At 40.5% G+C, this 288,358-nt stretch overlaps 5 protein-coding genes and 1 pseudogene across 8 annotated transcripts; 3 read left to right on the top strand and 3 right to left on the bottom strand.

Annotated features, from left to right (window-relative positions):
• Positions 1-51,290: 51,290 nt before the first annotated feature.
• Pten (phosphatase and tensin homolog) lies at positions 51,291-121,857 on the bottom strand. The gene is made up of 9 exons (XM_034488286.2): positions 121,627-121,857; positions 104,132-104,216; positions 84,040-84,084; positions 78,947-78,990; positions 76,829-77,067; positions 63,803-63,944; positions 58,769-58,935; positions 56,284-56,508; positions 51,291-54,748 (listed from the first exon to the last, which is right to left on the bottom strand). The coding sequence occupies exons 1-9, from the start codon at positions 121,703-121,705 to the stop codon at positions 54,563-54,565; spliced, it is 1,212 nt and encodes a 403-aa protein (XP_034344177.1). The 5' UTR covers positions 121,706-121,857; the 3' UTR covers positions 51,291-54,562.
• A 206-nt stretch (positions 121,858-122,063) lies between these two features.
• On the bottom strand, positions 122,064-122,597 carry Mldhr (mitochondrial lactate dehydrogenase regulator). The gene is given in 2 exon segments (XM_076919160.1): positions 122,064-122,557; positions 122,559-122,597. Coding segments are annotated over 2 exon segments (96 nt in total). The 3' UTR covers positions 122,064-122,500.
• A 159-nt stretch (positions 122,598-122,756) lies between these two features.
• Positions 122,757-125,714, top strand: Klln (killin, p53 regulated DNA replication inhibitor). Its single transcript, XM_076931678.1, is given in 4 exon segments — positions 122,757-122,829; positions 123,467-123,722; positions 123,766-123,874; positions 123,876-125,714. Coding segments are annotated over 4 exon segments (576 nt in total). The 3' UTR covers positions 124,014-125,714.
• A 16,168-nt stretch (positions 125,715-141,882) lies between these two features.
• Positions 141,883-207,912, top strand: Atad1 (ATPase family AAA domain containing 1). 3 transcript variants are annotated; one of them, XM_076919158.1, is made up of 10 exons: positions 141,883-142,027; positions 169,351-169,525; positions 174,056-174,154; positions 177,711-177,831; positions 179,100-179,300; positions 184,460-184,566; positions 191,846-191,935; positions 195,403-195,453; positions 203,449-203,582; positions 206,031-207,912. In XM_076919158.1, exons 2-10 carry the CDS (start codon positions 169,364-169,366, stop codon positions 206,149-206,151), a joined length of 1,086 nt encoding a protein of 361 aa, XP_076775273.1. In that variant the 5' UTR covers positions 141,883-142,027; positions 169,351-169,363; the 3' UTR covers positions 206,152-207,912. The 3 variants fall into 3 exon arrangements, with proteins under 3 accessions (XP_076775273.1, XP_034354611.1, XP_076775274.1); XM_034498720.2 differs by lacking the exon at positions 141,883-142,027 and adding an exon at positions 164,970-165,121; XM_076919159.1 differs by lacking the exon at positions 141,883-142,027 and adding an exon at positions 165,135-165,153.
• A 4,627-nt stretch (positions 207,913-212,539) lies between these two features.
• Positions 212,540-284,024, bottom strand: Papss2 (3'-phosphoadenosine 5'-phosphosulfate synthase 2). Of its 2 annotated transcripts, XM_076919157.1 has the most exons (13): positions 283,851-284,023; positions 244,118-244,232; positions 239,994-240,229; positions 238,933-239,071; positions 238,300-238,418; positions 238,030-238,143; positions 235,545-235,656; positions 230,561-230,575; positions 224,699-224,904; positions 219,039-219,174; positions 216,414-216,682; positions 215,207-215,436; positions 212,540-214,217 (listed from the first exon to the last, which is right to left on the bottom strand). In XM_076919157.1, exons 1-13 carry the CDS (start codon positions 283,875-283,877, stop codon positions 214,076-214,078), a joined length of 1,860 nt encoding a protein of 619 aa, XP_076775272.1. In that variant the 5' UTR covers positions 283,878-284,023; the 3' UTR covers positions 212,540-214,075. The 2 variants fall into 2 exon arrangements, with proteins under 2 accessions (XP_076775272.1, XP_034354603.1); XM_034498712.2 differs by lacking the exon at positions 230,561-230,575 and having other exon boundaries at positions 283,851-284,024.
• LOC143435615 (NADH dehydrogenase [ubiquinone] 1 subunit C1, mitochondrial pseudogene) lies at positions 219,174-220,343 on the top strand (annotated as a pseudogene).
• Positions 284,025-288,358: the final 4,334 nt, after the last annotated feature.

Here is a 288,358-nt window from a genome sequence, read left to right as displayed (position 1 = left end):
CAGCTAAGTTGATCTAAAATATAACAAGACAATTCTCCGTGTCTTCCAAAACATTTCTCAAGAGCTCCTGTCTCTTTCACATCATGAATGCAGGGAAACAGACCCTCCCCTTCTGCTCCCAGCTCAGGCATCCTCAATCCAAGAAGAGGGAGGCTCCAGGAAGGGTCAGGGACTTCAAGCCTCTCCTCCCGCATATTAAAGTTGGGAGTAACATGAACAGATCTCCTTCCAGAGTGGAAAGCTGAGGTTTCAAAGCTTATGATAGAGCCAGGCAGTGGTGGCACACGCCTTTAATCCCAGCACTTGGGAGGCAGGGGCAGGTGGATTTCTGAATTCGAGGCCAGCCTGGTCTACAGAGTGAGTTCCAGGACAGCCAGGCTTACACAGAGAAACCCTGTCTCAGAGAAAAAAAATAATAAATCTTATGGTAGAGTCTGGCAGGTTAAAGTGTTATGACATGACTTTATGCTTTATGAAATCTAATGCAGCCCAATGTGGCCATAGCAGAAACAACTTGGCAGGCCTGATCAAGGTGTCCCCCTGAGAAATCAAGCCATACGACAGGCCTAGTATAAAGACTTATTTCAGGGGAAGGAGACCTGGAAAACGGGTAGAGGCAGAGAATTGGAGGATGGGAGCAGGGAAGGGCATAAAAAGAGAAAAGAGAGAGAGGGGGGAAAAGGGAGAGGCCAGCTGGGAACATGTGGAAACAGAGAGAGAAAGAAGATGGAGATGGGGGTGGGATGTGGGGTAGCAAAGCAGTTCCTGCAACCTGGCTAGCACCTGACAGTAGGTGCTGATCCACTGCTAGGTCAATGTTGCTAGGTTCCTGGAATGAGCCAGGTGTAATTGTCTGCAAGCTAACAATCACCAATTCAATTAGGACTTTAAAAGCCCCCTGGAAAGACTCTTTAGAAGATACTCCAGTCAAAAGCACATCCCTGTATTTGGAGGATTTTATTCTGCAAAAGAGGTCTCACTTGCTTTACAGAGATAGGTTCTAGTCCAATATTGTTTATCCAGGCCATCTCCCTGCCCTGTCAGGTGTTCATTTTGACAGATGAAAGCATGCACTGAAATGCACCCATTCTAACAAACCCTTGAAGTCGACCCTAAAATAACTAAGCAGGCTAGCAAGCTAAAGAAAAGGGCCGGTTAAGAAAAGTCAAGTTTACACACCCAGTGAAAAACAAGAGAGTGTATTATTTATTCTTTGTCATGCCTGGTCTGTAGCACTTACATTTCTTGTTGCTATGACCAGATGTCTGAGATGAGGTTTTTAAGGAAGGAAAGGCTTATTTTGGATGCGTGTTAGCATAGTCCAGCACAGCAGCAGAGGCAGAGGCGGGCAGTTACATCACTTCAGCAGTCAGGAAGCAGAAAGCAATGGATGCCACTGCTTAGTTCATTTTGTCCTTTAATTCACCACTTAATGGTGCTGCCCACAGTTGGGGTAGTTCACCACTTATGGTATTGCCCATCTCACTTAACCTAATCTAGGAACTAGTATGTCCAGAGGCTTATCTCCAAGGTGGTGTTAGATCCTGGCAAAGTGCGGACATTAACTATCAAGCAGTTCTAATGAAGGATTCCAGTTCTTTGATGTTGTCTATAGGAAGATAAAAAACATTCATAGTCTACTGGTGGAAGCTCTCAGTGATTTTTGGGAAGCCTGGGAAGCCTTCCAGTCCTTACCATGGACTTTAAAATAAGCCAGACGGGTCTTTAACCATGAAATTCCTTCTAAAGACATAAGCCTAGCAAAGTGCCCCCCTTGCGCCTCCCACACACAAAGAAACAAAACAGAAAGAAATAATATGCATTGGTTGAATATAATGACTTTACTTCCTTGCTTACTTACAGTGGCTTTTTGATCTCTCTGTGTTTCAGTACTCTCTTGTCTACAAAATGGAGACAAAAACAGCAACACAGAGTTATGAGGACGATAAAAGAGAAGTTTTGCCATTTGTTTCTCATAGAAAGTCCTCAAGAAAGGCAATAAAAACACTGGCCTGACCTGGTCAGTGCTAAGCAGAGGATTAAACTCATGTACATTGCGAACAACCAAAGATCCCAGTCTTACATATTCCAGTGAAAATTTGTCAACGCTAGTTGTTCAACAACGAGAACATTCAAATAAATGATACCTGCGTACGATAAAATAGAAACGCAGAAGAAGAAGCAGCCAATAATGAACAGGCTGTAAAGTTGCACATGCAAAATGATCCATACTTTAGCACAACATGGTAGTGCATACTAAATGCAGTCTTTGCCCCAGCTTGCTCTTTGGAACACGTATCCCCCACCAGCTGCTGGGAATATCGCGGCTAATAGCTCACAGCTGCATCCCTCACTGGGAATTGTTCTTGGCCCTAGGAAGTAGACTCATCCAAAATCAGCCGCCTCTAGGAACGCCAAAGACTCCCTGATTCAAAGATACTAGTTTCACCCCCCCCCCACTTTGGTTCAGAGCCATTGGAAAAGGTCTTTCCAGCTCTAGACACCCCCTTCCCTAGGGTTGGGAATGTGACTGCAAATGCATTTGGGGTCAGACTCTGTCTTGCACAGTGGAGACCTCCTTTATTGCCTTACAGGACCATCTCCCTAGAGAACCCTCCCATTCATATTCAGCAGGCAGCTCTCAGAGTCTATTTCCAGGCCACCCTAAGACCCAAGATATTTTTATCAAAATATAACAAAGAAGAGAGTCACAGAGGGTTTTACAGGAGAGAATCTACTCCATGGGCTATTGTAATGCAGATGCATGGCCTTATTAATTTGTCCAAACCCATAAAGCTGTGCACAAGTAAATCCCACATGTAAGCTATGAACCTGTGTTGGTAATGGTGTGTCAAAATAGCTCTCTCTAGTGCATCACTCTAGTTGTTAATTGTGGGGAAGGCTGCACATGTGCTGGGGAGAGGGATTATGGGACATCTGGGTACCTCCTCCTAGATTTCATTGTTTACTCTTTAAAAAAAAAAAGGAAGGAAGGAAGAAGAAAGAAAGAAAGAAAATCTATTTAAAAATACTGACTACAAAAAATGTTTCTGAATAATGCAATTCATGGCCTTTTTAAGTTCTCTATTAAAAAGTTTATGTTATTTTAAAAATAGAATCATGTGGCATTATTTCAAAAGAGACAAGGTCTTCCCTGAGCTATTCTCTGAAAGTTTATTTTAATACATGCATCTTACTTTCCTTCTTAATATCAGAATGAGTTTTCTTTAAGTGTATGTAAATATATGCTTTCACGTGAAAGTGTCCTTATGTAACAAAGTGTCACATACAATTAATATTTTGAATGAAATTCTTAAAAGTGAATAAGACATCTAAATAACATAAATGATATCACTGAGAGGCAATGAATTTAGACTAGATCCACATGCATCTGCTTTGGAAAATGAGAATATCAACTTGGCCCTCTAACATAGTTGCTTTATACATCCCCAAGCCTCTGCTGTAGTTAAACTCAATTCTGTACTCTCAGAGGATGGGCCTCTCACTCTCAATAGCACACTGATTGCTTTACTATTGTCCATCCACTAACACCACTGTCCACTCACATTTCACTCTAAATACCACTGAAAGCCTCAGAAAAATCTAATCTTTCCTCAAAAAAAAAAAAAAGTGAACTTTTCTTCTTCCACTGGACCAGCTGTGATGGTTCACATCTGTAATTCTGGCATTCAGGAGGCTGAGGCAGAAAGATCACAGTCTGGGGCCACCATGCTCTATGTAGCATGCTTCAAGGCTACCACCCTGGCTTTCATAGCTAGACCTTGAGGAAGATGAGGAAGAGAAGGAAAAAGAAGAGGATGAGGAAGAGGAGGTGGAAGAGGAGGATGAGGAAGAGGAGGAGAAGACGGAAGAACAGGAGGAGTAGGAGGAGCAGGAAGAGGAGGAGCAGGAGGAGCAGGAGGAGGAGGAGGAGGAGCAGGAAGAGGAGGAGGAGCAGGAGAAGGAGGAGGAGGAGGAGAAGGAGAAGAGATCTTTCTTGACAATATGAGAAAAATGAGCCAAAGATTCTGAAAACAGTTTCCAACATCTTGAGGAGCAGGACACTGTTGGATAAGTGGTCAGCCACACAGAGTCATGACTTAAAGAAGACAATGCTTCAACTATATATCAGCCTTGAGTACTTCTTTAAAATAAGGCCTACCACACAACTTAAAGCAACTTTTGTGTTCAGTGGAGACTTCGAGTACTAATTAATACATGAATTTTTCAATCCACACCTTCAAAATTTCAGAAGTAAGCCTTGGAGTAGAACATTGTAGGTATGGTGAATCCTTCCCATGGATAAATGCCAGGCTATTGTGATGAGACCGGAAGAAGCCGAGAGGACCCACAGAGGCTGGAGGTGAAAGCTCATGGAGCACTTCTGGCCCACGCAGCATATGCTGCCCTCAGATGGCATTAGCCACCCATAAAAAGGAAATGTGCAGTGGGGCTAGAGAGTTTCTGTACTACAGATTTTACTTTTATGAAGATCAGTGTTCTTCCATCTATAACAATTAGATTTCTTCTTCAAGCATTTATAGTTTAATATGATTCTAGTGTATTCAACAGAAGACGTGCAAGAGAAGAGACTGAACCAAGTCTAGGGAAATACAGTGGTTTTTACATGGCAGTCTTTCTAGGAATCCCAATTTTATTTTTCTTCTTAATCTCGAATTGGGTTTTCTTTAAAAACATGTAAGTTATTTAATTTAAATAGTGTCACTAGTAAGCAGTGAGCCTAGGTTTAATATACATTTACACTTCTGAGTATAAGAAGAGTCTCAGTCTGGCCATCTTGATTCAGTTGTGTATCCCCAATAAATAATCAGAAACAGGGAACTTTTCATGGACACAGATTTCAGTCACAACAGTGTAGTTTATGTGTAACAGTGAAAATAAGCCAAACAAGAGCAACACACGGGAAATGGTTACTTAAACTCCACAGTGTCCTCAAATTATGTTTCTGAAGACTGCAAATCATCGTGGAAGGTTACTAAGCCATCGTGTTGTATGAACAAAGCAGAACATACATAAGCCTGAGTCTGATGTAGTGTTAACTGCCTAAAAAAAGTATACACAAGCTAACCATTGAGATTTAGTTCCCATCGCTGTGCTAAAACACTGACCAAAACCAACGTGGGGAGAAAAGTGTTTATTTGGCTTACACGTCCCAATCATAGTCCATCACTGAAGGAAACCGAGGCAGGAACTCAGCAGGACAGAAGCTGAGGTCATGGAGAAACATCACTTACTGGCTTGCTCACCGCGGCTTGCTCAGCCTGCTTTCTTAAACCACCCAGGACCACCTGCCCAGAGGTGGCAACATCCCCAGTGGGCTGGTTCCTCTCATGTCAATCATTAATCAAGAACACACCCCCATAGACTTGCTTACAGGCCAACCAGATGGAGACATTTTCCCAGCTGAGGTTGCCTTTTCCCAGATGCCCAAGCTTGTGTCTAGTTGACAAAAACGAACCAGTATGTCAACTAAGTAGCAAAAACCAACAAAAATAATACATCATCAACAAGCTGGAATCTTAGAGCTGACAACTGATGTGACTTTAACCCCTTCCCTCTAACTTGTCTGGAGGTGACTAGTTACAATGAAATAAAGATTGTAAACTTTTTACAATAATCCAACTTTTGGGGGAGTTTGTAGACTGAACTCACAGCGATCTGCCTGTCTCTGCCTCGTGAGTGCTGGTATTAAAAGGCATACACCACCTTGGCCCAGCAATTATCCCGCTTTCAAAGGTGATTAGGGATAGTAAGTGGAGGCTTGTCTATGAACGACCAGGAAGTAAGAACATCTGTTCTTCCACTGAGTTTTAAAGATCAAGGTCACGGAGGAGAAGAAAAACTGGGAGCCGGAAGTTAGAGATGAGAAAACATCGGCCAGCCTTAGCAGCCTCAGAGAGCTCCTGTGTCTGGGTGGGGGTGGGGCTGGGGTGGGGGTGAAGAACTGAGCTGCTGAGCTGACTGAAATTTAATTTTCATTACACAAAGGAATGAGAACTCAGTCAGCTATTTTGTTGATACGAAGACGCCACTGGTTGTAAAATGCATCATTAATTTGTGTCCCACTAAGAAAGAAGTTATGTCTCAAATGAATTTATGAAACAGTCCATTCTCAACCCTTAAAATTTTTTATTTTATTTTTGCTGAAAATCTCTGTAGACTTTTTGGGACATAGATTTTTATTACGTGTCACTTCGATGTGTGGTGTGTATATAAAAGGGGAAAGAAACTAAATTGATTGAGAAATTTACGATATAAATTCATGTAGATTGTATTCTAAATTTGCTTTTCTCCACACTTATTATGATGAGACAAAGACTATAAACTCAATACGATAATCCAACTTTTTCTCCCCTGGTGGGAGATAAGATGTTCCTCTCCCATCCTTATTATTGGGTCCAGGTTTCCCTTCACAGTGTTTCCATCCATCCTAAAACGGCTAACATGAATGCAGTTTTGATTGGGACTTTACCTCAGTAACAAAGTGCTCTGCAGTCTTCTACACTCACACTAATCTCTGTCTCTAAGCACACGGCAAGGAGACCACGGCTTAGAAGCGACTCCTGGAAACAGCCACTAAAATATATTTGCTTTCCCGATGTTGTATGTACAACCCCCTTCTCTTCCTGATCTTTTCGCCTGTTGCTAATGAAGTACAAACTTTTTTTAAATGCATTTTTATTTATGCGTGTGTCTCACATGTGTGCAGGTGCCCAAGGGACCAGAAAGAGGACATCAGTTCCTCTTGAACTAGAGTTCACACATACATAGGCAATACCAAATATGTGAGTATTTCTAGTAGGACAAGTAATAACTGCAGAATTTCCTCAATAAGCTCCTGCATCCAGAAATATTGACACTTAAATTGGACTTAATTCAATGTGGCAATTTGAGGTGAAAAAAAAAAATGGCTTTTCCTACACACCTGAACTCACAGAATGAAATTATGCCTATTACACTGGCTGGTATCTCCAAACCACAACGGGGAGCAGACTGTGCTGTTTAAGGGCATCCAGCCAAGAGTTTCGCAAGCAGTCTGCCACAGAATACGATCTAGTGTGGTCTCCCCGTGTGGTGTCCGCAGGAGTTGGTTAAGCAGGAACAGCGCCCTCCGAGCTGATGACGTGAATAGGCTTCACACAGGAAGTGTCACAGAGTCCATTTTACTGTCCCTTTAGAGAAGACATTTCGACTTGGCCCTCAGTCTTCTACAAAAAGCAATCATAACCTTCTCGTCAGGATGTAGCTAAGCACGGGATGAAACAAAACAAAACAAAAACATAGGGGGAGGGGCTATAGACCTGCGGTTAACAGCCCAGCCTTAGAGTCCAACTGATGGGAGCTGGAGTCCCAGATTTGCATTTGCATATTTTACGAGAAGTCACTTGATCTCGGCTCAACAGAAACTAAATGGGTAAAAACCATTTCTTCTTCTAGTTGTAGGAGGAAGTACTTCCTAGATTCCTAGCATTTACATGGAACCATGGAGTTGATTTCTAGCTATGGACTTCTAGCATTTAGATGGAGCCATAAAATTGATTTCTGGTTGATGGGGGAGAGGTAAAGGCTTGGACTTTAAGCTTTTCAGTGATTCCCCATATCCTCTCTCTTTTCTTTTGCCAGATGACACAAGATTCAGGTGACCTACAGTAGTATTCTGAGACCCTAGACTATGGTGACAGGTCCTTGACTGAATCCTTGAATAATCTTTCCCTGGAAACAACCTTGACCATGTCCATTAGCAACAATGAAAGCCTTGGGTGTTACAGCAGGTATCCCAGTGTTTGCTACATTTTGTATACCTCGCACCACCTTGTGTAGGACAAAGGCTGCGTTGGTTATTTAAGGGAGTTGCCATGATGCATTCTGTATAGAAAACACTAAAAATCAGTGGCTATCTTATTCTTATTGTTGATAAGGTATCCAGAAACAGAGTTCACATAAGCAGGCAGTTTCTTGCAGCATATATTCGAGGGACGGTTCTCAACCTTCCTAATGCTGTGACCCTCTAATACAATTCCTCCTGTTGTGGTGACCCACAATCATAGAATTATTTCATTACTACTTCATAGCTGTACATTTGCTCCTGTTATGAATCATAATTCAAATATCTGATATGCAGGATAGCTGATACGTGACCCCAAGGGGGCCACAACTCACTGGTTGAAAACAATTTATTTGAGAGAAGTTCTATAAATAGCAACTGATTCATACTATTTGTAATGTAACGTTTGAGCAATCGCATTTTCTGATGCTGAGAAAAGTCTGCATGCAGTTATAAAGACCCTGATAGAAAGGAATGACTGATTCTGAGCGGGTGGAACGGGTTAAATGCTAGCAGTAGCACTGGAGGGAAGCTAGTATGAGCTGGGAGACACTGGAGCAGCGCTCTCACTTGAGGCCACTTTGAGGCCATGTTTTCCAAAGTCCCTTGGGGAACAGAAATTGCCACTCACCATCAGAATTCTGTCCTGTGGGTGCACACTGGTTAAATCCATGAAAGCATTCCCTTATCAACCTGATTGAATCACCATGAAGTCCTCAGTCCCTCAGAAGCTCTCCAGGGACTCACCCCATCTGTCCTTCGGAATTGATTCAGACAGAAAACTGGTCCCCTTGGCCAAACATTGGTTTAAGAAGCTTAGTCTCTAGTTGAGCTTGCAACTAACTTTTGAGATTTTCCTAAGTCAATCTTGTCATCTGTTCATTCATCCGTCCTAGAGAAAGCAGCACCTATTCTGTGGAAATGGATATATAAACACAACCCCTGCCCAGACAGACAGACACAGGTCAGCAAATACATCATTATATTAGAGAAAACAGCGATCTTTGAACTCGGGTGGGGAGAGGGGGAGGTTGGGGGGGAGGGGACAAATTGTGTTCTGATGGAGAACAAAAGGATTAGTTTTAGAGAGCCCACCTAGGGAAGCCTGCCAGAGGAGATAGTGTTTACAAAGTTGCAGAATCAGGAGAGAAGAAGGGGGAAAAGAAAGCTCCCCAAAACGATAAAGAGCTACTGTAATTGGATTCCAAGAGTGAGCAAAAGACTCAGGGGGCAGACTGAAAAGGTGCAGGGTCACAAGCGGAGTTGAGGTCTAAGCCAAAACACAGCTGGGCTCAGTTCTAAGTACAGTGAAAAGCACCAGGGGGCTTAAGCAGCCTCTGAGCTGCGGTCTGATTTACGAAGTTTAAGGTTCTAAAGGCTCTACTCAAATGGAGAAGTTACTAGGGGTGTTGGGGTAGGTGATGCAATAAGACTCACTTGGTGACTATTTTAATTCTCCAGCACAAAGATGGGGGAGGGCAAGCTCCGTGAGCAAGACGCTGTGGCAATGAAGGTAAGGGACTTGGGAGAGATTTGGGGGCAAACCCTTAACAGAACTCCTACTTCCAGCCAAAAATAGTTGTTATATCTAGGTTGGGTAGTGGGTTACACCTCTGATTGAACAATACCAAACTTATAAAGCCTATGATTAACATTTTTTAAAAAAAATGTATAAATGCAAAAAGGAAAAGGGGGCATGGGATAGGGGTTTTCTAAGGGGGGGAATGGGGAAAGGGGATGGCATCTGAAGTGTAAATAAAATATGTAAAAAAAAAAAAAACCTGCCCATCTGAGTGAGCATTTAAATGATCAGGGAAAAGGCAGGGAGTAAAACAGCTTAGGAAACAGGCAACGAAAAATTCCATTTTAGATGTGTGTGCTCCTTTGAGGCAGTACGTAAGGCTGGCATCCCACCTGCTCTCCCCAGGCCGAGCACCCACTCCCCTCTTGCATGTCTCTCTGATTGTCAGCGTCCACGCACCCAAATATCTCCAGCAGTAGAAACTGTCTTCCTCTGTGACTCGTTCTACTCTCTGACCTTTACTTCTTAAAAATCTTCCAATCTATTCCCACGTCACTTCCAAGCTAACTGTTGTTGATTTAAGCTGCTGCCCAACAGCATTGAACTCAGAATGAGAACCACGGGTTCACTCGCTCCTGGATTTTCACTCTGACTCTGCCATTCACTAGTTTTGTGACAAATTGAACAAGCCCTTTAACATCTTTGGAGCCTCAATTTCTTTTTCTTAAAAGTCGGAGTCAGCCCACGGTGACAAGTACAATTAGTTACGCACTTGGTATCAATTCTGCTTTTATTGTTCTTTCTTTTTTGTTGTTAAATATTTATTTACCTTCATATGCATTGGCGTTTTGCCTGTGTGAGGGGGCCAGCTCCCCTGGACCTGGAGTTACAGACAGTTGAGCTGTCATGTAGATGCTAGAAACTGAACCCAGCTCCCCTGGGAAAGCAGACACAACTCTGAACCACTGAGCCAGCTCATCTCCCCAGCCCCTTACAGAACTTTAGATCTTTCCAGAATAAAAATGGGCCCAGGTAGCATGCTTAATCTCTAAGCTTCCTTCCCTAAACTAGAGATTGCCCAGTGACACTGTACTGGTGGATATCAAAAAGAGGGGAATATGTGAAGTTTCTGAGAACCCTCTGCTTCTCTTAGGCATATGCCTTTAATGTCCTCTTCCCTTCCCTCTCCCTCCTCTCCCTCCTCCTCTCCCTCTTCCTCTCCCTCCTCTCTGCCCTCCTCTCTGCCTCCTTCTCTCCTCTCTCCTTCTCTTTCTTCTCATCTTTCTCTTCTTTTCTTCCTCCCCCTCCTTTTCTTTCCATTTTGAAATGCAAAATATTGTTCTGCCGGCTGACATTGAATTTGGCAATCCTCCAATCTCAGCTTCAAGGCCAGGATTATAAGTATGTCTCACCAATCCCAGCTCCTCCTCCCTCTCCACCTCGCCTTTCAGAAGTAATCTTTGAAAGGGCAACAACTACACCTCAGGCTGAAGATCACAAGGCAAAAACACAGATCATGAGTCCTGGATGGGCCCAGCCAGGAACAACAAACTCTGGGATTTCTGGGAAATAAAACAAATAATCCCTTCATTCGGCCAGTATTGTTTGACGTTTCTTTTGTTAGCTAACAAATAAGTACCTTCTTCAAGCGTTGACTTGATACCTGTCAAACAATGTTTCTAGGTGCTGAAGAGTTTCAGGTAATTATCCTGTTCTTGGTTCTTTATTATAGAAGCTGCACTGGTGTATGTATGTATACACACACACACACACACACACATATATATATATATATATATATATATATATATATATATATATATATACACATACACACATATGTATACACACACACATACACACACATACCTTACCCCTCAGTGTGTATGTGTGTGTATACATATGTGTGTATGTGTATATATATATATATATATATGACCTTAAGATAAGGGTTTCCAGGCCTTGGCAATTCATATCTGTCGTTAACAGCTGTGCAGTAAAGACATGGAGAAGGTAGCCAGCCACCTTTTCCTCTTCTGGAGATGACATAGGCCAAATCTGAATGCCAGTGTCAGCTTCATGTCGTTTCCATCTCCTGCTCTCATCTTCAGCAATAGCACCAAATTCTAGTTGTTTTTCTTTGGTTTTAATAAATTTTATCACACATATTTAAGGTATGTAACACAATGCTGTAGTAAATGTATAAAAACTGAAACAGCTACTATAGTGAAGCAAATTAACATATCCATCATCTCAAATCGCTGTCCTTTTTTCGAGCAGGTTCTGTGGCAAGGACAGCTAGAATCTAATTGTTTAACAACACTCATGGCTCCAGAACACTTTTATTGCCTGTGGGACTCATACTGTATGTTGGGTCTGTACACTTGTTCCTCTTACAAACCTGCTCTTTTGTGTCCCCCCACCCCTACCCCTTTCCCCCAACTCTCCGCTCATGGACACCATTTTCTTCTCCATCTCAATGTATTTGAACTTAGTGATTCCACACATAAGATTGCACATTGTTTTTCTTTCAGTGTCTGGCTAATTTCACTGATCAAAATATCCTCCAGTCCTAGCTATATTGTGCAAACAGTAAAATCTCATTTGTTTTAAAGCTTAAGTGTGTGTATGGAGGGATGTGTGTGCGGGTATGTGTGTGTATTTGCTTGTGCAGGTGTATGTATGTACACATGTGGGTGCATGCGTGTGCATGTGCATATGAGTGTGTGTGCATGCTATAGTTTCTTTATCTATCTATCCCACTAATGAACACTCAGGCTTTCCCCATACCTTGACTACTGCAGACAGTGATACAAGGACAGAAAACAGGCACACCTCTTTCTGAAATAGAAATTCCTTCTCTTGGGTATACAACCAGCAGAAAGACGGCCAGATCTCTCTCTCTCTCTCTCTTTTTTTTTTTAATATTTGCCTTAGAGGCCTTTCAGGTAAGGCCTGATTTTTTTTTTTTTTTTTTTTTTTTTTTTTTTATGACTTCAAAAAAAACCTAGATGGTGTTTGGGGATGATTTTGAAATTGCTGTTTTCTACAACTGTTGAGATCAGACTATAGCCTGCTATTAGTTACTCCATATTGTGTAAAACAGTGGTTTTCTAGGCTGTGCCTTGACCTGAGACTCCATTTTACAAGCAGCTTTTGACTCCGTTCTGAGGGTAAAGGATGACAATGCTTCTTGGTGAACCCACAAACAATGCCATTTGCCTGGCACCGCTTGCGTAGCACAGGCTGAAAAATGACTTATTCTTGGGAGCAGGCAGAACAGGACTAACTCTGCACATTGATTGAGGTGAGTGGAGACTGCAGGGCCACATGAACATATCAAAATCATACCAGAGAAACCAGGCCCACTAACATATTGGATACACCAGATCAAGCAAAAAGTATAACTCCCTCGCCTGGATTCCATAAAAATCTATATTTAACACTGCAAGGGACAACATAGTATCTAATACCTGGTGTGTACATGTGTGTGTGCCTGAAGGGTAGACAGGCAGAGAATTTCCAGTACCTGGAGTTTCAGCTCAGTTTGATCCCTGTTGCATGACATATATAAAAATGCACCATCCCATGCTACTGCCAGATACTCTCTGACTCTCAGGGGTCTCATCGCCGCCTCCATGGCTACTCCCATGCAGTGACCACCCATCTCATGGTTCTCTTGCTGCGGATTCTACCCGCCCTTCTGGACCTTCATCTCTGTAGGTGGCTCCATCTCACCTCTCAACACAAACTGTCTCAATAGCAACAGCTTCTTCCCCGGGGCTGGTGTATGCTCACTACCTCATTCCTACCTGGCATTTCTATCAGCCCATCTTCTAAAACCTCTTGAACCCCTGCATCCTCTTCAACCTGCTTTCCTTCTGTAAACCGCCTTTTGCGCACATATTCCTCTGTGCTGTGTAACCGGAGAGCTATAAAGTTAATAATTCAGATTGGAATAGAAGAACCCGAATTTGAGTCCGTCGGATTAGCAATGCAGGGGAGATGGAAATCGCTGGGATTGTCATCATTCAATAAATACTGACACTGCATGTGGAAAGGTACAAGTGTGTTCATCTGTGTCTCTGACATGGCACGCTCATACCACATGTGCTAACCTTTCTCAGAGGGGCCGGCATCAGATGGTTTTCGTCACGTTCACACCCTTTAAAGAGCTGCTTTTTTTTTCCTTTAGCTGCCCACCACTACCCTAACTCCCCCCCCCCCCCCAATCAGAAAAACACAAGATCTGGAGGCCCTGCGAAAGGGAAAAGTCAAATAGCACTTATGTTCTAGAAACATCAAAAACATTGCAACCAGCAAATCCCCACCTATGGAAATAAAACCCGCCAGTGTCTAAATTTGAGCATGGGAGCCAGCCCATGGATGTGAGAAGCGACAGACACTTTGCCATCCAGTCAATTCTTTGACAAACGCTCCTTGATGAATCCTAATTTGCACAGGGATTTGAAACTTTCCATGCTCCTATGTTTCATCAGCTGCTTTGAGTTACTTTTAAAGGAGCACATTTTTTAATGAGAACTTTCTGACGGAGAATGCAGTGCAGATGGAATTCTTTGAACAATTATTTCTTTTGTTGGTGTCTCTTCCCGCCCCTCCCCCCCCACAGGACCCACTTGCAATTAAATAAAACAGTAATTAAAACAAAATTCACTCAAAACTCATTGTTCCGGCAATCACCTCCAGGATCCTTCATTCTTTCTTTCCTCTATGGAGAGAATGCCTTATCAGATAGCCAATCTAAGCCTTTGATTTTTTTTAATGTGGAGACATAAATTGAAAATATTCTGCAAACTTATGATTATAGAGTCCTCATAATACAGTGAAAATCTGAAGATATAAGGCCATAGGATAGCTAAATTCTCTTTAATTTTTTTTTTAAACCATTTGTACAAATTTCAAACACATTGAAGAATTTAGTGACAGAGTTTATCAGGCATGGGCTAACACGCCTCTCCTAGAGCAGACATGAATAATTCAGTCACATTTAGCAATAACGAAAGTATCTTTCCATGTCTTCCTAAACTGAAAAAGACTGTGCTTGAATCTGATCATAACTCCCCAGCTGACTCTTTGAGGTGTCTCAGAATTCTTCAAGGATGACCATCCTCCCTTATCCCTTCTTCCTCTTCCCTCTCCACTCCCTTTTGAACTCCATGTCCCTCAAAGGCACCATCAGCTTCCAACAGTACAAGCAAGCTGTTTCCAGAGCAAGCCCGTGGGAGCTTGCAGCAAAGTTCTCATTTCCTCCCCTTCTCTCCCTTTATTTAAACTACAATATTTTCTTTTCTTATGAGCTCGAACCAGGCCTCCTGATGTCTACCCCCTGCTAACCATCCAACCTGATGTCCCATAGGGCCCTTAGTGAACCAATACCCAGCTCCCCTGACTCTCTTTGACCTATCGGAGGTATTTCAGAGGTTAATCCCTACTTCCCTTCCTGGTTCCCTGTTATGAATCGTAATGTAAACATCTGACATGTAGGATATCTGATATTCCACCCCTGTGAAAGAGTCGTTTGACCCCCCAAAGAGGCCACAGGTTGAGAACCAGTGCATGAAAGCTACTCAGTGAACTGGGTTCTGAAGAATGCTTCCAGGCCCAGATGAATCTAGCGAGAAAACCTTTGTAAGTGACTTAAGTGACTTCTGGCACGTCCGAGTTTGACTATAGTGTACACATGTCTGTGAAGTCAGAGGTCAATATCCTCACTTTCTTCTCTACCTTAAGTTGTTGAGACAGAGTCTCTCACTGAGCATAGAAGTCATCAATTTGGGTAGACTGGCCAGTCAGGAGTTTTGGGGATCCACCTGTTTCTGGCTCTCCATTACTAGGATTGGAGAGCTGCACAACCGTGCCCAACGTTTTACTTGAGTTCTGAGGATTCAACTCAGGTCCTCATGCTTCCACCACAAACACTTTACCAACGGAGCCGCCTTGTGGTCTCGTTCCCTAAGACGTTCTCTCCTTTTCTGTTTTGTTCTTTCATTTTCTGAGAAATTGAACAGAGGTTAAGAGTGATTCCATCACCATAACTAACTTGAGAGTCAGGTGGACACATGGGAGGCAGCCCACCCAGCATAACTGCTTGTTTCTTATAAGCATCCGATTAGACAGAAGGGAGCCATGTCTATTGTCAGGAGAGCATAGAGACCTAGACATTCCCTTCCGGCACCAGGAACTTCCTGTGGCAGTTCCATCAAGCCCTTCTGGAGGAGAAAGCTAAAGTAGAAAGAACTGCTTGATGAGAAAGACAGAGCTTTAAAGTTTCCCTTGCCCTTCTAAGGGTGGGTTTCCTGTGCCACCAGTATTTTATGTCAGCTCTATCCCTTTTGAGACAGAATCTCACTGTGGAGCCTTGGCTGGCTTGAAAACTCGCTACGTAGACTAGACAGGTCTCAGTGTTGCTGAAATCTTCCAGCATGCTGAGGGTGTAGGCATATATTATTACACCTAACCAATCGGGTCTTCTGGTATGAGGTGTGGGAGACAAAATGGGGTACATGACTATAACCCTGAGAACTCACTATGAACAGGTTCTCCTCGTAGAAGGAACCTGTGATTGTGATTGTGATTGTCATCAACCCAGATGATGAAGGTGATGCAGACTCTTGAATGTGAGCCACCACACCAACCTCCCCCAACCCCAGCCACCACCACTCCCTCCTTGTCCCCGAGGTCACAGCAAGCTTTTCTCCAGTGAGCAAAGCACCAAGTAACAAGAGTATTCTGAAATTTTTCCTAATTTGAAAGCCTTGCCTATATAGTTTATTTTGGAGGCTTATTTTTTACTTGGAGGTCTTAAATACAAGGTTGAACACAAAGAAAGGTCTTTCTAATCACAAACTCATGGCAAGGTAGTTTAGCTTTGGTGAAGTGGGAGGAGAAATTAGTTACCCACCCCCCAACACACACATGCATAATCCATTAGCCTTATGTTTAGTTAGAAAATTCCACGATGAACTTTGTGGAAATAGTTGTGAGTACAGGAGTTAATTGGACACATTCATCAAACAGTGTCCATAAGAAAAGCATTTGCCCATAGCTGTTGGACATCCTGGGACCTAGTTCTAAGAATTTAGCATTAAGGACAAATGTGTATATGGAATAGTTCAGAATCAAATCCCTTTTAAAAGAACAAATAATCAAAATGGGTAGATGGTACAAGCACCACATTTAGAGAAAATTGTCCCAACTCTGCCACTGGTTCCTTCTTGGTGAGCTGAAGTGATGAGAAGTCCTGGTAACTAGTCTGCCATGTAGCAGGGTGGTGCTGCTGGTGTAACGAGCAGTGCTATTGGTGTAACGGGCAGTGTGTGGTTGGTGTAAAGGGCAGCACTGTTGGTGAAATTGGCAACATTGGTGTCATGTTTGCTACTTGTTGGTTTCATCGTTTCCAGTGGTTACACAGCATGTCCTTGGCACCTAGACCAGGATATGGAATCTTGGCAAACTTCCATTCTTGAGGAAGAATTATATTTTGGAGAGTAATAAAGATGGATTTTCCTTTCCTTTCTTTTTCATTCCTTTCCTTTTTAGATCCACAGTTTTTCTTTTTCTTTCTTTTTTTTTTTTAAGATTTATTTATCTTATGTATGAATACACTGTTGCTGTCTTCTGACACACCAGAAGAGGGCATTGGATCCCATTACAGATGGTTGTGAGCCACCATGTGGTTGCTGGGAATTGAACTCAGGACCAGTCAATGCTCTTAACCACTGAGCCATCTCTCCAGCCCAGATCCACAGTTTTTCATACAGCCCAGTCGGTCCTTAAACCCTCCATCCTTTTGCTTCAGTCTTTGGAGTGCTGCGATCACAGCAATGCATCACCATGCCCAACTATGAAGACATTTTGCTCTTTCTAGGCTGGCCCTGAAAAGAGAAATCTAGAGGATGACAGAGATGTTGTTCTATTTTATGGCTTCAGAGCATTCAAGTCCGTGGTCACTTGGTTATTTTATTTCTGAGCCTGTTTTAGGACAGAACTTCATAGCAGGGAGCATGTGGTGGGACGAAGCCAGTCACTTCATCATGCAGAAAAATCAAAGGAGAGAGGTCAAGGGAAGAGAAGGATAGACACCCTAAGGTGTCCTTCAAGTAGGTCCTAACTCATAAGCAAGCATCAGCATCCAAGAGCCAATCCGATAATAAACTCATTAGTGAACTAACCCACTGATGAGGTCAGACCCTTTGTTAGACAAACATATCCTAATAGCAGATCAGCTAAGGCTCAGTACTTTAGGGACATGGTGTTTGGGAGAATTTCATATCCAATCCATAATGTAGAAGTAAAAAAGAACAAAAACATAACCCAAACATGATAAGGACGTCTATATAGACATCAATGCCATATGTGTATACATGGTGAAAGAATGATCTGCATTAGCATCATAAGGGTACCCTCCAGTACTATAAGCATTTAAGAGTCTGAACTCTCTAGCTAGTGAAATAGTGAAAAAAATATAGCTTCAAGAAAGGAAAACATTTTACTGTTTTCATGTGACATCACTGTCTACTTAAAAACTCAAAACCGTTAACGAAAAGAACTACTGTTAATTAAAAAGAAAGAAAGAAAGAAAGAAAGAAAGAAAGAAAGAAAGAAAGAGAGAGAGAGAGAAAGAAAGAAGAAACTCATAAGGCAGACTGAAAGATGACCAGGGGGAAATTTCCCGGAACACAACAGCAAACACACTGGAGTTGGCTCAAGATGCCAAACTGAACACAGATGATTTACCAGTCATCACACCCCTGCTTTTGTTTATATAATAAAAATAAATGCTTTGGGCCATGGAAAGAGGAGAAAGCCTCATCTGTAATTAGAAACCATGAATAATAGTTTGGAAAAAAGAAACAAATGTGAAAGAAAGACAGTGTGAAGGCCAGAAAAGAACAGAACAGGAGAACCCTAACCGAGACTGAATGACTATGAGATCAGGATAGGTCCACACATCTAGGTTTGATTAATAAGAAATTTCACTGACCAGCAGATAGATACAAATAGAGAACTTGAAAATTGAATGTGGAAGACTTTTAGAAAAATGATAGGTTATGAGCAAGTAGAATTTAGTTTATGCATTCTATGTAGAACACACTTTGTGAACCTAGAATCATGGATCAAAGTAAAATTGATACAAATTTTAATAGTGCTTATGTAACTATTGTTAAATTCCAATACACATTCAAATTTTAAAATGGAGGAAGTGAAACCTTAGGAAAAGGTAGCAAAAATCTTTAGACACTGCCACATTAATTAAACAGAAAGATTATCTGCATGCTCTTCAAAAGAAAAATGTGAGACACTCTATTGTCTTGATAAATATTAAATATTTTACTAGCAGTACTAATAATAAGATTGAAAAAATTTGAGACAAGGTCTCACTTATGTGGCACTGGCTGGTCTGGAACAATCTACAAAGAGATCTACCTGCCTCCACCTACGGTGTGCTAGGATCAAATCATGTGACAACCCCCACTTCACCCCCTGATAAATATGATGGAGAACACCTTTACTTTCAGCACAAGGGAGGCAGAGGCCTAAGTATTTCTTGAATTCATCTTATGATCTAATATTATAGATAGGATTGCACTTAACACCATATAGATTGCTTTTTCATTCATTGGATTAATTTTATGAAATACAGTTCCAGACATGAGATAAGTGTGCAAGGGATAAAAAAAAATATAGGAATGTGTTTATAGTTGTTGATGTCTGTGGTTGTACTGCTTTCTAAATAACTGTCCTCAGACTATGCCAGTTGGCCAATGATTGTCATAGTATCCTCTCCAGATTTAAAATGTCACCTCCAGAATATTCCATCATATCCCTTCTGGTTTCTATTGAGTTTTATAGATTTTCCCCCATAATATTCATATTTTCATATTGCCTCTTGTGTGACTCATCTAAGGACAATTCCTTGGTAATAAACTAGCTACAAAAAAAATACCCTTTTAAGAAGTTCTTTCTAAGGTCATGTTGATGTCTGTTGTCCATGTTACCACCAAAAGTCATGAGAATGTCCATGGTCTGTGCTGCCATCCGAAGCCATGTTGATTTCCATGGCCTGGGTTGCCGCCAGGGACCATATTGATATCTTTGCCCCATGTTGCCCCCCAAGGCTACGTGGGTGTCCTGGGTCATGCTGCAGCCAAGGATCATGATGTTGTCTATGGCCCGTGCTACAGCAGAGGGCTGTGTTAATGTCCGTGGTCTGTACTGTCACGGGAGACCATGTTAAGGTCCGTGGCACACATTGATACCAGAGGCCATGTGGACGTCTGTGGTTTGTGTTATCACCAGAAACCATGTGGAAGTTCTTGATCCATGCTCCCTCTGACTGTAAAGGACAAGGAAAATACTTTTGCAGTGGTATAAATGACTGCAGATTCTCAGTTGAGAAAGAGAGACATAGAAGGCTTCTGTAATGACCCCTACCCCAACCCAAACCCTAAAGAAGTAACAGCCTAGAGAGGAAGCTATCAAAGAGAACTCTTAAAAAGTGTGTTAAGGATACTGACGTGTAGCTTTCTGTTGTTGGTAGCTTCTGGTGGGGGTGAGAAGGAGGAAGAACTCAGTTTTCTTCAAGGAGCTGGCCACTGGGCATTTAACCATGCTCTGGCAAGAATATAAACAACACAAATTAGATTTTTTTCCTTCTTTTTTTGAAAGGGGGGTCACAATGATGGGGGACAGACCTGGGAGGACTTGTAAGTGAGTGTCATCAGGGTACATTGCATAAAATCCCCAAATAATCAATAAAGATAGTATCTTAAAGAAAGAAAAAGAAGAAATCCTTCCTAGCCAGGCAGTGGTGGCACACACCTTTAATCTCAGCAACTTCGAGGCAGAGAAAAGGGGATCTTTGAGTTCAAGTTCAGCCTGGTCTACATAGTGAGTTTTAGGATAGCCAGGGCTACACAGAGAAACTCTGTCTCAAACAAACAAACAAACAACAACACATGCACACAAAATAAGTCCTTTCTAGACTGTGGATGTGAAATGACATTCCGTATGTTTGAGAACATGGAACTAAGATCTTAGACATGAGGGGTTTTCCTTCATTTAATCCAGGGAGAACTAACAATAGGACTGCCCTTCTAAGCCTGTCCAGGACTGCTTCTAGTCCAAGTAACATCTGAGCAAATTGGGGGGAAAATGGCTTTTTCATAGAGTGTCAGGCCTAAGCCCTAGACCTGAGGCTCAATAGTCAGAAATCTCAGTTCCTGTATTAGTTACTTCTTCCTTGCTGAGACAGAACACCTAATGAAAGACACTCTAAGGAGCAGGTGTTTAGTTGGCTTGGAATCCAAGGGATACAGGTCATCATAGTGAGGAGGGCATGGCAGCTGGTGGCTCCGATCACAGCAGTGGAAGTTTGAAGTTCAGTGAATCAGAAAAATGTATTCAGGCAGGAAGTAAGGTGGGTTGTAACCCTCAAGGCCTGTCCCCTAACGCTCCACTTCCCTCGAGTAGGCCTCACTCAACCTGTGGGTCGCAACCATCCGGAACACGTGTTTACAATGGTTTTAGGACCCTCCCAACCATACATTTATTCTCATTGCAACTTCATAACAGTAATTTTGCTACTAAGTGGTGTCTCAGTTCCTAAGACCAGTAGAAATACATGCTCTCCAATGGTTGTGATCCACACGCTGAGTACAAACAAAGGATGCACAAGGTCCTGAAGCAGTGCCACTACTTGACGACCAAGTGTTCATATTTCACATCAAACGGTCACAGTCTTCATTTTGTCCCCTGGTCAATGAGCAATCTGACTTTACTTTGTCATCCTGAGTCAATGAATATGCAGAACTCCTGGTTTTCTAAAACAAAACAAACAAACAACAACAAAAAAAGTCTTTCCTCTATATGAAAGATTCTATTTGAGGAGAACACAACTTCTGGGTCTTTTCTCAGGCTTGAAGGACACTTCAGGCTTAAGGAGATTAGTTCCTATGAAGGTTACCAGGAGTCTGAGGTCAGGTCTTCTGAAAGTAAGCATTGTTTGTGGTACTGCTTCTGGTTCGTGAGAACAGAGGGCACATTGCGAAGGCACTGTTCAGTAGTCTGAGGAGGCGCTCCGAGGTTCTCCATCCTGTCTGTTTTAGCACGTTCAAAGAATGCTCCAGGCTGAGGCGACAGCTCAGTAAGTAAGTACTTGCTGAACATGCTTGAGAACCTGAGCTGGGATTCCCTAGAACCAAGTAAAATATCAGGCTGTGCACAGTGAGCTTCTATTTCCAACACGGGGGAGACAGGGACAGAAGGATATCTGGGGCTTACTGGTCGGCTAGCCTAGCCAAAATAGAGTTCTAGGTTTAGTGAAAAACTCTGTCTCAAAAAAATAAGGTGGTGAGTGACAGAAGACACACCCAGTGTTGAAGTGTGGCCTCCACACACCACACCGGCACGTAGTAGACACATCCATAAACATGTGCGCGCACACACATGAGCACACACATATACATACACCATACATACACAGAGAGACTGAAAGAGCTCTCTGCCTCTATGTCTCCTTATCCTTGTCCACTGGCCTCTTACTAGTCCCCCTTATTCTTCCAGATGTAGACAGGCACTCATTTGCACATCAACATAACATGCTCACATCTCTCCTAGATTAAGGGAAACATCCTATTTGTTCTCTCTTTGCCTCTTGACAGCTGGATTTCTAAACAGTGTCTATGCTATGATTAGGACATCTGTGCTCACTTAACCCAAACAGTTCATATTTGAAACCAAACAGCCATTGCACGGTCTTAAAGGGTCAAACCTTCAAGAAGGATTAAGTCATGGGTGCTCTATCTTTACAAATATGTTTAATAAACCGTATAAATCAGGACAAAAGGAGTAGCTTTCCTCTCTCTAAAAATTGAGGACATAAAAGGCACCATCTATGAAGAATGGGTCCTCAGACATGGATTTATGAGCTTGGATTTATACACGGAGAAAGCACTAGAGGGGCAGAAAGGAATACACAGTGTACAGTTTGAGGAGAAACATAACACTGGGAAGCTTCATGTTACCGCCAATGTCAGTGTTGAGAGCGGGGCTGCAACTGCTAAGGACATCTGTGTCATTAGGAAAAGCCTTCTTTGCACTGGAACGATGGGAAGGATGGCCTTAGGGCCAGGCCCTACCCAGGTAAACTTCCTACTTGTGAAGGGCAGCTTCTAGAGTTTTATCTCTAAAAATTGGTTGAAGAAACTAGCTGCTGCTAGAGGCTGGGGAAATTGTCCCAGGGTCAAGAGAGTTAAAAGCTGTTCTTCCAGGGGACTTCAGGGTGAGTAGGGATGTTAATTCCCAGCATCTACATGACAGCTCTTCTGGCCCCAGTGGGCACCAGGCACACCTGTGGCACACAGACAAACATACAGACGAAACACCCATTCACATATCAAAAATAAAATAAAATAAGCATTTTTTTTAAAGCTGTTGCTAATATGATTCAAGTCTGCCAGGATCCACCCTAAACTGGCAGTTGAACTTGGCAGTGTCACCTACATAATGCTGACTTTAGAAATATGGGCAGATACATGAGTGAACGAGTCATGGATTCTTCCACAGTTGGAGAGAACCACAGTGTATGGCAAGAAAGTTCCTATGTAAAGGCCCTGAGAGGCCATGACATAAAGCGGTGAAAGTGAAGCCTGGATTTCAGTGGAGATCTGAACATGTTAGAGATGCCAAAGCCATGGGATATCTGCCAAGGAGGGCTGCATACAGGGCGTGGAACCAGCCCAAGAGCAAGATATGCTTTGTAGGCAGCAAAGCTGAAGAGGAGGAGCCGTCCACACTGCTTGGTACCAGAATCGGAGCTAAGAGCTTTGGTGTTTCACTTGCTAAATTCCAATTTTACTTTGGTTATCATTCCCTTATTTTGCCTCCATCTCTCCCTCTTGGAATAATAACGCATATTTTGTGCCTTTTGTATGTTGGAAATACGTAATTTGTTGGGGTTTGTTTGTTTGTTTGTTTGTTTTTTTACAAATGGTTACAATGAAGGGACTGTCTTCAATCCCTGGGCACGGTGGTACATGCCTTTAATCTCATCATTCAGGAGGTAGAGGCAGGCCAGCCTGGCCTACATAGAGAGCTTCAGGACAGCAAGGACTAAATAGTGAGATCCTGACAAAGAAGGAGAAGGAGAAGTTGGAGGAGAAAGAAAAGGGGGAGGAGGATGAAGAGGAGAAGGAGGAGGAGATCAATTGCCTTGAGTCTCAAAGAGACTTTAGACCTTTAAACCAGTGTTGACAATGAGAAACTATGGAGAATTTTAAAGTTGGACTAGATGCAGTTTGCATTATGATATCACAATGGGTCATGGAGTAAAATGTAGTGGTTTGATTAAAAATGTCTCCCATAGGCTCAAGAAGTTGAACAGTTGGTCACTGCTTGGTGGTGCTCTTTGGAAAGACTGAGGAATCTTGGGGAGGTGGGTCTTTGCTGAAGGAAATACACTACTAAGCAGGGTTTGAGGGCTTTAGTTTTGCCCCACTTATTGATCACTTTCTGCTCCATCCCTGCATTTTAAAGATATGAGCTCAGCCTCCTGCTTTTGCTGTTATACCCTCCCACCATGAAGACCTCTGATCCCTCTTCAACCATAAGCCCTAAGAAACTATCTCATCGATGTCTTACCCTGGTCACAGTGTTTTATCACAGCAACAGAAATGTAACAAATACATGATCTCCATTGACCTCAACCAAAAGATAACTCAGTATTGCTAGTGTATGGTGGTAGCTTGATCGTGAAAGCAAACTGAGCGGAGTCTGGATCCCAGAACATGCATATCAAGTGGGCATAGTAATTCCAGCTTCGGAAGGCAGACACAGAAGGTACCCAGAGCGAGCTAGTTAAGGAGACTAGTCAAAGCAGAGAGCTCTGGCCTTGATTAAGAAACTCCTCCTCCATGAGTAAGGTAAAAGAAAGATCAAAGGTGATCACTGATACCAACCTTGGACCTCCACATACACAAACACACATGTGGCCCTGACATGTATACACCTATATCCATGTGACTACACACACACACACACACACACACACACACACACACACGCAGGCACACTGCATACACATGAAAAGGAGGAAATAAATAAGAACTTAAACTTTATTTTCCTACGTTCAGAAATCTGTTTGGTGATAACTTATTGGTTTGAGGCCAAATACCGATTCTAACACTAAGGCAAGTCAGAAAAAAAAAAATGGTTTATGAACCTTCCTCGGTTTGACAACTCCATGCATATTGATTTCTCAATGAGAAACACAGCAAGGAAACAAAGGTGTTAACACTGCAATCATCAGAAAGCAGACTGTAGGACAAGACAACCTAGTTTCTTCAGCAAATCAATGTGATCCTTAAATGGACGAGGCGGGGAGGGGTAGAGGCTGTGAGTGTGTGAAAAACATGATGTGCAGATGGAGGCAACCTAAAGAGAAAGAAAATTCCCTCTTCCCCTCAGGGCCATCAGTACCCCTGGCTTGCTCAAGCAGCAGCCTGGGGAACTACCCTTCCTCCCTCACCGTGATTTGTCATTTAGATTCCCAGACCAAATCCGGCCCATTCTACTTCCTTGGGATTAATAGTTTCCTTTCCACTGGGTGCTTTGCCAGGGCAGGCAAGGTTTTCCCTTCTTCCTTCTCTATCTACCTTTTCATCAGGCTGTCCATCTGCATTTTCGTGCTTCAGAAGAGATGGGCAAACAATCGAAGTAACACTTGTCAAGTCTAGCTAGTGTTAACATCTGGGGACTGGTCAGAAGCATGAGGCTTGTCCTAATTAATTCCCAAACACTTCCCTGCCTCATCCTTACACTATATCCATCCATTGGTGCTTGACTGACCCCACAGAGCTGAGCATAAGCTTCTACAAACTCAACCCCTCAGGTCTCTAATACCCTATGCAAAGTGATTTTCTGCCTTGTTTCCCACCCACCCTTTCCCTTACATAAACCTGCTCTACTTGAAATAGGTCAAATGCCTTCTTCCTGGTGTTCTCCAGAGCACAAGATAGCATACAAATGCTGCTTTACAGAGTGTACTGTAGACAACAGCTCGGTCTCAGTCCGTACTCTATTGATTCTGCACCCATCTCCCAGCCGCCAGCTCTGTCACTACCCCTCCTCTACCCAGAGTGCATATAACTTCCTTTCCCAGGATCCCCTTCCCCTAGCCCTGAGTAAATCTGGCCAGTGAAAGATGTAAAGGTTCCAGATCTTGAAAAGCTAGAATCATTCTCCCCTCTCCCCCAGCTTCCTGAGGTGTTCCTGACGTCACAGAGATGGCTTATCTGTTGCTTGGCTCTTGCTCCCTGCAGGACCCACTCCACAGTCAGGTGCCAGGGTGGTTCTTCTCCTCATTACATAATCCTGAGACCCTTTACCTATGGCCCCTGTCCTAGGGCAGCAGCAATTTCTTCTCTTACTAATCTTCAAGTTGTTTGCCTCCCCATATTTAAACTGCAGTTTGACCACATGGCCATTTAGCAAATTAATAGTGGATTCCACACTAGGGACTATGATCTTTCCAACTACCAGGTTTTGGCTAGGTTTACAGTACCAGTTACAGGTTGCTCACTGTCATGGATTGGAGCAGAGAGCAATTTGTTACTCCATCTCATTCATGCCGCTATTGCTCGAATGGGCGTGTCCTGTCAAGATAAGCATCAGTGTTCAGACTTTGTTCAAGGCTGGGTAAGATGGCTAATGACTTTGGTATTTAATGAGAATGGCCCCATAGGCTCATATATTTGAAAGCTTGGTTCCCAGTGAGTGGAACCGTCCGGGATGGATTAGGAGATGTGGCCTTGTAGGAGGAGGAGTGTCATATGCATGGTGTGCCCCAGATTTAAAGGTGTGACTTCCCTTCTCAAGATCTGGATTAAAGGCATGTGTCTTCCCACCTCAAGACTTGGGTCACAGGTGTGCCCTCCATTTCTGGATTGTAGTTCATTCCAGTTACAGTCAAGTTGACAACCAAGAGTAGTCATCACAATTAGCTCTCTAAATCACCCTCTGATGGCTCCAGGAAACATGATAGAAGAGGGTAGGGAGAGAAGATGGGGAATATGTAGCAAAAAGATATCTCCTTGACATGACATTTTCATTATACTCGTGAACTCTCTACAGGTATGGATACCCACTCAAGACCTCCACAATACTGGGAGTGTCAACATTTCATCTTAGAAGGTGGAAGGGCTCAAAAGGCCCCACCTCTCCCCAAGGGAGAGACAGGTGATGGTGACTGGAGAAAGGGGTGTCACTTTCTTTAGTGATATGATAGAAAAAGGAAAGGATGGAGTAGAAACGGTTAGAGTTCATTGCATACATGTCTGAAAATATCAAATAATAAAAGCCTTTATGAGTGCTTGTCTTAGTCAGCGTTTTATTGCTGTGACGAGCCACCATGATCATGACAACTCTCATAAAGGAAAGCATTTAGTTGGGGCTGGCTTAGAGTTCACAGGTTTATTCCATTATCATCACGGTGGGAAGTAGCTGAGAGTTCTACATCCTGATCCTCAGTCCACAGGAAGAAGGAGACACTGGGTGTGGCCTCAGCTTCGGAAGCTTCAAAGCCCACCTCCAGTGACACACTTCCTCCAACAAAGCCACATCTACCCCAGCAAGGTCACACCTACTCCAATAAGACCTCACCTCCCTAACGCTGCTCCGTAAGCATCCAAACATATGAGCCTATGAGAGCCAATCTTAGTCAGACCACCACAGTGCTTAATAAATATTTGTATACAAGACCAAATAGACTCCATTAAGCTCAGTCGTAAGTAAACAAACACACCTATGATCGCTACATTTTAAAGAGTTGTGTGACTGAAAGATTCTAATCAGACATACCAAAAGAGACATCCAAACAAAACTGAGACCCTGTGTCCAGGCTGAAGATTGGTCTAAGCTAACCCTGACCCCTGGCCCTCTTTACTAAGGCCAACCAATAGCCCATTAAAAAGTTTCAGCCACAAAACAGGCATTCTTTCCTTGTGATTCATATTACCCAGAAGCCTTCAGCTTCCCAGAATTTGTGTTAAGCAGTACTTTCAAAGATGATAATGTTTGCCAACAATCCCTGGGGCACCGCTTTACATTTCCCTGAAACAAAGGGGATTATTCTGTCTGTATTTCCCTTTTCATCTGCCCTCTGCATACATTAGCTCCCCCTCTTTTGACATTAAATAGCAGCATGTTTGCAACACTGTGAGAACTATTCCATTATCTTTAAAACCTAAAATTTTTCCTATAAGAATTTTTTTTAGATGTATTTGTATTATTTTATGTGCAAGAGTGTTTTGTCTGCATGCTTGAGAACCCGAGGAGGTGCTGAGCCTCTGGATGGAAGCTGTGAATTAAACCTGAGTCTTTCGAAAGTGCCCTTAACCACTGAGCAAACTCTCCGGCCCAAACCCACAGTTACAATAAGATTTTTGACATCTTCACAAACATCATCTTGCCCAGTCTGTGAGAACTACTTTACCACTTGTTTTGAAACATACAAGCCTGGAGCGCCCAGGTATATGAATACATAGGAATTTGATTTTGACCAACTCCCAACAATTACGTACTCAATTGTATCAGCTCTCATCCTCATCACACACAATAACCTTTGAACTCTGTGGAAAGGAAAAGTGATACTGTGGTTCTTATTGATCTAATCAGATCCCTGCTACTCTCCACTGATTACTTACTTCTTCTCTGGCTTTATTTTTTTAATTGTTTGAATAACTTATCTGTTACTCCCATAGATGGGTAGGTTTGTCAAGATTCTAAGTTTCCTACAAAATCAGTCCAAATGCCAACATCTCCTCCCTGTCTGTGATACAATCTTTCTGTCCTTGGTGTGGTCCCTTCTCTGATATTCTGCATGGCATTGTAGTTATTACTGCGTGTGATTTAACTTTGTTACCATACTTTGAATTCCTTTTAAAAATTGCACGTCCTCTTTTTGTGTCATCCTTAATGGACTTATCACTAAAGAGTCTATACTAAGTAAATGGGTGCTTTAAAAGCTTTAGTCAGGGCTGGAGAGATGGCTCAGGGGCTAAGAGCACTGACTGTTCTTCCAGAGGACCCGGGGCTCAATTCTCAGCACCCACACGGCATCTGTCTGTAACTCCAGTTCCAGGGGATCTGATGCCTTCACACAGACATACATGTAGGTAGAACACGTGTTCATAAAATAAAAATAAAATTTTAAAAAATCATTAGTAAATAATTAAGACAATTAGGGCAAAGCCTTTATTGTATTTGTGGTGCATCTGATATATAGCACAACCACCCTTATTCTCTGGCTCAGGAATACATATTCTTTGCCTAGAAAAGTCTTACTTATCACAGGAATATAAGTCTTATGAGAATAGATAGACTGTGTCTTCATTATTTTCTTCCATGTCCTCTATGCTTGCTAGTCCTCAGTTCTCATTCTCTCTCTGTCTCTCTGTCTCTCTGTTTCTGTCTCTGTCTCTCTCTCTCTCTGTTAATCCTTCAAGATCCCAGTCAATGTCTTCCAAATGACCCTCCTAACATTCTTAGGAATCTGTGTTTAGTGCTGCACATGTGTACGTACTTTCTTTTTAAAGAACATAAAATTCCCATTTTATAGATAAACTCGAGGTCAGAGACCTTCAGATGATCAAGTTACAAGCATTTTGAACAGACTTTGCCCTCTGACTGCCAGTACTGTAGCCATCTACTTAAAACACCACAGTGCTTCATCATTTCGAGAGGCTCAAAACTCTCTTCAGTTTCTAGAAGCAGAAGCTGGTGGCATACCCCAGAGGCCAGCGCTGATTCATCTGTCTTCTTCTGCAGACTCTTCCACGCTCCATCCTTCACCCTGTCCAGTGTTCTGCTTGAAAGAGGCTTCTGCCGATGGGAAAAGGTTTCTCTCTGGCCCTGGGCAGCCATGTTTTAATTTCCATATATGAACTAAGAATGTAGGTTTGTATCCTTTAATTTTGGTAGTTTTGTAATTTCTCCCAAAATACATACTTGTTCCAAGCCAGGTGAAGTGATATATACATGTTTAATCTTAGCACTCAGGAGGAAGAGGCAGGTGAATCTCTGTGAGTTTGAGGCTAGCCTGGACTACATAGTGAGTTCTAGCCAGAGCTTCACAGTAAGACGGTGTCTTGAAAAAACAAAATTCCAAAAAACATACATGTTGATACTTTCTATCTCTCTTTTGCATTAGCCACCTCCTTTGTTTCCTTCCTTCCTTCTTCCTTTCTTTCTTTCTCTCTTTCTTCCTCTCTATTTATTTATCTACTTATTCATTTACTGTGCATCAGTGTTTTGCCTACATGTATTTCTGTGTGAGAGTGTTGAATCATCTGGAACTGGAGTTACAGACAGTTGTGAGCTGCCATGTTGGTGCTGGGTATTGAACCTGGGTCCTCTGGGAGAGCAGCCAGTGCTCTTAACCACTGCCCATCTCCCCAGCCTACCACCTCCCCTCTAACAACCATTCAGTTAGCCTAGATTAGTTAGCTTACTCTGCCTTTTTCAAATGTTACAAGCAACATACCTTTATTGTATATCCAAAAACATATTAATAAGAGGAAGAATATTGTTAAATAGAAATACCAACATAGGAGGAATACTATTAACTATTAACACTGAACTTTCAATTTTTATCTAATAAATATATTTGTATCGATTGTTTGAATATTTTTAATAAAATTATATTTATATGTGAGTTCCTTTAAAAAATGTAGTGATCTTGAAAAAGAATAGGTATTTACAAAGAATTAAGTCTATTGTGTATTCAAATAAAACCTGTTCATTCTATTCTTCTGTCTAGACAAGAGTCCTTCCTTAGCCTCGGGGGCTATATTCCTAGGCTTCCAATTGATTTACCAAACCCCATGTACATATACACTGAGAGATTAAGAGAAATAACTAATAATAAAATATAACTGTTACCGAACAGTTACAATGTAACAATATACACTTGTAGCACTGTGAACATCTACTGGTGTGCTCTGGGGCTTTACTGATGAATTAAGAGTGGCCCACATGCAAGTGTTGCTGTGCTTCAACTGCTGAGCTGATAAAGTTATAAATGACCAATGAGCAGAGAGTATACAGATACATTAGTCAAGGGCACTGCACATTGCAGGCAAGACGGAATGAGATGGCACGAGACGTCATCACAGCCTCAGAATGGCGTGGAATTTAAAACTCTGCAATTGTTTATTTCTGAAAATTTCCAATTAGTATGTCCAGACTATACTTAATCATTTAAAACTTAAGTGCATGGCAAAATTCTGGGACAGTGGAACAGTGAGAGGAAAAAATACAGGTAAGGCAGACTACTACAATGCTGTGTGTCCCATCTCTGATTAATCAAGGACTCAAAAACTACTCACATCAGTTCTGAACCTCTGTCACAGACGAACAGTTTTACCTGCTCCTTCTATGCTGAACGCTTCCTCTGAATTGCCTCCGTCTATTTAGAACTCACCCAAGTTAAATAGTAGTAAGATTTAGATTGTTGGTGATGGTGGTTTGTTTTGGGTTTTTTTGTTCGTACCAGTATGTTGCTGATAGTCATGGTTGTAGGAGACATCTGTAAACCATGAACATCTGAAGAGGGAAGAAGTGTAATACCCGAGAGAACCATGGCAAGTGAAACATAGGAGAGATGGCAGTAAGAAAGTCCATTTACTCCAACACGCCCTAGAAAATGCCCACATTTATCTGCATCACAGAGTAGGGAGTAAGACCAAACACCACGGAGTGTTGGGATTTGGCTCTCCACCCCCCCTCACGCCCCCGCCGTGTTACAAATGGAAGAGCAAGCATCTCCAAACATTTCCACTAATATAGAAAACAAAGATAAAGAGATTTAAACAAACTGCAAAAAGAAAAAAAAAATTGAAGGGGAGAAGAAAACAAAAGCAGAAGTATTAAAAATTTAAACCTGTATATATTCTGCTCAAGATTATGAGAAGACATTGTGTTGACAATCCACATCAGGAAGCCACATAAAAAGAAAACCCTAAGGTGTGAGAGCAGCTCAATGGTGGCCTGCTCGCTTAGCATATGCAGGGCCCTGGGTTCGGTCCTTGGCACAAGGAAAACGGAAATCGGAAAGCAAGAATAAGATCCCGGAAATGAAAATATAACAAAAGCCCTTTAAAGATCAACAAAAGGATGTGGTCTAACCTGTGGTCCAAAACAGTTATGAATGTCACCCAACATGAAATCATGAGCTCACTTAAACACTATGCGAGTTGTTTGAATTCATTTCCATGGTTCTGCAGCACGAATAGCATGTTACAATGTCAAAAGGTCGGGGACAAGGCTGGTAGAAAATGAAAGGGAGGAAGAGCTGCAGAGGAAACAGCAGAGAACATGGTGAGAGAGTAGTTTTCCTACGCCCACGTACGTGTGCCCACACAGACACGCTACGCAAGACACATGCTCGTGAAAATTTAAAGCATCCAAAATAAAACGATCCAAAATGGTCCTAGAGAGAGAGTGTGGGAAAGAAAGTGTGTTTAAAGGCAAGAGAACATTCAAATGCTACTGACTTTGCAAGAGTCCTCTGAGAGCCAGGCAGCAGCGCAAAGTTGGAAAGGGTTTGCTGGGTCTGCATCTTACTTCTACTCCCTTGTGATAATGCGACCCTGCACAGTTAATTCCTCATGGAGGTCGGGCGGGGGGGCGGGGCGGTCACTGGTTACAGCTTCTGCTTCAGATTGTGGTTAGGATCGAACAGGTCTGGCACCTGGCTTTTGCTAAGTACTTTATAACCGAAGTCAAAGAAGACAAATAGAGCAAGACTTTGCAATTCTAAGGACAAATGAGGTGCTGATTCAAAGTCAGCTCCTAAGTGAATTCTAACAAGTACGTCCAGGAAAACAAAAGAGCAAGCGTACAAACAAAAAGGTCAGCTGTAAAACTTTGATTGATTGATTGATTGATTTTTAACTTTTTCCGTAGCTTTTCCCAGGAAGCTCCAGCATCATGCACAGTACCAAGAACAGGATGGAGGCAGAAAAGAAAATGCTAGCAGGAAGGGTGGCATTCAACTGGAAACCCCCGCACTCGGGAGGCTGAAGTGGGATTGGGAGTTTGAGGCCACCTTAAGCTACGTAATGGGGACAGCTTATCTCAGAAGAGAAAGGGGAAGAGATGAAGGAAGGGAGGCATGAGTAATGACTCATAGCAATCAGTACGGCCAGATCACAAGGGATCTAACACGGGCAAAAAAACGGTACCCACAGGTAAGCGGGTCTAGAGAGCACCCTGGGGAAATTGGGCTATCTCCGGACACAAAGGGGAATGGATACGCAAGAGCTTGCTGGATTGGACCTTCATCCGCCAAGAAAAGAGGAAAATTAGAAAAGGGCTTAAGGTATAAGAAAACGAGGAAATAAAGCTGGGCCAGAAAGATGGTTCACGGGATACAAGCACAGGCTGCCCTTTAAAAAATTCAGATTCAACTCCCAGCAGTTACGCGACAGCTCATGAAGATCAGGAATTCTAGTTCCAGGGGATCCCATGTCCTCTTCTGGACTCCAGGGCCAGCAGGCACGCATGTGGTGCACAGACATACATGTAGGTAAACATCTATATACATAAAGTAAAACAATATCATCATACTTCCAGATGCGGACAAGTTACCTGTCAAAAAGCAATGTACAGATTCAATGTAATCCTCATCACAATTCTAACGCAATTCTTCACAGAAATTAAAAAATATAATCTTAAACTTCATATGGAAACATGAACAACCCAACATAGCTGAAACGCACTGCTGGAGGTATTGTCCCAGATACTGAGTTTATGCTACAAAGCTCTGGTAATTAAAAACAGCACGTCACTAGCATTAAAAGCAAATTCATTGATCAAAAGAATAGGACTGAGGACACACATATAAGTCTACACTCCTATGGCCAGCTGATTTTTGACACAGAGGTCAATAATACACATTAGCCAAAAATGCAGCATCTTCAACAAACGGTGCTGGTTAACACATAGAAGAATGAAACCAGATTCTTATTTCTCATTGTGCACAAAACAAATACATCAAGACCTTAGCATAAGACCTGATGCCGTAAATCTGATAAAGGGGAAAGTATGTCTGAACTTGTTAACACAGACAGCACTTTCTGAGCAGGACCAGCAATTAATAAATAGAACTTCATAAAGCTTCTGTTAGGCAAAGGACTATAAATTTAGAAAAGACACTGCCTATAGAATGGAAAAAACATTAGCCCATCTGACAGAGTGCAAGTACCTAGAGTATACAAAGAAAACTAAGCATTAAAGAAACAACCCCCTTTTTTTTTTTTTTAAACTTCATGGAAATTAAAAATAAAATGGGCCATGGAAATAAACAGGTCTCGAAAGATGAAATACAAATGGCTGAGAAACATTTTTAAAATGTTCAACCTCCTTAGTTGTCAGGAAAATTCAAATTAAAAACTTCTTTGGGATTTCATCTTACCTCAATCATCAGGATGGCTAAGATAAAGAACTGAAAAACAAAACAACACACACACACACACACACACACACACACACGCTGGTGTGGGTGGGTATAGGGGAAAGGAATACTTATTCACTGCTAATGGGGATGTTAATTGATATAGCCCCTATGGAAATCAGTGTGAAGGTTGCTCAAAACGCTAGAAATGAATCTACCATATGATCCAAATATACCACTCTTGGATACCTATAGATACCCAAGGGACTCCATATCCTACTATAGAAATGCCTGCTCATCCATGCTCATTACTGCTCAATTCATAATAGCTATAAAGTGGAAACAGCCTTGATGCCCATCCATCACCTGATGGACGATGAAAACGTGGATATTTACACTATAAAATATTATTCAGTAAGAAAGATAAAATTTGAGGTAAACAGATGGAGACAATTATTCTGAGTGAGGTATCCTGGACCCACAAAGGCAAACCATATGTTTTCTCTCATTTGTGGATGTAAGGGTTGAGTGTTCAGATACACACTTCATTGGGAATACTCACAGAGGCCATGGGATTATCAAGGGGCCATGGGGAATAGAATGCAATGGTATAAAAGGGTTAAAAGAAATAACAGTGGCTGGAGAGATGGCTCAGCGGTTGAGAGCACTGACTGCTCTTCCAGAGGTCCTGAGTTCAATTCCCAGCAACCACTTCGTGGCTCGCAATAATCTATAATGCATTCTTCTGGTGTGTCTGAAGACAGCCTCAGTGTACTCATATAAATAAAAATAATTAAATCTTTTTTTAAAAAAATAGAAATAACAGAGAAGGAAGGGTAAATAGGGAGGGGGAAGGAAGGGCAGAATAGAGGAGGAAACACAGGAAGAAGGACTGACACTCAAGAGATCACATGGGAACCTAATTGAAGAAGTTTTCCACCCTAGCTTTGGACTTCCACGGTGTCTTAAACTACCTGGTCCCTGCGGGGTTCCACAATCTTATTGCCTCAGTCTGGTCCTGTTGCACCAAAACTGTCAGAAATTCCATGAATTTTGCGGAATGTCATTGGCCCCATTCCTCAGTTTCAAAACAAGTAAGTTTGGGTTATTTTGTTTTTATGTCTCTTGGTCATTTTAATTCTGAGAAAAGCCTCAGAAGCTCATATGCACACTAGCTAGTATCCTTCCAGGAAATCAGTGGCAACTGACTTAGTTCTCCAAACTGGACTTCACTCATGTCCCAGTAGTCTTATAAAATTGTGACTATAAAGTATATTAAAAAAATAAACACTTTCAAATTAAAAACAGCTTATGTTCTGGTGAATGCTAGTTAGCATCCCCTGGTCCTGTTTTGACTCATCCATGTACTGTTAATAAGAATGTTTCAAATTCTAATGGCAACAAAATGTGGTATACTTACAGAAGTTAAACTTTCTTGAGTCATGAAAAGGAATGAAGTACAATGTATGAAATTGTAAAACATTGTGCTAAGTGAAAGAAGGCAGACACAAAAAGCCATATGTTGCATGATCCTACTTATATGAAATGTTCAAAATATTAATCTATAGAGAGATGAAGTAACTACTGGTCTCCAGGGTGGTGAAGGCAAGTAAAGGTGACAACTCGTGCACACAGAGAATGTAAGTGTTTTGAATTTAGAAAGGAGTGGTGATTGTACTATACATTAACACACATTAAATATATGAAATACATAACTATATATTACAACTCAATAAAAAATCTAGTGACATCTTCTTGGGACTTAAGACCTGCTGACAAATTTCAAGTCAAGTTACGTAGAAACTATACATTGATAGTTATACAGAAGATGTCACTTCCGGCCAGGCGGTGGTGGCGCATGCCTTTAATCCCAGCACTTGGGAGGCAGAGGCAGGCAGATTTCTGAGTTTGAGGCCAGCCTGGTCTACAAAGTGAATTCCAGAACAGCCAGGACTACACAGAGAAACACTGTCTCGAAAAACCAAAAAAAAAAAAAAAAAAAAAAAAAAAAAAAAGAAGATGTCACTTCCTAAAGTTACCTAGTTTTTTGCTCCAGTAATGAAACTAATACAAAATGGTCAAAGAAAATGGAGTTCTGACAATGTATATAATATTATCATTTGTCAAAAAAAATATTGCATGAGCATAGAATACCTTTAGGCAAGACACAAAAATTGATAACAGCAGTTGTCTCAAATGTATAACAAGATGATGGGCTTCTTGGCTATGTGTTCTGAATTTAAATGATGAACAAAGTACTTCGATATTAATTTGAACTTTTATTAATATTGTATAACTACAGCATAATTCAGACTTACAATAAATGCTCTCTCCAACTATAATTGTGGATATGCCTATTTTTATGGTCAGTTCTATTAGTTTTTGCTTCATATAATTGATACTCTGCAATTAGATGCATGCACATTATAAGTAGCTATGGCTTCTAATAATCCTTTATCCTTAAGATACTTGTTCCAAGCCAGGTGAAGTGATATATACGTGTTTAATCTTAGCAATCAGGAGGAAGAGTCAGGTGAATCTCTGTGAGTTTGAGGCTAGCCTGGACTACATAGTGAGTTCTAGCCAGAGCTACACAGTAAGACCGTGTCTTGAAAAAACAAAATTCAAAAAAACATACATGTTGATACTTCCTATCTCTCTTTTGCATTATCCACCTCCTTCCTTCCTTCCTTTCTTTCCTTTTTTTCTTTCTTTTCTTTCTTCCTTTCTTTCTTTCTATTTATTTATTCATTTATTTACACAGAGACATCAGAAAAGAGTGCCAGCACTCAGAAGGCTGAAGCAGGAGACTTGTGTGAAGCCAGCCTGGGCTACATAGTGAAAGTTTCTCTTACAGAAACAACACAAACACAAAAGTAATGTGTGTGTGTGCACACATAACATCCCCAAAGACGAAGAGTTTTGTGTTTGTGTCTGGATATTTGTTGGCTTGGTTTTGTTGTTTTTTTATTTGAGGTTTTGGTTGGTTGGTTGGTTGGTTTTGGGGTTTTTTGTTTTGTTTTTGTTTGTTTGAGACAGGGTCCCTCTACATTGCTCTGTCACTATGTAGCCCAGGCTGCTCTTGAACTCATGGAGATCTACCTGCCTCTGCTTCTCAAGTGCTGGGATTAAAGGTGTATGTCACCATACCTGGCCCTTAGTTTTGTTTTTAATAATGGAGAAGTCATATATGATGGTCTGTCTTTTAAGATGGAGTTTATTCTATCAGCTTTCCTATTATGTTTTGCCGGTCTACCTTGCAATCTTCCAAGCCTCTAGAAGATTTAAGGGGTGGGGGTAGATATGTCTATATCTGTATCTATGTATAACTACATCTATATCTAATCTATATTTATCCCATGGGGCTTATTTATCTGAAGAATCCTAATACAATTATGTTTCAAGGAGGCTGAAAATTTCTCTTCTTTACCTGTATTCTTTATTTTTAATCTTTATTTTTGTTTATGAATATGTTGATGCTACATGTGTGAGCACCTACAGAGGCCAGGAGAGGTTGTCAGATGAGCTACCTGACATCTATTAGAAACCAAATTCAGGTACTGGAAGCTCAGCAAAATACTTTTAACCTCTGAGCCATTTCTTTTGTGTTCTGCTATTTCTGGTATTCTTTATTCATTTGTAGAGAAATGAACAAGACCATGGTCTAGTGTAACAAAGCATCGGAGAGCCCACGCACTGGTTGCTATACGCTAAGCTAGAAAGGATTTTTGGGATACTGCCACTGCTGTCCATATGCATAGTGTTGGGTCACTGGCCAATGTCTCATAGGTTTAACAGGGGAGAAGATATAAAATTTGTCTTCAGGAATGAGAAAATTATCTTACTAGAAATATCTATTTCTGATATTTTGAATTAATGTCTAGAAAGATTAGAAAGTACAGCTGTGTGTTTTACCTTGCAATGTTCAGCTGCAAGGATGTAGCCACCGGGAATGTACGTGCATGGCTAAATGTTGCGAACAGAAAAAAAAAAATGAGCAATTGAGTTGTGCGAAAGCAGAGTTTTTAAAAAAACTCTAAGAAAGCATGGTTTTAGTTTTTAAAAAAGAAGTTACAGTCATGTCTAAATACAATGCAACAGAAAAGCTCTTTTTTTTCTGTTAATAAAAAGATTAAAACTAGAAATATTGGTAGGCTCCCTCCCGCCTCCCAGGAAATGATCCAAAAGAGAATTGAGTGTTGTAAACAAGAAAAGAACAAGGTTCTCCATGAAACGTGATCTGATTTGGAAAGAGAGGTTAAGAGATGGAGCAGAAGACAAGCAGTAACATAGTTCCTGCTCTGAACCATGCAGACATACAACATATATGTCCTCCTCATATAACATCATAATAGTGTTCTCACAAGGAAGACTTCTCGTGTCTTAAGACGCATGGGTGTATTTGGGTTTCTCTGCTCTCGAAGAAAATGCTTAGATTTCTGTTCTTGTCTCTTAGATATGTTCTTTGTCTACCAGCGTTTTGTACATGGCAGGGATTGCAGTAGGGGTTTTTAACCAAATCCCTATACAGAGCTGACTATACCCCGTATGTTACATAAAAACTATTTTCAATTGTCTTATATAAGTGTCGCCATAATGTCCATCTGTCATGTAGCATGCTGTGCACGTGATCACACAGGAAAAATACAATTTGAGGTGACTTTAAGATAGCCTGTGTGGCCAGCTGGCACTCACTGAGTTATTCTCCAGAGTTTTAAAAAAACTGCCTGCTAACAAACATATTAAACTTTTTTTTTAAAAAAAAATTTATGTTAAATATACTTGTGTTGACTATCCAGAATCCATCTGTCTAGAGAGAAAAGGCATTTTTTCATTTCTGCGTACCTGAATTCTTTCCTACTGCTCTTAACTCAGCAAACTCCATTGTTCATGATTCTGAGAGTCCATTTTCAAATTCCTCAGCACTAAGAAAGCATTTGCCTGGACCTTTTAGATAAATAGGTTTGTATTTGTTTCCCCCAGTCAAATTTCTAATACCATTCATCTTCAAAGCATGGCCGCATACTCCTGAGCAACACTGAGACCCTGCTCAGAAAACAACTGACATCTGTTGCCAGTAATAGAATTCAAGCTTTTCATAGTATTTCAGAATCTTGGATCTGCCATTATGAACTTCAGAGTGTCTCAATATGTAAAGGCTTTTCTAGTAAGCTCAGTAGTGATATTAACAGGTGTGAGAGATATGTATAGATACATATACATATGTATATGCATACATGCATGCATGTGTAATGTATAAAAACGTGTAGTCTTTGGGGAGATGTACAAAACTTAGTGTGATAGTTAACCTTGCTGGTCAACTGACTGGGATCTGGAATCAACAAAAGACAAGCTCTGGGAAGGTCTCTGGGGGCATTTCCAGAAAGAATTAACTGAAGGGAAAAGAGCCTCCTTGAGCGGGCAGCACCTTCAAGATACAGAGATCAGAGGTTAAGACAGTGCTGCCTATCTGTGTGACCCTAGCTGCATGGCACCTACACACATGGTGCCAACCCGCATGGACCCTACCTGCATGGGGCCTACCTGAATGGTTCCTACCTGAATGGTTCCTTGCTCTTGCTGCTGCTACTGCTGCTTCTGTTGGACTCCAGCCTCTTGAGCACTCCACATGGATTGAAGACCAGCAACTTTCCAGTAACCTTCTAGGCTATCAGCACCAGATTGGGACTGCTGGAGGTATCCAACTTTATAGACTAAGCTGGGCTCTCAGCCTCTCTATTGGGAACCCATCCCAAAGTCTCTCAACCACTCTACTGAATCCCCTTTCATAATATATCTATATATCCTGCGGCACTTATTCCTCTAGAGAATAGTGCCAAAATATGTATTGCTCACCGAACCACTTTCTCCCAAATAATTAATTGATGAAGTAACAAAATTGAACATGAGTACAGATCTATTTATAGAACGAGATAAGGGAATAGTACAAAAAGTTCATCATGGTTTTCTGATTCCACATTGCAACTACCTTTTAGGAAACTTCAGCTGGACATGGCATTGTATGCCAGTTATCCAAGCTCTTGAAAACCAAGACAGGAAGAAGGATTGTGGCTTTTAGGTCAGCCTAGGCAACATGGTGAGTCCTAGACCAGCCTGAAGCCTGGATATATATTTTATGTACACACACACACACACACGCACACACGCACACACATTTTAGTTTCAAATATGTTTAGTATCAGTAACAAAGCCTATTCATAGCTTTTAAACATTACAGCAGTGCAGAGGGGTGCTGAGAACTAGGTCTCAGAGCTGACGACACAATTCTACCCATTCTAGTTTTGAAGCCTTGTTTGAAGAAGACAAGCCTACTTTGTTTAGGAATTAACATATACACAACTAATGAAGGCTTAGCCATCAAATAAATGGCCCTCTTGTGTTATTTGGCATTCATCACTGTGACAAAACACTTGAGATAATAATTGGCTTAAAAGGAGTTAAGCTACATTTTAGTTTACATGCATCATGGTAAGAACACATGATGGAGGAGGAATGTTCACGATGGCCAAGAAATAAGGGACAGACGGGAAAGGGGCTCTTCCAGGGTGCACCCCAAATGCTGTAATGTTCTCCCATTAGACTTCACATCAGAAAGGTTCCGGCACATCCCAACAGCACCACAGAATGCAGACCGTGACTTCAGCGCATGGGTATTTTGTGTATATTCAAAATTGAAACTATAATTCTTGGGCTTAGATCCTGGCTCTGTCAGGCAGCAGGTCTGCTACACTCAACAGATTATTGAACCTTTCTACTCCCCTGATCCACACCTATAATATAGATAGAAATAGAATGTACTTCCTATTTTATAGGAATTAAATGCAACCAGGGAACATTTAAAGCAAAAATTAGCACAGGCATTAAAGAATTCCACCTTGTAAAACATCCATTTTGCGGGGCTAGAAAGATGGCTTAGCGGGTTAAGAGTAGCGGCTGCTCTTCCAGATAACCAGGGCTCTATTCCCAGCACTCACACGGCAGCTCACAATTGTCTGGTGTCTGTGGATACCAAGCACCGTGTGATACACATACACGCAGGCAAAATACCCATATACATTTAAAAAGTTAAAACACAAAATACATTTGAAAGTTATATGGCTCTAATATACCGATGAGAGCTACTCAAGGCCTTGAAACTCTCTACTCCTTAATTAGGAAGCCATTTCTCAAAACACAAATATTGCTCAGCTTTTCCCAAATCTGCTGTAATGTTTTTTTTCGGTCAACCAGCACAACAATGCCCTTTTTTCTCCTATAATATTTTCTATTGAAAGGCATATATTATATCTACATAAGAAGTTGGTTTCTGTATGACATCTATATTTTTTAAAAAGTCATATTTGGAAAGGTCTGACTACCAAGGCTGCATCAAAGAGTTACCAATAGCCAGCAAGCAAAACTATCATTAGGTACCAATTCTGGAGATGAATTTTGACCGTGATCTACGTGGCGACTTACTAGGTTTCCAAATTTCTTCCACTGGAGGTATATAACTTAATGGATCCAACCAGGAAGCTGTGGATGGGGCATTTGAACATGCTTTAAGATTATATAGCATCTTTACAGGAAATTTTTACCCTCACCATGGCAGGGCTTATGGATGATGCTAATTCCTTACTCAAGGCAACTGACAAGCAGCAGGAGTTTCTTCATGTGTGTCTGTGGCAACCACATGAAAGTACTAAGATTAGGATTTTATTAAGTGCTCTGTAGCTAATTACAGTCAGATACATTTTGCTTTTCAAAGCTACAGCCCCCTTTAAGATTATCAAGCAATCCCAGATGTGCAACTTGGTCTTCATGTGGTTCCCAAACAACTGGAATGGGGGAGGGGGGCGCGCTATCCCAAAAGCTGTTGCTTGTGCATGGGATATCTTCTTCTAGCTGGGCTGCCTTGTCTGTCCTCAGTGGGAGAGTAAGAGCCTAGCCTCTTAGAGACTTCAAGTACCAGGGTTGGGGTGATACCCAGGGGCGCCCCTCCCACTCAGAGGAGGGGGATGTGGGATATATTATGGGAGGGGTTAACTGGGAGGGGGCAGTGAGCAGGATGTAAAGTGAATAAGTAAAAAAAATTTTTAAAGATTAAAAAAGAGAGATCCTCAAGCCGTTCTTAAAATGGCCATTTATCAAGTCATCTCCGTTTGCTGGCTGGGCTCTTCATTCCCATGCCTGACTTGTCCATTCAGCATGCTCTCTTATTTCACATACCGTAATTTTTAGTAATAACATGAGTTTCTTTGTTGAGACCATCTTTCCATTTAGTTGTATATTTCATATTACAATATGATTGTTTCACAATCATCACGGTAGCTGTTTTGTCTGTCATCTGATTCGGTCTAAAGCATTTCCATCAGGAAATCCTGCAGTTGGCATCACTCGATTGTCTTTCTCCTTGTTGATCTCATTTTCCTGGTTCTTCCTAGTTAGGAAACATTGGATGGTGTGCTGAGTACACCAAAGGTCGTGTTATAATTTTCAGAAAAGCATGGGACGGATAGATGGATGGACAGATGGACAGATGGACGGATGGATAGATGGAATCAACTGGTAAATTCAGATTGTAAATTCTGTCTCACCTTTGAGAGGTAGGTCCATCAACTGCATGTCTGACATTTTGAGTGTATTCCCTGGGCTCTGTCTCTATGTATAACCCCCTTGGGAATAAGCCTCAGGTACATGGAAGTCCCAAGATAGGAAATAAAGATTTTCTCTCTAGTTAGTTTAGATTTTCCCCCCAGTGACCCACCTCTAGCCCCACCATGCTCTCTGGCTCTCGTATTTGGTTTTTCCCTGCCCCTCTAGCCAGAGAACAGGATTCCCATTTTAGCTATCACAACACCTCTGCTGTACCAAGCTTTCTGTGGGGCCTGACTCCAGTGAAAAGCCAAGATAAAGGACAAAAGACCTGCACCTATCTAACCCTATGGTTACCTTTCATGTTTAGTGTAGAGATTTTCTTTAATGGCTGATTGAAAGGCTTTTGTTAGGGGTAAGGAAACACATGGTAAGACACACAGAGAAAGAACCTCTAGAAGGCAGAGGGGACTGAAGTCCAGTTTCTTTTCTCATGGAGGGCTGAGAGTTTTAAGGGCCTTTGAAGAATCTTCCTCCACAAATTTAGGATTGGTCAGATTGAACAAAAACAAAAAGAGGCTAAAATGCTCATAACTTTGTGGTAAACCTGTCCTGATGTAGCCTCGACCTTTAACCTGTCAGAACAGCCGACCAGCAAGGGGGGCTACTGTCAGAGAGAAAGCCCACCAGGCCCTTCGGCCTTTGTCTCAGGTTAGGAATGTGGGAAAGAAGCCTGGAGTTTGCCATCTTTCTTATCTGCTTTTGGCCCCTTTCCCTATGAGGGCAGTGCCAATGGGAAAATTAACTGGACTTGTCTGGAGAAGTTCTCAGACATTCGCTCCTTAGGCAGGACTCTGATGGAACAAACAGCCAGCTGCAGTTACACTTAGCTCCACCAAACTAAACTTAAGTCAGTCTAGATGTAGAGATGGTTTTCTCTGATCTTATCTTTCTACAGGGTGTTGGTTCACAGTCAAGTCAGCTGCACAATTACATTTCATTTTACTAAGTAAGACTTAACGTTACTCATTAAGAAATTTTCTTTATGGACTTGGTCTCTTAATCCCCCATGAGGCTGTGATAGAAAAAACCCAAAGGCCAACTTCTAAATTTAAACTAATGAAAGGCTTCACAAACTCAAGCCAGACTAATGGTCTCCTCCACATCACATCTTGCCATGGACAGCGGTGGCAAAGAAAACATCAATCGTTTCCTATTGACAAAGCCTACCAAGGTTCTTTGGATGCTTGTGATCTTTCTCAAAAAAGGGCAAAACTACCCACAAATTACATATATATATATATATGTGTGTGTGTGTGTATACATATATATATGAAACATATAGATGTATATACATATATATATGAAACATATATATATACATATATATATATAAACAGGATCTCTCTACATGACAATCGCAGAAATTACTATGTAGACCAGGCTGGCCTTGAACTCAGAGACCTTCCTGCTTCTGTCTCCCAGGGGCTGGGATTGAAGACTGCCACACTCAGCTTCTAACCATTTTCTGAACTAGTCTTTCAATAGGAATTAAAATAGTACTGACAGTTTTAGTTGTGTGCTACAGACTCTCTGTCACTCACGGAGATAGCTTCAATGATGCATAGTCACCAGTGGCTGTCAGGATCATCAGTTAAGTTTATCAAAGGCCCTTAGTGACTCTCTTCCGAGTCACTCTGATGGCTGCCCCTCTGTTACTCCCTTTCAGCTTGGAATAAGTAAGAAAAATGTCCCTGCCAACACACCTAACAGTAGTTAGGATGGCCTGAGAGGGGAGTGTGGGACCAGGAGAGCTAGACAAACCCTTGTTTTTAGTTGCTATCTGTATGGAATTATTCAGTGGTTTTATTATGCTTTGATCAGACCATGAACTCCTCTATTTCTCCAAAATTCAACTTCCACCATTTATCCTGCAATCTGCTCTGCCTTCCTTTCATAGTGTCCTAAGTGGTTATCTTTGCTCCCACCTCAAACCATTGGACTTGCTGCTCCCTCGGCATAGTCTACAAGCTTCTCTGGCTTCTAGAGTAATTCTAACTGGAGGCAGATAACAGACTTGCTGAGTGGCTGGTTAACTGAGGACCATTCATTTTAGACAATCTGGGTATTCCAGTTCAAACAAAAATAAAGGACATTTATTTAATGGACTTCTTCACACCACATTAGAAAGTCAAAGTTCAAACTCTGTCTCCTGATGTATGTATGCCATTATATGCCCATACCTTACCAATGCACTCTGTCAAGAATGTTATGGCTTAAATGATTAGATGCCTTTTTAACGGTTTGTTTTTATGTGGATGAATATTTTGTCTGCACTGACTGTATGTGCAGCACTGAGTATGCAATCTCATGGAGGCCATAAAAGGGCCTTGGATTTCCTAGAACTTGACCATAATGCTGTGAGGTGCCATTTGGGTGTTAGGACCCGAATCGGAGTCTTCTGCAACAGTAGCCAGTGTGCTCTGAACCACTGAGACACCTCCCCAGTGCCTACGTGTTTCTTTGATGACCATTTGTGCAAGATCTAACAGTTTTTAATTTCTTACAAATGTAGACTATTGAGTGACTCCATGATACAAGTTACTTCAGAGCTTCACTTTTCGTCTGTTTTATATTCGATTCTAAGAGACAGTGTCATACTATGGCACAAAGCAGACTGTTCTGGGTTCAAGTCCAAATCCTTACTATCTGGCTGTGAACTTGGGTACTTTACATTTTTAAGGTTTCAGGAATTAGATCACTTCGCCTTAAAGGAAGGTGAAGTATGCTTTTCACACACAGCAGACTCAAACCCACCAGGCTCCAACTCCCCTGCAGCTCTGGCTGCCCTTTGCTGTAGTCTGTGTCCTCACTTCTTTCTTGCTTCACATACTCTTCTTACTTCAGCTTCAGTCGTTTGATATTCATTCATATTCTCTTTCTCTCTCTCTCTCTCTCTCTCTCTCTCTCTCTCTCTCTCTCTCTCTCTCTCTCTCTCTCTCTCTCTCTCTCTCTCTGCTGCTGCTGCTGTTTTACCTTCCAGGTAAAGAACCTGACTTACCACAGAAATCCTATAAATTCTAAATGAGTCTTCAGGTTTTGAGGTTAACTTTTTGGAGATTCAATCAAGTTGCCTGAGACTTTCAAGTGCCTCTTGGCAAAGATTTTATACCTGAGAAAATCATTTTCATTCTGATGTTGTTTTAATCTTACTAGATTTTTGAAGCAAAGTCTTTTAAGTCTTCCCTATGGACAGCCGACATAGGGAACTTTTACCTCATACCTACATTTTTACCAAAGAGTAAAATATTTTATATATTTATCACTTATCACCAGGAATGCTGCAACACACCTGTAATTCCAGCATTCATACCTGGGAGACTGAGGCCAAAGGATCATGTATTTCAGGCCAGCCAGGACTATACTGTGAGTATAATGCCTGCCTAAGTCCACTGTCTCAAAACAACCCAAAAACTCCCAAAAACAAAACAAAAAACCCCAAGAACATTTACAATCTTAAACTACAACCTTTTTTTCCATCAGCCAATTATTTCTATCATAAAGAAGTCTGATTGCCCTGTGACTTTCAGTAGCTGTACCTACTGAAGTACTTGTTAAAGAATGGCTTGTATGGGCAGATGAGAAGGTTCAGGAGGTGAAGGCTCTTGCCAAGCCTGACAACCTAAGTGTGATTCCTGGGACCTACATAGTGGAAGGAAAAAACAGACTCCTGACAAGCTGTCCTCTAACCTACAGAGTACCATGGCAAACATTTGCATATGTAAAAACACACAAACATAATAAATTAACAACAACAAAAAGCTTGTGGCTCCACTGTTAAAGGTAGCCACATAAAAAGGTTTCTTACCAATAATATTGTCAGGAAAGCATTAAGTAAAATTATATTTTTAGTTGTTTTCCTATTTTGTGAGATTATAATGTAATTTAATTACATAATTTTTCCCTTTGCAGTCCTCCCTCCAAACCCTTCCATATACCTCTCCTTGCTCAGATTAATGGTCTTTAACTACTGTTACATGTATATATGTATATACATACATACACTCCCAAATAAACCTGCTCAATCTGTACAACAATGTTACTTGTGTTTTCAGGGTGGACCACTTGGTACTGGATACATAGTATGCTTTTCCTAGGAGAAGACTTTCTCTCTCTCAGCACTTCCCAGTCCCCTGTAGTTCTTTGACATACACATTATTGAATTGTAAACACACTACTCTTTGAAATTCAATAGTACAAGTTCAGGAATTGTATATGAATTTTAAGTTTAGTCAGGACCAAAAGGGTTTTATGATAATTTTCTAAATTTACATAATTTTTCTCATACTTGGATAACTAAGTCACTGAGCAGTTTTATATTCTTTCTGAACAAGGATGTCTATCAAATTATTTTAAAATCAAGAATTTAAAAAGTCAACATTTTCTTTCAAGATTTTCCTCCCTGGGGACTAGGGAGATGGCGCACTGGCAAAGTGCTTGCTCTGCAAGTATGAAGACTGGAGTTAGAATCCCCATACTACATACTGGGCAGTGTATCCACTTGTAATTGCTGAGGAACCACCAAGCACCAGGTTTAGGAAAAGACCCTGCCTCTCAATGCCACAAAGGAAGGCAAACAGCATTAAACTCTGCCTCCAACCACATGCACATACATGTGTCATACATGCTCCCACACATGTGAACATGTATACACAGAAGTAAATAAAAGACTTCACACCCAAGCCTATGGCCCTGATCTGAGGGAAAGGACTCTGCCACTACCAAAATGTTAATGACGTAATGAATATGAGTTTCAAATGCCCATAGAATCAGATTATTAAAACAGTTTTGGCTCCAGTGTTTGAGATGAAGCAGGAGAGGTGGTGATTTTATCTTTATGTGGAAAAACTGCTTCTGATATTTACATAACAGTATTTTTCCAGATGTTTGGTTATGAGTTAAGAATATATATATAGCACCAGGCCATAAATCATACCCATATCCTGACTCAAAATTTATAACCCATTTTCTGTGGACAAATCATAAAGGCATGACTCTTCAACATTACAAAAATGTTTAAGGTCAAAATAGAACTTTTAACTTCTGAAAAGATGACTTGGTGTTTTTGAAACACACACAGAACACTAAAAAATTGACTCTGAAAATAAAGAGGAATCAATTGTTTGAGTTTTACCAAACCAATTTAGACAATAGAATGGTCGTGGCTACTTAAAATGAGATTACTATGAATTCTCCTTAGATATACTAAAAATTTTCAAACTCAAAGTCTGAGTAAACTTTTGTGGAGGTTTCTGGGTGCCAATTGCACCAGTTTACTGAAATCCCACACACCTGCTGAAGCCACTCCCAAATACTCTATCCAACACTGCAGTCACTCCGCTTTAGCTGACATGTGTATCTTTCTCCTATTTTTCTTGCTAGAATGCAAACTTTGCAGACAGGAAACTGCTGTTCACCTAAGTGCACGCCGAGCATCCACAATACCCGACATACCGCAATAACTACTCATCAAAAACATCTGGACATCTTGCATCCTGTTAATTGGACAAACTAGTCTAATAAGTTAGGTTTTGTTATTAATTCCCTTTGCTGCTCAAGAAAGTGAAGTTTTTCAAAGCATATTGGTTAGAATACTATCCCAAAATATTAATGTTTCCTGCTTGTGTTGAGGTGTTAGCTCAAGAACTGGGCTGGCAGAGCCATGACATACACAATATGACACACTTCGGGACACTGCAATAGGGAAAGAAAAAGACAGGAGGGTACAGGGATTTCTCACTGCGGGTTACTTGGAATTTCCTCTGCACTTTCATGCCTATTTGACTAGAATGCACTAGTAAACAGAATCTAAACTCTGAGGATGGACATGCAAGGGCGCCCATCTCCCTTTGGAGATCTGTACAATGTACCATGATGACTTATACTTCCCAGCACACCCCACAGCTTTTACACAGTTTACTCCAATGGTGTGTAAACTTTTCACCAATAAGAATGGGATGTGCCTCTTTCACTACTTAATAGATTCCAAATACCTATATAGCAGGGATTGATACTCGCTGGATAAATAAAAAGGTAAGAAACAAATCATCAAAAATAATGAACCTTTTTAATTGTTTAAAGAAAAAATATTCTCCACAGGAAGGTAATTTCTAGTCTTATGTCCATTGGTAGCCAAACGGAACTTCATAAAAACACTTCCACAACACCAACTTTGGTTTAATGTACAACTTTGATATATCTCATTAATGCACACATCAAGAGGCTAACAAATTCATTAATATTCAAGATCATCCAAAATTAACATTTTATTACAATAAACTGCAAAATCCCAGTGGGAAAATTTTATGTGAACCAAATTTCATCTCTATTCTAGCACTTTCAAAACTAATTCTCCCATACACACCCCACAAATAGACACACATACACACACTTACACACACAATGTGCACACTTGCAAACTCAATAGAAAATGAGGACCATTTAATGGAGACAGAAAATAGATACTAAAATGCTATTTTTAAGTAGGAGTATCATTTAGAAAACTGCACAGAACAGGCAGAAAATCTCAAAAGTGTACATGACAGCCAGTAAGTAAACACATCTAAACATTAAGAATTGGACTGTAAGCTGAACCACTACAAGTCTTGCTCCATTCTGCATAATCTAACCATTGTGACAGATGAGATTCCACATAAGACATAAATTATTTTTAATCTTAAAAAACAAAAAGTATGAATCCTTGTTAAACATTTCATTTAAAAATATGCAGCTTTATTTTTAAATTTGAAATTCAGTATGCTCAAATACGGCAGTTAATGTCTCCCACATACGTAAAAGTTTCTTAAGGTAACACACTTTTTTTTTTCTAGAAATCATAAAATGTTTTCAGCTAAATGTTTCATGAAAATTCTCAAATGACTGTCAGAGTCTGTTTTGTTGTCAGCCCACCCGAATACTAAACATTCAGAGCTACAAGGTAACAATTTGTGAGATCTTTAAGACTCTTATGTGGTACAAGTCACAGAAGCACATATACAAAGACAGCTGAGTGAGAAATCAGTAGTAGTTCTTGTTTTTACTTAGGGGGCAAGGTAGGTACGCATTTGCTGAGCAACAGTTTGCAAAATGCAAGAGGAATCAAAGGGCGACCGAGTTCACTACTCAGTGCTCCACGCACCATGCTTCAAAGAAAAATACCCACATTGAGCTTGCTCTGCTAAACCAACATAACTTGTATTTCCTGATTCACCCACCATCCTCACACCAACAATGAACATTCAAATAGGCCCAGAGAACTGGCAAGGTCTCTCTATAATGCACATATCCCATACCTGATACACTAAAAAGTAATCCGGTCAGTGTTCATTTCCTAAAAACTAAGCTAAAAGGCTATGGAGACAGACACAGTACAGATTTTAAAGAGAAAATGCACATGAGTAAACAGAAAAATAATTGCTTAGTCACTAAAATATACTAAGTCTCCAAGGACATGAGAATTGTGATGTTACAGTCAGACAGTGTCCACAGAACAACTAAATTAAGAGCCAGAGGACTGATATTGATGCCACTATCCTGTCATTGTCACACTGTATCCTGATACCTGTTGTTGAAAGATGGAAAAGCAGCTATAGCACAGCCATAAATATGTATTCTAACAGTAAAAGGAACTATACTAGTAGGCTTCCTGTGGCAATATAAGTTCACAGGAACAACAGCCTTTTGACTCCTAAAGCGTTCCTTTACTCTGTGTCCAGATTTTAGGGACTGCTCTCTGCACCAGATTGGACTGTTTCTACTCAATGAGCTTTCTCTCGGCCCTAGCAACAACGTTAAATAAAAATCCACACACAAGCCACTTGAGACTATGCTTTAGATGTACCACAAATTATCTAACAAAGTATAAAGGAACTCCAAGTTTCATGTTAGAAGTAAATCGACTGGGCTTACAGGTCTGATTCTCTGGGGGCCCTTCGAAGCCTGCATGTTAAACACTGGTGAGTTTTAAATTCTCAATGGAAATGGTGATGGCGTTCACTGAACCAAGTCAGCTTAAATTACAGTACAATGGGGACATGATCTAAAAGCAAAATGCCAGGGAATTCCTTTTTTCAAATATCATCAAAATATCATATAAATCAAAATACCTTTATGTTCAAGTTTTCACCCATCAAATTCAGAATTCTAAAGAAAATGTGGGACTACATACAATCTTCATATTTCTTTACACAATTGCATTGCTACTCAGTTTATATTTTTAAATGGGTCACACAGAAACTATCAACTTTATGTAACATTAAAGTTCTACATTGACATTAATGGTCTGCTTACTTCTAAAACATCACAAGTTATTTTACTGTTTTATTGAAAGAACATGCCTTACTCCTTAGCCTTTAAGAATTGTAGAAAGGAGATGAAACTTTCCATGTGCTGATGGCCAACTGCAGAGTTAAAAAAAAAAAAAACAGAAAGCCACAGAACAGACCTGAGACACCAAGCCCATTCTTGGGTGAGGGCTATCTTCAGACATCTGGCTTTATAAAAGAGAAATAAATAAGCACTGTTTTCCAAGAACCTTGAACTTTTTTACTGTGCCTGGAATAACTTATTAAGTGGTGACTAAGGCTTAAAGTGCTCTTCTTAACCATGAGTAGACAGGTATGTGTCTACCAAAATGACAGAAAGATGCTTTGCTCGGAAGGAAAGCAACGAGGGGGAAATAATGGAAAAACATACAGAAACTCTGTGATTGTATTCGGCTGCCCACTGCTGAACATTTTAATGGATTTAAGCAATTTGAATTATAAATACTCTCATTTAATAAAACACCCACACAATGACAAGAATGAGACTTTAATCAGTTTTAAGTGGAGTTTATAACACTAAGAGATAAAGGGTTGTTAACAAACACAGTAACAAATGGACATCTGATTGGTATGAGGCATTATCCTGTACACGTCATATTTGTGTATCCTCAGTGCATAGCATTTACACACAGAGCCACTGCTGCACAGCACAAGAGTATCTGAAGAGGCTGAATCAGGGTAAGGCTGTTTTACAGACTGGAATTTTTTAGTATATATATTCTATATGAAAACAGATCGAACTTTTGAACTGGCAGGTAGAAGGCAGCTCTGCCCCCGTTTAGTGCACAGATCCGCCCCTTCCATCGCATGCATAACACACTAACAGTATTTAAAGGTAAACGAGGCACTTTGTGGCAACCACAGCCATCGTTATGAACATATTGCACAAATTTTCTAAAACTAAACATGTAACTTGTAACTTGTAACCTACTTTTATTTTTAAAGCTGAAACATTTGATGCTGCCGGTAAACTCCACTGAAGTTTATAACCTGTGCCACAGCAAAGAATGGTGACGCTATTTAATTCAACTACCCTTTTACAATTATGGCAAAAATGTCCAAGAGGAATTACAGAGGACTTGGGATGTACGGGGCCCAACTGTAAGCCTTCTTAAAGGTGATGCCTTCAAGTCATTTCAGACACATAAGCTGCTGCACATCCAAAAGGTCTAGAAAAGCATTCCAGAAACACGGGAGAGATTACCTACAGAATGCATTTCAGGCTAATCATGAATACTGTCATAAATAAAGTTTTAATTAGGACTCAAAACCCTTTCAGTCATAGCAATTCTTGTCAAATTCTATGGGGATGGTAACTGAAATAAAGTAAGGAGAGTATGTATAATATATATATTTATATATATAATATATATATAATGCCATTTTTCCATTTCCAATGACTACACCATAAAATGTAAGCAAGGCTTCTCAAAAACACTGAAACATTCAAAATCAAAACCCTCATTCAGACCTTCACATTCCAAAGGAAAAATATTAACAGTGCAACAGCCCATTGTAATGTCATTATTCATGACCTGGCCCTCTGTGTTACATATTGGAACAATACAAGTTATAGTTTAGCATGCTGTGCCCAAAACTAACAAAGAACAGTGTTTATCGCTATCTCCAAAACATCAACAGCTGCTTTGCATTTTAGTCAGTCACTTTCAGCTTTGAGGAAAGACAAAGGGGTATACAGATTTCAATGGTGAGATCTTAGGAAAAGTTGTCTCTAACTTTATCACTGTATCAACAGTCAGTCAATATTCATGTATCAATGTTTAAATATAAATGTGTAAATCCTAAGAGCTTTGTTACACTTTTAAAAACTTTACTGGTTGAGTGAAACTGATGAGGTATGGAAAATACATCAACATTATTTTCTAAGGATACTTTAGATGACGTTCTGTCTAATCTACTTACCATCAAACTATAAATGGTTCTCTAGTGGGTCCTATGCAATCTGTACTTGTAAATTAACTAGGTCAGACCACAGCTAGTGAACAATTTCAGCACCAATAAGTTATTGAAAATGGGACTTCACACCATTAAGAAATATAATGGCTGGATATTCAAATGTCAAGGTCAAGATATAATTTGAAAGACACCAAATTCCCAGGGGGAAAATCCTTTTTAATAGTATCTTCACATCACCATCACAATAGCAGTTGTACTCTTGCTTTAAATTGTATGCAGTCTGGGCATAGCAAACATATAATGATATTTAAGAAGTAAAATTGAAGCCCTAATCCCAACTCTACCACTATAACGAAGTGACTCAACACTGCACATTTAAGAAGGTCTATTCTTCCAATAGCAAGTTGATAAAGCATCTGGAGGATAATTTCTACTAAAAAACTTAAATGCCTTATTATTCGTGCAGTGCTGAAAATTTACTGCAACTCTAATTTCTTTTTTAACACAAACAATGACTTTTTTTTAATATACACATTATATGTATTCAGTATTCAAGTAAAATTCCCTAACAGTTAATGACATTTAAAAAATGTGCAAAACTGCAAAACTCATTGTAATAGAATGTGTAAGGTCAAAAGGGCAGGACATCTGACAGCCACTGGACTGAGGACGCGCATCATCAATCTCTAGGAAAAAAAAAAACCTGCTTACTGTTGAATCTCAAGTTGAAATTTCCTGTGAAGAATTACAAAATATTTAATGAAAAAAAGAAACTGGCAGCCAGCACATGAAGCATCCACAGTAGGTATATGATTGAAAATTAATAAAAATAAGTGTAAGTTGTTGACTGATGTAGGGACTAATAGCATCTGACTCTTAGCACTGGCCTTGATTACATAGGAGATGGAGCAGTCATTATAACTGAGAAAGTATACTGAATAAATCATTGTCAAATTTTCTGTTTCCAGCCCATTCTTTGTTGAAAGCCTCCACATTTGTATGGTTACGTCATTGTTGCTGTGTCTCATTATCTATGACCACCTTATTTTTATATCCCTTCATTTGTGGATTCTTAAGATGCTGTAGACGGTTCATTCCTGTACCCCAATACAAATGTACTCACTCTAGCTGCCTTTTCTAGCACCAATATGCTCTTTAAAATGCACAAACAAACAGCAGGACAGCGGCCAATCTCTCAGATGTCCAGATTAGTAAGTGGAGCATGCTAAAGAAAGGTGCATCTAAGGAGCTGGAGATGGAATATGGTCCAGAGCCCAGCTAGAAACATTCCTTTCTGAGCATTCCCTCCATTCCCCCAACCCAAGTACATGCATTAGAATGTAGCAAAACCCTGCAGAAACTTCTCTTAGCCAACTGCAAACTTATCTGTTGCCACAAGTGCAAAGGGGTAGGACGTGAACCGGGGAACCAGAGCTCTTCAGCCACTTCAGCTGGTGACAGAAAATAAAGAAAAAACTCCTACGTATGCACATCGGCCTGTCTCCACTTTTTATAAAACTGGAATAAAACGGGAAAGTGCCATCTTTTATTTATCCTAATTGAATTTTAAATGTCCTTTTGACACAAAAAGGTATATACATGACACAGCTACACAACCTTTTTAACTGGACAACAAGTGTCAAAACCCTGTGGATGTATAGGGTGAAACAGGATTGGTCAGGAGAAGAGAATTGTTCCTATAACTGCAATCTGACACAATGTCCTATTGCCATTTAAAAAAAAAAAAAAAAAAAAAAAAAAAAGGTCCATTTCAGTTTATTCAAGTTTTTTTTCATGGTATTTTATCCCTCTTGATAAGAAAAAAATCAGACTTTTGTAATTTGTGAATGCTGATCTTCATCAAAAGGTTCATTCTCTGGATCAGAGTCAGTGGTGTCAGAATATCTATAATGATCAGGTTCATTGTCACTAACATCTGGAGTCACAGAAGTTGAACTGCTAGCCTCTGGATTTGATGGCTCCTCTACTGTTTTTGTAAAGTATAATTTCACCTAGAGAAAGAAAGTTTAAGATGAAAATCAACAATTAGAATGAGTTTTACATTAGCAAAGACATTCTGTTTTTGCAGATTTACTTGAAAATACTATAACAAAATGAATTCTGAAGGGCACTGCTTTTCAGATGACCTTAAGATTGCCTACTGTGCACTCAAAAGACACACTGATGAGTTGAGAGCTATTTTTAAAATACATCAGCCATAAGCACTGTATAATTCTATAAAAGTGCAAACTGAAGGCAAGGAACTCACTAAATCACAAAATTCAATTTACAAGCGCTTATGTTTCAAAAACATTTCTTACAATCTCTGAGACAACTCTATGTTTACATTAGTGATACTATACAATACTGATTAATACAATAAGATCAACTAGCTCTAAAATCTTCATCGAACGCAAGTATGGTGGTAGTTAACAGACCACTCAGTGGTCCAAAGATGGATCAGTGGCCTTTATATGCATGGCTGCAGTTCTTAAGTATTTCCACTTTCAAAGAAAAGAAACAAAACCCAGAAGTCCAGGCAACATGCTAAAAGACAATCTCTGGTGAACAGCTGATGGACAAGATTTAAATCAGATCTCTACTTTTTCCCCCCATTATTCAAATCATTATTAAGTTTGTCTTATAACCAACATTTGCTTTAAGAATCCCCCTTCAAAGTATGTTAGTAATTTTACCTCGGCTCCCTCCACTTCTTGAGCCCACCCAACCACCACCTCTTATGTGCGCTGACCATCAGGATCACACTTCCTCCCACTGCCACTTCAACCCCATCGCCTCTCCCTAGAACCTGAGCCAGTCTCAATTAGGAAGCAAACTGGATGGTTAAAGACCATCTTCTCTGAGATTACATCTTCTCTGTGCTCAGCACTCCACACCGTCACATCAAGACTGGGCTCCTGTGACTCAATGGAAATGACTTCAGCCACTGAAATATACCAAGCTCATTCATGCCTCAGAATTCTTTTATCTACTCTTCCTCCATTTCCCAGATAGCTGTTCTGTAGGCCGTGTACAGTTTACATGTGTAAATGTGCTCATTTCACACAGACAGCCCTCTTCACACACACCATCCACCTGACCAGACCACCTTTGTCAGCTGCATGCTTCCTAGTACTTACTTTGATATATTTGTTCAGGGACAATGAAAATAGCTTTTATCTACAAGAGTTCTTTTATACTTTATTTTTTATTGATTGTTTTGTCTCTATTTAATAAGTATTAGCAGTATTATTATCTTATAATAATAATATAATCTGGTTAAATTTGTTACATGTGAATGAAACAAATACAAAAGAATGAAAAAGGAATTTTAAAAGGTAAAAGGAAAGTCTCAAAATGAGGAGGGGAGAAGAAATAATGAGAGCAAGTGGAGTAACAAACAGAAAGGAAAGGCTACGCGATCCGATCGCTCGGCAAGGTTACACATTGAACAATAAAATTAACAATTAAACAGCGTCTAGTTCTTCAGCTTCACGATCGGAATAAAACACACCCTCCCTCCCACCCCAAAATGGTTTTAACTGACCTTAAAATTTGGAGAGAAGTATCGGTTGGCCTTGTCTTTGTTTGCTTTGTCAAGATCATTTTTTGTTAGGGTGAGTACAAGATACTCCTTGTCATTATCTGCACGTTCTATACTGCAAATGCTATCGATTTCCTGATCACAAAGACTTCCATTTTCCACTTTTTCTGAGGTTTCCTCTGGTCCTGGTATGAAGAACGTATTTACCCAAAAGTGAAACATTTTGTCCTAAAAAGAAAAAAAAAAAGAAATGAAAGATGTACTTCACTTATTTAAAAATGTACCACAAATAGTCAACATATAAACCAGATATGATCTGATATTCTAAAGTGAAGGCAAACATCTTGTGGAATATTCTTATTCACTAAGTCATCTTTTCTAAAATTTTAAATAAAAAATATAATCAAGTAAAATCTGGTATCTTTCTTAAAATCCTAAGAAAACTACTACTTATTAGAATAAGAATATTGCATTTTAAAAATGTCCTGAGTTTATGTGTATGTAGATATAATCAAGGGTCAGGTGTTGCTACTTCAACAAAAGCCCTAAAAACTTTAGAATAAGTTCCCTATGACAACTACATTTTTGCCTGGATATATGTATGTGCACCATGTATATGCCCGGTGTCCATGGAGGCCAAAAGAGCGATTCAGAACCCCCAAGGACTGTTGTTACAGACAACGTCTGGGTGCTGAGAATCAATCCTGGGTCCTCCAGAAGAACACCCAGTGCTCCTAACTGCTGAGCCATGTTTCCAGCCTTTTTAAAACCTTATTAATCTCAATTATTTTAACAAGTTGTTCAGTTGGCAATTATATTTTACTTAGAAGAAACAAGGTAATATTACTTAAACTTGCAAAATGTAGTTCACTGATATGCACTGATTTTCTAAAACTGTTTTTATTTAAATCAGAACAGGCATGTATTAGTAAAGAAAAGCTATGATAAATGGAAATTTATGGAAAGTAATCTAAGATATACAAATATATTATAAACATCCAACCTTCAGAGACCAGGAGTAAGAAACAGCATATCTCTAAAACCACAAGGAGATGGTGAGGTAATTATCTATTTTTACAAACAACATAAAGCCAAGAGAGGTGGCTCATGCCTATGTTCACAGCACTTGGACAGTTAAGGCAAAAAGACTGCTTTATCTGAGGCCAACCTGGGCTACTTAGTGAGTTCCAGATCAGCTTGAGCTATAAAGAATATGTCTCCAAACAAACACTAACAAAGAAAAACAAGGAAAGAAAACACACACACACACACACACACACACACACACACACACACACACACACACGCGCGCGCACGTACACTTTTACATGAACCAGAATCTTACAAGAAGTAGGAGATATTGGGTAATGACGGCACAGGCCTTTAATCCCAGCCCTTAGGATGCAGAGGCAAGTGGTCTCTGAGTTTGAGACTAGCCTTGTCTACAAAGCAAGTTCAAGAGAGCTAGAGCTGCAGAGAGACCATGTCTCAAACAAACACACAAAGGAAGTAGAAGGGAAAAAAACCAAAAGCCTTCTAAATACTTAATTTTTGAAATATTTTCTCACATTTATTGTAGTCTCAGAAAATAAACAAAAAACCAGTAACTCAAAGATATTTATATTTAGCTTTTTTCTTCATGAGAGGTAGAATTTTAGTCCATGATAAAAACATTAATTTGGTTAATTTTGTGATTTTTCTTCTTTAACTATGTAGATCTTAGAAAAAGAAAATTATCTCTCCCTGATAAATTGACCTGACATTGAAAAGTTTTATATTAAGTGAGATCTCCTTTTATTGCTTTTATAAAAACCCTGAAGACTGAGAAAATGAAATTCCCTTCCTGGCCATCCATGTACTATCCTGTGTGCTTCACAGGAATTGATTCTGCACAAATCTGGTGTCTTCCTCTGTTACAAGCTAAAACTTCTACACCTTAAGACTCATTTTAATGTTCACATTCAACTAAGGATACTCCACCAAGGAGAAAGGTTCACGCAAGCACAGTTCAGCTGAGCTCTCGCCTTCTTCCCCTGTTATGTTAAGCCTCAGCCACCCTGAACGTCTATGTTTAACTGTATCAGGGCCCCTACCTTTTAATTACTTCTTCGTGGCCATTTCTTTCAACTAAATAAGTAATGCTGACTAAAAACCCAGTAAATCTCAGGAAACAAAATAGAAAATAGTCTAGTCTCAAGAAACATAAACCCAAATGGTTAAAACATGGCTTCTGCTGCATAAGATCACAGAACAAACCAAAAAAAGCCAACAAAAGAGGGGTTGGAGTGGGCGGCTCCGCTTACATGTCTCATCAATGCCACCGAAGTAAAGTGTCTGCCAAGCTAACAAAACAGTAATCAGCTCAGTAGATGGCAGAGAAATAGTCTCTCCTTACAAAATCATTTCCTAACCAAAGGCTTTAAGCAAAAGGTCTGTGGTTACTCATTAAAGAATGGCTATTTCTACACAATAGAACTGAAGTGCAAACCTTTTTGAGCATCTTGTTCTGTTTGTGGAAGAACTCTACTTTGATGTCACCACACACAGGCAATGGCTGAGGGAACTCAAAGTACATGAACTTGTCCTCCCGTCTCGTGGGTCCTGAATTGGAGGAATATATCTTCACCTTTAGCTGGCAGACCACAAACTGAGGATCTGCATGATTAAATACATATAGAATCATTTCACAAGAAAAGTCTTCAATACTCAAATTATCAGAAACTATTTTAATGATAAAATAAACAGAAATATACAAAATGATAATTCTTCATATTGCCTGCTTATCTAAAACAATTAGAAATAAAATATGTAAAACCATAACTAATCCAAGTAAGAACTTCTTCAATTTGAACCCTTAAGTAAAGTTCTATTACAGATATGAAAATGATTTGCTACTTCATAAACAGTAAGTTTTAAGACTAGACTCTAGCAACATATTTATATCAAAGCTTTACATTAACATTATGCAAAAGACTCATCATAAACTACTTTAAACATAAAATAACTTAAACAATTTCCTGGGACTTTTGTAGACTGGATAAAGGCAACTTACGAGACTTTTTTAATAACCTCTTAAGCCTAAGCCTTTATAATACACAACTATAAAACACTGATTATCTATCTTTTGACCTCCAGTCCACAGGTTTTGTTTGGTTGGTTGGTTTGTTGGTCTGGTTTTGGCTTTTCAAGACAATTTCTTTGTTTAGCCCTGGCTGTCCTGGAACTAGGTAGGCCAGGTTGGTCTCCAACTCAGAGACCCCCTGGCTCTGCCTCCCAAGCGCTGGCACTTTTAAAAGCACGTGCCACCACCTGACACCAGTCTTATATTTTTTTAACCTATTATTTTTATTAATTCTTTGAGAATTTCAGATAAACATTCACTGTATCTTGATCCAACTCACTTCCTACTTCTCCCTCTAACTCTTCCTGGATGCACACCCTAGTTGCCTCCCCAATTTCATGTCCTCTGTGGTTTCTTTTTTGAGAAACTCAGAGTCCAATGTGTGCTGCCCATATATACACATGGGTATAAGAGCCCATAATCACAAAGTCACAATCATGAGAAACAGAGAACAAAATATCCTAGATGTCTACAGAAAATGCAGTAAGCTCCAAGGGAAAACTACAACAGAGATTTTTCTTCTCTAAACACCGCTTTCATCAACAATTATTTGGTTCTAATCTGGGTCTATTTTAAAATCATTGCTTAAGTACAATTTCACAAACATCATTATGATTTTGACTGGCAAGTCAACCAAAAGATGGTTAAAGATGTGGAAATGAAAAGATGTTTTATTTCTAAAATGTACTCAAATTCACTTATACTAGAGAAAAATGGGAGACCCGTCTGCTAAAACTAGAGAGTGTGTGTATTATTTCTTTGAAGATGAAAAGCAGTTTGTAACCAATGTGACCCATGACTGGGAACAATGTGCAAAGCAAGCCAATCTAAGTAAAATGTCTGATAATAAAAACATAATGGTTTATGTATTTAGTATATAAAGGCAATACTGCAACATCTCATGGAAAATAGGGTCCTCAATAAAAACATATGGGGTTAATGGGGTTATTCTGACATGGATTAATAAGACATTTATCATGAAACCCATTCCCAAAAGGAGAAACATTCCATCAGCAATCTGTCAATACATTTTCCTTAGCTCAGAATTTGGTACTACTGATTTTAGGATTAAAGAAGGAAACTGACTGTATAATTTGGATTTCAACTAAACAACATCTCTAAGGTTTGAACAATTGTCATAAACAACTGACATGTGACTAAAAATCCATAGTACTTAGGACATCCTCTAAAAACAAGCTAAAATAATTAGCCTGGCCATGCTGCTTGTTGGCTGAATGTGAACTGTGGGACTTGGGCTTAGGAGAGCAGTTGATACTTTATACAGGGCCATACTAATAGCAGCCTAGAGGACAGTGGTACTGAGAGTGATGCAGATTATGACAGGTTGGGGCACAGGCTTGGTAGTGGAGTACTTGCCTTGTGCACAAGACCCTGGGCTCCACCCTCTGTGTGTGTGTGTGTGTGTGTGTGTGTGTGTGTGTGTGTGTGTGTGTGGGGGGTTGGAGGGGCTGTTGAACGATTTTAACTTGTGGCATTTTGAATGAAAGTGGTCACCATAAGGCTCATATATTTGAATACTTGGGTCATTAGGGAGTAGCACTATTTGGGAGGGATTAGGAGGTGTGGCCTTGCTGCAATAGGTGTGACTGTTTGTTTGTTTGTTTGTTTAAGAGGAATTAAGTCTCTAGAGGTGGGCTTTGGGCTTCAGAAGGTCAAGCCAGGACCAATGTCTCTGTTCTTCTTGCTGCCAGCAGATCTGAATGTAAAACTCTCAGCATCATATTTCCCTGTGTGCCACCATGCTTCCTGACAGGTTGATAATGGACTAATCCTCTGAAAGTGTAAGCACATCCCAATTAAATGCTTTCTTTTATAAGAGTTGCCTGGTCATGGCATCTTTCCCTGACAATGTCCTCAGCTGAAGTGTTACAATAATGAATCAACAGCAGCTTTTCCTAAGGCCACTGAGAAAAACGACCTCCTGTATACCATGAGTTTCCCATTGGGATGGAAGTCCTAACATCAAAATTCTAATATTACTATAGTCTTCTTAACTTCCGAGATGCACACACATCTGAAACAGCCTCTGCTATGTTAACTATGTTCTGAAGAAATGACAGGATCTGGACTTGACAATAAAGAATGAGAGTGCATCCCGACAGAGAAGCAAACTGATCATTTTTATTATACAGCAATTTCTCTTCACTTAGAAAAAGATAATAATCAAGAAGACAAATGCTGCCAGCTCCTGGTCCTCTGCACAAGACACTATACCTTTTATCACTAGTTCTGTATGTTTCACTCATGCCTTCTCCTCCTCCTCAACCTAACTTGCCTGTCCTCTTCCACAGTCTTCACCCTTTCCTACCACAACAACATACTAAAGGTTAAATGACTATCTTGTTTCTGATACTATTATGCTTACCCCAAACAGATATGACCTCTCACCTAGACTTGTGCCTACACTCACATTCACCAAGTATCGTACGTAACTACTGGGTATCTTGAGCTGGAGACTGAAGGCAATCCTGCACTCTAGCTCCAGTCAAGCACTACACCACTGAGACAGAGCTGCAGCCCCACTGCAGATCTTCATAAGCACCTTGTTTTCATTAGATTTAAAACAACTTTAAAGCAAAGTGATAATATTTTTGTCTCCAAATCTCAAAAATTATTTCAAGTCTATTAAATCCCATTCAAGATCCTGTGACAGCCAATCACATTTTCTATTTCTTGTCCAGCTCTTCTGATTGTTGTGCTTGGGTCACCTGTAATATTTCCTTCACACTTAATACCAATCCAAACTGCATGTGTTCTCCAGCAACAGACTTTCTTCATGAAATTAAGTTTCCAAAACCTTTTTGTGAACATGGCAGTTATGGTTTATACATATGAATCCCATGAGCTATATTTTAATATGACTTCAATATATAGTATTAAATCCCAGCACATAAATAACTACAAAATTTAAAAGATTAAAGAGATTTAGTAATCAATATTTTTAAATCTAGAGATGTAAACACAATGTTGTGTGACTAAAAGCCAAACAAAACAGTTTAATCAGACAAGCAAAATAGAACTGACAAGAAGTGAGTTCCTAGTGAGATTCCAGAGCAGAGTTTTTCCTTATTACCTCTGTATATACCGCCTCAGTTTGGCTCTTATATCAGTATCTAAACTGTAGGAAGAACATGAGTACTCATCCTTTTTACTTCTCAATGAACCTAGTGAAGTTCCTAGGCCAACTGCTTTCAATAGTCTACTGTATCTTGTACTCACATTTTAAAAATTATATTAATATAATTAATTAGTATGAAAGTTCCTTAGAACTTTACAACAAGCTATATTAATAAATCAGAGGCCTTTAGCAAAGCTGCCGTACTCATGGGCAATCACATGTATCTGACAAAAATACATGACTTCAAGAAATTGATTTTCTATATAAAAATTATTTTAGAGAGAACAAGTTAATTCACCAAAGTATTTCACAGAGACGAAAAACTAAAATCACTGACAAGTTGCAAACATCTGTAAAATATAATATCAAGAGATTCTAATAAGTGATATCTATCTGGTACTAGGACATTATGTTGAAAACACAAATAAAATATCTTAAGTGTAAAACATGACTGACTACTTACTCCCAGGTGGCACTTAGATGTTCAGTGTTTTAAAAAAAAAAAAAAAAAAAAAAAAAACTGTCACAGAAAAAAAGATATTACATCAGCCTGGCCTTATAGGGCTGCATAAAATTCCTCCATATATTTTCCATACATATTCATTCTCCCTTCATTAAGTAGCTGCTTTGGGTCCAGGTATTATTGGGTTTCTTATTTCTAGAGTTCTGTACCTAAGAACTCTAGCCAAGAATAGAAGGAAAGGAGAACAAGATCAAAATGACAATATTACCTTGGTGGGAGGTAGGCCATTACAAGCAGACACCGGTGTAATAACTTCATACCTATCAAGAGTTCTTTATCTTACTGACAAGCAAACTCATCGAGGAGATGACATGGCCAAGTCACAGGCTGAGGGCTGGAGCTCAGGGCTACGCCCAGGCTTTCTCCATACATCCTGACTCACACACCCTTTTATTCTATATTTGAAGGCTACCTCTGTGGCCTGTCTTTCTGTCCCCATGACAGTGAACATTTGTCTCCCTCAGATGAAAGACCTTGCCATGGCCAGAGGCCATTCTCACACTGGCCACTCAGAGCATCTTTCAGTTATTCTGTCAGACCAGAGACTGCATCTGGTGGTTGTAACATGGAATATTTTCTCCCATAAATATAACTGACTTCAAGAATACCAAAATTCATTGGGTTAGCTTTCTTAACCCAATGAGCTGAACAACTGAACTAATTTAATTCCAACTTACATTTAGATATGGTTAAAAAAAGTTTTCCGACACATAGAAAGATGAGAATTTAGAGCACTTACTGCAAGTTCCGCCACTGAACATTGGAATAGTTTCAAACATCATCTTGTGAAACAACAGTGCCACTGGTCTGTAATCCAGGTGATTCTTTAACAGGTAGCTATAATAATATACATAGCGCCTCTGACTGGGAATCGTTACTCCCTGATTTGGGGGGGTGGGGGGTTGGGACAAAAGAAAAAGAGATGTCAAATTCAAAACAAAAATTTCATTCAAGTTATTATACAAAATTGCTATAACGGGGTTATTCCAAAGTTTCTCCTTAAGTGGCTAGCATTTAAATCTAACTCAATATTAGAATAAATAAGAGCAATAACAAAAGAAAAGAAAATATCAGATATTGTTAAAATGTAGTTATTAAAAACCTCATTTATTCAAATATTAAATAATGCTCTGATCTATGACCTCAATAAGCAAAGGCCACCATGTATTCAAACAGCAGCCAATGGCCTCTGTGCTACAGCTACATATACCCAAGGTTCCTCACAAAGATGGGTTTATTGGGGGTGTAAGTTTCACAAACCTGCATACCTACTTTCTAAGCAAAAGCATATCAGAATCAGCACACTGGAGAGAAATGTGCTGCCTCTGTGCAGAAAAAGCAATAGAAAATGAGATTCTGACCTTAGAATCCAAAAAAAAAAAAGCAGTTGAACAATATTCAATACAACCTGTTAACAGAGGCACTAAGGGGTATCCTTGTGCTACAGCCATCCCTTGGAGAAACTAGGAAAGCATAAAATGGCTTAGAAAATATTACAAACATTGAAAAGGCATAGTTCACATGACATTTAAAGGGGGAACCTAACCAGGAATGATGTCCCAAGCCTGAAATCCTACCACTAAAAGGGCTGAAGTAGAGGAGTGCTTTTCAAAACTAGCCCAGGGTTTATATAGTTCCAAGCCCACCAGAAACCAATCAACCAATGTCTACCTTTCTAACCCCCAAGTCACAAACACAGGAGGCTGAGATGGCTCAACCAGTAAGCATGAATGAACCAAAACCCACATATATGTTTTTTTCTTAGTTCTTTAAATATTTTGTGAGTGTTTTGCCTACATATATGTATGTGTGCCATATGTATACCTGGTGCCCACAAAACCCAGAAGGCATGCCATAGAACTGGAGTTCCAGATGTTTATAAGCCATTGTATGGGTACTGGGAATTAACCCGAGTCCTCTACAAAAGCAACAGTGCTCTAAGCCGCTGAGCTGTCCTGTCAGCCAACCTACACCATGCATATACCCATTTTTAAAAGGCACCATGTAACTATACATGTGCTTATAACATCCGCACTGGGGAGGCAGACACAGACAGATTCTTGGGGTTTACAGGCTAGCTAGCCTAGCCTACTTGGTGAATTCCAGACCTATGAGAGACCCTGTCTGAACAAGATGGACAACACCAGAGGATGGACATCCAAGGAATAAATGATCATTCCTACATATACAGACACACACACAGATACACACACACACCATGTAACAATTCATTCACTAATGAATTAGTATTTTTCTACTCACAATATAACTTAGTAAAAAAGAAAGCAATATAAGGCAAATAATAAGCATTAAGTCTAACAGTTTAAAACACACAGCAGTTTTGGCATGCACTACCCACTTGTAATCTTGGTCTTGGTTACAACTGAGATCATAAGTTCAAGGCCAGCCTGAGGCCCAGTCTCAACAAACAGAATTGCAGAAAATGGGTATTTTATGTTAATAAGAAAAGGGTCTTTAATTTACTGATGGAATCTAAACTTCTATTGTGCTAAAAACTCTAGACATAAACACCCTTCTCTTCTGCTGGTGAAGCAGAATGTATAAAAGCTAGAAAGTATAAAAGAAATACAATGACCAGCAAATACTGGACTCTGGCCCCTTCCTCCCTCCCGCCCCCCCGCCCCCCCTCCCTCCCTCCCCCCGTCCCCTCTCTCCCTCCACCCCTCCCTCTGTCTCTCTGCTCTACATGTGTATCAAAATGAATAAATGGCCGTTTACAACCCTACAATCCTAGAACTCAGGTGGAAGAAAGAAGCTGGTGGATCTCTGTGCACTCCAAGCCAACCAGGGCTACAAAGAGAGGCAGACCCCCATCTCAAAAACAAAAACAAACGCGGTGGTGGCACACGCCTTTAATCCCAGCACTTGGGAGGCAGAGGCAGGCAGATTTCTGAGTTCGAGGCCAGCCTAGTCTACAGAGTGAGTTCCAGGACAGCCAAGGCTATACAGAGAAACCCTGTCTCAAAAAAAACAAAACAAAAAAACAAAAATGGATAAAAACCACTTGAAATCATGATTTGCAATTTAAGATTTTGGCTAGAATGGAAATCACATACTTAATAGTCAAAATATTTGAATTCTGACAAAATATAAACTTCAATGTGCGTCTTTAAAAAAATTTGTACAGTAACATGAAGCTTAATAGAATTTGCATGAGGATAAAACAGTAAATCCAGTTACACAAAAGAAATTAAAATAAACAAAAAAATACAAACACTAAGTAACAGTTATAGAAACGATAGTTGTATAAATGTTGGAATAAGTTAAATTTTATTTCTCTATGTCTGTCTGTCTGTCTGTCTGTCTGTCTGTCTTTCTTTCTTTCTTTTTGAGACAGGATTCCTCTGTGTGCATCTCTAGCTATCCTGAAACTTGCTTTGTAGACCAGGCTGCCCTGACCTCAAAATCCCAAATTCACAGAGACCACACTCTGCCTCTGTCTCCTGAGTGCAGGCATTAAAGGCGTGCAACGCCACTACATGGAATGTTTTCATTAAAGAGTATCCTTAATATTTAAATTTAATATAAAGTTCATATTAAAGCACCTTATTAATGCAACTGCAGCAAAGTTGTGACTGACAGTTATGGAGGTCAAGTATAGCATAGCTAAGCAAGCTAGGGAAATCACCGGACAGAAAATGGGTGAGGACAGTTGTTTTTAACAACATAAATTTCTGAACCACATTAATTTATTTCTAGCCAAAAGATTAAATTAAAGAAAATTTAAGCTGTATAAAGCACATGGAGCATATGCCTGCAGTCCCAGCTCTTGTGAAGATGAAGCACTCTGGGTCAAAGTCAACCCCTGGGCCACATGAGACCCCATCGTAAAATCTTTAAACAATTATTTAAAAAAAACTCAATGCAAGTCGTTAAGAGCAGGTTGTCAAATTAGTAGCTGATAACGTTCAGATGGTGTTTGTCTCTTGCTCTCTAGTTTGGTACACATTTCACATTTGTGCACAGCAGTAAACAGTTCTCAACATTATAGGTTCTCTCAAGCGATGGGAAGGACCACAGTTATCACAAGCATGTGATAACTCATCCTTTTGAAAAGAGTTGGGTTGATATGTAAGTAAGCAACACTCAGATCAACAGCAGTTGTGTGAACAGAGCTCACAGAGCTCACAGGCAGTAGTAATGCAGAGGGAAGCCCGCACCACGCAAAAGCCTAGGCAGCAAGGCCAGAGTGTCGTACACCAGCTAGGACTGAACTGCCTGGCTAAACACAAACACGTGCTACATTATTCATCTTTGCATCAGTTACAAAAACCCAAATTAACCCTAAACACCATTCAAAAAACACCAGCTCTGTTTCTTGTAGTCAGTGTTCAATTTGCTAGTCCAACTCGGTCACCCTTTCCTCAGTTCACTCAGTTATATTTTTGTTTCATTTTCTACTGGTGAATAATCTTAATGTATCTTTCTTTAAATGGCTCAAAATCATTCAAGAAAATGGCTCTAAATTTCCATAATGACTAAAGTTGAATTAAACTTTAAACTGCAGCTCTACTCAGCTGTCATCACAAACAGGTAATAGGGCTGTACTTTGAAGGCTCGTGGGAATTTGTAGTTAGTCTAATGAGTTATTAACCTGAGTAAGTGGATACTGCCAAGCATTTCATTACTTTCTTCAGTGTGTACATATTTTACTTTGTGCCTCCTTAGACTGTATTGAAGATTTCTAACACTGTTGTTCTCTTCTTGTTTTCCTTTTCTAGCTTCTGCTTAACAAATATGCATCCTTTTGACACAGAAGTCCCTAACAGCTCACTGTCCATGTGAAGGATCTCCTGTGTTAGTCTAAAATGACGTCTCTGATCAGTTTTATGGTTTTTATTATAATGCTATTGAGATACTAAAAGCCTGTCACCTGCTTTGGAATTTTAAATTTTCCTAGTGTATTCTTCATTAATTCTTCTCTTTTGGTTTTTCAAGACAGGGTTTCTCTGTGTAGTTGTCTTGGAACTCATAGAGAGAGATCCACCTGCCTCTGCTTTCCCAAGTGCTGGGGATTAAAGGTGTGTACCACCATGCCTGGCTGGCTCTTTAAAAAACAGACTTATATGGAGGACATACATCTTTTAGATGTATAATACCACCATAAGACTACTATACTGAATTAGCGTGGCACAACACAGCATACAGTATACGTTCATCTTCTACTCATTCAGAGTCTAGATGATCTATAAGGTAAGTTCACAACTTAGACTTCTTAGAAGTCATTTGCCGGGCGGTGGTGGCGCACGCCTTTAATCCCAGCACTTGGGAGGCAGAGGCAGGCAGATTTCTGAGTTCGAGGCCAGCCTGGTCTACAGAGTGAGTTCCAGGACAGCCAGGACTACACGGAGAAACCCTGTCTCGAAAAACCAAAAAAAAAAGTCATTTTCTATTTGAGCAAACTTTCTTAGTGAACTAGAAAATATTTTTCATATTTAAACTCGGAAATAACATAAATGTTTCAACCTAATAAAAAGTATTGGCATGAAGAGGGAGATCTACATTCTGAATGACCACAATAAATCACAAGGCAGTAATTCAGTAAACAAAAGAATATGGTTACTAATATTATGAGAACAAACTGTACTTATTGTAGCTATTTCCTAATATTCAAAATACATTTCTATTATTCCCATAACATTGCAAGGTATATATTATCACATTTTTTTTTTCGTTTTTCGAGACAGAGTTTCTCTGTGTAGCCCTGGCTGTCCTGGAACTCACTCTGTAGACCAGGCTGGCCTCGAACTCAGAAATCTGCCTGCCTCTGCCTCCCAAGTGCTGGGATTAAAGGTGTGCGCCACCATTGCCCAGCATTATCACATATTTTATGTTTTAAGACAGGGTTTCATTATGTACCCCAGGCTGGCCCCAAAGTGTGTATCCTACTGCTTCAGGCTCCAACAGCCTATAACAGAGATTATAGGCCTCTGTGATACCACAGGCAACCACTGTAACTTCAACTCCCCAGGGGCGGGGGGGAGGGCTGGCCTCAAACATACTCGTATCTGATGTATCTGAATATCTGATGGTGGCTTTGACTCCTGATCCTCCTGACTCTATCTGCCAAGTGCACACTGCGGCCAGCCTTGTCTCTACTTTAATAAGAAATGAGTAGGGCTGCACATGCTTATCTTGCTCAAACCCAGCATCAGACCTACATGAATCTGACTCAGGTAACCTGAAACACGAATGCTATGTGATATGAATGAAGCCATAACTTCTCTTAATTCAATTTTTCCCTCTATGAAGAACCTCTCAAGTTTGGAATATATAATGCTTTAGTTCTATGAACTGTAACTTACAGAATCTTTGCGACAAAGGTGACACAGATCATTTCTAGCCAACACTGTTTCCTCACCTGGACTTTCCTTAGAAGCACTAATGATAGTTTTGTGGTTTGGAGGTGCTGGGCCTATTCTTCAATTCAGATACATGACTACATTTGGTTCAAAAGAGGTAGATGCGGGCTGGAGGAATGGCTCAGTGGTTAAGAGCACTGACTGCTTTTCCAGAGGCCCTGAGTTCAATTCCCAGCAACTACATGGTGGCTCACAACCATCTGTAATGGGATCCAACACCCTCTTCTGGTATGTCTGAAGACAGTGACAGTGTATTCATATACATAAAATAAATCTTACACACACACACACACACACCACACCCTTTAAACCAGGGAAATCAGAACCTATTCTAAGAACTTCTAGTTAAATGGGTGTTCTTTTCCCATTGCAGCTAAAATAGTCAAGAGTGTAATTCTAAAGCTATGCGACCACAGCTAGATATTACTTGCAAAGATCCTATCTGAAATCAACATAGGCAAGGGGAAAAAAAAAAGGAAGAGAGTAGAAAGGAGAGATTCCTGACATTTATTGAGCATTTAGATCCATCCAGACTTTAGATCATATTAGTCAATAAATGTCTCCCTCTGTGTCTTCTCTGTTTCTTCCTTCTTGGGTTTCTCGGACCTAAAACTGAAAAACTCATACATCCAAAACAGCAATTTTTCTTTTTTCTATGGTGTTAGTTTCTATTTTAGAAAGCAAAAAGAAAAGGAAAATATTAAGTAGAACTTAGTATAGCAGGGATAATACAAGGTTCAAAATTAGAAAGCCAGGTTTTGAGTATGACAAAGAAAGACTATGACATAACAGGGCACTGTGATCTTCCCAGATGGGCTTTATATCAAGTAGCCACTTAAATCTTTCAAAGCATAAAACTGCATAGCTTTCTGACTCTATGGACGGCTAACAGCAAAGAACAAGTGAGACCCAACCCCAGAAGATAATTTAGAACAGGCAGGGCTAAGTTGGTATGTGTTTGGGGGGGTCCAACCAGTTCAGTTGGGATTTACTCTCAACTGAGTTTGGATAATTTGCTACACTTTCATAAAGCAAAATATCAACTATACAAGTAAATAATTCTCAGTGAAGTAGGTAACATACTTGCTTTACTGAATAAAGATATGAGTTCTTGTTCCCTTAAGCAGTCACTTCACCATTAGGATATTTTTTTCTTTATAGGAAGTAGCAACTATTGAACTTCCCTGCATTATTCAAAGCCTCAAGTATTGTTCGGGCATTAAGAACACAATGCTACATTTTATGATCAGCTCACATATCCTATCTGCATCATGTCAAGACCTGGTTATAGTACTCTGAGAAGCTAAGCATAGTCTACAGTTTTTTCCCCCCACAAAAACAAGCCAAGTGCCTCCTCCTTTAACATAAAAGAAAGAAGATAAAGATTCTGTATCAGAACACAAATTTCTTCAGCTTCGTATGGTCCCTCCATAGTTAAAATTACAAATATAAGCAAAGTACAGACAATTCTAGTAATATTAATCCCCTACAAACTACAAAGCAGATTTAAGTATTAATTTCTAGAAGTTCTCACTTAACAATCACAAAGTATAAATCCAGAAACACCAAAGACAAGAAGTAGCACAAATGTAACCAGAGGAATTCCTAGCTAGCATGCAAGATTCCATTGTATACATTGCCACACTCTGAGTAATCAATTATATTGATTATAAGATATTTCTAGGAAGAATTTCTCAGTTGTATTGAAACAGCTTTACTATACTCAGCTAAGTTTCTTGTAAGCAAAGCGAGCTAAAAACATATCCATCATTTTACTACCACTCTGACCAGCAGGCAAAGGAGTGGTGCCTTTTTAAGGTTTGTTTTATTGTTTATTCTTTGTTACTAGCGTGTTTCGTTATGACATTTCCACATAGAGGTATCACTGCACTTCCTTCTAAGTCACCTTCCTCCCTAAATAGTTCCTCTTCTGCATTTACGTGTGGAGCAGGTTACACTCTTCCCTTTAGATCCCGCCCCTTGCGACCCCCTACCTCCACCCCCCAAAGTCTCCTTTCTAGTCTGGTGGTATGCATACCTCCAATCTAGGTTCTTCCCATGAGAGAAAACAAGTTTTCCTGATCAGATTTGTTTTACTTAAAATAATGAATTCCAGTTCTATCCTCTTCCTATAAATGCAATGATTTTATTTTTCTTTACATTTAAAAGCTTTGAGAAAATTAAATTGCAAACATTATAAGGGAATGCCCAGCATTATATTTACAAGACCAGCAATCTCTCCCTGAAGAGATTTGAAACTTAACCTAGAGATTAAACACTCCAAGGTTTTAACTTTGGGGGGGGGGGGTCATTAAACACTATGATTTTAAAGAAAAGCATAAAATTGAGAAGCCTTTCAAATCCATCAGCATTGATGAGCCTTTCAGGAAAGCCTATAAAGAGGTAATACCCTCAACAGTTTCAAAGTTCCTTTTGCAGTTAAGAATTTGTAAGCTTGTTAATATACAGAGAAATTGAATAACACAGCAAGGGACTTGTTTGTACTCTAAATGATGTCTTAAACTGACTGACACTGTCACAAATTCTGATCACAATTCACTTTTCTGGGCCTTGATGTCATCTATAATGAAGCATTCCTGGGATAGAGATATCTTAAGCTTTTATCTGTATCTGGTTTTCCAATGCTATCGTAGCTTAAAATGCAAAAGCAACCATTTAGTAAAACACAGCTTAGTCAACAGTATTGGTTCAAAAATTCTTTCTTGTTTTTAAATAATTTAAAGGTAGAAAACACATAAGGATTCTCCTTTAGGTCTGTATATAAACTTATCCAAAACACTTGTCTAGGTATATTAATTATGCATCAGCTAAGCACATCCTACTGATGTGGCTGTAAGATGCTAAACTAAATTACCTAAGGAGTCTTAGTGATAATACAATGGCTAAACATCAGCTGCACCAGCTACATCTCTAACAATGTGTACAGCCCTGCATCTTCTATTTACATTACTCTATCACTTTCACATGGAAGAAATGGCAAGAGATAGAGAGTGTCTGCTGACAACAACAGTTCTACGGAGGACACAGGTATTATAACATTTTACCAAATGACACTAGAGGCTTCACATTTCACTCACAAATACCTCCCTAGCTATCTTTTCACTCTGGCCCCACTTTGTAACATTTTCCAAGGCTTCTTGTCATTTCCACAAACACCTCTCCTCCCTTGTAGAGGGAAACAAAACTAATGTCACCAGGCTGTATATCTTTACACTGGCAGATTAACATGAGACCTCAGTTTCTTACATGGGCTTCCTACGCCTACCCTAGCCTCCTGTACCTAACCTGGATTCCTGTGCCTAACCTGGCCTCCTGCACGTAACCTGGCCTCTGTGCCTAACCTGGATTCCTACATTTACCCTGGACTGGAAACAGAATTTACAGGAAAGTTCAAATAACCCTGAGTCTTGCTCTAACCCTTGAATATAATGACACAGACGACCCCAAGCGGTTCTCATACCCCAGCATCTCATCACTCTCTACACACGCTGACAATTCTGAAGAAGTAAAGGGAGAAAGACAGGATGGGTGGCAGCAGAGCTTAGGGAAGCCTAGACCATTCTACAACCATTATTTGTCTCAAGTGAAAATCCTTGTCTAAACTAGCAAACAATAGAAACAAAGCAGAACTAAAAGGTCATGGAGTTTAACACATGCCTCGGTCAAACAAGGGCTGAGGATGGAGCTCACTGGGACAATGTGTATCACTGTTTAAGGCCCCACGCTCAGTCCTCACCATCACAAAAGGGGAATGGGAGAATGAAAGAAAAAGGAAAACAACAACAAGAAAACAACAACAAAAACAAAAAACAAAAACAGAAAAAAGTCAAGTAACTGAGGCTCCTGGCAGAAAATGGCTGGGAGGGTCACAGGACTTTGGTTAAATAATCTCATCCATTTCTTCAAAGCGAACATTGACTTCTCTCTTAAAATACAAGGCAGGCCATAGAAGTATCAGAAGTACCACTTACTAATAACTGAGTTCTTAGTACAGTCAGTACAAAGTTTCCATCAAATATATGCATGGCAATAAAAACAAAGGAATAAATTATCAGTAAATAATTTAAGGTCTTCTTAAAAAGGGGTCCTTTTTGAAATGTTTTAAAAATGATGACATTCCCTTGCCTCCATCTCTCAGGCCTCACATGGATGGATGGATGGATGGATGGAGATAGATAGATAGATAGATAGATAGATAGATAGATAGATAGATAGATAGATATGAACAAATAGATAGACTTTTTAAATCCCCTTGAAGAAAGACATACTGCGCCTGGTACTGGAAACTGGGGCTGGGAAGCCATGCACCTTGGAAGAGAACCTGCAACCACTAACTTACTAAATCAGCATACTCCATAACCATACTCTAAATTCATCTTTATACCAATAGATAAGTGTAGTGCTTACCCCTCATCAAGGAAATTTCTCTTTGTAGCACAAGGAGAACATTGCAGAAAACTTCAACAGTTCAAAAGGCAGAGTTGTAGAGCCCAGTTCCAACTGAGACATGTACAACACAGCTCCTGCACCTACGGCTCAGGGATCATTGTGGAAGAGTCAGAGAGACCGAAGAGGCAGAGTCAGGGAGTTTGCTGTCAGAGTGACTATTGAAGAATGACTACTGGGAATGTCAGAAGCTATACCCATAAAGTCTTATCCACATGACTACCAAACATGAGCTGAGCAAGGAGGACAACAAACATGCTAGAATGGAAGAAAGCTGACCAGGCCGCAACCCTAGATGAAGATCTACTGGTAACTAAGGAGTGCTAAGAGGAAAGAGCATACCTATTGGTTATCCAAATGGTAAGCCCAAAAAACCAGATCCACAGGTTGTATTACACATACATACATACATACATACATACATACATACATACAATATATTTGTGATGATTTACTGTATTCTCAAAAAATTGTGTTGAAAAAAATCTTAATGTAAAAAAGTTAAATAAAAATGGCTAAGAACATCCTCTGCCCCCAAGAACCCTCCATTCTCTGCAGCAGCTTTATCTGCAGCTCCTCTGGTTTTCCTGCACTAGTCAAGGTGGATGACCTCTCTGCCCTGGCCACTCACTGCCACAGTGGGGAGCAAAAAAAAAAAAAAAAAAATCACATTAATCCTAAGAGATTATTTTCTACGACCATGAAAGTTCCCCTGCTGATGGACACAAATCTTAAATCATAACCTATGCAAGATTTGTCACGAAAAACCTACTGCTGTGAAAGACCCAAATTTACAAGAGCCAAGACGTTCAATCAAGAGAGACTCTCAAGAGGTTCTGCCAACAGACAGGAGGGACTATGAGCTCTTCACTGCACACAGGTCCACTAATATCCAGAAGCCAGACAGTGCTGTTCTGTCAAACAGTTTAATGGTTCAACGTGAAAACCATTTGGTCCATAATCCTTTTCTGCCCCACAGCTAATGATGTTGAAGGCAAAGAGACTAATACATGACCATATCTATTTTATCTGACATACTACTTTAATTGGTCAAAAACTGTATATGTTCCATATTACTTTCATGTGAGATAAGAGTTTTCATAATTTATTTTCACCAATACTAGGGTAAAAATAACACTGGAGAGCAAGGATGATATAAGTCAAACAATGGCAAACTTTTAAAAGTTGTGTAAGAACAGCCCTCTCATAAATTTCACTATTGAACAGACCAGCCCATTTAGATACCTGCTGTTCTCAGGAAACGGGTACTGACTTTTTAAATGGGAGAAATGAGACATAATTTGTCAGAGGTTCCTTTATATTCTGTTTTTAAGACTGAGGGCAAATGAAAGCAACCAACAACAATTTATAGTTATGCACATACCACACACATGTTGAGTAACAGAACATTTACACATTTTATCAGGAGTCAGAGATGAGGAGTCTCTAGCTTAAATCTGATTTTCCAGCTTGACTTTTTTAATGCATTAAAGATGTAATTTTGTGAACTCCCACCAATAAACAGTCTTGACATCCTTATACAAACTCAAAAGAATTACAGTGGCAGGGTTTAAGAAGCAGGTGAAAGAACAGGACCCAGGACAGCTGCAGCCACAGACCTTAGTATGACAGGCATGGCCCAAAGTTGAGCCAAATAAAGTCAGGGCCCAAAAAAAGGAGGAAGAGAAAGAATGGAGTAGAAGAGGGGTAAGAAAGAAGGGGGTGGAGGCAGAAGGAAAGAGAGGAGAGGGTGGGGGAGACAAGTCCAAATTAAGTACTAGAATCCAGTTTCAAATTTCTTACTCCCCAGAGCAGCCATGTCCAACCCTTCACATTGCAAACTGATGTTGTCACTTACAATGTCTATAAAAAATATTGCAAAAACAATTCAAAGATTAAGTGAGTTTATGATCTTGTGTTGGGCCACATTCATGGCTATCCTAAGCTCTTCAATTAATCTGAAGTAATATAGGCACTGTCCTTGGAGAAAGAGAAACATGCAAAAAAAAAAAATCTTTGTATTAAATAAACACTTTTCAATTTCCACTATCTAACGAAATAGGTCCTCTGAAAAAGCAATACAAAAATTTGTTTTTGTTTTCAATTGTACTATAGATAAAACATGTCACTCATTTTCAGTCTTTAGTTTTCTGAATAACCAATGACTCTTTGGTTAGTTAACTATATTAGTGAATACCCCTATTAGAAAGTGTTTTATTTGCCATCAAATTGAATACTGTGCTTTACTAGCATTCAAGTTGTCACCGAAACCCATTTTGCTTTCATGTATGCCTCTCAAATGTCATAATTTTCATTAATATGTGCTTTTATTTAATTATCTTTATAAGGATTTCCAGTATAGTTAGTGGTTAAGTCTGCTAGTGTTATCAGAAAAAAGCAACATGAAGAGAAAAACTAAATGAGATGATTACAAACTTTGGAAGTGTTGGGCACACTTCTGTTTTCTGTAATGGTAGCACTTTAGTGGCCAGTTTCAACTCTATGGGGAGATTCTATCTCAACAAAACAAAAGGATGGCTTAAAAATAGGTATTAACTTATTAAATAGAGATATGTACGAAAAAGTTCTATTAGACAAGAAAAAATAAGAGCTAGACACCTAGACCACACAGAATAGCAGCAAGAGTCAACAGCACATAATACTGTGTGCCTCGAAACTGCTCCAGGTAGGTCACATATGTTCTCAGTACAGCTAAGGAAGAGGGCAGGAATGAGGGATACACTAAGTAGATGCAACTGTGTAACCACAATGTAACATTTCTCAAAGCATCAAGCATGCCCTGTAAGTAGATTTAGACTTTATTTGTCCATTACACCTCAATAAAGCAAGAGGGAGAAACTGGCTTCCCAATAAATTCTTGGTCCACAAAGAGGAGAAAAAAGTAAACAGCTTACCTTTTTGTCTCTGGTCCTTACTTCCCCATAAAAGTCTAGGGCCTCTTGTGCCTTTAAAAATTTGCCCCGATGCAATAAATATGCACAAATCATTACACCAGTCCGTCCCTTTCCAGCTTTACAGTGGATTGCTGCAACATGATTGTCATCTTCACTTAGCCATTGGTCAAGATCTTCACAGAAGGGTTTGATCAATTCTAGCTGTGGTGGGTTATGGTCTTCAAAAGGATACTGTGCAACTATTGCAAAAAGATAATCCAGTGTAAGAAAATTTTAAATTTTTAATTAAAAAACATAGGTTAACTTTTAAAATGTTATATATAGCCAGGCAGTGGTGGCAAATGCCTTTAATCCCAGCACTTGGGAGGCAGAGGCAGGTGGATTTCTGAGTTTGAGGACACCCTGGTCTACAGAGTGAGTTCCAGGACAGCCAGGACTACACAAAGAAACCCTGTCTCAAAGACCCCCCCCCCCCCCCAAAAAAAAGTTATATATAAACTTATTGGTGCTAAAAAGAAGACTAACTTTCAGGGAATTTTATTACTTATTAAAGCTAGATTTTAAACAAAGTCTTTTACTAATTTCTTAAATGTCTTCAGTAGACAAAGTAACAAGCACTGTGCTCCTCACTCTAGGAAGGAGGGATCTGTACATGAAGGGAACACGCCACAGCCATCAGTACAGCTGAATTCAAATGCATGTCACCTAGGCTTCTGCCAAGTAGTAACTTCTAACAGGAGCAGTAACAGATAGTACGTCATCGCCAGACATGCTCTGAAGAAAGTATAGATTATTAATAGAGTCAACTATGGAGATGACTGACTTTTCTATCTCAGGATAAAATTACCCAGTGACTTATTTTTAAAATGGTCTCACAAATATAATTGCATATACATGGCTTGAGATTAATCACTCACAGAAAAACATACAACTGAAGTAAAGTTTACCAAACTAGGTTTCAGATCTTTTCCACATGAATTAAAAATCTAAGACGTCTTTGTTCTCTATAGTCAGAGTTGAGTTTTTGAAGGCCAGGTGCTATTGTCTAGAAGCCAGACTTCAGTTCTATCACTACTGGTTTTGATTCTACCCTATTGAGATCCTTAAGTCCTGGTGTGAGCTCTAGGGATGTAACTCAGTTCACAAAGTGCTTGCTTAACAGATACTAAACCCTGGGCTCATCCCTGCTTTAAGTAAACACACAACAGAGAATGTGGTACAAATCTGTAATCCTAACACTTGGGGGGTAAAAGCAGGAGGATCAGAGGATCACAAGTTCAAAGTCACCCTCAGCTAAACAATGAGTTCAAGGTTACTCTGGGACACTGAGACCCTATCTTAAAATCTTTAAAAAAAAGAAAAAGAAAAAAAGAAAGAAAGAAAAGAAAAGAAAATTCCTGGTGATATTACTGTTTTAATTATCTAATATGTAAAAAACTATGACATATCCTGAAGCAAACCATCGTAAAATGGCACAAGAACAATCCTTTTACTCCTTTCCGTGACAGGAAAACTCTATGGTAAACAATGGCATACATACTACAATCACAAAGGGGCTGCAGGCCAGCTTTCACTTAACTGTGCTCCCAAGCTCACTTCCCCAGTGGCACACAAAACATTCCAGAGTCTGCTAGAATGTAAAGCTGAGTGAGCTTCGGCCATGGCATGCTTCCTACTGAGCAGCAGCCAGGGTCTGTCTATCCCACAAAAGAAACACTCTCCGGAAACTGTTCTCACTTAGTCCTCGGTGCTTGAAGGTTCTGAGCACAGTTTGAGAGAACCTGTGGCGTGACTGCTTTATCCTTTCCTAACTTTATGTCATTCTTTTATGTAGAAAAGTTAAAATGGTTGTTCTTTTCCTGTGATTGTTTTCAATAAGCCCCTCCTATCCTAGTTTAGTTTAGGGACCTATGCTGGTTCTCAATCTATTCTGTGATTTAGTTTTCCTGACAATTGATAGGTCCTAAAGAACAACTCGAAAATTAAATTCATTTTTTAAAACTGCCAAAGGCTATTCTTAAATTTTTTATCTCAATAATCTTGACAATTACCACCAGGCAGAAAAAGAAGTCTATTGGTCTTTAGTTACAAATATGCTATGGTTATGTTTATACATACCTCTGCAGTTAAATTTGGCGGTGTCATAATGTCTCTCAGCACATCTACAAGAAAGTTTAAATATGGCATAAAGTTACCTTTCACACTTGGAAGGAAGAGTATCAATATTACCAACATTTATCCATCCTTTCCACTATGCCAGGCATTGTGCTAAGTGTTTTTACAGTCATTATTTTGGTTAGCTTCAAGACTTCTGAAGTAGGGGCTATTATCATTCTTATCTTAAATAAAGGAGATCAAAGCTTAATAAAAGGTTAAATGCATACATGCAATTTGTGTATATATATTTGTTCACATAATTTGTGACATCAACATGCAACACTACAAATACAACTACACTGACCCTGTAATTCTTGGATGAAGACTGTACATGACTTTAGAATATATTATTTCACAAATACCTATGAATAGCTACTCTCAATATTATCTTTACCTGACAGATGATCGTAACAATTTTAAGCCATTATTTAAAACATACATGTTAAAATAGAGAAAAAGAACAAAGAAAATGTACAAGACAACCAAATGATACTAATTTACTTATTAACACAATGCTTACTAAAAATTGTAAACCAGACCTTTAGTCTTTTATATACAAATGTCATCATTTCCAATGATCTCTCAAAGTACAAATTTTAATATCAGATCACAATAAAATAGCTAAAAAACACTGATAGTAAAATACTGACACCATAAGACAAACACTTAGCTTTTCAATAACACTAATCATCGCTACTATGCAGTAACAGGCTATAAAATAAATATCAGTAAGATCAAGAGAGTATCCTACATATTAGTGGGGTCAGAAACATCCTGGAGACTCCAACTATTAACGAAATCAGACATTTAAGCGTTATTAAAATAGGCTGGAAGTGTTACCACAGCACTAGCGCTTTGTGTGACCTAGCACTTTGGAAGAATGAATGGGGAAGATTGTATCTTTAAGATTAGCTTTTGCTACTTAGTGAGTCCTAGGCCAGCCTGAGATACGAGACCCTCTCTCAAACAAACAAACAGAAAAAAATTACTGAAAAATAAGTTACTGTTTTAAAATAAAGTTCCATTACTCCTTAGGCTCATATCTCAAACCCCAAAGTTATAAATAGGTAATCTCAACTCAAGCAGAACCCGATCTGAGGCTGCTTAAGCAACATACCTGCTGAACATTAACTAACCCACCACAGTGAATACCTGAGTAACACAAAGGAGATGGATTTGGTTTGGTTTGGTTTGGTTGTTGGGTTTTTTGTTGTTGTTGTTGTTGTTTTTGAAAACTGAAATTTTCTAGGTACCAAAATAAAACTGATCCAAGACTTTCCAAAAAACAGCTGTGGGCCTGAACTGTGCATCTGGAATCTGCACAACTCCTCAACTGCACTTCAGAACCCAGTTCACAGGAAGACGAACAAATGATACATAAGCTACAGCCCAATGGATCAGAACTAAGACAAATCAACCTTTGCAGTCACACACACACATCTTTTTCTTTCAGTGTATTACCTGATACACTATTTTGCTTAAAAAAAAATGTATTAGATAATGACATATGCATCCTTCCTAAATAATCTTGTGTGTGCTTACCTAAAAATGAGATAGGAAGAAAAAAGCTGACACACAAAGAGCACATTTATGTTCTCTTTTCTCCCTCCCTCTTTGGTTTTCTCTGAGTCAGGATCTCATACAACCAAGACTGGCTTTGAACTCCCTCCTCCCTCCACCTCCAAGTGCTAGAACTCCAGGCAGGGCAGCTAGGTGGTTGTGCTCTTCTGAGAGGTGCAGTAGTGAAGAGTCCACAGTGGGGCACAGTCAAGAAACATGGATACACTCAGGAAATGAGAAGAAGCTAGGTACATACTCTTTAAGAAACTGTTGTCAGTTTCCTACAAGTCAGTTTTCTCACTATTCCACACTTTCCGGTTGCCTGGTTTGGGGTCTAAGGTCAGGGATCACAGCTGCCTAGCAGAGGTGAGATGAGGGGAGGGGGAGGGGAAAGGGAGGAGAGAGGAGGGAGAAATGGAGGGGAAGGGAGGGGAGGATCCCACCCCAGAGAAAGACTCTCAAAACACTCTCCAAAGTTTGGTTTAATGAACACTGCTTAAGATCACCATTACAAACTGGTTGTCATGTATCAGTTAAGGTGGTGATATTTCAGAAAGGAACAGTGACAACTGAAGTCTACAGGATATGCATACCTTATAACTGATATCCATGTTTTCACCCTCACAATCACAGTTTATACGCCCGCTGTATATATGAGGAATGTGCATATATGAGGAATATGTATGATGAAAAAGCTAAAATTTGAAAAGGCCCTTCAAAGCTTCCCTAATCACAACATGTAATGACCATGAGACAGGAACTCAAGCTTAGTCTCCTTGACTAAACAAAATCCAACAACTTCTATTACAGTTTCATTCAACATAACAAAAACACTCACATTTAAATGAAAAAGCAGTGACACATTTTACAGCACAAAAAGGAGCAGTATTGTCACTGAAGACAGACCTAACAATTAGCTTTGGAGAAAAAGGAAAAAAGCATGCAGCTCTTTACAGGCAAGCATAGGGGCTTCAGGGGGGACATGCTGGGGCTGCCCATCTTACAGTGCTCAAGAGAAAGAGTCAGAGGGTAAAGAAGAAAACTTGGACTTAAATTTTTCTTTATAATTAAAAAGACATTTTTTTTCCTTATCTTAAATTGGCTTATATGAAAAGAACAAGGAAAGAAGAGGTTCCGCAAAGTGGCAACAGAAGGAAGGGAGGAGTAAACCAGAAGACAAGTTCTCAGACTGCTGGGCCTGCTGTACAACTACATGGTAGGAAGCTCTCTTCTTTACTCTACAGCGTTTTACAAAGGAAATCTTAACATAAAAGGAACGCTCTTAAATGTCTGCCTAGTATATCAAATATTCACTAAAATAAAATAAACTTAAAATCTTGTATTCTCTGAACATGAAGCTATAAAAAAATGAAAAGACACTCATACAAACCTGATTAACTGTTGCCCTTTCTAAAATAATTGAGTGATTATTTTGCTATAAACAGATAAGCTAGTGATTATCAGAGAGCTTTTGCTGATAGCTCTTCATTCATAGACAACACTGCTGCCATAAAAAGTTTCACAAACTACTAATCATACATCTGTCCAGTGAAAAATACTTTAGGATCTCCAAACATCCACATTTCCCAAGGGGGGGGGGGGGAAGACATACTACATGTAATTCCTATCCTAAGACAAAAAGAAATAAAAAAATTTTTAAAAAAGGAAAAGAAACATCTACTGTTGCTTGTCTCACTTGCCTAAAATCAGATACATAGTAGGCAGGGGAGAGGAGGTACTCACTTTTTTAAAAAAAATTATTTATTTTATTTTATGTATGAGTACACTGTAGCTATCTTTAGAAGAGGGGATCGGATCCCATTACAGATGGTTGTGAGCCACCATGTGGTTGCTGGAAATTGAACTCAGGACCTCTGGAAAAGTAGTCAGTGCTCTTACTGCTGAGCCATTTCTCTAGGCCCTATGTTTAAACCTTTGAAGTAAATAAAATGAAGAACAAGCAAACAAAAAGGGGTGGGGGAGACTCTGGTGCAAACAGTGGGCAGTAGTCTGTTTTGAAGCACCTACCTGCTTTGGCCACCTCATTTAACTTCCTAGGCCTAATTCCTGGTCTGTAAGATGAGAAGGCATTGCAAAAGGACCCTTTAGGTCCTTTGTCATTCTGAAAGCCTCTGTTCCAGATGACATGGGAATAAGTTCACATGCACTAAAGGTTGTTCTCAACTAATAGATAGTTCATTAAATTGAGAATCAAATGCTTAGAAACTCAAGTCAAGTTTCTAGGCCCATCCAATGCCACCTCTAACTATACTAAAATACAACAAAGGAGATACCATAAGCCTACTAAATTCTAGGAGCAGGAAGCCACTATACACAGGAATGAAAAGAATTTCCTCCCTGTGCTTTGGATATGTTTAACAGGCATAAAATTTCGACTTAGGCAGAATGTGTCTTCTGATGTCTTTCTACTTCCCTATTGGGACCTCTCTAAATCCCCAATCCTGACAGTGTGAGTCCAAAACGACTCATTTATTGAATTCCAGCCTTCAACAGTTCTTGTCCTTTTTCAGCTACCTTCTGAATACAGCTGTTGGAAAACAGTTTTGTAGTTCTCCTATCCACCTTTTATTATTACAACCCCACCAAAGGCAGCATACACCACCACCTGCCCAGAATGACTTATCTGCCATATTACAAATACCATTATGCTATCAATCTCCTGACTTGCCATAGCCCATCCTCCCAGGTCTAATAGGTACTCCTATTGATTTTGATTAGTAGAAAAGCCGTAGAAATATTTCAAAATCTTTAAATTTATGCTTGCAAAGAAATAATCCTAAAATTAAAAGAAATAAAACATGTTATATAAATCCTGTTATATAAATCATAGGTATAGAAAATAAAAGGACATAATAGAAAAATGGTAATTTATATTTTAAAATTTAAAAAATGCTCAGTATTTGGGAAAAATAAAAATGGTCTTCAAAGACAAAAGGTGTTTAATGATTTGCTTTCCTCTCTCATTTTCACATCACTACTCCAAAAGTCAAAAGAAAACAAAGGTTTAAAAATAGACCAATAAATTCTAATGGGCAATCCCTAGGTAACTAAACAATGCTGCAAAACTTATTTAGATTATACATAGAAAATATTCAAATAGCTGTTTCAATAAACTGATCAACAAGTACAGAGGAACAAACGTCCATCCACCCTGGAGTCTGTCTCCACAGAAGCCATCGTTAACACTAACAGCAGCTCCGCCATGGATTACATTTCAAATTATCACATGATTATGGGCTCAAGGATGGGCTAGGCGCCAAGTCTTTTAAAGCAGATCAAGTAACAGGAGTCTGTGCCAAGGCTGCTGCACCTCGTCACCACTTTCGAGATCCAACATCCTCTCCATCAGACTTCTTCAACTGTTTTGAGGAATCCAGTTGTATTAAAATAAAATTTTATCTCCAACAAAAAAAAAAAATAATTTTTACTTTGTTATTTTAACACAGAGACAAATTTTTAAAAAGCATACTTACAGATTGTATATCTTGTAATGGTTTTTATGCTTTGAATCCAAAAACCTTAAAACAAAACAAAAAAACACCATTATTAAAAATGAACTAACATTTCAAATCACATTAATACTGCACAGGTCTAAAACAGATTTATTTACTCTAATCTCATATACTATTAATAACCCAAATACATAACCCCTAATTCATTAAAAATTATTACATTACACAGATTTATACAGCCGACTTTATAAGAAACTTTTTTCATATCTATGTCTTCAGTCCAATAATTACTCATGTCTTGACAAAGCAATCTTAACAGCTCCCAAGTGCACCCAGCTCACAAGGATTTCCATGAAAATCATAAGCAATCATGTGCTCTTAAAAAAAGAAAAAAAGCTTAAATTTAGTCTTCTTAATAGAAAAAAAAAAGATATTTGAAAGGTACAATAGCAATGTAATCCTGTACAAAGCTTATCAAACATTTTTCACATGTATACTTTCTCTTGTCCCTGACAAACATCGCAGAGATAGAATTTACATTTTACAGGGAAGGGAAGTAAATCTCTCAAAGAGATGAAGAGGCTTGCCCAAAGTGTAAAGCTAGTAAAGGAAAGAGTCAAACCAAGAACCACTCCTTCCAGTCAGCTGTGAAACCAAACAGTAATTACAGGTACCAAAGCACTTATTACTTGCCAGGTATTATTTTAAGTACTTTATGAATGTAAATTTATTTAATCTTCAGGCCTGTAACAGAAGACCCAGTAAGGTATAATGGTGAAGAATTAATTATGAGACAAAAGGAAAAAAGACAGTTTCACGTAGTCCAGGCTAGTCCTGAATTCACTATGTGGTGGTAGATAAACCTGAACTCGTGACCCTCTTCTCTCCATCCCTAGAGTGCTGGGATCACACAGGTCTGTGTCACCACACTGGGTTTATGCAGTGCTGACAATTAAACCTAGAGTCTCAGGAAAACATTCTGCCACGTTAACTATATCTCCAGGTTCAACATGAGTGTCTAAGATGAAGGGATAAAGAACTAATAAAAGGAGGGTGGAGCGGCTGGAGAGATGGTTTGGGGGTTAAGAGCACCAACTGCTCTCCCAGAGGTCCTGGGTTCAATTCCCAGAAACCACATGGTTGCTCACCACCATCTGTAATGGGGTCTGATGCCCTCTTCTGGTGTGTCTGAAGACATTGACAGTGTACTCATCTATGTAAAATAAATAAATCTTTTTTAAAAGGGGGGTGGGGAGCCTCAAATGGAGCCATATATCTTTATGTTATTTCTAAATGCCAAAGATATTGCCAGACCCTAAAGTCAGTTTGAAAAGAAGTAAATGGCATAAAAACAAAAAGACAAAGACACTGCCATTAACAACACTAGATTATACAAAGTTTGATTTCCAGAAAAAAATTACTTTCAGCCTAGAAAGCTATACAGGACAGACTATAAATCATGGGTGAGTATACAATAAAGGCATTGGTTATACAACAAGTCACTTGTTTTCCATACACTATCTCAGTTGTAAAAGATATTAGGAGTAGAAAATCACGAAACGTTCTGGAAACCAGGGAGCTCAACTTGTAAAAGTGAGAATCTCAAGAAGGGTAGATAGTAAAGGGGTATTTCAGGCTGCACACACAGGAAGGCAATCAGTTCAAGTTGGGAAGATCAGGAAGACCCAGGAGTTCAGAAAAACTGATGAGCACCAAATGTGCTCAATCACTATGAAATGTGCAGAACAGGGTGTGTGTGTGTGTGTGTGTGTGTGTGTGTGTGTGTGTGTGTGTGTGTGTGTGTGTGTGTGTAAATTAAAACCAAGAACATAGATCTCTTGGACATATAGTATGGTTTCCAGTTGTTTCCAGGAGACTCCTCTGTGTGCAACATGTGTCTCTGCGTCCATGTGCATCTTGTGCTTTTCATGTTTGTTTGTTTGTTTGTTTTGTCCTATTCCAGTTTGTTTGCTTTTTTCTTATTCTATTTTACTCTACTAGTTTTTAGATACCTGTTTTCTAATAACAGAGAGAGAAAGGTGTGAATTTGTATAGTAGGAGAGGTGGGGGAAACTAGGAGGAGTTGGGAAAGGAGAAACCATAATCAGAATATATTATATGAAAAAATTCTATTTTCAATTAAGAAAAGAAACACCGAGCAGTATGATATGATACATTTATATCACAGTAAGGTGCCCGAAGTGAGCAAATTACAAGAAAAATACAGCAAAACATTAGGAACTTTATACCTTTTAATTTCTAAGGTTTTTCTTTTTAAAAAAAAATGTTGAAATGGTTGCTTAGTTCTCTTTTATAAATAATTTTTTAAAGGAAACTACAACTCTGGAAATGTCAGGAAATGGGGAGAAAGTGTTCATGTAATTTCAGAGTTTACGTCAGACAAGGGAGGAAATACTGGTGTGGTGAGATACGCTACTGCTCTATAAAGCAGTTCAAATGTTTCACGTCATCAGCAGCCTAGGAACCCACAACCCAATCTAAAAGAAGACCACAGGGAGGATGTAACTGTAAGTCCATGGGTAACTGTAACACAGAGGAAAATGTTGTTTTTTAAAAGACAAAACATCATGATTCAAAAAAAAGAAAGAAAACCAAACCTACTAAGTGCCATGGTGCATGCATGTTATCACCACACACATGTAAACACAAACCCAGCCAGGTCTATAGAACTGAATCTGAAGTCAGCTGGGTTAGAGTTAGACGCTGTTTCAGAACTGCAACAGCAATCACAGTAACAAAGCCAGGGACTTGTAGGACTCTCTAGAATTCTCTTTTGCAATGAACAAATTATTCAAGAGGAAAAAAAAAAAAACAAAAAAAACACAATTTAGCTGCAGAGAGCTCACAAAGCTCAGTTTTAAAACATACGTACATTGTCATCAAAATGGCCGAAGGAGTGTTCACAGATGAATGCAGGACAGCAGCCAAGTGGTGTATAAGAAGAACAACATAAAAACAGTATCAACTACAGGTCCGAGTGGGCACCAGAACAAAAAGAAACTAGAACTCCATATGCTTGACTGGTGCATAATGCTGGAAACAGGAAAAAGACAGGGAGCCCTAAACCTTTCACTTCTCTAGTCTCTGTCCAAGAGAAAAAAACGCCTAGTCAGTAGGAGATATATTAACAATCTTTTCTACTTGTTAACTGATTATTTACGAGCTATCAATAGAAAATATATTTTTTAATTATATACAATAATAAAGCAGAGTTAACAATCAGTAATTCTGAGCAAAATATAACCCATCAATTTCTGTAGTCAATGCTTATCTGAATCTGACACAGCATAGAAGGGAAACGCATTACAAAGCTGTGTCTACAAAAGGAATCAAAGCAGTTTCCTCACAGAATTCATTAAGGGCAAAAACAATCTAAAAGAAAAATAAGTTGAAAAGAAAGTCAACACACACATAAATACCAAGTATGCACACCATGATCAACTAGATTTATAAGCAAAAGAAATTAACTGTCCAAAGCTTTGGAAGCTACAAAGTCCAAACAAACAAATACCACAGCTTTTTATATGTAAACACAGTTACAAATTTCTGAAAAGAAGATGAAGTATAAAAATTTCATAAGGAAATTTTGCCATCCTTATGCCAACTAGTTAGCGGGTATTTCTTTCCCTTGTTAGACACTCAATCCTGCAAAGTGGGCAGCAAGGTACAAGGAAACAGTAGGTTCTTCAAAGATCTCACTGGAAGACCAAGTATTCATAGACAGCAGCCAGGATGTAGTTAGGGCAGCAGGAGCACGCATTGCAGTGTCTACCATCAATGTCCTAAGGGGGACTGTAGCACCTTCAACCTCCTAGCCTCTGCACCCTGTTTCCTAAACGTCTGCTTTCCAAGACAGGAACTTGCTATGAAGCATTATTCCTTCCTTTCTGTTAAAGGCACTTTATGTCATCTGCAACTAAAAACTCCTAATTCTTTTCAAAGAGTATTTCCTACAGTGTGTTAAGTTGGGGTTAGTGAAATCTCATCTGCTACCCCTTTACAGTTGAACATTATGACTTCTTAGCTAACATGTGAGCCACAGCAAGACTAACAGAAGAAAGCCCTTTAATGGGTACAGTACATCATGGGGGGGGGGTGGTAGGAATTGGGGGATTGGACTGGACTGTCTCAGAGAACTTGATTACTTAGGAATGCGTTCCATACTTCCCCTGCTGTCCTCTCAGGAATGATATGAGTGGCCACATTTGACTCAGCTTTTCAAGTCTGACACACAGAAAGACAAGTGAGGAATAGCAAGAAAACAGCACTTTCCAAAGAGAAATGGGCACACTTGCCTACAGAGATTTATTCAGATAGTAAAGACTAAAATATTAGACAAAAGCAGAGAGGCAATGTTCCCTAAACCTGCACGATCTAAGATACCTCTCATAACAACATCTTCCTTGAAGGAATTTGGATATATATAGCTCACTCACTATGCTCTTATCCCCTCCTATCCCTGTTGAACCTCCTTTCCAACTCTGATGTATTTGTGTGCATGTCTCATTGAGTTTAACTGAGGTTGTTTGTATGAGCATGAAAGATTTCTTAGGGCCGGGCGGTGGTGGCACATGCCTTTGAGTTCGAGGCCAGCCTGGTCTACAGAGTGAGTTCCAGGACAGCCAGGGCTACACAGAGAAACCCTGTCTTGGGGGGGGGGGGGATTTCTTAGGATATAAATCTAGATAAGCCACAAGAGTGAATTTTAAATTTATTTCTAAATAAACATATATTTCAAATGCTAGAAAAAATATTATCAAAAAACCCACAACAAAACAACAACAACAACAAAAAAATAAACCCACAAAACAGAAAAAAAAATAAAGAAACAAAAGTAGTTAAAGAAGACAGAAAAGGTAGCCCTAGAAACCAATTATTACCCAACTATACCTGCAGAACCTTTTCCATGTGCCCACTCAGGTCCAGGGAGCCTAGGCAAATGCTGACAGTTTCTGTGAGTCAGCTTTGACAGTAAATGAAGGTTAATTTAAGCAATTTTAGCTCGTGTGTGTGTGTGTGTGTGTGTGTGTGTGTGTGTGTGTGTGTGTGTGTGTGTCTTGTCTGTCTGTCTGACAGGAGCAACAGGTGTTGCTCTATGACTTTGCAATTAGTTTGTTTTTGAGACAGGGTCTCTCGCTGAACATGGAGCTAGTTATTTTGGTTAAGTTAGCTAGCCAGCAAGTCCCCAGGATACAGTCTTCTCTGCCTGATTCCTGATCACAGAGGTCACAGAAACATGCTGAGCCAAATGGCTTTTGTATGGGATCAAAAAATGGGAACTCAAAACAGCAAGAACTTTACCAACCGAGACATCTCCACCGCCCTGATTTTAGCTCTTATACAAACACTTTTCATACAGTCACTGATATAACTCTATAAAGACCTGCAACCAACTTGCAAAAGCCAATGTTAATAATAAATGCTATATGCTCCAATATTAAAAATCTGTGTTCTGGTCACTAATTGCTGCTTCTGAACACACAGACAGAGTGAAAGCTGTCACCCACCAACTGAAGACATCAAGGGATTTTAAATCTACAGTCTTCTTCTGTTCTGTACTTGCCCTGCCCCCCTCCTTTTTCCTTCCTTTTGGATCTTTCAAAGAGCCCAACATTTAAAGATAATAACAACGGAGATTAACTGCACATACAAAAGAATTTAGAAAGTCATCCCCTATACCCAGAAAAAAGCCCAAGCCTAAAAGATCTTTAATTTATTATTATTTTGAGTGTTTAGGTATTTAATTGCCTGAATGTATGTCTGTGCGGCACTTGCATGTAGTGCACCCAGAGTTCAGAAGAGGCCATCAGGTCCCTTCAGACTGGAGTGACAGGCAGTTGAAAGCCCCCATGTGGGTGTGGAAGACTGAACCCAGGTCCTGTGAAGGAACAACCAGTGTTCCCAACTACTCAGCCACTGCTCCAGCGTCAAAGATCTTAGGTCTGCATAGGATCTTTGCATGGGTATAGCATAGTTCAAAGATCTTAGGTCTGCATAGGATCTTTGCATGGTATAACATAGTAGATGCCCCACACAGAAACCCACCAAGAAAGCTGGGCAAACTTTGAAAAGAGGAGAACTGATTTCTGCAACTTTGCCCCTAGAAGATTCAGACTCATTTTGAGCTACCTCCCCCCATAAACACACACACACAATTTATAAGACCAAGACAAAAACATACATGTGTACACAAGTGTGCATACTCAACACCCCAAAATAATAAGTGTGGATTACTTAAAAAGGTGAATAAGTCAAAAAGTCAACAAATTGTCTCTCAGAAAGACCAGAAAGCAAACTTACTAAACAAAGGTTTATGTGGTCTTAATGATGCTCAGAAAGCTAAAGAAAGACATGGATAAGATAAAGAAAACTGATGAACAGAAGTATCTATAAAGTGAAAGAGAAACACAGTGAAGTGTGGTGGTGCACCTGTAAGCCAGCACTCAGAAGGCTGAGGCAGGAAAGTGCAGTTTCTAAGTTATTAAAAAGGGGCAGGGAGCATTAACAAGATGGGTAGCTGAGAAGGTAAAAAAGGTAACTACCACCAAATCTGCAGATGAGTTTGATCTCCAGGAACCATGCAGTAAAAGGAAAAAATTGTAAGTTGTCCTCTGACCTCCAAAAGTGTGGCATGGCATAGCATACCACCCCCAGCACACAAAAACAAATAAATAATACAACATTTAATATTTTTTTAAAATGTAGAATTCCGGGACTAGGAGGGTGCCTTAGTCTAAGCTTAGGGCCCCAGAACCTACATAAAGACCATAGTACAATACAGCACATACTTGCAACCCCAACATTCTGGCTACTGCCAAGGCTACTGTTTTCCTCCACAACCAGATGGCAATGTCCTGTTACTGAAGATATTGCTTAATTGTGTTATCGAGCACAGAGAAATTGAGCTGGTGCCCAACTAGAAACTTTAACACTTCTAACTACATTCATGGTGCTGGAAGGTACTTTGCACACTACTGGAGAAGAAAAGTAGTCATCAATATAGTCATCCCAGCTACAAACTCTTACCCACAACAGAGACCTGCATGCACATAGGCATATATATTGGTCCAATATTGGCATGTTATGCAAATAACCAACTACTTTTGAAAAATTGGATTTAAGGCCCATTCCCGAAACTAGAACCCATGCCTGCCACTGCTAAAGCGACTAAAAACTTAAGACTAGACAAGTCATGGGTTTAGGGGAAATCTACTACTACTAGTGTTCTATTAAAGAAACAGAAATATTCCTAACATACTGCTCTCCCCATAGATGAGTGCATCACTCAGCCCCCATCAGAGAATATTCTTTTTGCAGTAGATGGTGATGAACACAAAGACCCACAACTGAACAGTGTGTTGAGGTGTGGTCTGTTGCTATGCACGGCAATGTAGAATTCTGTACCCAAAGATTTAGGTCTCCAAGTGAAGTCTCACATTTACCAGCTTTAGCTGTGCAAACCTTGCTCCTTAATTTAAAACTGTTGAGGTTTGGCCTGTAGTTATGTATTGTAGTGCTAAATATTGGCTCTGTTGCCTCTGGGACAGGGTGATCCTCACATCAAGTGATGCTAAGTAACCTTGGCCCACAAGTTATCCCTGACTGGTGAATAAAGTTGCCTATAGCTTATAGCTGGGCAGAAGAGAGATAGGTGAGGTTTGAGTTCCCAAGCTTGGGGTCTGAGGCAGATCAGGAAGAGACAGTGGGGAGAGAAGACGCCATGGGGGTTAGTGATTCATGAAAACATAGCCTTGAGGGCTAGCCAATTGGAGTTAAGAGTGGCCCAGATGAAACACGGCAAGTTATAACGCAGGTTAGTAATAAGGAAGTAGACACTGACAGCTTAGAGGGTAGATACCTGCCCAGCTCTAATGTTTATTAAGACTTACTATAAATAATTGTAAAAAGTTCCGTGTCTTTTATCTGGAAACTGAATGATCTAAGGCACTAACCCCACTTGAGATTAAACATATACACATCAACACAGCATACAAATGCAGAGACTCTGAGTGCATACACATGCACTCAGCTCTAAATGGGATGTATTTATTGAATCCCTCTCCTCAAGGTTCAGGGATCTACTTTGAGGAAGAGGAAGAAAAATAGTAAGAGCTAGAGGTAGTGAATGACTCTAAACAAACAGCATCTTCCAGACACAACAAGGATGATACACAAATAAACTCACAGACTATTTCAGTATGTACAAAATCTGCTCAGGTCAAATCAAACAAAATCCCAGCACTGAATTTGAAGAAGACACAAAGCCCTGCCTCAACAGAAAAATTATTTGCCATTAATACCTACTGAGAAATAGAAAATCGGTTTTCTCCAATAGAGTGACAAGACATATCAACTACATTCCAGTCAGCCCCATGCCCAGAATAGTTAGCCAGCATAGAACGGACTCCATGGTTGTTTGTGCCTTTCTGTTTTGTTTTGTCACTTTTTGTCTTATTAGTTTTTGATTTTCTTTTTTTCTTTTTGAGAAAGAAAGAGAAAAAGAATGACATTTGACAGAATGGGAGGTGGGAAAAGATCTGGGAGGACTTGGAAGATGGAAAAGAATATGATTGAAATATATGAAAAAAAATCTTTAAAATTTAAATAGAATACAGTAGTACACATATTTGTAATCCTAGCCAGGGCTGAAAAGTACAGTAAGTAGAATAAAAATGTACCAGAAGAAATCAAAGGTAGACTTGAGCACAAACATTATAGGAATAGCCATCCATCTTTTGATTAGGTTTACGGTCTGTTCCATAAGATAGAACCCATATTTAACATGGTCAAAATGAGGCCAAGAGCCTGTAGCTAGATGGGTCGTGGGCTGTGCCCTTCCCCCAGGCCTGAGTAGGCGTGCAAGCCATTTGGCACAATAGACCAAGCAATAGTAGGACCTGAGATGCACTGCATTACCAGCCTTGGAGCCTGCTACCTGAGCTAAGAAGAATGGACTGCCTGCTGAGCTAGCCTTGACACCTTCCGGACTGCTATCTCCTTGCCCAGCCCCTGGGCTGAACTGAGAAGAGACTCTGGGGGGTGGGGCTTCCCCTTTAAATGTGAAAGCAAATTATTAAACTTCAGACCTTGATCAGAATACTTTGTCTTGGCCCCAAGTTTCTCTCGCCCTCCATTCCCGTTAATTCCCAGGCTTCATCTCAGGAGAACCGGGTACTCGTGGCTGCAGGCAGCTACAATGGGCACCAGGGAAAACCTACCCCTATTACTCTGCTAAGTGGACACAGCAATAGAATGATACCTAATGACTATTGCTAAACCAACAGATAGTGCACGACTCAACCCTCATCAGAGACGCTTCTTGTAGATGGCAATTAGTACAAAGACCCACAACTTGTCAACCTGCAAAGACTTCAAAATGTTCAGTCCTAAATGGTATTCTATATTGCACCCTTCCCTTCAAGGCTCAGAGATCTATGTGGAAGAAGGGGTAGAAAGATTGAAGAGCCAGAGATGATTGGTGACTTCAAGGAAACAGTGTTTCCAGACCCAACAGGCCAGATGCTCATATGAACTCACAGCAACCCTAACAGTATGCACAAGACCTGTAAAAGCACAAGCCAAGCAAGAGAAGCAATGGCCAAAGTCCCGCACCAGCTGCAGAGATACTGGCATTTACTACCAGAAGAGGAAAAGTCAGTTTTCTCTACTGGTATAAACCACACTCCACACCCAGTAGTAGTTGGCCAATACTGACTGGACCTAATTGGAAAAAAGGGGGTCAGGGGAAAAAACACAACATAAAGTTGTATGGGTAGGGAGACTAAGGAAGACCTGGGAGGAGTTGGGTAGGAGGATAAATATGATGAAAATACAGAAAGCAACTTACTGAAGAAAAGTTAAGGGATCTTGAGGGTTCCAGGAAAATAATTATGTGCAGAACTATAATCAAAAATGCCTCAAATTTGATAAAAGATAGAATATAAAAAACTTCAGCCTCAATGAACCACAAGTCACAAGAACTCAAAAACTTACTAAGATCACAATCAAACCATCAAAAGACAGAGACAGGCTGGATATATCTCATTTGATAAAGAGAGTTTGCCTAACACATACAGAGCTCTGGGAATCTGTCCTGAGCGCTGCATAAACCTTTCGTGGTAATGCACTCCTGAAATCACAGCACTAGCCAAGTGGAAGCAGGAAGACCAATGTCAGTCAGTATGTCCTTCTATCTATTAGAGCACTCCAGGCCAGCCTGCACATGTGAGACCCTCTCTTTAGAAAGACCCACAGTCTCAAATGCAGAGAAGCAACTTGTCACAAACAAAGGAGCCTCGGTATCAGCAGACTTTTTCCCCCTCAGAAATCTTGAAGAACCAGAAGAATATAACATTTTAAAGTCCTCGATGATAAAAAATATCCAACAAAACTATCCTTCAAAAGTACGAAATAAACTGAAATATTCCAAGAGAAACAAAAGTTACAAAATGTTACAGATAGTCCTTTAAGTAGGAATGAGAGAACACCCACAGCACTAAAGTTTAACAAGGAGCGAAATGTATCCTCAGATGATACATTACACTACATGCACTCCTTCTATATGCCTGCCTGAAACTTTGGACAGCGACAAACTGTAAGTACATTTTCCCTATACATATTTATCAATGAAGTTTAATGAACTAGGCAAGATAAAACATTAACAACAGTAATAGTAAAACAGTTTTAACACCATAATATAATTAAAGTTCTATAAATATGGTACTTCTTTCAAAAGAGAAAAGGCAAATAGTATTTTTGAACCACTGTTAACCACACCTAAGCTGAATCCTCAGATTAAAAATAACTATAGCAACTAGAAGCTATAGTATAAAATAAAGATCTCTGAGAAAGGACAATTATAATAAAAATAAAATCTAACAGTAGTCTAACTTTAGTTTGTAATTCCATGTTTTCCAAATGATTTTAGACATGGTATTTTTAAAGATCCAATTATTAGATTATAAATATATGGCATAAAATACAACTTTATGATCTTTTTAAAAGCTAACATGAAGCAAGGGTGGAGCTGTACAAGAGTCAAGACTTGAAAGCTACTGAAGGTAAACTGGTACATCAAATTACTATTAACAAATGAACATCAAACTACTATTACTTCGGGATGTTAAATGTAATCGACGGCAACCACAGGGAAAATAGTTCCAGAATAAAAACCCCAAGAAATTAAAATACTTCATTATTAAACATCAAATGAACACAAAACACATTTATTCAGGCAAATCAGAAACAAATAGCAAAATGTAGAACATAACTCTCCCTGTATTAGTAAGTGTGAACAAGTTAAGCCCTCTAATCAAAAAACAGAGACTGAAAGGAAATATAGAAAAGACACAATCCAACAACATGCAAAACACTTTTTACAGGCATAAACAGATTAAAAGAAGGCAAGAAAAAAAACCTATGAAACAATAGAGTGAGATCAGTATAAAAAATACACTAGATACAAAGTATGTAATGAAAAAAACATTAAAAGTATAAATGCAGCAAGAAGATTCTAATAATTGTAAGCAATTAAACATCTAGTAAGACACCATCCAAATACATGAAGCAGCTTGGCACAGAGGCCTACCTCTATAATCCCAGCACTTGAGAGGCTGAGGCACAAGGATCAAGTTTTCAAGGCAGGCCCAGACAACATGAGACTCTGTCTTAACAAAAACAAAAAGTAAACCCAAATACATAATGCAAAATTTAACAAAATGAAAATAAATAATTCTAAAGTAATAATTAAACACTTTAATATACACAACAGTAGACAGATGAGAAAAAGTGGGGCTTGGGGCTAGAGAGATGGCTCAGTGGTTAAGAGCACTGACTGCTCTTCCAAAGGTCCTGAGTTCAATTCCCAGCAACCATATGGTGGCTCACAACCATCTGTAATGTAATCTGACACCCTCTTCTGGTATGTCTGAAGACAACTACAGTGTATTCATATATTCATAAAATAAATAAATCTTCAGAAAAAAAAAACAAAGAAAAAGAAAAAATGGGGCTTGAACAGCACAGTAAACCTAGTCAGCTCGCTCACACTCACTCACACACCTACTCACTCACTCAGACGACACACTGCTCAGCAACACAAGACATACCAGCTTCCAGATAAACTGCATGTTCAGACACAAATGAACTCAATTGTTTAAAAAAAAAAAACTAGATATCAAGTCAAGAATAAATACAAATAAACAAACATCAAGTAAGGTATTTTCCTTTCTACAACAAAATATTGGAAACCAGTAGAAGAAAAAGTAAAGTTTTAAAACATTTGTTAGCCGGGCGGTGGTGGCGCACGCCTTTAATCCCAGCACTTGGGAGGCAGAGGCAGGTGGATTTCTGAGTTCGAGGCCAGCCTGGTCTACAGAGTGAGTTCCAGGACAGCCAAAGGCTATACAGAGAAACCCTGTCTCGAAAAACCAAAAAAAAAAAAAAAAAAAAAAAAAAAAAAAAGGAAAACATTTGTTTATTATTCATAATTCCTGTTAACTAGAGACTAGAATTCTATGATCCTATGATGTATTTTAGAAAAATGTTAAGAGAATACAAATACTCTTTATTTTTAAGCTTTTAAAAGTTTTACTTTATGTGCTTGAGTATTTTGACTCTTGTATATATGTGGAGCACATGAGTGTCTGGTGCCCTCCAGAAGAGAGCATCAGATCCATGGAACTGGAATTACTGACAGTTCTGAGCCACCATGTGGGTTCTAGGAACCAAACTTGGATCCTCTGCAAAAGCAGCCAGTTATCTTACCCTCTAAGTCAGTAGCTCTCAACCTTCCTAATACCATGACCCTTTCATACAGTTCTCCTCATGTTGTGGTGACCCCCAACCACAGTTATTTTTGTTGCCACTGTTATGAACTGTAATGTAAATCTCTGTTTTCCAACAGTGTTACGAAACCCCTGTGAAAGGGTCATTCAACACATACTCACAAAGGGGTCACAACCCACAGGTTGAGAACCACTGCTCTGACGTTCACTTTCAATTTTACAATAATCTGCTGAGTACTAAAATCATGCTGTATGTGTACTAAAAAAGCAAAAATATATAGAATCAGTTACAGTCTGTGGTGATTTGAATATGCTTGGCACTATTAGGAGGTGTGGCCTTGTTGAAGGAAGTGTGTCACTGTAAGGTTAGGCTTTGAGACACTCCTCCTAGTAGCCTGAGGACAGTCTGCTCCTGGCTTTCTTTGGATGGAAGATGTAGAAACCTCAACTCCTTCTCCAGCACCATGCCTGCCTGGACACCAGTGCTTGCTGCTATGATAATGGACTGAAACTCTGAGCCAAGCTTCTGCAGTTCAAATCACTCCCAGCAACAAAATCTTTCATATTCCAACTAGGATAGCCCATTAAGCCCCACTGCTTTCCAAATCCAAAGTCCCAAAATCAACTTTTCTTCCAAACAAAAGCATGGTCAAGCCTATCACAGCAATACCTTAGTCCTGATACCACCTTCTGTCTTAGGTTTCCATTGCTGTGAACAGATATCATGACCAAGGCAACTCTTAAAAGGGACAACATTTAATTGGAGCTGGCTTACAGGTTCAGTCCATTATCACCAAGCAGGAAGCATGGTGGTGTCCAGGCAGGCATGGTGCTGGAGAAGGAGCTGAGAGTTCTACATCTTCAACCAAAAAAAGCCAGGAGATGACTGTCCTCAGGCATCTACGAGATGTCTCAAAGCCCAACCCCACAGTGATACACATCACTCAACAAGGCCATACCTCCTAACAGGGACACTCCCTAGGCCAATCTCAGCTCCTGACATGCTGCAAAGACCTCTATTGATCCGTGTCTTTCAGTCACATAGGGCAAGCCCCTCCACAGGTAGAAGGTGTGACTACAGGCCTCAGCCTCAAGAGATTTCCATATTAATGAGATACCTGAAAGCCAGAGGGTGTAGCCAATTAGGTATTCCTTCCCAGACCCTCCTCCTTACAAACAGTATTTAACCAAAGGCCTGCCCTGGGGATTGGGGGGGGGGGGGGGGGAACAGCCAGATTCATCCACCATCCGCCATGACAATAAACATTTTAAACCATGGACTTCCTCATGTCTTTGCCCCACCCCTACCCCCCCACCCCGCCACCACCGTGAAGAAGGCCTTTAACTAATGAGCCGCTGCAGCCAGCAGCCACCACCGCCGCCACCTATCCTCCCGCTGAGGACATCTCTGCGTTGCAGCCACGGAGGCCACAGATTCAAGCAAGTTAGCTGAGCCAGCCAAGTGAGTAGAGTAACCAAGAGTCTCCTTCGCGTGGGGCACTGTCGGGCTTTCTCTCTCTCCCCCTCGTTCCTCTCGCTCTCTGTTCTTCCAAGGACAAAGACCACCGGCCTCCGGGTCCACTCAGGAGCCCTGCTCCCATGGGACCTTCAGACTAAGATCTCTCCACACCCAGGCAGAGCCCCAAGCAGCTTCTCAGCCCAGCATCCGCCCTGTGCCGCATGGAAGGAGCCCAGTCAAATTCCCGCACTTCTGCTCCCCAGAGCTGTGGTTCCAGCAGCACTGGGTTGGCAGACACTTGGGAACAGATCCGCCCAACAAGACCCACGCCCGCCCCCAAGAGCGAGCTATCAGTCCCACAGTCAAGCACATTCCTTGGCCATGGTGTCTTCTCACAGCAGTAGAAACCTAAGACTCAGTCCTTAATGGAGAAATGGTAACTTAACAATTTGTTTAGTGCCAAAGGTCGGGCATTACACAACCCTAGTTGATCCATCACACAGGAATGCTGAGTTCAGTTTTGACAGCTTTTTCAGCTTTTAAAAATAAGCTAGAAATACAGGTTTTTGGAAACTTCCTGATTTTTAAATATAGTCTAGATTTGGGCAAGCGTTTCTAGATTCTCTCCTTAGATATACAGGGAAACATAGATATTAAAGAAAGCTGCTTTGAGTATTGCACAGTGGCAAAGTACCTAGTAATGACTTTGAGTTCAACTTCCAGAACTCCACCCCTCCCCCGACTAAAAAAACTTTTTAAAAACTGAACTTTTGCTGGGCAGATCACATGATTATACACTGAGCACTCTAAGAAGACAAAGTCAGGAGAATTTTGAGTTCAAGACTGGGCTTAGCTACATAGTCTTAAATATAGTAACAAACAAAAAGAAAAAAATCACAGATTTTTTTGGAATCTCACAGACATGGACTCAACTTTCAGTCTCTTGCTACTTCCAAGCTGTGGCAACTGAAGACTCTAATTTCTTTTAAGGCACTTATAAAAGTGAAACAGGGATTAGATTCACTCTACAAACTTAGTAAGATGGTATATGGAAACTAGTTATACGATAGTTAACAGATATAAATAGTAAATAAATAAATGTACAGACAATATTATCCACTACTTAACAGCAAAGCTAGTTTGTGCTCATAACATTATTATGTCCAACACGCTAACTCTCTCCATGAGCAGGAGCGATAGCCAGCAAAAGTGAGAGGCAGCCAGGAGCTCTGAGGAGTGATAAAAAGATTCTGGAATTGGTATCAGTGGTGACTGCATCACCTCTGGCTATACTGTGACAATACTAAATGTAAATGTCACTCAAATTACAGTTCAAAACAGAGACTGCTATGTGAATTCACTTTAATTTTTTTTTTTTTTGGGGGGGGGGGGTCGAGACAGGGTTTCTCTGTGTAGCCCTGGCTGTCCTGGAACTCACTCTGCAGACCAGGCTGGCCTCAAACTCAGAAATCCACCTGCCTCTGCCTCCCAAGTGCTGGGATTAAAGGCGTGCGCCACCACTGCCTGGCTTCACTTTAATTTTTTTAAGTGGAAAAGAGGCAGGCAAACTGAAAAAAGGACCAAGGAATGTTAGAATGGAAAAACATAAGTAATATTCTTTCCTACTCATCATTATCATTCATTAAATCCTGTTCATTATTTAATGGGCCTCTGAATAATCTGTGTTAAAGTCTTAATTCTAACTGATAATCAATAATGATGCTAGAATAATAGTTCTTTCTTATTGAAAATCAACACACAACTAAATTTGATTAACAAATGTACATATAATTAAGAATTGAACATTTGTAAAGTTTCTTCAAAAAGAAAATATATATGCTAGCAGCCAGGAAACAGCACTCTTGAACCTATAACAGGTTACACATGGGTGTACAAGACAGTAATAGTTTTTTGTTAAATCATTCTGTTGTAATTCTGAGCTCTGATTGTTTCCTTATAAAAACTACAGGCAAGCTGGGCTTGCTGGTCATGCTTGTCCACCCATAGGGGGAGGAATAAAGATCATGAGTTCAAAACCAGCCTGGACTATACATAAGTTAGCCGGGTCGGGCAACATGCCTCGACCTCAAAATACATCAAACTTAGAAAACAATTTTGTACACCTAACTCATTTTCAACATTTTTCCAAACTGAGCTCCATGAAACACTGTCTAGGAAGATGAGCGTTAGCAAATTATGAAAGGAAAACAAGAGAACACAGAGAAAACATAAAAGATGGGGAAAGAAAAGTACACCTGGTGGCACTGTACTAAACGTTTTGTATAAAGAGTAGTTTGTGTCTGTAGCACCTACATTTTCCCGAGTCATTAGGGGCAGAATAGATCACAAGATAAACTCCTTAAACACAGCATGCACCAGTCTATTCAAGACTGCTTAGATTTAAAAACAGAACTTTCATACTAGCCTGAGGGACAATGTAAAAGCACAAATCAAGCTGAGTGGTGATGGTGAATACTTTTAATTTCAGCACTCAGGAGTCAGAGGCAGGCAGATTTCTGAGTTCGAGGCCAGTCTGGTCTACAGAGTGAGTTCTAAGACAGCCAGGGCTACACAGAGAAACCTTGTCTTGAAAAAAGAAAAAAAAAAAAAAAAAAAAAAGAAGAGTAAGTATCGTATCAGAACAAAACATGGTTTTGTATCAACCCCCCCCCTTAGTTGCAAAAAATGAGAAGATGAAAAAAAAGGAAGCAGTTAAGAGGAAGAAGAAGAAAAACAACCATTGTGGAAGCCTCCTCAGTCCCTCCTGCCCTGCCTTGTCAGCTCCTTACATTAAGCAAATCACCTGTAATTAGAAAGACAAGATCTAACTCTGGCTGCCCCTCCATTTCCAATTGTTTATATGAATCCCAGATCTCAAATGGAGAAGCTAAATATTTTTCTCAAATTTTGTAGATCTCAACTATGAAATTTTACTTATCGTGACACACTATATTTTCCAAACCGTTACGCACAGAACAATTTAAGTTTACCTCACTCCAAGTAATGATATAGTATAATAAGAATAAGTTTTATGTAATATTTATTTGGGAGCAATATAAAACAAATATGAAATAAGATAAAATAAAAATATTTTAAAATATTTTTGGACACCCTACTAGACAAAGCAAAAAAAAATTAACTGCAAAAAAAATTTTATTAATAAAAAAGTAAAGATGTTATAGTTTCCAATCTGAAATCCCCCTCCTAGCCCGGTTGTGGGACCTTTTGGAAGTGAAATCTGACAGAAATCAGTCACTAGGGGCAGATATCTGAAGATTTCTCTGGTCCCTGCTTCCTTCCATAACCATGAGGAATTACTGCCAAATACTCCGTCTACCATGAACTCTGCCCCAAACTCAGGATGCCATGGACCTGGAGGGATGGAGTGTCTCGGCTCTCCCTCCTCAACCATCACACCCAGAAATCCTCTTCAAACCATGAGGCAGATGAAACCTCTCTTACATTACCTGCTTCTTCCAGGCTATCTGGTGATATGAAAATGAAAATACTTATACTGAGATGTTATCAACTTTAAAGCAAAAGGAAGCACTATTGATTGTAACTAATATCACCAACATAGTGTGAACAAATTGAAGTAATCAGTTATTTAGATATTGGACACAAATGTTCTTTGAAGAAGTCAATCCTAAAAGGCATTTTAATTAATTATTTGTAGGGGCTAATGTTATGGTGAGGCCTTTGATCCCAGCACTCAGAGGCAGAGGCAGAGGCAGAAAGACGCCTATGAGTTCAAAACAAGGCAGGTCTATATAAGGACTTCCAGGCTAGCCAAGGTTACTTATTAGTTCAGACCCTATCTCACAAAACAACAAACAAACAAACACAAAAAAAATTATTTGTAGTCACCTTAGCTTGGAGGAAAAAGCAAATCTTCCTTTCTAGTCACTATTCATCCTTTATTATAAAAGAGGGTGGGGGCCGGTAAACAGAAGTTACCCAGGCCTTAATGGTCATTTATCTTAACAAACAAAAACCAATATGGAGCAGTTCTAACTCCAGCTGATTCCCCATTGCTGCTATGCTAAAAATATTACAGTAAGAGGCTAAAAGAACAACTAATAATACAGATAGGAGATTACTTTCTTAAAAAAATCTGAGAAAACCTGAAAAATCTGAGGTTAAATTAAAAAAAAAAACTAGATACATAAAGCTAGAGAGAATTATTTTCTGTCATAGTTACTAACTATAAAATGAATGAGCAAATCTCTTAATTTGCAAGCATAAGTACAGGATTCATGAAAGCAGAAGACTCAGGACCAAACTTGCCAACACAACATATTTTTGGCTAAGTTACTGTAGTATAAGGTCTAATGACCAGGGGTAAAGGTCTAGAAAATAGAACTGTAACCAGAATGATAATCTAATTGCCCTCACTGTTAAGTATGTAATCCATACTTAACAAAAACCAACATAAAATTAGCACGGCAGCTTAGTCAAAAGAACATGACGTGACCAGTAAACTTCCCCTCCACTCAAATGTCTTGCACCCTTTTCAATACAGCTCAAGTACTAATTTGGTTTGGATAAATGGGTCCTTGGCTGAATGTGGAATGGTGTATCTTACAAGGCATAAAATGAAAGACAAACAATTCTGCACCAAAGCAGAAAATAATTATCTGCTAACCCGTATCTGGCCAAACTGCCGCTTACTATACTCTGCAACTTTCAGTTCAGAAATGTCCTCTTTTCCTTTTTCTCCGTGGCCTATTTCACTTTCTCTGCATCACCACTGACTTGAGCTACTGTTCCTGTGGGTCTGCCATGCTAAGGACCTTTCCACTGTGTTCTACTAAATTATGAGAAGGCAAATGTATTTCCTTATTGTTAAAGGCTTTTAACAGTTACCTCTGACAGGATAACCTAAAGTTTAATGAAAACTACAAAGCAGTAAGGGGTTTGGGGTTTCTTTTGGTAGACTTTTATAGATGGTGAAACTTAAACCTGAACAAAACATAAATAATACTATAATTGTCTAAACAAGCACAACTTAATACAGTAAAAATTAACCACTTGGAAAACTTGACAACTAGCTCATCTAAAGGCATAAAATCATGCAGTACTACAAAAAGCACCCTACATCTGCATGACACTCTGTAAGTTACAAAGTGCAAATATAGCAAGACTCAGTATTAATGAACTGTTAAAATACTATTTTGTAACAAAAATTTAATGTTCATTTACTCATATAAATAGATTTTTATTCTAAAATTAGAAAATATTGTAAGGCTAATTTGCCCAATAGGTAATTTCATATATTCTTAGGTCATAATATATTTTTAAAGTGGGCCTAGAGAAACTCTTTTCTGAACTAAGTAACAATTAATTACACTTGGAAATTTTGTAAAATTATGAAACTCTTCATTTAGTCTTTCGTATGTCCAACAAGTCCCTCTATACTCATTGTATCAAACACTACTGCAGATATGAGTTCTACATTAAAAAAACACATCAATCACCCATGCCTCAGTGTCAATAACTAAACAAACCTACTAAAGCAAGGCCTAACCCAAACGTAAAATCAAAACCTCAACCTCGTACCGTAACAGAAGCCAGGGGACTAACCTGGTAAGAGGCATCGTATGAAATGCAAAAAAAATCATCCTGACATAAATAAACATGATTATATATAAAGTCAGTTCTTATCCAGTTAACTGCATCCAGCTGAGAGCTCTCAGATGCTTTAGGTTAAAACTTTCAGAGTATTACCAAGACAAAACAAAGTCTACATCATAATGCAAATACTGTTCTGTGTTTTAGGAATCTTTTCTAAATAAAACACATCAATATAATTTATTAATATATGAAATAGAAAATCAAGAGTACTTACCTTACTACATCATCAATATTGTTCCTGTACACACCTTCAAGTCTTTCTGCAGGAAATCCCATAGCAATAATATTTGGATAAATATCTGAATTATTAAGTTAAGGAAAAAACTAGAATATACAATGACACAAATATGCATGCACTTGAAAACATCGGCTTTTCCCACTATAGCTATAATTATAGAAGGTTGTCAAATGTACTTGTCTGCTCCTTGAGCCCTATAACCCGGACAGTCACTCACCATCCTTAGACTTCAAGTTCCTACTCCACACAGTTAGTCAAGCGGTAGTGATAACCTGGTCCCTGACACTTGTGACATCATAATACTCGACTGAGGTTGAAGCCTAGATACTTTCTTCTCATCAATGTAATTAATACTTAGCATGTCCATCAATTTCAATTGTGTTACACACCAGTTAACAAAAAAACCCATTTCTATATTCAGGAAGAATTTATTTCCAATTAACTAAAAATCTACACTTCATGAATCGTGTCCATCTTTCTAGCTCTCAATTGTTCTGGGGCTCCATCAATTCTCTCTCATCAAATATTTACCAACAAGACTTTCACATCGACTATACCAAGTTTGCCACCTTTAAAACAACCACTAAAGATCTCTGCCTACATTTTCTGGATACATTTGCTTCCCACATATAAGTCAGTAATCGGCTTTGGCCATAGACACTACAAAGGCAGAGCACCATCTGTGATGGCCAAGTATCTTTAACATCAAGTCACAAAGCCTTTAGGTAAAAATGTTAACTTACAGGAATAATATAGATGGATAGGCTAAATATCATCATGCAAGAATAAATGAGACAAACTAAAAAGTCCGTAGGACATGACTGGGCATCTTCAGCAAGTCAAGTTATACCTTTAAGGTTCCTAATGCATTCAGTGCATGTATAGACACATATAGACTTTAATAACATTTTCTGCACCAGAAACAAGTTTTCTAACTGTAAGAATACATAAATTCATCTCAACCAAAGAAGAATTAGAAAAGTTCCAAATAAAATGATTACTACTTAAATGTTACAAACATTAACTGTCATCTATTACTCTAAATTAAGAGTCACATCTAAAACTATAGCTCTTCTTTAATTATTAAAACATGCTGGTTATATTATGTTCAGTAATTGGGAGGAGGGGAGGCAAGCAAAGAGATTTAACCAAGACAAGAGCAATACAACTTCTGAATCGTTTTAAAAACAATTCAACTTTTAATACTGGAGTTTTCCATAAAGATTGACTTACATTGCAAAAAATTCAATTTTCTGAACACCAACTTAAGAAAAATGGGAAATACAAACAAAAGACTAAGTCACCAGAATGGAGCCCCAAACAGTGGTAGTCATCTCTGAAATCCCCACCCAAAATATTATAAATTAATTTTGGTCAAAATATAAATTCAGAGGTTAGAAGAGACAGCTCGGTGACAGAGAGCTTTACCTAGCATAGGCAAAGAACCCTTGGTCCTACCTAAAAACACTAAGAAAAAAACATATGTACAACCGGTATGCACACAGACACTTAAGGATTTAAATAATCAATGATTTACTGAACAATGCATCTAAGAACTGACTTTTATTAAAAGAAAAAATATTACTATTTCCATGAAATGCGGCCATTCTACCTAGAACTAACTTCAAATTTAGCTTTGTGCTGTATTCATGAACCAAACAAGTTGGTAAATGACTGGGTTAATTTCCTGACCTCTTTTCTGCTGTTGCTAACCCTAACACTACCTCAGAGCGCTAGCCCCAGCTTAGTTACCTTCCTCAAGACAGGCACACAGACCTACCGTGGCACTAAAAGTACTGCTGTAGTTTTTTAAATGAAGATGTTTTCAGAGGGAGAGATTAGCTCTGTGGAAGTGTGTATAAAGCAGCACCAACGAGTATTATGTTGGGTAGCACTCACAGGAGCCTTATCATACACTGGTGACAGAAGAAAACACAGGGGCATTGGGAGAGATGACCCAGCAGTTAAACATACTTGCTGCTCTTGCAAAAAAAGGATCAGGTTTGGTTCTCTGCACCCATATCAAAGTGAATACCAGACACACATATGGGGAAGAGACATGTTTGCAAGCATAACACTCATATACATAAAAAATAAAATTTATATTAGAAGAGATATACTTAAGTGGCTAGAATGGTCCAAGCAGAGAACTGCAGCAGAGACAGAAATCTATCCAGGAACAAGAGCCCAGAGCAACATATAAAGACACACAGAAAGGATGCAATTTACATAAAACAGACAAAGGTTTAAGGATGCTGTGGCAAGTAGTTTAATTTACTCAGGCATATATACATAAATGGAGTCATAGTCAAGAACAAGGGAGCACTCTGCAGAGAAAACTCCTGAGCATGGCCCGTCAAGTCAGCAGACATCAGGACCTACCTGCATTTACCATTTCTGGAGCTTCTTCCCTTGCTGTCTGCCAGTCCTTTCAACCAGTGGCACTGAGCACTTACATGTTACATATTACAAAGAAAAATCCTTAAAAAAAGGAAGGGGGGAAGGAAGGGAGGAAAGGAGAGAGGAGGGGAGAGAGACAGAAAGAGGAAGAGGGGAGAGGAAGGGAAGAAAGTGGAGAAAAAAGAAAAAACTAAGGACTAAAGGGGCTTTAAAACAACAAGAGTAAACACTAGATGGTGGTGGCTCCTGCCTTTAATCATAGCACTCTGGAGACAGAGGCAGGCCGTCATCTGGGAGTTTGAGGCCATCCTGTTGGAGAGATTGAATTTCAGGACAGCCAGGTCTATACAGAGAAACCCTGTTTGGATAAGCAGGTAGGCAGGTAGGCAGGTAGGCAGGTAGGCAGGTAGGCAGAATATAGACTATGTAAGTGTTTAATAGGTACCAGACCCTATTCTAAGCATGGAATGAATATTTCCGTTTGATACAGAACACCAACTTTGCAACATAGAGATGGCAACTTGAGGTAAATCTCTCAGTGTCTGAGCTTCATATGCTAGTTTCATTCTCATGTAAAATAATAGTACTTCTTTCATTAACTTTCTTGCTAATTGATTTGAGTAAAAAACTCTGATAATATCTTTAATCTATAAAACTACAACGGGTTCTGTAGCTGTAACTAAGAGGTTATTATAATTAGAGTTCTTCACATCAAGTGTGGTGGCACAAATCTACAGGAAAAGAAGTTCCAGGCCAACCTGGTCTACACAGCAAGTTCCAGGCCAGCCAGCCAGAAGTATAAAACCTTGTATCAATTTAAACAAAACAAAAATAAACAAACAAAAACCCTGCAAAAAATTGTATTCAGGCAGCAAAACACATGCGACTGGTGCCAGCAATCTCAGCACTTAGGAAGCTAAAACCAGAGGGTTGCATGTTGAACATCAATCTGAATATGCAAACCCTGTATGCAAATATTAACTGATAACAGATTCATTGCTAGTAGTTTTTCTACTTAATAACAATACTATAAATTGGTGCATCTGACAAGGAATCTCTAAAATACAACTATAAAACATGTATGTTTTCATTCTGTTCCAGCAATATAGTTGAGGAAAATAAACCACACACAAAAAAAAAAAGTCTACAAAGATTCAGAAGTACAGAATCAAGCCATGGCATTTAACATGCTGGTAAAAAAAAGTAATTATAAACAGCTTTAAAAATACTAGGCCAGCCGGGCGTGGTGGCGCACGCCTTTAATCCCAGCACTTGGGTGGCAGAGGCAGGCGGATTTCTGAGTTCCAGGCCAGCCTGGTCTACAGAGTGAGTTCCAGGACAGACAGGGCTACACAGAGAAACCCTGTCTTGAAAAACCAAAAAAAAAAAAAAAAAATCACAAATAAAAAGTAATAGATAAAAACTCCATTTGTGAAAAGACAACCATATCAAACACTGACAATGACTATGCAATAACAATATATATCATAATAATGTAAACATATGCGTTAACTAACATAATTTCCAGTGACAAACTTTCTTCTTGTGGGAAAAAGGGCGTCTTGGCCTGAAGTGGTCTGCAAAGTGCCAGGAGGGAAGTTAAGCTCCTCTTGTTCCTCCTGTGTCCCCTAAACCCTGGTATTACAGGCACCACACCCAAGAGCCAGTAACAACTGTTGACACAGACAGAATCCACCTGGCATGGTAGGACATGACTGTAATGCCAGTTATCTGGTAGGGGTGACAGGAAGGTCCACTTATCAGTTCACAGCTAGCCTGGATCAGTGACAGACTTACATATGGAAGTCCCTGGGTATCCCTAGCACATTTTGTCCATTGAACCCTAAGGTTTAGAATCTTTTAAAAAGTGATTCCAATCTTATATACACACTGATATGAATAAACTCAGTTTAAAGACTTTATTTTTCAATTAATATAGTATTCTGAATTTCAACTAAGTTTAACTTATCAAGTCCCTTATAAAGTCAGCAACTTTGAAATCCAAAGTAAGGTTTATTGGGCATATTTACTGATGACTTACTAGTCATCCTTACTAGTTTTCCACCACGTTTTTCTTCCTAGAAGTTAGTTATGAAATAACATGCCTACCACTGCTCAAGCCACATGTGAGCCTCTAAAACTTATAATTTATAATGAGTTTATAAAGCAATTAGCTTCTTCTTCCTATGTCTCTGGAAAATATGAAAAGACTGGTTTCCTGTTTCAGAGCTCCACTGCAGTTAAACTGCATACAAGTGCACACACACGTACACACATCCATGCACAACGCTGTCTCTTTGGTTCACATACACATACATCCATGCACATGGTTTTCTTGATGTTAAAAAAACCATATAAGATTGACCACTAATGACAAAATACGAATACAACTTCTCTAAAAGCCTTCATAAGCGCAGAAGCCCAACATGTACTAGGCATAGTGCAGCTTTATGAGAACTAAGGCAAACACAAACTCCAAATTGTCTACAGAAAAACAATGGTACATACAAAAGATTATAAAAATTAAAGCTGTGATTAATCCAACATTAGCAAAAGTTGAGATGTCTCTAATGCTCTAATCTTTATATTTGATGTTAGATGTCTAAGTTACTCCTGCAATAGGCTGCTTAGAAACAAAACAAAACACTAAGTTTTAGCTACTTTATAATCATGGAAAAGACATTAAAGTCTCTAACTTACAACAGGAAAGATATTCCAATGTGCCCAAAGGATGGACCAGTAATAAGTCAAGAACAAAGCCCCTGCCATATTTAGTGCCAATTCACTCAGTAGTAGCTGCATCTTGAAAAACAAAACATTCACCTGCAATGCCTTTGCAAGTTCAACACTGAGAATGCAGAGATTCAGAGTCTACTCCACAGGTCCTAATACAAATGTGTCCCTGACCCTGGACCATTCTCCTTCACTTTAGCCAAAATTGCAAAATTTTCAGTTGCTTTTAACAATCAAAATTTGCCCTTCAAAGTAAAGTCTTTCAGACTATTAAAAACAGAAAAACTTCAAATGTGTGGGTTGAATTAGTTCACTTTAATGTAGTACATGTAATAAATCATTTCTTTACCCTATGTTACCAGCCTAGAAATCATCTGGAAATGACTTAGATTCTTTTGCAAGTGGTATAAATAAATTTGCCCCAGTGAACTGTTTTCAAATGAAGAAAAACAACATGAACCGGAAGTAATAATGTAGATTTTAAATCATGAAGACATATATACTGTCACTACTGTAATAAAGTCATGTTGATGATTTTATAATTGCCTTGTTTTAATATTATAAAAGAATTCCTATTCCCACTAAAAACATTTAAATCATTTTAATCAACTTTATATCTGTAAATTATAAAATTATTCCCTAAACTCTGAAATTATATTTTAAAATATACTAGTCAAAATTCATTTTTAGAATATAAAATTTTTCTATTAACTGTATTGACATATGGAAAACAGGAACACATCTTTGGAGGTTAAGAACATTGGCTGCTCTTCCAGAGGTCCTGAGTTCAATTCCTAGCACCCACATGGTGGTTCACAGCCATAGGATCTGATGCCCTCTTCTGTCATGCAGGCATACATGCAGACAGAGCACTCATACATATAAAATACAGAAATATATTTTTTTTTTTAAAAAGATGAGTCTTTGGTGCATATTTAAATAGACTTTACTTTTTAATTTACTAGAGGGGTACTATTTTTGTAAGGAAATAGTTACTGCCACTGTGGGAGAAAGCATCTTTGTAATTTGTAATCTTTATGTTCAAAGAGTATATTTTAAAAACATAAAAAAAGGCTAAAATTTTTTAGAAAATGAAGAAAGGCAACATTTTCAACTGATAAATAAAGTGCTGAAACATACAAGATTTGGCCAAGGTGTGGTGGCATCCTCCAGGAGGCAGAGAGAGGCAGTGGGAGTCTTGTCAAGTTTCAGGCCAACTAGGACTACACAGTGAGGCCTAAACAGAAAAGAGAGGAGGAGACAGAGAGGGGGGAGGGAGCGCTTAATACACAAAAGACAAAAATACCAGTTAAATGGAAGGAATAAAAACGAAACTAATGAGACAGGAACTCCTTTAACACCCGACACTATCCACATACGAAGCAAGCAGAATGGGAGCCCACTTTCAGTATCTGGAGAAAAGCTGCCCTGCCAGAGTGTATAGACGTGAGAAAGCTCACTTCTATACACTCTGGCTGCCAGGAAACTTGGGCCTGTAGTTAGTCTTAATCAAGGAAAGTCAAAGTCATTCTAGCCGAAGTCCAGAAACTGTACTAACAAAACCTTCTTCCTCCCAGACATTAACCTGACAAGAAGCTTACATTCAAAAACTACAGGTCCCAGTCACAAAATTGGGTTTGAAAATACAAATTCAAATACATTTTTTAAGTTATAACCACTTGGCACATCAAAAAACCCTAAATATAATAAAAACTAAAATTCATCTGATTATATTAAGCCATACTAAGGCATTTTAAAGACTTGATATACAGCATAACTAACATCAAGTTTATGCAAATATGATGCAAGAGAAAATGTTTACATGAGGAAGTTCCTTTATATACACAATTACACAGATAAAAATTAAGTTGGAGATGGAGAAAAAGGTACAGGGCTTTAAAAACTACTGGAAGGAAATGTTTAAAACTGCTTACTAAATCAGTCCCCTCACCGAGTTTCGTATTATCAATTCTTCCATAATGTGTTAGAAAACCTAGTTTTAAAAAGCCAACATTTTGTGTAATTTATTATGCCAAGTAAAAACACGACACTCTTGTGCTGAAGCATGTGGACACCCCAGTAAAGCATGTGGCCAGAGGCCGGCTGGGAGCTGCATCTTCAGCTTGCAAGCAGAACCTTAGTGGTTTAGCACAAATGATAGTATACCTTAAGTTTCATTTTTACAAAGGCCTAAAATTTAATCTTAGGTCTTAAAAACTTATAATTAGATGATTCCAAAAACAAAGGTATCAAAACCACTTACTACCACTAAACTATCTTACCTTTTTCTTACATTTGAAAAACAGATTGTGGGCCTGGATATCTGGACACTGCACAACCACAACCTATGACCTTTGCAATAATAACAAGCAAACATCTTTTTTAAGGACCTTCTCATATTTTCACACATATGCAATCATGACCACAATCTGGATATAATATAGAATAAAATGCATCACAGTTTTTAGTATACTGTTATTTCATGCAAACATCCTACAAACGAGTCCACAGAAGCTACTTAGGACTGGGTCTTCCATCCCCAGACAGCAACAAGAAAACAATAACAAAATATTTTTTACTATCACTTATTTTTATTAGAACCCAAGATAGCAACCTTACACCTAGATGAAAATTTCAAGTTTAAGTTTCACTTTATTTGGGAAAGAATATTTTTTATAATAATATTTATAATAAGCAAGTAATTTGATTTTTTGTCTTGGTTTGGTTTCTAAGACAGGGTTTCTTTTGGTCCAGACTGAGTTTCAACTTACTATGTGACCAAGAGTAACTGAACTTCTGATTTCCTTGAGGACACCTCCAGGGTGCTAAGGTCACAGGCCACAGGAGCACACCTATTAGTAACTTTGTTTATAAAATAAAAAACTATGTTTCTATTACTTTGTTTTAAATAGTTTGTGCATAATATATTAATATGATTCACTGATAAAGAATTAATGGTTAGCTGATATGTTTAAAGATTTTCTTTTAGTATCTGACTTGAGAGGCTGAAAAAAATAGGATGTATATAATGAGTTTCAGGGCAGCATGGTCTAGGAAACCAGAAACTGTCTCAAATATTTAATAGATAGTATATGGAACATATAACATTATATGTGTGCTATCTCACATAAGTAATATAAACATTAAGTATTAAATGTGCAATAGATTGCCTAGAAGTAATTTCAGGTGGAGGCATTTCAAAGCTCTAATACTTCAATATTTTTGTTTCCATTAGATTATGGTTTTTGAAAATCTGAATCATAAAAATTGTCCCTACCTGAAACTTTTAAGTCCACTACATGGAAAAAAAAAACAGTAAGAGAAAAAAAAATGGAGAAGGTAAATGTTATTTTTGATAATTTCAATTATGAAGCACTATGTAAATTATTCAAAAAGAAAAAGACACCTCTTTGAGTTCACCAAGAATTAGAAAACAATGTAAAGTTTTGAAGAAAAAAAGCAAGCAAACAGAAAGGTGATTTTTCTCTTAGTAATCTCCTTATAAAAGGAATTTTCTTTAGTAAGCAAATGAGCTTTTGACTCATAGATATAATCACTGTTAATCTATTCAACTGAATTACAGTAATGAATACTATTTGCTTTTCTTGGTGAATATAAAGCTATCATGACAAAACATGTCAGTTTCGAAACATTTATCAGTATACCTAAACATCGCCCTTAACTTCAAGAACCAAAACTCTAAATCAGTATTAAGTTTCCTAAGCAATTAAATAAGGCCTTGACATTTTATTCTGTATAAAGCAGCAAATGAAATTATAAAATTAAACAGAAAAAAAAAAAAACCCAACAACATAGCAACTAATCTATTCCTAGAACACTTATAATTATGCTTGTGATCCCTAAAAATAAACCAAAAAATTCACTGTCCTTTTCACTGCCTTGGTTTCTGTGCATCTTTGGACTAATGAAAACACATGCCCAATTCAGAAGCGTCACGGCAACTCCAATTTTTATTTTCGGTAAGTAAAACACTAATTCAACCAGGCTAACAGCCAATGTAAGGCTCAGAAAAGCAGGTGAACGTACACCCAGGAACTTCAGCCAGGACAGCCCCATTCTCTTCATCTGGAAAAATGTCATGTTTTTTCTTATTCCTTGTCAGAACTTTGCCCCTTCGCATGAGCACATTTCACTTCATCCCATCTGAAGAAACAAAGGTTGAGAGTAAAGAATGGAAGACGAAAGAAGCCGTGAAACGACAGTGACATTAAAGATACTAGCAGCAAAGTAACTCCCTGCACAATTACAAAGAAAACTGTTCAAACACAGGAAGGGGGAAAAAAAAAAAAAAAAAAAAAAAAAAAAAGCCTTCAAGACATGTCTGACCTGACCCTGGAACTCAAGGTATAGTATGAGGTTGCCCAAGCTGTCCTCAAACATAAATCCTCCTGCCTCAGCTTCAAGAAACAAAACACCTAAGTGCACACCCACCTTGCATTCCCTGTGATACTCTTCAGAACATCGATACAGACAACATTTCAGCAGAGGTTCAAACTCTCACAATCTGCTAAAAGACACAAGACCTAGTCAAATAAATCTTTTTCTTATTCAGGATGTCTTTAGGGGACAAAGTTCTTCTAAAGAAACATAAGCCCCACAATAGTCAAAAAACCTAGTTGGGCCCAGCTCTACCATCCAAAAACAGTTGACCTAGAGTCCACGATCTAAGGCAAAGGCATTATACTATACCTACATGTCAGACACTTCCTCTAGCATTCAACAGATCCCAGGTCCTGCAGATCGGAGAACACAGCAGCCTCCACCCACTAAGTTCAAGCAAGCCTTTTGCCACCTCAGGTAAAACTGTGCTCACCACAATGTTTCTAAACAAACACTTAAAGTCACAGCTTTACTTCCCATTAGAAAGATGGAAGCTCGGGCAGGAACCTAAGCTGTATCTGGGGCCTGGCTAATTCCAGGCTATGTTCTTCACATTCTAGCAGGCTGCCTTTCTAGTTCACTGGGCCTTGTCTTCAAAAATCAATGTACTTCCTACATTAGGCTATTTTGGACTTATATGTCTGTTGATATAATACAGTAGTAAATACAATTAGCCCAATGAACATAGATAGCATGGGAGCTAAGGCGATGGTTCAGTGGATAAAGCATTTACTATACAGGCGCAAAGCTCTGAGGTCAGAGCCCCAGCACACCAATGTCAAAACCATGCATGATGGTACACACCCACGTATGGTATGTACAGCCATATGTGGTGTGTACACCTGTAATCCCAGCACTGGAAGGCACAGACAGAAGACAGGCCATCTTGCCAGACTGGCAAGCTCCAGGTTCAATGAGAGACCCTGTCTCAAAAAATAAGGCAGAGAGCAACACAGGAAGACATCAATGTTGATTGCTAGCCTATAAACACACACATATACACACAGAATAGAATACATTAAGGTTTGTTTAATAGGGGATAATGTAATACAGAGACCTAAAGACAACTTTAATAATATCTTATCAAACTTCATTCTAAACGTTAAAAAAAACTTTTAATTCTATTTAATTGAGAGAAACATAAACATTCAAAAAACAAGTCTCATTAAAAGAAAAAAATTAATGAAAAAAATCTCCATTTGTTTTAAAGCAAAAATTTGCTTCTAACTTTAAACACATATAGTAATTTTATGATTCACTTTTAGAAATACATCTCATTAAAAGATAACCTGTTTCAAAACAGAATTCATACCCTTATATAAACCTTGAGTAACTACATCCTACTCAAAGTTTCAAAGGCCAAAATACAAATTAGGACCACATCACTAGGAAGGAAGGAAGGCAGGCAGGCAACAAATTATTTTACTTCAGCCTGAAAACCTACATGAATGTTACAATTTTTTAAAGAAACAAGTCAGTGGTACTGCAGGGCTCTAAAGATACAACCCCTGTGCACTTGTCATAGTGCAGGCATACAGGTAGAAGAGAAAGACAGAAACTGGTTCAGACAGTGTGGTAGGTTCAGATATCAAGATATGCAACTCAATTTTATAATGTGTTATACAAAAAACACAGCTAAATTACTCAGGGAAAGCTCAGCAAAAAAAAATTAAAATCACAAGAACACAGTCATGAATAATTACAGCAGCATCCACTCTGCATTTCAAAATAAATAAGTAGAAACACCCTGAAAATTAAGGCGCTCCATTCCCTGAGAAAGACGGCACAAGCACAGGAAGAACTAGTCCCTGTCACATGCAGGCAGGTGGGCCTTAAGCTTACTCCATTCTTCCCTCCACTAGATAAGAAAAAAGCATTCGAGCTTCTAGGATGGCTCAGCTAAAAGGCACTCCCTGCTACCCTAACAACCTGACTGCCATTCCCAGTGTCAGCGGGAGGAAGGAGAGAACCAACTCTGACCTCCATACTAATTCCCAATCACAAATAAATGAGTAATTTTTAAAAATACAGCATGGGAAGAAAAAAAAAAAATCTTTGGTTTTTTTCTTTTCATTTCAAAGTTCTAGTTGAAAATCCTGGCCCAATGTGAAAATGAGGGCAAGATTTTAACACTAACTTTAAATTCTTATACCAGTTCACTGCAGATTATATTGATTCTATATGTATGTATGTATGTATGTATGTATGTTGTAATGAATGTGAACTGGCAGAGCAGAAAGGAAAAGCTAATATACCTTTACTGATAAGAGTTTACATAACTCTGAGTTATACATTAGAAGTCCTGTTTCTTAGTGGTAAGGAATATTCTTTGTGTAAAGGAACTGTGATACTGACCAAGCATGGCCATAAGTTCCAGACAAGCCAGGACTACATGGTTGAAACTCTGCCTCATAAGAACAAATCATATCTATATCACAGATCATATATGCCTATATGTTGTATCATACAATCACATATATTATAAACATGCCATGCTATTTATATTCATCTGTATTGAATACTAAGAAAATTTAATCTTACAACAGATAGTTTATAAATTTATTATGTGAAAACTAATCAAGTTTTTATGTTCCCTTAAGAGTTGAAAACAAACTTTCTGATAAGCATGACTGTTACTTTGAGCAACTCTACGAGTGAACAGCAAAGTCAGACACTATACTCAAGAGTTCCTAAAAGAATTCCCCGATTTTAAAATAAAAGGTAACAGCTTTAGTCGATTAAAATGCCAACAGGTCTCAAACTGGGCAAATAGATAAACCCTGCTCACCCCATAAACAAAAATGCACAAAACATAATAAACATTTTTGACATGAATAATCAGAAATTGTTAGGAGCAGCAGCTATAATGTAAGGTAAGTACGGGATTATTTATGTGATTTAGTTGTTTGTTCAGACAGGGTCTCACTAGGGAGCCTTAGCTAGCTTGGAACTCAGGGTGTAGAACAATAGGTTGGCCTCAAACTCGCTATGCAGTCAGTGCAGGTTCATCTAGGATTTAGCAATAGCCTCCTGCCTCTGCCTTGATAAAGATAAACTTTTGTGGTAGGTACCATTATCCTTCCCTTATTTCAGGTAGAGTAAGACTAAGAGAAATTAAATAGCATAGAGTTATCCAGCTCTGTGACAGAGCCAAGATTATAGCACAGGGACCCTGTCTGCCTAAAACTAAGGTAAACAATTCTAACTTCAGAGTGTAGATAAGACCAGCCATATCTTAAAGTAATTTAAGACTCAATCATGGTTTAAAATGGTCTTCAAAGCAGTTTGCTCTCTAAGGAGAAAGTCCACTTTCCAAAATAGTAAGTTTGTTAACTTGATACTCACATACATACACATAGAAAACTCAAATATTTAAGTTAGAGTCACTTCGTATTTAAAGCGTTGCCTTCTGATTATAACTGCTTGACTAATTATACAAACACAACAGATTTTACAAGATTCCACACCACACACATACAGGTCATTAGTGGATACAACCGCAGTTCCCGTCTCTCCAAAGTTAACACTACCAACAAGTGTTAAGTTTAGTACTCTAAAGATGTCCACAAATGTCCTAATGCCAACTGTTTCAATAGAAGAGTGTGCCTAACTATTCTGAACAAAATTAAAACTTCCCAGGCAAAATCAGTTCATTCCTTAAACATGTTTACTCTGATATTAATGTTCCTCTAAGAAACAGGCTTTTTGTTCCAGTACAAATTATTTTAGAAGCTGAAACTGCTATAGCGCCTCTTCTGCAACCATAGCAGAGAATACAAAATGAGGTGAGACATCCAACCCAGAATCCTAATTTCATCTCTGCCAATACCTTCAGCACCAGAGAACCATCATCCCACATCAAGACACTTTTAAGCACCCAACCAAGACAGCTCTGTAATAGTAGCAAGGCCTATAAAAAAGGATCAGCAAATCCTCATATCATAAAGCTATTTCATCTATATTCAACATCACTGATATCTCAAACAGCAAGTGCATCAATTTCAAAACTACCAGATACAAAGCAACTACAAAAAACTGAGTATTTATAGAAATCACTTCTGATATAACCACACCAGGTGTCATACCTAAATCATAATCTTTGGAACAAATCCTGTAACTTTTCTTAAGAGTGGATCACAAAACCAACTCTCCAATGTTGGTTCTGAAAAATCAAGTTTATCTACAAGAAGAAAAGGGAACGAATCCCAAGACACCAGCTCTCTGCAGTCAAACTTCTGTTTTATGAGCCAGTAGTTTGTCATGGAAAAACAAAAAATGCGATCAAGTAAACTTCTTTAGCTGTATTAATAACTAACACTGTCTCGTGGAACGAAATACTTCTAAGATGGAACAGACCTACAGAAACGAAAACCTGACCTACATACTCAGGATTCTAAACTTATCCTTGCTAACTCTGAATTTACATATAGATCAATATAAAAACACTACCTACACTTGGGACTTACTAAAAACAGAGACACAAAATAAAATATTGAAAACTGAGAATTTACTAAAATGAATGCTCAAATTTTCTGTTTTTTCCTACATGTACAATTTTCTAATCAAGTCATCAAAGTGACTCTTTTTAAAGTGGCTTAAAAGCTGTTCAAATGTTGTCAAGCTATAAACAAATGAACAGCAAAAAAAGAGACATGCTGTAACATTTGAAAATAAGAATTGAATTCCTTTCCAGAAGGTACGCTATTTCATAATACTTAGGTACATATTTTATGTAATTATGACAAATTAGATATAATGTTCCACACAGAAATGAAAATACACTATCTGCCTTTCTCCTGTTACTAAAATAAAAAATTTAAAGGCCATGACTCTCTACTTTCTAAATCTACGTCTAAAATTAACCAGATTATATTCATCATATTTAACTTGAATCATTTAATCTTTATTTAATATTTTATAAGGAATCTCAGACTACATCACTCTATTGCTGTGTAAACTTCTAAAATTGACAGTAATTAAATTTCTTTTCCTTATATTGAATTATATATAACTGAAAATTATTCCTTTTGACACACTTTACTCTTCTTAAGTAAATTTTAGGGAAAATGAAATTTGCAACTTATTATACTAGTGTTTTTTAGGAAAGACAAAAATGACTATAAAAAAGGCAAGATCAAGATTGTAGAGTCTTTTAAAAAGAAAACTATAATTACTTGAAAAAATCACTTGCCTTTAACAAAACAGCTAATATTAATAATCACGATTCTTGCTACAAGGTACTAATATTCCTGCGATCAGTATTTGAAAAGTATATCTACCAAACAAATAAGCTTTACCAGAAGCCTGAACCTTCCACGTGCTTTTAAAGACATTAACTCTTGCTGTCTCACATTCAGCCTATTTTCCAGACTGTTAGGAATAATATCCAACCAACAAATTCCTACAGTAATTCAATTTTGCCTTCAGCAAATGAAAATATTCAACTTACTACTTTCATAATTGAGTTTATCTTGGCCAACTTCATTGCCAACACCGACCAACACAAATCTTCAATGACCATTTTGATCCCTGCCCCCAAACACAGAAAACCCTGATAAAGAACCAAGCAAGCCCTCTGGCTTATCAAAACTAATGGGAGCACACCTCTCAGAAGAGCAAGGTCTGCACTGACTTTTCCCCTACTAACTCTTTTCACATCTACATTTGGCTTGATCAAACCACAGCTCTAGAAATTAAGTGTTATTAGTCATTTGATGCAATATTTGATACTGCTTTCTATGCATACCATAACTAAAAGTGCAGGTTTGGATTTCTAAGCCACATAAATTGCACGTGCAGAAGCCCATGCACTACAAAATCAAATAAGGAACTGCAATCACGTCACTGCTCATACAAAAAAAAAAAAAAATTTACAAAATAATCTTGAAGTCCTTTGGGAAAAGCAAAGCAGAAGTGTACTTTGGATGCTACAGGAAGTCTGCCTACCAGGCATTCTAGATTTTTCTTTGAATGTGGGTTGTTTTTTTTTTTTAATTAAACAGATACCTGATTAATTCCTTCTAGATCAAGATTACTAACATTGATTCACATCAACAGTAAACTGCCATGAAGCAGGCGACAACTCAGAATTTTCTCCAATTATATTTCAGAAAGGGTCAAGTTCATCCTGAGCTTTTCAATTAATGCAAACTCAAAAATCAAAGATTCCTTTCAAATTGTAGTTTTAGCTTGAAAGAAAATTAGCCTGTGTGAAGCCAGTTCTTCAGTGAGTTTCATCATCATTTCAGAACAAAAACTCAATCAAAATTAGCTATGCATTTTATATGCCACTAATGCATCAAACCTCTTCCAAATGAAAATTTTTCTTCAATAAATAAATAAATAAATAAAGCAAACTCTCCATAATGATCTATCAGCAGGACATGTATAGACAAGTTGCTGGTGCCTTTCTACCTTAAGAAAACGTCTAATATTAACTAAAAAATAACTTTTACAAAGAATACCTTATCACCAATTATGAAATTACATAATTTTAACTAAATACTGTTCACTGCTACAAGTCACGTAACAAAATTTTGGGTTGTAACAAAGACCCAACCATTTAAAGGCTCAGTCATTCAGACCTGCAACTTGCGTTTTCGCACACCTTACACACTGGCCTCACCAAAGCTCTCAATTTCTGTCAATACTTCCCACTCTGCAAAAAAGGAGGGCTCTCTTTCCTACCCCTGATCGTGAACAGTACCATACCTGAAACTGCAAAGATAAATGCTTTAAACCACGAACTTTTGAAGTACAAAGGCCTAACTTTTAGACAATCAGAACTATACACCGTTAAAATTCTTGGGTTTCTGTCTTATTCAACAAGCTGACTCAGGAAATTACTGCATGCAGAGAGCTAGCATACCTACAAACTGGAGCCAGTGATCCATTCTTGCCAGCATGTCTGAATATTAGCTGGCTAAATTATTCTTGACGTTCTACACAAATCAGGGTAAACCCCACAGATAAGTCAACAGGTCAGAGCACCTGAAACAAAAATTATGAGCAGCAAATTCACGCTGCTACTTAAATTTCATGTGAGAGTTTTAACCTCTGCAGTCATTGGCCATACACAGCATCCCTGTAACTCACACAGACATTATCTGGGATCAAAAACTATTCGATCTCCGTTCTATCATGTATGGCAAGGCCAAATGAATGAAACATACCACTGAAATGCAAATTTCATATCCTATCCCACGCCTCATCAGGAAAGAAAGTCTAATTTAACAAAGTTCTATTAAAAACTCCAATAATACATATTCTGGCACTACTGATTTCAGACTACAAAACTTGTAAATGCAACTCCAAAGTTGGAATTACCTCAGTTTAAACACACAAACCTACTTCTACCCTCAAATGTGCACTGTCTATGCTGAAGATGACTACGCTTATAAAGTTATGCAAATCAGTCCACAAGTCACATTTTAGAAAAAAAAAAAAATCTTCCAATGCAACCCAGGAAACTAAAAACAATCACTGCAAGATTCTGAGGTAATAGGCCTACGTGCAGCACGGGCTTTCATTTTAATCTGATCTACACCCTAGATCTAGGGCCTAAGTCACGATCTAATCGAAATATGCACAACCCCAAAGCGTCTATATTTTTTTTTTTAGAAGGCTGGATTGACGAGATGGCTAATCCAGTGTACAGTACTCTGCATTAACGGACAATAGATTTTAAGAAGAGACCACAGAGCTCGACAAGAAACCAATCCGTGCCTTGACACTTGCAAGCAGGCAAGAGTTCCGTCTAGCCGAACACTCCCTATGTTGAATACACTGGAAGAGACACAATATACACGATCTAGAAACGCGAGCAGTATTAAACGTTATAGTCACCCCAACTACAGAAATTTTTCGCATCCGTCTACTCCCACGTTATCGGAGTGACAGAAAAGCAAAGAGGAACAAACAGCCGCAGAAATGGATACAGGTCAAGTCTAAGTCGAATCCATCCTCTTGATATCTCCTTTTGTTTCTGCTAACGATCTCTTTGATGATGGCTGTCATGTCTGGGAGCCTGTGGCTGAAGAAAAAGGAGGAGAGAGATGGCAGAAGCTGCTGGTGGCGAGGCTTCTTCTGCAGGATGGAAATGGCTCTGGACTTGGCGGTCGCTGATGCCCCTCGCTCTGCTGCCGCTTGGCCCTGGACCGCAGCCGGGTAATGGCTGCTGCGGCGGCTGCTGGATGGTTGCAGCGACTGGGCCTGCTTCTCCTCAGCAGCCAGAGGCCTGGCAGCCGAGGCAGCGGAATGGGGAGAAGACGGATAATCCTCGCAGCGGCTGCCTCCTCCAGCGGCCTCCGGAGCCCGGGCCAGGGGGGGTGCGGCGGCGGCGGACGGGAGGCTTAACACCGGCCCGGGTCCCTGGACGTGCCGCCGCCGCCGCCGCCGTGTTGGAGGCAGGAGAAGGGGAGAGAGCAACTCTCCGGCGTTCCCAGCCCTGGCAATGGTGACAGGCGACTCCGACCCCCTCCCCGGGGCCGCGGCCGCCGCCGCCGCCGCTTCTCCCCCCCGCTCCAGGAGCGGGAGGTGCAGCCGCCGAGCCTGCGCCGGCTCCCGCCCGAGCCCACGGCTTCCACCGTCTCTCTCCGAAGCTGCTCAGGGGCTGCCCGGTTAGAACAGACGACGAGGAGGCGAGGCCCGCCGCCGCTGCCGCCGCCGCCGCCCGGCCGGCTCCCCGAGGGCACTGCCCCCGCGGCTGCTCACAGGCGCTGAGAGGGGCTCTGGGCCGCGGCCGCCGCCGTCTCTCATCTCCCTCGCCTGCGCCGGGCCTGGCCTCACAGCGGCTCAACTCTCAAACTTCCATCATGGCTGCAGCTTCCGAGAGGAGAGAGCTGAGCGCAGCCGCGTCCCGACGCCCAAGCGCGTATCCTGCCGCACTGCACAAAGAGTCCCGCCACATCACCGTGCGCCGGCCAGCCCGCCCCCTCCGCCGCCCCGCCGGGAGAGCCGGGCGCCTCCGAAGCCGGAGGGGAGGCGGGAGGCGGGCGCCGAGCCGGGGGAGGGGCGGGGAGGGAGGGGCGGGGCTTCGGCGGGACAGGGGCGGGGAGCGCCGCGGAGCATGCCCAGTGTGGCGGCGGCTCGCTCCGGGAGCTGCGCCGGCTTCGGCCTCGGCGCAGAGAGACCCGGTAAAGGTAGGACAGCCTGTGGCCCGGTGACGGTGCGCTGAGCACGATCGCTGACCGCTCACAGGTGGATCGGACTAGCTGACCGCGTTGGTCAGTGCCCTAGGAGCCTCAGGGGCAGAATCACCCATTCCTGCGTCCGACCCTGGGTTTTGTTCGGAGCGGCTTGCATTCCCTGCCCTGCGCTGTGTTCAGATTGCAGTGCTTCGCTAGGTTTTGTCGGCGACAGTCAATACCTAGATAGCGCACCTCTCCCCCACGGTGTCCTCAAGGTGTCAGTCTTTGCACAAAGAACAACCCCCTATTGTGTCTCCCGCGTGGGTCACCTCATCGGGCTCCGGTTCCCTGCCCCGCCTCTCGCTTCCCAGGCAGCTGGGTTCATTTGCCCGAAAGATGAACGCTCCCAGCCAAGCATGATGATTGTGCATACGGGGCGTGTACATTCACGTCTCCCCTGAGTTTCCAGGTCCCAAAGGATACCCCTGGGTGGACAAAGTGGATCTCCGCGAATAGAGTGCACCTCACACCCCTCCACCGCCCGGTGATGAGCCCCGCAGCTCCCCGCAGCGGTGGATCCACCGCGGGTTACAGTCAAGCTCGGTCTTCCAAGAGCTAAGCCACCCCTCCCCTTCGTGGCCGCTATGAAAACCCGGTAGAATTGGATCACGGTGGACAGGTCCTGATCCTGTCGGGCCGTACACGTTCGAGGACCCGGTTACTGAGCCCGGGTGCGGAGTATGGGACAGTCGGAAGCTGCAGCCAGCGAGTGGGCGGGGCGAGCAGGCCTGGGAGGGCTCAAAGGCGAGGTGGAAGGATACATGAGCGGTGGTCGGAACTACTTTCAGGAGGAGGTCACGTGTGGTCCTAGTTGGGGAACTTTCCAAATTCCCATTCCCCTATCTGTGTGCTCCTGAGGCAGGAGCTTAATCCCCTTTGCTCTATTAGATGATCTTTCCTGCCCCCCTCTCCCGTGTGGGCTGCTGGACCCCTCTCTTCCCGGCCGGAGCGGAGAACAGCACCCACGAGCCGTCCGCAGGAGCGCTGTCGGGGCCAAGCGCCTGGGGAGCTGGTTACACAAGCAGCCACATCCAAGCACGTGCCCCCGCCACCCCTCTCTTCTGGCCGCCGCCGGTTTGTGCACGCTGACGCGGAGAGTCCCCAAGCTGTTCCTCCCTTTCGCTTGTAACCCATAGAGCTAGCCAGAAGGCCGGGACAGGAGATTCCTGCTCTGGATCTGCCCACACCGCACGTTCCCAACCGTGGGAGAAGAAGCCGGGCCCTGGGGGGCGGGGGGGGGAGCGACGCATCGCCTTCGCTTAATGAGGTGAACCCTTTCGAGATCTTTACTCGCGGGGCAAAAGGGTATCTATCTCCTGTTGCTGCTGGCTGCTTGGGCTTACCGATGTTGCAACAAACTTCAGTCACTGCCTCTGAACTGGTGAGCGCGCCCCACCTACCGTAGACTAAGCCAAGTGACTTATCTGAGCACCTAGTCAATGGCTGTCAGCCCAGAACAAACCTGTCAAGTAAAAGCTTACTGCGGGGATTGGCTGACCTGTCGCGGTTGAGAGAGCTGGTTCAGAAATGCTGATAACTAAGCGTACAGCCCCTCCTCCCCCACCAGCCAGCCAGCCACAAAGCAAGCGATCACCTTGAGCTTGGAGAAAAATGACATCAACTCCAATGTAGGTAGGGATTTCTTCCTTATTGTTCTTTGCCCAGGGGACTTAGTTCTCAGGGTGACAATTTGAGTCCTAAAGGATCTCTTACTTGAGATGTAAGCTGAAGCACTGGGTCATTTTAGAAATTTGGAGAATAGTAGTTATCGTGGATTTGCAATAATTTCGAATAAGTGTCTAGGAAAGGCCAGCTGCGGGTTTATGAAGTATTAAGAGAAAGAAAATTTCGTATGTCCACAGCATATTTGCAGGCAGCCCCTGAAGCCTAGAAACCTCAAGAGGCCTGGCTCAGAGAGCTATGGGCCATTACCTAACTTCAGGACTGCTAATTAAACCGGAGATATTTACAGTTCTATTAGAGCTCTCTGAAGCTACTCAAACCTTGCATTTAGATGCATCCTTTAAAGCTCTCTCCGCAGGAGTTAGCAGCCCAATCTAAGGAAGCTAAGGTTGATGTTTATTGCAGGCTGGTTTGGGGACAAGGTTCTGGTCAGTTGATGGAGTGACCAATGAGAGCAATCTGAAAACAATAGACGAGAGGCCTCTACTTGGTTTCTAAAGATATAAATAATTTTGGCTCACATAGCCTAATCTAAGATGGAGAACTATTTTACACAGAATCCCCAATGTCAAAGCGTTAGCTGAGGTGCGTGGTAAAACCTAGGTTGTGCTCAGTAGACTGTCTACTGCTGGGTGGGGAGAATAATGAAGTTACACCAAGAGAAGTAGATTGAAGAAGGGAAAATGGTCCACATTTGTTCCTATCCAGAGTCCCTGTTACTAGCATCGCCCTCTTTAGCCTCTTCCCTTGAGGCATCTTGTGTGACATTACTCTGAGTGTCTAAGAAGCTCCGAAATCTTCCTCTAAAGAAAAAGAAAGACATTCATCCCTAAGCTTCCTGATGCCTGGCTGGAGGAAAAAGGGTCCCTTTCTGTGTCCAGAGCATCACTCTAGAGCACAGGGATGCACATCACAGTGCTGAGGTCCTGGACCGTGACCCCAGCCCACAGTCACCACCAAGTGAAGGAAGAAAGCTGGAAACCAGCTAGCTGCTACCCTGAGCATCAGGCTCAGCTACTCTCTCCAGTGGTGAATGAACAGACACGCAGTGCTGGCAGGTGTGTGACCCCTCTGACATCAACTGACCACGCTGACAACATCAGGGCTTGTTGGGAATTCCTAAATAAACCCCCACTTCCTTTCACAGCATTAAATATGTTTCTGTGCAGCCTTTTTTTTTTTTTTTTTTTTTTTTTTGAAGTTTTTCCACATCTTTACTCCACTCAAAGGATGCAAATAGGGCAGGAGGGGAAAAGTCCACATAACAATAAAAAAATATTTAAGAGTGTGTGTGTGTGTGTGTGCGTGTGTGTGTGTGTGTGTGTGTGTGAGAGAGAGAGAGAGAGAGAGAGAGAGAGAGAGAGAGAGAGAGAGAGAAAATGTATCCACTTGACTGTACAGATATTACAATACGCTGGTTTCCAAGTGCTTCATTTCCTCACCTGTCTGGATTCAAAACACCTAAGGGAGAAACAGAAGCTTATAACAAAGGGAGAATTATGTAAAGCTCCAGGGAGACTGACAATATAGAATAATTAGGGAGTATGATAAACCAGCTTTAATTATAGTTTCTAACAGCTGATTCCAGAGCTATATTGTTACTACATGCAAAAGATGTCCGAAGGAAATTCTTTCTTGGTTTCTTTGGTAAGTGGGACACCAAAAACGGGATGTGGATAATATAAATAGTTGATGTGCTGTTGTAGGCTGTGTGCAAAAGCATCCTGTGTGTGAGCATGCCACTGCTGTAGTGCCCTTCTCCTTCCCCACATCTCTGACCCTTCAACAGGAGAGCTCAGTCTATCGCTTTAATTTTTAAGCAAGTGTCTCTATTTTTATCAAAAAGCATTTTCTAGATAATAGAATGTAATGGATTAGATAACATACTTGGCTTTGAATTTAAACTGCCCTGTTCTTCCACAGTTCTGAAGGCTTTCCTCTTATTTATTCTGTTATTTGTTCTTTTAGTTTTTATTTTTGATTTACATCTATTTGTTGTTTGTGCAAGCACATGGTGGCACATGTGCACAGGTCATGGCACATTTGTGTATATCAGAGGGCACCTTGAAAGACTCTGTCCTCTCCTTTCACCTCGTAGTTTGTGGGGATGTCCAGGTTGATGGCACACACCTTTACCCACTGAGCCATCTTACCACCCCATGATTATTTTTTTAAATACAGTTTGCTTGTGCTTTCTCCAGAAGGCACCTCTGTGAGTTGTACAAGTCCTGAATTCCAAGAGGAAAATTCAAATGACTGTCTATATAAGCTTCCCATATCCTAAACCTCTCCCAAAGCCTTTGCAAATGGAACTCTGTCACCTTTCCTGTCTCCAGAGCTATTCTGTATGAAACCATTAGTCTTTGACAAATAGAGACTGAACTGTGTATTCCCATGGGCCCTGCTGTGTCCATGTGGTACTCAGAAGTTGTCACTCAGGGAGTGACCCGAAACAATTTTATTTTTGTTCACTTTGACTGCTGGATCTTCGACTTTGGTCTTAACTCCAGTTCTAGCCCAAAGGAACATAGTTTACTGTTTTAACACTTCTAATAAATGTTTTCAGAGTAGCCCACACGTGTCTAGGTTTAGGAGTGCCACTGAAATGTAATCAAGATGGACGGTACTTCTAGATAATCTACTTTAGAGGAAAGAGTACCTTTTGGGAAAAGAAAACAGACCAAGTCTGCTTAAATTAACCTCAAGATGACATGGGCCAGTATTGCCATTCTTATAATCATCAGTCAACAAACACTTGTTACTGTTATGTGCTCCTTCCATGAAGCCTTATGCATAGAACAATGACTGGCCAGCTGGGTCCACATTCATTCTGATGAGTCAGCTCTGGGAACTTGAATCCTTAGACTGTTGCAACCTCTTCACAGCACACAGAGTCAAGTTAACAGTGCTAGTGCATGATAACTAGTGCTGGTGCATGATAACTACTTACCTATTGCTTCACAACAAATCACAGTCAAATCCAGCGTCTTGAAGCAACCATCATTGTTTTCCCACAATTCTCAGGGAAGGGTATGGCTGAGCAATTGTTTTCCCCACAGATGTGATCAAGTGACAAACCTGGTCTATTCAACTGTGAGTTTGGCTGGCTCTGGAATGTCCAAGGTAGTGTCACCTATATATCCAGAGACTCAGCTGGAGCAGCCAAAATGACTGAGGGCCTCCCTGTCTTCATGTGGTTGCTCCAAAGCTGAGCCCATAACTTGTCACAAAGAGTGTAGGTGCAGTTTGTCCTTATGCAGCCATCTGGGAATATGTTTCAAGGGCATATGATATAGTTCACCCCTGATACCATTTCTTACACAAAGACTCTTGATAACTAAAGAGACACTCTTGGGCCTCTATAGTTTCTTGAAATACTCATGTTTGTTTTGGAGCCAAGTTCTTATTTATCCCAGGCTGGCCTTGAACTCACTATAGTGACAGGACAGTGATCTTGAACTTCTGAGTCTCCTGCCTCCACATCCAGAAAGGCTAGCTGCATTTAAAGGATGGAGAAACAGGTATTGGTGGCCACATTCCACAGTGGCCAGAATTCTCTTCATAAAAACATAACTTTCCATAGTCCTTTTCTCAGTTCAAGTCTGCCGAGAATTACCGTCATCAAACAACCATCACTGTCAGTTGACAATTTGATTAGCCACTGAATATTTTCAATTTTTTTAAATTTTGTTCCTCAATCTGATCATTTCTTAATACATTGCTTAATTTTACCCTAGGGTTAATATATTTCTCCAAGTATTCATTAAAATTCAATGAAATAAAATAGATAAATATTTCATCTAAATACACAGAAAATATCTGAGCAAACAAAGAAAAGTCTGAAAAGGAAGGGTTCTGGATTCTCTAAAGTTACAGAACTTATGGAATGTCTCTCTATATATATGAAGGGAATTTATTATGATGACTTACAGTCTGTAGTTCAACTAACCCAACAATAGGCAGCTGTGGACGGGAAGTCCAAGAATCTAGTAGTTGCTCAGTCCCGTGAGCCTAGTTGTTCCAGCTGGTCTTCTGTAGAAGTAGGTTCCAACAGATGTGCTGGCAAGTAAGTGCAAGCAGGTGATAAAGAATGAATCTTCCTTCCAATGTCCTTACATCGGCCTCCAGCAGAAGGTGTGGCCCAGGTTAAGGTGTGTACCACCGCGCCTTGAGCCCGGACTTGTTTTGTCCCAGGCCGACCATGAACTCAGAGATCTCCTTGCTTTAGTCTCCTGGAATTAAAGGCATGTACTAACTGGCCTGGGCCTAAGCTTTTAATGACCACTATACCTCAAGATCTCCATATCAAGAAAGAAACTTTCTTTCAAGGTCAGAAACTTGTGTCTTCCAGCCTCAAAATCTGGATCACAGGTGTGCCCTCCAATCTGGATTGTAGTTCATTCCAGGTATACTCAAGTTGACAACCAGGAATAACTACCAATATATATATATATATATATATATATATATATATATATATATATATACACACATACATATATATCTCCATATATATGTATATATATATGTGGAGAGAAAGAGAGAGAGATTTGTATATAATAGAAGAACTGGAAAGAATAAAAGTGGAAAAAAAGAGATCAGTTTCTAGGAAAGGAATGGTGAGCCACTGGAAACTTATACCCACGTGTATGTAATACTTGAATAAATGCCTTAGTACTGTATTGTGATATTTGGGTTTGGGGGTGGGGCTAAAAAGATAACAGTCATAAATATTCATGAAAAAAGGGGGTAGGGAAACAGGATGCTACCATCTTAATATATATATATATATATATATATATATATATATATATATATATATCCTAATAGAATTAAAGCTAAAACTAAATGTTTATTATCCAAAGAATATTAAATAACCAGGGAGGAAGATTAACTCTAATTTCATTTTGAATAAATGAGATCACTAAGAAATCTAACATTTGACCTTATAGGTCTGTGCAGTGACTGCCATAAATGCTATCTGGGAAAGATGCAGGGATACTGTGTGTTACAGAGATGCTGTGTGTGCTATAGGGATGCTGTGTGCTACAGGGATGCTGTGTGTGCTATAGGGATGCTGTGTGCTACAGGGATGCTGTGTGTGCTATAGGGATGCTGTGTGCTACAGGGATGCTGTGTGTGCTATAGGGATGCTGTGTGCTACAGAGTTGCTGTGTGTTACAGAGATGCTGTGTGCTACAGAGATGCTGTGTGCTACAGAGATGCTGTGTGCTACAGGGATGCTGTGTGTTACAGAGATGCTGTATGCTACAGGGATGCTGTGTGCTACAGAGATGCTGTGTGTGCTACAGAGATGCTGTGTGTGCTATAGGGATGCTGTGTGCTACAGAGTTGCTGTGTGTTACAGAGATGCTGTGTGCTACAGAGATGCTGTGTGCTACAGAGATGCTGTGTGCTACAGAGATGCTGTGTGCTACAGAGATGCTGTATGCTACAGGGATGCTGTGTGCTACAGAGATGCTGTATGCTACAGGGATGCTGTGTGCTACAGAGATGCTGTGTGCTACAGGGATGCTGTGTGTTACAGGGATGCTGTGTGCTACAGGGATGCTGTGTGTTACAGAGATGCTGTATGCTACAGGGATGCTGTGTGCTACAGAGATGCTGTGTGCTACAGGGATGCTGTGTGTTACAGAGATGCTGTGTGCTACAGGGATGCTGTGTGCTACAGAGATGCTGTGTGCTACAGGGATGCTGTGTGCTACAGAGATGCTGTGTGCTACAGGGATGCTGTGTGTTACAGGGATACTGTGTGCTACAGGGATGCTGTGTGCTACAGAGATGCTGTGTGTGCTATAGGGATGTTGTATGCTATACAAGCTGTGTCTTATTCCAAGTTTCGTCTTTTCTCTATCAACTGCTTCAACTAGGTTTTTCACTCTTTGTATTATTTAACAATATTCTGCTCAAAACATTTCCTTTTCCTCTAGAAATAATTGTATTTCTACAGCACTATAACCTTCTTCCACCCTACATGGTGGCAGACTGCTCTGTGATACAAGGATGGAAGACAGGAAAGAAATCGCAAGGACCTCCTCACCCACCAACTGCATTGTACAAGCAAAGAAACTAGGACTAGTGGTTTAACATGCTTCTATTACACAAGATTCAGTGAAAGATCCTTAGGAGCATGGGAAGTATCCAAATACCAATTTAGTAAAACAAAACCCAAAACAACAACAAAAGAGGGGGTGGGGAGGCAAAAACCCAGCTTTTATATAAACCTGAGCAAGTTAACTCCAGAAAGTTTGACTAGAGATGGCTTTTCGTAGCATTCCAGCCCTAGAGTTGGACACAGAATACGGGGATGAGATGTGATATGTGTTATCTGCCAAGTTAAACTTGAAGTTAGTTTCAAGGATGAGGCCCGTAAAAATCAAACCTGAAAATGTGAATTGCCTCAGTTCCTATGATCATTGGAAAAGTATTTTTTTCAATGTATGAAGAAGGCGCACAACAGTGAGGATTGTAGAGAGAAGAAAAGAAAGGGTTTAGAACCGCAAAGGACTGTTTTAGGAAGAAAATGCCAGACTTCACCAAAGAACAAAGGGAACGCTGCCACCTGCTGAGAAGTCAGTGAGCTGCCGCCCTCTATGCTCCACAGCACTCTACAGTCTCAGGCAGCCCGATTCGATCTTAGCTTTCAGCGAGCCTGCTTCTGCTGGGGTTAGATGGTAGCGTCCTGTTTCCCTACTCCCTTTTTTCATGAATATTTATGACTGTTATCTTTTTAGTCCCACCCCCAAACCCAAATATCACAATACAGTACTAAGGCATTTATTCAAGTATTACATGCACGTGGGTATAAGTTTCCAGTGGCTCACCATTCCTTTCCTAGAAACTGATCTCTTTTTTTCCACTTTTATTCTTTCCAGTTCTTCTATTGTGTACAAATATCAGTACATATTGGCACCTTTAATCTCCCATTCAGCAGAGCAGTAGATCTTTGAGTTCCAGGCCAGCTAGGTCGACTTGGTGAGTTCTAGGACAGAGGCAGGACTGCATAACGAGGGCTTGTCCCAAAAACAAACAACAAAAATGAGTACACGTATGAAGAAATTTTGCAAGAAAAGGCCAGAGGAAATTGCTGTGGTTCCTTTAATCTGTCTTCTTTTTCGTCTATACCTCCACTTTCCTGTATGATGCCCACCCCTTCTCTTTCTCTCTCTCTCTCTCTCTCTCTCTCTCTCTCTCTCTCTCTCTCTCTCTCTCACACACACACACACACACACACACACACACCCCGACACCTACTCATCCCTACACTTTTCTCTTTTTCATCTTTCTTTTTCAAGATGCCATTATGCTATTGTTCGGTGACCTTTGATTTTCTTGCCATGAATAGAATATTGTTTCTTTGTTTATTTGTTTATGTTTTTTGAGACAGAGTTTCTCTATGTAGCCCTGGCTGCTCTGGAACTTGCTATGTAGACCAGGCTGGCCTCGAACTCAGAAATCCTCCTGCCTCTGCCTCCCGAGTGCTGGGATTAAAGGCGTGCGCCACCACCGCCCGGCCCAACTTGGAAATTTTATCTTTTCTAAATACAGTAAAAAGACAGTTCTCTGCTATGGATCTTTGCCACTTAGTTTTATTAACAGTAGTAATAACTTTTTTATATTAACATTAATTTATTCTTGAGGTCTTGTTGATTATAAGAACACTATTGTCTGCATTTCAAGTCCTGTGCATTTGACAATATTGAGCATTAACTGGCCAACTTAGCTATTAACTGATCGACTTTTCCTATAATTTTAATTTGGCAGATTAAAATTTCTAAATCTGTTCACTATCCTTCTGTGATAGGGTCTTGCTATGTACCCCAGCTTTGGTTTCATGGTCCTTTTTCCTTTGTGCTGGAATTATAGGTATGGGCCAGTACATCCAAGTTAGTTAGAGTTAGTTTCTCTAAAGTTAGTTTTACTAAACTTTCTCTGTCTGAATTAAACTCTCTTGTCTTACAAAAGGCATTATATTAATTTTGAAAAAAAATCACATACATTTATCTAATATATTACTTTAGAAATGTACTATTCTTTTCAACTATATCCAAAAAAACATTTTTTGCTCCAACGCCAATCTCCTTTGACAGCACCGTTGGCTTGGGTCTGTATCATAAATTCGGCCAAGAAATCTTGACCCTAGTTCCCCAAGACTGCAAAATACAGCAGACATCTATTTGCTTTGTAGTTTACAAAGGACATTAGAGCATTTGAGATTTGGAGCACAGCCTACGAGAACTATAGTGCCATCTTTCCCCTTAATGTAGAAGACACATTTAAAGAAACAAAATCAGAACTCACGAATAGAAACACTTAGAGAGGTTGTCACAAAACAATTATAGAAATAAATTAAGTGCCTCACAGAGCTCTGAAGGGCTGTCCCTCACCAGTCACCAGTTACCTAAATGAAGTAGTGACACGGTTGCTCAAAATTAAAGCTATGAGGGACAGAGAGATGGCTCAGCAGTTAAGAGTACTCGCTGCCCTTCTGGAGTGCCTGTGTTCAGTTCCCAGCACCCATGGTGGAACATCATGGTAGCTCACATCTGGAACTTCAGTCCAGGGAATCCAATGCCCTCTTCCGTCCTCCACGGGCACTGTACACATATAATACACAAGTACATATTCAAGAAAAACATATACATAAAGTAAAAATGAAGTAAGGTTACATTCAACTATACAACTTAAACATACAGATTTCCAAAGCAACTGTTCCCAGGTCTTGAGAAGCATGACAGTGTCCTCAAAAACAAGCTTCTACACAACTTGGGAGACAGCATCTCGGCAGTTCTGAGTAGGAATAGCATCAGTGAGAATTGATGCTCTTACTGCCATGGGCATCGATTCTCTATCTTTAACTGTCATGAGTACTTGCTCCTACATCTCATCTTCCTGTAAACCAGTCTAGTGGTTTCCTAGCTCCACATCCCCATCTCCTCTTTACAGTAGAGAAGAAAGTAAGAAGAAGAAAGTAAAGAAGAAAATGCATCTGAATGCTGAAACAATGTCCAGTGAGCTTCTGTATACTGGGGTTCTGCATCTGTGGATTTGCTGAAAGCATGAATCAAATACACCCAGAAAAAGTGACTTCTAGTCTGAGTATGTATGGACAGTTCCTAAACATTATTCTCTAGACCAAGTATAACAACTATTTATGCAGCATTTACATTGTATTAGATGGTACAGGTAATCTATGGATGATTTATATGGAGGTCTAAATACAGGTTATACGTCAATTCTGTGCATTATGTATAAGGGTTATGAGCATTCATGACTCTGGAATGAAGAATGTGGTCCTGGAGACAAACCCTCATGGATGCTGAGAGAGGACTGAACTCTGAAATGTAAAACCTGCAAGGAACTAATGAGATAATTGGTAATACCAAGTGATGTATGGAACGTAACTTGGAAAGTTTTAAAATAAATAAGTGACTTAGCAAAGCAAGTTCTTCTGCTCACTATCTATGTGTATATTTGCATGCTTCTACCCAGTGTTTATATAATACAAGCAAACTAAGGATAGGTGATTTGGTGCTAGCCTTGGCTCCTTATAGAAATACACAAAGTTCACGCATGACATATAATATATATTTAAAGCCCAACTGATCACCAACATTGTCAGGCAGGTATGGCAACCCTCACCTATAATGTCAGAATTCTGGAGGCAGAGACAGGAGGCAGAGACAGGCGACAAGCAACTACAAGTCTGAGGTCAACATGATCTGCAGAATGAATTCCAGATCAGCCAGGGTTATTTAGCCAAAAACCTATCTCAAAAAGCTAATATAATAATAGTAATATAACCAACATTTAAAAGTTGCCATCCAGGACAGCCAGGGCTACACAGAGAAACCCTGTCTCAAAAATTTGTTTTAGTTTGGGGGTTCTTAAGAAAGGGTCTCCCTTGGAGGATAATGGGGAATATCAAATCACTGAGTTATTCACATCATTTTGGGTACATTTAACAATTCCACATTTTCTGGCCATAGTAGCCCACACCTGTAATCCCAGCAGGGGAATCAAGAGTTCAGGTCATCCTCAGCTGCACAACAACTTCAAGGCCAACCTGGACAACAAGAGACATTGTCTCAAAAACGAAACAAAACAAAAAAAACCCAAAAACAATAAACAAAACAAAAAAGCTACTTCTAAATGTTAATGTTGGAGTTAGAGTTTGCTCAGTGGTACTAGTGAGACTGCATATGACTTGCAGAGGACCTGACTTAGGTTCTCTGAAGGCATCCTGGGTGGCTCACAGCTGCCTCTAACTCCAGCTCCAGCCGAAACAAAGCCTCTGGCCCCCACAGGCAGCTGAATTCAGATACACAGACCCACACAGAGATACATAATTCTAAAAACAAACAAACATCTTCAAATGTTAATGAATAAGTTACTTTCTTTTTTAGTGTTTTATTTTTATTTAGGGTGGGATTTTTGTTTTGTTTCCTGTGAGTGCTCTGTCTGCATGGGTGCCTGTATGCCAGAAGAGGATATCAGATCCCATTATAGCTGGTTGTCAGCCACCATAGGGTTCCTGGGAATTGAATTCTGGTCCTTTGGAAATACAGCTAGTGCTCTTAACTGCAAAGCCATCTTTCTAACCCTGTTTGTTTTGAGACAAGGGTTTCTCTGTGTAGCCTTGACAGCCCTGGAACTCACTCTGTAGACCAGGCTGGCCTTGAACTCACAGAGATCCACCTGCCTCTGCCTCCCAAATGATGATCTAAATGTGTGCACCACCACTGCCAGGCTACTTTCTAATTTAACTCTAATTTTTATTTATTTCCGACTCTAAAATGTGTTAGAAATGTGTTTTGTGGGTAGGCTACAAAAAAATTTAGATATATTCTAGCATAACTTTCATACATGTGCAAAAATTCACTGTATGAAGATGTTTACATATGTTGAAAAAGTAGAGGTGTTGGAGAGATGGTTCAGTGGTTACTAACACATACAGCTCTTTCAGAGGATGCTAGCAAGTCCAATCCCCTAAACCTACATCAGGCAGCTTATAATTGCCTATAACTCCAGCTCCAGGGTATCTGACACCTCTGACCTCGTCAAGTACCTGCACACCTGCACAAACAAACATGTAATTTAAAATAACAAAAAAAAAGGAGTTTTTAAAAATTAGAAAATAAAATGTGTTAGTATGTATAGCAGAGTATAGCTCGTTGTGGTGACTCATGCCTATAATCCGAGCACTTGGGAAGTGAAGGCAGGAGACTCAGAAGTTCAAAGTCATCCTTGGCTACTTAGTGAGTTCTAGGCTAGCCTGGGATACATGAAATTCTATCTTAGAAAAAAAAGAGAGAGAGAAAGGGAGAGAGAGAAGGAAGAAGAAGAGAAAGAAGAGGAGGAAGAGAAGGAAGAAGAGGAGAAGACAAGGAAGAAGGTGTAGCCGCCCTCGGCCACAAGTCAACTGGGTTCACCTGAAAGGGGGCTGGGAATGAAAAGGGACGGAGGGCGAGAAGAGGTGAAGCCAAGACAAAGTTCTCTGATCAAGGATCAAAGCTTTAATGTTCAGCTCTCAATTTAAAGGGGAAGGCCCAACCCAAAACCCCTCCTGGTTTCAGCTGGAGATGGGTGGGATAATCCATAATCCGTTCTAGGTCACGGCCAGAGATGTCTCAAGGCAAGCCCAGGGGCAGTTCTGCTTCTGTGTTCTGTGAGGCCAAGGTGGTTAAGTCCACCTAGATCCTATCACTTGGTCTGTTGTGGTAAACAAGGTCTCTCAGGCCTGCTCAAGGCTTGGGGGGAAGGGCACAAGAAGGGAGGAGAAGGAGGAGGAAGACAAAGAAGGGAGGAGAAGGAGGAGGAGGAGGAGGAAGAGGAGGAAGAAGAAGAAGAGGAGGAAAACTTGGGCTAGTTAGCTAGCTCAGTGGTAAGAATATGTGCTTCTCTTCCAGGGTTTCCAGCACCTACATAGTAGCTCTCAACTATCTTCAACTCTGATTCTAGGGATCAAACAACTTATTCTGGCTTCCTTGAACATTGGGCATACATATGGTGCATATACATAGCAGGCAAAATACCCATACACATAAAAATAAATAAATCTTTTTTAAAGATAGATAGATAGACAGACAGACAGACAGACAGACAGACAGATAGAGTTGGCAAGATGGTTCAAAGAGGACTTGTCACCAAGCTTGACAATCTCAGTTCAATCCCTGGAACTCACATGTTGAAAAGAAAAAAAAACAACCTCTGTAAGTTGTCCTCTGTCACATGTGGTCTGTGGCAAACAAGCACATAATAAATATATAAATAGTATGTATATGTGTTCTGATATATATATATATATATATATATATATATATATATATATATATGTGCGTGTGTGTGTGTGTGTATTTGAATGTGTGCAGTGTGTGTGTGTGTGTGTGTGTGTGTGTGTGAATGTGATGTTCTCATGTGATAGAAGATTATAAACCAGGATAAAAAAGAGTCAGTTATATCCATTTGTCACCATGGAAATATCTCAAGTTTTAGTAACTTCTGGTTAAATCTGGCTCACAGAATAAAAACAAGCTCATTCTCACATTCTTCATCCTTCTCGAAACTTGAGAAAGTGCAGGAAGACTATGGGCTCTGTGGTGTCACCTAAACCTTGGTCCTGAAGCAAAGAGTGCTAAGCGGATGTTCAACACAATCATACTGTAGTCACAGCTGTGATGTCAGCACAGCTGTCTGACACAGTTTAGTTATTATACCTGCTGGGAGATGAGGAAGGGGAACAGGGCTGAGGAATCGGCTAGGAAGCAGAGGACTTTCTTGTCATCTGTTTGGAATCTTGACTTCAAGGAGAAGAAGAAATAGGTTCTTCTTTTCTTAGATTTGCTTTCTATTGCTGTGATAAACAACATGGCCAAAGCAACTTGGGAGATTTATTTAGTTTATACATCTCAGATCACAGTCCATCACTGAGGCAAGTCAAGGCAGAAAGTGACACAGAAGACGTGGAGGAATGCTGCTTACTGACTTGCTCCGCATGGCTTGCTTTCTAACTCTATCCAGGACCAGCTGCCCCATCCCAGTGGGTTAGTCTCTCTCATATCAATCTTTCAACAAAACAGGACCCTACAGACTCACCTACAGAACAAATCCAATGGAGGCATCTTCTCAGTTGAACTCCTCTCTTCCCAAATGAGCCCGGCTTGTGTCAAGTTGACAAAAGTCTAAGCAGCACAAACAGGAAGGATAAATAGAGGAAATACCAGCGATCTACCCATCATCCAATAAGGAAGTTAGTGAACACCATCCATAGCAAGGAATTAATTGTGTGGCCATCCAAATTGCTTCAGAAGTTCACGTCCGTAAGAGTATAAAAATGCAGTGTTCATTAATAGCAAGCACATGCCTCACCCGGTGACATCAACTTTACCCTTTTCTTTCTATTTAGGTAAATGTACTCAAACATTTGAATATTTTGAAAATTAATTTTGTAAACCAGAAAAAAAAAGATGGCACACACCTTTAATCCCAGCACTTGGGAGGCAGAGGCAGGGGGATCTCTGAGATTGAGGCCAACAAGGCAAGTTCCAGGACAGCCAAGGATATACAGAGAAACTCTGTCTCAAAGAAGAACGAGGAGGAGGAAGAGGAGGAGGAGGAGGAGAGAGAATTAGTTTCTATTTGCTTGCAAAACAGGGCTGGAATAAAAGCAATAGGAATATAGCTGGTCCCATGAGGTATGCCTATACTGTAAGCTTACTGAGTGGCCTGATATACAAGTATAGTTTCCAACCAGGAGTTCAAAGCCAAAGTGGGCAGCAAAGCAAAATGCTATCACAAGAAAAAGAAGCAAAGGCCTGTGAAATGGCTCAGTGGGCTCTTCCAGCAAGTCTGAAGACCTGAGTTCAAGTTCTGGAGTCTGTATGGTAAAAGGAGAGAATCAACTCCTGCAGACCGTTGTCCTCTGATCTTTATATGTACACTGTCACACACATACACACACACACACACACACTCACTTGTGTGCATGCGCACACACGCATGCACGCAAACTGAATGTTAAGAAGGACAAGAGAGAAAATAGCTACTAACATGAATTGTGACTGCCATTTGCTGATGACATTCAGAAATGTCTGAGGTCACGAAAATGCATGCATATCTTCTAAAGATTCCTTGTCTCTACAAAGACACTGTGGGCGTGAGCATTGCATGCAAGTAATAACAAACTGATTATAGTGATTGGTTGTCTAGCATGCATGTAATAATGAATTGATTATTATAATGATTGTCTACTACTATCCGGTGAGTTACGGTAAGAGTGACTTCAACAGCTCTCATGTATTTCTTACAACTTGGCCCCTTACCGCATCGCTCTCACGCCTGCTAGACTCATCCATCTGCCCTAACAGCTGAGTCTTTATTATCATTTCTGAAATTTTCTGCCTGAAGGAATTTTCTCAGGTTTTCAGTCTCCTGTAAGTACTCTCCCAGCGGACTCATCCTGTTAGTCCACCGGACATGCCCAGACAGATGCAAGCCTCAATAGTGAATGCAGTCTTCTTGTAAGTACACTTCCACCAGGAGGAAAGGAAAGAGAGGACTTGTCATCTGAGTTAGTGTACTTGATAATCAGACTATATATGTAAAAGAATGAAGCAGCAGATGTATGCTGTAGCCATGGACATTAAAGTGGGTTGTCGTCTGTTGGTAAATATTTCCAACTTCGGGCTTCATTTGGTACTTCTCCATGACTCTATTCTCTTTTAAGCAAACTAAGGCATTTCCTTTTATTTATTCATTTTTAACTTTTCTTTTATGTGTATGAGTGTTTTGCCTGCATGAATTTATGTGGACCATGCACATGCATGGTTTGGGTAGAGGTTAGAAGATGGTATCAAATTCCCTGGAACTGGAATTACAGATAATTGTGAACCACCATGTGGGTGCTAGGAGCTGAACCTGGGTCCTCTTTAAGAAACATTTGATAGTTCGTACACACTATCATCACCCTCTTCTGTCCCTGCCTGCTTCTGCTTTGTACCAGATACTTTTGTGTTGCCTGACAGAAACAACTTAAGGGAGAAAGGTTTACTTGGGGCCACAGCTTTAGTCTATCAAGGTAGGGGAGGACACAATGGAGTTCATGGCAGTGGGACCATGTGGCAAAGACTCTTCACATTTTGCTTCCTTGTTCACCATTTTTCTTCGGGTTTCTAGTGCTATAGTAAGCACAATGTCCAAGAGCAAGTTGAGGAGGAAAGAGTTTCAGCTTACAAGTCCTAATCAACACCCATAATGATGGGAAGTCAGGGCAAGCGCCAAGGCAGGGATGTGGACTTCGAAACTGAAGCACAGATTATGGAGGCGTGCTGCTCACTGGCTTACTCCTCGTGGCCTGCCCAGCCTGCTATGGAATTTTGCACTGACACCAATTGTGAGATATTTGACAGTTACTCAATCTTTCCATGTTCTTCATCTTAAAGTGGAGTAATAATAGTACCCATGTGACAGGGTTGTGGGGAAAGACAGAGAGGAAGGGGGAATGCAGAGGAGTGATGGGGAGAAGGAGGAGGAGAGAGAAGGAGGGAGGGAGGGAAGAGATGCAACTCTGGTACATCATAGAACGTGTCATTGAATGCAGGTACTGTGTTTTTACATTGTAAGAAAGAGCCAAACTGAAGCCATTCTAAATAAAACTTCCATTTTGAATAGGGCTCAAACAAAGTTTAAGTTCGCAAGACCTCTCTGGGTTACTGACATCCTGGTTGGCAAGTTGAGACATGAATGGTATAGGCAAGTCACCCTGCCACAGTTGAATAAACCAACCAATGAGTACATGCAGGAAGTGTATAGCGAAGACATGTTCCTAAGGAAGTCCCTATTCCTAAGTCCTAATTAGTTCAAAAATATAACTGTAACTTGGCACAGATGTTTGTGGTTTTCAAGCTTAAAAGCTCTGGAACATTCTGGCTTGGAGGAGGGGGTTTGCAGTTCAGCTCCTGAGTCTTCTGCAGCCCCGATCAATCAGTAGAGTAAACCAATAAGTTATTTCTCTTGAAGAGTTGGTATGCCCCTTTTTATTCCTCAATAACCATTGGGGGTTTCTGCCCCACTATTGGTTGTATAGATTCTAAGTAAATGACACAGAAACACTACAATTTATTAATACCCTGTAGGCACTATTCGGGGCAGGTTTTGAGCTATTCTAATCCTTCCACATGTTAAAACCTACACAAATATAAGTCACTTGCCAGTCTGGTGTCTCCAGGGCTGCTTCTACTCCATCATCCTGTCCTCAGGGTATACTTCTCTCGGCCACGTGCTTCTGGTCCATCCGGTCTAATGACAGCCTCTTCCTCTCTCTTCTGTCTCTTCGTGCTCTTTCTTGAGACCGCCCTCCCCCACTTGATTCTAAGTCCAGCCTTCTTCTGCTCAATCACAAGCCAAACCTTTTATTGACCAATCATGAATTAATTGGGAGCATTCTTTACAGTACGTTGATTACACAACACACAAGACAAACCCCAACAGTAGCGGCTTGATTAAGTAAACTTTTGTTGTCTGCATTGTTCTTGTGTTTGAGTTGTGTTGGATCTAAGCAGACCCCATAACAAAGTCTATTCTTTGCTGCCACCCTAACACTCTGGTTTGATATTGATAAGCTGCTTCAATACATGCTGAGTAATAAATTACTATTAACAAGTATGTGCTGGATGATAAAAAATGAGGTCCTTTAAGATATTAGAGCAAAAATATCTTTTTGTTTGTTTGTTTGTTTTTGTTTTGTTTTGTTTTTTTTCGAGACAGGGTTTCTCTGTGTAGCCCAGGCTGTCCTGGAACTCACTCTGTAGACCAGGCTGGCCTCGAACTCAGAAATCTGCCTGCCTCTGCCTCCCAAGTGCTGGGATTAAAGGCGTGCGCCACCACCGCCCGGCTAAAAATATCTTGAAGACAGTTTTGTTTGGATTTTTGAGACAAGGTTATTCTGTGTAGCTCTGGCTATCCTGAAACTTACTCTATAGACCAGGCTGGCCTCAAACTCAGAGATCTGCCTGCCTCTGCCTTCTAAATGTTAAGATTAAAGACATGTACTACCACCAGCACCCAGCTTTAAAGACAGTTTTGTGTCTTTTATTAAAATGGTCTTATAGCATATCAGTGTCTCAGTTCAGGGCTTAAGTGAGTTTCCTTTGCCTCTGGAATTTTGTGTTGGTATTTCACGGATAGTCAGTCCAATCACATTCACATGCTGGATGCTTTTCTTAAGTCACAATCCTATTCAACATTGTGACATGAGCAAGAATACCCACAACCTCTTCTCCCACCCACTCAAAGTTCTAATTGAGAGTCGGCTTCAAATGTTACCTCCCTTATGGACTAGATATCTCTTGGTGTATGTCTCCCACAGACTAGAAGGATGTTAGTCCCCACTGAAGTGTGCAAAAAGCAAAGCGGCGTGGGCTCCCCAACAACCAGCCTCCTTCAGAAGGTACAACAATATTTAGAATCAAAACATTATCCTCACTGGCTAGTTGAATCCCTGACAATTACTAATTTTTCATTTTTACTTCAATGGAGCTGTTTATACTTCTACTAGATTTTCTTAATGAAAACATGTATAAATGTCTGTACTTGGGTGCCTCCCAATGCCTACCAGTTTTTACATATCAAACAAATGCTCAGATCAGTTGGTTTCATTGTTGTTTTCAGTTTGTTTGTTTGTTTGTTTGTTTTGAGACAGGGTCTTTTCATGTAGTTCTGAATGGCCTGGAACTCACTATGTAGACCAGGTTGAACTGGTATTCATAGAGAGCCCCCTGCCTCAGCTTCCTGGATGATGGGATTAAAGATATGTATGAGCCACCAAGCTAGACCTCAGATCAGCATAAACTCGATGACTATCTTATTTTCAAATACAAAGCTTAAATATATAAATGTAACTTATCAGCTGGATAAGATATGGTTCTAAAGTAAGGCCATCCCTATGTCTCTTTACATGATCAAGCCGTATTTCATAACCTTTTCTTCCTATGCTTAATATGGGAAGTTTTCTGGAAGGACCTTAATCACCATTTCCATCTTTTGTTTCCTAAAGGAATTATCAACAGAGGATGTGTCAGGCTTACTTGATACTCTGTTTCCTGCAGGGGGAGGGAGGTCACATGTATTCATTAATTACAGGCCAAATTTTATAGGTTTTTCTTAGCTGCTGCAATAAAAAAAATTCTCTAGAATACCAAGGTCTATTTTTATTCAAGAAAATGACTCTTTCGATCTAACATATTGATGAAGTTATTTTCTACTTCTTTAATTTCTCTATAGATGAATTTCAGGAATGAAGACACATATCTAAAATCCCAGCTTTTGGGACAGTGAGACAAAAGGATTACCCAAGTTTGAGGCCACCCTGACCTTACACACTGATACTCTGTCTCAAAAAAAAAAAAATCTGTAATATGGAAGTAGACAAATCATATGTTGACTTTCATACTTGTCCCAGTTAGCTTGCAACAGTGCAAAAGCTTAATCAAACTCTAACACGGAAAAGCGTACAGTAACTAGCATTCTTAGTCACCAACTGGGATCAGCAATAACCTTTTTGTTCCCAAGTGAGTCAGCAGTTAACCTGTATCCTCTGGGCAGTAGTGGCAAAGGTGAAGTATGACCCGGAGGGACATTACAGAGCAGGAAAGGAAGTACAACCTTCAGGAAAGGGTGGAGAAAGAAAGGCACTGCACTTGAGGATAAGGAGCTTCCTCAAATTCCACTGTGTTGATCAGCCCCAGCTCACACATGAGAACACAGTGAGGAAGAGAAAAAAAGAATGAAGCAGAGGGGATGGAAGAGGTGGTTGGGAAGAAAGATGCACGTCCACCTGATGGAGAGCAGAGTATAACACAGACATTGCCTAAGTGCCAAAGCTCAGTCTTCAAGCCACTGAGATAAGGTTCACTAGCTAGGTCGCAGTACAAGGACAGTTCCGCTCCAATTAGGAGGGTGTGTCCTGCTGTGACTGTGCTGAGGACTGAGCTCTGGGCCTTGCACATGCCACTAAATGAGTCCTCCAGTACAGTGTTATTCACCATCTCTCGAGTGGCCTGAGCGCAGTCAAGGATTTCTTGTGTTGTAAACTGGGCGTGGTGGCATAAAGTAAACTTGTCAGCCCAGAACTTGGGGAGACTAACTCGGGATCCATGGTCACCTTTGGCTACAAAGTGAATTTTAGGCCAGTCTGTGGCAAACACACATCACCAGCCCAGCACTTGGGGAGGCTAACATGGGATCCATGGTCATCCTTGGCCAGCCTGTACCAAACAATCACTAGATAATGAATTTATTTAAAACTATTATCTGCAGAAGATACATAAACTTCTTCATGTCCCTCTATGTCAATGATAAGTATTCAAGACTGCTCTCATTTGTTATATTCCCACAGGCTAAATGTGAAAGAAGTAGACTGTGGCCTCCTAACCATATTTTCTCTTTGATTCCAGCTTCTCAAAGATATAAAGGAAAAAACAATAGACCCCAATGGGACCTAGCTCACTTACCATTTATTTACAGTGAAACACTGAGCAAATCAATCAAGGAGGCTGAAGTTCAGCCAAGTGGTAACTTAATTCAAAATATATATATATATATATATATATATATATATATATATATATATATATATGGCTCAGTAGATAAAGGCACTTGCTGCCAAGCCTGACAACCCAAGTTTCATCCCCAGAATCCACAAGGTAGAGAGACCCAAGTCCCACAAACTCTTCTCTGACCACTATGTGCAAAATGTGGCATGTGGACACACACACACACACATATACATATACTCTAAATAAATTTGTAATTATATTGTATGGATGTATGTATCAAGGACTATTAGTATGAGCCATGCTGGCACATGCTAATAGTCCTAACACTGGAGAAACACAGGAAGGAGGACCAGATATTCCAAGGCCAGCCTGATCAATGTAACATGTTCCAAATCAGCCAGGATTACATAGGGAGACCTTGTCTCAACACAAAATAGGGCAAGTGAGGCAGTCAGCAGGCTCAGACACTTTCCACCAAGGCTGACCACCTGAGTTTGATTGGATACTGGACTGTGATGTTGGAGAGAGAATCTACTCCTATAAGTTGTCCTTTGACCTCTACGTATGTGCCATGGCACACACATGTCCCTCCATCATAAATAAATAAATGAAATACATAAAAAGTAGAAACAACACAGAAAATGGAGCTGGCAGTATAACTCAATGTTTGACAGTCATGGAACTCTGGGATTGATTCCCACCAGCAGGTAGGATAGAGCATGGTGGGGGTCTCAGCTTTCAGGAGATAGAGACCGGAAGGTTAAGAGTGCAATGTTATCTGTGCTACATAGCAAATTGGAGGCCAACCTAGGACACATGAACCATCCCCTTCCATTATACACACACACACATACATACACACACACACACACACACACAAAACAACAACAAAACCAAAACATTATCTGAGTCTCGAAAGCTACCAGTCTACTTTAAAAAGAATAGCTTTTTTTTTCTGTCTTGACATTTAATATAATTTGTTAATAAATTATGTTCAGGTAGAGTTATAAGAAAAAGTACTAATTAAATTGGGAACAGAGACATAATACATTGTGCCATGTGTTTCCTTATAAATATTCTGACAATTGTCTTAATAGGAAAAAAACTGTTAAAGGGTAAGTGAGTGACGTAATCGCCACATTGCAAGAAGACAGCTGAGAGATAAAGTTCACAGATAAGTTGGGGGGGTGGAATGGGGGTGGAGGGAAAGATGACAGCTGATTTGATTCCCAGTGAGGACTTGCAAATGGCCACCATCCCTCTGTGTCCTTATGAAAAAAAAATGAAGCTGAGAGGAGGGGAGAGGAGAAGGAAGTCAGATGATAGATGATAGATAGATAGATAGATAGATAGATAGATAGATAGATGGATGGATACATACATACATACATACATACATACATACATACGTGGAAGGTGAGGCAGGGAGCAGAGAACAATTGTTCCTGCTTCAAGGGACACTCATCCCACCAAAGGGGCTGCATCCTCAGCATCTCATATAATCCTAATTATTTCCCAGAGGTCTGTCTTCACATGCCTGTACACTGGGGGCTATGGCCTAAGCTTAGGAATTTTAAGGGGCTACAGACATTCAGTCCATTACAACAACTGAACCACTAGGTTCTGCCTACAGTTCTGGGAAGATGGAGTAGATACACTCCATCCTGTTTTTCCCCCCCTAGGGAAGATAAGGAGTAGAGGGTGAACTTAGGAAGAACAGATATCAAAGCACCTCCAAAAACTAGCAGTGTGGTTTTCTGGATCTTTTTCCCCCACAGACAAAATTATGTGGTCTATACATAAAATAATGTAAAATGCAGAGCCTCAGAACCCATACCAAGGTATAGATGGAGAAAGCTGAGAGCACAGGGCAGTGCTTGCCAGATGTTGGAGTAGAAGAGAAGGGATAATCAAGAAGGGGTTATATAGTGAGAGTGAGCCATATTTTGATTTACATGGTGTTTCTATGGATTTATTCTTATATTTAAAATTGATGGGGCTATACATACATAATATATATAGTCTTAGGGTTTCCATTGCTGTGGAAAGACACCATGACAAAGACAACTCTTATAAAGGAAAACAGTTCATTGGGAATGGCTTACAGGTTCAGAGGTTCAGTCCATTATCATCATGGTGAGAAGGAAACATGGCAGCATCCATGCAGGCATGGTGCTAGAGGAACTGAGAGTTCTACATCTTCATCCAAAGGAAGCCAAGAGCAGAATCATGAAGGGTCTCGAAGCCCTCCCACCTCCATGGCGACACACTTCCTCCAACAAGGCCACTCCTACTCCAACAAGGCCACACTCCTAATAGCACCACTCCTTGGGCCAAGCATATTCAAAACACTACATCCCTGGCCCCCATAGGCTTGTTCAAACGAATCTCCAATAGCCTCTCATAGACTCTCCTCATAGTACCAAGTCTTAACTTCTTTGCATGACCCCTTCAGTCCTGGGCCATCAACTGGAACTAAGGCTGTACTTTCACCAATGGCCTTTCATGGCCTCTCACAGTGCCAAGCCTCAGCTGCTCTTCAGGACCCCTTCATGCCTTCAAGACAAGTACCACCTGGGTGATTCTTACACATTACAAAGTCCACCTTGAGTATCTCTGGAACACAGCTTCTTTGTGCTCTCAGAAGACACTTCCCAGAAAATTTTATCCCAGTGATGCTGGTCTTTTTTTCATCACCACTAATTTCTTAGCTCCAGCTAACCAGCACTCAAGTTGTCCCAGTAAACCCTTCTATTCTTGACTCTAAAGCAGAGCCACAGGGCTGAAGCTGCCAAGTTGTGTTGCTTGCTGGGCCTGAAATATCCCACACCTTGTTCTATTACATTATCACCAGTTTTCTGATTTCAATGAATTTATTTTCTGCCTAAGGTTGGCTATCCTAGAACTTGCTATGTAAACCAACTTTCAGCTCAGAGATCTGCATGCCTGTCTTCTGGGTGCTGGGATTAAAGATGTGGTCTACTACGCCTGGATTTAAGCTTTTCTCTACTTGGAAATTGTTCTATATCAGGCTGGTCTTGAATTCAGAGATCTGCTGCCTCTGTTTCCTGGGACTAAAGGCCTTTACCACCATGCCTGGGCCTAAGCTTTTCAAGGCCACACTATTCCTCCAGATCTGGATCAAAAGTGTGTGTGGTGTCATCCCAAGTCAAGATTCAGATCAAAACCTCTGTCTTCTAGCCTTGAGATCTGTATCACAAGTGTGCCCTCCATTTCTGGATTGTAGTTCATTTCAGATTAAAAGTCCAAATGAAAAACAATAGCCAGGTAACAGCACCTAACGTGCTATCACTATCCCTGGTTCAACTGTAAACACATGAGCAATAAGCTTAGCCGGGTGGGGTCTTGCCCAGAGGTCACTACTCCCTTAATCTGTTTATCTCCTTGAACACAGGATTTAGCCCTGTTGTACTTCCTGGTTCCCTTTTATTACTTGAATCATGCTGTATTTTTGCTTTCTAAGCTTGCTACACTTGATTAATATACTCTTTATGAGAGTAAACTAGAGGACAAAGTCTATGCTGGGCTTTCTTGAGACTTCTTTTGTCAATGCAGTTAGTATAAATCTCTTTACGTTTGTCTCAAGGGACTCTTTGGATAGGGTAAAAATCAGCATTCTTCCACTTTAATCCCAGCACTTGGGAGGCAGAGGCAGGCGGATTTCTGAGTTCGAGGCCAGCCTGGTCTACAGAGTGAGTTCCAGGACAGCCAAGGCTAACAGAGAAACCCTGTCTCGAAAAACAAAAACAACAACAACAACAAAAAAAAAAAAATCAGCATTCTTATGTGTAAAACATCATAAAAATGATCTCCAAAGTTCAAATCACCCTCAGCACCAAAGTCTTCCATATTCCTATTAGGATGCCCATTAAGTCTTTCTTAAAGCATTCTATGGCTTTTCTAACCCAAAGTCTCCTAATCCATACTCTTCCAAACAAAAACATGGTCAGGCCTATCACAGCAATACCCCAGTCCCTGGTACTAACTTCTGTCTTAGTTAGGGTTTCCATTGCTGTAAGAGACACCATGACCAAGGCAACTCTTTTAAGGACATTTCATCAGAGCTGGCTTACAGGTTCAGAGATTCAGTCCATTATCATCACTGTAGGAAGCATGGCAGTGTCCAGACAGGCATGGTGCTGGAGGAGGTGAGAGTTCTACTTCTTTATGCAAAGAAAGTCAGGAGCAGATTAGCTTCCTGGCAGCTAGGAGGAGGGTCTCCAAGCCCAACCCCACAGTGACACATCCTCCAAGGCCACACCTCCTAATAGAGCCACTCCCTGGGCCAAGTATATTTAAACCACCATACAATAAATATGTATTGTGTGCATTGAGAGGAAGGCACCCATGCACAGGACTCATTGAGTAGCCAGAAGAATACACCAGAGAGTTGGTTCTCTCCTTCTACCAGGGATCAAAACCAGTCCTCAGACTTGGCATCAGTGCCTTTATCCACTAAGCCATCTCATCAAACATATATGGCCATTTTAATATTAGGCATGAATTTCTGAAGGAATATGTATGAACACACCAAAAACTGGAAGAAACTAATTCTTCATGGTCACATAGCTGTAATATAAAATGCAGCAGTCTAGAAGCCTGGTCCCACTGGGCAAAGAAGTTAGATATTATTTCCAGTCAACATTTTGTACTTACTCTTCTACGTCATATCCTTGGCAACTGGAGAGCCAGTGAGACGGCTCAGGGAGTAAAAGCACTTGCCATGCAAGCTGACAGCCTGAGTTTAATCCCTGGATCCTATGTAAATGTGGCAGGAGAGAAACACTCCACAGACTTGTCTTCTGATCTCCATACACACGCTGTGGCACACTCGTATAACACACACACACACGAATGCACATACACAAGTAATTCTAAAAGGATAAATTCTGATAGTGCTTTCATAAAAATCTCTCAATGTAGATCTAAAAGCTCTCATTTACTATACTTCTTTTAAAGAGACAGTGACAGTGTATGTATTGAGTTTTGACAGGAACAAGGTACAGTGAGTCAGATGCAAACTCTGGACTGAGACTCCCTGGTTTAATTCCTGCCATGGGAACTGTGATGGCTAAAATTAGTGGTTGTAGACTTGACACATCTCAGAGCACAGACCATCCATCAAAGAACTGCTTCTGTATCAGACTGCCCCACAGGCTTGTCTGTGAGGTATTGTTTTCATTGTTCACTGATGTAGGAGAGCCCAGCCTACTCTTCTCAGGTTCTCCTCTTTGGCTCTTTAAGAAGGAGAACTGAACATTAGCCTAGAAGCAAGCTGAGAAGTGTTTTTCTCCATGATTTTGCTTCATGCTCCTGGCTTGAGTTCCTGGCTTAGAGTCCCTCCATGATGGACTGTAACCTGTAAGATGAAGTAAACCCTTTCCTCCAGAGGCTGCTCTTGGTCATGGTATTTATTACAACAACAGGAAGCAAACTAGGACAGGCATTTACTATTTAGTAAGACAATTATAACCATCTTCATCTCCTTATCTGAGAATGATTGTATTACTTAGTGCCCAGAGTTATGAGAATTCATCGAATATATATATATATATATATATCACTTACTCAGGTGGTTGGCACATACGCATTGCTAGAGAAGTCCTGTCAATCACACTACTTCACAGACCCCTATCTAACCTTATAACTGATTCAATGCCAAATTATCTTCATACAACCAGGAACATTTTATTAAGTTTATCAATAACTATAATAAAGCTTAAGTTAAAAGGGTCTGCACTTACAGCCCTGTCTCAAAACTGTGACAGGTACAGGGTACAGCCGAGCTTTTGTGCTCTCTCTGGTGAAGAACAGAAACATATTCTAACTGACAACAAATCCAATAACCATGAAACCACCACATGCTTACAAAAGGAAGCTAGTCAGAGCCTAGATCATGTTGTCAAATCTATAGTGTTCATACTGGTCACCCAGTCCTTAAGTATACCCTGCATTCTAGATTCATAATCTAACTGTATCTTTATCTGTGTAGCTTCACTAGTAAGACGGAGAACAATAAATACAGTTCTACGGGGAAAGAGTTAGAATCTCTAAGAAGAACCCATACCGAAGCATCCTCTGAATATGCAGTGATTTGCTTGGCTAGGATTGTCTTCCACATCACCAAGAATGTCTAATGTCCATGGCTGCTTGCTGGATACTATGATCACAATAATTTCCTAATGCTTTGTATGTGTGCTCCAGTTCCCGTCATGCATTATCCTCAACCCTATCACAAAACCTATAACATAGGTGCTATATGCATTTCATAAATGATGGAATTGTGTGTTCCCTTTCCTTTACACACATTATCTTCAACTCTATCATAAACTTATAATATGATACTTATAATATGGATGCTATAGGCACTTTATAGATGACAGAATTCATTTTCAGAAAATGAATAAAAAAATGAATAAAAAAAAAAATAGCCTCAAAATGAAAAGTTAGCATTTGGGAAAGCTATGATTTGATCTATGTTTTCTAACTGAAGAGAACAATGTGCACAGGCACACATCTTCTTAAGGGCACTGGGGACAGAACTTGGGATCTCAAGAATGCTAGGCAAGCGCCTACCACCAAGTTACTATGTCCTCAGCCCTGAGGCACACATTCTTACTGTTGGCATTTTGTCTAGGCTCTGCCCCACAGTTACCTGGCAATAGCCAGGTGTGCTATAAAATAGGCGGACTCACTATAAAGGGGGCTGCTTGTTCCCTCCTCACGCTCTTGCTCTTGCTGTCTTCTTCTCTTGCTCCTGTTCCTTTACCCTCTTTCCCGGCTCCTCATTCCCCTCCCCCTTCTCTCTCTACATGCTCATGGCCAGCTTCTACTCCTCTACTCCTTCCTCTCTCTGCCTTTCTCTGTTTCTACTCCCTCAACTCCCCTCCCCATGTTTTAAATAAACTCTATTCTATACTATACCATCATGTGGCTGGTCCTTGGGGTTAGGGGAAGGAACTTCTCAGCATAGACCCCGCAGAGGCACCCCCTTCCCCCACACCGTACCATGCCTCCCTCAAATCTATCCCTGGCTTTTCTTTGTCTTTTTATAAAACACAACACTTACTGTAATTCTTTACTAACTTTGGATGAAAATTCAACAACATTTAATATTTCTTTCAACCCTGAGAATCTAGGATTGATAATTTTTCTCCCTAGATATACACCCAATTCTCCCCTAATCATTTCTCTAACTCTACTACAGGGGTCTTTCTCAAGGGCAAAAATGGTCTGTGACAACCTTTTGTTTCCATATTGAAACAGGGTCTCACTGTGTAGCTCTGACTGAATTTGCGATATAGACTAGGCTCGCCACACATCACAGAGATCTGTCTTGCCTCTGCTTTCTGAGTGCTGGGGTTAAAGTGTGTGTTACTCTGCCAGAATCTGCTACAGGCTCTACATGTTAGCTGTTGACATTCTTTGCTTTTGTGTTGGTAAAAGTTGGTGGTCTATTAAATTAATATATCCCCCAAATTTTAGAAGCTAGTACAAAGGATAATAGTCTGTCAGACACACAGGTGAACAATGAATGGCTGCTAATGGAAATCAAGATAGTCCATAATAATTTGTCTCAGGATCTGCAGCATTCCAACCCTCCACAATAATAAAATCATAATCAGTCTTAAAGAATCTTTAGCATAGGTGTGGCCTTTATTCTGGCAACTTCAATTCACAATATTATACAAAGAGTAGTATAGTGTGACATAATCTTTAGCAATCTAATTGGTGCATTAAATATTTGTATAGGGCAGCAATAATCTTCATCTTGAGTATTTCAGATTATTTCAGTGGAAACTGTATACATTTCTTACCTACCTAAACTTGACAGAAACAGAATTTGGAGATGTAAAATGTAGTTTCATAAGAGCTGGGCACATATCACGGTGGTAGTGCTCACCTTGAACTCACACACTCACTCACACACGTATGTCACAGCCTGCTTTCTAAGGAATAAGGAGCATATAACGTATTTCCTGGGACTTCTGTGTGGGTTGTGAGTGTGAGTTCAAGTACTGACATTCTTGGTTTATTCACCGAAGAAGGAATTATTCGTTAAACTAAAATATGGTAATTGTAAGCTTTTAGATAACATGCAACGAAACTGACTGACACTTATTTCCAAGAGTCTCAAGCATGAGGCTGGGACAAAGGTGGGCTAGAGACCAACAAAGGCTGGAGGAGACTGAGATTCTGAAGCAGCTGGTAGATGGCTAAGACTCTAGCATCCTTTCAGCTCTTTACAAAGCACCTCAGGGAAGAAAACACTCGGGGAGTCAGCATCTCGGCCTCCTTGGCCACCACCGGTCCCCTTTTCTGGTTCCTCAGAACTCCGGGACCTAAAGAAAAGGGCGTGAGCAAGCCTCTGGCTTTGGGTTGGTATTTAAACTCAACAAGGGCGGGCAGGAAGGTAGAAGGGTTTGTGAAACTCTATCAGGTGCACTATTTTGAAGTTGAATGGGGCTTTCAGCTCTGCCAATTTACTGTGGTTGGTTTCCTGCAGTTCTGTAACTCAAGTCGCAGGCTTTGCCTTTTGTCTTTCTTCTCGCGTCCCTCCGTTTTATTCCCCTGATCCAGAAACAATGACAATAGAAGTGGGGAGGGGTGCGGATTTTAAGCTTGGCTTGCCAGTGCGTGGCTGCCGGTTCCCTGTGGCGAAAAGAGAAGGCCCAGCAGGGATTTCGATGCCTGAAATTAGTCAACTCTGCCCTAGGTTTTGCCTGTGGAAGAAATGCATTCACTGTTGAATCTCTCTCTCTCTCTCTCTCTCTCTCTCTCTCTCTCTCTCTCTCTCTCTCTCTCTCTCTCTCTCTCTCTCTCTCCCCACACACACACACAGGAAAGCATCTTAAATGTTGAGCGTCTCCATCAGTGGGTGACGTGCTTGCAACGCAAACACAAGGCCCTTAGTTCACATCCTCCCCCCCAAGACCCCACGTAGTGTCGAGGGAGGCAGCACCTGCAAACCCAGTGCTAGGAGGTGGAGACAAGGAGATTCCGGAAGCTCAGCTCACTCGCCAGCTAAATTAGCCAATCAGTGAATTCTGGGCTCACCGAAATGCCTTGATTCAGAAAATAAGGTGGAGAGTTACAGAGAGCACCCCGTGGTGACCGCTAGCCTCCATTCTCGTGCAAACACCTGTGAACATGAATTAAATAGACGCATGTATCACATCCATAAACCAAATGTTTGAGTAAATGTGTTGAGTGAGCTTCAGTGAATTAACTCTTATGTGAATAACAACGCTGATGTTATCACTGAAGGTAGAAAAGATGGTTGTGGTTTACAGAAAACACGATGACAGCAAAGTATTCCGTTCTAAAACACCAACTGGTTTAGGGTCATACTCTCATCTGCTAATTTTTTTTGAATTAGCAAAACAACTTATATAACCTTCCAATAAGCAAATTTTTATCAGAGACAAACTTTAGCTGAAAAAATAATAAATCCGCTAAAGTCTAAAGACATTCTTCTTGTATTTATGTCTTTAGAACGCGGTGAGAACAAAGGCAGTATAGCCAATAAATAGCTATTGATAACCAGAGCCAGCACTGACAATGGGCTGAAAAAGAGCCACAGTTATTCTCATGGATTAATCAATTTTTTAATTAATTTTAGGGTTTGTTTGTTTGTTTGTTTGAGACAAGTCTCTATAGCCCAAACTAGCCTAGAATTCACTATTTAGCCCAAACTGGCCTCAGCCTCATGAAAATCCTCCTACCTCATCCCCCTGTGTTTCAGTTGTGAGCGCCCACACCCAGATTAATATTTTAAATTTACCTTAGGGTCATAGAGATCAAATTTTATAGGTTTTAAAATAACTACTCTCACTACTATATGGCCTACTGATCAGTAAGACTCCGGAGAGGGGAAGATAAACATTGAAGACAATGAACTAAGAGGTCACAGGAACTGTGTATGGTCTCTTCATAAATCAGGCCATACTGTTGCAGGCAGGATGCCAAAGTTGAAACATATAAGGGGTCATGTCCTCATGTAAAGTCAAAGGGATGTATAAGAATGATTCTCCTTATACACTACAGGGAATGAGGGAATATTAACATCATCGCATGACACACCAGCATGGACTTTGGTCACATCTTAAATGCCAAGTACTCAACTTTACATTTTTATTTTGCTTTGTTTTTAGTGTTTTATTGTTGTAATTGTTGTTTTATTTGGTTTAGTTTGGTTAACTTCACTGAATGATTTTTTGTTTAAGATTTATTTATTTATTTTATGTATGGGAGTACACTGTCGCTGTCTTCAAACACACCACAAGAGGGCATCGGCTCTCATTACAGATGGTTGTGAGCCATCAGGTAACCAGTTGCTGGGAATTGAACTTGGGACCTCTGAAAGAAGCTTTCGGTACTCTTAACTGCTGAGCCATCTCTCCAGCCCCCGAATGATTATGATTTTTTTAACTAATTAATTTACTTTTTATACCAACCACACTTCCCCTCCCTCCTCTCTTCCTCGTTCCCCCTCCCCTCCCCCTGAAAGGTCCGGGACTCCCCAAAAAGGGGTCCACTTAAGTCTCAGGATAACACGCACCCAAAGGACACACGAGAGACCGTCTTGCTGTAAAATACATGAGGTGGTTTATTATATCAGAGCTCTGGGCCAGCCCATATCCCCATATCTCACATAGGGGATAGAGGGACTGACCTCGTGGCTCAGGGGCATAGCGCTTATATATGGGCGGGGTAGGGAAAAATCGAACTTTCTCGCGGGTGCACAGGATTGGTTGTTTTACCTTTTTTGAACACTAGTAGGCCGTACCATGGGGCAGGGTGTAGTTCTTCCCTTGGCCAGTCAGTTTCTGGGATGTTCTTAACAGGCCTTTGTACTGTAACTCCCCCCTCCTCTGTAACTAATTAGATGGACCCAAACCTGCTGGCAGGTGCTTTTCTGCCCAAGGTCTAAGGCGAAAAATTTATACATATTTGATAAGATGGCCTTTATAATTTTTCACTCTACACCCCCACTTCTACCTTTCTCTTCAGAAAAGGGGAGGCTTCCCCATAGATATCAACCAGGCTTAGCATATCAAGTTGCAGTAAGATTGGGCACATCTAGATGGGGGCAGCCCAGAGGGAAAGGGTCCTGAAGGCAGGCGACACAGTCAGAGACTCTGCTCCTGCTTTGCATTTCATATGTATTGTATCATTTACTTCTCAGGGTAATACTGTACTGTTCCCACATTAAATGTAGGAAACTGAGGCCCGTGAGCAGAAGACTAAAGTCACCCTGATGTAAGTTCAAACCCAGGGCTATATGTCAATCTTATGTTCTTAAATTCTGTAGCTAAGAGGCCCTGACAGGGCTACTTTCTAAGAATGTTACCATGAGCAGATTCATCCTGCTGAGTGTCAGCAGTAATGCTACAACCAGTAAGGCAATCCCTGATCTTATCCCTGGACCATAGCCCTTCCTTCCCTCCTGACCCATCATAGGTTAAGTCCACAGGAATGGAACCTAAGAAACCCAATTAAATATTCCAGACTTGAAAAAAAAAAAAAAGCAATAAAAAGGTTTAAAAATCCCTTCTGCCCCCTGGGCACCTTCTCTTTTAGAGTTCCATCTGAAGAGATGCGGCTTCCACATACAGTTTCGTGAGTTGAGTACAGTACTAATGTAAGTTGAGCACATGGGATTGTAGATGTGAACAGAATACACACGAACGGAGAGAACTTCCATTTATAAAATCTCAAAGACTTCTTGTCCATTTAAATTTGTTACGAAAATGCTTCAAGGTGACCAGTTAAACCATCTAACTGAGAGAAGGTCCTGTTTGGGTGGGGATGGGCTGTAGGGTTTTCTTTGCAAGCTTAATTTTTAAAATGCAAAACACTAGTACGTGCTCTTTTCTAAAGCTTTCAGAGGCATTTTCCTAGAATCAGGTAAATGAGAGCAAGCGAGTGACCTACTTACAGCCAAAGCTGTTCCAGGTTATAAAGGATGGGAAGTCAAGTGTATCCTGGAACCCCAGCATCTGGCCTTGTTTCATGCCTCATCGATCAATCTGTTGTCACAGGAGAGAACATTTCAACTGTGGTTCCTTCGTTTTGGCTAAAGAATTCCCCCTTTGTTATTCTTATCGAATCTTTCTCACCTCCTCCCCCACTTACAAAACCCCGAGGAAGGGCATTTAAGATGTCTCAAAGGATCCCAGGGCAGTTAATCTTTTGTCTATTCCTTGAAATTGCTAATGAGGCTGTTGTTAGCTTGGTCCCCCCCTCCCCGTTTTTCCCCTCATCAGTCCTGGAGCAGTCCACAGATAGTACCATTTGAAGAGTAGAGTTTGAGTAATATGTGAAAGATGAACAAAATATTGTAGATCTAAAATAAATACTTAGGTTCTAGGAAAGTGGCTTTGGGTAGCAGGAGCTATGAAAGATAAATGGTCGGTAGCACTGCCAAGAAAAGGTTTATGCAGAAAGGTCAGTCTATTGTGGGTTAGTACTAGTCTATTCTACTAGTGTGAGGAGATTACATAATTCACTTTATGCACTTTGAAAATTATGTACTGTGTTTTAAAAACACAAAAGCAAGGAAAATAGATTTACAACAATATGCCTTCTTAACTTTGCTGCTATCTTTATTTAACTCTGTGCTTTTCATAAAGTGGAACTTTCAATTCAGCCTCTTAGTTATTCCAATCTTCTGAGAGTGGTTTTCCCTATATGTTTGACTGGATTCTATCTTATCATTCCTACAGGAGAGAAAGCATTTAATTTTGCCTCCCTTGCCTACCCCCATAGCACACCGTGGCTTCACAAACAGTTTCATATTCTTCCTCTATTTTAATTATTTGCCCATATTATTTAATTTCAAATGCCAAAACTAATTAAGATGATTATTTTCTATACTATAGTAGTTTTATGCAAACCATGGTTACCAACTAACAATTGTAGTGACATAATTACTGCTGTATGATTTCACGTATGTGTTGAACTTCCAGTCTTCCTTCCTAAGTCACTGTCAACTGAATTCCAGTGAGCAATGATGAATAGACTCAGGTTTGACCTGTTTGCTTCTGTAAAGATTTCTGGATAATTTTTCCTTCCAAAGGGATTTTATTCCAAGTTTTATTGTGAAAACTATGGAAAGGGTGTTTCAGTTTGGTAGTTTTCTCTCTCTCTCTCTCTCTCTCTCTCTCTCTCTCTCTCTCTCTCTCTCTGTTTGCCTCCCTCCCTCCCTCCCTCTCTCCCTCTCTCCCTCTTCCCTTCCCTTCTCTGTTTTGAGACTAAATTGTAGAACAGGCTGGCTTCAAAGCCTTCAGATTCACGGTGATCTCCATGTCTCAGACTCTCAAGCTGCTGGTATTATAGGCTGAGCCACCACATCCAGCTTGTTCTCGGATGTCTTTATCTTAGTTGGATTACTGACAGATTGGCCTTTTGGACTTTAGTGGTAAAGGTTTTTGCAGAAGTACAACTAAAGCTCCCACCAGGGCATACTTTCTCAAGCTATGGTTTAAAGTCATCTGAGAATCATCGTGCATGTTTGTCTGTTTAATTTCTGATGGACTGGTTTAGGCAAAATTATTTCTTATAGCATAAGGCCACCCACCCACAACCTACAGGTTTTCTCAGGACAATGTCCAGCCTCTCTGCCGGCCAGGTCCTATACCTGTTGTAGTCCACCTGTCCCTTTCTTCCCTTTCACGTACCTTCCCCAGTTCCCAGATCTAACCCAAGCCCCACAACTAGTGCCCTGTCCTAGTTAGGACACACCTTCTGACATTACCCCCAAACTCCAAGCTTGAACCAGAACACCCATCCTGAATGCCAACCCAGCGCCTGTGTCCATCTGCCTTCAACTCACCTAAACCATATCTAAACTTCCAATCCAACCCAGCAGGTAAATCCTGTGCTATGTTCCCATTAGCTGTGTTCATATCAGACACAGACCTAACATAAGAAGTACACATGACAAGATCTCATCACAAAAAAATATAAACAATATGAAAGTAACCTCCTCCTCCAAATCTACCAGTCTTATAGAAATGTTCTCCAATAAAAATCACCTAGAAGAACAGAACACACACAGTTTAAAGAAGCAGTCATAAACTCAAATAACTCAAGAAGTTTGAAGAACATTAAAAACCAATAAAGACCAACTCAATGAACTTAAAAAGTGCACTAAATAATATTAAGAATAAATGCTTAGGACTGGTGAGATGGCTCAGAAGAACACTGGCTGCTCTTTCAGAGGTCCTAAGTTGAATTCCCAGCAACCACATGGTGGCTCACAATCATCTCTAAAGGGATCTGATACCCTTTCCTGGTGTGTAAGTATGCATGCAGACAGAGCACCTCTACATTAAAAAAAGAAGAATTAATTTAAATTAAATTAAAACAACAACAGAAGAAAAAGGAGGAAGAGGAAGAAGAAGAAGTAGTAGTAGTAGTAGTTTGGTGTGGTATCTATTACTTTAATCCCAGCACTTGAGAGGCAGAAGCAGGCAGTTCTCTGAGTATGAGGTGAGGCCAGCTTGTTCTACAGAGCATGCTCCTGGACAGAGAAACCCTGTCTTAAAAAAAAGTCAAAACCAAAATAAAAATAAAAATAAAAATAAAAATAAAAATAAAAATTTTTCCTTAAAAACAAAAAACAAAAAAGAGCCAGGTGGTAGTGGTGCATGCCTTTAATCCCAGCACTTTGGAGGCAGAGGCAGGCAGATCTCTGTGATATCAAGACCAGCCTGATATATAGAGGAAGTTCAGAACTCAAGGATAAAGTAAAAATAGATCAAACAAGCAAAGAATATGGAAAAATTAAAAAACAAAATAAAATCAAAATCAAAAAAGGAACATGTAGGATACCATGAAAGGGCCAAACCTTCAAATCATAGGACTCCATAGATGAAGGAGAAGAATCCCAGTTCAATGGCACAGACAAGATCTTCATCAAGAACACAGGAGAAAATATCCACAAACCAAGGAAAGACACACCCATACAGAGAAAAGGAGCATACAAAACACCAAATAGATAAGGCCAAAAATTAAAATCCTTGTAGAATATTATAGCTAAAACACTAAGTGCACAGAAAAAAAACAAGAAGGTGTGTTGGAAGCTGCTGGGGGGTGGGTGGGGGGGTGGGGAGTACACATCACATGTAAAGGAAAACCCAAGAGTCACAACTGAGTTTTTAAAAACTTTAAAAGCCAGAAGAGACTGGCTTCTAAATTTGGCACCCCAAATTCTAAAAGACCGAAACTACCAACCTATACTATGATACCTAGCAAAACTGTCTGCCATAGTCAAAATAGTAAGAAAAGCTTTCCAGGAGCCAAACAAGCTAAAACAATTTCTATCCTGAGACCAGCCCTAAATAAAACCTAAAAAGTAGAACTTCAGACTGAAGAGAGAAGTAAGCGTATCTGAGAGGTGGTAGAAAAGAAAAGAACAAAAAAAAGAAACTATAATTATGGAAACATGAAGAAACACTTGGAATACAGACAGCAACAACAACACCACCACCACAATGACTGCAATCAGCATACACTTCTCAACAATAACTTAAAATATTAATGACATCCATTATTCAATCAAGAAACATAGGCCTGCTGAATGGGTCAAGATACCAAATCCATCTATCTTTTGTCTACAAGAAACTTAGCTTTCCCTTAAAAGATAGGCACGGCTTTAAAATGAAAGGATGTGGAAAAAGTCCTCCAATCCAATGGGACCAGAAAGCAATCAGGAATTGCTCTCCTGACGTATAATAAAACAAACATTTGGTTTTTTTTTTTTTTTTTTTTTTTTTTTTTTGGTTTTTCGAGACAGGGTTTCTCCGTGTAGCCCTGGCTATCCTGGAACTCACTCTGTAGACCAGGCTGGCCTCGAACTCAGAAATTCGCCACCACCACCACCGCCCGGCCATTATTTGTTTTATTAACAACAAATTGAAGAGAGGGTATCCTCATAAAAGGGAACCCTATTTAGTATTAGTGATATTGCAAACTGGTATGGCCACTCTGAAAATAAATATGGCTAGTAAACCTACCATTTGGCCCACCTACACCACTTCTTGGCATATGCCCAGAGGACTTGAGATTCTATCCCACAGATATTTGCTCAGCTGTGTTCATCATAATAGCTAGGAAATGGAAACAACCTAGGGGCCCTTCAACTGATGTAATGAAAAGGTGGTCCAAACACACAATGGAGGAGTACTACTCAGCTGTAAGAAAAATGAAATCTGGAGGTCAATGGGCAGAACTAGAAAAGACCCTATTAAGTAAAGTAATGCAGGTTCAGACAGATGTGCAATGTTGCTCTCTCTGTGGCTCCTAACTCCAGAGCTTCAGATGTGAGTACATAACTTGAAGTAACTACGGAAACCATTGAAATGAGAAAGAACCAGGGTGTGTTTCGTTAAGGAGGGAGGAAGGAGGTAGGTCCATACAGAAAGAGAAAGAAGGAGGAAGATAAGAGAACGATAAAGATTTTGGAAAAAGCCATTAAAAATCATACTATTTTTAACCAAAAATTACACTTAATGCACATAAGTCTATATATTGATGTAGATATATGTAGATAGATATAAAGATAGATATATAGTTTAAATAAAACTTTCCCAACTGGGCTGACAATGCTCACTAAAACCCATAGAATATCCAACAAAACTCTCAATACCAGGCATTAAGCCCCTAGACTCCCAAAACATTACATGGCGTTTTTGTTACCTTAGGTTGCCTCCTAGAGGTTGAAAGTTAAGTCCCTATTGCTGAAGACACCAAGTGCCCAAGACACTGAAGATCCAAGCTGGAACTGGACTGAAAGTCTTCTCCCTGAGGACGAGCTTTCCTGATACCAGAAGGCAGGCGTCATGCAAGCTTCCAAGGGAGAAGCCGGGCAGTGGTGGTGCCGGGCTTTAATCCCGGCACTTGGGAGACAGAGGTAGGCAGTTCTCTGTGAGTTGGAAGCCAGCCTGGTCTACAGAGTGACTTCTAGGATAGCCAGGGCTACACAGAGAAACCTTGTATCGAAAAACTTTAAAAAAATTAAAAAAATTAAAATTAAAAAGTTCCAAGGGAAAGAAGCAATAGTCCTACCAAGCTATGATGCATATGAATTACAAAAATGACCAGCAGGGCACAATAACTCTTGGTACAGAAGTGGCATCCATATCTTGGTGGCATCCAATCAAATCTAATTGGACTTAAGGCCCCTCTATTGATTTTTTGACTTCTGGGAAGGAACATGTGTGGTTTGTAGAAAGCCAGTAATTTGATATCTTTAAAAAAATTATTATTCTATCATACATTACATCCTGACTGCAGTTTCTCCTCCCTCCACCCTTCCCTCTCCTCCAGATCCATTCCTCCTCCTCCTCCTCCTCCTCCTCCTCCTCCTCCTCCTCCTCCTCCTCCTCCTCCATTTCCCTTTAAAAAAAGCAGGCCCACTAGGGATATCAACTGAACATAGGTTAACAAGTTACAAAGACTAGGCACATCCCATAATATCACGGTTGGATGAGGCAACCCAGTAGGAGAAAAAGGGTCCCAAGAGCAGATGTATGAGTCAGACGCCTTTCACCTCCATTGTTAGGAGTACCACAAGAACACCAAGCTATACAGCTATAACATACAGGCAGAAGACTTAGCTTAGACCCATCCAGGGTCCCTGTTTATCACTTCAGTCTCTCTGAGCCCCTATGAGCCCTACTTAGTTGATTCTGTGGGCCATGTTCTCATGGTATCCTCGATCTCTCTGTCTCTTATGATCCTTGCCCCACCCCTTCTGGGGATTTCCCTGAGCTCTGCTTAATCTTTGCTGTGGGTCTCTGCATCTGCTCCCATCAGTTGATGGATGAAGCCTCTCTGATGACAACTGGGTTAGTTACCAATCTATGAATATAGTAGAATATTGTTAGAAATCATCTCGGCTGTGATGTAGTTTTGGTCTTTCTTTATTTTTCTTTTCTTTCTCTTTCTTTCTTTCTTTCTTTCTTTCTTTCTTTCTTTCTTTCTTTCTTTCTTTCTTTCTTTCTTTCTTTCTTTCTTTCTTTCTTTCTTTCTTCTTTCCTTTATTTCTCTTTTTTTTTTACTAGTCGATTTTGGTTCTATCCTAGGTCTCTAGGCTATCCAGCCTCTGGTTTCTGGCCACCCAGGCAGTGTTAGGCATGGGCTCCCTCTTGTGGTGAAACGGGCTGCAAGTTGGCCACTCCCACATGTTCTGCACCACGTGTTTCAGGCAGGACAAATTGAAAGTTGCAGGTTTTGTGGCTGGGTTGGTGTCCTAGTACCACTCACTATTGGAAGCTTTGCCTGGTTACAGAAGATAGCCGGTTCAAGGCTCTGTGTCCCCCATCACCAGGAGTCCTCGCTAGGATCACCCTAGTAGATTCCAGGGAGTTTCCACTGCACGATGTTTCCACATCACTCCCAAATGCCCCCAAAGTCCAGTTATCACTCCCAGTACCCTCTCCCTCCCTCCCTACCACCCTCCCTCTCTGATCCTTTCTGTTCTCATCCTCCCCCACCTCAGTCTGTTCACAGAATCTATTTCCCCTGTCCAGAGAGATGCTTATTACCTCTGGGCCTGTGGATTATAGCATGGCTATCTTTTACTAACAGCTAATTCCTGTTTATAAGTGAGTGCATACCATGTTTGTCTTTCTGGATTTGGGTTACCTACTCAGGATGATTTTTTTCTAGTTCCATTCATTTGCCTGCAAATTCCATGGTGTCATTAAAAAAAAAAAAACAAAAAACAAAAAAACAGTCGAGTAATACTCCATTGTGTAAATGTACTACGTTTTCTTTATCCATTCTTCTGTTGAGAGACATCTGGTTTGTTTCCAGTTTCTGGCTCTGATGAACAAAGTTGCTATGGACACAGTTGAGCAATTGTCCTTGTGATAGGATGGACTGTCCTTTGGGCAGTAATTTGATCTCTTAAGGCCCAGGAGCAAGAAAGTTCCTTAGGATTTGCTAAATTAAAACATTAGGCAAACCACTAATACGCAAACCACTGGAAAGGAAATAAGCAGTGACATTCACTTTGATCATGTGTACTGTCTTATGAACTCTCCCATCTCCCCAAGCTTAGGCCAAAAGTATTATCATGTATCTTTACTTAGTAAACCCACTTTGTTTTATTCCTTTTTGTGTGTGTTGTTGTTTTGTTGTTGTTGTTGATGATGTGTATTCAAGGATCTGATTATTTTTTGAAGGGAGGTCCCAGTGACAGTGATGGTAATACTGTCAACTGACAGAACTGACAAGGTCTAGAGTCACTGAGAAAAGCCACTAGGTATACTTGGGAAGGATTCTCTTGATCAGGCTAATTTAATTGATAGACTCATCCTAAACTTGGGCAGTCCAGATATTGGCCCAAACATAAGGGAGTCCCAGGGATTTGCATTCAGCTTGCTTGCCTTTTCACGTGCTGGAGAGTTACCTAGTGTTTCTGCCATTGCTCATATTCCTGCCTCTGGCATCTTTCACTGAAATCAGAATCCAGATTCTTCCCATGGACTAAAGACTAGTTCTCCAGGAATCCTTAAAACTTGTTGGATTGGTGAGGCATATAGCCTCCAGCACTGCGCAGCGACCAGGACAGCCATTGTTGGTCCACTCAAGAGTGTGCTGTGTAAACCAATCTAAAATTAAAACAAAACAAAATGCCCTCTTTTAATATCCATTCATTCCTTTTTTTTTTTTTTTTTTTTTTTTTTTTTTTTTTTTTTTTTTTTTTTGGTTTTCAAGACAAGGTTTCTCTGTGTAGCCCTGGCTTTCCTGGAACTCACTCTGTAGACCAGGCTGGCCTCGAACTCAGAAATCTGCCTGCCTCTTCCTCTCAAGTGCTGGGATTAAAGGCGTCACCACCACCAGGCTTGTGTATTCTTCTATTGGATCCCAATACAGTCTTTTAACAAGGAATTTTCCAGGCTCTGGAAGCACTGCTAGGCTGTCTTTCCACACAGCTATTGATATCGTTACTAATATAACTGTCAGCAAGGGGAGGAAACAGTGTGTTACTTATGTGGTTCAGGGTATAAAGCAATCCTCCTTGCTTAGCCACCGCAATACTGGAAAAATAGGCATGGGACACCAATCTCAGCCTGGCTGCAGAATTCTTTAGCCTTAAAAGATAACCCTGACAACAGAGCAAACCAAACTGCCTCCTCCAGGAACATAAAGAGGTCTTAAGAAGGCTGCCTTATTCCTTTTGTTTAGAGGCAGTGTCTACTTATCTTGTTCTTTGGTAGTGTATATATTCAGAAAGGGCTGGCTTTCAGATATGGTTCCTCGGAACCTTGGTGTCACGTCCCTCACTTCGCAAGAGGAAGGGGCAAAAGAAAAAAAAAAGTCATCAATATGCAAAACCTGTCACCAGATGCCCTATTCTGCCCCAACTGCCAGACCTCCCTTGTCTGCCTGGCTGCTCAAGCGTTCGGCGGATTCTCAGGCACCACCTCCAGGTGTCATCAGTACAGAGATGGGGGAGGAGGGTGAGTTCACCCTAGAAACCGAAAGGCAGATGGTGAAGCCATGCGCGTCTGCGCAGCAGCTTGAGGTCTTGCAGCGGGTGGTGAAAGTTTATCAAACCAGGGAAGCATTTCTTTGCCTTCTGTAAAAAGCTCCTCTGTCAGGATTGTGTACAGCTCCAGAGTAGCAAGGGATTTCATGTCTCAAGCGTCTTTCCCAATTCACTTTCTGAGTCTCGCAAGATGAACTCAGAGCCCTTTGGGGTGCACTCTGTTCATCCTATGTACCTTTCTGAATGTATCGGCACAGCGGGTACTAATGTGTGGGATGGGGACGGTAATGCGCCCGGCACTGCGTCGCTTTGCCTTAGGCCGGCTCCAGCGCTCGGCAGATTGCGCATGTTCCGTGCGGGGGGCGGGGCTCCAGCCCCCGGAAGCGTTCTCTCCCGGGCCACATTTCTTTCCTGTGTGAGGCCGGGCTAAGGCTCCTGTCGTCTCTGGTCCTGCCTCTGGGTGAGTAGCGGGTTCCCGCGGGGCCGGGCCAGGTGCGTCCCCCATCCCTCCCGGTCCCCCAGGGCCTGGCGCTCACCTGGGGAGACCAGCCCGACAGTCACCTGCCCCCGCGTCGGTCACACTTGAGCGCCGCCCCGGATCCAGCGGATTAACCTCCAAGGGCGTCCGGGGCCTCGCCTTGGCGCCCGGCCGGGCGCGAGCCCTCAGGTCTCAGCGCTGGCGGGAGACTCCGGCCGTCCGCAAGGACATCTCCTGTAGGCGGCCTGGTCACTGGAGGATTGGGGGCGCTCAGGGCGACCTCAGGACTAGGCTTGTAAGAAGGCGGCTGGAAGAAGCCGGTCCGCTCGTGCCGGCCCTGCTCCTCCCTCTTTGTGCAAAGGCGGAGGTGTTTGTTCAGTGCTGGCCATGCTTTCACAGAAGATGCTGATGTTAAGAATGACTTGCCCTCTACGCGAAGCCTGGCAGGAATTCACTGTCACAGGCTGCGTTTGCATCTGTAGGGACTTGATAGGCATGGAATTGGGACTTTGGGTTAGAGACCATTTGTAGAACACTGCAGTGACTTAGGAAATACTGCAGTATAAACGTTAGCCAGTTGTTCAGTGATAGGTTATCCACACTGAAACCAGAGCTTAAAATGAAAAGATTTAAAATTATATTCGTTTAAAGGTAATTCTGAATTACACTGGTCTTGTGGTGGTTCTTAGTTTTATACAGCAATGTGTATATTTTGTTAAAATTAGTGTTTATGCAAAATTGAAATACATTCTCCACGTTTGCAGTTATATCCGTGCTTTATGAGTGATAGATGGGTATGTAGCTCATCTTTGGAGACTGTATAAAATATTTCCATTCACTGTCTACAAAGCAGAATGTTTCTGTTTCATTTCAGGATTTTGAAGTCATTTAAGGATATAGCAGTAGTTTTTTCTTTTTTTTTTTTTTTTTTTTTTTTTTTTTTTTTTGATAAGGTTTTTCTGAGTAGCCCTGGCTGCCCTGGCTGGTCTTCAATTTAGAGATCTGCTTGCCTCTGCCTCCCATGTGCCAAGATTAAAGGAGTCAGCCACATCATTGGACAGGTTTTCGAGTTCTTTATGCATTCTGGATATTAATCCTCTGTCAGACAGTTGGCAAATGACAGATTTCCTTCCATTCTGTGGGCTGCCTCTTTACTCAAATTTTAGCTGCTGCTACCACCACCAACCTCTGCCTAGACACACAGTAGTCTTGAATCTGTCTTGAGGTAGTGTTGATAATGGAATTGGAAGACATTTAAGCAAGAGATTTGTCTGTTGGTGGTTTTTTGATAGAATTAAAACATGATTACTGTCACCAGGTATGGTGACACACAGCTTTAATCCCAGGACTTGGGAGGCAGGGGCAGGCGAATCTCTGAGTTTGAGGACAGCCAAGTCTACAAAGTGAGTTTCAGGACAGCTAGGACTACATGGAGAAACTTTGTCCCCATAAACAAAACCAAAACATTATTACTGTCTTCATGACTTTAAGGAAATATGCTTTAGGAATAGCCCATAGCCCTGATTTATCACTGTAATTCAGTGACTTCCCAGTAGATGGCAATTGCAACATGCTAATTTAAACTTTTTTAGAGGCAGGGATGTTTTATGTGCTTTAGATAATCTTGATCCCTATGTAGCCCAGGTTACCCTTGAACCTTAACCTTGGACCTTCTATCTTATAGTCTGCTGAGTGCTAAGACTCACAGGCTTATGTCACTGTATCCAGCACTGACTGAAACTTTTTATTGGAATGTCATGACTTCACAGATTGTTAATAAAACCCTTATTCCATCTATTGGGTTATTATCAACTGTGTTTGTAGCTTTATTGGGGTATAGACAACAAAAGTAAAATTTTCAGGTCCTTTGAGAAGTCAATTATCATGTGTCCTATTTTTTGAAGTCCATACAAATGGATAATGCTATGGATACTTAGCCATACTGTGAATTGTTACATGAGACCATTATAATTTGATGGCTAAATCAGTTCCATTTTTTTTTTAGTAATCACACTGTATTTTTTGTGTAATTATATAGTAGCCATTATATGTCAAATATAGTAGGTTATTTTTTATAAATGTTCTTTAAGTTCTTATTGAATTACTTATCATCCTAGACCAAAGTTTCTTTATCCAAAATGAGAGCTTGCAGTTAGTTGTTTAAATAATTTGATGGGAATGGCTCCTAGTAGCTGAGAAGTATAAACGCCGACTTGTAAAGCATTTTAGCTGCTGTTGGATGGCTGAAAGAATTAAAAGGTTTAAAAGGTTTTTCTTTTTGTTTGTTTGTTTGTTTTTCAAGACAGGGTTTCTCTGTGTAGCCCTGGCTGTCCTGGAACTCACTCTGTAGACCAGGCTGGCCTGGAACAGAAATCCACCTGCCTCTGCCTCCCAAGTGCTGGGATTAAAGGCATGCGCCACCACTGTCCAGTGAGAGGTTTTTCTTTACTTCACAACTATAAACAAATGTTAGAGCTATTCCAGAGAAGCCAGTGAGAAGTATTTTAACTTAGCAGTAGTAAGAAAAATAACTATTTTAGAAGAAGAAAGAACATGGATATTAGTCAGTGTAATACCCACTAAGCACCTACCTGAGCAGTCTAGGTTCTGATTTATTTACTTCTAGGAGAGTTAATATGTATGAATATTGTTTTCTTAGCTCCCCTTCCCCCAGCACTTGTCAAGGCTTAATGACGCTGTTAGACACTGATACCTATCTTCTAAAATATGATGTCACATTACTCCCGATAAGCTTGTTTTTGTGAAAGTGTTGCCTTTGACAATGGAGCTAATTCTTCTGTAAACCTGATTGTTGTGGTTGCTCAGGGATGTGTTGTATTTAAAAGCAGTCACATCACCTCCTTTACCCTGCTCCTGAGTCGTTTAGGGTCTCATTGTAGCCCAAGCTGTCTTACAACTCACTGTATACTCCAGACAGGCCTCTGAGGCATAGCAGTCTGTCTCAGCCTCCGGGAACAGAGATTACTTGTGTGAGCCCCATGTCCAGATCCTCCTTTTGTTTTCATGTCACATGTGATCAGTCCATATTCTCCCTTGTCTCTCCTTCCCCGTAGACCAGTGGTTCTCATCTTCCCAGTGCTGCTACCTTGCACAGTTCCTCATGTTCTGGTGACCTCCCCCAACCATAAAATTATTTTGTTGCTATTTCATAACTGTAATTTTGCTAAGAGAACATACAACATTTGTCTTTCTGACCCTGCTTATTTAATTACTATAATCTCTACTTTTCATTAATTTTCCTGAAAATGATAATTTCCTTTTTATAGCTCTAAAATCCCATTGTGCATCACATTTTCTCCAAATATTTATCTGTTGATGGACATCTAGGCTAGTTCTATATCTTCGCTATTAGGAATAGTGTAGCAAAAAGCATGGTGGTATAAGTATCTCTCTGGGATGCTGAATTACAATTCCTTGTTTCATGGTATATAATTCATCTCCATAGTGATTTTTGTAGTGGCTGCAGCAGCTCTCAAACCTACTAGTATTGTATAAATATGATTCCTGCTTCCTCATATCTTTACTGGCGTTTGTTTTATTGATGTTAGCCAGTCTGACTGGAATAAGATGGAATATCAAGACAGTTTTAATTTGCATTTCTTTGCTGGCTAAAAAACGCTTTCAAATATTTATTGTTCATATGTATTTATTCCCTTGAGAACTGTATTGAATTCATTAGACTGTTTACCATTTAGTGATTGGGTGGTGTGTGTGTGTTTTAAGTTTTTAAATGCATTATAGATTATAGTTATTAATCACTTGTCAGCTGTATAGTTTGCAGTTTGATTTTCACTCTCAAATGACTTGGTATTTGTTATATATAACAGAAGGCATTTTTACTCTAGTATTAGTAAAGATTTTTCTTGTTAGCCTCTTTTTCTGCAGTTGGATTAACATTAAAATTACTGTTTTCCAGGTTCTCTAAAACATACTTAAAAGCTAAGAGTAATATAATATTCGTACTTTACTTTTTAATAAGTGTTTATTTTATGACTGAATGTATCTAACTTCAGTTTTTAAGGAATGCTTTTAATGTGTTTGTTTCCTTCAAATGAGACACTTCTTAAACAATAGGCAATGTTTTATTTTGACCAGAAGTTAGTTTCTTCTACCTAGGTCAGCCTGCTTTTTCTCCCAATTTTAACAAACATGGTTATTACCTAGTGACTTTTCTCTGTGCTTTTTTTAAGGTTAACAATCAAGATGGTACATGCTGAAGCCTTTTCTCGTCCATTGAGTCGGAACGAAGTTGTCGGTTTAATTTTCCGTTTAACAATATTTGGTGCAGTAACATACTTCACTATTAAATGGATGGTAGATGCAATTGACCCCACCAGGAAGCAGAAGGTAGAAGCTCAGAAACAGGTATGAGGATGGCAGGTGTGATGGTTGTGCTTCCTGTGCCAGCAGTTTATCTAAGCTAAGATTATAAATGTAAACTTGTGTGATGATTCATTGCTGCATCTTTTCAATATCAATCCCTAAAATATTTTTACTCTGTAAATGAACATCAGAAGAAAAATGATGATGAAAATATAGAGGTTTTTGTTGTTTTGTATTTGTCTGCATTGCATTTGTCTGATTTTGATACAAGAATCAGAAACCTATTTGTTCATACTTTTTTTGTAGACCAGGCTGGCCTTGAACTCACAGGTCTATCTGCCATGCCCAGCATTGGTTTTTAAAAGACACTGGTTATGTACCTGAATGTACAGTAACAGTGTAACTCCTCACCATCCTTCATCCCTCCTCCCCCCCATACACCTTAAATCATGGCAATCAGTTTAACTCTCAGATCAGAATGTGATATATTATCATTTTAGCTTTTTTTTTCTAGTAACAGAGTTTTTATGTGTGTGTGCGCGCGTGCGTGTGTGAGTTTAAAGACTTACTTTATTTTGTTTTTTGAGGCATGGTTTCTTTGGGTAGCCATGGCTGTCTTGGAACTCATTCTGTAGGCCAGGCTGACCTGGAACACAGATCTGCCTGCCTCTGCCTCCTAAGTGCTGGGGTTAAAGGCATGTGCTATCAGCACCTGCCCTAATTTTTTTTTTTTTAACATTAGCTGGCAACTCAGAATTATATAGTACATATATATACATTTCTCATAAGAGAGAAATGTATACTAATCATAAAAGAAAAAGATGTTAAAGGTGTCTAAATAATTCAGACTCTTTGTTAATTATTTAATATATTGCTTTTGTTGTTTCTTCTCCGTCCACTTATATTGGATCAGTGAACTTTGGCCTCAGTGGAAGCACCCGTGGATGTCTGTGTTTCTGACCCGTTTAATAGTTCATCTGTACTTTCACTCTTAATATCATGTATTGTCTGGGTCTGACGAAGAGCCTGAGAGAACAAGTGTTACCTTGTGGTAGCCCTTTTCCTGCTTTCTTCTGGGCCTTCTACTTTCTCCTCTTCTATTCAGGCAAAAATATCAATATTTTAAGACCTACTTAATTTAAAACAACAGTACTGTACATAGAAGGAAAGAAGGAAACCACAAAAGGGCAATGAAGTGGTGCAAAGGATAAAAAAACAGCATGGAACTGTTAGCGTAGGTCATGTCCCTCTCTTTGCCCGCCTTCCCCTGTACTCCCCGTCATCATTTTCTGTCCAGAAGCCATGAGGCCCACCTTCTAAAAGAGGCACGCACTGATGATGAGAAAGTGTGATTGTCATTGAGGTTTAAAAGATAAGACCGTGTGTATGTTGGGTTTTGCCCAGGCATTTTTGTTTTTCTAGTAAAGCAGCCTAGAGCTAGAAGATTACTTTCAGGTGTCAAGACCAGACAGTTGGGTAACTCGTCCGTGACACATGTTTTATGGAGGTAGTTTTTAGTGTTATATTTATTTATTAATCATGTCCTGCTCTCCTAAATGAGAAACATTAGTTCTTCAGGACTGGGCGTTTCACATTAGAGACACCTGGGTTTAAACTGCAGTAATTGGATGTTTTAGTTATATAACCTTGTCGGCTTCTCTAATAACAGTGGTGACTTCTCAGGCTCAGAGAGGATATCTGTTTCCGCAGAAGTGAATGTACAGATGCTTGTGAGCCACCATGTAGGTGCTGGAGGTCAAACCTGGACCATCTGATAGAGCAGTCACTGCTCCTAATGACTGAGCTCCTAATATCTCTTTAACTCCTCCTTTTATCTTTTCTGTTACTGTTTCAACACAACCTGAAGCTATAAATGAAACTGTTACTATAGGAAAGAAAGAGGCATGGTAAACGATTTTGTATTTTTTCTTTCTATAAACTGTCAACTTAAAAATTTATTATGTACGTGAACACCCACACACTCACACACTCACCCTTGCAGTATAGATGTAGGGTAGATGAGAGAACAGCCTGTGGTAGTCCTCTTCCTCCATCATGTGGGTCCTGGTGATGAAGCTCGGGTCTTCAGGCTTTATGCTCAGTTACCTGCTGAGCCCTCTCACTGGCTCTCAAAAAATCTCAATATGATTTTTTGTTGTTGTTGTTGTTTTGTTTTTGTTTAGGAAATTCTATATTGATAAAGGCTATTATTTAAAATTAGAGACAGTTGTGAAATACAATACTATTTTCAGGGCAACTAACTAATAAGGAAAAATTTAGGGATTTTGGTTTCAGTACTTGCATTTTAGGCCTGATGATTCTTTGAGATGTGGGCAGGGGCTTCTTGTGTGTCTTGTTAAATGGATGTTGATAGTAGCATGTCATCCTCACCTCCAAGAATGACATTCAGTCACTTTGCCAAATGTCCCCTGGGAGGTAAAATATCTCTTGATGAAATCCACTGGTTTTGAGCCTTGCCTGTACAAGGCATACGGGGGAGACTAAATTGTCTTAACTAGTGTTAAAATAGATACCTTAAATAGCTGACACGAAAGCTTTATTTACAGTGATGAAAGAGAAGGTAGAGCATGTTCAAGAGGTAAAGGAATCTGGAAAATACTGTGTCCATTGACCAAAAACCCACAGTAGGTAGGTAAATTGGTTTACTGTGTGACTGCCTAGTGTTGTTCAGGAAATAACATGTTTCTCCTTAACAAACCCTTTCTGTCTATAAACACAGGCTCTATGATAGGAATTCCTTGTAGCCATATTCCTGAGAAACAATAAAATCTTACACAATTAAAAGCAGTTTAGGAAAATAAAAGTGAAAAAACTGGAAATCTTTTTAAAACATGGTTTAGCAGAGCACCTCAGTTCTAAAATGTTCACTTAATTGAAATTTCAGTCTGTAGGTGTGGAAGCGATGTATTGTTGAAGACCAGTGATCAGAAACTCCATGTTATATGGAGAAACGAAGACAAATGTGTATGGTGACCAGAGTATAAGCTGCAGAGTTGGTGGCTTCAATTTGGCTCCTGTCCCTTCCATTGGCTAACTTTTCACCTAGAGCAAATTATTATTACTAATATTTTTACATGTAGTGTGTGCGCACGCGCCTTCTCACCACTGCCATGGTACACATGTGAAGGTCAGAGGACAGCTTAGAGGAGTCACACCATGTGAGTTCCATGTGAGCTCAGGTTGCCAGGCACTTGATTGCTGAGCTGTCTTACCAGCCCATGACAAATTACTTAATCATGCTAAACTTTGGCCTGCTCATCATGATAAGAGAAAAAAATCATACCTACTTCCTGAAATCTGAGTTCATTCGTTTACTGTGTTTTGGCTTGTTTGCAAAATCAGGATATGTCCATCAATTGATTTTTTAAAACTTGGTTGCATTGCTAGGACTTACAGATCTTAGGCTATATGCCTTACTTCAAGAATATACATGTATGTTTGTTCAAGTTATTTTTATTGTTATTAGTTACCTGGATCTTTGTTGTTAAAAGAACAGCATTTCAAAATTTGAAAGTATGTGTGTATGAACACTTCTTGTGGATACCTTGATAATTTGAAGGAACTTGGACATCTGTTTTAAATTCTTTATTAAGGAAACAAACTTTATTGTCCAGTGTTTTTGATTCTTAATTCAATGGGCTTTTATCTTTTTTTTTTTTTTTTTCCTTTGAGACAGAATTTCTCTGTGTAGCCCTGGCTGTCCTGGAACTGACTCTGTAGACTAGGCTGGCCTCAAACTCAGAAATCCACTTGCCTTTGCTTCCCAAGTGCTGAGATTAAAGGCATGTGCCACCACTGCCCAGCTCAAGGGGCTTTTATCTTGACATTTTACCTATAACTGTCATCAGTAGTCCTACTAGGAAAGAAAAGAAACTACTCCCAGGTCTTTTGTGAGCCAAGGGAGCTTACTGATCTTTTCAGCCATGTGCCCTATTCTGTCTGTCTCTGTCTCTGTCTCTGTCTCTGTCTCTGTCTCTGTCTCTGTCTCTGTCTCTGTCTCTCTCTCTCTCTCTCTCTCTCTCTCTCTCTCCTTTCCTTCCACCCTCCCACCCTTCTTTCTTCCTTCCCATCCCCTCCCTTCCCCTCCTGGCACACACACACATTTTGAGTCTGGTCTCATGTAGCCCAAGATGAACTTGAACTTGCTCAGTAGCTGAGGATGACTTTTAACCCTTCTGCTCTGCTTCTACCATGGGAATGCATGCCCAGCTCTCATCCAACCTCTGCCTCCATTGTGGGATTACATGCCTGCCTCAAACTCAGCATCTGTCTCACTGTGGGATTACATGTCCACCTTGAACTCAATCTTCTGCCTCCAAGTGCTCAGAGTCTTCCTGTGCTCCCAAGCCCGTCCAAAAAAGCTGATTAAATATTATTGGTTTTAGTAGAGTGGATTCTCAATTTTTTTTTAAAACCCAAAACTCATAAGGAGCCTAGAGTATTCCTGAGTCTTAAATCTTGCAGTTCATTGCTGTCAGACTTCTTTATCTGTTTTGAAATGTCAGTGTTTAAATATCAGAACAAAGGTTGCTTGTCTTTTCTTCTTTCTAGGCGGAAAAACTGATGAAGCAAATTGGTGTGAAAAATGTGAAGCTTTCAGAATATGAAATGAGTATTGCTGCTCACCTAGTAGACCCTCTTAATATGCATGTGCGTATCTTTAATCTTACCTTTCTTAATCTTTACCTTTTTTGGGGATGGGGACTGTCTGGTAGTCTGTCAAAAGATCTGGAAGACCATGACTGATGTCAGTTGGGAGGAGCAGGAGGGACTCAGCACGGTTGCAGGCACAGAGGTGATTTATTGCACTAAGTATATACAAGACAGCAGCAATAGAAAGAGAAATGGAACAGAGGCTGGAGAAAGCCAGGCTCACATTTCTAAGAGTGCTTTCTAGCTGCTATCACAAGACTGTGTTCAGTATTACATCACTGTGTGTGCAGTGTCACTACCAGAAAGATGACTGGAGACACAATCTAGTGTTTCCATGGAATGGAACCTATGCATACAGACTCCTTTTCCATGTGTATATCAAAACTCTGTACTTCTACAAGGAAAAGAGTTATTCTCCATAAGCCATATTGTCAATGCTGTTTAAGCACAGTGAGCTGTTCTTGTCAAGGAATGCTAAGGAATTTCCCCAAATCTAAGTTTCCAGATAGTAGTAATAGTAGGATGAGCTTGTTAAAGACATTGTCTCAGGTCTGCTGTAGTAACTGCACACTTAGGTGTGACATGGGAGCAGTACATAGCACTGTTTTTGACATGTCAGTCTTTGTAAGATTTAATCTAGATTTCATCATTTCTTGCTTTCTTTTTTTTCTTTTTAATTAATGATAGATAGCACGGGATCCTGATTGCTCGATTTTCTAAGAATTCAGAGCCTCTGCAGATGATTTCCTCTGTTTCAGATTCCTCATGTATTATCCTTCAGGATAATTTAATATTTTTATACATACTTGGTAATATAGCAACAAGTAGACAGAATAAGAATATACTTAAACCAACATTAACGCTATGTTTGTAGAATAAAATATAGCTCCATATCTAAGTTTAGAAAATAAAAATCTGTTTTTAATATATGTATATGGATATATATGTGTATATATGTATGTATGTATATATATATAACTTAGAATTAAGCCCCTACGTTATGTTTTACTTAGGAATTTACAGTGTCAGCATTTTGTGGGAAAAGAGAGGCAATTGTATTTGTTTCTGAATAAGGATGTACTAATAGACAATTTTGTTTTGATTACAACCGATATTCTGATTTTTTTCCTCATATTTGTCTACTTGTTTGGACTCCTAACCCAAGTTTAAAGAGAATGAATACATCCAAAAGTATTGCCTCTGACTTGATCATTTGCTGTGCTACTTGGAGTGAGGGCTGGGTTGACTTTTAATTTTCTTTCCTTTTTTATTTTTTTTCTTATGGTGTGGGTGTGCAGTGCTGAGGGTTGAATTTAGAGCCTCACAAATCTGAGTAAGGAGTTCTAACCACAAGCTGTATACCAGGACTTTCCCATAATTTATTTTATTTTTATGTCTTTATGTGCATTAGTGTTCTTACATGTATATCTGTGTACCACATGGTTGCCTAATTCCTTTGGAGGGCAGAAATGGTCAGATACTCTGGTGCTGGAGCTATAGATTGTGAACTGTCATGTGAATTTCTGGGAATTGATCCTAGATTTTTGAAAGATTAGCCATTGTTCTTAACTGCTGAGCCATCTCTCCAGCACACATCCCACTCCCATTTATTGTTAAAAGTCAAGTTCAGAAGATTTTTATTTTTTGGGTGAGGGGTAGGGTGGGGTTCAAGACAGGGTTTTCCTGTAGAACCTGGCTGAACTGGAACTCACTCTGTAGACCAGGCTGACTTCAAACTCAAAATTTCTACCTGTTTCTGCCTACTGTATGCTGGGATTAATGGCTTAGAAGATTTTTCTATACTATTTAAAAATATATATGTATCAGTAAATATTATTTGAGGTTTCTACCTCACCTTAGTTTAGTTCCCAAGTAAAAGACACAAAACCTTTATATATATAATAAGCCTTAAAACATTAAAGCTGGATAGATATAAACCCTTGTCTTAGTTAGGGTTTTACTGCTGTGAACAAACACCATGACCAATGCAAGTCTTATAAAGGACAGCATTTAATTAGGGCTGGCTTACAGATTCAGAGATTCAGTCCATTATCATCATGGCTGCATGGCAGTGTCCAGGCAGGCACCGTGTAGGAGGAGCTGAGAGTTCTACATGTTCATCTGAAGGCTGCTAGCAGAATACTCACTTCCAGGCAGCTAGGATGAGGGTCTTAAGGCCCACACTCACAGTGACACACCTACTCCAACATGGCCATACCTTCTAATAGTACCCCTCCCTGGGTTGAGCATATAGAAACCATCACAACCCTCTGCTAGTTTGTCTACTTCCTGTTAGTAACCCCAAGATATCACTTTCCATGTTCCACCTTGTTGGAGTAGGCTGCCCCTACTCCAACAGGCCTGCCCTCATGGTCTCTCACGATCTATCTTCCCATGGCATCTTCTTCCTTCTCCTCTCCTCAGACCCCAAGCCTGGGAACCTTGCCTGCCTCTCTTCTTCCCAGCTATAGGCTGTAGGTGTCTTTATTAACCAATAATTTTAAATTAAGGAGCAAGGTTTGCACAACAAAAGCTGGCATATGTGAGAATTCATTCGTCTTGAGGCAACTAGATGTGATACAGAATTTAGCATTACAATACATAGCAACAGACCAAATCTCAACATACATACATATATATATATCTACATCTGTATAACACATATAAGTGCATCTGTATGTACTTATAACTTACTAACATTTAGTGTGCTTATTTATTTGGACGTATGTATATTATGTGAGTTCCTGAGTATGTCTTTACATGTGTTTGTGAACATCAATGTCAAGGTATATATACATGGGTGTAGTAGAGGTCAGAGGTTCACATCAGGTGGCTTTAATTGCTCTTTCTACCTTATTGATACACATGTGGGTCTGATTAAGTCTAGCTATCCAGTTTTTCCCCAAGAGCCTTCACCTCCCAAATCCTGGGATTACAGGTGGTTGCTATGCCAGTCTGCCTTCATGTGGGCTCTAGGGATCTGAACTCGTGTTGTCATGCTTACATGGCAAGTGTTTCTTCTTGCCATCTTCTCCAGCTCAATAGTTGAATAAAAATTGCAAGTGCAATTTCATGGGTATATATCTTGTTTCTCAAAGTAATGCCTGTTTCACAATGAATATAATTACATTCCCGGTAAATTCTTCCCTAGTACGCAGTGCTAAATTATTTGTGTAAGTTTGTTCTCAGTCTTCCTTTGTTCCCAGTATTTCTTTCTCATGAGTGGAATGAGTTTACCTTATTCAATTACAGGTTTTGTGTGCAATGTGCTTCTTGTTCTTCTGTCGCTGGAATTGAGCCCAGCAATGGCCTCATGCTAGGCAAGCTCTCCTCTACTGAGCCTTGGTGCTTTGTTCACTAATAAGACATTGTTAAATTAGTTTTTTTTTCCTGTGTCATAGAGTTTATTTACTTACTCCCATGAAAATTTTTTACTTATTATCTACAGCTTTCACTTTTCTTCACATGTAATTATTAGATTATAAAATGATTTGCCATTGTGGTGTCTATATGTATAAGTTGTGAAATCCATGTTGACTTTAACTTTTTCCAGGTTACTTGGAGTGATATAGCAGGTTTAGATGATGTCATTACAGATCTGAAAGACACAGTCATCTTACCTATCAAAAAGAAGCATTTGTTTGAGAATTCCAGACTTCTGCAGCCTCCTAAAGGTTTGTTTAGTATATGTATTTGCCTAAGCATTAAGAGGTTAAAAAAAACATTGAATTTTCTTTGCCTTTAGAAACTATTTTCCATGAAATCAAATTCTTAGTAGAATGCCAAGGTTCAATGAATTGTTTCATGAAGAACTTGTTTTCCTGAGACATAAAGAAGTTTAAAATATTTACTCATTCTGAAGGGAAAATATATCTCTTATATTTTTTTCTTGCTTTGATTTTATTTTTTTATTTTTTCCAGAAAAGATATATTGTCATGGAACTAGCTCTGTAGACCAGCCTGGCCTTGAGCTCAGAGATCTGCCTGTCTCTGCCTCCTGATCACTAGTATTAAAGGCATGAGCTACCACCACCCACTTTGTTTTAAAGTTAACTTTTGTTATGTTTTGAGACAATACTAGATAGTTCCAAAAAGCTTTCAGTTTTTTTCATACCATCCTATTTATATATGTTGTTGCTTCTAAAGCATTGTTGTATGAGGAAAACTGGGCTTTAACTTAAGTATGTAAGACTAGATTAAAATTCTAAACCTGGCTATAGATAATTGATGACCAGGACCATAGTTTTAGGGTTGATTCAGAAAATGCTACTCTGTTTAGCTGAGAAATAGTAATGATTGCCAAAAGACCTTAACCTCTTAAGGTCTCTCTCTCTCTCTTTTTTTTTTTTTTTAATTTTTTATTTATCTGAGTACACTGCAGCTGTCTTCAGACACACAAGGAGAGGCATCGGATTCCATTACCGATAGTTGTGAGCCACCGTGTGGTTGCTGGGAATTGGACTCAGGACCTCTGGAAGAGCAGTCAGTGCTCTTTACCACTGAGCCATCTCTCCAGCCCTAAGATCTCTTGATATGTTAAAATATTAACCACCTTATTTTGTATTTAGGGGCAGATTGCTGTCAATAAAGATTAAAGGGGATAACATAATTTTATTCTTTGGAAATCTTAATGGTACTGACTGAAAGTTCCTTTTTAGAGAAGATGAATATCTGGGAAAAGACATATGTCCTGTTTGCTGAGACATAAATCTGAGCAATGGCAAATATGTTTGCCACAGTCTGTTTGCAAATTGCCTTTTACCTAGAGGATATTATCAAGATTCTGCAGAGCTCAGCTTGTGAAGGTGGAAGGCATTTCTACTATTAAATTAATAGAGGAATTGAATTTTGATTGTATGTGAAATTAGTTTTATGTCGATTAGCTTGTAAACTAAAATCCATATTTTCTTTAATGTAATAATAAAATTACTTTGATTTCCAGGTGTTCTTCTGTATGGTCCTCCAGGCTGTGGGAAAACATTAATTGCCAAAGCAACAGCCAAAGAAGCAGGCTGCCGATTTATTAACCTTCAGCCTTCGACACTGACTGATAAGTGGTATGGAGAATCTCAAAAACTAGCTGCTGCTGTTTTCTCCCTTGCCATAAAGCTACAGCCTTCTATCATATTTATCGATGAAATAGGTATGCTATTTCCTATGTGAGCATTTTAAAAAGCCACTTAAAAGGTGCTATGTAGAGAAACAGATTCAATTTTACTATTTATCTAGGTCTATGGAAAACCAAACGATTTTTTTTTTTAAGATTTATTTATTTATTTATTTATTTATGTATTTTATGTTTATGAGTATGCTGTCTTCATGTGTATCAGAAGATAGTATCAGATCCCATTACAGATTGTTGTGAGCCATCATGTGGCTGCTGGGAATTGAAACCTCTAAAAGACTTCTGGAAGAGCAGTCAGTGCTCTTAACTGCTGAGCCATCTCTCCAGCCTCAAGATTGGTTCTTTTTAAAGAATTTGTGTGGGTGACTGTGCCATGTGGAAGTCAGGGGATAGCTTGGTAGAGTTGGTTCTTCCAATTTACACAGGACCAGAGGATCAAACTCATGCTACCAGGCTTGTGCAGTTATAGCCTTTACCTCTGAGCCATGCTAGCCTCAAAAGATATATTCTAATGTCATGTGTAATTTCCATGATGTAAAATGGGCCATAGTTTGTTTACTTTCTTTTGATTGATGGATGTCTCTTCTTAATTCCAAGTAGTATATATGTTGTAGACTTACACATGTAAATATTTTCTTATGCACATGGTTATCTATGATAAATATCTACAAGCTGAGTGTCTTTTTGTTTTATTTTGTTTGTTTTTTGTTTTTTGAGACAGGGTTTTGCTGTGTAGCCTTGGCTGTCCTGGAACTCACTCTATAGACCAGGCTGGCCTCAAACTCAGAAATCCACCTGCCTCTGCCTCCCAAGTGCTGGGATTAAAGGTGTGCACCACCACTGCCCAGCTAAAGCTGAATGTCTTTAACCTTGGGATTACTTGGTTTTGAAAGTATTACATTAAATTGAGGGAGGGCGGGGTGAATGCCTGTAATCCCAGAACTGGGGAGAATCAAGAGATTGTCTTTTTTTTTTTTTTTTACATATAACGTGAGTTAGGAATTTTATTTTATTTTTTTCCCTATTTGGATAGTCAACTTAGAAGAAGAAAAAAAGAGTCCTACCTTAGTTTGTTTTTTGAGAGACAAGGTTTCTCTGTGTAGTCCTGAAACTCACTGGATCACCAAGCACCCATTTTACCTTTTATGCCCTGAGTTTTAGTATACTCCAAATTTTGTGTCTTATCTTGGTAAAATATATTATTGTGAGACTGCAGAGACGACCCGCTGGTTAAGAACACTTGCTAGTCCTCCAGAGGACCTAAGTCTGACTCCCAGCACCCATGTCCGGGTTCACAACTGTCTGTCACTCTAGGCACAGGCAGGCCAACATCCTCTTTTGGCCTTTGTAGGTACCCACGCATGTGGCATACACACATGAAAAGTACAAGCAAATCTTAAAATCCTTAGTTAAAACCTTTTTTTTTTTTTTTTTTTTTTTTTAAATTTCTTTGAGACAGTTTGTTTAACAGCTCTGGCTGTCCTGGAACTCATCTTGCAGGCCAGAGGGCCTCGAATTCACAAGGTATCCTCCAGCCTCTACCCCTTGAGTGTTTTGATAAAAGGCATGCACCATCACACCTGGCCTAAAAATATATTCTTATATTGTTTCATTATTATAGCTTTTTACATGCAATTTATTATTGCCAAATTGCATAGTTTTATGTAGTATGATTGGCTAAATAAAACCAGAGAGGTCCAAGGATTTAGTGTAGTGAAAAAGTGCTTTCCTAGCATATGCAAGGTTGTATATTCAGTCGCCAGCACTGAAAACAAAACAAAACAAAACAAAACAAAACAAAAAAATGGGTTAAATTTTAAAAAGATTAAAAAAGATTAAAAAAGCTGGGGTGTTGGCTTAGCTGTCGTGTGGTTGCTGCTTTCTTAGAGGACCCAGGTTTGTTTCTCAGGGCATACCCTGGATGTGATTTTAGTTCCAGGAGATCTGATGAATTCTTTCATTATCTGTAGTTGTGTGTGTGTGTGTGTGTGTGTGTGTGTGTGTGTGTCTGTCTGTCTGTCTGTCTGTCCGTCTCTGTCTCACACATACATATACACAAACTTAAGAATAGATTGTTTGAAATACATCTATAAAGAGAAAAAGGTTCATAATACGTCTTTGACTTGTGTGTATATTCTCGTCAGCTTACTCTTTCAGCTCATTTTGAGTTTTTGGTGTATATCTTGAACAAAAAGTTTATAGCTGGATGTTTTTTAAGCTTAAAAGCGTAACTCTTTAACTGGAAAGTTGCTAATTTTCATTTATTATGAAAGCTAATATAGTCACATTCATTTCTGTTACATAATTTTGTCCTTTTTGTTTACTAGTCTGGTAGATAACTTCCTTCCCTCTTAGAATTTTTCTTTCCCTTCTACACATTTGAAGCTATTTATTCTTTTTCTTCTATTGAAACAATTTACATACCTGCTTATTTTAAAAAAGCCTAAGCGTCCCAGGCATGATGCTCCCAGTAATCCCAGTACTTAAGAAGCTGAGACTCAGTTTGTGTGAATTCAAGCCTGTCCTGGGCTACAGAAGGAGACTATCTTAAAATGAAACCAAAACTCTTGGGTATGTACATATGCAGGCACATACACCCACCCCATGCTTAATTACCATCTACAGAACTAACTAACTTTCCTTCCTTCCTTCCTTCCTTCTTTTTTTTTTTTTTTTGAGACAAGGCTTCTCTGTATAGCCCTGTCCTTGGAACTCTATCTCTTTATAGACCAGGCTGGCCTTGAACTCAAACTCATGGAGGTCTTCCTGCCTCTGCCTCTGGAGTGCTAGGATTAAAGGCTTGTGCCACCACTGCCGTGCAAAAGTATTTTTTTTTTTTTTAATGCTTTGAATGTTTTGTGTAAAATCTATCACCAAAACTAAGGTCACATGGTCACATGTTGAGTTTTCCTATATTACTCTTTTTGAGTCTTGGAGTCAGATATTGGCTCTTTTGCAGGCTAGGCAAATGTTCTATTTCCAACTAGAGCCCAGCCTTTATGTATTTGACTCATGGTTGTCCTGTTGCTGAAGTGAAATTTGTCAGGAACACATTAACTTCCTTAAAAAATACCTTATCCTGAAACCAAGTGTGGCGGTACATGCCTTGTGGTCCTAGCACTTGTGAGGTTGATGTAGGAGGATCAGAAGTTCAAGGTCATCTTCAACTACATTTTAAGTTCCAGGCCAACCTGGGCTTATGTAAGAACATGTTTTGAAAACATAGACATGTCTTTCCTTTTTGTTCTCTTCCTGTCTTCTGTCCCTTTCTTCCTCTTCTAAGATGGGGTCTCTCCCAGGCATATCTGAAGCTCAGTCTAAATCCTAGGACTATAGGAGTGAGTCACTAATACCCTGATAATTCAGTGGGTTTTTTTGTTAGTGTTTGCATATCTTTTTTTTTATCTTGTTATTGTTCCAAATAATGGTTATTTAAGTGTGTCTCTTGTAAGCAACATATAATTTGTAGTCTCTTTTCATTGAACATAATTACTGAAATATCTGTATTTATGGGGCATTTATACTATTTTAAACAGTTATCTTACAAAGCACTGCTTTTTGATAGTGAAGATAACTAAGGTTAATTTAGGCAGGTAAATTTATAATGTTCACCTTAAAAAAGTAAGTGACTAGACTTTACCCAGTATAGATATCAGTTTGATTCACAGTCCTTTAATAAGAAACATTAGGCCAGGCAGCAGTGGCGCACGCCTTTAATCCCAGCACTTGGGAGGCAGAGGCAGGCGGATCTCTGAGTTGGAGGCCAGCCTGGTCTACAGAGTGAGTTCCAGGACAGCCAGGGCTACACAGAGAAACCCTGTCTCAAAAACAAAAAAAAACAAAAACAAAAACAAAAAAATAAGAAACATTACATAAAATTAGAAACATCCAGAATATGCAGGACTATCTTGTACTACTTTTTTGTAGTTTATACTTTTTTGATGTTATGGATTTGAAATGGTCTCAAAGATATGGGAGCCCTATATCTTGGCCCATCCTTGAACTCAGTGTAGAGATCCCAGGCTGACCTTCAAAGCTGCCTTGGCCTAAAGTGTTGGGCTTAAAGGTGTGTATCGCCATGCCTTGCTCTCTTGGATGTTGTTTCTCTATTTTTTTAAGCATGGATCTAACATACTGTAATATATTTTTATGCTATTTTCATTTGTAATTGGTAAACTTTGAGATGTAGATTCAGTGCAAACACTTGATAGTTATTTAGTAATGCCAGTGATTTATTACATGGCTAAACAAACCACTTGAAATAGGGACTGTACTAGAAAATACATGACTTAATTTTACTTCTTTTTTTGACTTTTTTCCCTTCTTAGAATGTAATACTTTTCAATCTTTTGGTGTTCTGAAAGAAACTTTTTCCTTCCATTCATTTATATTTCTATTCTTTTTCTTCTTCTTTGCTTATTGATATAAATTTTCTCTGCATCCTTTGCTGACCTAGAATGCAGTGTATCCCAGTCTGGCCTTGAACTGCCAGTTCTCCTGTCTTGACCTCCCTAGTGCTGGGTTACATATCCACTTGTCCAATTTTTATCTTCTTTTTTAAAAAGTATTTTATGAAATGTTTTTTATTTGACAATAGAAGATAGTTCTAAAGGGAACGCTAAATTGTCTTAAAAGAGCCAGAGTCTCTACGTTTTGTTTACTTAAGGCTTTTTATCATCATGCATGTTTATGCATGCATGCAAGCACATATTATAAAACATTTTCAGTTTTACAGTTTCTTCATTAATAGTACTTTAGGCATTTCCTCTTTTTGTTTATTACCTACAGAGTGTGAGGGGGAAAATGTGTATGATGGCATAATTAAGAACATACAGGATTCAGGTCTCTGGAAAAGTAGGGCTATACCCCTAAGCTCTCCCAAGACTCTCTACTTGTCCCCTGTCTGGCCTCTCATCTTAAAACCTTAGTATTTTGTAACTCTTCAATATGTTGATATAAATGTATTTTTGGGCTGGAAAGTTTATGAACTGATTGTGTTCTATTTGCTCAATAATTGACCAGGACTGCCTTTATTAGGATAACACCTGAAACAGCATAAATAATCCCCAACCCTCTTTGTTGTTTTATGAATTTCACAGCTTTTCAATAGTCTTTAATTATACAGTGAATGAACTATCCATCATTAGTTACTAAGGTTAAGGACCATTTTCTTTTAGACTCATTTCTACGAAATCGTTCCAGTTCTGACCATGAGGCTACAGCGATGATGAAAGCTCAGTTTATGAGTCTTTGGGATGGACTGGACACTGATCACAGCTGCCAGGTATTTGAACAAAAGCTTCTGTAATCATATATGGTTTTGTTATCAATAGGAATCTTACAGGGCTCTTTACTGTACATCTGAACAAAAGTCTTTTCTTTATTTTTATACTTAGAGCTAAGTGATAAGGAGCCACAAGAACATAATTTTTATAAACTTCACCCATTTTAATGATTACCATCAGGCTTATATAACTAGAAGAGCCCACACTCCCTGTATAGTTGCTGCTGTTTGACTCTGAACCTCAAAGTACATATAGTCAACAATGATACCGATTTGCCTCTAATTACTGCCTTATCAGTGGTCATAACAAAAAATAATGTTCTGTGTATAGAGTAGATTTTCGAAAGAGGAGAATACAAAGTTAAAATGAAGAGAAATGAGGCTTCACAAGTAGTCTTTTTAAAAAATATATTTATTATTCTTTTACTTTATTTTTTATTTTATGTACATTGGTGTTTTGACTACATATGTCTGTGTGAGGGTCTCAGATCCCCTGCAACAGGAGTTATGGACAGTTGTAAGCTGCCGTGTGAGTGCTGGTAATTGCACCTGAGTTCTCTGGAAGAACAGCCAGTGCTCTTAACCACTGCAACAAGTAGTCTCAACTCTGCTAATATTGCAGATATAGCTGAACCTGAGTCACTTCTTGTGAAGGTGTATGGGAAACTGAATACTGGGATCTGATCCCCTGGAGCTGCCTGTGTGTGCAGTTGTACATGCTGCTATGGGACCACTAATCAAGACAGAACCTGCTGTGCACGGTGGCCACACCTGCTCTCCTAGCTAGATGAGAAGCTGAGACTAAAAGTGTGAAGATTTAAGGCCAACCTGAGCAACATTATTAAGGTCCCATTTCATGAAAAAACTGGAAATTTTGTAACTGTAGCCAATCAAATCATTTATTTTGCTCCCATAATTTTCTCTCGTAAATACTGATTTCTGGCAGATTCATTACCATGATACTGAATATTTTCAGTTTGGTGTTCCTAGTTTATCTTTTTCTTTTTCATCAAATAAACTTTTTTCAAAACAAATTGTAGCATTGTGGGGAGGAGAGATGGTTTAGCAGGTAAGAATACTAGCTGTTCTTGTAGAGGACCCAGGTTCGGTTTCCAACATCCACATCACACTTACGTCCAGTTCTAGTGGATTCAGTAGGGATGCAAATCAGTGCGCATAAATGCATTCAGGCAAAGTATTCTGTACACAAAATAAATAAAATTAATCTAAGAAATAGTGTATTTTTAGACAGAAATTTAGGTAATGATCATTGGTTTCACTTTCACAAGAAATTAGGCTGAGTGTTGGGGCATCTACCTGTAATTCCAGCTCTGGGAAGGTAGGAATAGGAGGTTTTCAAAAGTTAAGGCTAGCCTGGGTTATGTGCTGAGATCCTGTCTCAAAACAAAACAGGCTGGCATAGACCCACAAGCCTGTAATTCTAATGTTTAGGAAGCTGATGTAGGGAAATCCCTACTTGTAGACCAGCCTGTGCTACATAGTGAGGCCTAACTGGAAAAGTCAAGGACTAGGGATATATTAAGTGTTTACCTAGCATGCCCTGAGTTCAGTCCCCAGCATTGCAATATAAAAATAAAACGAACAAGAAAAATATCACCTACTTTGAGGACTTTATATTATAATAAAATACTAATAAATTATCTTATTTGGCTTTGAACTTTAAATCCTTTGTTTCCTGAGCACAACAGTTACTGACACATGCCACCACATATTTTCTTTCAGCACAAACATATTCAAGGTTTATCCATGTTACTTGGTTGTGAATTATGAGGTCTTAGTGATTATGTGTGCTGTGTATATGTGGGAGAGAGTATGTATACATGGTGCAGCATGGTTGTGCGGTCAGAGGACAACTTGAAGGAGTTGGCTCTCCCCTTCTGTGTAGGCACCAGGATCCTAACCCAGGTCCTCAAGCTTGGTGATAAGTGTACTTAATTTTACTGGCTCTGCACATGTGTTTGCTACCCAAGAGCCCAGGCCTGTTTGCACTTAATGGGTTCTCAAATGCTGTAGCATTTTTCTCATGAGCTCTGGCTTTCTATAGCCATTTCTCCTAAATTTCCCTGACCTGTATGGTGTTTGATGTACTGATGTACACATCATACAAGTCTCATGATGTCATCATAGTACTGTAAATCAGAACTCAGAACGATATCATTCTCAAGAAAATGAAATCACATGTTCTTTTTTATCACCTCTTAGAATGATGAGAGGAACAGCTTTTTTACTTAGTATAATGGTTAGAGAAGAAATTATATTATAAATGTGGGTGACACTTACGGAAACAATTTCTGTTAATAATTGGTTTTAATGGATATATAAGGTTCGAGTAGGCCAGTGGTGCATGCCTGTAATCTCAACATGTAGAATGTTGAAAGAAGAGAATCAGTTTGATGCCTGCCTGATTTACTTAGTGAGTTTAGGTCAGTCATGTCTGCATAGTAAGATCAGTCTTAAAAATAAGCCAGGTATGATGACACATGTCTTTAATCCCACTCCTTGGAGGTTAATGCAGGTGGATCTTCATGTGTTTGAGGCCAAGCGTGTATGTATAGTGAGCCCCAAGTCAAAGGCTACAGAGAAACCTGTTTCCCATAAAACAAACCTGTTTCCCTTGTAAGGTTTATTAACCTTACAAGCTGCCCAAAATTAATTTCCTAAATAATAATGTTTAATGTGTTTGAGTGGTTGCACAGTTAGGCCATATAAGAGGAGATGAATTAGGATCATACCTTTTTGGAGTTCAACACTCAGTTCTTTACAGCAGACTATACAGATGCAGTGGAGGAGACTCTAGGGCCATTATGGTGAGCTGACTCCTCAGCACTAGAGAGTTCTGCTCTGGCATTTTGGTTTACATAACCACATTTTTTTGCACAAGCAACACTTGCTGTTTTCATTAATATATGTTTTGGCTTGAAGAAGGAAATGATGGTGTTGCTCTTTTTTTTGTATGTTGAAAAGGTTTTATTTATAATCTTCAATCAGTTTTAAATGTATTTTACTTTTTTGTGAAATAGTTTTTATTTCAGATATCTTTTCAAAGACTTGATAATGCTTGGACGTTAGGTAGCTTTCTGGCAAACATATCGTCATAAAAGAAACAAAAATAGTAAGTGGTGGATGAAGCCTGTCATGACAGCTAGGCACCTTAGTAACTAATGACATAGTCTTCCTTTTCAGAGAAGTGAGACATAAAGAGCAACGGTGCTTTCAATATCTCCACTAATAAAGATTTGAAGCATAACTTTAGATTTGCTTATTTTTTTAAAGACATTTTTATGTATATGAATGCTTTGTTTTACACATATGCCAGCATGACAGAAGATGGCATCAGATCCCATTACAGATAGATGCTTGTGAGCCACCTGTGGGTGCTGGGAATGGAACTCACAACCTCTGGAAGAGAAATAAGTGCTCTTTACTGCTGAACCATCTCTCCCTACTAGATTTGCTTGATTGAAATACTAAATAATGCTGGCGGTGGTGGCGCACACCTTTAATCCCAGCACTTGGGAGGCAGAGGCAGGCGGATTTCTGAGTTCGAGGCCAGCCTGGTCTACAGAGTGAGTTCCAGGACAGCCAGGGCTACACAGAGAAACCCTGTCTCAAAAAAAAAAAAAAAAAAAAAAAATTAAATAATAACATTATTTTCATACTTTAGGAGAATTTTTTAAAATTATCAACCATTCTTTAGGTTTTGTTGCTTAAATACTAAAATATTAATGCTTTTGAATTTGCGCTTTAACTTATTTATTCAACTCATAATAACTTATTTAATGCATATGTAAGTTGTCTTAAAGTCATTCTTTAAGAGGGAAGGTGGGAGAGACTGAGGGTGGGGTGGGGTGGAACTGTTGTCCGGATGTCATATATGAGTGAAGAATAAAAATTTAAAAACGCATTTCTTCATATTTTAAACAAACTACAAATAGTTGTTTTTATTGTGCATACATTTATTAGGTCATTTTAGCTAGATTAATTTCAACTCCTTGATTTTGTTTCTATCACTTCACCTTCCATACTGTAATCTTTGCTTTATTTTAGGTTTCTTTGTTTATCTGGAATTTATGTAAAAATGTAGCTAACTTAGATCACTTTTCTTCTTTTTTTTGTTTGTTTGTTTTTGTTTTTCGAGACAGGGTTTCTCTGTGTAGCCCTGGCTGTCCTGGAACTTACTCTGTAGACCAGGCTGGCCTCGAACTCAGAAATCCACCTGCCTCTGCCTCCTAAGTGCTGGGATTAAAGGCGTGCGCCACCACTGCCCGGCAGAAGAGCAGTCGGTGCAGTGCTTTAACCACTGAGCCATCTCTCAAGCCACTGCAACTCTGTCTTTTTTTTTTTTTTTAAAGATTTTTTTTTTTAAAGTTTATTTTTATTTTATGTATATGAGTTCACTGTAGCTGTCTTCAGACACACCAGAAGAGGGCATCAGATCTCATTATGGATGGTTATGAGCCACCATGTGTTTGTTGGAAATTGAACTCAGGACCTCTGGAAGAGCAGTCAGTGCTCTTAACCGCTGGGCCATCTCTCCAGCCCCTTAGATCACTTTTCTTTTGCTTTTATTTTCTTTCTTTTTAAAAAAGATTTTATTTATGTATTAGTGCTCCACCAGCTTGTATACCTGTATGCCAGGAGAGGGCATCAGATCCCATTACAGATGGTTGGGAGCCAACATGTGGTTTCTGGGAATTGAACTCAGGACCTCTGGAAGAGCAGTCAGTGCTCTTATCTGCTGAGCCATCTTTCTAGTCCCCTTGGCACACTTTTTAAGGCTTTGCTTTTGTGTCTCCTTTTTAGAACATTGCTATAGATACACACAGTGCCTTTTGTGGTTTTTGCAGTTTTCAACAAGCTTTGTTCAATATTTGTTCACATTCTTCCTAACAGTATATCAAAATATCCTTATACTTTTTTTGTTTTAAATGAGGGAGGGTCTCACTCTGTAGCCCTGATTGGTCTGATAATCACTACGCACACCATGCTGGACTTGAACTCAGAGATCTGCCTGTCTTTGTCTCCTTCATGCTGGGATTAGAGATGTACACTGACATGAACTTGTACTTTTTTTTTACCCCTTTTTCTATTATTAGTTCATTGAGTCACTTTGCCCATCTTTTACATTTGGTAAACATTTTAAATTTATCACTTTAATCAAACAAATTGTAGGAAATAAAAAAAAGTCAGGGGGTTAAGATTGTGTTTTATCCAAACAGACTTGCATAATGTTGTGGGAATTAAATATGTATTTGTACTTACATTTTCCCCCTCTAGATGGCAGACTTGGTTAATTAACAGGAATTTTGCTCTGTGATTTTGAATATCATTACATATAAAGAGTAAAAATAGAATATAAAATTTGATAGAGATTTTAACTTGCTCTAGAGTTATTTGAGAAATCTAAAACTGTCAGGAAGAAATAATACTAGTGATGCTAGATAAGTATATTCCTACATAATAACAAATTATGTTTGTATATAGCGGGTATATGCTGTCATTAAGTTAATAAGTATATTCCTACATAATAACAAATTATGTTTGTATATAGAGGTATATGCTGTCATTAAGTTACTAGGTATATTCCTACATAATAACAAATTATGTTTGTATATAGCGGGTATATGCTGTCATTAAGTTACTAAGTATATTCCTACATAGTAACAAATTATGTTTGTATATAGCGGGTATATGCTGTCATTAAGTTACTAAGTATATTCCTACATAATAACAAATTATGTTTGTATATAGCGGGTATATGCTGTCATTAAGTTACTAAGTATATTCCTACATAATAACAAATTATGTTTGTATATAGCGGGTATATGCTGTCATTAAGTTACTAAGTATATTCCTACATAATAACAAATTATGTTTGTATATAGCGGGTATATGCTGTCATTAAGTTACTAAGTATATTCCTACATAACAAATTATGTTTGTAGATAGCGGGTATATGCTGTTACTAAGTATACTCCTACATAATAATAAATTATGTTTGTATATAGCAGGTATATGCTGTCATTAAGTTACTTATATCCTTAAATTTTCACCAAGTGTGGCAGCACATGCCTTTTATCCAAGCACTGAGGAGTAGAGGCAGGCAGATTTGTGAGTTTGAGGCCAGTGATATAACAGCCAGAACTGCAAAATGATACCCTGTTTCATAAAAACAAACCAAGACCTTTCCTTGTTTTAAATATCTGTTTTTATTTTTGCTGATTTTTTAAAAATCGTTATTTTTCTTTTTAAATTAATTTAAAAAATGTGCATTGGTGTTTTTTCTGCATGTATATCTATGTCACATTCCTTGTAACTGGAGCTGCAGTTTTGAGCTGCCATGTGTGTACAGGGAATTGAACTCAGATCCTCTGGAAGAGCAGACAGTTCTCTTAACCACTGACCCATCTCTCCAACCTCTAAAGTTGTTTTCTTCATTTCTGTATAAGTTAAGTAACAGACTCAGAAGTTGGTAGGATTGATAGCATACTTTCTCTTTTAAAATTTTTCTTTCCCTCTCCTTTCAAAGCTTCCATGGTCTCTGAGGGTTGGGGTGACCACAGAGCCTCTTACATGCTAGGCAGGCAGTCCGCTGCTGAGTTGCCCTGTAGCCCTTGCCCAGAAGTTTGATGCTTGCTTTTGTTTCCAGCTTTCATTTGAAGTTGCGTCCTGTAAAGTTTAAATTTAGCATACCACCCACAGAGCTAGTGGTCCAGTGAGATAACGCTGTGAAATCCAGAGGGAAAGCACCTAAAATACATTAACTGCCACCAGAAGCCTCATGCTTACAGGGAAGTGCTTTTTTTTTATAACATTGTGAAAGCATTTAAAGGGCCTTTCACTCATACTCCCAAGATGTATTTATTTAATAACCAATCATATTTTGTAAAATACAAATCATTTTATCATTTTTATAATTCATTGGTATAGGTACTTATTGATCATATTTGTAAAATACAAATATAAAACTATACTTTTCAATATCAGTTCTTATAATTGAAGAGTAGACATTTTAGTTAGTAGAAATCCAGTAAGTTTTATTTACACACATCTTTCTAGATGTGTGGTTGTTTGATTATTTTGATTTTATGATTAAATTCAATTTTACATTTCAAATTTATATTTGAGTAATGTTGGTTACCATGAAATTTCTCTTAAACAATTGGCTTAAAAGCCACTTTTAAGTCCTAGTGATAATGACCTCAGAAAATACAGTTGGTAGAGTTAATTAATGCCTTGTTTGTCTTTATCTGTTTAGGTCATCGTGATGGGAGCTACCAATCGACCTCAAGACCTTGACTCCGCTATAATGAGAAGAATGCCTACAAGATTTCATATTAACCAGCCTGTAAGTAGTCTTAATTGTATTTTGAAGAGGGAAATAATTGCCTTCTAAACAGATTTTTATCTGTGACTTATAAAAAGGATTGTTTTCTTTTGTTTTGTATTGTATTTTTGAAAAAGAAAGGGATAAGAAATTCCTGTAGGCTGTGCTCTCTCTGCTTTTTCTTTTTTCTTATTTTTATCCTAAGATCAGTGCATTTGCTCTTTTCCCAAGAAGTCGATAATTACCTCAAAATTGCCTACATGCTTTAGTAGTTTACCTTAGGAAACTACTAAATACTACTTAGATACAGAAGAAAATCTAAATTATAGTTTTGGATTAAGATAGAATTAAATTTGGGAACTAGAGGTTAAAGGATCATTGTTTTCTGAATACCTAGCCTAGAACAACTGAGATTTATTATTACCAGTTAGTGATTCCAGAACCAATGTATTGCACTGTAGCAAATGAAGCAAAGTGCCTATCTGCCTTTTCTGCTTCCATTTGATTTTTGAGACAGTTGCACTCTGGAACCTGGGACTCTGTAATTTGAAACCCACCCCAGAGCTCAGGCTGGCCTCAAACTCACAGCAGTGCTCTCGGCCCACTTCCCAAAGAGCTGGTTCACAGGAGTGAGGAGCTCACCTGTTTTCATTGCTACCTTTTTCTAGCATTCTCTCTCTCTCTCTCTCTCTCTCTCTCTCTCTCTCTCTCTTTTTTTTTTTTTTTTTTTTGGTTTTTTGAGACAGGGTTTCTCTGTGTAGCCCTGGTTGTCCTGGAACTCACTCTGTAGACCAGGCTGGCCTCAAACTCAGAAATCCACCTGCCTCTGCCTCCCAAGTGTTGGGATTAAAGGCGTGCGCCACCACTGCTTGGCTGTATTCTTTTTTGTTAAGAAGTACCCTCGAATAAGTTGTTATTACTTCTTAACATCCTATATTTTCTATAGGAGAAAACAACTTATACAGTTGTGAATTTAGTCAGCTTTTATATTGAAAACACTAGGTTCTCATGATAGGTGACATGTCGTTCTGTATAAATAGCATATTTATAGACACTTAGGGGAGTTTAGATTTTATAAAGGAAATATTATAACTCCATTTATAATCTTAGAATTTTTAACCAAACTCCATTATAACCTCTGGCTAGAAGTCCTTCATCGCACTTATAATTCTGTCAGTTGTCAGATTCAGTTGACAGTGAAAATGGGCTCCTAAAGGTTAGGGCCGTGGGCTCTGTCCAATTACTCTGATAACCCATGTGCTAGAGCCAACACCTCTGCTTCTTCTGGGGACATGCTGATAATCATTCCGTTGGAAAAATGCCAGATAAATACCTAAGGTTTTTTCTAACAATGAGACAAGCAAGGCCTTCCAGTCACAGTGGGCAAAGATAAGAGAGAGTGGAAGCAGGTTAGTGGGTGGGTTTGCAGTTGACTTAGAGCACTGAAGAAAGCAGATGTCTATCAGTCTGGGATGGTAGACTGCTGCTGTGTTTACATGGACTATGTGTGCTTCGCATGCATTCTCTAGTTTCCAGGCAAGGTAGTAGACTAATTTAAAGGACATTTGTTTACCTTCATGGCTCTGAATACCAACACTAGTGATCTTTATCAGAAATTCAGTTGTAGGACTAGCAGGATGGCTCAAGGGGTAAAAGCACTTGCAGCCAAGTCTGATGACCTAGTTTTGGGAGCCCACATGGTGGACAGAGAAAACAGATTACAGAAAGTAATCTGACCTCCACTTGTACTTCTCCACAACATAAATTTTTTTAAAAAAGACTTGAAAAATTAAAAATTGAAATGTAATTCTAAAGACAGCTAAGGGTTTTGATATACCTGTTGTATTTTATGACCTGTTGGTCATTAAAATTGTCAATGTGATACAGTGTGCACTATCAAAATGAATTACAGTAGGTTTCATCAAACTTGTTAGATTGTTATACTGTTAACGAACAAGCTGGAATTTTGTCATTGTTTATTTTTAGTTAATGCACCTTAGGGGTAGTTTTTTGTGTGTGTTTGCTACAGTGTCAAAGAATACTAAGCTTACCTTAAAATTCCTCTCCAAACAAAATACTTATTTTTTTTTCATTGGATATTTTATTTACACTTCAGATGCCATCCCCTCCCCCCCCCCATACTTATTATCTGAAAACTAGTTGTTGGTGATTATGTAATACATCAAACAAACCTTTCTGTTAGAAACATGAGGTGTGGAAACAACAGAGCTTCGTTTCATTTACCATGTGATTTTTTTTTTTTTAATAGTGAGTTCAAAATCTTTTCTTGATGTTAGTAAGAATGAATTTATCCATGATGAATTTAAAATTCATCTGTTTTTATGTAAGATGTTCCTTATTTGATTATCATCATTATTTATGTAAGACAGTCCTTATTTCATTTATTACTACTACTACTGTTGTTTATTGTTTTAGATAGGTTTTCATGTAGCCCAGGCTGGCTTGACTTCGCAGTGTAGTTGAGGATGACTTGAAGTTCAAATGCTCCTACCTCAGTCTTCCAAATGCTGGGATTAGAGGAATCCTCCAGCATAACCAGCTTTTATGTAATTCTATAGAATGAGTTAAGTGTAGTTCTGTTCTCTAATGTAAAAGAATCATGTATCACTGGTGGGAAGTCATTAATATTTACATAAAAATTCACTAATGAATATTAATGAGCACAGAGATTTACTGTGTATTAATCATGTCCTCTCATTATTAGTGAAAATGACCCATTTATGAAATGGCCATAATGAAAAGTTACTTTAAATTGCTAACTTTTAAAATAAAATAAAAGATACAATTAAAAATTGACTTAAAGTTTTGTGATGGTGAACTTTCATAAATTCAATAAAAGAAGGAAAAAAGAGAAAACTCTATAACCGTATAAGAAATTAGTGGTGCAGTAGTACATGCCTGTAATCTGAGCACTTGTGGCATAGAGGCAGAGAAATTGCTACAAGCCTGAGTCCAGCCTGATCTACATAGTAAGTTCCAAACAGGCACACCCTATGTCAAAAAAAAAAAAAAAAAAAAAAAAAAAAAAAAAAAAAAGAAACCATGGGAAGACATTGTTATCTTAATATACTTCTTTTTTTACTCAGTAAGTACTAAGGGTGTGTTATTTTCTGGCATGAATAAGAAACAGAATTGATTGGACTAACTACAGATAGTTACTGTAGTGTCTTGTTTTTTCGAGACAGGGTTTCTTGTGTAGCCCTGGCTGTCCTGGAACTTACTTTGTGTAGACCAGGCTGGCCTCGAACTCAAAAATCCGCCTGCCTCTGCCTCCCAAGTGCTGGGATTAAAGACGTGCACCACCACTGCCTGGCCTTATTGTAGTGTCTTATGGTACCTTGTTTTAACTTCTACCAGCTGTCATTTCATATCATTAATCCAGTAATTTACAAAGGGAAAACAATAGAAAAATTACTTGATCAGTATTTTTTTTAATGAATGCTAATTAGAATATTTTCTGGTTTTAGGCTCTAAAACAAAGAGAAGCAATTTTAAAACTCATCTTGAAAAATGAGAATGTAAGTAGAAAATGGTTTATTCTCATCCTAAAATATGATGCTTTTGTTTATGAAGTCATTTTAGAAAGAAATGAAGGAATCTGAGAATAATGTAGCTTTAAACTTTACTTTAATTTTTTTTTAAAGCTCTCCACTGTTAACTCTGAAGTACCATGTATTTGGTGTAGGTTTTAAAGAGTAATGTATCTGCAGATTAAAATACTGTGATATTTTTCACATCATTTTATGCTTATGTAAGTTTTTTTTTAAAGAGGTTTTCTTTTTCGTTTCTTGTTTTTACTTTATTGCTGTACCTTTAAAACTGAAGTGAGATTTTAGAAGTGACAACACTAGCAATGGTGTGCACACTTAAGAGTCTTCGTGCCCAGGAGGCTGACCCAGGAAGATGGTGCGTCCAAGGTCAGCCTGGGCATACAAGGAGATGTAAATAGAATGGACTGCCAGATATTTGTAAGAGTTTGGTTTTCTTTCTTATAAACTATATATTTTGCCCATTTTTTAATGCAGTATTTTTCATAAAGGTGTGTAGGGCTGCTGTGTTAGATTTGTCCTTTGTTTATATGAGATGTAAACTTTTCCCTGTTTCTTAAATTTTTTTTTTTTTTTTTGGTAAGAATTATTCATTTTATGTACGGTGTAGCTGTACACACCAGAATTCAGACACACCAGAGGAGGGCATCAGATTCCATTTAAAGTTTGTTTGTTTGTTTGTTTATTTATGTATTTATGTGAGTGCACTGTGGCTGTCTTCTGACATATCAGAAGAGGGCATCGGATCCCATTATAGATAGTTGTAAGGCATTATGTAGTTTCTGGGAACTGAACTCAGGACCTCTGGAAGAGCGGGCAGTGCTCTTAACCACTGAGCCATCTCTCCAGCCTGAATAATGGTGCTCTATTCATGTTAAACTTGTTGTCTGGTCACTGTTTGAACTCCAAGGGTCCCTTTGAACCAGTATCATCCATCCCTCTCACTTTTCCCCTGACTTCCACACTTCTCGTGTTTGCCTGTTGTAAATTTTTTAGTGGTGGTTTTGAAAAGATTCTTTTTACTTTAAAATTTTAACCACATTCCTATTTCATTTAAACATTTGTAATGATTCATTGACATTACTTATTTTTTTTAAGTTTATATACAGATTTCTAATTATCTCCCACATAAATTTTTTTCTTATTTTTTGGAATTTTATTCATGTATGCAGTGAAATATGTATGCTTAGGGCCCAAGCTTTCTTCTCTTAAACACATCTTCCTACTCCTAGTTTTGTATTGCTTTAGGAAACCTAGCCCACTGAGTCCAGTTAGATCTTATGTGCCCGGCTGTCTTCCTACAGTACCCTTCAAAATATTTTTTATTTCTCAGATCTCTTTACTGTTGTAGGACCTCCCACTTGCTGACTGAGTGCTCACAGTCACTGAACAGCATCCGTAGTGGGTTTGACATCGTCTAAATCTGTTAATCTGTAGTCAGTAGCTTCTTCCTTCATTTACCCATCTCCTGTTCTCCCCGTTTCTTCTCTTTCAAATAGTTGGTTTTCCAGAATGCAAGTTTTCACTGATAATTTGAGTCCTTGGAATTTGGTAGTTTGGTCAGGAGACTTGAGTGGGATGTGGTCAAGGGTGGCAGAGAGGGCAAATTGGAAAGGACTTCTTTTTAGGTGGCCCGTGTTCTTCCATCGGGAAGGTACACCAGTCAGGGTGGCCTTTGTCTTAGGTTTTAAAATCTTTGATGTGTTTGAAATTTAGGTGGATCTTAAAACTATAATGTGGACCTAATGTGGGTCTAACTCAGCTGTCTCAATGCCAGTTACTGAGTGTCTTTTCCTTGTTGGAGTTTGTTATCATGTCTTTGTCTGGATCAGCTGATGAGTCTTTTGGGTCTTTCCGTGCTAGCACTTGCTGTTTTCACTTGGAGACAGCTGTAATGTCCTGTACTGTTAGACCAAGTTGTTCCTCCTGCCCCCATGGGGATCTTAGAATCAGTTTGTCTTATTACTAAACAACAAATTAGTATTTTTTCTTGGATCATTGTTTCTGATAGTGAATCTTTCTGGTTTTACATCTTTTTGCCTGATAACTTTCTTGTTTTCCTTAGGAGCAGTGTTTTAATTAGTTTCTTTTAAAAATTATATATAATTTGCATATTGTATATGTACCATTTATTTATGTGGGTTTGCCTGCATGTATGTAATGTAATATGTGTGTGTAATGCTGTGGAGGATGGAAGAGATAGTTTAATCCACAGAACTGGAGTTACAGACAGTTGGAGGGCCACTATGTCAGTGCTGGAAGTAAAAGAGCAATTAGTGCTTAACCACTGAGCCATCTTTCTAGTGCTCTAATTTGTTTTCTGTTAGGAGGCTATTTTCTGCTGCTGTAGTACAATATAATAGATTTATTTAGTTCACAATTTTGAATGTTAGAAAGTTCAAGTGCATGATAACAATATCCAGTCACATCCGATACATCCTTCAAAGCACAGGGGCAAGTTAGCAAAAAGAAAGCAAAAATAAAAAATAAAGAAAAATCGCAGATTTGCAAAATTGGTCCAATCATGAACCAAACACCTTCTGTCAGGCCTCTCCTCCCAGTATCACTTGAATTTGTCACTTATCAACTCTATAGCAGTTATATATACTGTATATAAAAGTTTAAAAACTTGTCAGTTTACAAGGATTAGATCTGTGATTATTAACCATTTGGGGAAGCCAAGATAAAAGCCAGATAGCCTTTTCTAAGAAATCTACATATCTGCATTTCTTTTTTTCCCTTTCTTTGTTTCTTTCTTTGCTTCTTTCTTTGTTTCTTTCTTTCTTTGTTTCTTTGTTTCTTTCTTTCTGTGTGGGGTAGTTTCAGGAAAATTCTTAAAATACTATATTCTAGGTAAGGAATTTATGACTTAGATTAAAAACTGACAAATAACTTTTTGCCTTTTAATTGAATAATTCATAACTATTTTGAGGAAAACATTTTATAGTTATAGTGCTGCTTGAATTAAACATTGTTCATTGGTAAACCTTTAACAAGAAGAGGTATCAGTACAAGAAAAATAGTTGAGGTAATCAATATAGTTAATTTAAGCTCCGGGCAGTGGTGGTGCACGCCTTTAATCCCAGCACTTGGGAGGCAGAGGCAGGCAGATTTCTGAGTTTGAGGCCAGCCTGGTCTATAGCTTGAGTTCCTGGACAGCCAGGGCTATACAGAGAAACCCTGTCTCGAAAAAACGAAAAATCAAAAACAAAAAAAAAAAAAAAAAAAAAAAAAAAATTTAAGCTTGTCATGGTGGTATACTCAACCAAGTTTTACCATTTGTAAAGCTGAGGCAAGAGAACTGAAAGTTGAAGGCCAAGGTGGGTTATAATAGTAAGAGCCTGCCTCAGCAAACCACCAAATGAACAGGAATTTATGGATATAGTACATTGCATAAGTAGAAAGCTTATAACTTTTTTTCTTTCAAAACAGGGTAACCCTGTCTGTCCTAGAACTTACTCTGTATACCAGGTTGGCTGCAAACTCAGAAATCTACCTCTACCTCCTGAGTGCTAGATTAAAGACTTGCACTGCCACCAGGCCAACATGTTTGTAGCAACAGGGTCTCACTGTTGGCTGGTCTGGAACTCACAGAGACATGCCTATCTATGCATGCATATGCCACCATGCCTGGCAACTTAATAATGTTTTAAACAACATATATGGGATAGTGTAGATATTTTACATATAAATGATAAATATAAATAAAGAAATTTAAGGTCTTTGTCACATTGAAACTTAGAATTGACTTGTGTAATTTAAATTAATTTTAGTAGTCTTTATTTTTTAAACACAGCAAGGTCTTTGGAAGTTTTTAGAATTATATTTGTCATGGTTATAGAGACATTAGCATTCTATATTGTATTTATGAAAGCATAAGGATTAGTCTGCAATCAGTTTATAATGCAAAATATGAATGTTCCCTGATTAATTGCTGACATGCATATGACTTGTTTCTCTCACTGTTTTTTATATGTCAAAGGCATAATGCTGTTTCCTTAAAATCTGAGTTTTAATTTTGTTTTTAAAAGCCTCACAGTAATAGCATACATTTAATAAAGACTGCATCATTACGCTTTCATGTTACTAAGTAGAATCAGAGTTTACTGTGTAACCTATTAGCATTTAAGCAGGACATGTTTCCACCCTCTTAGCAACAGAGCTTGCTCATTTGCTTCATAGTTAGTTTTTGCCACTTATATTCTTAAGTGATAGTTGTATGTCCAGGTACAAATGGATTTCTTTTTCTTTCTTTCTTTTTTTTTTGTTTTTTTTTTTTTTTGGTTTTTTTTGTTTTTTTTTATTTTTTTGTTTTTAGATACAGGGTTTCTCTGTGTAGCCCTGGCTGTCCTGGAACTCACTCTGTAGACCAGGCTGGCCTCGAACTCAGAAATCCGCCTGTCTCTGCCTCCCAAGTGCTGGGATTTCTTTTTCTAATGAAAGTTTTATCATTATGTCATGACTTATTTCTCCAACTACACATTTTGAATAAATATTATACTCTAATCCACCTAAATCTGACCTAATGCAACTAAAAGAGTATTTTTATATTATCTGTATTTCCTTTAATATTTGCCTAATGTGTTATTTTTTACCATTTATTTTCAACTATATATTTTTCTTTTAAGTATAACATAAATCCTGCTTCTTTCAGCATATGTGACTGTTTGAATCCTCAGCCACAATATATCATATCTAATCTTGTCTTAGTTGTTTGCAGTTGTATTAATTATAGCTTGAATTGATTTGTTCTTCATTTAGTTCTTCCCATGAAATGTGCCTTCTTTTTGCTTTCTAGGCCCACTGCAGTTTCATGTTCAGTAGTGTATTTATATTTCATATTTCTTTGTTTCTCTTTCTGTATTGATTTTGAATTCATATACTCTGGATAGTACTATAACATTTTATGATATGTATGTGTAATATCCAACCTCTGCCTTACTTCCAGCCTTAGTGTACGAGTTTCCTATGTCTTACAGAGTCTTTACCCAGGATTTTCCTTCTGCTTTCTGTACCCTAAATTAAAGATTGTTGTTAGGATAATCTATCTTTCCTTTATTATTATTATTATTATTATTATTATTATTATTATTGAGTGTTAGGATAGTCTATCTTTCCATCATCATCATCATCATCATTATTATTATTATTATTGAGTGTTAGGATAGTCTATCTTTCCTTTATTATCATCATCATCATCAACTATATTATAATGTTATTAATATAATGATAATATTATATAATATTATTATATGGTTATGTAATAATAATGTATGAGCACTCTGGCTGCATGTACACCTGCATGCCAGAAGAGGGCATCATATCTATTGCAGATGGTCGGGGCCTACCATGTAGTTGCTGGAAATTGAATTTAGGACCCGTAGAAGAGCAGCCAGCGCTCTTAACCTCTGAGCCGTCTCACCATCCTCACCAAGCTTCTCTTCATTTAACATTTCTATTTAAGGAAGATGACACTAATTTGAAGGTCATAGTTACAGAGCAGGAAGCAGAGCAGATCTCATACTGTCTCTTACTTTCAAGTCTTCACCACCTCTGAAAAATTAATTAGTATTCAGTTAAGGTCATTAATTAATTTTTGCTTGAACTTTTTAAGATAGTGTTTATGTACAAAGGTAAGGTTTGATTCTTGGATATAGAAAAAAGGAGAATCCAATTTTCAAATTCAGTCTGCTAGTGTATGCCTTCTGGTAGGGAAATTGAGACCATTAGTATTCAGAGTTATTACGAGAGGTGTTTATTGGTTACTTTTGTTGATTATTTAACACGTGTTTCAACATTATTTATTCCCTCACTGCTGCCCCCCGATCTCTCCCATAATCTGTGTATTTATCATCCTCTCTGTCTGAAGTATTTCCTCCAGTATCCTCTCTCTTTTCTTAAAAGGTAGCTCATGCAAATACTATTCCAATATGTGGCAAAATAGACTTCAAACCACATTTAGGCAGAAGAGCTAGAGAGTCACTTCATTATTGATCAAGGGAACAACCTGCCAAGAAGTTACAATTCTAAATATTCACCACACAGGCAGCCCATGGAAGTTTCTCTAAAACAAATCAAGTATTTGGACAATAACTCTCAATGTCATTTATTTATTTAATCTGATCACAATGGAATAAAATTGAAATAAACTCTTGAGATCAAACAACATTATTGAATGATGAATGTGTTGTTGAAATGAAGAAAACTTAAACCATTCCTAGATTAGTGGAAATAAAAACAGCGTTCCAAAGCCTATGGGATCCAAGAAAACAGTTCAAAGAAGGAAACTTATAATTCTATGTTTTTACATTAAAAATTAGATCTCAAATAACCTGATGATGCCTTTTAGGATATTGGAAAAATAAGAAAGAAAAAAAAATTCCCAAAGCAGTGGACCAAGTGAAATAGCTAAAATCCGGACAGAGATTAATGAAATAGAAACAAACAAACAAACAAAAAAAAAACAATACAAAGAATTAGTGAAACAAACAGTTCTTTCTTTGAGAAGACTGAAAAATCTTCAGTTAATAGAAAGAGAAGACCTGAATGTATAAAGTCAGAGATGAGAATCAGACACAACAGCAGTACTGAAGAAATTCAGAAATTATGAGGGAGTAGATTTAAAACTATACCCAGCTAGGAAATATATGGAAGTGGGTGACTTTTTTTTTTTACATGACTTATTAAATTTAAACCAAGATGGGTAAATAATTTAAACAGCTCTACAACAAGCAGTGAACGAGAAACAGCCATTCAAAAGGAGCTGGAGAGAGTTTTCAGTGACTTAGCGTGCTTCTTGCTCTTGCAGAAGACCCAACATCTACATGACGGCTCACATATGTCTTAACTCTAGTTCCAAAGGCTCTGATGCTGTCTTCTGACCTCCATGGTCATCAGGCATACACACACTAACCAGATATCCATACAGGCAAAATATTTATACGTGTAAAATTAAATAAATATAAAAAAGTTTAAATCTCCCAATTAAAAAAACCCAGGGCCAGCACAGAATTCAGCACGGAATTCTTTTAGACCTTGAAAGAACAGCTTAAGCCAGAATTTGTCAAATTATTCTTTAAGAATTTCATAATGTCTCCTTTTAAAATTTGTTTGAAAGAGGTAAGTACTTTATTTAGCCTCAGCTGCTGGCTGGCCTGGTACTTAATAGGTAGCCCAAGCTAGCCTTCATTCCCCTCCTTCTTGATCTGCCTCCTGAGTGCTGGGTGATAGAATTAACAGGCATGTGCCACTGCACCCAACTTACTTTATATTTTTTCCTTGTATAGAATTACTGTACTGAAAACCAAACCTTCCATAATTGAGTAATAAAGGTGGCATCCGTTCCATAGGGGTGAAGAACATTATTGTGGCAGTAGGTACATGCAGAGAAACTAGGGCTGGAATCTGCTGCCTCTTCAGATCCTGCTGCTATGACCTGTCTACCCTCCCCCAGCCTTCAGTCTATTAATAGAATATGAAAACTGTGCTGCTGCTTGCAGAATTAAATGAAAATTATATGCATGAGCTACTTAGCACTGGAAATGAGACCTCAGAATGTGGATAATAAACATGAATGCATTGATTTCCTTGTTTATTTTTTTCTTGTTGTACATTAGTGTGTTTTAAATTTCCCCAATCCCTGTAAGCTTAGATGGAAGGATAAAACCAAATTCTAAATTGAATTAGTATTGAAGTGGCATTGTGCCCGAAAGGAATTTACTCTATGTAAAGACACATAGAGTAGAGACACATGTACATGTTTCAGTTGTAATGACAAATAATGAAAAATAAGATGTTCTTTGTTTTGTTGTTTTCTGAAAATTACAATTTTATGGAACTAACAGCTTTCTGTTTCTCTTTACTTGGCTGTTAGGACTTTCTGAACATTAATTCTCAGATGGATATTTGGAAGTATTTTGGTTAATTTTATATATTTATTATAAACATGTTTCATGTTTATTTAAGGTGGATAGACATGTAGATCTTCTAGAAGTTGCCCAGGAAACTGATGGGTTTTCAGGAAGTGACTTAAAAGAAATGTGTCGAGATGCTGCCCTCCTCTGCGTCAGGGAGTATGTCAATTCTACATCAGAAGAAAGGTAACTCTATTTAGACTCAATTTCTGGTATTTGTCAAACTTTTTTGATAAGATGATTATTGTTGTTTTGCTTCATACCAGATTACTTACAGAAAAAGATAATTGGATTAGCAACCTGTGCCTTTTTTATTTATTGGTGTTTCTCTCTCTCTCTCTCTCTCTCTCTCTCTCTCTCTCTCTCTCTCTCTCTCTCTCAGAAAAAGATAATTGGATTAGCAACCTGTGCCTTTTTTATTTATTGGTGTTTCTCTCTCTCTCTCTCTCTCTCTCTCTCTCTCTCTCTCTCTCTCTCTCTCTCTCTGTGTGTGTATGGATATGTGTTCATCTGTGTGCATGCAGGCTGATGGTAGGTGTCTTACAGCTCCTCACCACCTTAGCTTTTGAGCTGATGGGGGTCTTACTGACCCAAAGGTCTCTGATTCGGCTAGACTGGCTGCTCAGCGAGCTCTAGGGACTCTTCTGTCACAGCCTTCACACTCCTGGGATTAACAGCACACTCCACCTCTTTTTTTTTTTTTTTTTTTTTTTTGGATGTGAAATCATACTCGGGAGCATGGTGGCCTAGCAACAGCTTTACCTCTCGAGCTTCTCCAACCCTTCTGACCATTTTCCTAAAGAAGTTTGTAAATGGAAAAATTGCTGTGGGGATGTTCTAGAATTAAGGGGCAAAATGCTGAATTTCATTTGATAAGCTGTGGAGTGAGTCACAGAAACCCAGTCTTGCCCTCTTTGTTAGGAAAAGGGGGTTCTCTAGAAATTCTGTAAGAATCTAGAAGAATTCTGTAGTTCTCGAAAAATGTATAGATTGTTTCTGTACCTTAAAATTCCTTTCTGTGTAGAAATGAGTATGGGCCGGGCGATGGTGGTGCACGCCTTTAATCCCAGCACTTGGGAGGCAGAGGCAGGCGGATTTCTGAGTTCGAGGCCAGCCTGGTCTACAGAGTGAGTTCCAGGACAGCAAAGGCTATACAGAGAAACCCTGTCTCAGAAAAAAAAAACAAAAACAAAAAAAAACAAACAAAAAAAAACAAAACAAAACAAACAAAAAAAAAGAAATGAGTATGTATCTTTCAGAAACTTCCCACATAAGAAAGGTGTGTGGGGCAGTGTGGACAGGGCTCGACTTAACAGTAATGCAGTTAGTAGCATGTAACATGACTCCCATGTCAGTCAGTTTCACTTCAAACCACTTCATTTGAAAGTATGGTATGTTTGAGAAATCAACTTTGTCATCCTTATTCAGCAAAAGTAAGTTAACCCTGAATTAATTCCTTTGAGAAAGATTCTGAAAAGGCCTTTCTCCTGAAGCTGCACTACATCATATATTTTTTCAGCTCTCTCATAAAGAATTAGTAAACCAGAATACCTTTGAGGGCATGCCAAAGGAGTTTGCCAACTCTTCTCTTGCTCTGAAGTTTTCATACTATGTGACCCTGACTTGCCAGCCTGTGGTATCCATTCATCTAATTACAGTGTAGTGCCATAGTAAGCTTCTCTTAAAACTCACTCACTTTTGCTGAAGTCCCTGCCAGACAGCACCATACTGCTGCCTCCTGCTGCATGTGAGAGATGCATCTCATGTGTGCACTGCCCATGTATAATTCCAGCTATGTCAGCAAGCTGAGACTATTTTAACATCATCAGAAATCTACCTTCCAAAGGCCCTTCTTCCAGCAGAAAAAAAATAAAAGAAGAAATAAACAAATGGCATATAAACTTAGCTTAATTACATTAATAATGAAAGGGAAAATGTTGGAAAGCCCTGAAAAATCTCAGTGGGAAAATCTGATTATTAGACTTGAATCATCCCGTTTTCCCTGAAATATTTTTCTCCAAGTGTCTTTAAACTACCAGGTAGCAGAATATACTAGGGGTTTGTTGTTGTTATTATTGTTGTTTGTTTTTTGTGAGGATTAAAGTGAAGGGGACTTCAATTAGTTGTTTTTCTAAATTAAGAGTGTTGTTTTACTTGTATCTTCTCTAAGGCTATACATGCAGATGAATATACGTATATGCCTAGGAATTCTCTATTCACAAGAGTAACTTGATTTCCTGGTTAGAATTACGCTACTGTTTGAATAGCTGCCGTTCTTTAATGAACATGTGCTGCTCTTAGATTCTTGGTGGTGTTTTACTACTGTCTGTAATGCCAGGTCCAGGGAACCTGATGCCCTCTTCTGATCAGGTGCTAAGCACATGCAGAGTGTACATATGTACATGCAGACAAACACTCTTACACATAAAGTAAAATAGTAGATAACTTCTAGAAGAATGGGTCCAATGTGTTGTCATTGTCTTTGGCTCTTGAAGGAGGAAGAAACTATTGTTAGACTCTTGTGTAATTAAAAACAAATTTTCAACACATGAATCTTTTTAATCTTGGTAAAATATTTTAGGTAGGTATACATTAAAGAGATTTGGCAATTTCATTGTTTTGTTTACATTTCAGTCATGATGAAGATGAAATCCGGCCTGTGCAGCAGCAGGACCTGCATCGGGCAATTGAAAAGATGAAGAAATCAAAGGATGCAGCATTTCAGAATGTTTTGACTCACGTTTGTTTAGATTAGGAGTAAAGATCATTTGTACAGTTCAGTGATCTCGTGGGACGCGCTGTCATCTGTACAGCAGTGAGGGAAATCCAGGCTTGTGGTTTCATACTCAGATCTCTGGTCTGTTATATAAACGGTGTTACTGCTTGTCAGAAATCATGAGGAGGAAGCTGAGTGCAGCCTGAGTGTGGGTGCTTGTTTGACCTTTTTAGCCATATGCTGTTATAGCCTTATAGAGTCTAAGCTGGTCTTAATGTAGTAAATGATTTGTCGAGTCATTAGTGAGGAATGGGATGTGGTTAGGTGCTGGTTTCTAGACATGTGAGTATGAATGTGAGTGTGTGTGTATGAGTGTATATCAAATGTATATATTCACTTTTTAAATATTCTGTAGATAGGTTTGAATTCAGAAGCTCCCCCCCACCCACCCACCCCCAATCCAAAAGCACCAGATAGTCTGTAGCAAAACTGGGATTTAAGGCGGGACCTGACAGGTACAGTGAGATTCAGCCATTCCTAGTTGTCGCTTGTTTGGGCTGTTTTTAAGTTGAAAATTTCCTCTGCAGTTGGTTGAATCAACCTCATCTGAATATGCACATGTGTCTCAATTATAATGGTTGTGGAGAATGGAGAATCAGATAACAAACACAATTTGTCAGTGATCAGCAGTGATTCCACCTCATTCTGCTATGACACCGAGTAGACTTTGAAGTTTTACACTGAATTACATTAAGAAGCATTGAAAACCTTTCAATAGAACAGGCTTGAGAAACCTCAGTATTCTTTAATATGTGTACATAACTCTCAGTGTAACAGTTCTATAACTGTATTCTTTAAATGTTGTTTGAAAGTTATATGTTCTTTAATTATGTTCAAATTTCATTTGGTCACCCAAACAAATAAATAGTCATTACTAAATGTGCTAAAAATACTCACTTTGTAACTTAAGTTTAAAAAATTTTCTCAGTATAATATAAAATGTGTACAAATAATACACATCAAAATTCTTGTATCTGTAGTCACTTGATGCTTTGTGAACCACATACAAAATTCTTCTTTTTTCAAACCTTCAGTAGCCAGAATTCTGTTTCAGGCACCTTGACATATGACAGCAAGAAGATAATGCCACAGCACAACCTTGAGGTGCCTGCCTCTGAGGCATCAGGAGGATTAAACTATGACAAAAATGCTTCCGGTTTTAGTATTTGTTTTATTTCTTTGAAAACGAGTTTTTTATATGTTTATTGAATTAATTTCTCTACTAATGTGTCTCACAAGAACCTACCAGATGGACACTTTCTTCCTCCGTTTATGTTTTGGGGTTATAGATTGTAGGAGACTACTTAGGATAGCAAAAAGCAAGCTGGCAAGATTGTGAAGATGATGGGAAATGAGTGCTAATACAAGACACCGAGAAACATGTCCTGTTTTTATAGTTTACAATAAAAGGCCCGCCCTTTTGACTCTTTTTTTCCCACTTAGTTCTTGATTGTTTTCAGTTACTTTAAATTGGGGATTTTGTTTATAAAATTTGTGTTTAGACAGTTTTTATATTGCGGTTGAGATTTCACATTTTTATAGCAGACATTTTAATATTGATTTATTCTGTTTAAATACGAGTTTTAATAATTTAATTTTAATGTAATGGCATGTTCAGAAATGAGTGATGTGTATACTTCTTTGTGTTTTTTTCATGTAATATTAAATTCAGATTATCCAATTATAGCACTGAATTTTTATGGTTCTAACTGGATGAAGAGAAATACACTAATCTCAACAGCCATGACTCCTGTAGTTATATTGAGCCATAAAGTCAGAGAAACTATTTTCATATGATTTAAGTAACTTTGAATGTTTGTAATTTCCATTCTACTTTAGATAGACATTTTACATATGTGGTTGGCTGTTAGGTTTTAAAGCATTTGCTTTGGGTTGTACATATTGAATATAGAACTAGGCTTTCTGGCTTAAGTCCAGATTTCCCACTAATGAACTGTACGCCCTGAGACTGGCTGCGTTGTTTGTATTCTGATCTGTGAGGCAACTGTGGCCCCTACTTTTAAGGAGTTGGGGCTGTGATAGCATGGAGGCAGTCAGTAGAGTACCTTGTGGTTACTGTGCAAGTGTTATGCTACTAGTAGCTAACACTAATGGTATAATAGCTAACACTAATGGTATTCTCTATACAGTAACATGTGTATCTTGTTGCCTAACTGTCTCAGTCTCTTAAGCCATTTTGTCATCTCTAACCCTACACTCTAGGGACTAAGATGAAAAGGCTGTGCAATGTTTCTTTGAAATCTCACTGTTGGATGACTTCCAGTAGGTTTGGTGTCTCCTTCTGTTTCCATGCCTTTTAAAATTGAGATTTTAACCCCAGTGTTAGAGTCAGTTTTTACTTTGAGTCAACTTTCACTACCTCTTTCCTGCTGAATCCCACTCCCTACCTGCAGCTAAATCTGGAACTCATTAAGAGCTGGGTTGAAATAATCTATATATTTTGCCATGGACCATATAATAAACCAGTATTATTGAACATCCTGTAATTTATGGGTTTGATTCAAGATGACAGTGTCTTGAGGCTCAGCTGCTTGTATAAAAGTGAGAGGCCTACATCTCATTGGTAGGCCTTATTTCTCTACTGTAATTGGATTATTTGTGGACAGGTTATGGCTTTCTTCTGGATGAAATAAATTGGGTATTATATAATCACATTTTTTAAGCTTCTCAAAGTCAGAATGTTAAAAATTCCGAAAAGGTGAGGGTATAGCTTACATGAATAAAATTCCAGCATTATCTTGGTACCTCAAATAAAGTTGTATCTTTGTGTTTGGGAAAAATTCTGTCCAAAGGGGCTGGAGAAAAAAATGTAGTAGTTAGGATCATGTACTATTTGTTCTTGTAGAAGATCTGAGTTTGGTTCCTAGCACCCATGTTGGCCTGCTCACAGTGGCGTATAATTCCATTTCTGTGGGAATCTAATGCCTCTGGCCTCTGTGAACATCTGCATTCACGTGTATACACCTACCTACTTACACACACGCACCACAATTAAAAATAATAAGTCTGTTGGAATCATATTTAAGAGGACCTGACCCATATGAAACAATTTCTTAACTGTACCGACTAAAGTAGCTAATTCATGTAAGAGTCACCACATGCAAATGAAATCAAATCAAGAAAGTCATTTCATAATGTTAATTGAAGATATGCTGGCAAACCTGGTAATTGTTAGATGGCGAGTAAGAGTAGTATTGCTAAAATTCTGATGGGGGGGTTGTTTTTGTGATAGTCATAATATTTACAATTCTAAACCTTTTTGTGTGGAGACTGGAAAGATGGCTCAGCAGTTAAGAGTGCTTACTGCTCTTCAGAGGATCCAAAGTCCATTCCCACTTCAGAGAATCCAAGGCCCACTCCTGGCCCCAGCAAGCAGCCCGTACTCACATGATGCACCCATGTAAATGAAGGTAATTCTACTTTGAGACTGTTTTTAGGTAGTTTTTGTGCTTTGAATTAAGCTGGAGTAAACGATAGTGCTATTTGTGGAACACATAAACAGCATGGGTTTGTAAACCACGACAGTTCAGGTGTTTGCTTTTGAGAGGGGAGTCTCCCAGGGTGTCCTGAAACTCCTTCATTAGTTTACCTAGTGCCACAATGCCCAGCATGATGGCTCAGTTCTAAACCAAACATCAAAAAAGAATTGATAACATATAAATTTGTAACCACAAAATAGTGCAGACCACATTGTTTTAAAGATGAATAAATTTCAGAAATGGGATATTCTGCATATTGCGTATGTCATTATGCCTGTTCTTAGGCATGTCTAGGCCATAGTCAACCTTATACAGACTACCCCACTAGGATTCTGTTGACAGCAACCAACTGTAGATAATCTAGAAAATAATTTATTTGAAGCAGGTAGAACACATGACATCAGAGGGGAGCTGAAGAACCAGCCTTCTAAACATTGAGCTCCAAGTGGGTTGTATTTTTATCAAAGATTGCTCAAAGGCCTTCTTTCATTCCTCCACTGGCCTTCATGAACTCTTCTGTTAGTCCATTGCTCTATGAACTCCTTGGATTACTAAAATAGATGGCACTGAGTATAGGGATCTATTGGAGACATTAAAACTAAGAACAAAAAGAGACTGGTAGTTCATTCTAAAAAATGGTATATGGAGAGTGTTGGACAAACAGGAACGGCAGCTAGCCAGCTGATTGTGAACTGACAACCCACTGGGCATGCAGAGAGCGAGAAGGGATTCATTTCTGTGCATAGGCTTCCAAGGTCACTTGTGTGTCATCCTGTTAAGTTCTTTCACTTGGAGTGCTATTTACTATGCCCATCTCTGCCTAGGTAAAATAACTTAATTATTAATGTTTTTATACTAGCTGGCTGATTACAAGAGAGTTGTGGAAAGTGAAACACAAGCAGGTTTTTATTTCCAGTGGGTACAAGCCCTTTCTTACGACGGGGTAAAGGGCAGATTGCTGCCTGTTCCTTCCAGTCCTAGTGGCACTATTAAAGACTGTGTGTGTCTTTAACTGAACAAGTTGGCTGGTTTGGCCAAGCCCCTACTCACCCCTACACCAGCCTTTTTCATCTTGTTTGAGCTGGGAGGAGTTTGGGTTACACCTTCAGATGTTTATAGCTTTCATTTGTTTTTAATTCTGAAAGGTGGAATCCAGTCATCTTTAGAACATACAAGGCATCTAGACCTTCTCCTGGCATGTTCTCGACAAAATCCAAAGTAGTGGGCTTGTAGTCCAGCAGTTTATTTTTATAGGTGTGCTTCCGGTTGCAGTTTTTCCCAGTAAATACACTGTTGTCTTCAGTCTTCCCTGAATTATCCTCATCCTTGCAAAGTCCCCCTGGCAGGCGCTTGCACACAACTCCATACTAGTCTGCTCTCTGTGCTGCTAATACTGCCAAGGTAAGGCCAAGCTTACCTCTGAAAGGCTTACTTCTCTCCAAAGGAAGAGGTTTGGTTGGTTTGTTTCATGTTGGTTTTTTAGTTTGGTTTTTTCCACTCTGATTTGCTAGTCTTATAATAAAATAGTTTTTCCACCCCTAGAACCTGTTTAAAATGTTCAAATCTAGCAAGTGACCCATTTATTTTTAATAATTTAAGTAAAATAACAATATAAGCCAAAATTAGTACTTTGGAATGCATATAGTGAACTGTTTGAATGTTACCTTCATTTGTTAACTGTTCTGAGTGGGAACATTAACACAAGGAGCAGTATTCACCAAGAAACTTCATGGATGCCATGGTTGGGAGAGATCAGTGGGTACTCTTTCTTAGCTCTATACAGTCTTCTAATTGTGCCTATTAGTAGGCAATGGAAATTTGAGTCATTCAAAAGCTGCATGGTTTCCTTAAACCTTTAGACAAGGACAACTAACTGTCAGATTCACTGGTTTTTTGCCTGGAAGGATAGTTATGCAGACTATAAATGTTTGCTAGACTCAGATGCCTAATAGAAAAGTGGGAAATGGGGGAGAGGGGGTGCAAACTTGCTGTTCTTGAGGAACCAAGATTGGTTTCTTCCAGGTCAGATGGGTTGGAAAGAAACACTGGGGCCTGATAAATACTGATGTAAGGTCTGACCGATTGATGTATGTATGCCTTTCCAGGATTTGTTTGCACTTCCTCAAGAGTGATACATGTACATAGACATTTCTTGGTCTACTGTGCCATAGGAGAGCCACCGACTATGATCTGGGGGAAAACAAAGAGGAACTACAAATAATACTATTTGTTCTTGATCTCATGCAGATCAGGTTGGTTTCAAACTTACTCTGTAGCCTAGGAAACATTGGGACTTCTGATCTGCCTGCCTCCACCTCCCAAATCTGGAATAAACAAGTATGTGCCATTGTGCCTAATTTATATAGTGCTAGGAATCGAACCAAGGCCTTTTTGCACGCTAGGCAGTCTACCTGCTGAACCACATCTTAGCACCAAGTGATAGCTTTGAGTTGGCTGTTACTCTACTACTATTTGTGGTGAAGATCAGTAGCAAAGAACTTGCATGATATCATTAGAAGTAAATCAGGTGAAGAAGCAAGAGCTGTGTGCCTAAGCCCCCTAGGTGAGAGTGGAAATGTACTGCCACAGGCACACAGAATGCCAGCTGCTAAGGAGGATCTGAAAATTAGATCTGTACCTACAAGAACAAGGGCTTTGGCTTCATCACCTTAGATTGTCTTGCAATAAAATCCTGGCCAGAGGGGCATAAGTAACCCAGTCACCTCTGAGAAGCAGGTGCCCAACTAAGAGCATGAGTCATTTACATATGAAAGTCAAGTGTGAAAATGATGTGAATAAGGACACCCTCCAGTTAGACATTGCTACGACACCCTAAAGCAGCCATTGAGGCGGTACAAAAGCAGCAGTTTGGTCTTTGAGAGATTTATTGAAGTAAACAGGTATCGGTGGGACACGAAACAGTTATACTGTGTGCTAGAGCAGAAAGGCACGCTACTGTCTTTAACATCACAACTTCACTCGGTAAGGCACTACAACCCAGTCGTATTTTCAGTGGATACATAGTTTTAAAGGCAGCACTGAGTAGCTCTGACGTAAGTGTGCACAGCACTATACATTAAGTCACGGTGTGTAACTTGTTCTCAAAAGAGCTCTTACTAGCTTTTTTTTTTTTTTTTTTTTTTAAAGTGGCAGTATGAAAAAATCAGTTTCTCTTTTTAGTCTGTGGTCTCCTCCAAAGAAACCTGTATGTAAGGATGCCTTTTCTTTTATGTATTCCTTGGCAACAATGAACCATGCATAAAATAGAAAATTTTCCTCTTAGAAAATGGTTCATTCTGGAAACGCCAAGAGTTTGGGATACCCTAAACCTCTGGTCTTCAAGGTGCTTGCTGTTTAGCATCCTCAAGGAACGCTTCATTAATAGCTTCAAGGAGTCAGAACCTGTTCCTGTGTTGTCCAAGATAGGCAGGGGGCTAGCTTAGGAAGGTGGTGGTCTGGGCAGACTTCCAGTGTCAGCAGTCATTTGCTAAAGTCAATTTTGTGTATTACATGCTCAGAGCTTATGTGTATGTATCTTCACTAGGATGATGTTTGGATTTTATCTTTTCTGCAGAAATCAAGTTTTAGCTTCTCATGGATTTAATACATGGTTTTGATTACAGCAATCAAATAGGTCCCTCTTTAATAACTATGGCCACAGCAAAGTGTGGGGAAAGTAATCAACAATATACCCTGAGGGTTTAGTCCCTGGGAGAAACTGCTTTGGTTAGAGCATATGCTTTTCAGAAGTGCTGTCAAGCTGGAGTTGTTATTCATGGAAGGCCATTAGAACTTCTTTCTCTTGGATTATATCATTTTCACGGCAGGTGTAAGTTACATAGTTCTTTAAGATTTAATTCACATCTTCACACGTGTATTTCTTCCAGTTGCATCTTCAACTCATACATTGGGCAGTGAGGCCATGTGTAGTCACGAAGTAAAAAGTCCTGATGTGAAACAGTTCCTTCAAGGTGATAAAATGTGTGTGTGTGTTTTTTTTTTTTTTTTTTTTTTTTTTTTTTTTTCTTTCTGTAAGTGACATTGGGATTCCAGACTGGCAAAAATAAACTGGAAAGTATGATTCTGTTCTGGGCAAGTCAGCCAGACACATAGTCACATTTTTAAGAGATCTGAGACATACCTGCTGAGATGAAGTACAGTACAAGTGCTTTCATTCTGGAATGTACAACAATATTGTTTCACCTAAGACTTAGTCTCCAGTGTGAGGTTTGTAGACATAATGAAGTTGGTTTTAAATTACAGGCACAGCTTTTTACTTCATTGCAAAACACTAACTTTAAAAAGTCACCAAGAAGCAATCGGATACAGAGCAGCTAATCACAAAAATAGGAAAAAAAAAATCGTCAGAGAGCATTTGAGAAAGAAACCAGAGCCAGGAGCACCTAGTTGATCTTCTCCAGAGACCTGTAGTAATCTGTCAACACTTTCCATGCTTTGGGGGCCATGAAGCCATCTGGGGGATCTTCTCCTTCCCGGGCGAGCTTCCTCATACGAGTTCCTGAGATGAAGTCAAACTCCTCGTGCCTGTGAGTATAGTGACAGAAAGGTCAGCAGACATAAGTAGCCACTGCTTTAAAGATCCCTGGGGCTAGATTGCTGATTTTTGGATTTTTTTTTTCCCGTAAACAGCCAAATGTTTTAAAATGGTCGGTTCTCTCAGTCTTCAGCGCCGAATCTTAGGGAACCAAAGGGGGATAAAAGCAGGTATTTATGCAATGTCTCTTACACACCCACTCTTTTATATCTTGCAGCCAGAGATTAGCTTGTTATGTGAACTTGGTATGGGGCAGGAACATGCCATAAATGCTCACTGAAAATTGTCTCTTCCTATGTCCTTTCACTTAAAATGCTAGGCACTCACAGTGTATATATAAGGCATATCTATGGAAAGGAATGATTATGTTACTCTATTGGAGTTTCATATAGCCTAACCTGGCCTAAAGCTTGATGGAGCCAAAGATGGCCTTGTAATTTTGATCACCCCGCCTCTGGCTCCCTTTTTTGGTGACTATAGGCATGTGCCACACAATGCCCAGCTCAAGAACTTTCTGTGGGGTTCCTGGAGATCAAACCCAGTTCTGTGCACATGCTAGACAAGTATTCTGCTAGTAAGCTATACCCATCAGACCAAAGAGAAATGTTTATGGACCAACAACTTTGTGCAGAGGACTCTGCCAACAATATTAGAGCATTTGCAAGAACAGGTCTAACTCAAGAGAGTGTCTTTCCAATTGGAAGCATGTAGACTGGAGACTTTTGTTTTGTTTTTGTTTTTGTTTTGTTTTTTTTTTCGAGACAGGGTTTCTCTGTATAGCCCTGGCTGTCCTGGAGCTCACTCTGTAGACCAGGCTGGCCTCGAACTCAGAAATTCGCCTGCCTCTGCCTCCCAAGTGCTGGGATTAAAGGCGTGCACCACCACCGCCTGGCGACTGGAGACTTTTCTAGAGGGTCAAAGTTTTGCCTCATCATGACAGTTGTCATGTCAATGAATTTTTTTCCCTCCAGAAACCTACCTTGCTGGATCATAAAAGTCCATGGCCTTTTTAATTTTATTGTAGGCAGCCACTCGGAATGGAATGATCTCCACAGAGGTGAGGCCAGGGGCCATACTCAAAACCTTACCCCCATGGGTAGGTTCATATAGGTCTTTCTTCGTTTCAGGATGGGGCATTCCTGCAGGGTCCCTACCCACAATGTAGAAATTGGCCCCTGCAATCATCCGGCACCTGCAATGCCACTGGACCTGGAAAATATCACACAGGACATAATGGTCATGGGCCAAGGCCACAGGTTCCTGTTTACACTGATTCTTTTAATTTTGCTTTTGAACTGATTGAAAGGGGCAGGTCACTTAAAAGTAGTTAGGAAGTCCGTGAGTCTAAGCCTCAAGCACTCTTCAAGCTGGATTGTATTGGATAAGACAGGAGGTTTAAAGTCATGAGGTATAGGAGTCTCTCTTGATAAAGCAAGCAATTAAGAATACTTACTGTTACAAAGGGCTGTGGGAATTACAGATTCTAAGTCACCATCTGACTGCCAACAATGAACTAATTACTGAAGTACCGTATAGATTCCTGGGTCACGGTGAGTCATGTAGAACAGTTGGAACTAATAAATTGTTTGCTTAGTTTAGTGGTGTGAATGAGAAGGGTCCCACTTAGTCTCAGACATTTAAACACTTGGTCCCAAGTTGGTGCTGCTGTTCAGGGAGGTTTAGGTGGTACAATCTTGCTGACAGAAGTATGTCACCGTAGGTGGGATTTGAGTTTAAAAGCTTCATCTACTTCAATTTGCTCTCTGCTTTGATTCATGCTCTCAGCGTCCTTCTGCCCTCAAGCCTGCCACTTGCTGCCAGGCTTCCCTGCTATGGTAGACTTACCACCCTGTAACCATAAGCCCACATAAACTCAGGTCGCATTGGCCATGGTGTTTTATCTCATCAACAGAAAGGTAACACAGATACTACTTGCCCTGTGACTCAGGTGAGCTGTGCTGTCTACCTACCTCAATCACATGCCAACCTCCATATTCTCCAAGCAATGTGTTTATGTTGGGCTTGATGCCTCTAGCATCTTTACAAATACAAACTCGAAAAAGTTAAGCGGGGGGCGGGGCAAGTGGAATCTTCTCATTAAGAATTGACTCCTAAAATGTATTTACTCTTCTAATAAGCTTTAGCCGGGGCTCTTAGTCTTTGGCCCAGCTCAGGGAATTGCTCACCTCTGTGGGGCCAGCATATAACATAGGAGATGGGAAGATGGCAACAATAGTTGACTTGGGATCCAGGACCCCTTCCTCTAGTACAGCTGCATGCTGCTTCATCCTCCAGGCCAGAGGTACGTCGTCGTCCTTGGTCCAGCCCCCAAGAGGGTGTAGCAGGAGGACTGGGTGCTTGTAACCCCTCTCCAGGAGCCTGCGGCGGGTGTCCTGCATCAGCAGAGCATGACCGTTGTGGACAGGATTACGCAACTGGAATGCAAACATGGCATCTAGAAAGGAAGAGCCAAGGTTCAAAGTAAGCACTGTTGCTTGTCCATAAGAATGATGGGAGAAGATGAAGTGCAGTACTGTTCAGTCCCTTCAGTCAGTCTTCTAGCTTTTGATAGTGGGAGAATACTCCTGGGCTGTTAGCTCAATTACTTGGACAGGATGGGATGCAGAGGCAGGAAACCACACAGGAGCGAACATGACTCAGGAATTAAAATAGGTGCTGTCTGCACCTTTCCTGAAACCCCGGACTTCAACATTCACCTGCCCCCTTGTACCTGCTGCAGGTTAACCTTTATGAGAACCTGCATAGAGAGCACATAGAAATGTGCATGGAGACTACAGTCTACAGATGAAAAACATCACACCCTCTCCTTAAATCCTGAAAACTGTGGCACTCAGGATGGACTCATGAAGTCTAGATTTTTTTTTCAAGTTCTAAAATGTAATTAATATATTTACATTGCAGGAAACTTAGGAAATATATAAAAGCCCCAAGTGGACAACGAACATCATTACTTCTCTCTTAAAATGTACAGAACAAAATGTGAAGAGATTTCCTTTCTTGTTCCGCGCTCCCCACCCCACTTCCCCAAGAGGTGTCACTGGCAGTCTGGTACTCCCAGAGTCCTTTGTGCTTCTACAGACAGAAGTAGGTTAGGTTTTGGGGGTTTTTTTTTCATCTTTTTTTGTTTTTTCAACATATGTCTGTGCTATATATATTGTCCTGCAAATGCTTTTGCACTTAACGGATATACTTTAGGAATTATTATGCACTTGCATATTTTAAACTGCTGCATAGTGTTCCCGTATGCGAGTGTAGCACAGCTATGATCCAGACAAACCAGCGGATCTCATCACTTGGAGAGAGGGCTCCAAGATCAAGAATGGCATTACTCTTTCAGAGGATGCAAGTTTGATTCCCAGTACCCATGTCAGACAGCTCACTAAGTGCCTAGAACTCTGGCTCTAGGGGATCTGACCACACAGGCACCTGCACACACATGCCCCACCATATCTAATTAAAAGTAAGATACTTATTTTTTTCAACATAATATTTTTATTGTGTCTTTGGAAATCTCACATCATACACCCCAATCACACTCATTTCCTGGTCCTCCTCATGTCCACCGTCCTCCTGACCTTTCCCTTCAAAAAATAAAACATTAGCTGGGCAGTGGTGGTGCATGCCTTTAATCCCAGCACTTGGGAGGCAGAGGCAGAGGCAGGCGGATTTCTGAGTTTGAGGCTAGCCTGGTCTACAGAGTGAGTTCCAGGACAGCCAGGGCTACACAGAGAAACCCTGTCTCGAAAAACCAAAAACAACAACAAAAAAAACAACCCTCCCCACAAATAAAACATTAAAAAAAGAAACCAACAACAAGCAAGTCCAGTTTGTGTTACCTGTATATTCTTTGGAACATGGTCAGACTCTCAGTGGCCCGCCCCTAAACTAGAACTGAGGTGTCCCCCCCCCCACACACACACTCTGCCGGCAGCCATCAGTTGTGGAGAGCTACAGCTCAGCATCCCTTAAGAGTTCTCTTCGATGGCTTTCTGCTTAGGCTACTACGTTTTTGGGAGATGGAAGTGAGGATTGGGGTGAAGGTAGAGGTTGTCACAGAAGCCTTCCACGTCCCTCTTTCTCAACATTGTGTCTACAGACATCAGTATCCCTGCAAAAGGACTTCCTTGCTCCTTACAGTCAGCTGGAGCATGGATCGTGGGCTTCCACATGGTTTCTGGCAGGAGCACAGATCACAAACATGGCCCCCGGCTGCATTAGGACCATGGACTCAGACAAGGCCCTTGGAGTCAACCTGGACCACATACATCACCAGGGCTTCAGGTAGCAAAATGGCCCATAGATACCAACATGACTTCAGGTTGCAGCACAGACCATGGGCACACATTTGGCCTTTGCTGGCAACACAGACATCACCATGGCTTTGGGTGGCAGTGTAGGCCACTCACATTAATATGGCCCTTGGCAGCAGTATGATCTATGGACAGCAATATATGTATATGTATATGTATATGTATATGTATATGTATATGTATATGTATATGTATATGTATACACTATATGTATATGTATACACACATATATATATTCATACACACACACACACACACACACAAATTCAGGCATGGTGGTACATGCCTATAATCTCAGCATTTGGGAGCAGAAGTCAGATCAAGAGTTCAAGGTTACCATTGGCTATATAATGAATTCAATACCAGCCCCTAAATGGGGGAAAAAGAAAAAAGAAGCAAAAATCCAATTCTTGAAACACTTCTTGACTAGAGTGTAGTGCTAAGGAGCATTGACAAATGCCCTAGAACCTGATTACATACCAGCATTCATGTCTTTACACTTCTGTTTGAGCTCTAGAGGCGTCAGGCGGTATTGGTCCAGCCCATCGTCCCACCTTATTCTCTCTAGCACCTGTAAGTCTCCACCAACAAGCCAGTCCCCACTTTCCATCACCATCTAGAAGGAAAATCATCAAAGTTAATAGTAATAGTAACTATACTGACTTTTTATTTTATTTGAAGTGTGTGTGTGTGTGTGTATTTGTGTGTGTGTATTTGTGTATGCACATGCTTATATGTGTGGAGCCACAGACTTGGGAAACTTCTTCAGTAGCCCTCCACATTATTTTGAGACAGGGTTTCTCACTGAACATGTAGCTTGCAAACTTGGCTAGACTGCCTGGCCAGTGAGCCCCTGGAATCTGCCTGTTTTTTACCTTTCTGGCAGTGGAATTACTGCCTGTCTTTAACCTTCCTGGCCACTGACTGCACTTGGATATTTACATGGGTTCTGAGGGGATTAAGCATGGCTTCTCATGCTTGTGCATCCTTCTCCCCAGCCCTCCTGGTTTTATTTTTGACCCATCTTGAGGTACTGTTCTGTAACATTTCAAACACTATTTATCAAACTTTTAATTTCTTAACTTCTTGTGGTCATCACAAAAATTGCTATGTAGCAGGACGGGAACATAGACAAGACCCTGGTTGAGTTCCCGCAGCGAATTCACACAACACAAAAGTTGAGGACTGTCCCTCAAAGTTTTTGTTTATATGGATTATATCATCAGTTAACAAATTAGAAATTAAAGCTGAGAAACTTATTTAAAAGTAGTGATGAGGCAGGGCAAGATGGCACCATCCCTAGTACATCACTTGTTTTTGTGGCTGCTGGGGCCCGCCTACCTGCTTTTCAATATGGTCAGAGTTCTATGTCAGGGAACCAGTCAATGCCAAACCTAACTGGGTGAAGGTTGGGCTGTCCTTGGGCACTTTGGTTTTCATGTGGATTTATCTCATCCGACAACACAATGAAGATATTTTTGGAATATAAAAGAAGAAATGGATTGGAATAAACTTTGGAAGTAATATAGTCTACTTCATGTGATGATCATAGTCATTCCTCTAGATTCACCCAGAGTTGTGGATATGAGAAAAAAGTTGCATGTATGTATCAGTCAAGTCAACACATACATTTTGTATTGTTAAATTAAAGAAATAAAAATACTCGTGCTCTTCATTTAAAAAAAAGTAGTAACAAATCTGTTTCTTGTTAAAATTAAATTCTCTCCTCCATTCCCCCACCCCCAAATAGGAAGGATGGCATCGCTCTTATCATTTTCTCCTCTGCTTAAGTATGACTGAACAGAATACAGCTAGATTTTCACAGCTACTGCATTTAATCTGAGCCAGTGACTTTTAGCTGATGTGTAAAAGGAAAACCCAACTGCAGTACATAGCTAGAAGGAGGAAGAGGATCTGAAGAGCCTTTTTATGCGACTGTGGATAGTCTTTGATGCTACAACATATACTGGCTCCTCCCCCTCATTTTTGATAGGCTCTTACTGTGAAGCCCAGGCTTGTCCCCAACTTAGGATCCTCTCTCTTCAGCTTTTTGAGGGATAATATCATAGGCATTTACTACCATGTTAAGCTTTAAGCACATTTCTCTTTTGTGAGTACATGTACTTTTGTGTGTGTGTGTGTGTGTGCGCGCACGCGCGTGTGCACGCGCATGTAAAATTCAGAGGTCAGCATCTGGTATCTTCCTAGATTGCTATCACTATTTTATAAACTACAAATTTCTCTCTCTCTCTCTCTCTCTCTCTCTCTCTCTCTCTCTCTCTCTCTCATGCATGTGTGTGTGGTGGGGAGGCATAGCTGTTTTTCTCAATACTCAAACAACTTGACAAGAACTCTTTTTTACACCAGCTATTGAGTTTTGATGTTTGTAGCAGAAGTGTTTTTTGCATTTCTCTGGAGTGAGTTATGGGGGGAAAAAATCAACAATATGGACACAAGTTTTTTTTTTTGTTTTTTTTTTTTTGTTTTTTTTTTTTTTTTACATCATCATAAAGATTGTCCTCTAGTGAAGCTGGTGGTTTCTTAGTACAATTGTGAAAATTGGGTGAGGCACGAGCAGTTTGCCCTTTATTGCTTTGTACCAGCCATGCCAATGGCAACACTGGAAAATTGCCTAAGTCTGTTGCCTGGCTCTTCACTTGGGAGTTTTCTGCTAAGTCTTGAGTACCGCTAGAGTTCCATGGACCGTGCTTTAAGAACTTCTGCTGGCACCTTCCTAATACCATCCAATATATTTTAGATTATTGTCAATAGAACTTCAAAACAGAAACCTTCAGGATAAATTGTGTTCTGTTTTCCTACCAGGTAGTTATTGTTTAGCACAGTTTTCATGGAAATTACCCCCAGAAGCAGCCTCCTTCATTTATAACCAATTTAGAAATAAAAGAATCCAATGAACAACAAAGTGGATCAAAATCCATGTATACAGTGCAAGAAAGACAATTAGCTAAAACCCCATCTTCTCAAAGGTCTCTGACAAGGATGTCAAGACAACTCCGGGGGCTGGGGGGGGGGGAAGACAGCCTGTTGAACAAACGTTGAGGAAACTAGACACATCCAAAAAGAAATGGACCTATATCCCACGTACAAAACTAAAAATGGATTAAAATTATAAAATGCTTAAGAAAATAAAGGGAAGTAAGGCTTCATGACATCAGCATTGTCAGTAACTTCTTGAATATAGCACCCAAAGCAAAAGCAGAAAGCAGGGACTGCCGTGAACTGGAAAGTTTCTTTGAACTAAAAGACAATAGGGCAAAAATCTCTCTATGAGATGACTGTTCCAAATCATATTACATCACAAGGAGCCACTCCTACAACCTGGGTATAGTGGTCGTGCCTGTTATACCAGCACTCAGAAGTGGTGCTACTTGATAGGGATTAGGTGTGGCCCTGTTGGAGGAAGTATGTCACTAGGGTGGGCTTTGGAGTTTCCAGAGTTCAAGCCAGGCCCAATGTCTCTCTCCTTGCTACCTGCAGATTTGGATATAGAACTCTCAACTTCTCCAGCACCATGTCTGCCTGTATGTCGCCACTCTCCCCACCATGACTACAGTGGCCTAAACCTCTGAAACTGGAAGCCAGCCCCAGTGAAATGCTTTTCTTTATAAGAACTGCCATGGTCACACAGTTCTTCACAGCAACAGAACTCTAAGACAGTTCAGGAGTACCCATAGTTAAGGAGTGGTGGAACAGAGGCAGGCCATTTCCTTGCTAACTGACAGTTCTCTGCCAACGTTCCCAATGCCATCTGAAAACACAAGGGCCACAGTTCCTTTTGTGAATAAAACCATTACGAGATTTTGTGTTCTTAAAAAAACTATGTTAAAGTATTAGTATGAGTTTCAGTGTATTAAATAAGAATTCTTTTACCCAATAAAACTCATGTGTTGTTTCCTTGCCGAATATGCCTTGAGGAAACCCCAGTGTAGTGTATATGGGGGTGGACGCTTTTTAACTCTGGTTATCTATGACTTTCTTTTTTTTTATTAGCTCTTCTAATGACCAATAGTGTAGAGTCACTGACAATTCTGTCAAAGACATAAGGGCACACCACCAATCTCCGTGGCTTCTAAGAAATTGACTGTAACTGCTGATATATATTGCAAAACAAGATGGAAAAAAAAGGCACTCAAGTTCCCCCTAGGCATTGTCTGAGGTTAGTTTTATGTCTTTGGTGTAGATCATGTGGGTTAAACCTCAAGAGGAGAAATCTTTGAGCAGAGATAATGATAGACCGTTACTCTTCAGGCCACTGAAGAAAGATAAGGTCCGAAACCTTTGTGATTACAATCATAAAAGAAATGGTCAGAAATGTAATTTGAAGGCCAGAATATAATATTCCTGGAGCAGCCATCTCAAAGACCTTCTGTCAGACTTGGTGTGAAAACTTCTCAGATGACTCTGACCTGCCCCTGCATGACGAGATGTTTATCTTGAAGGCTCATGGTTGTGTCTAATAAGTGGAAGAGCTGCTTCCTTTGCTCCCTGAACTTTTCTGTTCAGAATAAGAAGGCTCCAGGGGCCACTAACTGGGCCTTGAGAATGTCTTTCCTGTCTTGTAACATTTCCCAACTGAAAAAAAAAAATGTAATTTTCTTCAAGGTCATGGGGTTCAATGCTGTCCAATATATTTTGGCCTCATCATTTTGTGCCAAAAGACAAAGGAAGGACAGTGTGCTTTGTCTATCACAGGGTCCTTGAGAGCCCTCTGGGGCTTGACTGCTCATGGTGTCACTCACGAGCTTGAAAGCTAACCAAGCTGGGGAAATGAAGAAGTCAAGTTAGATTAGTAGTATCTCTCTTCACTTCCACCCTGATGCCCAAGTCTCTGATGAAGAATGCATTTGCATTCAGTTTCACAGAATTGTACAGGAAGTGACCTATCTCTAGTGACCCCTTGATAGCTCCTCACCGCCACTGCTTTACAAGCTGCCATTAGAAGTTGCTGGGGAATCTGATTTAGCTTTAGGGAGTAGTGTTCACCCAAGTCAGATGAACAGCCACTGATAACAATGTAGTATCATCTTGGAACTTAGCCACTGTGTGTACTGGTCTATGTTTTTAGAAAGATGTCATTGACTCCCTCTCTCTGGCCACAGAACATGAACTGTGAGTTCTTTGCCAGGGTTGCTTGGGTTCATTTCATGTTGTCCTTACGCACTTTTTTTGGGGTGGGGCTGAGGCTTGTGTTGTTTTTGGACATAGTCTTCTGTAACCAAACTTAGCCTTAAACTAGCAAACTAGCTATTTAACTGATGACCTCTGATCTTGTCTCTTGATCTGTAGTGTTGGGATTTATGGGTTTTACCATCATACCTGGCTTCAAAAGGAAAAAAAAAACATTTCTTTCAGCCATGAATTTGAGGAGATGGCTTAAGCAATAAAGGTCTTGCCACATAAACATGACATGACCTGAGTTTGGATGCCCAGAATGCATGTAAAAATCTGGGTGCACAGGCACATGCTTGTCCTCCCAGCCCTGGGGGACAGAGATGGTCAGGTCCTAGAGTTTTCTGGCCAGCTAGCTGAACAAAACTGGTGAGCTCCAGGTTCAGTAAGAGACACTGACCCAAAAAATCTGCTAGGGAGCAACTGAGGAAAGTACCCTGTGTCATTCTCTGGCCTCCACATGCATTCATACTTCCATATACACTTTCATGCACGCATGCATTCACATGAACATATATCCCATATGTACACATACAAAAGTAAAAACAAACAGAATTTCCACTTGGAAAGATGGTTCAGTTAGTAAAATGTTTACCTCATAGGTATGGGGATCTGAGTTCTAATCCCTAGAGTGCATGTAAAAAGCCATTCACGTCGTCTCAGTGTTGGCGAGGTGAGAGGCAGCAACAAGAAGGTTGTAGAAAGCTTGCTGGCATGTTAGTCTAGCCTGTCTGGCAAAGCGCCAGGCCTGTAAGAGACCTTGTCTCAAACAGAAGGCTGAAGGCACACACCCTAAGAAATGATACCCAAGGTTGTCCTCTGACCTCTGACACACATGCAGTTATACACCTATACATACAAGTGTACTTCCTTCCCCCAAACCTACACACACACACACACACACACACAAGGTTTTTTTTTTTAAGTCTTTGCAAAGGTTTTATACTTACTTTGATATGGGGGTGTTTTGCAGTGGCTGTTCCCCACACACGAGAACAACGCTCCTCTTTCCTGTGCTCATAGAACTCAGGGTCCTGTAATAGAGCTACCCTCCGACCTTCATACATCAAGGCAAACTTGCTGCACCCTTCGAGACGTGTCTTGTCATCCACAGAAACAGGCAGTACGATGGGAATACTCAGGTTGATGACTCCATCTGTAGAAAGACCCCTCCATGAGTGCCATATTCCAGGTGAGGCATTCTTCAGGGATGGCTAATGTGTGTATAGTCCTCCTTCCAAAGCCTCTTCTGGGCATCAAGACCCAAGGCCAACACAGACAGGCTATTGCTCTGGTTTCTTTAAGACTGATAGGAATTCTTTGACCAATTCCTGACATAAATTGCCTCAGTAAGTGACCTAGCTTTGACGACAAAATGGAGATACCTTGTGTGGATTGCCTTTTAAAACCTTGATGCTAACCTTACTGCACTATGAAGAGTGAAGTCTTTTGTTGTTAAGAGTATTTACTTATTTATTTAGGGTGTGTGTGTGTATTTGTGTGTGTGTGTGTGTGTGTGTGTGTGTGTGTGTGTGTATGTGTGTGTATAGGTGCACCCAGAGACTAGAAGGTCTTCAGGTCCCCTGGAGCTAGAGTTATAGACAGTTGTGAGCCCCCTAACATGGATGCTTAGAACTGAACTTGGGTCCTCTGAAAGAGCAGCAAATATTCTTATACTACTGAGCCATCTCTCCAGCCCAAAGCTTAGTCTTTAAAAACCAATGAAACAAAATAAAGACTGGCCAAACTGAAAGCTCCACTTGTTTTTGGAGATGAACCTGTGTCCATGTTTGGCATTGCCAGCATAACTGAACTGAAAAGAAAGGGAAACAAAATCAGAGTTCACACCCCAGACGAGCATCCCCTTGATGGCCACACCAGTCCACATGCAACTCCACCTTCAAATGTTGTTAAGGGATAATTAAGCTCACGTATCTGGGAATAACAGTCTTGCTTGCTCAGCTACAGTAAAAATCTGTCTCTCAAAAACTATGGGTGTGGGGCTTGAGGAGATGGTCCGTGGTTAAGATTACTTGCTGTCCTTGCAGAGAAAAAAGATTTGGTTCCCAGCACCTACACAATAGCTCACAACCAGCTCCATCTCAGTTTCATGGGGGTCAGATGCCCCCTTCTGGCATCAATAGTCATTGCAGTCCTGTGCACTGACATACATGTATAATAAAAATAAATAAATCTTTAGAAAGAACATGATAGATGGTACAAAGCCACTTGCTAAACTTTCCTAAATGTATGCTTTCTCTAGAGAGTAAGATCTCACCTCCGCTGAGTTTCTTACTTTAACGGAAATGCAGAGAAAGCTAGCTGTTCTAATTCCTCTGCATATAACACAGAAGCTGCAACTTCATAACATGTCAACAGCCAGACAGAAGAACTGGCAGTTAACTTTCTGTACCCATGTGGTTGGGCCATGGTACCCAGACATTTGAGCAAATATTCCCGGCGTTTGTGTGGATTTTACTTTTAGATGACATTGACATTTAAATCAGCAGGTCTCATCCAATCAGTGAAAAACCTGGGGGAGAAAAAAGACCTATTTCCCCAGAAGAGGCAACTCAGGTAGCAAAATGAGCTGAAATTACATCTCTCCCTGGCCTTTCAGATTTTAAACCTGCTAGGCTCCATAATCACACGAGCCAATGAAAATGTGTGTGCACGTGCACACGCACACACTCTCGCTCTCTTCCTCTCCCTCTTTCTCCTCTGTCCCCCTTCTTCCTACCCCTCCCCCTCTTTCTCCCTCCTTCTTTCTCTCTCTTGGTTGTTTCTCTGGAGAACACTGATAAATACATATATTTTTTGAATATGAGTATTAGTTACCCTGTCTCAAAACAAAAAGATGCAGGGTGCTGCAGAGATGGTTCAACAATTAAGAGAACATCCTGCTCTGGCGTACTCTATCAGGCAGCTCACAATGCCTGTATCTCCAGCTCCAGGTAGTCAGATGCCTCTGGCTTCTGTGAGCAACTGTACTCATGTGCATATGCTCACACATAGACAAATCATTTAACATGAGTTTAAAAAATACAAATTCATAGAGGTCTCTCACTATAGACACTATAAAGGTGTCTCAAGTTTCCTCATAAGGGGAGTGTATATATATGTGTGTCTATGTGGTGTGTTTATGTATGTATGTATGTATGTATGTATGTATGTATGTATGTATGTATGTGTGCATATGTGTATGTATATGTGTATGTGTCTCTGTGTGTGTGCATATGTGTGTATATATGTGTGTGTATATTTCTGTGTTTGTGTGTGTGTGTTTCTGTCTGTCTGTCTGTTTGTTTGTTTGTTTTAGTGAAGCTACAGATTGTTAAATCTACAAGGCCTTTTCCATGCTAAGCAAGCAGGGTACCATTGAGGTACAACTCAAACAATTTTTATGTGTCATGTGAGCGAATAAGAGGCTTTAAAAATTGTGGGATTTATTTTGTTGTTGTTTTGTTTTTGAGAATGAGTTTCTTGTAGCCCAGGCTGCCTTAGAACTAACAGGCTAGGATGATTTTGAACTGCTGATAAATCTTCTTAGGTACTGGGAACAGAGGCCTGTACCACCAGGTCCAGCTAAGGGTTTGTTGTTTTAATATGAACAGTAAACAGGTGTAGTAATCATGCCTGCTCGTAAGCCCAGCATTAGGGGGTAGAGACAGGATGGATGATCAGGACTTCAGAGCATCCTGCTCTGTAATAGTGAGTTTGAGGCTAGCCTGGGCTATCTCAGACTGTCTTAAACTCCACTCCCACCCAAATAAGAATGAACATTTTGAAGAATTTTTAGATAAAATGGTTTAAAAAAATGCAATTGCTTTTTATTTTGACACTTAAAAACTGGCTCTCATTTCTTAATGATGCCAGATAATGTAAAAATTATAAGACTGCCTCCTTTTATTTCCCTTTGTATGCATGCTCAATGTTCTAACTAGACTGTCTTACAGACAAAAAAATAAGGGCCTTGGTCTCATGTGTAACACTAAACACTCAGAGTGAGATCAGGGTTCAGAAGAGAGCGGGAGGGTAGACCCAAGAGGACACCCTCCAGGAGCAGAAAGTACTTTTGCTTTATTTGTGGGTGTGAGAAAACATAAGTCAATGAAGTCCCAAAATGGCAATTGCTTCAGAATGCTTCTGACAGGTAAAGACCTGTGTTCTTCTCATGTGGGCATAAAACTCCTTAGCAGCTACAAAACCCCATTGCAGGGATACTACTTTGTCCTCACCAACTCTCTCAAGTTAGTAAGACCTAGAAGAATGTCACAGGTACCAATGGCGACTGCCAGCAACACAGACTCCGAGTCTGCCGTAAAAGCCTGCACCATACAGTAGCTGCCTGTACAGACTGCAGACTAGATAGCATGCAGGAAGAGTTTATTGTCAAAGTAACTCCGTTTCAGAGATCACTGGAAGCAGGAGCAGCCAGCCCCTTTACAGAGAACACCAAACTCAAAGTGGGGCTTTCTTGGTTTTGTTTGTTTGTTTGTTTTTCGAGACAGGGTTTCTCTGTGTAGCCCTGGCTGTCCTGGAACTCACTCTATAGGCCAGGCTGGCCTCGAATTCAGAAATCCACCTGACAGAATTCTAAATTCTAAATCCACTCTGCCTTCCAAGTGCTGGGATTAAAGGCATGCGCCACCACTGCCTGGCTAAAGTGGGGGTCTTCTTTAAAAAACAAGGTAGCATCGTGTACCTTCCCAGGTTGCTGGGGAAACACAGATGTAAAATACATATTAATAGAAGTCTGTGATGAACCACAACTAAGTCTAGCAGGAAAGGGGACGTTAACAAAGAGCAACACGTTCAGGGATGCTCCAGTCCTAAGGAGAAATCGTGCTCTCTGTGGGTGGCATACTGAGGACACCACTGAGAGAGAGAGAGACCACCATGCTCTGTTCTGATTATACAGGCTTGACTAGACGGAAGGAAAGCAAACTGCAAAGCAAAGGTCGAAGGGAATATCAGGAAGCCTAGCCCCGTCTGCAGCATGCCAGCAACATTGATGTCCCAAGGACACTTTGATTTCCAGCTGCAGACTGTGCTTAGTGAACGTCCACAGTGATGTGGAACTCTACCTCTTTTCAAGATAAAAGTCTCACCTGTGGGCTCACATGAACAGGACGACTACTAAGTAATAACACCAACTGCTCCCATATGCCCAGGACTGCAGAGCTGTGTGGGTGTGGATGTGGACGTGCTTAACATGGTTCCCTATAATCTTCCTCTACTTTTGGCTTTTTGTATGTATGTATGTATGTATGTATGTATGTATGTATGTATGTTTGTATGTTTGTGGCATTAGTGGGGATTGAACTTCATGCACTGGTGGCAAGTGTTCTACCTTATTACAGTCGTAGTCTTCTCTATATTGTTTTAAAAGACTTATTTTTAAATTATATATATCTGTGCATGGTATGGGCAGGGGAGTGCGAGTGTTCATGGTAGCCGGAGGCATTCATTGGGTTCCCTGGAGTTACAGATGGTTGTGAGATGCCCAACATGGACTCTGGGAACCCAACTCCCATCTTTTGTAAGAGCAGAACATGCTCTAAACCACTAGACCTGGTCCACAGCCTCTTCTCCACTTAAAAACAAAACTTATTTTAAAATATTATATGCATGGATGCTTTGCCTTGCATGTAAGTCTGTATACTGTGTATGTGCAGTGCTCAAGGGGGGCCAGATGAGGACGTCAGCTTCCCTGGAACTGGAGATGTAGATGGTTGTGAGCTGCCACATGGTTGCCAGGAACCAAGCCCCGGCCCTCTCTGCAAGAGCTACAAGTGCACTTAACCACTGAGCCATCTCTCCAGGTCCTCTGGTTTGTTTTTTATGCAGAAACCTGTGCTACAGTTGAGCTGTGCTGAGCATCCTTTGTGGCTTCAGACATTCCTTGAGCCTTTGACCTTTCCCTGCATGTGTCTCAGCTCCATTGAGAGTTGCCTTGGTTGGTTCATTATGCTTTCTCTCACTTTTGGAAGAGTATTGTTGTTTTAACCATAGAAAACCCAACAGATAATTTCCTGTCTAATTGAGTAATTTTCCATTTGCTTTAAACAATTGTCAGGTCTTTTCTCTTTAGCATCGTAAATCTGCTTTTTGGCTACATAGACATTTTCTTTCCAGAAAATAAAATTAAACTTTATTGTGTAATTTGGCTTTTTTAAGGAAAAAAAATAATAAAAGTGATCTCTTAGACAAATGATGTGTTTGGAATTTTACCTCATTCTGGTACAATGTAGAAATTTATAGTCCCGGTAAGTGTATATTTATTTTTAGTTTTGTAACCATCAATTATGATAGCTTGCAATTAAGTCCATGCATAATCAGACTTGCAAACAAACAAGGAATGATCGTGCACAGTCCAACCAGATACTTTTACTTTAATTTAAATCTAAAATGGATTTCTTCACTGACCATAAAGGTTTTGTAAGTGTGACAGAAAATTTTAATTTCAAATTTCTGAAACTAAAAGGGAACCAGAACTCATTAGATGATCATAAATTCAAAAGAACTAAGGAACAAAGTGTGCAATGGTAACTTAGAAACATGTTTGCTGATGTCAGCCAAACTCAACACTACAAATATAATAGTTTCATCTGATCCAGAAATCTCCTGTTGTTTGTACTTGAATAAACAGAACAATGTGGTCTGATTTTACTGTAACTGGTTGGATTATGAACTGAGCAATTCCAACTGGTTAATTTGGATTTTTAAATTATATCCTTAATAATTTTTTAAAAATTAATGTGACATGTCTAATTACAATAATTAAACTACTTGGAAATTGAAGTACATACCACGGAGGACCATGCCTAGAGAAATATAAACACAAGAAACATGTTTTCAGCTCTCCACCACGAGAATCTTGAAGTAACAACGTTAAGGAACAAATTCCTATTATGACACTTCACATATGCAACATGCACACATTTTCAGTTTCTTCTTATGCTATTTTTAAAAACAGGCACATGACACCAAATATATGGTCATACCATTTTTTTGTGCAACATTATTTAGTATACTCTAAAAACATTGTTCAACAGATTATCTGTTTGAAATAATTATAACATATGTTAGCCATGCTTTTAATTTCAGCAGTCCTGCTAAATGGTTTCCAAACAAGGCTTTGGGAGAATGTGTAGACAGGAACAACTGTAGAATGTTGAAGCCCGAGGTTTAGAGAACTTGACAGCGCGCCCAGGAAAGTAAATCCAAGTGTTGGGATCATCAGGACTTGTGTTTGAATGCAAGCTTCAGGTGAGATTTCTGCCCCTTGTAACACTTCCTACCTTATAAAGACCAAAACATCTTCATTCAGGTTAAATATGATAACCTACCTCAAACTTTAGTCCCGGGAGCTTAGCAAGCGCTGCTGGGATATCCCTGCCTTGGGAGGTCAGCTGATGAAGACTTTAAATAATGGAGTTTTCTTTATTCCAACGCCCAACAGCACGTGGGACATTTATGCTAGGAGGGCCTGTGATAACCCTGAAACTATGTTTCCAGTGAGAGAGAAAATAAGAGAAGACATTGATATGAAAAAGGAAAGCCACAAGCACGGTTGCTTTGCAGGAACTTTGGGTTTGTACTAAATAGACTGAATTGTATTTTTAGACTCAAGGGTGAAATGGGAACCTTTTAGAAAATTAAAACTAACAGAATACTTCCTAGGAGGCAGAGTGAGACTGTTGCTTGCAGATTGTAAGTAACCAAGAGATTCATAGTTTGAAGGTAGAAAGATGGAGCCATGTGGCTGTGTGGCTGTGTGGCTGTGTGGTTGTGTGGTTGTGTGGTTGTGTGGTTGTGTGGCTGTGTGGTTGTGTGGTTGTGTGGTTGTGTGGTTGTGTGCCTGTGTGGTTGTGTGGCTGTTGGCTGTGTGGCTGTGTGGCTGCTGGCTGTGTGGTTGTATGCCTGTGTGGTTGTATGTCTGTGTGGTTGTATGGCTGTTGACTGTGTGGCTGTGTGGCTGCTGGCTGTGTGGTTGTGTGGCTGTTGGCTGTGTGGCTGTTGGCTGTGTGGTTGTGTGGCTGTGTGGTTGTGTGGCTGTGTGGCTGTTGGCTGTGTGGCTGTTGGCTGTGTGGTTGTGTGGCTGTGTGGTTGTGGGGCTGTGTGGTTGTGTGGCTGTGTGGTTGTGGCTACACAAATATTTCAGTGTCAATGGTGACTCAAACCTTCATAAACTGTCAAAGATGAAGTAATTTTTATGTGAATGATATCTTGCCATGCCTTTTGAGATATATATTCATATATATATAGTCTGATATATGTGTCACTTTCTGGAGCTTAAATGTTTCTCAGTTTAAAAGCCAGCACACCAGGCATGCACTTCAAGGAGACAATGGCATGGAAAGTGTAGTGGGCTCAAGTGGCCTCCCCCAGATGCCACAGCCTGGGGAACTCAGAGTGCATTGGTTTAAAGTGGTGTGGCATGTGGCAAGAAGAAACGTCTGCCATCGGGCGGGTGCAGAGAAGCTGTCCTGTCTGCTCCACAGCTCACTCTCTTTTCAGGACCTCTCTGTCCTCAGCAGTTAGAAGAAGCCTGGTGTGTGCATGCTCAGTAAGGAGCTGTTGCTAGCTAGTGACCTTATCTGGGCTGGCTCAAGCTGATAGCCATTTCAGATGTCCAAGCCCTTCTAACCGTCTGTAGCAGGGGTTTGTTTCTGTTAATAGCTAACATGTATGGAACTTTACTACTGCATGGGGCATTTTTCTTAATCATTCAATATCTCAGGGAGGTGGATCCCCTCATTGTCACCACCATGCAGATCAGAGATCTAACGTCAGTGAGTTGACTTGTTAGGTAGGGTCACAGATGATCACTGACAGATAAATCCAGAACAGTTTAACGTCACAGTTCACACTCTTACCCACTATTACGTTCTACCTCATGCTAGGCTAAAACTAAATGAAGACACAGAGAGTCTGATATCTATGATCTCTTTGTTCAGTACAAAGAACTGAACCCATAGCCTTACCAATGCTGGGCAAGTGCACTACCACAGAGCTATGTCCCTGGCCCTGTTTCCTCCTTTTATTTTGAGGTAGGGTCTAACTAACTTGTCAAGGCTGTCTTTGAATGAGTGATCCTCCAACTTGGCTTGAATTATAGGCCTGGGCCCTCTGTTTTTTTATTTTAGTTAAAAAAAAAAAAAAGATTCTACTTTATGTGTATGAGTGTTTTGCCTGCAGATATGTGTACCATACATGTGCAGTACCCATGAAGGCCAGAAGAGGGCGTCAGATTCCCTGGAACTAGAGTTACAGATGGTTTTGAGCTGCCATGTGGGTCTAAGAAATGAGTCTTCTGGAAGTCAGTGGTCTTAACCACTGAGGCCCCTGTGCTGTCTGTTTTTATCAGTTAATTTATATAAAAGCTGAGGAGAACCATGTGAACCATGTAGATCTTTGACTCCTGGGCAATGCAAGTACAGAGGACTCCAGTTGTAGAGAAGTTTCAGAGACCCAACCAACAGAGAATTTCTTTAAGAATAAAGGTGAGTCTCAGAGAGAGTCCTAGAAATGGCCTGCATGGAGTTATGGAAGCTGCACAAACACCCAGCCTTGAACATAGTCTTTAACATAGCCAGATAGAGCCTCAGAATAGAGCGATCCATGTAGATTTTGAAAGTATTGATGTAAAGCATAGGCACCCTCCTAGGGAATCCTCATCTGAGGCTGACACAGAGGGAGTGAGTATTTTCCTATTCACGGACACTGGTGCTGAGAACTTTGGTGTCTGAATGACTGTTGAATGCAGAGATCCACACAGCAAGGAGCATATAGTTTTAGACTGGATGTGGGGACACAGGAAACACACCCTAGGGATTCCTATGAACACTTGGGTTTAGGGTTTGGAAAGAGCAGAGATTGAACAAGCAGGCAGGAGCTTGGAGCTCGGAGACTCTAGTAGTAACGGGAAAGTGATCAGGTTAAGAGGCCTTAAGGGAAACAGAAACGAAATGGAATGGAAACAATAGGAGAAGTGGAGAGCTATTGCCCAACCATCCAGAAGGATTATCTCCATCTGGAATTCTTCATCTTTTGGAGTCACAGACTCTCTTGAGGATCTAGCAAAAGCCACCACCTCAACCCAGGAACATTTCCTTTCATTCCTTTTTCAAAACAGAAGACATAAGATGCTTTTTTTCTTCCCTACAATCCAGGATCTGAGGCTAAGGACCCTTGACTTCACTGACACCAGCAGCCCTATCTGTCATTCAGGCATTTTTTTTTTTTTTTCTTTCTGGAGCAATTCTTATACAAGACACTCTTTGGAATGAATCCTCTTCTTTCAATGTGGCTTCAGCCTGGATGCTGAAGTCAACCTCTCAGATATGGCTAACTGCTGAGTTCAGTATGTCCTTGATGCAGCTGTGTTTAGCATGTGTCAAAAACAAGACATCAAGATAAATGTCGGGGACTGGAGAGATGGCTCAGTGGTTAAGAGCACCGACTGCTCTTCCAGAGGTCCTGAGTTCAAATCCCAGCAACCACATGGTGGCTCACAACCATCTGTAATGGGATCTGACACCCTGACCTGGTGTGTCTGAAGAGAGACAGTGTACTCACATATATAAAATAAATAAACAATTTAAAAAAAAAATAAATGTCGGATTTCCTTGTTTGGGTATCCTGACCTTTCATGGTCCACTGGGAAAGGACACCTGGAGAGAAGCCTGTGTAGAAGGGGTACCAGGGAGGAGTTTTGACTGTGGTCGTGGACATCGCTTATAAGCTTTAAAACCTGAGCAAGTCATTGATTCTGAGTGCATGTTCTTCTCTGAGAAGTGGGTAATTTCTAGAGATTTTACAAAAATCAAACGAAACAGTGCCTGTTACAGCAAGATAGGCTTAAGTAAAGTGTGCCTTTGTGATGGTACTTAATTTCAGAAGCAAAGGCTTCAGGTTATGGAGTGTGCTTAGTTACAGCAAAGGGATAAAGGTGTGCTCTGGTCTGTCTTAGAATTCTGCTTCTTGGCCATTCCCTAGGCAGCAGACTCAGTCCCAGAGAATCTTTCCAAGGACTGAGCATCTGATTTGGTCTTTTCTTTCTAATAGGCCCATAAAGCCTTGCCCGGGATTTTACGTTCAGTGAGACTCTAAAGAACTTCTTCCTTACCTGGCAGCTACTTCCCCCATGGTCTTGAAATAGAAAACTCTATGTCTAAGGACCTCAGGGGACTCCAGGAAGGAAATTCTTAGAGAACAGCCTGGAATTCTGAATAGCACTTGCTTCCGACCTGGACCAGATCAGTGTTTTTCCAAAGTCATTAGCCTGTGGCCTAGAAGTTACCATTACAGATCCTTGTCAGGGTTCAGAGGACAATACCATCTTCATCTGTTGTGTGAGGGTTCGAGCGCTGACAGCTCAGCAGCCACCAAGGAAAGCAGGGACAGGACCGTGATACCATGTGATGGATGCAGTGTGGAGGAAGGAAGGGTCCTCGTGAGTCAGTAAACAGGGATGGGATCTAAACTGGATGCCCCCAAATGGTGCTTCTGAATGTCAGACCCAGCAAAGAACACAGGAACTCAGAGCTGAAATGCTTTCTTGGCTTTGTGTAAAAGTTAAAGCCTTCATTTCTCAGCAACTTGGCTTTATATAATAAATCCTTTGAGAATGAAAAACAAAAATCCTAAAAACGGAAACAGACATAATAGAAGGGACACAGGGTAAACAATCGAAATACTGCTGCCCTAGGCTCTTCAACCCAGAGGCTAGTCCATGTACAAACTTGTAGCTCTCATGGGATAAGTAGTAAGAGACAAGGTAAGACATACCGTCCAGGAGAGTGTCAAAGTGTAGAGTTTGCAAGTACTCCTTCTCCCGCATAAAGCCTTTGAGGGGAGTGGCCCAGCCTTCACTCAGAATCTGTACCCACTGCAAATCCAGCTGGAAAACACAAGAAACAAGGGGGTGTGTCCATCACGGCTCAGGGTAGGTTGCCATCTCTTTTACGCACTTGGCAGGAGGATGAAGGAAACATGTCTGTGTTCTAAGTGTTCCCACATGCTCTGAACTCCTCATTCAGGAGCCAGCTATGTGTACATAAGGCTAGACTGCTCCTATAAAAGAGCAATCACATGACTCAAAATTGAGATTATTTAAATACTTTCAGCTGTAACTGTTCCCATAATGGGCAAGAGAATTAAAAATTCACTGGTATTTTTTTTTTTTTTTTTGTCACAAAATATTGGTTTTGTTGTTCTTTTTCATTAGACGCACTTACTGGTCATTTGACTGACTCGAGCAAGCCATTGACTCTAAGATAAAGGCCAATGTTATTATCATGATATAAAAACCTTTTAAGCTCTGGCCCCTGGGAGTCATGGAAGGATGCCTATCTCCTTTTGCTTCCCAATTGGGACCAATTTACCAACACTACAAGGCACTGTGTGGTCGAAACCACAAGCCCTTTCAGCTGATAGGATGATAAAGGTTATACTTCATCTTGACCACTCTCAAAGATCTATGGATTGTTTTAAAAACTTAGCCCACAGGTCACTGCTCTGAAACCTTTTCTGTCATCCATATGACTTGAAGAACCTCTCATTAGGTCCTGGAGTCCTCTGCCCCTCAGACCATCCTGTTGCTGGAACTCTCATAGCACTTAGATATGTTCACTTGTCTACTCAGAGTATGGAGGTGCTTGGGTTCATTTTAGAAATTCAAGGGTCTCCATTCATAAATCATTTGTGAGGTCCTAATTACCAAAAGTAAGTACCCTATTAACCCATCTCATTAATTCTCCAAATTTATAATGAATAAAAAATAGCAAAAGAGATGTGATGGCTTGTTATGCTTGGCCCAAGGAGTGACACAATTAGAAGGTGTGACCCTGTTGGAGTAGGGGTGTCACTGTGGGTGTGGGCTTTAAGATCCTCATCCTAGCTGCCTGGAAGTCAGTATTCTGCTAGCAGCCTTCAGATGAAGATGTAGAACTCTCAGCTCCTCCTGCACCATGCCTGCCTGGATGCTGCCATGTTCCCCACTTGATGATAATGGACGGAACCTCTGAACCTGTAAGCCAGCCCCAATTAAATGTTGTCCTTATAAGAGTTGCCTTCATCATGGCATCTGTTCACAGCAGTAAAACCCTAACTAAGACAAGAGTCTTGACCATCTTTATGCACAAGTAAGACTGATCCATAAAAATGCTATAAACAGGTCAGTATCTGGGGTTCTAGCTCACGTCTTCCAGCCAATGAAATCAATGCAACTGGCTGCTTCTGTCTTTCCTCAGGTTGGAGTCTTCCTGATGTGGGATGGGTGCAATCTGCAAAGGAAGCTTCTGGAAGACCTACTTGTTCTTGCTCGTCTTGTATCTTATAGTCTCCACACTTGGCATTGGTCTCCCATATGGCTTTGCATCTCAGATATGGGTCTCTAAGGACATATGTGAGGATGACTGCTTTATCCAAGAGGATATGTGTGCACAGGACACTTGTAGGTGTGAGCTGACTGTAGTTATAAACTTTCTCAAAAGGCTTATCTTTGACCTGTTGGTTATTCTTGCCTGTGGTGGCTGTCGTTTTACAGAGGCGGTAATCAGTTCTAGCCACAAAATTATGCTCTTCACAGTAACAACTTTTTGTCTATAGAATCATCCTACCAGGACCAGCACCCCTTCCTGAGGTGTCATGGATGTACACATATCAACAGAGTCAGCAGACACACAGCAGAAAAGCTCTTCTTGTTTTAGGTCGGTGCTTTTCCCCCTTTGTATTCTTCCACAATTGCCTAAGAAGCACTCACATTCTGGACAGACTTTCTCAGCCATTGCTAACTGAGGATCCCTGCCACCCTGCCTCTATTTCAGCATGAAGGTGTAGGGGAGCTATGTGCAAATTGTCCTCTGCAACACGGTTGCTGCTTCTTCCATCAGCTTCTCTGCCTGGCCTTCCTGCGTGAGACATTTCCTCAGAGAGGAGGTGAGGGAGTGGGGAATGTCTTCACAGCCTCACCTTTTCTCAATATATTTTATGGTCAAAGGAATTGTAGGGCCTGCAATATGGCTCAGTGGCTGAAAGTGCTTGCCACTAAGACTGATAACTTGAGTTCAATCCCCAGACATGGTGAAAAGAAGGAAACTGACTGCTACGTGTTGTCCTGACTCCACTCATGCAGTATAGTATCACACACACACACACACACACACACACACACACACACACACACACAGTAGTTTTAAAGAGGAACTGTATACTAGTTTATAATGTTAAATTCTAAGAGGCCTGAGTCTCTGACCAGTCTCTATTTTCTTACCTTGGTAATTGGTAGTGATGGGAGAGACTCTGCCTCAGCTCGGATTTGATCAATCTTGTTTTCTGGCACAAAGAGTTCATGGATGCCTTTGATGGTGGTGTGGGGTACGATGTTCTGTGGAAAATGGAGTTGGCAATAGTTACAAATGAGATTGGGAAGGGGGTGCTTTTAATAAAGGAACTCAGATTATCTTTCAACACATGCACGCGCGCACACACACACACACACACACACAAACACTGCACTCATGAGCAAGAACCACCCTCCTACCTGCTCTTGCAAAAGCTCCACCACCTGCTGCACACAGTCGCTTACTGAAGACAAGTTGGTCTTCAGCACACACTCTGGAGTTTCCGGTTTCTCATAGTCAGAGTCGATGCCTGTAAACCCTGCAGAGCATAAGGTCCAAATCATTTTTGTTCCCCAGGGAAGAATGCTGTCAACCGATGAGGCATAACATAGAATGCAATAATGTGTTAAGCTGAAAATGTGATTTATGACTAAAATGTTCAAACTTCCATCTCTGACCCCTTGCTGTAGATATGAAAGATACAGCTGTATTTTCAGTATGGAAAGCCTCACGTTAGTGATGACATCCGGCAGAAAGCAAGCCTTCTACTGCTGATTAGAATACAAAAGGAAAGGAAGGAAGACATTCAATGAGACCTATTCCTAAATCTGGATGCATGTGTCTTTCTCTGAATGTCACTCCTTCTGCCTGAGGTGACAGTTCTTCAAAGAAAATCCCGTAAGGTCATGGCCATTCTGAACACACTGAGCTTTCCAAAGTCTGTGCTTTCTACAGCCAGGACACAGAGTTCAGACAGATTTCCAAAGACAGAAGCAGAAAACTGGCAGGGTCTGGAACTGTGAGAGGTGCTGCTAGCGACCCGACCCTTGTACCTTTAATCTCTCCTGCCCGAGCTCTTTTGTAGAGTCCTTTTACGTCTCGGCTCTCACAGATATTTAAAGGCGCATCCACAAAGATCTCAAAGAACGGAAGTCCTGCTGATTCGTGGATTTTGCGGGCATTCTCACGATCCTGAAAGATCGCGTGTTTAAAAATATAAAAAGAGAGCAAGAGTGGAGGGTATGCCCATAAACCCAGCACCAGGGAAGTCGAAGCAGGGTCAAGAGATTCAAGGATAGCCTGGAAGGGGAGAACCATGCCTGAGTGAGCCCAACACTTGCTCCTGTTTGCACAAGATGCACTATGAGGGTCTTATCAGACAAAGGTGCTGACACCATGCTCTTGGGTTCTGCAGCCTCCCAAGCTGAATAAACCTTTAATCTTCATAAATCACCAGGTTTGGTATTTTGTTATAAGGGAAAATGAATTAGGATGAAATGCCCAATGAGATTCTTCATGTCAAAACTCAGAGTACACTCGAGGTTGATTCCCTTGGGGTTACAGGAGGTGTGTGTCTGACAGAGTGCTTTCAGCAAGCCCAGAGATGTCCCTTTCGAAAGCACACTGCCCGAAGACCTTCTAGAGGGAACTGCAGAACACAACTCCCCCTTAGCAGGGCTGAGCTCTTAACATAGGAAGGCCTTGCTAGAAACGTCCTGCTTTAGACCAGAGCAGGGATGCCCCGGTCTGTTCTGTCCCCTCTAAGTCCACAGAAGCCAGGGCTGGACACTGGGCAGTTCTGTTTGGGCCAGCTAAGCATTCTAAGCAGACAATTGAAATTACAGGCTGTGGGGTTCTTGCTCAACTCGTTCAACTCTGACCACATGTCCCTGGTAACTGTCACCCAACTGGGGCACTGGCTTCTGACAGGGAGACAACTCTCTCTACATAACGTTACAGTAGAGGAAATGAGAGGACCTGCGAGGAGAGGGGGAATGGATGGGAAAGTGAAAGCCTAGTGGCTCTTGGATCCCTCCTGCTCCACTGGCTGAGGGCCACAGCCCAGGGAGGACATGAGGATGCCAGCTCCTGCCCTGGGATAAAAATCTTTTACCTTTGCAAATGGAGAAATAAAGCTGGTAATGCAGACCAGGCCAGCGTCGGCGAAGAGCCTGGCCACTTCCGCAATCCGGCGGATGTTCTCTTCTCGGTCCCCGGCAGAGAATCCCAGGTTCTTGTTAAGGCCATGACGGACATTGTCCCCATCCAGGGAATAACATGGGATGGCATGAGATACAAGGTACTCTTCCAAAGCAAAGCTTATGGTTGTTTTTCCAGCACCAGAGAGACCTGTTGAGAGCAGGCGAGGCGGACTTAAGATGAAAAGTGACCAAATCAGGAGTCGTGGTGCATGCCCTGTCACCCCAGTGCTGTCGAGGTGGAGACAGGATGATGGTGAGTTTGGGGCTAGTCTCTCAATAAACCAAAGTCCTCAAAAGATGAAAAACCATAAGGTAACCTGGCACTTTTATACATAGCCAAACTCTTATGAGGATACTCTAAGCTTAAATGAAAACCATTAAAATCTAGAAAGAGTACAAAGCCCAAGTACTTGCATTTGTTTTATAGTTTGTTTTTTGTTTTTTGTTTTTTTTTTTTTTTTTTTTTTTTTTTTTTGCAACTGGGGTTTGTAAATAGGGAAACCATGTGTTGTTTTGCCTGCAAACATCTTAAAGATTAGAAAGTTGTTCACACAAATGAGACTGCTCTTGAGAAATCAAAGGTGTGGTGGCAGCCGACTTACCTCGTCTGGTAGCACTTAGAGGACACAGGGAGTGGTACCCAGAAGACTAGCAAGCCCACCTCCCTGTAGATTCCACTGGACACCCTCCAGACATTAGACCTATCTGCTGCCCTTTAGCTGTGAGAGTTTTCAAAAAGTAACTGTTAAAAACATAGAGACGGTCACTTATGCTGGCTGAGGCTGAGTGTTTCTGATCTCTTACATGCATGTGCTCTCTGAAAGACCCTTCATGTTTTATATGCGAGTAGAGTCAAGACACAGCATCTACCATAGTATAAGCATGGTTAGGCCACTATATAATTTTCTAGGTAAGGAGAATGGGGTGGGGGCAGCTCATTTAAGAGCTCAAAGTAATGTTCCAAGATGCAAGGCGACTGCCACACAACACTCAATGTGGAAATGGGAAAACTGGGAAAGAGAAAAAAAAAAAAAGAAAAAAGAAAAGCACAGAGAAGATGTACATGTGTGTATGTGTATGGACATGTGTGTAGGTGTATGTGCGCTCCAGTGCATGCATGTGCATATAGAAATGGTAACAATAAAGCTGGGACAGAGCTCAGGGGAAAGGAAACACGGAGAGGGAAGGGAAAAGGGGAGGGGAGGGAAGGGAAGGGAAGGGAAAAGGGGAGGGGAGGGAAGGGAAGGGAAAAGGGGAGGGAAAAGGGAAGGGAAAAGGGGAGGGGAGGGGAGGGAGGGGAAGGGAAGGGAAGGGAAAAGGGAAGGGAAGGGAAAAGGGAAGGGAAGGGAAGGGAAAAGGGAAGGGAAGGGAAGGGAAGGGAAAAGGGAAGGGAAAAGGGAAGGGGAGGGGAGGGGAGGGGAGGGGAGGGAAGGGAAGGGAAAAGGGAAGGGAAGGGAAGGGAAGGGAAGGGAAGGGAAAAGGGAAGGGAAAAGGGAAGGGGAGGGGAGGGGAGGGGGGAGGGAAGGGAAGGGAAAAGGGAAGGGAAGGGAAGGGAAAAGGGAAGGGGAGGGGAGGGGAGGGAAGTGAAGGGAAGGGAAAAGGGAAGGGAAGGGAAAAGGGAAGGGAAAAGGGAAGGGAAAAGGGAAGGGAAAAGGGAAGGGGAGGGGAGGGGAGGGGAGGGGAGGGGAGGGGAGGGGAGGGGAGGGGAGGGAAGGGAAGGGAAGGGAAGGGAAAAGGGAAGGGAAGGGAAAAGGGAAGGGAAGGGAAGGGAAGGGAAGGGAAGGGAAGGGAAGGGAAGGGAAAAGGGAAGGGAAAAGGGAAGGGAAGGGAAGGGAAGGGAAGGGAAGGGAAGGGAAGGGAAGGGAAGGGAAGGGAAGGGAAAAGGGAAGGGAAAAGGGAAGGGAAAAGGGAAGGGAAAAGGGAAGGGAAAAGGGAAGAGAAGGGACCTGCAAGAGGAAGTAAGTAGTCCCTAGGTTTTTAGTCTCATTTTAAAGTCACACTCTTGACTCTGACAGGGGAGCATTGAAGACATGGCCAAGGAAGGTTCTGGAAATTGTTACCAAATCACTACAGTTTCTTCTGAATAGATCTTAGTAACAGCGTCCTCTTAGAATTTATGTCAGCTGATAGGTAACGGAAAATAGGAACCTTGACTCTCTGGTATGTCCTCTTGCATCAGAATAATGAAATTAAATTTCCTTCCATTTCTCTCAGCTGTTGGAGAACAAAGGCCTCCTCTCAGTCCCCGTGTCGCTGGGCGTTGGCTATCCCCTGGGACACTCTGCTCCGGGCTGAGTGTGTTGTATTTCATTTACCTCCACCTACAACGCCCATAAGTCAGGGCCCAATATGCACTAGCTCTTTATAAACCAGGGTTTTGGGCTCAGAGATGTTAAATGACTTGTGCAAAGCCACATAGCTGAGGCGGGTGGACTGGCTTCTCAAATCTAAGCCTCTGGTTTCTTTTGGTCTACCTGGCTGATATAGAACCTCTGAAGCAGGCTTAAAAGTAAATTTGGAAAAGGTGAAGAGAAGATAAGTCAGAGGAAAGAAACCCTTTACACTTCCCCAACCTCCAACCTACCAGGTTTTTTTTTTTTTTCCACCTTTTCAAAAGAATGCACATTAGGAAACATGAACTTTATGTGAGGGTCTCAGCAGAAAAGTGAGCTTCCCTAGGAAGAGCTGGGGAAGGCAAGCAGGAGCGGGTGCAGAGCCTCGGAATACAGATGTGTCTGCTGCTAAAACTCCATCTCACAGAGGGAGCTACAGAAGCACTTCAGGTGCCCACCAGGCAAGCCTGCCGTATTGCCACTTGGGGCTCCATGGGCATTGTCTGGCTTCCTGTTAGAGGACGGATGAAGTTGTTTTGATGCAAATCCCAGCTGTGAATAAAACCAGGAAACCACCAGTACCAGGAGAAAAAAAAATCAAGAATAGCAAGAAAACAAAAAATCAACAAACAAACCTAGGTATAGACCACAGTCCTATAGTCACAGTACTGAAAGGCTAAAGCAGCTGGATTGTCAAATTTTGGGCCAGCCTGGGCTTCAGAGTGAAACCTCGGCTCACAAACCAGAAATGGTGTAAGTGAACAATGGCAACACTCAGAAAACAAGCAGGAGAAACTGCAGGCAGGTCCTCCAGCTCCACATTCCTCCTAGCTGCTCTCAGGTTAGGCCTTCTCCTGCGTGAGCAGACAATAGCTCGTGTGCCTCTCTCACAGCCCAAATAAACATGTGTTTGTTTCTGGGCCCCTCCCTTTTCTGGAAAGTCCTGTCTACGGTAATGAACCTGGGTTTCCCTTTCTAAATCCTGGCTATGTCAACTGCAGCCATCAGGTCAGGGCTCAGACCTGTGCTATCAGGGTCTTAAGGCCTAATTGCAAGTTCATTGTTAATCTCTAGTTTTGGAACTTGTAGATCAAAAAAAAAAAAAAAAAAAAAAAAAAAAAAAAAAAAAAAAACCCAAGAAAGGGGACATTCACTGGTCATCTCAGAGATAGAAAGTTGTTTCTACAGACAAAAGGCAACCAGTGGCCAAGATGAGATTTCTAGTGGTCTTTCTCACACAGATTCTTTGTTAATGGAATAGGCCTCCAGAACTGCAAGACATCAGAGAACTAGCTCTAAACATTTGTAACCTGACAGGCTGCCAAATATTCCCTGTCAAGTTAGGAAAAGCTCATTTGTGGTGGCAGGAAGTTTGCTTAAGGGGTGAACAAGAGAAGCTCCTTAGACTTGAAAGGTGTCACAATCTGCTGTCTCATCTCATGCTGCCAAAGGGTGGTGACTGACAGCTAGTGGCCTTTCTCAGCCTGTCAGACCCTAGTTCTCACGGGTAGGAGAGTGATGACCGACAGCTGGGTATCTACACAGCTCTCCACTGCACTCTTTCAAAGGTTCAAATAAACACCGAGTTCCTTAAAATCACCTCACACATCAGATTTCGATTTTACAAAAGGCTCCTTAAAAAATGTGTGTGTGGGCGCGCGCACGCATATGCATGCATGCACATGCAGTGTACATGTTGATACCTGTTAGCCACACGGTACATCCTCGGAATCCTCCCCTGGTTCCAACCACCTGTCCTCTCTTGTTCCTGCTCACATGATGGGCCTGGTAGACCACATTGGTGGATTTTTGCTGGTCCTACAAAACAAGATAAGATCGAGCATAATATTTGTTTAATAAAATGTATATGCTTTACACGGAACATAGATACTCATTTTAACTTTAAATTGCAGTGTTGCAGTATACAACAGTGTCTGTGAAACATATTTGGAAAAGTACCCTCCTCATCCCCCAGTATTTGAACTTTCTTTATTCCACTCATTTATCTATATGTACATCAGGAGAACTTTGGTTTCCCCAATGTAATTAATTTTGAAGTACTATGTGATATCGCATTAACTCATACAACACAATCTGCTACGTAAGTAATAGAGCTGTGGCTCTGGCCTTCTCCAGCTACACCTCCTTTTCTAGAACCAGAAAACAGTACCAGTTATTACTTTTTCTAGTATAGAAACAAACCCTGTCTTTGGGACAACCTCCTTTCTAACTCTTCAAAGTCTACTATTTAGATGCTGTCATAGCTCTGATCCCATGGCACTTAAAATTAGGTACCTTCTACAGGAGGCGGAGGGAAATGTCTGCTTCTGTAAATGAATGTTCCCCCCATAGTCTGTGGGCTTAAACACAGAACAACCAAATACTCCTGCAGCAAGGGGAGTTCTAGTGGAGCTGGTTCACCCATCCTGTCCCAGTGAAGCCAGGTGGCATGGTAAATGCTCAATAAAGTCAAAATCAGATGTGGTAGCTCACACCTGCTATTCTAGTACTTGGGATGCTGAGGCAGGAGAGTTTTCTGGAATTTGAGGACAGCCTGAGCTACATAATGGTTTTCAGATCATCCTGTGCTGTAGTGTATAATGTCTCACAAAGAAAAGAAAGCCAACGAACAAGGCTCCTCCCCACTCAGCCATGGGTAGAGTTTGGTCTCTAAGTACACTGGCCACCGCCTCAATAGAACTAAACTCTACGTTTTTGTCACCTTCCCAAGGTCACCATGTGACCATTGTAACCTTTCAAGACCCCAATAGAAATTAAAATGTACCAATTCACACATCATACGTCTGCATATGTGTTATGATAACACCAGCCTAGCCGGGTAACAGACTATCAGCTCTTCACCATAAATTCTGATCTGGAGGTACAATGTTTGATGAATAATAAAAGATAAGTGATCTAGCAAGCAAAGTTTGGGGGTGGACTTTGATAAAATGTAACCTGGTAAATCAACAGATTTCAGACCACCTATATATATGTCTGTGATGTCTGTCTGTCTGTCTGTCTGTCTGTCTGTCTGTCTCTCTCTCTCTCTCTGTGTGTGTGTGTGTGTGTGTGTACAAGGGTAAAGGGCAGAGATCAATGTTGAGTGTGTTCTCTCTTACTTTCTGCCTTATTTTTTGAGATAAGGTCTCCCACTGACCCTAGAGCTCAGGAGCTGGGATAAACTGAATTCTCTTGTCTTAGGCTTCTTAGCCCTGAGCTTATAGGCATGTGCTGTTACACCCAGCTTTTTATTTTTATTCTTTTATTTACTCTTTGAGAATTCCATTCATGTATGCAGTTGAATATCATATTCACCCACATTTTCCTGCTCCAAATTCCTTCAATTCCCTGAGCACATCCCCCAACTTGATATATATATATTTCATATACATACACATATATGTTATATATGTATATAAATATATATATTTCAGTTAACACTGCACATACGTACATGGGTATGGGGCCATCCACACCCACAAAGGAGAGTGATTATTTTCCTTTAGCAGCTGTCAAAAGCTCCTCAGTTAGGGGTGAGGCCTTGTGAGCCCTCCCTCCTGCCCTGCCCCCATATTGGCTGCCTTGATCTTAGGCAGGTTACCAGGGTGGCTATGAGTTCATGAGTCCAACAGCCATGCCTGGAGGACACATGTCTGTTACGGTTAAAATTTAGATTGGCATCACCCAGTCTGACTTGTTTTTAGGGTGTCACCATGTTCCCACCTAGGCAAGGCCTGAGGCCATGAGCGGCCGGAGCACCAGAACACTGTTCCTTGCACTCACGAGATGGCAGCCTGGGAGATGGCTCTGCCAATCTACCACGCTGTCTCCACAAGGCTGGGTTGAGCCCAGACCATCCCGCCATCCACGCGGTACCCGGTAGAAATGAGACTCTAATGCTTAGATTATCCAGTAGCTTTATATATTTGGTAATGCTCAAATAACAAGATGCCCACACAATTAGAGGTGTTTCCTAGTATCTAATCTTAAGATATAAGTTGTTACCCAGGACTGCTCTCGATACATGCGTGGTCCTCCATGGCTCCTACAATCTCTCCTCTCCTCTGCTTTTCCTAGCTCCTCCTTTTCCTTCTCCTCCTCCTCTTCTTACTCCTCCCAAAATATCGAGTTTAATGTAGCAGGGGAAATATACCGCTACACATGTCTCCTCCCAGTCCTCCAATATCTGTCCTCCCAGTCCCCCCAGCATGTGTCCTCCCAGTCCCCCATCATGTGTCCTCTCAGTCCCCCAGTATGTGTCCTCCCAGTCCCCCATCATGTGTCCTCCCAGTCCCCCATCATGTGTCCTCTCAGTCCCCCAGCATGTCTCTTCCCAGTCCCCCAGCATGTGTCCTCCCAGTCCCCCAGCATGTGTCCTCCCAGTCCCCCATCATGTGTCCTCTCAGTCCCCCAGCATGTGTCCTCCCAGTCCCCCAGCATGTGTCCTCCCAGTCCCCCAGCATTTCATTCTTCCTGCCTCCTTTTTGGCAGTGTTTCCCAAGCCTTGGCAAGGGGTACTCAGTTTTTCAGTGTTGGTGCTGGGGATCCAAACTTTGCCTTAAGTTTGCATGCCAAGCACTTTACCCATGAGCCACCCTCCCAGCCCCTCTATGAGCTTAATGTACATTTAGAGTGGAGAAAGCACCAATGTTTTTGAACAAGTTCCAGAGGAGTCTAGAACACTCTGGATGACGTGGGGGCAGCATTTATATGCAGAGCAAATCAAGTTACCTCTTTTCTGTGTCTCCCTTTTGTAAAATTAATGATTTTTTAATATAAGTGTAAATAGTAAACTAATCCATCAGTTGTTATTTCTTTACCCTTGCAAGTTACCACACAGAGAAACAAAGATTTATTTCAAGCTGCACCCTAATACTGGGCAGTTAAATGACTTATAATAACTCCCTAAACTAATCCAGCTATCTCCACCTCCATCTCATGATATTTGCATATTATTATTGCATATTATATTTGCAAATTGCATATTGGGCTTCAGATTTTTTTTTCTCACGGTATCTTCTTGGATCCTTTCCTTGGGCCAATCTCTTAATTCTCATGACAGATCTGAATCTCTCTCTCTCTCTCTCTCTCTCTCTCTCTCTCTCTCTCTCTCTCTCTGTGTGTGTGTGTGTGTGTCTGTCTGTCTGTGTGTCTCTCTGTCTCTGTCTCTCTCTTTCTCTCTGTAATTCTCTCTCCCTTCCTCCTGGCTGGCAGAAGCTTCCACCCTATTCTCTCTTCTCCCCAGCCACTGGGTGATCAGCATTTATTAACAAAGCAGAGACTAAATGGTAAGAAATGTTTACACAAACCTGAGCTAGGAGATTCTTGGTATAAGCATTACAAGGCTGTGTCAGATAGAAACAGGATATGAGGGAAGAGAAATCAGCATTTGAAAAACACAAGGATGACCTTTTCAAAGTACACAAAAACATTATGCCTACACCCTTTAGGAACTAGAAGTCAAAAGGGGCTAGAGGTAGAGCTGTCTGGGGGTTGACATGGGATAATGAAGTGGATGTGTTCTGTCAATACCAAAAAGCCATCCAAACATGGATGCTGCTGGCTAGTATTCAATGCAGACTCCAGCACAAGAGGCTGCAGACATTGGATTATAACCATTCACTTCAAAGACTAGAGGGAAGCAGGAGTCTCCTCAAGACCCTTGAAGTGATTGAAATGGAGGGGGTACCCCACTGGGAGCAGGCCTGCTAATGTGGCAGAGCCCACCTCTGTGGACAGTTGACAAGAACAAGCATAACAGTGGTGTCTGGGGTGGGCAACAGGAGAGTGGCCAAAGACCCAGGGTGAGAGAGGGGGTGTCAGCAGGCTAGCTACTTAAATCTTCAAAAGTGGATGTCCTAATGCCCCATCAGACAAATCTAGCCAGAACCTGGGAGGGTTTGCTATGTCTTTGCTATGTGTCTTAGTTAAGACTGTACTGCTGTGAACAGACACCATGACCAAAGGCAAGTCTTACAATGATAACATTTAATTGGAGCTGGCTTACAGGTTTAGAGTTTAGTCCGTTATCATCAAGGTGGGAGTATAGCAAAATCTAGGCAGGCATGATACAGGAGTTGCCGAGAGTTCTACATCTTCATCTGAAGGCTGCTTGTGGAAGACTCACTTCCAGGCAGTTAGGATTAAGGGTCTTAAAGCCCACACCCACCGTGATACACCTACTTCAACAGGGCCACACCTTCTAAAAGTGCCACTCCCTGGGTTGAGCATATACATACCATCACACTATGTCACTAAACTGAGATACCATGTCTAAATTATCAGGACTGGAAGGCTGTTCATGAGCACCTTCATTGATTCTTTCGGCTCCTACCTACTCTGTGCTAAGACAACCCTAGATGCTAAGTTATCAGAATCCTTGATATCAATTTGGGTAGAAAGATGAACAAAAAAAAAATGAAGTATCTCTACTTCCCTAAGGAGAGAAGAACACATTAAAAATGGTCGTTATTATTATTATCATTAATTTAATATTATAATAATTAATAATAAATAATAAAAAACCAGATACATACCCCTGATGAAAACCCAGGTCAAATAGCAGAAGGATTACAAAGTGGATCACTATTCAGATCCTAAAATGAATGGATGACTGATATGTTCAATGTGAATGGAATGAGTGGCCTTATGCCAACTCTAGGAAGTCTTATAGAAGACGACGTCTGTGTGATTCCATTAATAGGAAGTCACAAAACAAATCATCCACACTAGAACAGCACCTGCCGTGGTGACTGCAATGCTTCTGTGTTGAGAAAAGTCTTTGTATGGAAGGCACGCTCAGGGTGTGCATTTCACCATAGGGAAAATTTACTAGCTGTGTGTTTTAAAAGGCAAGGAAACAAAAAGCATGTAAGATTTCAGACAGAGGAACCCCTTCCTGGATGCTAATGTGTTTATGGAAGAGGTCTTAGCTTCTAACCACAGGACATTAGACTACAGTGTCCTGACCACCTGTGCAATGAGCCTGCAAAGTTTACTCTGTCTCTTTCTGGCGATTTTTTTTCTCAGCATGTGGGCAGAAATCCAGAATCAGCTCACATTCTGTTAATCTTCTGTGGGGACTCAGACATGATAGATCCTGATGCTGTCTCCAGAAGCTTTTCATTTAAAACCAGTTAGTTACTCATTCACTGTGTTTGTTCATTTATTTTATTAACAGTGGTAGAGCTTGAACCAAGGGCCTCACACTTGTGGGGTAAGTCCCCTCCAATTCAGCTGATACTGCCAACCCTTTTGAAAGTGGCTTTGAAGCTTGCTGTGCAGTCTGACATGGCTTAGAACTTGTTATTCCCCTTCCAAGTAGCTGGTATTACAGACATGTGCCACCATCACCTACCTGGCCTTTAGAAAAAGAGAATTAAAAACATTCTCCTTTATGTATATGTGTGCACACTTGTCTGTATTGGTACCACTTGCATGTAGTGCCCTGGAAGGCCAGAAGAAGGCGCTAGATCTCCTGGAACTTATGTAGGTGTTGGTTGAGAACGGAACCCAGAGCCTCTGCAAGAGCAGCTAGTGCTCTTAACCACAGAGCTCCTCGAGCTGTGTATTAATGGTGACTTGTATACATTTTCTTTTTTTACTATAGCAAAGTTTAAGCAAAATTATTTTCCAGTGGCCAGGTACTGAGTTCTTTTGGTTCAGCAAAACATTTTGCTTCTTTCAAGAATCAATCTTGATGTTTTACAATGGCAAGCAAATAAAATAGAGTTGATTGCTTGATGATATTTGAACTGCAGAAGGGTGGGGTGGCTGAAAGGGCTCCTTCCTCACTGGAAGCCTTGCAGTTCTGTGAAGAGCACGTGGTGTTCTGAGCTTTGGAAAAAAAATCTCTAGCTGGAAAAGGACCCTCTCTACAGTTTTGTAACACACACACACACACACACACACACACACACGATGGGAGACACACACACACACACACACACACACGATGGGAGTTGTTGTATGTATAGGGAGCATAGTCTTGCCCTCAGTGCCTAACACTGTCACCTAGCTGGAACCTCAAAGTTGGTGACACACTTTTATACTAGGTCTCAAAGAAAACTTGTGGGGAGCCAACAGAAGGCAGCTATCATCCTTGCAGCCATCTTGAGCCATATACCCTGATAAGAGATTTGATTACATTAGCCTGCAACAGCTGAGCACACTCTGATAACATCTTGCTTTAGATACCCAAGATTTTCCCTTGGGTGTGTGAGACTTAAAGGTGTGAGACTTAAGGGTGTGACTTAGAGATCAGATTTAGAGACAAGACCTAAGGGCATGATTAAAGGTGTGACTTAGAGGCGTGGCTTAGAAGTGAGACATATAAAAGGCGAGAGGCAGACAGGAGAGTTCAGAACAATTTGGAGTAACAGAGAACAGACACTTCAGAGAGTACAACTTGGAGGGAGAACAGAGAATTAGGCATTAGGATTAGAAAAGTACAACTTGCAGTACAACTTGGAACTAGGAATTAGGTTAGAGAGTACAACTTAGAGTACAACTTGGAGTTAGTTATTAGGCATTAGACATTAGGCATTTGGAGAAAGAACTTGGAACTGGGAAAGAGACTAGCAACTGGAACTAGGATTAGGTGCTAGGAACTAGGGACCTGGAACTAGGGACTTGGAGAGAAGAAGAGAGACTGAAGAATAAACGGGATTGAATCACACTCTGTCTGGTCTCCATTCTTCGAGTTCATCCTCACTCTCTCTCTTGCTGAACCCCAACCCGTGGACCAGAGCTGCTTGGGGCAGTGCGGGCTCTAACAGTTTAACCCCCAAGGCTTTTGGCAGTGCGGGTTCCAACACTGACAGAACAGTCCGAGACATTTTGGCCCCCAAACGTGGGGTAGTGCACTTCTCCACAAAAACTCTTTCAAAAGTTCCTGCCAAAAAAATTTCCCTTCAACAACAACAACAACAACAAACAACAACAACAAAGTTGAAACTAGAGCCAAGCAAACTTGGATTGGATGCCCACTTCAGAGTCTCCTTATGCTGTGACCCACAGAGAGTTATTAACTACCCAGAACTTCCATCCACTTCCCTGAAAAACAAGATGCTTCCCTCCTGTGGTTGATGAAATAATATTTAACTAAGATAATTATTTAAATAAAGTAGCAGAAAAAAAAACCCAGACATGGAGTAGGCTGTTGAATTTAGAGAGAACCTCGTGGAGACGTGATGATAGTCTAAAACCATCCAGATTTAGGAGATTCTGGGGATGTGGGTTCTCCCTGGGGCAGGTCTGACGCAGTAGGGTTCTTGATCACATCAGACAGGAGCTAGGACGACATCTTATATGGAATCATGAATTTCACACAGACGACCAAGATGTCGCTGCTCTTGCAGGTTTGGTTACAAAAGCTCAGCCAGGAAGCACTCCAATCTCACCCATCCCAGTTTAAAGGCACCCGGTTTTGCCCAATGTACTGCCTGGAGTGGCACTTTGTTACCGGAAGAAGAGGAGGCCTCTGGCCAAGGTCGATTTCCTGAGCTCTTCAGAATTAAGGTCACATCTCACAACCTAGGTGCTCGGTGTTCCTCCACGGACACTCCCCTTCCTCTCATTGGTGGTGCAGAAAAAGGAGAGCAAAGAAACTTCTGAACTTAGTATGAGGAGCCCTGGGTCATGGCAGAGAGCCTCAGCCTTGACCTGAAGAGAATAACCTGGGGGAAAGATTTCAGCAAGTTCACGGTGGAGTGGGACAGTCCCAGAGCCGAAGCATTACAGGTGTCTCACAAAGGGGAGGGCGCCGGTGGGATGAGACATCCAGAAACTGCGGGCGGCTCAGTTAAGTTTCCAGCGAGTGCATCCGAGTTCTCCCTTCACCCAGGCTCACCCTGCACAGTGTAAACAAACCCACAGCAGCCCTGGAAACCACCCACTGGCTTTTGAACCTGACCCGCATAGGTGTTTCACCACGCTGCTCTCTTGCTGGTGTGTGTTCCATGGGAGGAAGTACAACTGCAAAAACATTTCCTGAAGCATCCTTCTGACTTTTCTCTGTCACGCCCTGGCTTTAAAGAATCTCTACAATCATAATGCAGGGATTGCGATTCGTATTCAAAACTAGTCATAGCACTCTATTTAAGCTATAAAGTTAGAAACCACAAATACGCTTGTGAATTAACGCAGTGACAGCACCTCCGTATGACGTCAGCGCGTTCCCACCTGAAGCTGAGTCCTGCCATAGTCTCAAATAGAAAACTGTTTGCAGAGTAAGTTAGCCTTAATTTCACTTTTTAAGTTACTTTTATTTATTGGTGTCTGGGTGTATATATGCACATGTGTGTGTGGGTGCCCCTGAAGGCCAAAGGAGGGTGCTGGATCCCCTGGAGCTGGTGTACAGGTGATTGTAAGCACCTGATATGGGTGCTGGAAACTGAATGTGGGTTTTCTGAAAGAGCAGTAAGGGCTGTTAACCACTAAACCACCTCCCCAGCCGTTTAAAATTCACTTTTTAAACATATGTATAAAGGCTACAGAGAACAAAGAATCTGGAAAATCAACAACAAAAACGCTAGCAGGAATCATCCTGAGGTTTAGGTACCTTGGTTGGCAGTTGTCTTCCCTCTTATGTCTATATTCTGATTTTTCAGCATTAAATTTGGAAGTAATATGTCTTCTTTTAAATAGAAAGATTTTGTAACCAGAAAATGTGATGCTTTCAGGGATTCCTGATATGCAGGGAAAAGCAAGTTCTGAGGTCAATGACAACCAACAGAACAATAGCCAACCCAAAGCAATCGCTAAACAAACCCACAGCTGATAACCCTGAAGCCTTAGGAGCCAGTCCCTGAACCCTGAGTCCCTCTCATATGCGTGGTGAAGTGCTGGGAGGTTACCAAGCATTTATAAGTATTGCATTTAACCTTACCGTGTCTACTCTTTAACTGCTTCCTTAAGAGAAAAGAGAATCTTCCTAACAGAGGCCTAGCAGCTTTTGAACAGCTACCGCAGATGGGAACCTCTCTTTACAAATTCTCTTTAGTAAGTTATTCACCTTTACCTTCAGTCTTTGTCTACTGTGGTCACCCCTGGGGACTTCGTCCAAAGCATGCTACCTGTGTGGTAGGGTTTGGTAGTCGCTGAGCCCAAAGGCCATTCGATCCACCTTGGAACAGTTACCACCTACTGGGTACTCAACAGTCAGCTCCAATCCTGTAGTTACTGGGGGACAGGAAAGTTTTAAGTGAAGAAGAGTCACTAGTTTTTGTTTGTTTGTTTTTGAGACAGTTTCTCTGTGTAGCTCTGGTTGTCCTGGAACTCACCAGGCTGGAAGACCAGGCTGTCATCAAACTCACAGAGATTTGCCTACCTCTGCCTTCTGAGTTCTGGGATTTAAAGATTATTATTGCTATAATACCTGGCAAGTCACTAACTTTAAAACAGGGCAAGCATGTGTAAGGAGTTTATACATGGGGAAATACAGTTCTTTATCCAAAGATAAGGGAAGTTGACAACTGACCATGTTCAATCTGAGCTCATGGGTATAGGTTTCACAATAAAGTGTGATTTATTGTGAAATAAATTTACTGATTATGTTCCTCAGCTTTCTAGTATGTGGCACATTCCCGAGATACGTTTTATCAGGAAGGGATTCATTTGGGCACAGGGTTTTAGAGTTTGTCCTCCAAGGTAATTTGTGGTTGTGGCATCAGATCATATCGATAAGAAAGCATAACAAGTAGGTGTGTTCACTTTATGATGTCCAGGAAGCAGAGAGATGGGACCAAGGTCCCAGGACCCCCTTGGGCACACCCCTGAATGAGCTAACTGCTTCCAACCAACATCTTCCACCTTCTTATAGAGAACCTCAGCCATAGAACAGACATTTGACATCCGGGCCTTCGGGGAGCACGTCAGAGACAGCACTATTTATCATGCTAAGCATATATTCGAAAACGTGCTAAAATACTTTCGAGTTGTAAGAAACAAAGCCACATTAGGTGTCCAGGGACAAAGTGATTGTGTAATATAGAAATGGTCCAAATCTAGAATTTACTAAGCAAAAAAAATGTGATCAAGTGGGAAGTTTTAGGGTGAATTAAAATTAAAATTTCTGTAAGAAGACTAGATGGATCCTTCTTACCAGTTCCTATCATCAGGAGCTTCTTTGAATCATTACACTGAAAGCAAGATGATTTAAAGAGGAAATATTCTGTCAATGGAGATGACTGAACTTTTGAAAGTCCAATAATAAAGCAGACACTGACATCAGATGGATGATAATTTGAATACTTTAGGTTTAACAAAAATGACAACACAATTGTGTCTTAAGTGGAGCGTCTTCAAAACGTAAGATCTGAAAACACTGTACGTGGCTTTTTAAAGTATTTCTCCCACCCTGCCCTCCCCGCACACCCAGCTCTGAAAAGCACGAGTCCTGGACGAGAAAATCCTGAATGGCAAATTCAGTGTATAAGCATCATCCATATTGCAGAGCAGAAGGAAATATGGCTGCTTCCCTCCTCCCTGGAGTGTGTGTGCTGTTAGAGATCTCTGTGAGAAGTCTGTGCCCCAAGAGGAGACACACCAGGCAACAGAGAGGGGAGACTATGGAACTGCCACACTGCCACTAGATGGGGGACTACCCAGTCTGGATTTTTTCCTGTGAAGAGTTCTGCAGGAAGGGACAGGTTCAACACCCTGGGGCACTAACGCTAAAGGCCTACATAAGTCCCAAGGTCTCTGCTGAATCAACCTCACTTGGTCTTACTGAACTGAGCAACAAATATCTAATCTCTGATGCTCATTCCTTCGGTAATGCCTGTCCTTGCTGTGATCCCCAACCTGCGGGTCAACTACACCATTATGATCGATAACAGTAGCGAGTTTACAGTCATGAAGTAGCAACAAGAATAATTTTATGGTTGGGGCTCAGGACAACACGAGGAGCTGTATTAAAGGGTCGTAGCATTAGGAAGGCTGAGAACCGCTGAGCCAATAGAATTTATTGTCTCCTAGTCTCTGATATTTGTGGGATGTAGGCTTAGAATTTTCAAAGCCTACTTTCCTTAGAGTTCTTAAATGTTTCAACCTTCCTTCTAGGCCCCTGACCCAGGTAGAGGAATAAGAAAGTTAATAGAAAAAGGGGTCTGTGGATCTGTTTAGAAGTAGTTCTTGGGGGTGATTCTACTCTTTGTTGTCACGATTCCAGCAATCTAGCTCAAAGGCAAATGCTGTACATGAATCAGTAATGGTGGCACGACCTTACTCAGCTTCTATCTTCGCAGCACACGGATCCTAGCTGCACCCGTCACACCTCCACCAGCCGAGCTTCGAGAGGCTCTTTGACTAATTGCTTAAAAAGCTACTGCCAATTCCTAGTTCAAATGCACGTTTTTCCCTGATCGGCACAGTGTCCGGGACTGGAGTGGTATTGAGGCCTCCAGTTGTATACTGAATCACGGATTTTCCCTTCCTCTGTGTTAAAGGTCAGATCTGAGGAGCGTCTACTCTCAGTTCCACTTGTTTCTTCCCTGTCACTACCTAATCCTGCCCATGGATTCTAAGTTTCAGGATCCCAGAGAGGGCTCTTTGGTGCAGATCTAATTTGATTTCTGCTGTTTATAAGACACCCAACCTCTTTTATAGCAGGGTTTTATAGTCCTATTTTCTGCAGAACTTACAGTGGGCACTCAGTGATTTCACTTGTTCCCAAGACTTTGCCTTGGCACCAGGATGCTAGAAACTCCACATCTGTATCTTGAGATACCCAAATGCCTAGCACTTGTGGCTCTTTCCAGCCACTGAAAAGACACAATCAAGACAGAACTCACCTTCTTGTCTTTGTGCCTCTCCCATTCTCAAATGGCTACTTATCATCCGAGGAGTCGTCAGGACATGGTTAACTCTTCTTTTAAAAGCTATCTAGCCGCGTATCTCTAACTCTTATCACCAAACTCAGCCAATTATTCTCAAGTCATCCTGCTCCTGTTAGCCAGCTGTTCCTGGGAGCCTCCCTGACACCTTTCAAAGTGGAGTTTGTGTGTCTCTCTCTCATCAGTCCATTCACTGGCAATGTAAGAGATTTCCCTTGCTTCAGATCCTACAAAAGACCATGTGGCTTTCAGAGCAATGCTGACAGACTTCATGTTGGACACAGGCTAAAGCCTCCAGCCTCTCTCCCATTGCCCTTCCCCCACTTGGTTGTTGTGTAAGCACCCCAGGCTTAGCTCAAACTGAGACTAATCCTGCTTCAACCTCCCAGTGATGGGATTATGGGTATATGGCACCGTCCTAGGTCCTTCTATTGACAGTCCCATAAACCCATTCTTCTTTCTAGAACAAGATATTCCTTTCTGAACCTTGGCCAAAACTCTCCTTGCTTGGACTGTCCTCCTCTTATCCCACTCTCTGTGGCTCACACATCACAGCCAAGCTTCAGTTACCCTTCTGTCCCCTTACCCCCAGACACACTGCATAATGACCTCTTCTAACCCCACAGAGGTCTGTCTGGCCAGATGGTTTATTTCTTCATCTGACTTAATTTCTCCTTATGGGAAATACAGATTCCTAGGGCCCTCCCCAAGACATAACTCAGCTGGTGAGAGGCAGAGTCTGAGGACTGTCTTATTGGTTAAACAGCAACATCAACAATGAAGCATCTTGGAGAGTTTCAGTGCTCAGTCAAGCACAGTGCTAGGAAACACTGGCTAATGTGCCCAAATGTAGGTCACAAATAGTTGTTTCTTGACATACCTGTCTGCTTTTAGGGGATTCTCTGCTCACGTCTTTGAATTCATGTGCCTGAAATGCAATAGTACTTCTGACTTACCAAATAGAGGGCTAGAGAGATGTCTCAGCACTGAAAGGCACTTGCTGTACAACAATGAGGATTTGAATTTAGATCCCAGCATCCTCTAACAAGGCAGGCATCCTGCAAACACCAGGAACTGTGGCTCCCAGGAATCCACTACTCCATGCTGGCTTCCACATGTGCACAAATGTGCACCTTACACACACACACACACACACACACACACACACACACTTATGCACATACACATACAAATAAAATGTATGAGTTGGGGGGTATGTTGGGGTAATAGGAGAGGAGTTGGAGGGGGAAATGAGGGGTAGATGTGGTTATATTTCGTTGTATACATATATAAAATTCTCAAAAATATTTTATTTTTAAAGATATATTTATTTTTATTTTTTGTATATGAGTGGTTTGTCTGTCTGTCTGTAAGTGTACCATGTATATGCCTGGTGTCTGTGGAGGCCAGAAGAGAGTACCAGATGCCCTGGAACTGGAGTTACAGACAGTTGTAAGCTCATAGGTAGATGCTGGGGACAAAATCCAGGTCCTGAACCTATAAGATGTTTCTCTAGGCTAAGGAATATTTTAAAGTATGTATAGTTATAGATTAGTTTATAGATAAAAACCTGATAAAGGTGACTTATATATGTCTAAACTCAGCAAAAAAACCCATATCTAACATCAAAATATTTGTATAGTAATTATATTTCAATTAAGCTGCTGTAAAAATTTAGTGTATTATATCAAATAAATAATATTAAACAAATTTTAAACTTCAGAGAAGAATATATTAAATTGTGATAAGACTATTATTGCTTAACCACTACTTAATCTTAGCTATTCATCACTTCTTACTGAAGTAGGAATGACATGTTTAGTAATTAAATTCTTTACTTACATGATCTAGTTTATTAAGTAAGCTAACCAGTTATGACTCTAAATATACTACTAGTTACATTATCTTTTTGTATATATAGCTTTGTGTTTATACCTTGGTTATAGGATGATACAATTTTTAAGCTATTTTATTCCTTTAAAATTAAAAAATAAAGATTATTAAGTACCAGCTATTTACTAGAATTGTAATAATTTGGAGCTTCAGAAAGCAGCCCAGACACACAGCACCTAAGGTCACTTCTGGATCTTTCTACTACACCAGGAGTAAGGCCACAACAAAAACTGTTGAGACCATAGTGGCAAAACATCAGACACCTGGATAAAGTTGCCAGATTTAAAAAAAAAATATGTTCAATATGTTATCTATCTGAACACATTTAACATGAATGAAACTATTAATCTGAAATTCAAATTTAACCAGACATTTCTGTATATTCTCTCTCTCTCTCTCTCTCTCTCTCTCTCTCTCTCTCTCTCTCTCTCTCTCTTTCTCTCACATTGTATTTACTTTTATTTTATATGCTTGGTGTTTTGCCAGCATGTGTGTTTGAATGAGGATGCTGGGTCCCCCTGAAACTGGAGTTACAGACAGTTGTGAGCTGCCATGTGGATATTGAACCGGGGTCCTCTGAAAGAGCAGCCAGTGCTCTTAACCGTTGAGCCATCTCTCCAGCCTGACATTCTGGTGTCTTATCTAGCATCTGAGTAAGGGTTAACCTCACAACATAAGCCCCAGATTGCGTTCATTTTGAACACTGGAATTGTTTCCTCTGGGCCTCCCTCACCTGTGCTTTTATGCCACTGATAAAATTCTGTCTTTAGAGCAATGTTCATCTCCTCGGATGCTAATCTGTTCTTGGTCTCGATCTTTTCCCTGCTTTAAACAGCAACAGCCCTACTGTAGGGAGAGCCATCCATCTGGCCCCAAGGGCTTACTCTTCTATAGTTCATTTTGAAATTGCAGACATGATAATTCTTCAGAGTTTAGGTAACTTCCCCCAAGACATGATATCTGATGTTGAGAATACTCAGCTTCCACACGTGGCGTTGGAATTAGTTACAACCTGGCTTTGCTGGCCTGGAGGTGAATGAATGGGTTGCAGAGTCTGAAGGTCTGTGAGTCGGGTGTGAGTGGGAATGGGGAAGAGAAGGCAACCTCACGCTCCAGAACCCTGAATTCAGACTTTCTACTGCACCCTCCCCCTCTGTCAGCCAATGAGCAAAGACTCCCCTCCTCCACCCTATTTTTTCTCTTCTTTTCTTTCTTTCTTTCTTTCTTTTTTTTTTTGGAAACATGCCATCCCTGTTCTGGCTAGCACAACTCACAGATCCTAGTGTGGGAGGAAAGGACAGCGTCCTCGTCCTATGGAGGTCAGCCTGCACACTTTTAATAAACTGCTTGGAGAAAAACAATAATTAAAGCATAGCTACACATGTATACCTAATCACCTCTGTTATTAATTTTTAAATCTATACTGGAATCTACAAATAACTTCTTATTTTCTAGAACAGGAAGTAAGAACCATGATGCCCTCTGGGTGCCTAGCAAGCATGTAGCTTCGGATGAGGTATAGGTTCCTGACAGTCGGAGGCATTGGGGTGCCCCATGAATTCTTGTCATTACACCAAGCCAACAGGACACTGGCAGAATTAGAAAATTTCCTGAAATGTCCAGGGAAAGACACAAGAGCGGAGGACCTCATATCATACAGTGAGTGGAACAGATGGAGACACATTCCACATTCACAGCCCTTCACTTATATCCCAGCAACTTCTTGATGTCCCACCTGAGTGTGCCTCTGGATGAAATGGCAAAACAAAACAAACAACAACAACAACAACAACAAAACCCCAAACAAAAAAACAAAACAAACAAAAAAACATGCTTCTGCGAAGATTTTTATAGATAAGGCAAAACAAAACAAAATATGGGCTTGATACTTCTTTTCCTAAAAACGTTAAAATGAATATGCCACATGGACATAAGGATTTTTGGGGGGGATTCACACATATTGGTTAACAAGTGGAGCCACTTGGGAGCCCTTCCCTAAACATAAAACTTGACTCCAGGACAAGGCTTTAGTGACAAGGTGTGATAGTTGTATATGCTTGGCCCAGGGAGTGGCACTATTAGATGTGGCCCTGTTGGAGTAGGTGTGTCACTGTGGGTGTGGTCTTTAAGACCCTCATCCTAGCTGTCAGGAAGTCAGTACTCTGCTAGCAGCCTTCAGATGAAGATGTAGAACTCTCAGCTCCTCCTATACCATGTCTGCCTGGATGCTGCCATGCCCCTGACTTGATAATAGACTGAACCTCTGAACCTGTAAGCCAGCCTAATTAAATATTGTCCTTTATACTTGGTCATGGTGTTTGTTCACAGCGGTAAAATCCTAACTAAGACACACGGTTAGACGTGAGTTTGTGGGAGCTGATTTTATCTTTCCACTGAGCTACCAAACGCTCATGCTTGCATCCTTTTAGCTCATGCCTCTAATCTTAACACCCAAGAAGCTGAGACAGAAGGATTGCTGTGAGTTTGAAGCCAGTTTGATTGACAGAGTGAGATCTGGTGAAATAGTGAAAACCAACCACATAAATCAAAACAAAGAAGCAAGCACAGAGGATGGAATAACAGCAAACACCCAACTGTCAATCAACAAAAGGCCATGGAAATAAACCACATGCAACGGACTTACACAGCAGTGACAGCAAGCGAAGCACGCAACTGTTAAGGACAGATCTTACACATGCATCACTGGAATAAGACAGCCACAGATCACATACTGGAAGACTCCATTCATCTACACCTCCTGAGTAGCCTAAGCAAATAACCTGCAGAGCTTAAACCACGGCACACACCCTGAGTATCTGACTACATTAGACTGTGAATGAGACCTGTCACAGGCATGTGGCAATTACTCCCTTGGGATTCTGGAGTGGTCTTAGGAGGCTAGACTCCAACCTGGAAAGTGTGTGTGGCTTACCATTGAGGCTACAACTGCAGTGCCCGGCATGGTCTAGCTTACTGTCTCACAATGTAACAGGCACATTCCATCACTGCTCTCGGATGTGCAGGAAAGAGGAAACCTTTTACAACCTCACTCCACCAAATCCAGGCAGAAATCTGGCTCCTAAGGGTGAAGACTACAACATCAACGACAGCAACAACAACACGCTCAAACAGGATTAATCCAGTACTCTGGCTTCAATCTTCACTGATCACACAATGAGACCACCGAGCAACTCTAGTCGCTCCATGTATTGACACATGCACTTTTGACACATACTGATACACCATGGTTGTAAATAAGCCCCAAAAGGCTATGCAGGCTACAGCTAGACTTTATTCTCCCCCACTGGCACATAATAGACAAAAGCCATTGCATCTGAATAAATGGAAGAAGCTTGAAAGAGCTGGTAATGACACCCTGGGTTTAAACCTTCGAGAATCCACATCAGAAACAAGACATTTTCAACCACAATTCTGCAGGCGCACTGACTGTACACTACTCCAAGGCTGGCAGCAGAAGCCTGGTGAACCAAGGACATATGGTCCCTGGCACTGACAATGAGACCACAGTTTCTGAAAGCCTGCTTGTGGGTTCAAGGATCTGGGACTAAGTCATATATGAGCGGCTATACACCTTGAAATGTTTGGCCCTCTCCTCAGGCCCCAACAGGAAAAGCACAGATGATAGTGAGGGGCTTCAAGCTCAGATGATAGCGAGGGGCTTCAGGCTTTCAATCCTGAATGGAGAGGCTAGGCTTCCAGATGCTTCTCCTTTGCAGGTTCAGCTCTACTTTTGAATGTCTCAAATTGCCCATGATTTCCTACACACTCTTCCCTATGATAGCTTCTGCCAGCCACCTACTGGGGGAGGACAAAGAGAAACGTCACCACCCCCACCTCTAAAATCCACACTCTCTACATCTTTATTTGAGGCAGATGGCTTGACACCAGAGGTGGGAATTTCCTTCACTTTTTCATGCTTGTTGATGGTGAGCAGTTTCTTATTTTTTGAAACATTTTTAAATGTCACATTTCATATATTTTTTTTGTCTAATAAAATGATTTTAAGGACTTAATCCTAAAACTTCAATAATTCTAATGGACTTGAGGTGGGAAATCTTCCCAGAATGAACTTGTTTTTTTTTTTTAACTTGAAAAAAAATTTTTTTAACACCATCATGCTACTATGTAGTACTATCCTTTCTTGAACTCACTGTGTAGCCCAGGTTAGCCTTACATTTGTTATCCTGTTACCTCTTCAGCAGTGCTGATGTAACAAGTGTGTGGCACAAGACTAGTGAAGGAGGAGAAAGAGCCTAGCTACCCTTCTGCTTCTGTAAGCTGAGAATCAGGCTATCCCAGGCAACCTGAAGCACAGATTTTTTTCTCCCCCCTTGGGACAAATGTCAAAATGGAAACAGATAAGATGAGCTGAGTTTTCACTCGCCTCCTCTCATCTCCCTCTTTCTTATTTTTATTCTGTAATGACAAGGCAGTTATTGATCAAAATACCAACCTAAAAATCACAGACTAGGCCAGATCAAAATATCATTTAAGAAGCATCAGGCAGTCACACTAAGTCCTCCTCCCCCACTATTTACGTAGATGTCAAGTTTTTCTGAGTGCTTGATGCATGTAACGGAGACACCAAATGGTAGTGAGTGCAGTTGGACAGCTACAAACCTGCAGGGTAAAGCTGCATGCCAGTTCTTTCAGGTGAAGCAATGCAGCTGGGTGCTAACTTGTACGAGACAGCACATTACTAACAGCCAGAAACTTTAGAGTCAACTCGCCTATCGGTCACTATCAAACCATAACAGAACAAACAAACACAAAACAAACCAGAAAAGGGTTTTGAATGACAATGAAGACCACTTTATTTTTAAACTAAAATATGGTGAACTGGATTACTAAGACTTCGATCTATAGTTTAAGTAAAGGTTAATGACATCAACGCTTCACAAATGTCTGACTTTCCTCTCTGATAATCCTGTGTTCGCCTGGTAGGGGGAGAGAGTAGAGGGCGTGGGCCAAATAAGCTGGCTTCGTCAGCATTAGGCTTTGCTCCAGAATCCTTGATGTTCTTTCTTCACAACATCTTGTATTGGAAACAACCCAAATGTCTATCAACCTGTAACTGGACCAAAGAGAGTCTGTCTATACAATGAGATCCACTCCAGCATATAAGGGGAAGAGGTCCTGATGCCCGACTCTGTGTGCTGAGCATTGAAGACACTCTAAGACAGACCCAGAAGACCACACATTCCATCATTCCAGTAACGGGAAAGGGAAATATCCGGAGATGAAAATGCTGGCAGTTTCTTGGGTCTCCGGGGCAGGAACAGGAACAATTGCACAAGGCGCTGGGGACTTGTGACGTGTGGACAGGGTCTAAATCTGTGTGGACAGGGTCTAAATCGAGGCAATGGCTGTAAAATTCTGCAACTTTTCTAGGAATCCTTGGATTTTCTAGTTAAAATGAGTGGATTTATGGTATGAAAATTACCCCTCAGTGAAGGCATCTTTAAGAAAGCCCCTTCGGTGTTAGGGAGAGAACTTGGCTGGTAAATCGCTGGCTGCAAAAGCCCAGGGACCCAAGCTTGGACCCCTAGCACCTTCATAAAAGGTCAGTTGTGGCCATGCCTGTTACCTACCCCTGGGCTGGGATGCAGAGGCCAGAGCATCTCTGATGCTTTCTGGCTAGCTAGTGGAGCCCAGTGGGTGAGTGTACATGCACTAAGACGCTCTGTCTCAAAACCTAAGGCAGAGAGCAACGGAAGAAGATGCTGGATGCCGAACTCTGCCTTTTACATGCATGTAAGCCCACATGTACATACATGAGCATGTACATAAACTTACTGCACATACAAGTGGTGACTGTCATCTTAGGGGCTGGAGAAATGTCTCAGTTGGTAAAGTTCAACTTGCTTGTATAAGCATGAAGATCCAAGTTTATTTTTTAGCATTCGTATAAAAATAGTCAGGCATGATGGCACATGACTGTCAGGTGATGCTGGGGAGGCAGAGGCAAGAGAATCCCTAGGGCTTGTTGGCCAGACAGTCCAGCCAAACCAGTGATCTCTAGGTTCAGGGAGAGATCTGCACGTGCACATGCATACGTGTATACCCACACAATCAGGAACATGAACAGGCCACACACATGGGCATATGCATGTGGGCAGGAGAGGCTTTTTCAGTCTTTGAGGAAAAGCTTGTGAGACAAGCTCATTTAGACTCTCTTCAAAATTCTTGTAACTATCAGAAAATTGAAATGTTGACTACCACCAAGATCACACACAACAGTTCATTGTCACCATTTACAACTCCTCTCACGGGAAAGCCTTCTGTTTTGAAATAGAGATCTCATCATATGACCCGTGTAAGCTTCAGTCTGGCAATATTCTGTCCTCTGCCTCCCAAGTGCTGGGATTATAGGTGTGCATCTACCATGGTGCCTCATTGCTTGGTAGTCTTCTTTAATTTCTGTGTAAGCATGCATTCAGGAGTACCAAAGCCAGGTCTGGATTTCACAATGCTCACGAATACACAAGTCAGGCTCTGAGAAACACACAGGTAAATAAGTAGAAAAATATTCATGTCACACAAGACACTACTGACTTGTGTCTCCAGCTAAGCACTGGTTGTGTTTTGCTCCCAGTGATTCTTGCTTGTGTTGTAGGATGGTTAAAAGTAGCCTCTTCCCTAACCCAGTTGGAAGACTATAAAATCCAAACATCAGCATCTCCGTCCCATTTCATATGGGACAAAATCAGTCCAGCTGAGAACCAATAATAGGAATAGACAGAGTCTGACCACCAACAAGCAGTAGGTGCGATATACTTGTATAGGTATAATACGAAGCAAAGGGAGACATACATAGGAGAGTCTGCAAGGCTGAATTCTCTTTGAGAGGCTTCAAAGCAGTCATGCTGATCAGGAGGGAGGCACTAGGGAGGTAGGAAATACCTTGTTTCCTCACCTGGGTGCTGGTTATACAAACATGCTCACCTCATGAAAATCTCCTGAGCAGTATACTTTAAGTTTACATATTTTCTTCGTGTATATTACCTTGAAATAAAAAGTCATAAAATATGGGTCATTGGTGCTACAAAAAAAGGGCGTCTCAAGGTGACCCAGGAGGGATTTAACACCTTTCTAACAGGGTGCCAATTCATCCTCTAGTAGACCCACCACGGGTCCTACTGGCCCACCCCAAGTTGTGAAAGAACCCTACTGTATTCTACTGATGAATGAAAGCTTGTTCCTGATACACGCTTCCTTAGCCAGGTGCCCAAGCCAAGGCTGAACCTTTAATTCCAGGTTTCAGCTCAGACGCCTGCAGCACAGGCTTCAAATGGATTTCAGTGACCCTGAGTTAGAGAACAAACATGAGAGAGCCACTCCAGTGAGAGCGAAAATAATGACGCTATTTCCCAAACCTGGGAGCCTAACGAAGTCCCTTTGGCGAGTGCCAAGGTGATATGCTACAGTTAATTGTTAGCACTAAGAAGAAACATTCTGATTCATTTACATTCCTAATCTCAGTTGATCAATAACTTGCCCTTACAATAGTGGGCCAGATAGGAAAATGGAGTTTGTGATCACAGTGATCTTTGATCCCAGCTGAGTTAGCGATGCAAGATCCGGGGCTAATAATCTAATTAATAACAAATCAATGAACACCCCATACTACTCAGCTAAGAGCCTTAAAGCACCAAGAGTTACTTTTAGCCTTGAAGCTTCGCCCATGTTCCCAGAACTCTGTATGTGAATGTACTATCATTCACAAATAAGAGATGGACAAATGACTCTCACAAGCATATCGTGTCCCTGCACATCTTGTGAATGGGGTTAATTGCCACTTATTCTGTCTTTTTCAGGTCTAGTTTCAGGCTGAGGTTGTATCTCTGGCTTATCTCCTGAGAATGAACTCAGTGTTTATGCAGGCACGCGAACATTATGCTCATGTTGCCTCTAGGGAGGCCCGGAATGAAGGAAAGACTTGTGTGCAGGTGATCAGAATGTTTGCCAGGCCATGAGCCGAAAAGTCCTGTGTTTCTCACCCAGAAAGTTCACGTGTTCTTCTGTCATCCATGAGACGACATCAAGTTCATTGTAAAAGGGGTAAATCTCAGCTCCCTGCCTTATCCTTGCTAAACTAATTACTACCTATCGGCCGAGAGAAAAGGAGAACTTGTGTCTTCAGTTACAAACCCACTGGAGATGCCATCAGTCTCCAATGGACAATCCCAATCCAATGGTCTCAGAAATGGCCCTGGTCGCACTAAACGGGCCACAAAACAAAACCAAAAGCCATAAGTCTTCGAAAGGGACAGGTAGTCAGTCGGGATTGACTGAGGTGGGAGGAAGCTAGATGCTCAGGGTAGGGTAGGGTAGGGTAGTCAGCCTGTATTCCATACATGTGAAAACTGGCAAAGAACAAAAATTTTGAAAAAAAATCCTGAGGACTCTCAACATTTGACTGCATACATGATCTTTGTCTTGGTCTCTCCAATATCCTTATCAATACATCACATGTAAAAGCTATTTACATGTGTCTTGGTCTCTCCAATATCCTTATCAATACATCACATGTAAAAGCTATTTACATGAGTCTTGGTCTCTCCAATATCCTTATCAATACATCACATGTAAAAGCTATTTACATGTGTCTTGGTCTCTCCAATATCCTTACCAATACATCACATGTAAAAGCTATTTACATGTATCTTGATCTCTCCAATATCCTTACCAATACATCACATGTAAAAGCTATTTACATGTGTCTTGGTCTCTCCAATATCCTTATCAATACATCACATGTGAAAGCTATTTACATGTGTCAGTTCACTTCCTCTACATATTTTTCATGTTCCTTGAAAAGCAAATCTCCTCACACCACTCTCTGCCAGAAGTAATAATACAGTTAGTTTTATCCTTACCTTTCGAGAGATAGCATACGGATTTATAAATCTATTTTTTTTTTGGTCTAAAATATTACTTGACAATAGGTTTCATTTTACATTTTCCTAATCAAAGTGCTTGGAGAGTCTCCAACATTGGCATAGTCCCACTGAACCCGTCTTAATCAATTCCCACCATGCATGTATTATCACAGCAGCACATTACACAGTACAATTGTGCTATTCATTGAAGTTTGCCTTGCTCCCAGCATTTTGTCATTGTATGATGTCAAAGATGTCCTTGTGCCTACCTCATCGAACAGTGACAACTGTAGACAACTTACTTGCGAGATCTCTATTTTAAAAAAAAAAGAGCATCAGGATTTGAGTTGCTCAAAGAAAACACACACACACACACACACACACACACACGCATGCACACGCACACTAATTTAAATTTTGACAGGCTTTGCCAAAGCTCTGCTCTAAGTGTATCCCAGTGTTCCCTCATAGCCTCTCTTTAGAACATGCTGCCAAAAGCTTGTACCTTTGCCCACTGAGAAACAAAAAGCAAATCTCTTATTTTTAGTGTCCTTTCTTATCATCAATAAGGTTGGATTTTTTTTTATACATTTTGAGCCACTTCTATTTTCATTTCTAAAGCTTTCATTTTCCTTAATTTTTAAAAATGTGTATATGGCAGCCGGGCGGTGGTGGCGCACGCCTTTAGTCCCAGCACTTGGGAGGCAGAGGCAGGCGAATTTCTGAGTTCGAGGCCAGCCTGGTCTACATAGTGAGTTCCAAGACAGCCAAGGCTACACAGAGAAACCCTGTCTTGAAAAATAAAAAAAAAAACTGTATATGTGGTTATGTATATGCTTTTGAGATGGGATTGTTCAGTGTGGTCCGGGCTCGCTGCAAATTGGCAGCGACTGGCCCCTCCTTCGAATCTTGAGTGGGTGTGTGACATCACACTCTGATATTTGCATTCTTCTTGCATCTTATGCATTAGTTTGCATACTTTACAAGCATTGACTTATAAGGGCGCTTGATATTTTGAAAAACAGTCCACGTCTTCTATGAGCCGCATATTACTTCTCAGGGTACCTATCTTTTGATCTTTGTTTACACATTTTAATACTTAAAACATTTTTACTTTGCTCATCTATTTTTATGAGTGCCAGAGCACAGTTTGTGGGAGTTGGTTCTCTTCTTTCAAAATGTCGATCCTAGGCATGAATGTCACATTGTCAGGTTTGGCAGGTGCTGAGCCATCACACTGGCTTCTAAAACAGTTTCACATTAAAAACATGTTACGGAATCTAAGTGTATGTCATAGCCATTCTGAGACTGTAGACCCATTTTCTTCCTTCAGTTCTGTGTTTAGTTTAGTATTTTGTTGTTGTCCTCTTACAGCAAACTTCATTTTAAATCAAACTTTAAAATGCTTATCTTTATTTACAGAGCTAAGCATATCTTCCAAACAAAGTTATTTTCTCAGCTACATGGGAGTTTTTTAACCTTCATCTTTTGGTTGTCACTGACCCATGGACTTAGATATAGCATGGATCAAAGTCCAATCCGCATGCACACAGACAGTATTAACCTTATATGGTGAATGCAGTTACCCTATAAAGCCAGCAGATAATCCTCCAGGGCTAACTTTCTTTCTCTTGTATTTGCTGAAGATTGAACTGGAGCACATGGTAGGTGAGTGTCTCTCCCACTGAGCTGTCTGCTCATCCTTCTAGTAAAAACTCCATAGAAGAACTTCAACTGTACAAAACTGTGGAATTCTATTGTTCACAACAAGGTGGATGTCCCAGAGGAGACAGAGCTTCCGAGGAGGCAATTCACTTAGCTCTCAGTTCTGCTCCTTCCTACACAGGGTTGTAAAGGGACTTGGCAAGGAACTGCCTTTCCTTTATATCCGACCCAGCTCCTGTACGTTTCATCTCTCACATCTGGCCCCAAAGTATCCCAACATTCATTTTGCATTCAGAGACTTATATTGGAAAATGAAAGAGAGAGCATAGCATAGATTTTAAATTTCACGTTACACATTTGTTTTTTCAAAAGAGTGTAACTAAGTTCACTTCAAAATAATAGGGAAGGAAGAAGGTAAAGGAAAGCTGCTGCCTTTCCCACAGGCAAGTAATCACAGAGAACAGAGACTCAGCATTGGGAACTGATACAAGGGGCTGGAGACATGGCGCAGTGCTTAGAAGTGCTGGATGTTCTTCCAGAGGACCTGAGTTCAACTCCGACCTTGAGTGGCAGGTTACAACCTCTAACTCCAGCTCCAAGGCATGGCACCTCTTCTGGCCTGTATTGTGTCTCTTTACACACACACACACACACACACACACACACACAAACGTGTGTGTGTGTGAAAATAAAAAATTTTTATACAAAAATTGTTATAAACTTGAATTATCTAATCTGAGTAAGCCTACACTAAATAATTGCCTTTTGTTTTTATTCGTGCACAGAGAGTCAATACCCTTTTTGAAGATCACAGCTATATAAAGTCACGCTAATTTTTACACCTCATAAGATAAAGTTAACAATCACCATCAGTTAAAGTAATGCCAGGTACCTGTTAATCTGGATGAAAAGGTACAAGGATTATAAGCTAATTTTATTCACTATAAGTAATTTTAGATGTCAGGTATTAGGCATGAGTAATATTTCTGCCCTTGAGGTACTTACATATTTTTTCCCCTTAGAAATGCCAGTATTACACTAACTCATAGAGGAAAGACAAGCTTGCCTCCAGAAGGTTCTTCCAGTGTGGTCGCCAGCATTTAAATCTGCCAAATGTGCTGCGAGAATTCTCCTAGATTTATTTCCATCCTAACACTGATGGGTCAATAGTGAGATCTAAGTGCTCCCAGTTACTCACTTAAGTCACTTTCAATTGTCACAGCCGGATAGAGAAAATTTACAGAGAAAGATTCAAGGACAGCTGTAGAAAGGGCGCCTTCAGTCACCGTGAGATGGGACAAGAAGAGCCAGCTTGGGAATGATTCAGCTGGGTGTTTAGTTTTACATCTTCTATGAGGAATGTGGTGATTACAGAGCTGGTGAGTGACCCGAGAGATCTGGGAAGGGAAAAAGAAGGCATTCTGCAGCACAGAAAAGCCACTGTCTACCACCTAGCTGGCCCTGGCATATCATAGAGCTTCCCTTCTGTGTGAGAAATAAAACCAGGACAGATTGAGGACCTTCCTCATCAGCTTTTAAAGACTGTTGCTTTGCCCCAACACAGACCAGTTCTGTCAGATGCTCCTGGAATAGCATCCAGGCTTGGTAGAATTGAGAAACACAAGAATCAATCTCTGTGCTCACAGCCAGGTCTCAGTAAAGTGAGAGACTCAATCAGATAACCAGCACAATGAACAGATAGAAGAAAGAGAAAAACCCATCAGGTAGGTGGAATTTCTAAACTCAAGTCTAGAACACGTAACAATATGCAGTTATATTCACAGATAAACCTTGGCTTCTTTGTACATGGATAATAAATATACTTGACTGAATGAACACAAGCACAGAATGACATGGACGGTGTTAGGGGACTGGTCTGTGGTAGCATTTGTAACTCTTACCAATTGCAAACGTAAGAAATAGATGCATACATAGCATATTGGAAAATCCAAAACAAAAATACTTTTAATATAAACTATAATTCTGTGACCCCTTTCTTAGGAAAAAAAATGTTTCTAGATGCATGAAACACAAAGGATTGCAACAAACAAAAACTGCATTATGATAGTCAAAGCATTAAAGTTACAGCCGGTAATAAATATACTTATCTATCAACATTAATTGACAAGATCTAGCTGTCTATAGGGAGCTTAGCAACAATCTTTACTCTGTAGTGATAAAGAGCTCAGATACTCTGTAGTATCTGCAACCGTATGTATATATGATGTGAAAACACTCATGGTTTCTATTGGCAACATGGTTATAAATACTAGAAGCACTGCTATGGTTTTCCATCTCTGCTTATAATGGGCTAAATTTCAATTATAGATATAAAATCTGTTTGCAACTTTGAACTCTGGAGTCTAGTGAGGAACCTCTGGCCTATGTCATGAGCTTTCTTGAAAGGCCTTGGAGACTCAGCCAAAACACCCTCGGTACTCAGTAACTTCACTTACTGGGCTCTAATCCTGCAGATGAATACAATGCCTCAGGCAGGCCTGAATAAAACACAGAAAGCAAAGAGCTCTTAGACACAGGACAGCAATGGATGCCACTGTGAAGCTCTGCCTCGAAGATTCAAATACATTTATTATTTGAATTAAAATTCAAATGTATTTATAATTCATTTTTGCACACTTTCAGTGTTCTGCATGGTTCCTTTAAAACGTACGAGATGAAAGTTCATAGATCAGAAGGGAGAAGAAGAGAGAAAGTAAACCAGAGATAAAATGAAGACCAAAACTCACAACCATGAAAAACGAAGTAAACCACAACTTCAATTCTGGCCAGCAGTTGGGCATGCATGTAGACACTGAAAACCTGAATAGTCACGGAATTCAGGAAAATATTAACCTCTGCATTAAGACAGAAATTCCCCCTATGGATGTTTATAGAAAGACTGACTTATAAATCGCATTTGCAAAATGGTTCAGTGGACAAAGGTATCTACTACCAAGCGTAATGACTTGAGTTTAACTCCCAGGATGCACATAGAGTAAGGCATGAACTAACTCCCACAAGTTATCTTCTGACCTCCACCGATGGCAAAGCTCCGCGTGTCCCCCACAAAGGAAGCATAAATGCACTTTTAAAAAAGAGAGCGAATGCCACAGATCTTTACAAAGACAATATTGTAAATAACGAAGCTTAGCGATACTAGTAAGAAACAGGAAAACCTTCACAAAAATTTAAAAACTGTATATATTATTTAAAAAAAAAACAAAACAATGGCAAAATAGCAAGCCATTGGGCACAGCTGGGTAGCCCCGCCTTCCCTCGGCTCTCCAAAAGGCGCCTCGTCCAGCTGAGCGCTGAGGGCCTGTAGGCCTCATCACCAGAACTGAACAGGGAACACCCAACAATCCACAGTGGGGAAGTGGCAAACTTTTCTTGAGGCCTCCGAAGGCAAACATCTGAGCTTTGCTGGAATCACGGATCCTGTGACAAACTGCTGGGAAGTTAACTGTGAACATCCTGTGCTCTCATGAGGTTTATTTATGGACTCTGGAATTTGAACTTCTTACGTGTTTCATATACCGTGAATTGTGTAGGAAGTGCCCCTTTTTAAATTTTTTTTCAGGGATGGGGAGCAATAAAGATAAAAATAATCGAAAAAAAGTTTGTTTCCTTAAATATTTTAAAGATAGAGAAACAATACTTAGGTTACCAAAAGAAGCAAGGGGCTGGATTTGATCCAGATAAAAATATGTATAATTGGGGGAACCAAGTCACATGTTTGTAACAGTTTGTAACCCTAGGCCTTCTAAGAAAATGAGGGCATTTCATGGTCCACTTCACAAATAAACTCAGAGCCCTTTCTCCTGAATGCTGTTTGTTTAGCTGTAGCTTCTCTCAGCTCTGAGAGGAAGCGAAGGCTTGGCATTTCCTCATGATCTATTGGGTGACAATTTGCTGCATCCTTTTCTATTCCAATGTCTTCATCTATGAAGAGAGATGCTTGCAGTGGACCCTTCACTGTTTCTGGGACAATTAGTAAATTGCATGAATAAAGCAAGTGTGAGGAGTGAAGAATCGCACCCCCCAACGGGGCCCTGTTCTAGTTACACTGTCACCTTACAGTGTACACATCAAGTTGAGGTTCCTGATACGTGTGACTCCCTCCACACAGTTAGAGTTCAATAGGGATCCTGGTGGGGGCAACAACTCACCCTGCTGGTGTTCCACTGTAGGCTTGTTTTTTTTGTTGTTGTTGTTTTGTTTTTCAATCCGGTCTGAGAAGCAGGCTGTGTTTATGACATGGGCTCCTCGAACCACACAAGATTAAAATTCTTTGCTGAGCCAGGGAAATGCCAGTGTAACCTCTAGCACATCCCAGAACAGGCCCACAGCTTGTTGGCCTTTGGGATCTTGTAACTTATGAATACTCAACTGTGAAGCACTTACATAATGAACAAGGCCAGGTCTAGAGTTACATGTACGTTGCAGTGGTTATTTCTAAGGACACTTACTCTTGAGTACGTGCATTCATTCACTGGAACAATGAGGCCTTGTAGTATTAAGGTGAAATGTTGGGTTTGAGTCCAAGGGCTACCATCACTAAACAGAGCCCCAGGGCCTCATCCACAACAATATTTATTCCCTATTAATGACATTTGCTAAAACCCACATCTTCTAAAGTTTATACAACACTCTAAATAGCCCTCAAGGTAAATAGTTTTCAGTGTGACCCCATCTTTTAAATTTCTTCACTTCATTAATCTGCGCCTACAAAGGACACAATTAAAACATATGTTTCAATAGCCAAATCTCCTTTCTCACACTTATCTTTCTTATCTACCTATTAACTGGGAGGGGGTGGGCTGCTTGAGAACAGCAAATGAGTCTGAGAATGCCAACTCTTCCACAGAGTACCTGGAGGAAGAGCTGGGGAACTTTCTAGAAAGGTCCTGTATAAATCTATTCTCTTTCTCTATTTACTGAACCCCATCAGATTTACAGCGTACCCTTCTGAATCCCCAGGGAATTTATGTTCTCAAGGAAAATTAATTACACAAGGGATGTTCACAACACTTTATTACAACACCAAAGAAAGTATGTAAGATATAGGTGTGGGTCTGTGTGTATGTGTGTGTATGTGTGTGTATGTGTATATATGTGTATATATATGTGTGTATGTGTATGTATGTGTGTGTGTATATATGTGTGTGTATGTGTGTGTGTCTGTGTATGTATGTATGTGTGTGTCTGTGTATATATGTGTGTGTATGTGTGTATGTGTGTGTATGTGTATATATGTGTGTGTATATGTGTGTGGGTGTGTGTGTCTGTGTATGTGTGTATGTGTATATGTGTGTAGCCACATTCCATTGTGAAGTCATGGGAAGAGAGAGCTGCCGTTTCCTTAGCGATCACTCTCCCTTTAGTTTAAATAATGCAAGTTCTTCCCAAGTAAAAACTCCACTTTCCCTCCATGCAACTGACCCAGCCATTGTCCTCCTGCACAAGAGATGTGGACTCCGTGGTCTTCGGCAGCAGGCCTTGAGGAATGGCGACCCAGACCTTCTTAGCACCAAGCCTTGCAATGATAATCTGAGACAGACTGTCTTGTGCTGTGCTAGAAGAAAATGATTCCCCCCCCCCCCCATTTTGCTTCCAAACAGGACATGGGAGGCCTCTTTATAACCCCGAGATCTACTCACTCTTTATTGATTTACAATCAAATGGAAAGAGATCTGGTGGCCCACACACTTAAGCCTCACATTCTAATTGGATCAAATTCTTACTTTGCAAAAAAATAATCTCTTGGTGGTCTAGTTTCTAGTTTCCTTTTATCATCTACAAATTACGCTTGCAACTCGGTTCACATATTGCCAGCTTCCATGGAAACAAACCAGCCTGTGCATATTCACTGAACACTGGCAAGGTAGCATGGCTAAGCCATAAAAGCTACTGCCCATACAAGGAAAACATATTCACTTCTGTCATCCTGAGGAAGGATATGTCTGATGGCCACGTCTGATAGAACAGAATATAACCGCTCACTTATGCCGTTTACTCTTTTTTTTTTTAAGTGCTAAGGAATTCCTCCAATTTGAATTCATTATTATTGTCTTGAGATGTTACTGATAGACGGCTGCCAAAATATTGTACAAATGAGGTGGTAATAGACCATGAGTTACCTGAGCCAACTGGGTTTGCCACTTGGCAATAAGCCTTGCTCCCTCTGTGAAATCAACAGCTTAGCTATGGAGAGCTAGCAAGCTTTCAGCTGCTTCTGTGAGTGTCTCTCTGAAGACTCACTTCAGCTGAGTAAGCTCCCTGCAGAGTTGTCCACGAATTCATTGGTGACCTGGGAAGGACTGAATGAACTCAGGTGCTACTCGATAAATGCTGGTTAAAATAAAATCACAGCACAGGACAATTTTATAACAAACCAGGCAGATTCCACGAACCGTGGATTGAACCAGGGTTTATTTGCCTAGCTCATTTAAACCAAAGGGTGAATGTGAATTTTTTTTCCTTTTTTTGTTTTTATTTTTATTTTTTTTAGTAACCGCTCAAAACACTGTGGTGATAGGGACCCAATGGACTGAGAGCTGTAATTAGTGATGTAGATGAGGATGAAAATATTCTCTGGAGACTCGGTGAGCTAAGCAGATTTACCCAGGGGCCTTGTGACCACTGTCATTAACTTCCTGATGCTTCATGATCTTGAAAAACACCACGGTCAGATGGATTAACAGAGAAGCACACGTAATTGGAGCGATCCAGCTTTCACCTAGTATGATTTGATCTGTGCTGCCCATGAGGCACTTCTCTCTCACATCCTCTGCCCTTGTCCCCTTCTTCCCTCTCTGACAGAGTCCCTGTATCCCAGGGCGACCTCACCTGGTAGCTGAGGATTGACCTTGAACTTTCCTGCTCCATCTCCTAAGAGCTGCGATTGCAAGCTTCGAAGCTTCCAGTTTACGCAGCACCCACGGGGTCTAACCCTTGCTTCCAGATGCTTGGCAAGAACTCCAGCAATCAAATGTCACCACTAGCCCCAATATCACATTTTAGATTAAAAAAAAAAAAAAAGCCATTCAATTGCTTGAGAGGGTTTAACTGGCTAGAATGCTTTGGCATTGCCAAACAACATCTTTCAAATACCGCTCTTTGGTCTGTATGTCTGTCTGCAGAATGTTAGAATACAGCGCTAGCCTTGAGTTGACAGTGTGCTGTGACTCACTCACTGATAAACCGGCTAGGAGGGAATATTTATCTTATTTATGGAAAACATTTCTTGGTGACTAGAAGTCAAGACGAAGTAGCAGGGAAAGGGTACGGCCATTTTCAAAGGACATATGATAGACAAGTGTAAGATATACACTGTGTTGTCAGCATCAAGTTTAACAGTGTCGTCGCCGAGCTGTCAGCCAGGAGGATGGCTCCCGGGGCCAGCAGGACTTTCAGCTGCTACTCATCAGTTCAGATGTAATACAAGGCATGAGAGAGGTAGGCTCTTAATTTTCTGCCATGTTACTATTCTTTGAAAACCACACACACGCATGCACGCACGCATGCACGCACACACGCACGCATGCACGCACACACACTATTGAGTCTCTTGCTCAGAAAGTGAGAAAAGACAGTTGGTGAAATCGCTCAGCAGTAGATGTTCTGTGTCCTTAGCCTGCAGGAGGGACTGGATTCAATCCTCAAAATCACACATGTAAGAGTTAACTTCATAGGAAAAAGGGTTAAATACATAAGGAAAGTCAGTTGGAAGTTTTATTGCTTTTGGTTCAAGGCCACGGCAAGACTTCTGGGACAGAAGACTTAACATAAAGGCTGTGGGTGGGTAGCACCGGTACACCAATTAGAAAAAAGCAGACACTGTGTTTAAAATAGACTGAAACCATTTGAATGGACTGAAATCTATAAATAAGGAGTGTAGGGCTTCAGTAAATTCAATTGTGGCAAACGTGGTTCTTGGCTTTCATTCAATACATATTTGCATAGTTGACAGACAAACATATAAATGAGAACCCTGACAGGAACTTCAAAGGGACAGCATAAAGACCTTGGGAGGCGAGGAGGGGGGCCACATACCCAGGAATCTCCAGCAAGGAACGTAAAAGCTTGTTCAGGGTTTTAAATGCTAGTTAAAATATGAACATGAAGGAAATTACCAATGTCTTTTTCTCTTTATAAAAAAATATTATTTTGATTTTACGTGTGCGTGTTCATGTGTGTGTGTGTGTGTGTGTGTGTGTGTGTTAAGAGCATGGTTGTTCACAGAGTGGAAGAATGCACTGGGTGTCATGGAGCTAGAAGGAGCCACTTGATGTGGGTGCTGAGAACTGACCCTGGGTCCTCTGGAAAAGCAGAACATACTCCTATCATCCATCTCACCCTCTGCCTCTCCATCCCCATCACTAACACTGTAAGTTGCCAGTCGTTTTGGAAACTAGGAAGGTAGAAATTATCCATATATTGACCATGATTGAAGCAGACTGTGAATAAGAGGCAGGAGAAACAAAAATCTCTGATTTTATCATAAGTGTTTAAAATCAGTAAGTCTGGAAGTAATTTTAAAAGAATCTACTAGATTTAGGTTAAAGAGAAGTAATTGTCATGTAATTATGCTCGGTGTAGTTGCTTAGTTAACAAAAACATATATATATATATATATATATATATATATATATATATATATATATAATTTTTGAGACAGAGTTTCTCTGTGTATCTTTGGCTAGGTTGGAACTCACAGAAATCTGCTCCCTGAGTGCTGGGATTAAAAGTATGTACCACCATGCCTGGCAAAACAAAAATTTTAATAATGAAATATGTAAAGCAGATATATTAACTAGTTAGTTGAAGCTAATGTTAATCCAGCATGGAAATGAGCCTTATATGTGAAGCAGTGTTTTATAGAATACATTTAGGTAACTATTTTAGGAACATTTTACAGCAGACCACAGGCTATATATTTTTATTACCAACATTAATATTTGTACTAGACAGATTGAGTTTGCTGTGTTTAAACTGTAGTCACTTTCACAATACTGATTATTGTTCAGCAAGTAAATTCACGAGCACAGGAAGAGTTGCCACAGCAAACAGGGCGTGCTTCTCACACCAGGTCCCATCAGGGCCTGGTTATACACCTTGCACTCTTGCAGAAAGAGAAAGGGGGGGTGGGGAGAAACTTTTATATTGGATATCTATTTATCCTAACTTGGGGGAAAATAATTATTTTTTTACATAAATCAATTATTTATTTGTATTAATTAATTAATACAAAGCAGGAACCTGAAAGAAGAACCAATTTGTCAAAAATCCTAGGTCTATGACAAACCAGTTTTTCCTTCTGGGATGGTTTTGTTTAACCTTTATTAGGAGAGAGACAAGGGGAGCTTAGAGGCCAGAGTGAACCAGGGAAGGAGTGTAGTTCGGATCCTCTTCATCAAGCTATGGGATGAGGGATGAGGGATGAGGGGTGAGGGGTGAGGGGTGAGGGATGAGGGGTGAGGGGTGAGGGGTGAGGGGTGAGGGGTGAGGGGTGAGAGGTGAGGGGTGAGGGGTGAGGGGTGAGGGATGAGGGATGAGGGAGTTAGGTGTGTTTATGATCCCAGAGGGAAGAGTCCTAGGTGAACCCCAGCAGTTTCCAGGACTCCCCAAAGCCCCAGTAAGGCACAACTGAGCAGGAGTTGCCACCCACACTCCTGAGGGTAGTGTGGAGATGTCAAGGAACTGATCCAGCTCCACCTGTTTTCTCCAGAGTCCTAGGGCTACGCCAGAACAACACAACAATGTTACAGGCTCAGGAAGGAGAGGTGTCTGAAACTGAAGGGACCTCTCTCAGATGAGAACCAGAGGGCACGTGGGGGAAAACACAACTCGAAGGATTAAGGCCACTAGGGCCACGTCACCGACCCACACACCATCTTTGTAGAGGAAAGAGAATTTAATTTCCCATTTCTGCTGACTCATCTGACTCAAGTTCTCGTGTCAGTGGACTATACCCTTTTAAAAATGACGTGGGGTGCTGGGGAGGTGGCTCATTGGGTAAGAGCAGCTGCTGCTCTTACAGAGGACTGGCGTTTGGTTTCCAACACTTACACTGTGCGGCTCACAACTGCTTTTTGACACCAGTTCCAGGGGCTCTGACATTCTCCTCTGGACTGCACATGCATGTGGCATATAGTCACGTAGGAGCACACATATACACAGAAATAAGAAGGCAACACATCTTTTGTTTTGAGACTGACATAGCCATGGTCAGATACAGGTAGGACTTGGCATGTTAGCGCTAATAGAAATTGGGAAAAGACAAGGGGCTTGTATCTCCTGCAGTGATGAGTTAGCCTTCCCTGATAATCACTTAAAAAGCTTGTTATGGAAAGAAACTAGCAGGATGAAATCTGGAACAACGTGGGACCCCAAAAAGCAAGCATGGTGGCACTTTTACCCTCCTGGGACATGTGTGTGACAGGGATATATTTGAACTGATTGCAGCAGCCTCGTTCATAGAAGTAGAATGGTAATCAAAGCCTAGGGCACACATAAGACCCTTCTTCTCCTGTTACTCAGGGCTTCTAAGAGCTGTGTTCTGAACATTAGGGTGGACCAGAGCAAGCCCACCTTCTAGCTCTCCGAGGACAGTAACTGTAGTGTATGAAGGGTGTGTTGGGTAGATAGAACTGCTTTAAACACTGCATCTATGAGGAGGGTCTTAGGTTCAAACTCAAATTCATACCACTCGGGTGGTATTTTCAAAAAGAGGTTTTGATTGACTGAGCCCAGACACGGAGTGCACCCAGGACCCAAAGTGAGTCCTTCCTGAAAAAGGCCACTCAGCTGCAATGTATCTCTGTAAATATTTTTTTAAGGGGGCAGTAATGAAAAATCCCTGATTAAAAATAAGCAAACACACACAGATATAAGAACAAAAAGCATCAAGTATGGAAATCTACTAAAACCACACGTTTTAAGTAAGTTTTTGTAACTCTGAGTTCAGTCATTCATTCCACATGTCTTGGGCACTTCCTCTGTGCCAGGCAGTGTTGCATGTGCTGAACACACATGCTGTCATGGTGTCACATGATCAAATCTCCTAGACACTAAAAGTCTGCTGACCTGCCATCAGATTGGAGCTTAATTTACCTTTATTTCCGGAGTTCTCCCAAACACAAAGTCTAATGAATGCCCCATTACCATTTAGTGGCAGATTGTGAAATAAACAGAAGTCTCTTAGGACTAAGGTTGTTGATATCACTGGTTCCTTTCTCAGAATCTTATTCCCGAAGGTTCCACGGCTGAGATGAGCCCAATTATTTGAGGAAAACCACAGAGCCATGCATATTAGCAGGAAGCTCATATAGGACAAACTGGGTCCTCCCTCAAGGATGTTACCTCAAGGGTAAATATCTCTAACTTTGTGAAGTTCCAAGCAGGTGGCCTATTACTGGGAATCATAGCATGAATTGGAAAACATTGGTTTTTAAGGTCCATCTGGAAAGAGTCAAAGGCATAGGAAGGGTGGAGAAAAGTTGGATCAATATTTAGTTACACAGGGACTGCCTGCGCTCACCACAGTGCTAGCAGAAATCTCAGTGGTACAACATTTGGGACAGAGAAGTGTGTTTGCACTAATTATTAACCCGTATCTTCTATTCAGACTTGCACGGAGAGTATTCAAACTGTCGCCTCCACAATTCTGTGTTTGTTTTCTCTTATCAAACATTCTGTCAATTGTCATTTACTCCACCCTCCAGAAACCCATGCTTTCTTCTCACTTATGCCAAACCACAACAGTACGGTGTGATCATAATCAAATCAGACTCAGCCACGAAGGTGGCAGGAGCCTGTAATCCCTGCATTCAGGAAGCAGAGGCAAGAAGACTGACTGTGAGCTTGAGACCAGCCTGGGTTACACAATACGAGGGAGTCTCAAATGTTAGGAATGATTAAGTCACTCTTATCCCATTTTACACATGAGAAGACAAAGAGCGAGAAGGACAGACGCTTCCTGAAGCAGGTGCGGAGGAGCCTGGGAATTTGTTTTACCTGCTCAACCGACCTGAAGTTAAATCGTGCTCAGCCAGCGGTTCCTCTCACCTGGATAAGGTTCAGTTACTTTCCAAGGTGAAAGGCGCCTGGGGGATGAACAGGGAAACCCTGTGCATTTGAGTGCACAATTCTAGCAAGGGCTGGCTTCCCTCCTCCTCGCCCCCCCCCCCCCCCCCCCGCCATTAGCGATGCTTCATCTACTAATTCACATCTTGACTTAGGTAGTGGCTTAAAAAGCAGCTTCTTCCAAGAAAGTGAAGCACCACTGTGCAGAACTTTTAGACTCATGAAAATGCAGATCATTGCTGTAGCCTCGGGGAGCCTTCGGGGGACTTCAGGACCTCAGACTATTGCTGTAGCCACAGGATGCCTTCCGGGCTTCAGGACCCACTCCATGCATTCCTAACACTGACTTACTTCATCCTTCAGAAAAGATCATAATATCTCAGTCATAGCTTCTAAGTTGGCTATCTCCAGATCATCAGAACCTAATCTGTGGATCTTGAAAATGCTAACCCAGGAAATAGTGCAGGAAAAGAGACCCTGACTTGGCCTTTCCTTCTTTGCTGGCCTCTGAGACAGCCTGCCTTTCCTTCTCCAGGTATCTGTGTATACAGGGGATGAGGCTGGAGGTTAGCCAGGAATAGAGCTAAGTCGGGGTAGAAGACAGTATGTGACCAACAGCTGTTTCTTTGGTCTCCATGGCAAAGATGGCTAACACAGAAGGATGTACTAACCTCCCTTTATTAAAAGAACGGTTCTTTTTTTCCTAGAGCTGATGAATCATTTTGGTGCACTCTTTCATTTAGACTTTATGATTTACTGGTCCTAGAAAGGTTCGATGTGAAAGGCTGTATTCACCCAGTAAATAGGCAAAACCCTGAGGAAAAAAAAATTGCCGTTGACAACAATTTGCTAATGTGCTATTTGGGTTACTGGTTACAGCCTTCCTAGTCACCAGCCCATGTCTTCCAGCCTGGGTTTCACACTCTACACCATCAGGCACAGAAGAGGGTCCGCAAGCATCTGAGGTTACACAGTGGCTTGTAGTTGAATTAACCAGGCAGAAAGCAACATAACAACACAACCATCCCATCTCTTCAAGTCTGTGAAGAAAGCCCTTACTTAGGCTGCCTTCTGAGATGGGCCAGATTTACTTCTTAAGTAACTGATGAGTTCAGACGCCACATGTGTGGTGATGTTTGTTCTGTTCTGTAAGGTGTCAAAACCCAGTTTGAGTTAGCACCGACAGTTTGAGAGATTTCGCATGCACTTGAAGCCAGCCTGTTGAAGGACTAACAGCAAGTCCTTGGCCCTTTGGGAACTTAGGATGGTTGTTGGAAAATAATTTTTAGGCTAAGGAAATATTTGGAAGTTCTGCTTCAGTTAGCTCTTTAGAGTATTAGTTGATCACTGCCCCCCAAAAAAAGAAAGAAGGGGGAGTGGGAGGGGGAAGGGAGGAGAAAGAAGAGGAGGAAGGAGAAGAAGAACAACAAAAATAACAGAAAAAATGAATTAAAAATTTCAAAGTGTGTAAACATAAAACCCAAACTGTGGTGATCAAATTCCTCACTGGTAATGGTTCAGGTTCCCATGATGGACCGCTAAGGCCCTGCCTCAGCCCTGTATTTCCACAGACTCTTTCTAACTGAAGGCATGAGAAAAAGAGTCCAGTTGCTGACTGGTACTTCACAAAGTTCCTCCGAGGAACTGGAAGTTCTTGATGCAGGTAACGACATGGGACTAAACTGCCATCAACATTAAAAAATGACACCCCAGCAGGAAACACCACTTAACACTCACAGAAATGGATCATATAGATTTGAGAATTCAGGCGATAATCAATAAAACTCCTCACACACACTACTGAGATTCCCTCCACATTGAAATTACCATCAGAGGCAGCTAGATTCCAACTGCTGTCCCATTCCATAATGGTGCCACCTTCCTCCTGGATTCTCCCGATGGTCCAGTGTGACACCCCCACCAAGGACACACAGAGGACCCATAGTTTCTTCCACCTCCAGTTCCGACATGATCCTCTCCCTCCCACCCCTGCCTTCCCTCCCTTTCTGCTGCTTTTCTGTCCCCCAGTAAGTTTCTAAGTACACCAATGAGTAGCATATAGGAATAATAACCATTTCTAGAACACCTACTATGTGCCGAGTCTAAGTTTAATTATTTGAGAGGATTTCCCATTTACTCACCCCCCCACACACACACACACAATCATTTGAGACACGCAGTGTGGTGGTTAGAGGCAGCCGGTTAGCTGGGTGGGATTTTAATTATGTCTCTTAGACCACATCTGAGGGGACCCAGATGCTGTCTGTAAGGCTCCTCCTGACTCAGAGACTGTGATAATTACTCATTTTCCTCCACTCTTCTTGGAATATAGTTGGGCATTTTAAAGAATATGAATTTTGTAAGAGCCAGGGCAGTTGTGAGGAAAGATACTTTAATATACCCTAACCTTTCCCATTAAAAGGAGCTTGCTTCTGTAAACTCTCCACGTATCAAATGAATCACCCCATGCCAATAGGGAGAGAACCAGGCTACAGGGTCAAAATCTACCCGTATGGAAATGCAATTTCCTAGCTAATTGCAGATCTATGAAAGTCTGTCATTAAAGTCCACTCCAAGAAAAAGTCCCAAGGTTAAAAGAACCCCGGTGGTTGTCGCCGAGGTGTGGCCAGCGATCGGATCTGGCAGAAGAAGAGTCAGCTCAGCCCACCACCCACTCTGCGCGCGGGGAGGTCCTGTGGAAGACAGGGAGGGCGGTGGGAGGACTGGAGGAAGAAGGGACTTTCCTGTCGGCTACTGGTTTCGGGTTAGGACCCACTTTGCAAACTGGAGAAGGCTCTGGCGGGCTGGACTCCGACAGCTCGGAGGTTCCCAGTGGCACCGCACAGCGAGAGGCTCTCCGAGGGTGGCCCAGAGAAGGGAACGCAGACTTAGCTCCACGTCCCTGCATGTCCCGGGGCACCCGTGTCTTCCCTCCCGGCTCCGAGTCCCGCGCGGGAGCCTCCCGGGGAGGGCGGGACCCAGTACGAGTCGACTAGGAGGGAGGGAGGGAGGGAAGGAGAGGGAGGCCAGGCGGGCGGCTGGCAACCTACCGTCTTCTGCTTCTTGATCCCCGACATGCTGCGGCTGTGACGGAGCCTGGGTCCGGGGAGTAAAGACGTGGATGGCGGCGGTGGCTGCCGGGCTCCAGGGAAGGAGGTATAAAAAGGCTCTTCAGACACGTCGCACTTCCCTTGACCGGCCCCCTTCTCCTACTCCTCCTCCCGCCGCACTCCTCTCCGCCCCGTCGGCTCCGCCAGCAGCGCCCAGCCCCGGGGACCCGGCAGCCGCCAGGGCGGGGTTCCCCGCTGGCGCTCCGCCAGCTCAGGTCCAGGACCAAACCTGACACACGCTCTGCCCTCGGCCCCGGGAGCGCCGGTCACCTCTCACTTTTCACATCCCACAAGAATCTCTGGGACCCTAGAGCGTACTGAGTTAAAGGCGAGAGCAGATGAGGCCACCAGGCTTGCTGATGTGGACCTCAGAGCACCAGAGCCCAGGCTGTACTTAAACCTTTACGGATGCTCACTCTGCACCCCAGCGAACCCTGTCTTAGTCCTTGTGTGCTGCCATCGGGGCCTGGCTTCAGGCAACAAGTTCTTTCTCTCCATTTGGCAAATGAGGTCATCGAGATAGTTGAGGCTCCACCAGATTATATTCCAAGCGAGTGGGATTCAAACCTGGCCTGTTAGTGCAGAGTGTGACCCCTTGCCTCCCCCCTCCCCAGCATCATTACAGCAGGAAAAAGAAAAACCATAAATTTGTCAATTAACTGCTCTATGCACCTGATATTGTGATCTCGGTCCCTTCCGGTCCACAACATCACAGACTTAGTGCTATATGTCACCAAAAAGTCAAGTCAGCAGGGCCAGACCAGAGGATAGGCGATGGGAAAGCAGAGAGCCTTGTCATTTAGCTCAAACATTTCCCTACAGCAGCGCTTCTGCCAGTGGGGTGGGTCCAGAGGAGGAAACCATACCAGTTGAGGAGGATTATGGTCTTTAGGTTTTATGGGATGCCACTCTCTGGAAAGACCCAGGTGTCAGGGATGAGTAAGCCAGAGAGAAGCTATGCTGACCAGCACCTTTGGGAGCAGTCACCGGCTTTCCAGTAGGACCCTGTCTCCCTGTCTGAGGACACAAACAGGCCTATAGGACAGCGGCCCTCAAAGGAACCTGTAAGACCTTATCTTCTTCAATCATCCCACTCCCTTCTGTGAAAGGGCCAGAGACGTTTAGGTGTGAGATGAATCTTTTCTTCCACACCTAGTTTACTTCTAAAAGATGCTCAATTTTCCTTACATCTGAAGAGTTACTAGCTTCCCTTCTGCATGAGAAGCCAGGAACCTAAATAAATAAATAAATAAATAAATTTATTTAAGATTCAAAGGAACCAAAACTTTAATGGCAGCCTGAGCAGACAGATGATCATGTTCTTCACTGCTCCCATGCTAACATTCTTCCCAAGACTGTGTTCATCACCATGACCACGTGGTACTTACTGATTTACTATCCTCCATGTCACCCGCAACCTTCATACAAGGGCCCGATTTTGTCCACTTTCTTTGGTGAGGCTTGAGTAACCTAAAAAGGTTGAGCGCTTTATTGTTTAGAGAAGTTGGAATCAGTCAACTTATCGAAACCATCAGGGGAAACACGAGAATTCCAGCGTTGATGAGTGTTTATGTCACAGGCTCCCCAACCTATTTTAGGGGTGCTCAACATATTTTAATCAAGGATCTAACAAGGAGACACCACCCATGCATTGTCAGGACAAAGGAATTCAACCGCGTTGCCCCCTAGTGGGTGTAATGCGTAAGTGTTTGAGGAGAAAAAAAATGAATTGTTGAAACTCCTTACGTATGTAGCATTCCATTGTTGAGAAGTTCTGTCCTAAGGCTTCCCAGATATAGGCGACGTCAAGGCAAGAAATAGATCTCTTTAATCTTGTCACTTCAACAAATGCATGTTTGGAACCAGTAAAAAAAAAAAAAAAAAAAGATAAAGTCATGCCTTAACTGTTTTACCTTGACTTAAAGCATATATGTATCAAAAATATTTTGATGCAGGGCTATGGGCTTCTATCATGGTGTGGGGTCTACTAATATGTAAGAGTTTACATACCACCCCCCACTAGATGTGTACAATAATTTCCAGCTTGCAGCCTTGTAAACTGGAGCTTATAATTAAGAGCATTTGGACCTGAAAAGGTGAATCTACACCTAAGAGTGCTTGCTGCTTGCTGTTCAAGAGGGTTGGATTTAGTCCCCAGTGCCCATGTCAGATGGTCCCCTGTGACTCCAGCTCCAGGGGATCTGATGCCTTCTTCCCATCTCATTGGGCAGTGTCCCCAATCCCATACATAAGTAAGCTAATATTAATAAAAGATACTTTTAAAAATTAAAAACATTTAAAAATTGGTCTAAGAGGTAACAACCACCTTGATTCCTTCAAGAGATAGCCGTGTATCTTCATGTTATATTTGTCTGTTGTCTGGCCTGCCGTTAATTCTGCAGAAGCACAAAGGACAGTGGGAACTGGTTAACAAAGTTTCCTTGAGGAAGATTAAACATGACCTGGAACTTTAAGAACTGGTAGAGCTTTACGAGGTCTCTCTTCTCCAAAGTGGGTGGTATGAAATTTTTGAAAATTAAAGGCAGAGAGACACATGTGAAATCATATGGTATGTTCAGCAGATCACCAAGATCTCTACTGCTGATGTCAGAAGACATGACAGGAGAAGAGAGAAGGCTGGAAGGGAGAACATGCCGTTGCAATCAGACAGCAACAAGAATGTGTGTGTTTCCTCTTTTTGCTAATGGAGTATGTTAGCTGTATGGCTGGTCTCCACTGGAATGGTGGGATGCTGGTCAGGTCCAGGGATCAGAATTAACTGTCTCAAGATATCAAAGTCTGGTGAGTGAAGGGTGTGTGTGTGTGTGTGTGTGTGTGTGTGTGTGTGTGTGTACAGGGAAATATCTTTTTTTCTTCTCCTCATATATGTACATATGGTAGATATACATTTGCGTGTGTGTACACATGCACATGGAAGCTCAAGGTTGATGTGGAGAATCTTCTTCAGTTGTTCGTCCATATTATTCTTTACATTAGGGTCTCTCAACCAGTCTTAGAACTCAGCAATCCAGCTAGTCTTGATAGCCAGCTTGCTCCGGGAATCCATCCCTGCACACCGAGATTGGAATTACAGGTAGATCACCATGCCCATCCGTTATTTTCTTGGGTCTTTGGGAGATCTGTTCTGAGCTTCTTAAGCTTTAACTGCTGAGCTATTTCCCCAGCCCTTAGAAAAATGTCTTAAGAGCTGGTCTAGTTGGGTCTAGTGCCACAGGCTTGTCATTCTGTCTATTTGAGAGGCTGAAGGGGAGGATGGAAAGTTTAAGGCCTGCCTGGGCTACGGAGACGGAAGAACTGGAATGCGTGGGCATTTGGAGGGATGGATGAAGCTCAAGAGCAAAGAGCTAAAAACTAGGGCAATGGCCTCAGACGTTGAAGACATTTCATATTTGATCTGAGTTTTCAACGGTGGAAGGAGGCTGCAATAAGGGTGACATGCCATCTACTGACTGACAGTTGTAGCTCTGTGATATGATCTCCTATCTTCCTGTTCCTGAGTCTTTTTTTCTGAAGAAATCCAGCCTGTCACTGATGATTCGGTACAGTCTTCAGAGAAAAACTAGATGTGGTATGCCAACAGTGGACCCGGCCACTCAACAGCTGCCCCAGAGGGAAGTCATGTATTTCTTCCCCTAACCCACAGGTATTATGTAGTCTCTGTACTAATTTAGAGAGAAGGCTCACTGGGTTAAGATACTTGCTACAAAGCCCTATGACCAGAGTTCGAGTCCCATGATCAGAACCTGATCAGAACCCAAGTAGTGGAAGGAGAAAACCAACTAGTTCAAGTTGTCCTCTGGCTTCTATATATGAACAATGTCAAGTGCACACACACACACACACACACACACACACACACACACAATGTAAAGCAAAATAAAACAAGTATACTTCTTAGTATATCCACATGTTACATAAAATACAAACAGATCATTATAGAAGTTCCACACTTCAGGGAAGTGCAATGCCAAGAGTTGCATTTGTCAACTGTCAGGTAAACAAATGACATCAGCTCATTAACTGACTGAATTGCTTAGCTTTAAACGGATTCTTTGAAAAGATGTTTAGCAGCCGGGAGGTGGTGGCGCATGCTTTTAATCCCAGCACTTGCAGGCAGATTTCTAAGTTTGAGGCCAGCCTGGTTTACAGAGTGAGTTCCAGGATAGCAAGGGCTATACAGAGAAACTCTGTCTCAAACCCCACCTTCTCCCAAAAAAATCTTTAAAAAAAAATTTAAAAAAAAAAGAAAAGATGTTTAGCAATATGGCAGAACACTTAATTCATTGTTACACTTAGAACTTTAAATAATTGAAAAATATTCGATTAGACTTGAGTTGTTAAATTATTTAACTATTGGTTTACTTAAATAGACCTTTCTAGGACTTATATTCTAAAGAAATGAAGAAAAAAGAAAGGGGAAGGTGCTA

This window comes from Arvicanthis niloticus, chromosome 1 (assembly GCF_011762505.2).
Source record: "Arvicanthis niloticus isolate mArvNil1 chromosome 1, mArvNil1.pat.X, whole genome shotgun sequence".
Lineage (NCBI taxonomy): Eukaryota > Metazoa > Chordata > Mammalia > Rodentia > Muridae > Arvicanthis > Arvicanthis niloticus.
This window is presented reverse-complemented; position numbering and strand designations above follow the sequence as displayed.

Excerpts from the sequence above, each read along its gene's own strand:
- Pten (XM_034488286.2), bottom strand. The coding sequence starts at position 121,705 with ATGACAGCCATCATCAAAGAGATCGTTAGCAGAAACAAAAGGAGATAT. Across the intron at positions 104,217-121,626 it reads ATTCGACTTAGACTTGACCT|ATATTTATCCAAATATTATT; the intron begins GTATCCATTTCT and ends TTAATAATTCAG. Across the intron at positions 56,509-58,768 it reads AGAACAAGATGCTCAAAAAG|GACAAAATGTTTCACTTTTG; the intron begins GTTTGCACTTCA and ends TTTTCTTTTTAG.
- Atad1 (XM_076919158.1), top strand. The coding sequence starts at position 169,364 with ATGGTACATGCTGAAGCCTTTTCTCGTCCATTGAGTCGGAACGAAGTT. Across the intron at positions 191,936-195,402 it reads GATTTCATATTAACCAGCCT|GCTCTAAAACAAAGAGAAGC; the intron begins GTAAGTAGTCTT and ends TTCTGGTTTTAG. Across the intron at positions 195,454-203,448 it reads TCATCTTGAAAAATGAGAAT|GTGGATAGACATGTAGATCT; the intron begins GTAAGTAGAAAA and ends TGTTTATTTAAG.
- Papss2 (XM_076919157.1), bottom strand. The coding sequence starts at position 283,877 with ATGTCGGGGATCAAGAAGCAGAAGACG. Across the intron at positions 244,233-283,850 it reads GGATCAAGAAGCAGAAGACG|GACCAGCAAAAATCCACCAA; the intron begins GTAGGTTGCCAG and ends CTTGTTTTGTAG. Across the intron at positions 238,144-238,299 it reads TGGAGCTTTTGCAAGAGCAG|AACATCGTACCCCACACCAC; the intron begins GTAGGAGGGTGG and ends CATTTTCCACAG.